At 39.3% G+C, this 288,358-nt stretch overlaps 4 protein-coding genes, 1 long non-coding RNA gene and 1 pseudogene across 16 annotated transcripts in view; 3 read left to right on the top strand and 3 right to left on the bottom strand.

The window, feature by feature from the left end:
- Positions 1–29,140, top strand: part of MYH11 (myosin heavy chain 11) — a 123,287-nt gene extending 94,147 nt beyond the window's left edge. For 2 of the 3 annotated variants that reach the window (XM_021001832.2, XM_021001830.2), the window contains 16 exons: positions 1,686–1,898; positions 2,431–2,575; positions 4,444–4,650; positions 7,471–7,575; positions 7,666–7,818; positions 8,179–8,427; positions 12,927–13,139; positions 14,292–14,504; positions 16,866–17,027; positions 18,017–18,145; positions 18,548–18,636; positions 20,073–20,196; positions 21,268–21,476; positions 22,456–22,564; positions 22,651–22,823; positions 28,382–29,140. In XM_021001832.2, coding sequence (XP_020857491.1) covers positions 1,686–1,898; positions 2,431–2,575; positions 4,444–4,650; positions 7,471–7,575; positions 7,666–7,818; positions 8,179–8,427; positions 12,927–13,139; positions 14,292–14,504; positions 16,866–17,027; positions 18,017–18,145; positions 18,548–18,636; positions 20,073–20,196; positions 21,268–21,476; positions 22,456–22,564; positions 22,651–22,823; positions 28,382–28,514 — 2,626 coding nt within the window. In that variant the 3' untranslated portion in view covers positions 28,515–29,140. Of the gene's footprint in view, positions 1–1,685; positions 1,899–2,430; positions 2,576–4,443; positions 4,651–7,470; positions 7,576–7,665; positions 7,819–8,178; positions 8,428–12,926; positions 13,140–14,291; positions 14,505–16,865; positions 17,028–18,016; positions 18,146–18,547; positions 18,637–20,072; positions 20,197–21,267; positions 21,477–22,455; positions 22,565–22,650; positions 22,824–24,943; positions 24,977–28,381 lie in introns of all 3 variants that reach the window. The other variant, XM_021001833.2, reaches the window with a different exon arrangement.
- NDE1 (nudE neurodevelopment protein 1) lies at positions 17,005–51,917 on the bottom strand. 4 transcript variants are annotated; one of them, XM_021001835.2, is made up of 10 exons: positions 51,813–51,874; positions 49,485–49,560; positions 42,831–42,960; positions 41,652–41,805; positions 36,258–36,406; positions 35,898–36,034; positions 34,707–34,886; positions 33,861–33,952; positions 32,137–32,288; positions 29,495–31,402 (listed from the first exon to the last, which is right to left on the bottom strand). In XM_021001835.2, the coding sequence occupies exons 3-10, from the start codon at positions 42,914–42,916 to the stop codon at positions 31,309–31,311; spliced, it is 1,044 nt and encodes a 347-aa protein (XP_020857494.1). In that variant the 5' UTR covers positions 42,917–42,960; positions 49,485–49,560; positions 51,813–51,874; the 3' UTR covers positions 29,495–31,308. The 4 variants fall into 4 exon arrangements, with proteins under 4 accessions (XP_078008931.1, XP_020857494.1, XP_020857493.1 ...); XM_021001834.2 differs by lacking the exon at positions 49,485–49,560 and having other exon boundaries at positions 51,813–51,916; XM_078152805.1 differs by lacking the exons at positions 29,495–31,402; positions 32,137–32,288; positions 49,485–49,560 and adding an exon at positions 17,005–17,094 and having other exon boundaries at positions 51,813–51,917.
- A 21,838-nt stretch (positions 51,918–73,755) lies between these two features.
- On the top strand, positions 73,756–129,975 carry MARF1 (meiosis regulator and mRNA stability factor 1). Of its 7 annotated transcripts, none has more exons than XM_078152804.1 (27): positions 73,756–73,843; positions 77,467–77,669; positions 82,252–82,398; positions 84,302–84,473; positions 85,248–85,495; positions 87,095–87,212; positions 89,487–89,659; positions 92,005–92,427; positions 92,595–92,767; positions 92,857–93,015; positions 94,834–95,023; positions 95,860–96,038; positions 98,361–98,441; positions 98,664–98,900; positions 99,042–99,161; positions 99,550–99,725; positions 113,472–113,692; positions 117,679–117,821; positions 117,974–118,107; positions 119,903–120,105; positions 121,301–121,528; positions 122,213–122,443; positions 122,610–122,822; positions 124,049–124,109; positions 124,193–124,333; positions 125,529–125,699; positions 127,417–129,975. In XM_078152804.1, the coding sequence occupies exons 2-27, from the start codon at positions 77,526–77,528 to the stop codon at positions 127,653–127,655; spliced, it is 4,725 nt and encodes a 1,574-aa protein (XP_078008930.1). In that variant the 5' UTR covers positions 73,756–73,843; positions 77,467–77,525; the 3' UTR covers positions 127,656–129,975. The 7 variants fall into 7 exon arrangements, with proteins under 7 accessions (XP_078008930.1, XP_020857472.1, XP_020857471.1 ...); XM_021001813.2 differs by having other exon boundaries at positions 82,252–82,944; positions 85,269–85,495; positions 94,837–95,023; XM_021001812.2 differs by having other exon boundaries at positions 82,252–82,944; positions 85,269–85,495.
- Positions 129,976–135,825: 5,850 nt separating this feature from the next.
- LOC110218875 (uncharacterized) lies at positions 135,826–143,117 on the top strand. Its single transcript, XR_013485984.1, has 5 exons — positions 135,826–136,045; positions 137,175–137,239; positions 138,686–138,789; positions 139,506–140,056; positions 143,045–143,117. It is a non-coding gene; the product is annotated as an uncharacterized LOC110218875 (long non-coding RNA).
- Positions 142,992–274,702, bottom strand: BMERB1 (bMERB domain containing 1). The gene is made up of 6 exons (XM_021001857.2): positions 274,445–274,702; positions 187,708–187,831; positions 153,409–153,482; positions 149,013–149,127; positions 147,486–147,568; positions 142,992–144,410 (listed from the first exon to the last, which is right to left on the bottom strand). The coding sequence occupies exons 1-6, from the start codon at positions 274,548–274,550 to the stop codon at positions 144,298–144,300; spliced, it is 615 nt and encodes a 204-aa protein (XP_020857516.1). The 5' UTR covers positions 274,551–274,702; the 3' UTR covers positions 142,992–144,297.
- LOC110218824 (NADH dehydrogenase [ubiquinone] 1 alpha subcomplex subunit 3 pseudogene) lies at positions 265,092–265,389 on the bottom strand (annotated as a pseudogene).
- Positions 274,703–288,358: the final 13,656 nt, after the last annotated feature.

Here is a 288,358-nt window from a genome sequence, read left to right as displayed (position 1 = left end):
ACCAAGTCGGATACTATTTTCAATGTTCCACACACCTGTGGTTCCTACCTCTGCAAAGAAGGAAGAGCAGTATTTTCTGATCTCTTCTGTAGGGCCAAACTTGGTCCTTATAATTATGCCATGCTGGACATGTTTAGATGTTGTGTGCCATTAATATCTCAAACTGAACATACCCCAGACTGGATTTATTTTTCTCCTCCTCTCACCACTTCTTCCTCTTTTTTCCCCTTATTTTTGCCAATGATACCAATATTCTTCTCAGTTTTGAAGCTTCAGCTAGCTTTGTTTCCTCTTCTTGTACATTGTCACTAGCTGCCTCCCCTCCCCCACCCCCCACACCTGTCACTGAACTCTGTTCATTCCTTCTGCAAAATATCTTACAGGGAAGGAACCATTCCCACTAGCATGATCAGCCTTACTGACACCCTTTCAACTTCATACCTGGACTATGGCTTTTACTCTCTTAACTACTATCTCCTTCCCTTCCAGTCTATCCTAAAAACCACTTCCAGATTGATCTATCTAAATACCATAGTGATTCCCTAGCTTTAAAACCTTTGATATCTCCTTACTGGCTACCAAATGAAGTTCAAACTCCTTGAAAATCTTCCAGAGCCTGGCTCTAACAAATTACCAGCTTTATCCCCTATTATTTTCCTACATAAATTCTATCTTAACTCCAGTGAAACTGGACTACTTATCTTTTTCAGAATGTGCCTTGCCCTTTCCTGCTTCCAAACCTAGCCTCACTCCTCCAATACCTTCTCTTCACTCCCAGATCACCTCCTTCCATTGAAATCTTATCCATCCTTTAAGACCTAGTCTAAATATCCTTTCCTCCTTGAAGCTATTTCTGTTCAACTCAACTGGAAGTGATCCTTACCTCCTCTGAGTTTATATAACTCTTTGTACCATTCATGTGGTACTTATTACATACTGCTTTGTGTTAATAGTTATTTATGTACATAGTTTATTTTCCTACTTGACTGTAAGCTCCTTCTAGGCTTCTGAGGGCAGGAACCAGACCTTAGGCAATTTTTTTGTATTGCCCATAGGTGATCTGTAATTGTTGAATAAATTAATTTGGTGCCAGTAAAGGACTAGAAGAAGGGCGATATAGTGGAGAGATGGTTGGTTTTGGAATTAGGAAAACTGAGGTTCAAGTCTTGCTTCTGAGACATACTAGCAGGGGCAAATTGCTTAACTTCTCACTGCCTCAGACAACTCCTTTAAGACTATGAAGTTACATGTGAGATACTAATATGGATCACTAAGGAAATTTCCCCATTAAGACTCAGTGAAATCACAGGTCAGGATCAAACCCCTCTACCGCCCTCCACTCCTCATCTCCCTGCCACACACTTCTTTTTAATTCTGTTACAAACAGTGATTCACTGGGTAGAAGAAGGGCAGGGATCTAGCTGAAAATGAAAGTTACATTAAAAACCAAACCCAAATTAGTAGGACTGGAATGGTACAATGGGTTGTCTCACTTTTCTTCAACCCGCTTTCTCTCAGGCTCTGGGACTTGTGTCTATGACAATAGGAGGGTGCAGGAGGAACACTGCTGATATCAGGGGGAATGAGAGCATCTGCTCCTAGAAAAGAGTTTCTTGTAGCATCATCATAGAGATAGGGTATAAGCAAGCCCTTTGGTATAGGCCATGATGACTTCCTTCTCACAGGCTCGATGATGAAATTGCTCAGAAAAACAATGCCTTGAAGAAGATAAGAGAGTTGGAGGGCCATATCTCCGACCTCCAAGAAGATTTGGACTCAGAAAGGGCAGCAAGGAATAAGGCGGAGAAACAGAAAAGAGACCTGGGGGAAGAGCTGGAGGCATTGAAGACAGAGCTAGAGGACACCCTGGACACCACGGCCACACAGCAGGAACTCAGGTACAGAAATCTGTCATCTGTTCCATGTCCCAGGGAATCAACAGCCCCTCAAATTCCCACCCACACCCTCTCCCATAATAGCCACTTGGGCCTTTTTAAAAAAAAAATAAAGGTTTTTTTTACTTAGATAGTGGTATTTAAAATTCAATTCCCAGCTATCTACATGAATGGAGAGGGAGACCAGTAATGTAGCTAAAATAACAAAGGACAATGGTTACCCCAACCACCTCAATAGTGAGTTGGGTTGGGTTTGGTGGCCTTGCATCCCATAGTTTATGGTGAATGCCTGCCTTCTGGATTATGTTTTGGTTAGGTTGATGTTAAAATTATTTCATCTTTCCAGTACACACACACACACACACACACACACACACACGTGCACGCAAACACAAGACCACAAAGGGAAGCTGGTTTGAGATTACAGACTGGTCATCATGGATAATCCATCAGGTAGGAACCAGCACATCCCTCTCCATGCTCTTCATTCCCCTCTCCCGGTTCAAACAGCTCTCATGTTTTTGTTCCTATTCAGAGCCAAGCGGGAACAAGAAGTGACAGTCTTGAAGAAGGCTCTTGATGAGGAGACCCGGACTCATGAAGCCCAGGTCCAAGAGATGAGACAGAAACACACGCAGGCCGTGGAAGAGCTCACAGAGCAACTGGAGCAGTTCAAGAGGGTAAACCCAGCATGCCATGGGAGTTTCAGGAAGGAAGGCAGCGTAGTAGGGTGGGAATGAACCCTTTCCAAGTCCCTTACTCTTATTTCATTTGGTCTGCAAACAACAGCTCTGTGTGGTGGGGAGATAGCTAAGCGGAGATGAATTATTTGCCCTCCTTTTATTTGACAGAAATCATAATAATAGCTAATATTTATACAAAGTTTGCAGAGCCCTTTATAATGTATTATCTCATTTGATCCTCATGTATCCCATTTACCTATTTATCCCCTTTTAACAGATGATGAAACTGAGGGGGTGAGAAAGGCTAAATGACTTGCCCAGAGTCACATAGCTATTAAGTTCATGAGGTAGGATAAATTTTTTTTTTTTGGTGAGGCAGTTGGGATTAAATGACTTGCCCAGGGCCACACAGCTAGTAAATGTCAAGTGTCTGAGGTCAGTTTTGAACTCAGGTCCTCCTGACTCCAAGGGCTCTATCCACTATGCCACCTAGCTGCCCCTACCATTTTTTTTTTTGCTTTTTTTTTGGTGAGGCAATTGGGGTTAATATGAGGTAGGATTTGAATTTGGATCTTTCTCACTCTGAAAATAGGGTTCTATCTTTGACATTGTCCATCATCATCATAATCATAACGAGAGCTATCATTTATATAGAGCCTACTATGTGCCAGGCACTGTGTTTTACAAATATTATCTCATTTGATCCTCACAATGACTCTGCAAGGTGGGTGATGTTATTATCCCCCACCTTACTGATGAGGAAACTGAGGCAGAACAGAAGTGACTTGCCCAGGATCACACGGGCCACATATGAATTCAGGTCTTCCTGACGCCAGGCCCATTACTCTATCCACTGTGCGGCCTAGATGCCTGAGAGAAGGTCCGAGGCACACAGAGGCTAAAGATAATAATACCTCAGAGTCCTAGGGCTCTTTAAAGTTCTCTCAGTATTTTCCCATACATTCTTTTACATGATCCTCAGAACAGCCCTGTGAAGTAAACAGAGCAGGTATCGCTACCTCTGAGATTAGTAATTACCCTTGGAGAGGTTAGTTGATTTGTCCAAGTCACACTGCAGAGCTGAGATTTGAATCCAGGCCTTTGAATGTCAAGTTCAGATATCTCTCTTATAACATGGCTGTGTCTCTTTAGTGGCTGTGCCATCATACCCCTAGTTAGTGACAGAACAAGGATTAGAACCCAGATTCCATCCTGAGAGGTGGGTGTGATTTAGTGGAGTGACCTTGGAATTAGGAAGATCTGAGTTGGAGATCCACCTCAGACTCTAGATGTGTGATCCTGGTTAAGTTAGCCTCAGTTTCCTCATCTGTAACAATCACACCTATGTTACAGGGTTGTGATGCTCAGATAAAATAATATATTTAAAGGATTTTGCAAACCTTGCAAACTATGTAAACACAAATTACTATTATTCCTAGACTCCTAGCTCAGGGCTCTTTTCATCATCTCTTCCTTCCCCATCCCCAGCAATTTAATTTTTACCTTTCTTATGGTTCTTTCCATAATCTAGTCTGTACTAGACAGAATGGTAGAGAAGAATTATTCTTCCCCTTTTATTTTATTAAAAAAAAAAAGAAATTGAGGCCTACAAGGCTGTGCTTGTAGCTGTCCTTTATCTGTGTACTTGTCTTAGTCTCCTATTAGGTTATAAACACTTAGAAGGCAGGGTCCATGTTTTTACTCATCTCTTTACTCACCCACCACAAACACATGCAGTATGTGCTCCATAAATATTGAATTCAATTAGACTCTGTTGCTTCCTTAGGCAGCATTTACATCCTTTGGTCTCAGCCACTATTACTGGGTTAGCTATCATCGTTTTTCCTCTTCTTCTCTTGGGACAGGCTAAGGCCAACTTGGACAAGAATAAGCAGACTCTGGAGAAGGACAATGCAGACCTGGCCAAAGAGCTGAGGTCTTTGAACCAGGCAAAACAAGAGGTGGAACACAAGAAGAAGAAATTGGAGGCGCAGGTGCAGGACCTCCAGTCCAAGTGCAGCGATGGGGAGCGGGTTCGGGCAGAGCTCAATGACAAAGTCCACAAGCTGCAGGTGAGTTCGGGAGCCCAACTCAGTGGAGGGGCAGAGATATCTAGGGACTAGAGAGACAGGTAGGGTCCCAGCAGTGGCTTCTTTAACTTCCTCAGCTTTCTGAAATGGCTGAAATCTTGGGGTTGGCAAAGACCTTCTGAGTTTTAACTAGTCATAAAAATTACATCATCATCATCATCATCATCATCATAGCAATAAGAGCTAACATTTATATAGTGCCTACTATATGCCAGGCACTGTGCTAAATGCCTTATGAATATTATTTCATGGGATCCTTACCCTGGGAGGGAGGTGCTATTATTATCCCCATTTTACAGATGAGGAAACTGAGGTAATAATAATAGTAGCTAATATGTGCTAGACACTGTGCTAAATACTTCATGATTATTATTTCTTCTGATCCTCACAAGGTAGGTGCTATTATAATCCTCATTTTAGAATTGAGGAAACGGAGGTCATAATAATAATATATAGTGACTATTGTGTGCCTGGAACTATGCTAAGCACCTTAAGAATATTATCTAATTGGTTCTTCATTATAACCTTAGGAGATAGGTGCTATTGTAATCCCTGCTGGGGGATTATAAAACTCCCATTTTACAGTTGAGGAAATTGAGGTAATAATAAATAGCTGATATTTATATAGTGCTTACTATGTGTCACACCTTATTATATAATATATAATAATAAAATAATATAAAATATATTATCATATCTCAATGAATCCTCACAACAATCCTGGGAGGTAGATGCTATTATTATCCTTATCTGAGGAAACTGAGGCAGAGGTAAAGTGACTTGCCCAGGGTTACACCACTAGTAAGGGTCTGAGGCTGGATTTAAATTCAGGTCTTCCTGACTCTAGGCTCAGTGCCCTATCTACCACACTAGCTAGCATCACATCATCTTAGAGCTGGCAAGGAACTTCTGAAGTCATCTAGGACAGCTCCTTCCTCATCAGGAATTCCTTGTACACTATTCTAACTGGTCAGCTAGCATCTGCTTCAAGACTTTCAGTGCTAGAGAACTCACTGTCTCCTCTGGGAGCTTTTTGCACTTTTGGACAGCTCTAATTGTTAGGATATTTTTCCTAACAATAAGCCTATATCGACTTCTCTGAAACTTCTGTGTTGCTTCCAGTTCTGCTTTATGACTCTTCAAATATTTGAAGATAGCTATTGTACCTCATCCCCAACCCTTCAAACCTTCACTCCTCAAGATAAAGTATCCCCAGTTCCTTCAACCAATCCTATGCAATAACTGGAAATCCCTTCGTTCTACTATTTGCTTTCCTTTGAACATGTTCCAACTTATCAATTATCTGTCCTGAAATATGGCAGCCAGAACTGTACAGGCTCCTCCAAGTATGATCTGACCAGGGCAGAATGCAGTGGGTCTATAATTTCCCTTATTCTGTAATCTGTCTTATTATCAGTGCATCCTAACATCACATTAGATTTGACTGCTCTATCATTCTGTTGACTTATATTGAGCATGCAGTCCCGTGAAACCCCCATGCCCCTTTCATTTGAATTGTTGTCTAATGTCCTCCCAGTTCTATACTTGTGCATTCTCTGCTTCTGTCTTATCCAACTCTGCACTTAGCTCATAATGGGACAATGGATTTTTTTTTTCTTTCAATTCTTAGATCTTTCCCTCAGCCTCCTAAAATAGCCCATCCTGAAATTTCACAGCTGTCCCAGAAAGTTCTTTACAGCGAACCTCAGTCTCCGCTATGGCAAAATCAGCCAATTTCCTTTAGTTTGGTATCTTGGTGGAAATGAACAATGTGTTACCACCCATTTCATAGACCATTACTGCATTTCCCCTTCATCCTTCTCTTCTTAGGAATTTGACTCATTTGCACTGATTTAACTGTTCTATGAATAGTGAAGTATAGAAAAACTTCTTATTACTATTTTATTTGTTCGAGATAGGGGAGGGATGTTTTTCCCTCTGTGCTTTGCAGACTAAGTGTTCTGTAGAGGATTGATTTTATCATCATAATAAAAGCAAATCCTTATCTGGGTACACACTCTATTAACTTAAACTCTCTGTGCAAATATGAATGAGATGGATTCCAGGGAGGGGATTAAAATGTTTTATCTTGGAACTACAAAAATCTAGAACAGCAGAGATCTTGAATACAGTTTTCTCTACGGTGAGAAAAAGGAAATTTATGATGGGTTAGGGTCCGAAGGATGGGTATAAAGCACTACCTTCCCTATCTTGAGGTACCGCCAAATAGATGGAGAAATAAGTATGGGAATAGGGAACTGCAAACTCCTTCTAGTAAGCATACTTCCAAAGGGAAGGGCATGTCTTTCTTCCTATGGTAAATGTCCAATCTGTGACCATCTTATGGAAATGGAAAGGATCAGACACAGAGTCTTCTTCGTAAGGTGCTTAAGGCCAACTTATCACAGTAATTCAGAATTGAGAGAAACCTCAAAGGCATATACATCTGTGCCTGAAAAAAAGAATCCTCTTTATAACATACCGAGTAAGAGGTCATCTAGCTTTTGTAAAGGTGAACCCACCATCACTCAAATCAGCCCTTTTTATTTTTGTATATCTTTAATTTTGCTGGACTCCTCTGGTTAGAGGAGGTTCTGTAAGTCCCAATCAATATAGGCTTGCTCTGCAATTGAGTCTTAGATGAGACTAGAGATCCCAGATAATAATTCAGTATTTGATCCCAAGATGTAACAGATTTTAGCTTTTCCATCCAATAGAGTGTTATTTTGTGTATGGGCAGGGAGGGTTGTCAACTGAATCAATCAATGAACCCTTCTCCTTTTACATGTAATTGAACCTTAGAATGAAGTGGAGAGTGTCACTGGGATGCTGAATGAGGCAGAGGGGAAAGCCATCAAATTGGCCAAAGACGTTGCATCCCTAGGATCCCAGCTTCAGGACACTCAAGTAAGTATCATGCCTTCCCATCTAGGAAATGGGACCAAGGCTGAGACACAAATGCTCATGGTAAGGAAACCTGGTGTGTTCTTTTCACAGGAGCTGCTCCAAGAAGAAACACGGCAGAAGTTGAATGTGTCTACAAAACTTCGCCAGCTGGAGGATGAGAGGAATAGCCTTCAAGACCAACTGGATGAGGAAATGGAAGCCAAGCAAAACCTGGAGCGGCACATCTCAACTCTTAACATACAGGTATTGTCTTGATCCCAGTCCAGGGACAGGCAGGATTTGGAAAGAGGCAGAAGAGTTTGTTCTAAGAATCTATGCTATATCCATGACCCAGCTCAGTTCATGAGCCTGAATTCTTATTAGATCTTTAGGTCTAGAGGACCCTAAAGTGTGGACCATGGAGAACTTATACCACGTTGTTTAGTTCATTGGGTTAATTATTAGCCACTCCATTCTCCCTACCGGCTGGATGTCTTCAAGAAGAAGAGAAATCTTGGTTTACTTCATTTTACAAGGATGGGACACAAGGTGGGCTCATTTCAGGGAACTGAGCAGCACACGATAACACGCTCTTCTTCTTACCTGAATTTTTTCTTATTTCAGCTCTCTGATTCAAAGAAGAAACTGCAAGATTTTGCTAGCACCGTGGAGGGCCTTGAAGAGGGCAAGAAGAAGCTCCAGAAAGAAATTGAAGGCCTCACCCAGCAGTACGAGGAGAAGGCAGCATCTTATGACAAACTGGAAAAGACTAAAAATAGGCTTCAGCAGGAGCTGGATGACCTGGTGGTGGACTTGGACAACCAGCGCCAACTGGTGTCCAATTTGGAAAAGAAGCAAAAGAAGTTTGACCAGGTAGAATCTACTCTTATGGTCTCTTTCCTGTGGTGGTTCACATAAGAAATGGTCAAGTGAGTCAAGTTGGCATTTGAAGTTCCTCTGGGTATTTTTGTTCCCTATTTCTCCTCAATGAATTGCCACCTAACCTCTGGTCACAGAACAATCTTGATCTGCCGGCTACTAAACCCGATGAAGTATAAACCAGATGTTGAAAGTGAAGAGGGATCTACCCTCATATTGAACCTCCCTTGGCAAGGAAGCCAATGTGGGAGACTATTGTTAATGGGATCAGTTTGACTGTTGGGCTGCTAAATTTATCCAGCATTGATAAGGAATATAACTGTGTGTGTGTGTGTGCGCGCGCGCGCGCGCGCGCACACACATGCTCATAAACATATATGTGTAGATATGTATATGTGTATGTACACGCATACATGATACATACACATACATACATACATACATACACACATACACTATTCCAAATAACTTAAAATGATTTAAGAACAAAAATTATTTTTTAAATCATTTTGGATATAAAATCTTCCTAAAATTTGTTAGGCACAGATTCCTTGCTTTCTTAATCATTATATACTTTTTTTAGTTTTTAGTTTTTGGTGAGGCAGTCAAGGTTAAGCGACTTGCCCAGGGTCACACAGGTAGTGTCAAGTATCTGAGGCTAGATTTGAACTCAGGTCCTCCTGACTCTAAGGCTGGAGCTCTATACACTGCACCACTTAGCTGCCTCTCCTTGCTTTCTTAAACAGAATGTACTAAATATAGTTTAACTTTTTCTTAATAACTTCAGGGTCATTGTTATGATGATTAGTTCTTTCTACAGTTATCAAAAGGGGCCTTAGAAATATTTAATTTAATTCACTCTACAACCTGATGGGTGTCATTCACCTTCAGTGGATAGGTATTTACTGCCTCCCAGAGGACATTCCACTTTTTTAAATGTTTAATTAAAAGATCAACATTGAACATCAACCAACTAAACTTGATTAGTGTCTACATTTAAATTAATTTCGATATATAAAACATTATAACGGTTTTTTAGTTGCTCCCTCTAAGGTCTTCATTAGGAATCTGTGTTTTTTGCCCATTCATTCTCAGTGACTTTTCCTCATTTATGGTTGTAGTTAATGTGTACTTCATTCTGGCTCTGCTTTTTTCACTTGGCATTATTTCATATAGATATTTTCCAAATATTTCTATATACTTCACACCTATCAATTTAAACTATATTACAGCATCTTACTGCATGAATGTATCACCATGTAATTAATTCTTCCCCTGTTGGATATTTAGGTTGCTTCCAGTTTTTGTGATTACATATAATATGCTGCTATGAAAATCTATACAGACATCTCTTTTTCAACTGAAAAAAACCCCAAACCTTTCAAGATATATTCCTAACAATGGAATAACTGGGTCAAAGAATATGATTATTTTTGCAATGTTTACTGTGTCCTACCAGATTACAATCCAAAAATATTCTACAAATTTGCCATTCCACCAGCAATGAATGAGGGTACCTGTGTCTTCACAAATTCACCAATGTTGTCCTTATTTTTTATTGTCCTGTTTAATGGGTGTGAGGTGATAACCTTACATTTGTTTTAATTTGCGTTTCTCATCACTGAGGATGAGCATTTTTCAAATGATTATCAATAATTTCTCTTTCCTATTTTGAAAATTATCTGGTTTTATCCTTTGCTCATTTACCTGTTGTGAACTTGTCACTGGTGCCTTGGGTTCCTAGATAGTTTCATGAGAAAATTCTCTCTGGTAAGCCAAAATCTATTTCCCTGTAACTTCTATTTGCAAAATAAGTCTAATCCCTTAATTTTTCATGCTTTTATTGATGCCTTTTAATATAAAAACATCATTTCTGGATATATCTTCCAACAAACACATTGACCCCTTCTTTGTAACACAGAAAAGTAATTAAGTAAATTAATTTTTAAAAATTTAATTTAATCAAAAAATTTTTTTTCAATTAAGTAAAACTAACAAAGGAAAAACTTCTGACAACAATTGCAAAATTCCAAATCCTTTGTCCTTCACCTTTCTATAGAAAGGAACAAAAACTGTCTTTTGTTCTCTGGGACCCAGAATGTTAGAGTTCACCAGCTGTTATTGCTGTTTTTGTTTATATCACTATATAGTAATTTTGTATATGGTTCTCCTGATTCTGCTTTCTTTACTCTGTAGCTATGTATACATGTCTTCTCATGTTACTCTGAATTCCTAATACTCGTCAATTTTTATGGCTCATAATACACCAAAATTTGTTCAGTCATTCCTTAATCAATTGGCACTCATTTTCTTCCCAGTTAGTTTTTTTGCTACCACAAAAAGTGCTGTTAATGAATATTTTATGATATACAGGACTTTTCTTTCTGTCTTTGACCTCTTTGGGGTATATTTCTAGGACTGCTGGATCTAAGACTACAAAATTGTGATTTTCCTTGCTTAATTTCAAATTGTTTTCTAGAACAGTTGAATAGAACTCAAAGCTCTGTTAACCGTGCATTAGTGTACATCTTCCCACAGCTGATCCAACATTGACTATTTCTGGATTTTATCTTCTTTGCCAATTTGACAAGTATCTTTAGATATTTGAAGACATCTTTTCCTCCTTAATTTTCTCCAGTTTTGTTAACTATGTATCATAGGATTGCATTTGAATTATCATTTTGGTTGTTATCTCTCCCTGTGTATTCTCTAATTTTTTTTTCAACTGTGTTACACTGTTACCTCATATGGAACTTGTAGCCAACTAAAATCCCTCAGTCTTTTTTTTTAAAAATATGAATTGCTGGGGCAGCTAGGTGATGCAGTGGATACAGCATCAGCCATAGAGTCAGGAGGACCTGAGTTCAAATCCGGCCTCAGACACATAACACTCACTAGCTGTGTGACCCTGGGTAAATCACTGAACCCCACTGCCTAGCAAAAAACAACAACAACAAATAAGAATTGCCATTAAGCCATGATTTTTCCAACTTTAAACTCGGGAAATTGATTTTTTTTAATCTAAAGATAGAATTTCATATTTATCCCCATAATTTCTTAGTTTGGACCTATTATTTTGAGTTTCACAAACTCATTTTTTAACTCAAAATTGGTCACACTGTAGTCACAGAGCAAGTGGGAAGGGAAGGAGAAGGGAAGAGGAAAAGAAGGTTATAGATATTTATGTGGCAACTATTGTATGTCAAGCACTGTGCTAAGCACTTTGCAAATATCTTATTTGATCCTCACAACCGCAAGAGATAAATGCTGTTATTATCACCATTTTACAGTTGAAGAAACTGAGGCAAAGAGAGGTTCAATGATTTGCCCAGGGTCATACAACTTGTAAGTGTCTGAGGTCAAATTTGAACTCAGGGCTTCCTGACTCCTGGTCCAGCACTCTATCTACTGCCCTAAGTAGGCAAAAATATGAGTATTTCTGACTATTCCACTCCTCTTAAACTGCAAAGCACTATAGAAGGCCAGGTGGGGTTCAAACCTGACAGGCTAAGACTCTTCAGATCTTTAACCCAATGTTTTCACTGCTTAGCTGTGCAGATATATACACATATACAAAGCACATATCTCCTATTGTTCTACAATACAGGCATGCCTTCTGGGACAGCTGAAGAATATTAGTGTACTTCCCTTTATATTTAGTGGTCCCAGACTTCTGTGGTTTTTACAATTCTGTTTATTTTCAGTCTTTTTTCACCACTGTTAGCTATCTCTTCTCCCTGTTGTCTGTCAGTCTGCCCTCACTGCCTCTAACCTACTTTAGTGTCTAGGTGAGGATCTAACACTCTCTCTGACTCTATACCTCTCCCATTTAGTAAAGTTGCATGGATTCTGCATGTTGGAAGCTTGCTTTTTTGTTGTTTTGTTTTTCTTACTTCTGGTTATCTTCTGGAAGCTTAAATTTCCCAGTAGCCAGATCTTTGTAGAAATGAGGAGTTACTATGTAATATTGTACTTTTTTCTCTGCAGATAAAGATTATGCTAATAGCAATAGTTTGTTATGCTTTGAGGTTTTCCAGTGGCAGAGATGGATTTGTACTGGTCATCTACACTCTCCCCAGACCACCCTTGTGACCAAGAGAATATATTTGTGACAGATACTTGTGGATGGGGAACTAGAGCAAAGTTAACAGGCCCATAATGGGAATAAGTTCTTATTTGGATTTGACTTCAATTGAGCCACGTTCTGATCAGCATTAACTATCACTGGACCACAACAGAATTACATATAGAAACTCGTTCAGCTACTTTTTATTTTTAATGTGGTCAACTGAGAAAAACTAAAGCAGAATTATTATGTTGAATTGTTTACATAAATAGCTAAATTATTTCTACAGGTAATACAGGTTTATTTTATTTTTTTGCTTTGGAGATTAAGAAATGAAGATGAAAATATATGCAGATATAACCTCCAACGTCCTTAACACTTATCTCTAGCCAGTGCTTACCTCTGTGTTTTTTTGGCTGTTTTGCAGTTGTTAGCAGAGGAGAAAAACATCTCTTCCAAATATGCCGATGAAAGAGACAGAGCAGAGGCGGAAGCTCGAGAGAAGGAAACAAAAGCCCTATCCTTAGCCCGGGCTCTGGAGGAGGCTCTGGAATCCAAAGAAGAACTTGAAAGAACCAACAAAATGCTCAAAGCCGAAATGGAAGATCTGGTTAGCTCCAAGGATGACGTGGGCAAAAATGTGAGTCTTCCCCAATCCCTCTTCTCATCTGTATCATTCTAGTCTGCCAGCACTGGTTCCTCCACTTATTCACTACAGAAGCCTACAATTGCCAGACCCCACCAGCTACAAATTCAGGGTAGAATCCGAAAAGTGAAGACTGAGCTCAGAGCACAGACCTGTGGCCAAAACGATTTTACATCACCAAAATATTGAGAAGTTGAAGGGATGCCTGAAACTGGAGCAGAGATAGAAAGAATTGCAATCAATGTGGAAGATAAAGATTGGAGACCTAGGGAGGAAAAGAAAACTCTGCTTTTGGGACAACATTGTTATTTCTGGTCAAGAATGTCCTATAAAAGCAATGTTACTCATTAGTAATCTTCATTATGTTACTAATATATAGTTACTATATATATAGCATACTATATGTACATATAGTATGCTATATATACTATATATAATAACTATATATTAGTAACAATGTTTATATATAGTAACTATATATAGTACATAGTAACTATATATTAGTAACATGTTATTATATATAGTAACTATATATAGTATATAGTAACTATATGTTATATATAGTATATAGTAATTATATATATAACTATATATAATATATAGTATGTAGTAACTATATATCATATATAGTATATAGTAACTATATGTAATATATGTAGTATATAGTAACTATATTATATATAGTATATAGTAACTATATATAGTAACTGTATATAATATATATAGTATATAGTAACTATATATTATAGTATATAGTAACTATATATTATATATAGTATATAGTAACTATATATAGTAACATTATAGTTACTAATATATTAATAACTAAAACAGTGATAACAATAACAGCTATAGCATTTATATAGCACTTTAGTCTTTGCAGATTTCATTACATGTGTTATCTCATTTGACCTCACAACTGTGTGAGGTAGGCGCTACTATCATCCTCATTTTATAGATGAGGAATCTGAGGATGAGGGAGGTTAGGTGACTTGTCCAGGATCACACAGCTAATAAAGTATCTAAGACAAGATTCAGACTCAGATCTCCCTGATGTCAAGTGCGACACTTAACACTCAATACATCAGCTAGCAGCCCGATGATACAAATGATGGTAAAAATAATAATGTTTATTCTGTCTGCAAGGTCCATGAACTGGAGAAGTCCAAACGAGCTCTGGAAACCCAGATGGAGGAGATGAAGACACAACTCGAGGAGCTGGAGGATGAGCTACAGGCTACTGAAGATGCCAAGCTGAGGCTGGAAGTCAACATGCAAGCCCTGAAGGGCCAGTTTGAGAGAGATATCCAAGCAAGGGATGAGCAAAATGAAGAGAAGAGAAGGCAGCTGCAGAAGCAGGTACTGTTCCTGGTGGGGAGGGAGAGGAGGAGAGGCTATCCCTTACATAGGATAATAATAGTAATAGCTAACATGTACATAGATACACACATATTTCATTTCACCTGACATGGATGCTGTGGGTACAATTAAGTTACATATACCTATCTTTTGGGGTGAGGTTAACTTGCAAATAGTAGTTAATAGACATGCACAATAATTTATAGTTATCTTCTCCTTAGTTTCATCTTATTTGGTCAGTCTCTTATACACAAATGCAAGGCAGGCAGCAAGCATACAAGATTCCTACACTGAAACTCCCTTACAACAGTCTATGCCTAATCCATCCACTATGTCCTAGAGTAAAATAGGGTTTGTTTAGGATTGTAGTCAGTGTCAGGTAGACTGGACTGCAGGTATTCTGGACTTCAAACCCCAAACATCTCCTATGTCATGTTGCCTCTATCGCTTTCTTATGCTCTTGTTCATATACTAGAATACCTATACTTGACAATAATATAGAAATTAAATAAAACTTCTATTAAAAATAAATAGTAAGAGTGAAATAAAGAAAAAGCATCTAAATTTAAGATATTAAGAATATATTTTTAAAATGAGACATTTAATTAAAAAATTACAAAAATCAAAAATACAAAATTCAACATAAAACAGAATATTCCAAAATGAATTTTTTTTTCTTTTTGGTGAGGCAATGGGGGTTAAGTGACTTGCCCATATTCACATAGCTAGTAAGTGTCAAGGGTCTGAAGCCAAATTTGAACTCAGGTCCTTCTGATTCCAAGGCCGGAGATCTATCTATTTACTGCACCACCTAGCTGTCCCCCAAAATGAATTCTTAATTTTAAAAAAAAAGGGGTGGGAAAAATTCCTGGGTGTCTTCAACAAATAGTACTCACATAATAACAAAAACCTGTGTGGCTAGCCACTGTGTCCCCAGGTGTGTTGTCTCTCCCCATTCCAATCCATCCTCCATTCAGCCACGAAAGTGATTTTCCTAAAGCACGGGTCTGACTATGTCACTTTCCTACTCAAATTCCAGTGGCTCACTATTGCCTCCAAGATCAAATACAAAACGCTCTGTTTGGCACTCAAAGCCCTTCCTAACCAGTCCCTTTCTACCTTTCCATTCTTCTTATATCTTCCTCCCCAAACATGTACTTACTCTTTAGTACAGTGACACTGGTCTCCTGGCTGTTTCACAAACAAGCCCATCTCTTGGGCTCTGAGCATTTTCCCGAGCTATCTTCCATGCCTGAAATGCTTTTTCCCCCTCACCCCCACCTACTATTTTCCCTGGCTTTCTTTAAGTCCCAACTAATATTCCATCTTCTACAAGAAGCCATTCCCAAACCCTCTTAATTCCAGTGTCTTTCCCGCTGTTAATTATTTCCTATTTATCCCATCCATAGCTTGTTTGTATATATTTGTTTGCTTATTGTCTCCCCAGGCAGATTGTGAGCTTTTTGAGGGTAGGGACTGTCTTTTGCTCTTTATATATCCCCAGTGCTTAGCACGATGCCAGGCACATCAGAGGTGCTTTATAAATGTTTACTGACTGACCGAAGAGTCAAAGATTAGTAATGATCCTGTCCACAAATTGATGTTCTAATGGAGAAAACAACACATATATAGTCACATACAAGATACATAGGATATACACAGAGTGCATAGAGTAAGGCTACAAGGTGGCTTTAGAGAAAAGGGCACTAGAGTCACAAGGGGAAAGGCCTAGAAGATGGTGCCTGAACTGAGTTTTGATTCTAAATCCCTGTGGGGAAAGGAAAGGGAGGATTAGAGAAGAAGGATTAGGAAAGCAGAAAAAGATTCAAAAAAGGAAATAGAAAGAAATGCATGTATTAGGGATTGTATTAGGCCTGGAGTCAACTCATACCAGCTCCAGAAAGCTGATTTTTAAAATTTCAGTGTAAGCATACAAATCAAGGCTTGATTTATTGATTGTCTAGAATTAAGAAAATGAAGGAGAAAATGTTAATAATGCAAATTAAACATAAAAGTATGTTTGTACTTTGGGGGAGAAGTGGCTGTGCTGGAGGAGCTGATTGTTAAACATTTACCTGCACACTTCCTATGGCAGAGTAGTACTGAGTGAGGGACCCCACTGCCTACTCTAGGGGTATTTGGGCTTCATTTGGACCCCTACAGCCCCCTTGGCACTAAACACAGACACTCCATCTAAGCAGTTGGGAAATTCTGTTGGTTGAGCTCTCCTATCCCAGAGGCACCTCTTCTTGACTGCTATCTGTGATACCCCACCCCCCCTGCTTCAGGGATGATAGCTAAATCCAGGTGCCTCCTAGAACGTAAACCTGCACCACACCAACCTTTCCTTTCCTTGGTTAGCTCCATGAGTATGAGACAGAACTAGAAGATGAACGAAAACAGCGGACCCTGGCAGCTGCGGCCAAGAAGAAATTAGAAGTGGACATCAAAGATCTGGAACTACAGGCTGACTCAGCCATCAAAGGGCGGGAGGAAGCCATCAAGCAACTCCGTAAACTCCAGGTGGGTAGAATTCCTCCTTGGATTCACTGGGCATGACACAGGTCCCCACTTCAGGTATATCCAGTCTCTGAGTCAGAGAAAAAGACAGGACATGGTCTTTCTAACATTACAGCCTTGTAAGTGAGACAAATGATTATTAATAACCAATGATTTGGGGAGATTCAGAGTTTCCTTTTTCCAAAGTCCTGATTTCAAAAGTTCAGTCTCTTGAAGGACATTACTGATAATGAGATTGGACTAACTTTCTTAACAATCTTGTTCAGACACTACTCAGGTGGGGAAACCATTATGCTCTCTACTTAGTTTTGGGTGGGATAAATTCTTAGAATAGATTGCTCAAGACTGGGGCTAACTTAGAAGTAAATGATATAATCAAAGTTCATTTGAATAGGTTCAACCTTCCATTGTGATATTCATTCTCTCATTAATTGTTAACCAATCAGAGTTGATTGCCATCCTCAAGAATGCCCCTCTTCCAATGGGCATATAAGCCTTGACCCTGCTGCCATGATTGTCTTTGGTCTAAGAAAGAAATGACCATCCTTTTATTAGTAAACATATTGGCATTGTTAATAAAATGATTACCCAGAAATTATGTCTTTCAAACTTTTTTTTATATGAGGACTTCCCCTTTCAACAGCTAACATGTACTAGGTAACTGCTGTTTGCATGACCCCATGTTAAGCAGCAGATGTGAACAGTAGACCAGGTAAATTCCACCCACTCCTTAGGGCTCCTCTTCTAAGATAGGTAAATCTGGACACATAGAATAAAGCCAAAGAAGAGACTCGTGTAGGTGCTGGGGTCTGAGGCTAAAAGCCAAAACATCACGAGGAGCTCTGTAGTTTCATGGGTATCTGTGGTAAGCAGGACAAATCTATGTTTGAACTAAAAGAGAAGCTGAAGAATAGAGCTTTGTTTAAAAAAGGAACAGAGCCGCTCGTGGGGATACAGTTTTCCTTTTGTCCACTCTTGCTGAACCAATCCAGGCTCAGATGAAGGACTTTCAAAGAGAGCTGGAAGATGCCCGGGCCTCTAGAGAAGAGATCTTTGCCACTGCCAAAGAGAATGAGAAGAAAGCCAAGAGCTTAGAAGCAGATCTCATGCAACTTCAAGAGGTAAGACCTCACCTAGAATAAAGTAGATCCTCAAGCTGTGTTGTAGTAACTCCAGGCTTAAAAATCAGAATTCTCAATTCACCCCCCCCCCGCATATTGATCTTTTCCCTGTCAATCTTTCTCCAAGGAAAGTAATAAAATTAAGGAAACCAAAGTTCTTTTCTATTTTCCTGATGTAAATTGCCTTTCTCTTCTGGTAAGAAGTTGAGTGGCTATTTCCAAGTCTGATTTGGTTGGCCTACTTTATCTAAAGACATAGATAGACATGGACGATCCTCAAGTAGGATTCAGCATCCCAGCCGGATGAAGAGCAAGGGAGATCGTGAATGATTTTCCGGGAAAATGACACAAAAGTCTCTTCTTTTGAAAACAGCAGATTTCTCTTTCCCCCTAATTCTCCAGGATCTGGCTGCTGCTGAGAGGGCTCGAAAACAAGCTGACCTAGAGAAAGATGAATTGACTGAGGAGCTGGCCAGCAGTGTGTCTGGGAGGTAAGAGACCAACCTCTACACTCAGTCCCTGGGGAAGTAATACTGCAAAAAATCAAAAAGCACATGGGGCAAAGTAGTTTCACTCCTTCAGTTCTTCCTGGTGTTTAAATAACACAGTTCAATTAGCTAGAATCATTTGGACTGGCAGTAATGAACTCATCTTTACCACGCAAAGTGCATGGAGATTCTCAACAGAGCTTTGTCCTTTGAGATGAGAATCTAAGAGTGGAAGAAACCCTCTAGGGGGAGCTTATTACACATTGTTACTTAACAGGAATTAAATCTAGTATTTCCTATCCAGGACTTTTTGATAGAGGGTGCTCCATGTTTAGGTTTGTTTTTTTTTTAATAATTTATTTTTAGTTTTCAACATTCACTTCCATTTTTCTTTTTTGGTGAGGCAATTGCGGTTCAGTGATTTGCCCAGAGTCACACAGCTAGTGAACATTATGTGTTTGAGGCCAGATTTGAACTCAGGTCCTCCTGACTCCATGGCCAGTACTCTATCCACTGCGCCACCTAGCTGCCCCCTCAACATTCATGTTGAGTTTTACATTTTCTCCCCCTCCCTTCTCCCCAAGACGGCATGCAATCTGATATAGGCTCTACATATACATTCACATTAAACATATTTTCACATTAGTTATGATGTAAAGAAGAATTAGAACTAATGGGAGGAACCACAAGAAAGAAGAAACAAAACAAAACAACAAAAGAAAAGGAGAGCAAATCTAGATGCATTTAGACTCCTAAGTTCTTTCTCTGGATGTGGGGAGCATTTTCCATCATGAGTCTTTTGGAGTTGTCTTAGATCCTTGCATTGGTGAAAAGAACAAAGTCTGTCAAAGTCAGTCATCTCACAATGTGGCTATTACTGTATACAATGTTCTCCTGGTTCTGCTCATTTCACTCTGCATCAGTTCATGTAAGTCTTTTCCAGCCCTGCTCATCATTTCTTATAGCACAATAGTATTCCATTACATTCATATACCACAACTTATTCAATCTTTCCCCAATTGATGGACATCCCCTTAATTTCCAATTCTTTGCCACCACAAAAAGAGCTGCTATAAATATTTTTGTACATGTGAGTCCTTTTCCTGTTTTTATGATCTCTTTGGAATACGACCTAGGAGTGGTATTGCTAGGTCAAAGGGTATGCACAGTTTTATAGCTCTTTGGGCATACTTCCAAATTGCTCTCCAGAATGGCTGGATCAGTTCACAACTCTACCAACAATGCATTTCCATGTTGTTATTGTTTTGGAGAGTAAATGCTGTGGTAGGCATGAGAAGGAGAAATGGGCAAATGAATGACAAGGGAAAGGAAAGAAACAAAAAAACTGCTGGTCCTCATTCAGGTTCAGATGCAAGAAGGGGGGACATTATCCAAATTTCTGGTTGACGTCAGAAACCCATGACCATTCTGTTACTCAGGAATGCCCTGCAAGATGATAAGCGCCGCCTAGAGGCTCGAATTGCCCAACTGGAGGAAGAACTGGAAGAAGAACAGGGCAACATGGAGGCTATGAGTGACCGGTTCAGGAAAGCCACACAACAGGTAAGGGTTTGACAGAGTGCCTGAAGTGAACGAACTGAGGCATGCCTGACATTCTAGTTGCAACGATACACAGTGTAACTCTGAAGCCACATTTGCAATCACCATTAACCATTAATAGGGGCCGCTAGGTGATACAATGGATAGAGCGCTGGGCCTGAAGTTGGTAAGACCCAGGTTCAACCCCTGCCATAGATGCTTACTAGCCTTGTAGCTCTGGACAAGTCACTTAACCTCTGTCTGCCTCAGTTTCTTCACCTGCAAAATGAGGATAGTAACAGCACCTAAGGTGTTGTAAGGCAAAAATATTTGTAAAGCACTTTGTGAAGTAAATGCTATTATTATTGTTTAAATATTAAACAATAATTTAATAATAAATATTAAAGCACTAAAGTAAATGCTATTATCATAACTATCTATTAAACAATAATTTAGTAATAAATATTAAAGCACTGAAGTAAATGCTATTATCATTATTATTTAACTATTAAACAATAATTTAATAATAAATATTAAAGCACTAAAGTAAATGCTATTATCATTATTTAACTATTAAACAATAATTTAGTAATAAATATTAAAGCACTGAAGTAAATGCTATTATCATTATTATTTATCTATTAAACAATAATTTAGTAATATTAAAGCACTGAAGTAAATGCTATTATCATTATTATTTAACTATTAAACAATAACTTAATAATAAATATTAAAGCACTAAAGTAAATGCTATTATCATTATTTAACTATTAAACAATAACTAAATATTAAAGGACTAGGTAAATGCTATTATCATGATCATCATCATCATTATTACTATTATTGCCATTAACCAAAAGAGCAATGGGGATATTATATATATATATGTAATGTTTAATATATAATCTGGTCATACAGAAATAAGAGGTTTTAGAGTTATAATACCTTGCATGTATGTCGATGAAAGTCTTTGTATCACTGTCCTAGATGGTTTTTGTCTTTCACTAGGATTTCACTAAGTCATGATTCCTTTCCTCACGAGACTGAGTGGGTCTTTCCCCTGAGCCCTGAACTCCCTTTTCCACATCTACCCAGGCGGAGCAGCTCAACAATGAACTGGCGACAGAGCGCAGCACAGCCCAAAAGAACGAGAGCGCCCGGCAGCAACTTGAGCGGCAGAACAAGGAGCTGAAGAGCAAACTCCAGGAGATGGAGGGTGCTGTCAGATCCAAATTCAAGGCGACCATTGCTGCCTTAGAGTCCAAGATCGCCCAGCTGGAGGAACAGGTGGAACAGGAAGCCAGGTACCAGAGGGCCCTGCTCCACTTGTAGTTATCTGCTCACAAGGTTTCAGGATATCAAACCCCTTAGCTTCAGCCCCCAAACCCAGTGAAAATGGCCTCACTTAATGGCAAGGAAAGGCAGGAATTATGTCCTCAATTCTAGCCATTAGGGAACTAAGGACCACAGATTGGGATTAATCACAATGTGGACTTGTATAAATCATCCATTAATGATAAAATCAGCTAAGTTTCGCCAGAAGAAGGTATTTTCCTGTTCCAAACTGTTTTTCCAGAGTCTCCATGGAAAGGTTAATGTTGAAGTAAAAGCATTCCCTTGAAGATAAGATAATTGAGATCAAGGTTCCCAGGATATTCCTGTAGCAGTCAGTTCTGATATTTACTGAAGTCATTTAAATACAAACCAGGAACAACAAATGCCCACCTCCCCCCCCCAAAAAAAAGCCTTCTACATCTCACTTGTTTAGTTGTGTCCAACTCTTCATGACCCCACAGACCATAGTACATCAGTGCTGTTGATGGGATTTTCTTGGCAAAAATACTAGAGTGCTTTGCCATTTCCTTCTCCAGTGGATTAAGGCAAATAGGGTTAAATTACTTGCCCAGGGTTACATAGCTAGTAAGTGTCTGAGGCCATTTTTGAACTTAGGGCTTCCCAGCTCCAGGCCCAATGCTGTATTCACCAAGCCATCTAGTTGCCTCCTAGGCAAACAGAGGTTAAGCAACTTGCCTTGGGGTCACACAGCAAGTAAATGTCTGAGGCCGGATTTTAACTTAGATCTTCCTGACTCCAGGCCCACCATTTATCCACTGTGCCATCTGGCTGCCCCCAAAAGGAAAGCATCTCCTTTGAGGCAGAGATGAATGTGTTTCTCACTACAAGACTACAAACTCTTACATTTGACCTATCTTCCTATCTTTCCTCAGTATGCTTTATGCATAGCAGGCATTCAGTAAACTTTTGTTTCTCTGATGTTTGCAGGGAAAAACAGGCAGCTACCAAGACATTACGCCAGAAGGACAAGAAGTTGAAAGAAGTTATGTTGCAAGTGGAAGACGAAAGGAAGCTAGCAGAGCAATACAAAGAACAGGTAACGGAACTAGGCAGATGGTCTTCCCAGAGGAATTTAGCACCTTACTCTTTGCCCTTTCCTGACTTCTGGCTCACTCCTCCCAGGCTGAGAAAGGAAACACCAGGGTGAAGCAGCTGAAGAGACAACTGGAGGAGGCAGAAGAGGAATCCCAGCGCATCAATGCCAACCGCAGGAAGCTCCAAAGAGAATTGGATGAAGCCACAGAAAGCAATGAGGCCATGGGTCGGGAGGTGAACGCACTCAAGAGCAAACTCAGGTAAGGTCTGGGGCAGAATCTTTTATTTTTTTTTAATTTTTAGGCAATTGGGGTTAAGTGACTTGCCCATGGTCACACAGCTAATAAGTGTCAAGTGTTTGGTCTGAGGCTGGATTTGAACTCAGGTCCTCCTGACTTCAAGGCCTGTGCTATAACCACTGTGCCACCTAGCTGCCCCTTCTGTCAGTCATTTTCAATCGTGTCCAATTCTACATATACTTATTTGGGGTTTTCGTGGCAAAGATACTGGAATAGTTTACCATTTCCTTCTCTAGCTCATCTTACTGATGAGGAAATTGAGATAAACAGGGTTAAGGGACTTGCCCAGGGTCTCACACTGTTAATAAGTGTCTGACTTGATTTGAAATCATGAAGATGAGTCTTCCTTACTCTAGGCCCGGTACTCTATCCACTGTGCCACCTAGTTGCGGCATTGTACAGGTGGGAAAGTTTAAAGAAAGGATGGTATATGGATGGTAGAAAGGACTATGACTTTTGTTGCTCAGATCCCTTTCTGAAATTTCCACAGTTAGCTGAAAATCAATGAAAACTTTCTACTTCTTACCTCTTAATTCATTCCAGTGCTTCGGAAAAAAAAATCCATCTCTCTATCTATTTACCTACTTCTCCTTCTCTCCTATCTTCTCTAGAAAGAAGAGCAAATACAATACAGAAAAATTATGTTCACAGTAACAGCTCTCAATAGTCAAGGGGCTTGAGCCCACTGGCCCATTTGAAGAGAGCTCTAAGATCCCACTTTAACAAGGGACCAGTGTAACCTAATACAGTTTGTGACTCCTCCAGGACAGCCTGTGAATTACAACTCTCTACCATGCCTTCAGGAATGACCCATTACTAGCGAAAAGGGAGAATATTGAACTATATGTCACAGAACACAGGCCTCACCTGCTATTAGTGAAGCAGTGTCCTGGGACCAGTTGGTTGGTTGCTAAAAGTTTTTGGACAAGGACAGGATAACAGAGGCTAGTTTCAGCAGTTCATTCAGGCTGTAAAGGTTTTGGGATGTATTAAATTATGCTGTTCTTTTTAAGGTTGTAGATGAATTATGGGTTAAAATGTTGGAAGGAGCTTCCCCGGTTTTAGTTATGTCTAGCCAAACAACATGCCATCTTAGCTACTTTTGCGCATAAAATATCAACTGATCAACTTATTAACATTTATTGAACACTTGTGGGATGCCTAGCTTTATAGCAAATACTTGGGGAGAAAAGGGAGGTATTGGAAAAGATAAGATATCCCTGTCCTCAGGTAGTTTACAACCTATACCAAAAAAAAAAAAAGAGAGAGAGAGATAATCAACAGTCAAAATTGATAATACAAAAATATACACCAAATAATTGGAAAAGTTCAGTACCTATTTTGCTTTGCCTGGGTGTCACCCTCTGTCTCCACATCTAGAAAGGTAGTTCAGCCTCATTTTTGAGATGGAGAGGCTTCTATTCAGGTCCCAGATAGTAATTCAATTCAACAAGGATTTCCAGGCCTCTCTAGGAAATGTAGCAATAGAAATTTACTTCCTCAGCAGGACAGACCTTACAGGACCATAGGAACTCTCCTCTTTTCTATGGTCTAAGACGTATCACTTAGCATGTTGCCGGTTACATGGTGGGTATCCATTTCTACCCCTTTACTGGTGTAAAGGGAATGAGCATGATATGATGATCTATACCAAGAGGAGATAAAACTGATATGTTACCAAAGGCCTTTTATCTACAACTTCTCAGCTTCTGTTTCAAAGTCAGGCTTCTGGAGCAAGTCATTTGAATGCTCTTTTGTCTGAGCAGAGAGGCAGTAGTGCAAGACATTCACAAAGTATGAAGTAACATAGCTTTTTAAGAGGAGCTTTGGTGTGCAGAAATTTACCAGTCCAACCTTTTATTTTTTAAATTTTTATTTTTAAAAATTTTTGTTCCCTTTCTCTAAAAAGCTTTGTAAAAGCCAGTATCTTTGCCACAGACATCAGGTACCTGGGTATCTGCAAAGCTGGTTTGAAGGTGCTGTACCAAATGCTTAAATTTTGTTGAAAAGTTACGTAAGTAAATAGAATTCTTCCCGTTTTCCAATGGTAACCACCAGGGACTCTTCTCTCTTTGTTTCAGAGGCCCACAGGAACCTTCGCAATGACTCACCAGGTACCATGCCTTCAACTTTGCAGCTCATTTCTGTTGTACCAAGTTTCCATTTTCGTTTTTCTTGCCCTGGCAAATTTCCATGAGATTCCTGCAAAATCTGAAGGCTTAAACATCTTTTGGTACCAATTTGTCTTTTATCCCAAGAGACAAATATTACAATAAGACCATCCCTTGACCCATTTGCTTTCCCTACTTCTAGGAAACACTCTAGCATGTGATTTTACACCAAATAGTACTTAATTCTTCAGGATGAGAGGCTGTACACTGAATGAGTTGCTGGAGTTTTCTTATCTGCATGAAGTCTTCTGCACCCTTAAGAACACATTGATAATTGAGCAACAATATTTTGCCATTGACACAATTTTTTTTTTTGCAAGGAAAACTGCTCCTATTTGGCTATGGTGGTTCACAAATTATATTAAATCACAAAGCACCACATTTACAGAGAGCACAACCAATGTTCTCTCACAAATATGCTTTCACAAACAGCATCGACGTCAGGGAAAGAAAAGAAACCTGTCACCAAAATATTTCATTAGTGCCTGAACTGCATGAAGCTTAAGAATGTCCTAATTCCCAGTGGCCACTTTACTCAGTGTAGGTTACAGAAAGGTCTAGCCCTCACCACTGCAAAACCAGCTACCATCCTTATTGGCACAGTTGTTTTTCAAAACCACAGGAACAATTCATTCAAGGAATGGAGGGCAGAACCCTACACGTGAAAATGCTTGTGAAGGTCTTTTGCAGGAGATGAAATTTTTAATTTCTGAAAAGAGTTAATTGTCTTTTCCTATCTAAAGTTATCATTTTGCCCCTGGTTTCCTTTCAGAGGCCAAATGACCCTGTGTTGTAATATTTGGTGAATCTTCTCTTTGGGGCAGTCTCTGCTTTGCTACTATCACCAAAATATTTAAAGATGAATCATGTCTTAGCAAAGGCTTTATTATCAGCTTGACATCTCACTTTTTAATTCTACAGAACCATCTTGACTCCTTTAGTACATGCAGCTGCAGGGCTCACTATTTTTTTTTTTGGAGGGGGCAGAGGGTGAAGCACTTTTTTTTTTTTAAACAAAGGCAGGTAGGTACTTGTTTCAGCAAGCCTAGGGCTTGATTTGCTACAAAAAGGAGACTGCCTTCTATTAGCAAAGTTCTCAAATACTGGAATGAAGCTGGTTTAGGATACTAAGCAAGGTCCTCAAAAGTAGTATTATCCTCAGAGTAAGTTTATTTTTTTCTAGGGAAGTTTACTCAGCTTGACTTCTCCTAGGACCAGGGCTTTAAATAAAACATTATCTCATAGTATAATATAGACCCAACCTTAACCCTTGGCACTAGGGTTTGAAAGACAGGGATATCTGAATCACAACAAGTCTCCTTTGGGTACTGGAATCAGAACAGAAGGCAGGAAGCCATATAGGGCAGGGATTTTAAAATTCATTTTTAAACTGTAGGACAATAGGATTTAGAGTTGGAAGGGACCTTAGAGACCACAGAGGTTAAAAGGTTAAGTTACCTGCTCAGGATTACACAGGTACAGTGAATCACACGGTAGTAGAGATGAATTGAAACCCAGGTGTGACTCCAAACCCTTTTCACAACTTTCAATTGCCTCATCTGTGTTTTCACTAAAATATCATTTCTCAACTACTTAGCTGGGACACTTTTAACACATGGAGTTGTGTGTGTTTTGCTGGACAACCTTAGTCCTCTCCCTTCTCTTTCAACTTTTGGCATGAAGCAGTAACTATTGCAGAAAGGTGTGTGTGTGTGTGTGTGTGTGTGTGTATGCACACTCAGAAAGGTATACTAGTTCTCAGAAGAATATCCTACCTTGCTATTCCTAGGAAAGTGTATGTAGGTATGTAGCTTCCCCCTCCCCACTCCAGTTCACTGGTATGTCACTGACTTTAAAGTGTTGGGAAATACTGCCCTAAATGATTAAGCTTTTAGAATGAGTCTAAGCTGAACTTACTGAAGCTTTTAAAATAAAAATAATAGCTAGCCTACAAGAGTTACTGTTGACCCTTTGAAGTTCTACGGTGGCTTTTAAGGCCTAAACATCCATCCTTTGAAATGAGTGAAGCTGACCTAGAGTCTTTTGCAGTGACATGATACAACTTTAACTATTTATCCATGATTGCTGCCCACTTGGAAACAACACATTCCCAAAGCTGGTAGCATTTACAGGCCAGTGTTTTCATGTTTCCAATATAATCGGAGTGACTTTTGCTACTTTTCTCAGCAATCATGAAATATAGGCCCTTGCTTATTATGTCTATAATCTTACCTCTAAATATAGTTGCTGCCTTGGAATTAAAAAACAAAAACAAAACTATGGTCTTCTCTTGCCCTAAGCATGTCTACCAAGAGCTATCAGATAACTTTCTCATACAGGACACACTTTGCTTGCTCTCAGACGCTGACAAGGGAGCAGGGCCTATCTACAAGGTCAGAGACATAAAAAAATTAAGCTGGGGATAACTTTCCTCCCACCCACCTAAAAGCATTTCAACTATTGTAGTTACTCTGCTGGGGAAAAAAATTGTCTCTTATTCCTTCTTCATCTTTTCCAATATTTGCAGGCTCATTTCATTTAAATCATTTCTTCCAAACTAACAAAATTAAATTGAATATGGATCTGCTTTCCTCTTCCAAATCAGGTATATTCAGTTTTCCCTTTGGTCCCTTTGGTATTTTTAGATTTATCTTAATAGCAGTCTTTCAGCTGCTGTTCCAGTGTGAATTTTTACTTATAAAGCACTTACCTCAATGTGAATCAGAACCAGCTGCTATCTGAGCAGCACAAGGGTGGAGAAGGTAGCTTCCACAAGTTAGTACTAAAAAACAATTAAAAAAAAACCAACCCTGAAATTTAAATGCACAGTCAGCCCATAAATCCCTTACACTCCCTAAGACTGCCCCTTCCCCTTCCATACACCTCTGGGTGCTCTTTGTGACTCTTTTTCCTCTTGAAGGATTTACTTTAATCTGATTTCAAGAAGATAAAACTGTATTTTGAGGGGAGCAAAGGAACAAACACACCTACTATGGGATTGAAGTTAGCCCTGGACTTCCTAGGGATGGAGAGCTACCTTCATAAAGGGGTCTAAATGAAAATTAACCCTTCTTTTTTCATAGAGAAAAAGACGAGGCAGGAATATTTTTTTCTCTGAGACCTTCACAATTTTCCAAATGTGGATTATTTCTGCTTAAGATATAGCCTAGAATTTGCACAAGACATATTTGGGCTAACTTAAATTATCTAATCTACACCTGAAAAGCCTTCTGGATTTCTTGAATTCAAATTTTACTCTCATATTGATGCATTTTTCTCCTTTTAATCCAATCTAGACTTGAGAAGGACCTGTTTTCTAAAAGATGTTTATTTTCTCAAAATACATAGGAGAGGAAATGAGACATCTTTTGCCCCCCCTAGAAGATCTGGAGGCCGAAGAGTGATTGAAAATGCAGAAGGCTCAGATGAAGAAATGGATGCCAGAGATACAGACTTCAATGGAACCAAAGCCAGCGAATAAATAAATACTCTGCTTGCATATCGCACTGCAGTCAGATACCCCAAAGGACAATATTTAGCACTGTCTAAATCAATTTTCAGTTCCAGTACCACAAGACACTCAACAAACACTCTTACAGCAATGATTAAAAAGCACAGCCTTGGCTACAGGGTATATGCTGAAATTTTCAATTGTTACCAAATTAGGGGGAAAAAAATCTTACCAGGAAATATGTGCCGTGCATGCATGCCTTCTCTCTGTCCCTCCTGAACTGTGCAAATGTTTTGAGAATTTTAGAAAGAAAATACAACCACAGTATTGAATCACTGGCAGTTTTTAATCCCAGATGGGCCTTAGTTTACATGAAATGGGGACACAGTCACCACATCAGGTGGTCCTGCCCCCAAACTACTTTTCTTAACTGCATACCCTTTGTCTGTTTTGCATATGCCCTTGTTTGAGGTTTTTTTCTTTCCTGGTTACTACACTTCTGATGCACAGCTCACCAAAACAATGAAGTGCCTTCATTCGTTACACATTAAAAATGAAATAATTTGCTCAAACTAATAAAGCAGAAATGTTGCACTGTTTTATATGCACCCTGATTGTGCTTAAGGACACTTTCACTAATAAAAGGTTATAAATCACTAGAACGCAATGGGTTTTTCTTGTTGGAGAATTTTCTCCATGGACTCAAGAGGAGTCCTGGGGCAGAAATAAACTTGAGAGGCTCCCTGGGAACACTGAGTCGAGTGGGAAGTTGACATCAGCAGCCATTGAAGATCACTGTGGAACCTGAAGCCAAACTATGAAGGAGGGGTGGAGGAAAAGGGGTTCAAAGGGCAATCATGCTTAATTTCTTCTTTCAAGAATTTTTCCAAACTCAGGTGATGAGGAATCGTTTCAAATGTCACGGCAGTATATGTGCTGAGTGCAAGAATATGGGGTAGCAATAGATGTCTTTAGAATTTCAGATGGCAAAACACCAGCTTGCACACATATATCATTAAGAACAAACTTTATTCTGTCACTGACTCAGCCAGATAAGGGAGATTCAAGGAAATTAAAGACTGCTAATTTCCATTATAAGAAGTAACAAGTACAGTAAAACGACAATATTAGCACATGTTTATCAGTGCCCTCACCTGAAATAGCATTTTCTAAAAAGGCTGCCAGTGTGGAAATAACTTATTTTCAGAGATAATTTTCAATTCATTTCCATTTACTTGGTTAAAAAAACAAGGCTTTAAACCACATGACAAAATACAAATAAAAGCATACCCTATATAATGCTGCCCTAATCAATATCACTTCACCATATTAAATCCTTAATAAATTATAACCAAACCCCGACAATAATGTCACAAAACCCTACTGTAACATCATTTGGCTGACTGCCCATTTATAACATTTTTCTATGGAACTTAACTGCCCCCCTGTAAAGTCACTGTACCCAATACTACACTTCTGTAGAACCAATCTGGAGACATTAGACAGGGTATGCACCCATTTATAATGACATTAAATAACTACCTCGGAATTATTGCTTAGTTTAAAACAAAGTGAAGCATTATTCTCTCTTGACAAAAAAAAAATTTTTTAGAAAAATAAAGCATTTTTTCTGATACACGTTAAGAACATTTCTTAGATTAATAAACGTCAACAGTAGCAATATTTCCACTTAATAATTTCAGTAGCAATTAAAGCTATATTCCCAACTCAAAGATTTTTGCTTCCACTCAGTGGAAGGTTGTCAGCAAAGGCTTTTGATTCAAGATGAGAATATGCCCCTGAAGTTGGTGCAGTTCCCCTCTCCAGGCTGAAGATACACAACAGGTATTACCAACAAGCAGTGATGAAGGCTGCAGACTGATGAACTCCTCTATGTCTTAAGCAATCTGGAGGCCACAGTCTTTCCATGAAGGAAAGGAAACCTTCCAAAATAAGTAAGCTCCATTGTGGGCACTTTAAAGGATATCTCACATAATTCGAATTTGCCTTTGAATGAAGCCTATTTTATAGATGACCTTACAGGGGGCAGCCTGCCTCAATTTGCCTCGTGAAATCTGAAAATGAAACCAACACCTAGGAGTAGATTCAGACAGTCAACTGTTACAATTTACTTATAAAGTAACCAACTTTTACTGACCTTGGTCAAAATCAAAATTACCCTTGGAACTGAACTAAAAGTCTTAGGATGAAACACCTAAATAACTCAGTAAGAGGTTAAAAGGTTCTGGCAAGGCAATGAGGGTACCCCTGTACCATTGATGCCTTTTTAAAAGAAGTATTCTACAGGAATACTACCTGGTACTCCTAGAAATAACTTAAATGAAACCATTCCTTAATAAGTCTATATAGCACTGGAAATTCCATACCAGACAAAACGGGTCACTATGAAAAGTGTATTTTAATTGAATAAGGGCCCTTTGAAGGATGGAGGCAGGCCAGTAAGATGGTCAGGCACATATATGGGGAGCCAATGACTAGTAAAACATCCCCCTGGCTATAAAGCCAGTTATGCCGTCGGAGTTGGCCGGGTATTTGGTCACAATTGAGTTACAGCCATTTCCACAATAAAACATGTGATAAAATGTTCAGTCTTCCCACTGTTAGACAGTGGCAACACTAAACTAAATTTGGTAAGAAAACTGCTGCCTGCAGGCTAGTTCTCCAAATTACACACTTGGTCCACAACACATGGAGTTAACTACTATGCCTCTTTGTTATTTTATTCAAACTAATTTTAAAAGATTAGTTTCAAAAGAAAATGGAAACAAAACTAGAACACCACAGTCTTCAATGCCCATGATTCTCAAAGCAGCATCTTGACGACACCCTGTGGTGATGGCAGCGATGGTGATGGAATACTTGAAGGAAGCTTTCCAAATTCCAGTCGTTTTCCTAACCTTAAGACAGAATGAAAACTAAGCTATTAATACAGTAGATAGTCAGGATACACAGAATAATTAGAAGCGGAATCTGAAGGCCAATAATTGTGCATCAATTTCCTCCTCTATAGATGAGATTATACCTGCCTCTGATTAGTGTTTAGTGGAATAGGATTAATGAGATGTTCAGTTCCTGAAAACTGTCTAAAAACAGTGATTTCTAACAGTTCAAAAGAAATCTGCAATCACTCTCACATCATAGTGACGTGATCTGAAAAATTCCTGGTTAACTTTTGCCTTACAGAGAGCCACCTAGAAACTTGGTTCTTAAGTTTAAAAAGGTAGTGGGCATATTTCTAAATAAACTCCATGAATCTGGAAGATGCTTCTGGATAACCTTTTTAAAAAGCAAAACAAAAACAACATAAATACAAATAAAGTAGATTAGGACAACTAAGTATTTCCAGATCTAGTGACTAGCTCTGGTAATTGTATCTGACTAGAATTTAATGCCAATTTCCTGAAGGTTCTGGAAAAAATAAAATACTCTTCCAAGAAAGAGAGTGTTGTTTGAAGTTATAAAGACAAATAATGGCTTTGTTGACATGGGTTCAACTGCAGAATTCTCATAATGTTGTTACAAACCAATGTTATGGGATATTAAAATGAAATGAGCATCTCCTTACCTATTTGCCCAGACCAGATATTCAACTACTTGGTTCTCAAGAGAGTATGTAGCAACCGATACTAACCCCTTCTCTCCCAAAGGCACACTGGTGCTGTGTGGCCGTTTGTCACTGCCATCTCTGGTCTTCATACCTCTCCCTGAGGATGCAACACTTGCTCTGTTTGGGGACTGATCATATACAAAGTTTCGACAGGATGCAAGTTTGGACTCCAGTGCCTAAAGAGAAATGTTTTCATTTCTGAGTCAGAAGCAGGGACTCTATTGTCGAGTGAATGCCAGAGAACTGCTTAAAAAAATTAAGTGGTCTCTACAAAATGATGAACCCTAACTGCTCTTTTACTTAGTTCTAAAGAAACATGCCCCACAGCTAGATTAGTAAAGGAACACCTGAGGTTCTTGTTCAGGACTTGAAACATGGTCACAAGTGCAAAGGCAGAGTAGAAATCAACCAGGCACTGGATTTGCCCCACGAAAACAGATGGTGTGAAAAGCAAAGCAACGTATCAAGACAGCCTCACAGCCTGGCACAAACATCAGGAGGTGCTGAAACTTTAGACTTTGTTCAATATGATGGAAAATACGATCATTTTAACGAAATTAGGCTCTTTAAAGAAGAAAACGGGAAGCAACAACAAAAAGAATTCGTTCCAAGTTTCCATGAAGTCATACATGTTGGTACCTACTCATATAGAAAATAGGACAAGCTTTGTTTGCATTCTACAGCCTTCAAAGTATCACTTTTTTTTATAAAGTATGAAGAATATTTATGTTAGTCCCAAAATAGAAAAGCTTCCCTTGCAGTGAATACCAAACCTATAAGTTTTATGCCCTAGCCTGTTAAAATTTTCTCTTTAAGAAATTAACTGCATGAGAAACAAAGAGAAACAAATATGGCCTCAAAATATCCCTCAAGAGTTCCAGAATTAAGTAAACCTCTACATATTTTTAAAAAGTCAATTTGAGAAGAATAATCCAGATACATCCCCTAGTAAAACATACAGCCACCTTGGGGAAAGGATTGAATGTCTTGGTTTGAAAGCACAGAGTTCTAAGTGAATTCTATTCTGGAATACACAGACTTACATACTGAGAGCTAGAAGAAACCAAAGACATCAATAGATTTAATATTCTCACTTCAGAGATAAGCAAATTAAAGCTAGACAGGTTAAATGACTTGCCACTGGTAGGAATGTCAGGTGGGAACCAAGTACTGAAGATGAAATTAAACCAGTCTCCTCATGTTATTAACCTTTCCTCAAGAAGTTCAAGCAGCTAGGTGGCGCAGTGGATAGAGCACTGGCCCTGGAGTCAGGAGGACCTGAGTTTAAACGCGGCCTCAGACACATAATACTTCCTACCTGTGTGACTCTGGGCAAGTCACTTATAACCCCAATTGCCTCACTAAAAAAAAAAAATTAAATTAAAATGTTATTTATTAAGCACTCATTATGTGCCAGGCACTGTGCTAAGTGTTAGCAATACTACTAAAAGCAAATGAGACAGTTCCTGACTTCAAAGACCTTACACTGAAATGAAGACGTCAACACACAAAGACCACTTTTCTCAATACTGAATTATTCAACCTTTCAAAAGAAACCAACTTCAATCAAATGTAGATAATACATCAAAGTATCATGTTATGTTGTACAAAGAGCCAAAGTCAAGTGTAAAATTCATACAATTCTTCTATTAATAAACAAACAGATCTCAACTAAAGTCCTATGGTTCAATCTGAATTCAACATCTGTAAGAGGCCATACAAAACAATGGGAAACCACCTCTTCTTACCCCGACTTTCCGAAGCAAGTCTCCTACGATGTTCAATGCGGATATCCTGGCAGCCGGTGTGAGAGGAGTGCCCCCATAACTGTCCTCCAAGCCTTAGAAAGTGCAAAGAGGGAAGACTCTTAGAAACACTATGCAACTCTAAGACCCCAGACCAAGGTATGGCAGAGAAGCATTCTGCCAGGTTCTTTTCTGCACTTTCATTATGAATGGCTTCCAGTTCTACAATACACTACAATAATATAACAAACATGTTCACACCCTACCACTTTAGGGGTTTGTTCTATGAGTAACTTTTATAGTACTTATATAGCATGTGACAAATATTTCAGTTTCCCCAAGGAAGTCCAAAATACATACTGCCTAATTCTAGAATAATATAATATTTGTATCATTATTAAAAGTACCTGCTAACATTAAATACTAAATACAAAGTGTCTCATAACTATCTTTGTTAGTTATCTCAGCAGAATTCTGGAATGTAGGTAATGTATATCCACTGTACAGATGTAAAAAATGATGTATGAGTCAAACTAAGTGGCTTGACCGAGACCATGTAATTTATCAATGGAATCATTGGAGTTAGAATTCACTTCATTGAATTCTCACCCTATTACCTACTCAAGGTTAAACAAGCTTCTTGGGTATTGTTCAGAACACTACCGGTTTTTTTATTCAGGTTCTACCTGAGGTTGGTAACTCAGACACTGGAATGATGCCATACATATATACATGCATAAATATACACACACATTTATAAAAACAAACTAGGGTATCTATCCATCTTGCTCCTCCCTCCCTTTGATCTCTTTTCAAAAATGCTAGAAATTTCTCTCACCATCCCTTTACCTCTCTTGAATGATGCAGGTGTGTTTACACTGGCACTGGGTCCTCGGTGTGCTACAGGTGTGGATGGCACAGACATAGTGGCCTGCACAGCAGTATCCGTCCTCTCTGCTTCCAATGAACTGTGCATAGGAGTCCTGGGTTTCTCTTGCTTCTGCTGCACTGCTAATTCCTGTCGCAAATCTTACAAAGATAAGATACAAAAAAATTATTCTCCTTTCAATCTAAATTGCCACCATGTGTCTACAGTAAATGTTGACTGTAAAAACAAACTGATGGGGGCAACCAGGTGAAGCCATGGACAGATCTCCAGCCTTGGAGTTAGGAGGACCTGAGTTCAAATCCGACCTCAGACACTTGACACTGTGTGACCCTGGCCAAGTCACTTAACCTCACTGCCTCACCAAAAAGCAAAAACAAACCAAAAAAAAAAAGATGGGATGAATTCTAAAAAGAACCTGGAGAGTATAAAGTACACAACTGGAGAACCATCCCTCCATCCCTCCCAGGACTTCAAAGCAAGCTAGAATGTGAACCTCATGTTCTATTTCTTCTATGTCCTACTCAGGCACTGGACACACACACACACACACACACACACACACACACACACCCTACACACTCTCCCTTAGTAAATATTCGTAAATCTGATGATTTTACATCAACTAATGAATTGAAGGGGCTAGACAGGATTTTAAACTATTCCAATTTCCATTAGGCCACATGAGTGTAGCTGGCAGCTAGAAGCTCCACAAACAGGACAATTCCCCCCATCATTGCTCCTAATTAATATCCAAACACCTCACAAGTAAAGACAACACTGAGGAAGCATCTCTGCTGAAATGGATACTACTGTTACCACAGTGGCTAAGGCCATGGAGACAGAACCTAACATGAGAAAGGAATTTCAGCAAAGACTCCATATAGGTCATAGTCAGATTCCATGAAAGAATACATCTTGTTCTCACGCAGACAACAGAGTGAGGTGCCTAACCCAAAGCAGTAATATGTAGTCTAACGAGTCTGCGTTTGCTCCATAAGCATTCATTAACAGAATAAACTTCAACTTCCCAGCAAAAGGGTGTGTCTGCTTAATGCTGTGGAATGGGGCAGGGAAGGTGGTGGATGAGGCCTTAGGACTGCTGCATGAGGACACTAGGAAAAACTGCAAAATTGCACAAATGTTCACCTAACCTCTAGCTTCATCTTTCAATCGCTGAACAGATTCTAGGAGATTCTCTTTCTCATCAAGTTCACTCTCTAGAAAGGCATTTCTTTCAATGGCTTGATTCAACCGCTGCTCAAAGTCTTCCAACGACATGATAGTAGCTCTGTAATGAGAAAAAAACTACACATAAGCTCCCACTATACAACTCATCAGATCAAAAGACTTTAGCAAGGCTGGCTAAAGAAACTGAGTAAATTTTTCTTCAAAGAGATAATACTTCTATATCTTATTCCCACGTTAAAAATAAATAATTTCACTTTTTCCTAAAAAACAGAAACAAAAATGATTAAAATGTGAAACTCAAACTATCTGTTCATTCACCTTACCGTTTTGCTCTCTCGAGGTCATCATTTGCTTGTTCTAGCTCCCTGATATATTTCTGTAAATGATCTTTAATTGCTTTGGTCTGTGCAAGGTCATCTTCTAATGCAGAGATCTGTCGGTAGTCTTCAGAATGCTGCATTTCAAACTTTTCCTGAGAAATGAAACAATGCTACATGAATGATTTAACATTTCTGAAAAAGAACATTTGTTGTTTCATTAAAAGTAAAAGGAAAGTCAATCCTGCAACTATGTTATGCTACTTATCCAAACAAAGTTATTCTATCCTCTCTGTCTAGCCAATAAATGAAGACAATATTGACCTATTTCATTACATACTATGATTTGTCTAGATCATACATCATAGCAATGAACACATTCTCTTTAACATCTTTTCTCATTTCTTTGTTACAGCATATTTCCCCTAAAGCAAGAAGAATTTAAAAACTTTTTTTTAACCTCGAGGATACTAAAACGTGGAAGGTCTTTACCTTTTTGGTATGCTTTATGTAATCCTTTGCAAAAGCCAGACATAGATCTAAAACCTTTCCTTCTAATGGTCTATTTGTCTCATATGATTTAATGATAAGCTCAATTAAAATTAGAGACCACTTTTCTCTTTTTAAAAATTCACAAGATATGTACCCAAACAAAACACAAAATTTGCCTCTTAATTTTTCTCCATAAAATCATTTCCATACAATCATGGCAAGTAATTTGCAATCATCCTGAAATCATTGCTAGAATGAAAAAAGCACCCTACTTCTCATGTTCAAGGACAAAAATTCAATTTAATTTTTGAAACAAATATCTTTTTTCTTTACAATGTTCTGTAAACAAACTTTGTTGCTGTTTCCAAAAACAAATATGAGTCAGTCTCTAGGAGTGTTTTAAGTGATGTAATGATGAGTAGGCCAGAGACTTGTGGAGAGAGCCATTGTGAAAGAACATCAGAAGAACATGCATATTGTTCACAGTGTGAGGAGAGACATTCGACATCCTCAATGCTTTTGTTCCCCTTGGTGCTCAGTTTCCTGGCCACAAGCAAAGACAGCGCTTAAGCAATCTCCGTCTCAGTAAGTTACCAGACCAAGAAGCACGAGCTGATGTCACTCCCTAATGACAAAGCTATCCACGCTAGCGTTCCCAAAGAGTTGATGATATCTCACTTCATTTTACTGGGAGATTCTCTAAAGTCCTCATTCATATATTTGGGAAACAGGGTAATGAATAACTATGTAGTATGTTCTGACAAAATCCCAGATGGCAAACCTCCTTTCAAAATATGTCCTGAAAGAACACAGGTTTGTAAGACACTTCCCAAATACTTACACACTTAAATCTTTTCTCTTTTGAAAGGATGAACAAGAAAGAATGTTGCTGAAAGGTTGAGCTTTCATTTTGTGCTAATTATAATAAACTGTCAGCTGATGCAGCTATCAATGGATTCTCTGTTTCTTCCCTTTACAGGGTTTTATATTCAACTCGTGGTGAATAAGGCAATTGTCAGGAAGTCAGTCTCAGTTGAATGTTTCTATAAGGTGATTTACAAATGAGTATTTGTTGATGTATTTTAGTATAGAGGTTTTTAAAAAACAAAGTGCAAGTTATTTCTACTTCTTCTCCCTCTATTTTCTACTATTCCCACTTTTTAATGCTGATACAGTCTCCAATGTTGGCTTTTTAGGATCAGTCTAAGTAATTCGACCTTTCATGCTTGAAAGAGTTAATATTTATTTTATTCAGCACCAGCAATTTGCTTCACATCTGGATTACTGCAACAGCCATCTGGTCCTCCTACTTCCTTCAGGTGCTTTCTACTTCTAAACACTTAGCACACCACTAGAAGACTCCTCTTCCTAAAATGCAGTTTTCAGTCGTATTACTCCCCTGCTTAATAACCTTCAATAATAGTTCCCTGTTGCCTACCTTATCAGGTCTAAACTTCTCTCTGCTCTGATTTCACAATTCCTCATAACCTGACTTGACCATTTGGAATTAGAGATTTGCAAAGTAGGCAGCTGCCTAGAAAGCAGCAAATCCAATCCAATGCAACAAGCATTGATTAAAAATACCTATTAGGTGCAAAGCACTGTGTTGGCTGCTATGGATATAAAGATGCCACCCCCACCCCACTAGCTTCCATCCTACTGGTGGAGACAGTATGTAAACAGTTTAGTACATATATGGAAGTATGAGGACAGAGAGGGCACAAATAAGTAGAGGCATCAATAAAGGCTTCTCATTGGAGTTGGCACAGGAGTTGAAACTTAAATAAGGTAGAATTCTTAAGAGATGGAGGTATGCTCCAGCTCGGAAAAAGTTTGATTATGTACATATAGTACACGAAGGGGAATAACATGAAATAAAGCTGGGGCTGGAAGGAGAAAAGGTATGAAAATACCAGCTACAGTGAAAAGAGCACAGGAAATGAAGTCAGAGAGCCTGGGTTCAAAGGCCAGGCCTGCCTTTTTTTTATTCCCTGTGGGACCTTGGAACAGTCATTTCCCCTCTCTAGTTTTTCTCATCCATAAAATGTGGGGGCTGGTTTCAGCTTCACTTGTGTCTAGGAGAGCTTGATGACTTAGTCACAGAATCTGGGGAGACCATGCCCAAAGTGGGTATAGGTCTGAGAGCCACACAGCCCAAGAAATAGGCCTAGCTCCTTGGCCTTTTCTGTTCTCAGTGAGGGAAGTAGGGCCTCCCTGACACTGGGAATTTGAGGGTTCTAGAGGAAACCTTGATGTCCCAGTGTTCCAAGCAGGCTTTCAGCATTAATACTCTGAAGAGTGTCTTCTGGGATTCCAGCCCAGCGGGTAAGACAAAGAGTGGACATGAAACTGGTGAGACCAAAGACATGTAGGAACTGAGCTAAGTTTTGAGCCTACTTCCTCCACCAGAGAATAAGGTGCAGGGAAGAGTATGCTCCAGAGACGTTGGGGAAAATGTCTGGACTTTGTTCTTGCTATTTCTTCAAAGTAAACATATCTTTGTAAAAGTTAAAAATTAAAAATAAAATGAGGGGTTTGAACTATATGACATCAGGTCCCTTTCGGCTTTAAATCTATAAACTAAGAGTTTGTATTTTTTTCCTAGCAGTAAAAGGAGCCACCAAACTTTCTTGAGCAGGAGTGTGGCCTGGTCAAATTTGTGCTTTATGAAGACTATTTCAGCAGCTGTGTGAAGGGTGGCTCAAAGCTGGGAAAACTGGAAGCAGGAAGCCAAATTACAAAGCTGTAGTGCAAGTGATAGATAATGAGAACTGTGTGAGTGGAGAGGACAGAATGGAAGCAATGAATATAAAACTGACAAGACTTGTCACCTAACTGGTATGGAGGGGCAAGGGAGAAAGCAGACTTAGGCTACAAACTCGAATTACTAGACAGACAGTGATCCCCTCAACAAAAATGGTTAAGTCTGGAAGAGAAGTAGATTCAGCATGGAAGCCAAAGAATTCCCTTTTCGACAACCTGAGCTTCAGGAGCCTTCAGTTGGAGATGTCCAAGAGGCAGCTAGTGAGCAGGAAAGAAGTCACGAGGGAGAAATTAGAGATAGATGTGCGGATTTGGGCATTATCTATCTGCACAGAGTTCATTTAGACCGTGGGAACTGATGAGATCATCCAAAGAAGGTGTAGAAAAAGAGAACAGGGACCAGAACAGAAGACCTAAGGGCATGGTTAGGAGTCAGGACATGGATAATGCCCCCAGAAGCAGCAGGCACAAATGTAGGAGAAAAATCCAAACAACAAGATCATGAAAGCAGAAGACAGAATACCCAGGAAAGGGAGGAGGTAATCAACAAGGTCAAATGCTGCAGAGAGGCCAAGGATGAAGACCAGATTTAGCTGTTAAAAGATGTGATGCCTTTGGAGAAAGCAGTTTCAGCCAAATGGTCAGGAGTTCAAAGCCAGACTGCAATGGGTTGACAATTACAAGAAAGAAGTAGAAGTAAAAAAGTGTAAATGGCTTTTTTGAGGTGTTTTCTTATAAAAGGGAAGAAAACTATGTTTATAGTTTGAGAGGATAGCAAGATCAAATAAAGATTTTTCAAATAACAGTTAACAACAGCTACCATTTATATAGCACTTTCATGCTTGTAAAGAACTTTATATAAATTATATCATTTGATCCTTACAATAATCCTGTGAGGTATGTGCTATTATTATTTATATTTTATAGATAAGGATATGGCTGAGAGATGAAATTACTTGCCAAGAGTCACACAGCTGATAGATGTATCTGAGACAGGATTCAAACTCAAGTCTTCCTAAGTCCAGCACTTTCTACATTTCACCACTTAGCTGAGCCAGGTGATAAACTCCTTGAGAAAGGAGGGAGAATGATATGGGAGCTGGTTTTTAATTGAAACCAGGGGCTAGAAAGGGTGATATAGATGATGTAGTGAACCTCAAAGGAATGGCAGCAGCACAGGGAGGGTATGAAAGTGTTAGTAAGGAACAAAGGTTACACCTATTCTACCTCCTGACTCAGAGGACACCCACAACTGGAGAGGGTATCTGGGCTGCAATATCTTTTGGGGGGAGTCAGATTTCTATTGAGTTCGTGAAGATGGAAGGAGTATAAGTGAAAAGGCTCCAAATCAAAGAAAAGTGTGTTAACAGTAAAATATAAGTTATTCCACAGGACATGAGAGAAGGGGGATAACACAACAGCATAAGACTCTAAAGAAAGGAAAATGGCTGAGGTGGAAGAAAATGAAGAATCAGAGAGAATAAGCAGAAGAAAGATATTTTTGGTAAGCAGCCTAGAACTCTGAATTAGGAGGGAATTTGTTAGCCATTAAGTTGAGGATGCCTGTGGAACATTATTCAATATTACTTTTTATAAATGTATGTGATTATTCAAGCTAGAAATTCTGCTCTCCATACATGTATTTATTTCATGACAAATTAAATTGCATGTGCCGTGAAAGTTCAAAACCTCAGGTGGAAAGTAACACATAGCGGCATAATTTTTAGCTATGGAGGGATGTAGCTGCCCAGGGCCCAAAGCTTCCAAGCCCTACCTCACCTTATCTCATCATTCACCCAAACTGTACCCTCTGTTTCAGGAAGATCAGGATTTTTATGTCCACAGCTCTCACCAAGCTTATTCCTATCCGTGTGCCTTTGCCCACTTAAAATGTTCCTGTTCCTTCAACACCTGCAAAAGATTTCCATTCCATCTTTCTTTTCTTTTTTTTAATTGATGCTTCTTTTTGTTTCCTTTGCCCAACAGAACCCTTCCTTATAACAAAGGAGAGGTAAGAAAAGCAAACCAACCCACTGGCCATAACTGACCACACGGGACTCCAGCCTACCCCCACCTCTGCTTTGGATAAGAAGGCCTACTTCACCAACTGGTCCCTAAATGGATCTGCGCTCGTGTCCTTCTTACCTTAATTGTTTCAAGCTCCATGCGGAGGCGGTTATTTTCTGACAAAAGATCCCGATTCCTGGTTTCAATTTGTTGCAACTGGGTCTCCAGCTCAGCTTCATATTCTCGGCTTCCCTCTTGGAATTCATGCAGCTCCTCTTGTGTATTTTCCGCCCTAAAAAAGAATTTCCAACCACTAACTTATAGGTCAGATGTCCAGAACTTTGTGGAATAATCTAGTACCATCCATCTTTTAATCTTCCTTTTCTCTAACCTCTTGTCCCCAATACCTGAAATCAGAGGAATGACATAATACCAAATCAAAAATGTCTTTGAGTAGAAGGAAGTAATAATCCATAGAATTAAAACCTCTCCTAGGAGGTTTCCAGGATTATAATCACATCAGAAGTGAAATCTGAACCCTGATCCTGTGACTTGAGAACCAGTGTCTCTCCTTTATCAGGCAACTTTGGGTTATATGAGATAATGAGAAACCATTAAAAAACCAAACAAACAAACAAACACAAAACCAGCGGTGAGGACTACCACAGAAAATACAAAGTCCTAAATATCCTTTTCTTTTTTTTTTCCACAAAGATTTGACTTTCAGAAGACATAAGAACTGACATTTGTATACCGCCTTTTATCATTTATAAAGTGCTTTGCATTATTTGATCATCAAGACAGCCATGTGAGGTAGACAGTACAGCTATTATCCCTATTTTGTTGATCAGGAAACTAAAGTACAGAGACACTACGCAACTTAGTTACAGCAAGGTTATAGAACTACTAAAAGACAAAGACAGGATACGAACCCGGGTCTTCTCCAAATTCAGGGCTCTTTTCACCACACTACATATGCTTACAACATGATACTGAGGAAAGCTCATTTTCTCTCTTTTTAGAATCGATGGGGTATTGAATGTAGCAAATAGTCAAAGAATCACAGGATTGACATATTTAGAGCTGAAAGGAACCTTATAGATCCAAGTCCAATCTCATTCATTTTACAGATGAGGAAACTGAGGGCCAGAGAAGGTAGATGATTTGCCCAGGATCAGATAACTACTACTTCTTCTGAGGCAAGATTTGAATACAAGTCTTCTGACTCCTAGTCTAGCACTCTAACCACTATGCCAGTCTACAAGGAGTTAAGATGGTGGAGTGAGATAGGAACAATGGGGAAGTTTAATGACTTACCGTTGCTTATACTGTATAGCTAAGTCTTTCCAGTAGCTAATTTCTTCCTCCTCTGAGCTGAAAGTCTTCCTGCCCGAGTCCTCCATGGTAAGAATATGAGGAGAGACCTATCACTTTTGAGGCATACTACCTATAAAGAAAGATTCAGACAACATTACACATACTTGACACATAATCTGTAGTCCAAAAGTCCTAATAAAATGCTGCCAGGGAAATAATACTTAAAGTAAGACAAAATAAAATCCAACAATCACCAGGATATTCAGGGCATACAAAATATTAATGTATTCAATATAGGGGCTAATGTTGCTAACTTCTATTAATGATCAGCAAATTAGATTTTGCTAAGGTAATACTTTCTGTTAGTATTTCTTTCTCAATGCAATCAGTTGTTTCTTATCTTCATTTTAGGCTTTATCTGCTTTTTCTCACCTATTTCCCTCTCCTCTCCAAATTCTGAGGAGGGAATTCCTCCACAAAGTTTCCCATTCTTACTAGCTGCTTCTCTGGATCTTGGTGCTACTAAAAAATATAAAAAGTGACTGACCCTATTTGGTGAAAGTTAAGAAAGAATGCTTTTAAAAATATTAATAGTGGTTCATATCTAAATTGTAGGGGGGCAGGGCGAGGCAGATTAGATTCTTTGCGTCAGCCATTAATAACTGTCTCTAGTTCACCCTTAGGGTGGCAAAAGTAAACGGTAAGGCAATCAATCAATGGACAAGCATTTATTAAACCCCTGCTTTGTAAGCACTGTTATGAGCTGGGTAAACAAGTACAAAGAATGAAAAAAATCTCTTACTCTCCAAGAGCTTACACTCTAATGGAGGAGGCAATAAGTCCTTATACAAATATATACAGCAGAAACATAAAGTAAATCAACACAAAACGAGTTAAACACAAGATATTTGGTGAGGATACTAACAGTTGGAATCAGGAAAAGTTTCACGCAAAAGATAGAGAAACGCTCAAGCAGAGCGGTTTCGTAAAGGGAGGCAGGCTTTCTCTAAGGTGGAGGTACAGATGGAATATATTTCAAGCATGTGGGATGGTTAGTACAGAGGCAATGAGACAGGAGTTAGAGGGCTGTACGTGAGAAATAAAGAGGACATTTTGGCTAACCTGCAGAGTTTAGGAGGGGAAAGATAGGTTGGGGCCGGGAAATTTTATGCCAGATTATGAACTTGTTTTTTAAATATTCTGAGAACTGCATTTCACTATAATTGGTTTCTTTGCAATCATCTGTGTTTCATTTTATGCATTTAAAAACATCATTCTGACAAGGAATCCACAAGCTTCACCAGACTGCCAAAGGGGTCCATGACACAAGAAAGATTTGTGAGGAGAGACACACAGTCAGATCTGTGGTTATAGAAAATTCCTTTGGCAGCAGGGTACAAAATAGACTGAAGTGGTGAGAAATGAAGTAGAAAAGCCAATTAGTAGGATGTCAGAATAATCAAGGTAAAAAAGGGCCTCAACTAAAGTAGCAGATATGTGAATGGAGAGAAGGGTTTGTAGAAACAGCAAGATCTAACAAATGCCCAGATAGCTGGGGTGAAGGATAGTGAGGAGTCCAGGCTAATGCTAAGTTTAGAAACCTGAAACATTGGAAGGATGGTAGCACCTTCCACAGAAAGTAGAAGATTTAAAGAAAGGGAGGGTTTAAGAGGAAAGACAGTGAGTTCAACTTCGGACATGTAGAGTTTAGAATGTTTCCTGGGCATTTGATCTGAAATGTCAAATAGTCAAATGGTGATGGCTGGCCTGAAGCCCAAGGGAAAGAGTAGGGCTGGATATATACAGAAAGCTATGATTCATTCATGTAGATATGATCTCAAGAGTTACGAGGCATAATACTGATAATGAGTCAGCAAAGGAGACTGAGGAGTGGTCATATGAGTAGGGGAAGAAGCAGGAGAAAGAAACGTCATGAAGTCACAGAAAGGAAGAGAGCATGGTCACCAAGGGCAAACACAGCAAACAGGCTGAAAAGGTTAAGGACTTTGCTTGCTGGAGGAGGAGGAAGGAAGGGAGGGAGAAATATCTGGAACTCTTATAAAAATGAATGTTGAAAACTATCGTTGCATGTAACTGAAAAAAATACTATTAAGTGGGAGGAAAAAAAAAAAGAAAAGAATGAAGACTAAAAAAAAAATCTCATTATTTAGAAACTATTGGTAATCCTAAAGAGAGAAGTTTCAGTTGAGTGAAAATATTCTTTTTGGTGAGTAAAATATTCTCAATGCTTAAACAAGCTAGTTTGTTTTTATTTGGGGGGAAGGACAGGGAGATAGGGAGATATTTTATGAATTATAGGAATAAACCCTCAAATATGCTTATCAGTCCCATCTCCTCTTCCCTGTTCACACTACTGGCTCTATTCTTGGGTCATCAGTTACACTAGATCTAGTTGATCAGATCTATGAGGAACCAGATCACGTTTACTAAGCACCAAGCAAACTCTATGTTGCCCAAAACAGTGCTCAATAATTTCATTATGGAGGACAGGGATTGGACCTGCAGAGGAAACTCCCTATACCACTGTAAATGGTATGACAACATTTCTATAACTTAATTTAAGAAAGCTGCCTGGAGGCCTGGCAGTATTGCTGATCAAAAATACTGTATAAATTAAAATAATGACAGAAATAAAGGAAGCACTGAACAACTGGAGAAATAATCTTTGTTAAGAGTTGAAAGGGACCCCAGAAGCCAAATTGTATGTATAACCCATATCCAATCAAATATAACCCCACCCCCCAAAAAAAATCCCTTCTACAGCATATTTGACAAGAGAGTTCAATTCTTAGGAAGCTTTTTCTTCTGTCAAGCCTAAATCTGCCACTATCATTTCTACCCTCTGTGCCTAGTTTTGTCCTCTAGGGCCAAGCAGAACAAATTTAATTCCTCTTCCCATCTTAGCCCATTAAATACTTAAAGGCAGTTATCACATCTCCAAGTCTTTACTTCTCCAGGCTAACTGTCCCCAATTCCTTCAATGAAGCATGAACTTGAGGCCTTTTTCACTCTCCTCACTACCCTCTTCTAGATGCTTGACAGCTTACCAATGGTCTTCCCAAAATGTGGCCTGATCCTGAACACCTGACTTTTTTTAACTGCCAATCATATTGTTGACTCATACAGAGCTTGTAGTCTCCTAAAACTCCCAGATCTAATTTTTGGATACCTACTAAATTTAAAACTAAACTTAATAGGTCAGGCCCAACATTCTAGCCTGTTCAGGATCTTTTTAGATCTTGATTGTTATTCAGCAAGTTAGTATTCCCTCTCAGCTCTGTAGTATTCGCACATTTGATAAGCATGCTTTCCATGCTTTCATTCAAGTCACCAATAAAAATGTTAAAAACACAGGACCCTGGAGCATTCTACTAGAGATTTCCTTCCAAGTTCACATGGAATCCAAAGACCATAAATCTGGAGCAGTAAGGGCCTTAAGTGGTCATCAACCCCCTCACCAGGGTCCAGCATGGTTAAAGTGACTGGTCCCAGGTGTTACAGGTAATGATACATAGCAGAGTTGAGAATCACACATAGGTCCTCAGATTCCAAAGCCATTGCTTTTAAAAGTGAACCATTAATGAATGTGTTTTGGGTCCAGTCATTGAACCAATTCCAAATCCATCTAAACTATACTATCATCTAGCCCACACCTCTCTCTTTTCCACAAGAGAGACTATTAAACACTTTGCTAAAATACAGGTAAATGATATTTCTACAGCATTCAAATGATCTACTCATCTAAAAACCTTGAAGAAAGGGAAATGGAAGCTCCTCTGGTATGACCTATTCTTGATGAACCTATGAAATCTCTGTGATCACAACTTTCTCTTCTGCATGTTCTATCATCATACTTTGAATACATTCTGGAATTTTGTCAGGCATCAAAGACAAGCTTGTTAGCCTACAGAATAAAAAAGATTTAATAGTAAAATGAACATGTAAGAAAGAATTAAATAAAATAAAACAAATGGCTATGGGTGAAAAAAAATCCCCATTCTGGGACTAATTCATATCTGTAAATAAACATGAACTTTAGTAGAGAGGTGATAAGAAAAGGCTGGGAGATAAAGGACATGAGACACATAAAAGTGTACCATTATGACAAAGTGAGTTTCAGAAAAGGGTTTCCTTTTCAGGGGATGCCACCTGTCTCAACAAAGGAAAACATAAAAGTAGATCCTAATGTTAAGGTAAAACCCTCCTCTCTAGTATTTCATAACCTTATGGATTAAAGAAAGGATGAAACCAAGGCATGTTTCTGGAGCAAAAATCCTACTATGGGGTGAGGTCTTAATTACAGCCATATGTACATAAAGTAGTGTCATAGATTTTGGGACTTTGGTAAGCAGAATCAAGGGTCTTCATTAGAAAACACAGTGCCTTGTATGTGGCAGGCTTAAATGTTTATCAGTCAGCACAATTATTTAAACCTGAAGCTGAAAATGAAAATAGTTAAGAGTAAATACAAATCAAGCATTTTCATCTTAAAAACAAACCTTTGGGAAAAGCACACAGTGCTACTGAGAAAGGCAAGAAGCAAGCAACAATTCAACTTTCTTAGTAAACATCCTAATAATTCAAGATTTTGTTATTTGAAAACAGCACAGAATATAGTGACAGCTAACATTTTCTGTTCTCCGAAGCAAACAAGCTCAATAAAGTTCAAAGACGTGTTCCTCCAGCCTGTCTTATTTATCTTATATAGCATTATCTGGGTGACATAAAGCAATTTTTTTTACACTCACACAAATAAAAGTGAGGCTATTATTCAGAGAGTTCTGTTCCACAAATAAAAATAAAAAGATAAAAACTGCTTCAGACTCCAAGAGGGCTCTTAAGTTCAACTTCCTTTGTAAATCTCAGTACCAGACTGGCTAAAAACATCTCTGTCCCAAGCAGCCAGAAATGTACTTAATCCAATCTTATTATCTTGAGTCATTTTCCTTGGATCACAGGATCAGACTTAGAGCTGAAAGGGACTTGCCTGTGATCCTACAGTTCTTGTTGAGAACTATGGCATACTACAGAAGGAGATTTTTATTTCTATTTTAAATGTGAATAAATTACTAATCCCAGAAGGTAGACATGTACATACCTCACACACCTCTGCTTTGACAAAGAGAAAGATCATGGCTTTTTTAACATACAAAAGTTAACCCGCCAGAAAACCAAGCTTAAGAGCAAACAGGATGTACCTTTGATTTCAGAACCATGGAAAAAGCAGATGTTCTGACTGAGGCAGGACTTTTCTCCACCTGTCCTGAGTATTACCTTGTCTGAATCAAAACTTCCAGTTTTCACATCGTTATTCTTAGGTTATAAGGTCCCTGAACCACTTAAGGCTAGAAGGGACCTGGGAAACCATACAGTTGAATCCACTCACTGAATAGCTGAGGCCCAGAAAAGTTAAGTGTTTTGTACAAGGTTACACAGAGTTAGTGTGGCAGAACAGAAACTAAAGTCCATGTCTTCAGACTTCTAGCTTAGTCTTCCTTCCAACTAAATGATCTTCTTTCCATCTAAATGATGCTATTAAATTATGTCATTTCTCAGAATACATGCCCAAGTAATTCTAGGTAGTTACAATGAGAAAAAATATCTGCCTACAAAATTCCCAACATATTTGCCACAACATGTAAGTAAAGGAATAAAATTGGGACTAACTCCACCAGAGTATTTATGCCAAAAAAGCAGTCATGTATCTTTCATACAAAAATCTGTTTTTGCATACAGAAAGATTTTTGTTTATTATGTACAAGTATTAATTAAACCTCCCAGAAAATTGAGCTTAAAAACAAATTCAAGGAGCACATGTGATTTCAAAACACCGTTAAAAGCAGAACAAGTTTTAAACAAATTTTCAAGTTTCCTGTCATCACAGCTGGTTCCCAACAATACAAAACCGCATAAAGCCACAGGAATTGATGTTACCTGCCCTTTCTTTCCTCCATATTCTCTCTCCCTGACCTATCACGCACAGCTTCTGATTAAAAAAAATGAAGAAGGGAGCAGAGAAGAATGTAATAGTAACGACGTTACTAAGCGTCACACTCCAATAGTTTTAAATGTATGATGTAAGCTCCATGATTCACAGAAGTGACATCATGGGGTCAAAGCAAGCAGGCCCTGCTTCAGTTTTGATTTTAATGTCTATGTTCTTTAAAGTTGTACACAAGATCTAGCATAAGCAGATATAAAAAGGATATATACTTTCTTCAACATTGGGAACTCTCAGCTTGGGAATTCCCTCCCATGACTTAGTTACTAAGTTCTAAGGAGTAGGCTGAGATACACAGAGGTTAAATAACTTACCCAGGGTCACACAGCTCATGTCAGAAGTAGGCTCTGAACTGATAGAGGATGCCTCTATTACACTATGAATAATCTTCCAATGAGTAAGACTGCAACACAGACCTAGACTCAATGAAGTAAAAGAAAACACTCACGGCATAAAAATAACTTCCCAGGAAAATGAACTGGGTTAAAGGAATCTTTCTCTAAAATAAGCATGGCCTTCTGCCAAATCAGGAGCTTCAAAATTTCCTAAGCACAATTTATTTCTACCCAATGTTAAATGCAAGGGGTAAAACCTGATGAGGAAAACAGGTATAAATGTACTTAGGAACTGACCTTCAAATAAGAGTCTTTCCATGAGAGGCAGCTAGGTGGAGCAGTGCATACATACTGGCCCTGGAGTCAAGAAGACCTGTTGATCAAATACGACCTTAGAAATTTAGAAGCTGGGTGACCCTGGGCAAGTCACTTAACCTGTTTGCCTCAGTTTTCTCAACTGTAAAACGGAGATCACAACAGCACTCATAAATGAGACAATATTTGTAGAAAGTGCTTAGCACAGTAGATTGCTCAATGGATAGAGCCTGGAGTCAGGAAGACCTGAGTTTAAACACAGACTCAGACACTTACTAGCTGTGTGACCCACAGGTAAGTCACTCAACCTCTGTTTGCCTTAATGCAGTGGAGAAGGAAATAGCAAACCACTCCAGTATCTCTGCCCGAAAAAGCCCACAGACAGTATGCTCTGCAGGTTTGTGAAGAGCTGGACACGACTTAACAACAACAAGCGCGATATCTGGCACACAGTAGGCTTCAATCAATGCTTGTTCCCTTCCAATTACTCTTTTGGTTATTTTTAATTCTGATTCTTCTGTGATTATAGTGCTCCATGACTCAGACACATATCAGAGAAAATCCACACTAAAGGAATGGGCTTCTGCTACAATGCAGTTTTCAGTCGTCCACCTGCAGTCCAAGGTCCAAGATACATATGCATGTACGCTCATTATCTGCTTGAGAGAACATTAAGTTCTCAACAAGGTTATCCACCCAGCCGCATAGCACTGTCTACGCTACATATCATTGATAAATTTCATCCACTTTATAAATGGGGTGAATGGGGCTAAATGCAATTAATGAACTTAAGAACAAGGCTCATGGTGCACATAAACAAGCAGGCTGTAAACACATTACCAATGATGACATGCTCTTAAGAAGGGGAAATATGTATGACCAGAAAAGGAGGTGGGCTAATCATGTATTAAGAATGAGAAACAACAGGTGAACAGCCTGAGTGCTAGAATGGTAACTCTAGCACATTGACTGGATGCTCTATAAAAGATTTATAAAAAGCCATAGGCAAGAAAATGAAAAGGAATAAAGAAGGTTTTCATCTGCACAGATATGGATAGATGGGATAGAGGAGCCACACCAAGGAAATCTCACCCATCAAGGAACCAAAAATCAAGTGATTTAGGGGTCAGACTGGAATCCAGGAATCCTCGGAAGCATCCTCCCCATGCATTAAAATTTGCCATATGATCTTGTACAAGTACAGTGACATAAGCTCCAACCCAGTCACCCTCCACCAAAGAACACCTTTTTAAAAAGCCAAAAGAAATATCAGGCTAAAAAAGATAAAGACAGCCCCAACTCTGCTTAAAACATGGCAAAGGAACCAAGGAAGTTCAAAATCTTCAGGTGGCATCTATTGCTTGATCGAATTCAAGATCAGGGGCTCTTAATCTCGGAAGGTTTCGAATTGGTCCACAAACTTGGATCTGGGGGTGGGGGTGGGGGTGGGAAGGGAGAGAAATCCTACATCTTTATTTCAATAAAAATTGGCTTTGTCATCCTATTTTATTTTTGCATTTAAAAACATTTTTCTGGGAAAGGATTCACAGCCCTCACGAGGATGTCAAAGGGGCCAAGACACACACAAAAGAGGTTAAGAGGTCTGGTTGTTCCCCAGACTATTAATCAGTCTCCCAAAAAGGAGGATGTGAAGATGTTGAAGGGGTTTCCCACGACCCCCAGAAAAGTCACTGAAACTCAAGCTGTGGAGAATTTTTTTTCCCCATCTATCCAGCACCACCCAAAACTGCTGTCTGGGGAAATCTGAAACTGCCTGCAGCAGAAACCAGAGGAAGGGAAGGGAATAGGGGGTGGGGGGAGGAAGCTAGAGGGGAGGTGATAGGGAGGGCTGACTTGTGCTCCCCAAAGGGGATGGAGTTGCGGGGCAAGGGAAGGATGGGGGGGTCCCTCCCCCAAAGGACACAAGAGGGAGGAGGTTTGGGGAACAGCCGGAGGCGGAACAGGGCGGGGGGCGGGAGGAGAGCGCGCTGCCCAGGGGCAGGAGGGCCAAGCGGGCTGGGGGCGCACAAGGACTTTGGAAAGCGAGGCGGGGAGCAGTGAGAAGTCCGGAGTCCGGGACCCCCAGCCTGGGAGAAAAGGACGGGAAGTGGGAGGGGGGAAAGGGCGGGGACACCAACTTCGGTCGGCGGGCAGAGCAAAGGCCGACGGGGGGGGGCCGGAGGTCCGCGGCCATCCCCGGGGCCGCTCGGCCGCCTCCTTCCTCAGCCCCCACCGACCTCCCACACACTCCCCCCGCTCCGCAGGGGAGCCGGGCTCGGTCTCACTCCCGCGGCCAACCGCTGCACTTACCCGGGCTCCGAGCGGCCGAGGACTAGGCTGGAGGGGCGGGAGCGGCGCTGCCCAGCCCGGCCGGGCCCCCACCCCCGCCTCCCGGCCCCCGGGGCCGTGCCTGCCATTGGCGGCGTGGCCGCGGAATCGCGACCTCCTCCACCAATCAGCGCAGCTCAGCGCCATTTGGAAACTTTTTATCTCACTCCTCCCCCCTACCCTCTCCTGCCCGCCCTCCCCCTGCAGCCGCGGGCCGAGAGCTCCGGGGGGCGGGGGAGGGGTCGGAGGGAAGGAATGTGGTTGGCTCTGCCCCACACCGGCGGTTGTAGTTGAACTCTGCACGCTTGTCCCCCTTGACAGGACGGGACAGCGTGTTTTACTACCCCTCGTGCCTAGGAGGGACAAGGTCCAGTACATGGACCTTTCCCACGCGCTGTGCCTCCTGCTCTCTTGCAGGAGCTGTGAACTTCAGACGCCCACCCTCCGGGACTTCGGCTTCTTGCACCAACCTCTAGCCCCAAATCAGGGGCAGAGGTCCCGAGCCCGCTGATGTGAACCGGGGCATTGTTCATTAGATCCTCCGTTAGAGAGCTAGATGGCGCAGTAGATGGAGCGCCGGGCCTGGAGTCAGGAAGACCAGAGTTCAAATTCTACTTCAGCTAGTAGCTGTGTGACCCTGGGCAAGTCACTTCACCCTGTTTGTCTCAGTTTCCTCATCTGTAAAATGAGCTGGAGAAGGAAATGGCAAACCACTCCAGTATCTTTGCCAAGAAAATCCCAAATGGGGTCCAGAAGAGTGGGACATGACTGAAATGAAAGCATTATTCTCTCTGCCCCGGATTTTGCACCTAAGGCAAAACAAGTCTTCTGCTTCCTCACCTCCACCTATTCCTCTTCTTTGGGCCAATCATCAACACCCCTTCCTTTCATACCAGGGTGGTTTCTTTTCTCGTATTGTACTAGTCACTCGAAACTTTCGGAGATACTCAGGATGGTGAAAGGGACCACTTACGACTGCGAAACAAGAGACCTGGGATTCTAGATCAAGCTTTCCTACTAATTAGATTCGGGACATTAAATGAGGCTTACTTTTCTGGATCGCATGTTCCTTAAGGAGAAAATAGAACGACTTCATTTTTTGGCTCGAAGCTGTGACTTCATCTGGGTTGGGGACTCCCAGTGTGGAATCTCCCTGCAGTTAGACTACTTGCTAGTTGCTTAATGATAGTCCCAGAGAGCTGGAGAGTTGAGAGGTTACGGACTTAGCCTAGGTGGTGGAAAATCTGTCAAAGGCAGCATTTGAATCTGGTGTTACAGACTACAAGACCAGCCCTCTGACAGCTGCATCATGTTTTCCTCTCTTAAAGATGATCTTTCAGGTATAAAATTGTCTAAATTTCAGACTACTCTCTCTCCTGTTCTGTTCACTCTAGCCAGATTGGATTACTTTCTCATGCCCCAAGTAAGTTCTGTGCATTTTTACCTCCCATGCCTTTGTCATATGCCATTCCCTGCCATCTTCTCCACATTGTGACTTCCAAACCATCATTTTTCAAAGGCCATCTCCTACATAAACTTTTCCTGGATAGCTACAGTTGTATTGATTTCTCCCTTCTCTGATCTCATAGCACTTTATAACAAATTCTATCATATATTATTTGTATAGCTACCTTATCTCACCTATCATCCTTTAACCTCCTTGAAGGTGGGATTTTATTTATCTTGGGTAATTCCTCCCATCCTCTTCTACAAACCTTATTGAAGATCTGTTAAATGAATGAATAAATATAACAGAAGAGAGAAAAACCTTAACACTAGTAATTTTATAAACCCTTAAGCAGTTAAAATAATGCTTGAAGAACTTCAAAATAGCCTTTTCTTATCTAATCCATTTTTTCAGTATTTTCCTTATACCTTTAGGCCTCTATCAGTTGAGGGCTCTTTGTTTCTTTTCCATGGGCCTCAGATCATGACTTATTAATTCAAAATACTAACACCAACATAGAAAGAAGAGAAGGTTGCTATAGAAAAAGCTCCTTTGGTGCTAGCTAAGTAAATTCAGCAATCATAGCATTGGAACAGAAGGTACCTTATCACTCTGCAATGATCTAATTAGTGTATTATAAAATCTAATTAATTAAGACTTCATCAATTTGTAATTTCTTATAAATTTTAACAAGAGGCTGGCTGAAATTTAACTTTATTTTTTGATAAAGGAGTTTACTACTGAAATGAATAGGGTAAACAAATTTTAGTGGCATGTTTAATCTATTCATTCACTGAGACTTCTGTGTATAATCAATCAACAAGCATTTTTTTAAGCTTTAGTTATTTGCTAGGAGCTGTGCAGGACACTGAAAGAGATTATGAGATATATAGGTCTCTCCCTGAAAGGAATTTATCATTATGAGGTAGATGAGACTATATTCCAACACTCATAAATAAATTTTTTCCCCATTCATGAAACAGGTCTCTAAGAAGCTCTTAGCTCTCCCAGGTGTTACTGTTTATTAACTTTCAACTTAACAAACATTTAATAAGTTCCTATTATATGCAAGGGACCTTGCTAGATGCTTTAAGTATACTAAGATGAATAAAACAAGGAGCTTACAATATAGTAGGGAGAAATTAAAAAAAAAAACCATAAACACCAGTAATTATAGCATAATACAAATATAACACTTGGATGGGATGGTAGAAACAAAACATAAATCAGAGTTTAAAAGAGAGAAAGATCACTTATGATGTGAGAGATTAAAGAAAACTTCCTGAAGAAAATGGCCTTTGAACCCTCTTCCCTCCATAATGAATAAAATGATCATCCTATAGAGGAGGTGGGCTGTTCTGTGGAAAAAGGTGCTCTTGGAGTCTGAATATAGATCGAAGCATACTATTGTCACTTTATTTTTTTTCATAGTTTTTTTCTTTTGTTCTGTTTCTTTTTTCACAACATGACTAATGTGGAAATATACTTTACATGATTGCACATATATAACCTATATCAAATTGCTTACCATCTTAGGAAGGAGGGAGATGAGGGAGGGAGAAAATTTGGAACTCAAAACTTTATTTAAAAAATGAATGTTGGGGGCAGGTAGGTGGCGCAGTGGATAGCACCGGCCCTGAAGTCAGGAGGACCTGAGTTCAGATTCAGCCTTAGACCAAACACTTGACACTTACTAGCTGTGTGACCCTGGGCAAGTCACTTAACCCCAATTTCCTATAAAAAAATAAAAAATTAAAATCAAAAATGAATGTTACAAATTGTCTTTATATGTAATTGAAAAGATAAAATTATATATGCATATATAGCTATACATATATATGTAAAGTCATACCTCAAGCTGCTCACATTCTAATGAGGGAGATAACATGTAACTATGTGCATACAAGAGAAAGAGAGATATAGGTATAATATAAATAATATAGGATATAATAATATAAATAACATATATTACACATTAGCATTAGATTGTTATATAATATATCATGTTCATTTATAATATTATATTATCATAAAATGTATAGTATATGTGGTATAAATAATAATATTGTATATTTATATGTGATATATAATATTAGTACATATTATTAGTATATAATATATAGTATGAATAAAAGGTAATCTCAAGAAAGACACTAGCAGCCACAGACTGGAAAATGCCTCTTGTGGGAGGACTTGAGCTGGAAGTTTAAAGGAAGTCAGGGAACCAAGAGTCAGAGAAAAGCAAGGAGAACATTCCAGCCATGGAGGACAGCCTGAGACAGGAGAGTAGTATATTGTGTCCAAGAAACAGTGAGTAGGTTAGTATGGCTGGATTGTAGAGTTGGCAGAGAATGGAAAGGTAGGAATGGGACAGATTATGAAGAACTTTAAATGCCAAACAGAGAATTTTATATTTGATCCTGAAGAGAGGAGGAACTGGAATTTATTGAGTGGGAGGGCAGGATTAGGTGATAGTGGTGACATGGTCAGCAGGCTTTTAAAAAATCACTTTGGCTGGGGCAGCTAGGTGGTGCAGTGGAGTCAGGAGGACCTGAGTTCAAATTTGAGCTCAGATACTATCTGTGTGACCTTGGGCAAGTCCCTTAACCTCGACTACCTCCCCCACAAAAAATGATTTTGACAGCTGAGTGGAGGGTAGATTAGAATAAGGAGAAATTTGAGACAGAGAGACCAGTTAGAAGACTATTAGAATAGTCTAGTCAAGAGGTAATGAAGGCCTAAACTAAGGTTGTGGTTATATGAGTGGGAGAAAAGGAAGATGCTTGTGAGAGATGTTATAAAGGTAGAAACAAGACTTGGCAACAGATTGGAAATGTGGGGTGAGTGACAATGGTGAATCAAGGATGAATGTGAGCCTGGGTTACTGGGAAGATGGTATTGCATTTGACAGTAATCATAAGGTTTGGAAGAAGAGAAAGATAATGAGTTCTGTTTTGGATATGCTGAATTTGAGATGCCCACAAGATATCCAATTTAGTCACAAAATCAATTGTTGATGTGAGTTCAGCTGGATATCTAGGTCTGGGAATCATCTATGTAGAGAAGACAATTAAATCCATGGGAGCTAATGACATCACTAAATGAGACAGTATAGAAAGATAAGAGAAGGCTCAGGACAGAGCCTTGGGGGACAGCCAAGGTTATTGGACATGTACTGACAAAGAAGACTGAAGAATGGTCATACAAGATAAGAGAACCAGAAGACAGCAGTATCATGAAAAGAATTTCTGGGAGGAGAAGATAATCAGCTGTAGAGTGGTCAAGAAGGACAAGCACTGAGCTTTGATCATCAAGACAACACTGGTGATTTTGTCTTTTTTTTAAAATTTATTTTTAGGCAATTGGGGTTAAGTGACTTGCCCAGGGTCACACAGCTAGTAAGTGTTAAGTGTTTGGTCTGAGGCTGGATTTGAACTCATGTCCTCCTGACTTCAGGGCTGGTACTCTATCCACCATGCCACCTTGCTGCCCCAACACTGGTGATTTTGGAGAGAGCAGTTTTAGTTGAATGATAAGATTGGAAACTGGATTGGAGAGGTTTAGAAGAGAGTAAGAGAAGAGAAAAATTATAATCAGGTAAAGGAATTTGGGAGCCCATCAACATAGAAATGGAATGCTTCTAAGTGATGGCAAGATCAAGGGTATGACCATCTTTGTGTGTAGCTGAGGTAGAGTAGAGGAGTAAATCATGTGAGTTGAATAGATTGAGGAGATGGTAAGCTAGGGAGAATCTGCTAGTATGAGGGCAGGAGTCGGGCTGGAGAAACTATAAATCATACACTAAACTGAATGAGGAAGGGAGAGTATCCTGGAGGTTGATGAGGGACGATCGCAACAAGGGCGCCAAGACAGAAATGACTAGGAGAGGTTTAATAAAAGGCAGGTTGTATAGTTTGAATGGAGTAAAAAGAAGTAATGTAGTAAAGTTGTAAGAATATCAGATTTGGAGTTAGAGAACCTGGGTTTGAATCCCAGCTTTGCTGCTTGCCACTGGTGGGACGTTGGGCTTACTTAATGTCTTACTTGACAGATTTTTCATCTGTAAAATGAGGAAACTGGAGCAGTTATCTTCTAATTTTCCTCCCTGCCCTGAATCTATGACCCTATAAAAAGAATGGGAATGAGCATTTATTAAGATTTACATGAAAATTTTATTATATGTTTTAAAGGAATAGCAAGTTTAATATAATAGATTTGCAGTTTCATGTGCAATCTTTTTTTTTTAAATTATACTGTTATGGGAATACTTGTTTTATTCTATAAATAAAAATAAAATACATTTTAAAATCCTGCTATATGCCAGGCAGTATCCTAAGCACTTTACAAATATTATCTCATTTGATACAGCAAATCTGTAAGTTAGATGCTATTATTATCCCCATTTAACAGTTAAGGAAACAGACAAAGGTTAAGTGAATTGCCCAGGGTTGCAAAGCTAGTAAATGAAGCTGAATTTGAATTTAGGTCTTCCTGACTCTAGGCCCAACACTCTATTCACTATGCCATCTAGCTACTTCTGACGAGATAGTAGTGAAATAACCATGGAAAGATACATTGGAGTCAGATTGTGGAAGCCCTTAAATACCAGGCTGATTATGGCCTTCATTCGTGTCAGTACATTAAATTATGGTGATGCTACTAAATGTAAAAGACCAGAGAAGATAGCAATTAGGACAAATGAACAGCAGGCATGATATTCTGACTTTCCAATATTGACTAGCCAGCACTCTTATATAGTGGATAGGGAGCTGGACTGGACGCCAGGAAGATCTTAACAGGCAGGTAATGACTGGTGACTCATGGGAAGTCATTTGCAAATGAGGCATCTGTTCCTGGTTAAAACTGTCAACTCATCAGAATGAAAGTCAAAAATCAACAGCAAATTAGAAGAAAGAATGAAGATAAAAAAGATGTTGTATACACTGGAATGGCCCTTTTGCAGCACTGGGGCTTCGAGGACAAAAAGAAGTATGAATCAAACCAATATGGGAGTGAGTTTTTGATATACAGGAGTTACTGGAGATGGCAATCCTGCTATCCTGTTTGCCCATGCACCTAAAACTAAAAGAATCATGTAAAGCTCTAAACACTGTGTGGCAACCTCTTGTGAGTTATACTGCCTATATACTGCTTCTCTTTTAATGGAGAAGGGCTTTATGATAAGATATGAAACTTCCAGGTTGGCTCTCACAGCTATAGCTTGGGAGAATGACAATGGACTCCAACCAGAAAGGCTATGTGTAGCTAGGCAATGTTTAGAATGTTTCATACCTGAATCTTATTCTTCCTGATTTTACCATGATTTTACTAGTCTAATTAAGCTACTTACTTAACTACTAATTTGAGTTCTGAAACAATGTTAACACCTTTGGTCAGCTAGAGAGTGCTGAGACATGAGCCAGTGACTGAAGAGTAGGTTGGAAACAAGTTGTAAATGCTTTAAATGTCTAAAAGGAGAGTTTGCTTTTGGTTCTAGGGGCAATCTGAGACTTATTGAGTAGGTGAGTTACATGATCTCTTAGATATAGTCAGAGATATAATGATCTCACCCACAAAATGCTTTGAGCTAGGGACAGTGTTCTGACCCCTCCCATTCCAGAGTACCAGTTATTTATAGGTATCCATAATTTCAATGTATTTGGTTTACACTGAATTATTTTATATGTAACATTTGTGCTCAACAGTAAGCATTTAAAATAATGAGATGCAAAAGTAATAGTATATAAAATCTGTGAGATGCAAAAGTAATATATATGATTTTCTTAATCACTGAAATAAATATGACTTTTTAGCTATTTAGTTTCAATAATAATAGAACATGTTACTCTTCTCGGATCTGTGTACACTTTCATAGTCGTATAATATATTGAAAGGTATGTAAGATACAAAATCTCACTGTTTTTATCTTCTGTTGACTAAAAAAAAAAAGGAGTTCACAGAATCTCAGAGTTAGAAGGTTCCTCAAAGATCATCTAGTCCTTCCTATTGGTCCTAATTCTTCTTTACAACATCACTAATGTGAAAATATATTTAATAGGAATGTATATGTAGAGCCTATATCAGATTGCACGCCATCTTGGGGAGGGAGGTGGGAAGGGAGAAGGAGAAAATTTGAAACTCAAAAGCTTATGGAAGTGATTGTTGAAAACTAAAAATAAATAAATCAATTTTTTAAGAAAGATCATCTAGTCCAACATGTAATCAAGCAAGAATCTCCTGTTCAATCTACTCAGCATTCCCCCCGACTCCATAAACTCCAGTGCTCCCTGTTACTTTGAGGAATCTTGAGTCAAGTACAAATTTCTCTGCTTGGCATTTAAACTTTTCACCACCTGATGCCAACCTACCTTTACAGGCTTATTACACATCATATTGCTTCATGTACATACGTAATCACAGACCAACTCTTCCGGCTTTTATGCTTTTCCTCCCACATGACATTTCTTCTATGTCTTTGCATCCCATTCCTGGAATGAATATCTTCACTTCCTTCAAAGGAAGGCAGAAAAAAGAAAGGAAGAAAGGAAAGAAGGAAAGAAGGAAGGAAGCTCTCCTGATCCTCCTAGGTGCTGTCTCCTCCCATCTCCAAATCCCTTTGTATTTACTTTGTATGTATTTAGTATGTGCTCAAATATGTACCTGTTTCCACTGATAAGAGTGGAAGGTCCTTGAAGCTAACGACTTTTGTTTTTAATATTTGCATCCCCAGCGCTTAGCACATTACCTGGTTCATGTTAGGAACTTCATAAGTACTTTTTGATCATACCCAACAAGTAGTCAGCCTTTGCTTAAAGGCCTTAAGTGAACCCATTACATTTTTTTGTTGTTGTTCAGTCCTTCCGTCATGTCTGATTCTACATGACCTCATAGACTTATGTCCGTGGAGTTTTCTAAGCAAAGATACTGGAGTGGTTTGTCATTTCCTTCTACAATGTATCCCCATTTTGCAGATGAAGAATTGAGGCAAATACAGGTTAAGTCACTTGCCCAGTATCATACATAGTAAGTGTTGGAGGCTGGATTTGAACTCAGATCTCCCTGACTTCCTGACTGCAAGCCTAGTGCTCTATCCACTGTATCACCTAGCTGCCCCAATTACATTTTTAAATCACTTTAAATTGTTGGGAAATTTTTCCTTACATCAAGCCTAAGTTTTTCTCTTCACAAAGTTCTTCCTGTTGCTCCTAGTTCCACAATGGCCAAGTGGAACAGATCTAAAACCTTTTCCACATGGCCATCCTTTAAATACTTGAAGACAGCTAGTATGGCTCTCCACTAGCTCTTTTCTTCTCCTATTTCTTCAACATATCCACATATGATTTAATCTTCACCATCCTCATTGCCTCTTATTGTTTACTCTCCCACTTATCAGTGGACTTCCTAAAATGCGGTGCTGGGAACTGAACATAGTGTTCCAAAGGTAGTCTGGCCAGGACATGGTACAATGCAATTATCATCTCTCCTCCCAAAGCTTTGGACTTAGAGTTTGCTTTTGGTTTTTACTTTATTTGGTAGTTGAATGGTTTTCAAGTTAAATAACTTAAAATAAAAGACATGTAGCTCATATAAGCTCAGAAGATCCCTATTCCAACTTCTACTCCTATTGATATGTTGGGTCCCAAGAGCTTAGATATATCCCTGGTTCAGGTCTCTGAGGCTATCCCTGAAGAGTTAGGGCAGAGAGTGTGAGGGGTAATACTTTAATGTCATTAGCTCAGGTTCCTACTCACTGAGATTACAGGCTGATGATAAATGTAGTCAGCCAGCCGTAAGTAGCTTTTAGAAAGGGATATTTACTGAGGTAGTATAATAAGGCGTCAGTACAAAACATCTCCATCCTACCCCCCCCCCAAATCGGTGACACATTCTTCTGCAGGTATATATACATACATACATATATATATATACATACATATATATATATATATATATATATATATATATATATATATATATATAGAGAGAGAGAGAGAGAGAGAGAGAGAGAGAGAGAGAGAGAGAGAGAGAGTTCAGCGGAAAGTGGGCTCAAGTTTAGAAAGCACATGTGGCAAAGGAGTAGCTCACAGGTTCTGGCAGCTGGAGGTCCTTTTCTCCCATTTGTAGAGATGCTCATGAATTTAGCATGGTATTTCTGTGTCTATTTGTCCTTGGCTACCAATGCAGACCCTACCACCACCCACTGCTAACTTGGGGAGATAATGCTAGGATTCAGGTAGGAAGATGTAAAGTCCCAAATCCTCTAGACCAGGGGAGGGTAATCTGCAGCTTTGAGGCCACATGTGGCCTTCTAGGTCCTTGAGTATGGCCTTTTTGACTGAGTCCAAATTTTACAGAACAAATGCTTTTATTAAGGGGATTTGTTCTGTGAAGTTTGGATTCAGTCAAAAGGCTGAACCTGGGGACCTAGAGGGCCACATGTGGACTTGAGGCCACAGGTTCCCCACCTCTACTCTAGACCCTTCAAAGTTTCCAAGTTTCCTCCTCTGACCAAAGGGAAATGGAAAAGAGATCTAGAACTGAAGCAGTGTTTCTCCTTTACACCTGGGTGGTTCTATTTCAGGGGTTTTAGCTAGAATGCCACACTTATTCCAATTTTTGGTATCTTCGGATTCTAGCTAACCTGATGTTTTTATATAGGAATCAGAGGGTGTAATGAAGTCTCCCAGACAATTGGAACAGACTTTCTGTCTGACATCATTAACTTTATCAAATAGCTTTCAAAGACTTTTCACACTTAGGTCTATGATTGAAGTTGATTTATTGGGCATCTTATAATTTATTCCTTTGGGTCAGGTGACTCGACTGACATAATTATAATTGGCATTACAAACATAATTATAATTCAATTTGACAAACGTTTAATAAGTTCTTGATAGGCAGAAGATACCATGCTAGGTACTGGGTGTACAAAGATGAAAGGCAGTCTCTGCTCTCAAGGAAATTAGAATCTAACAGAAGGGATACAAAATGTACATAAGTAAGGATGAAGCAAAATAGACCGTGATAAAGGCAAAGGAAAGATCTAGACAAAGTATTGTAAGAGAATTTGAGGAGGAAGAGATCACTTTCAGCTAGGGAGGTGCCCATGTTTTTCAGCTGAGGGGCCAGGGTTAAGGAAGGCTTCATAGAGAAGGTACCATTTACCTGGGCCTTGAAAGAAAAGAAGAAAGGCAGCTAGGTGGCACAGTGGATAGAGCACCGGCCCTGGAGTCAGGAGGACCTGAATTCAAATCCAGCCTCAGATACTTGACACTTACTAGCTGTGTGACCCTGGGCAAGTCACTTAACCCCATTGCCTAACAAAAACAAACCAAAAAAAAGAAAAAGAAGAAGAAGAAGAGAAGGAATTCAAAAGGCAGAACTAATGAGGGTGCATACCCCTAGGAATAGGGTACAGCTTGACCAGAATGAGAATGTAAGAATGAGATTGAGAATCAAACAATAAGCATTTATTAAGCATTTACTACATACCAGGCACTGTGCTAAATGCTAGGAATACAAAGAAAAAAAAAACAGTCCCTATCCTCATAGAGCTTTCGTTCTAAAGGGCAGACAACATATACATAAATAGCACATACAAAATAAACCTTGTAACCCCCAATAGCACAAAGATCCAGGGTTGTGGGTAAACACAATGTACTGGACAGCCCAGCCAGTGCCCACAGAAGCCTTTATGTCAGAGGTAGCTTTATTACGCAAATAACATAGAAAAGGGAACAAAGAAAAGCCAACAAAGAATTCTTAGAGAATCCCCAAGTTCATATGATCTTAACATTAGTGATGTTGGTAGTTCCATTTGAGGATCCCCCTCTGGTTTCTGTTCTTCTGAGTTCCTAGGGCTTGGCAAAGTTTCACTTATGGGGCTCCCATGGCTGGCCTTGGCCCCAGAGTTCTCCTCAGCAACCTCCTCAGCATCTCTGCTCTCTGGATTCTTGTCCTGTTTTCTACTCTCAGTCTTCTTTTTCTCTGGGGTAGATCTCTACTTTCTAGTCTTCTCCCTCAATAGGACTCTTTTGGAGCTCTGACCTACCCTATCCCCATCCCCTTTGTGATCTAGTGTTAACTTGGTCATTATTGAAACCACATCAGCAGCATGGTGTAATGGCCTCAGAGAGCTGGCCTCAGAGCCAGCAAGATCTAGCTTTAAGCCCTATCTCTGACACATACTGGCTGTGTGACCAGGGACAGTTCACTTAGCCTCTCAGTCTTCTGAGCAACTCTCTAAGACTATAAAGTCCTTCATTGAACAGGAAATTTCCTAATCCAGAAATTCCCTATATTAAATTTAGCATCCTTTCTGGGGCTGCTTCCCCAATCCACATCTACACTGGTAGTAACCACAGAGCAATGGTTACTGCTCCCCTCAGAGCTCTAGGGGTAATCCCTATCCCTAACAGCACTCAATTAATACTCCATATCCTGATAATTCTTCCAAATCCAGCAGTTGTCCCAGGGTGAGACTTTGATACTGATCCCTGGGCCAAGCTTAAAGTACATGGCACCATACCTTGTATTTCTACTTCCCAAGGCAACCTGATGTCTTAAGCTTGGGTAGAACTTGGGTCCTTTGGCTTGTATTAAGGCCCTACTTAGGCTGTAGGTAGTGGTGTGCTTGAGCATGGAAGACTCCTAATTGTTAAATTTTCAGTATGAGCATTTACCTTAGAAATAGGTAAAGGCCACAAATCAGCACTTGATTTATTGTTTTATAGATTGTGTAGAAAGTGATGGAGAAAATGCTAATAATGCAAATGAAACTTCAAAGTGTGTTGTGGACCCCCCATCCACCCTCCTCCCAGCTGTTAAACATTTGTTAGCACACGCCTGGCTATATGCATGCCTATGCAGCCTATATAGCATTCTACTGCAATTGATTAAAACTACTACACCCAAGGCAGTTACTTTGAATAGTTTTAAATGTTAGAGTATTTTTCCTCACTTTAGGCTTAAATTTACTTCTTTTTTCAACATTTTTTGGGGGAGGGTGGAGACAGGGAGTGGGTCCAAGTCCTATGCCCTATACATTTATTGTTATAGGGAAATTCTCAGTGAGAATCTCTCTCCTAAGTCATATCAACAAATATTTTGCACCTTCTGTTCTTAGAGAATTTTTTGGTGGGGCACTGAGAGGTGTGGAAACATATTAAAAAACTTCCTTCTTTTCAACTTAGAATATTAAGAAATCATATTTTCTCCAGGCTAAAACTTTTCAGACCTTTCCCTTTAGAAAAATGGGTAAAGGGTTGAGACAAACACTTAGGCACCAGGAATAGGGACTGGAGGTGATAAACTTAAAACAAAAAGTACCTACTTTCTAGTTAATACCATTGCTTCCACACCTGCCTAAAGTGATTAGTGCCGTGACTCACCTAAGGGAAGTGTCCTTTCCTTTTAAGGATTAAAAAAGAAAGCCCTTTTAGTCCTTGAGGGCAGAGGCCAAGGGAGGAATCCAGTAGTTTTAGTAGATAAAGTGGTGTGTTCAGGAATGTTAACCCCACATTTTAACATATTTTAATCTTTTCTTTAGTCAAGATTCCTATAAATGTTACTTCAAATCATCTTGGGGTAGGGAGTGATGTCAGAGGGCATGAAGGAGAGGAGAATTATGTCAATTTGAGCTTTTCTTTTTCTAAACTTGAAATGCTTGAATTTAGATGAATGTTAAATTAATAAAAATTTCTGGCAAACTTGTACCTAAAACAAAAAGAAGAGTATTATTTCTCTTCCAACTGAAATCCTTCCATATACTTTAAATAACTATCCCATTCATTCTAAATCTCTTTGCTAGGCTAAACATCCCCATCTCCTTCAATCCCTCCTCATATGACATGAAGTCAAGGCCCTTCACCATTTGGGTTGCCCTCTTTTAGGTTTTCTTCATCCTTTTGTTGTCCTAAAATGCAATGCCTATAATTGAATCCAGAAGTGGTCTAACCAGGCCAGAATCCAACAGGACAATCACCTCCTCGTGTCTCAAGGCTATGCCCTTACAGCAGCCAGAGATCCCATTACCTTTTTTGGCTCCCATGTCATATTGATTCGTACTGCATTCACAATCCGACAAAGTCTTGAGTACTTTTTTAGACAAACTTACATTGTTATGCTTCTTCCATCTTGTACTTATAAAATTGATTTTTTTAAAACCCCAAAGTAAGAATAAGACTATACATTTATCCCCATTAAATTTTATTTTACTTGACTTGGCCCAATATCCTAATCTGTCAAGATCTTTTTGAATCATAACCTTGTCACTTGATGAGGAAATTTCTCCAATAAAGTATCCAAGAAATAGAAATAATGAACAGATATGCATAATATATATATATATATATATTTACATTTACATATATATATATATACAGACTCATATGGAGATAGTTCTCTATATAGATGTATAAATGTATGTATATATACCTTATATATGTGTGTGTATGTATAGCCAAAAGCTATTTCCCACTAGATAAGCTGATCAAAAGATAAGAACAAACAATTCTCAAAAGAATAATAGCAAACTATTAGCAAACATGGGAAAGAATGCTCCAAATCACTAATAAGAGAAATACAATTCAAGACAATTCTGAGATTCCATCTTACACCCTGCAAATTGGCAAAGCTGACAAAAGATAGTAATGATAAAAGTTGAAAGGATTGTGGTGCATTGTTGGTGGACTATGAATCAGTACAACCGTTATGGGAGCAATTTGAAATTATGCAAATAAGGTGACTAAAATGTCCAACACCTTTTGACCCAGAGAGTCCATTACTGGGCTTACATTGTAAAGGGGTCATTGATAAGAAGAAAATCCCTATGTACACAAACATATTTATAGCAGTAAGTTTTGTGATAGCAAAGAATTAGAAATAAAGTAGGTGCTCATCAAGTAGAGAATGGTTAAACAAAACTGCTTTATATGTGTGACCCTGGGCAAGTCACTTAACCCCAATTGCCTAAAAAAGCAAAAAAAAAACCCAAACAACTGTTTTATATGAATGTAATAGAATGTTACTGTGTTTTAGGAAATGACAAACATGATGAATACAGAGAAGCATGCACTGGTTTACATGAACTGATACAGTGAAGTTAGAAGAGCCAAGAAAACCATACACAGTGCCTACACCAATAGAAACAGAAAGAATGATGTCAAAAAAGGGTCAAAAGTGAGCATTGTGAAATTATAAAGAACGTATTACAGATAGGTAATATTAAGGCAAATCAAGCAATTATTAGTTAAGTTTTTGGTAAGTTAATACCATTGCTTCCACACCTGCCTAAAGTGATTAGTGCCATGACTCACCTAAGGGAAGTGTCTTTTCCTTTTAAGGATTAAAAGAGAAAGCCCTTTTGGTTCTTGAGGGCAGAGGCCAAGGGAGGAATCCAGTAGTTGTAGTAGATAAAGTGGTGGGTTCAGGAATGTTAACTCCACATTTTAACATATTTTAATCTTTTCTTTAGTCAAGATTCCTACAAATGTTACAGCAGATGTTTGAATAATTCGATTCCTCCATCACGTTATGACTTGTCTCTATGCCAGGCTTGTGATATGCTTACTGAACTCACTCACTTCCTTTTTTCATTCAGTTGGTTATAGTATACTCTGGTGACCATATTGCTTCACGTTTCTGCCTCCACTGATTGTTACCCAACAGTTTTCCATGATACTTCCCCCCTCTGGTTTCTGAATTTCCTTATATTAATATACCTTTTTAATATATCATGTTACCCTGCCCCTCCTTTTACGTATATATTTCTTTTGAATAAGAAATAGCCTTCCAGAGCCATATTTCATGGCTCAGCCTACCAAGTCTCCGTAATACCTATTAAATAAAATTTGCCTCCTTGAATTGAGACAGTTCGTAATGCTTGTTAGTCAGTTAGAATAAAAAAGGGAGACAAAAACTCTATTCCCCTATATTAATAATCTCTGCCCAGAACTGAAGCAATGGGTTTACATAAGTAACTTTGGGGTGTTATAATAAAATCTGTCATTTTGCTTCATGTAACCAACCAATAGTTTTCACAGAATTTGACTCATTTTGCCCTCACTCAGGATATCCCTTGGGAACATTAGAATTTGGCTCATGTCTTGGTCGCTAGAGAATAAATAAATGACAAGAACAATAATAAAAGCTACCATTTATATAGTGTTTTAAGGTTTACAAAGTATTTTACAAATATTGTGTCGTTTTATCTTCACAACCCTGAGAAGAAAGTGCTATTAGTAGTCCCATTTTACATATGAGAAAAACTCAGGCAGACAGAAGTTAAGTAACTTGCCTAGGGTCACAAAGCTAATAAGTATCTGAGGCTTCAGCTCCCAACACTCAGGCTACAAGACAGGATGGGCTTTATTACACCCACAAGAAAGTACAAATGACTAGCATCCAAGCCTATAAAAAGTCAAAATATCTCTTCCTCTCCAGTGATCCCTACCTCTCTTTAAGAACTATGCAGTCCTCCAGACTAGGTTATTCTTGGTAGGTTCAGCAAGGGGAGAGAATTGGAATTGTTAGTGAGATCACCCCTATTGTGAACCCTACTTCTGATTTATAATGCCACTCTGGGTTGTGTCTCCCCTCCCCCAAACACACACACACTTACCAAGGGGGTAAACACACAGGATCACTAGGGAATAAGTTCCTTTCTTCCAAACTTGCACATTCCATATGACTCATATTTATCTGTGAAGGATAATATATCCATTACCTCTTCCATATCATGGCTTTGGTTTTGGCTCCTCCTTGGTCCAGGAAGCCTTCCTATGGGTCTATTCCCTTTGATAGGGAATTTTATATTATTCAGAAACTCCTCCTCTGATCTTGGAATTCAGCAAAATCCAGAATCTCCCCAACTGTTTTTAAGAGGCTGATTCTGGGAATTTAACTCCATTACTGTTTTCCATTTCTGAGTCTACATGGTTCCCTTCCCTTCTGGGCCATAGGGCTTCCTGGAAGAACTTATATAACCTTTCCTGAAAGGAAATGGAATTAACGTGTGTCCAAATAACATCTTTCTCTCCTTTCTACCTCTGGTTTGTTCTATGTGTGTGTGCACATGGGCGCCTGATAAGCAGTTCTATTTTTAAAAGCCAAAGTTCAGGGGCAGGACTGGCCGTGACTCAACCAATCATTCTTACTATGGTGCTTAAAAAGCCAATAAATGCCCATAGCAAGGAAAGTTCATGCCCCATCAAAAGGAAAGTATCACTGCCAGGACAATGCTTTCTTTATCAGTGTTAAGCAAGGAAACTTCATATACCATCTTCTGCAATTATCCTACATATTTGACAATATTCCTGGCTGTGTTTTATGGATTAGATTGTAAGCTCCAAGAGGACAGAGACTGTATCTTATCTGGAGGCAATTTCGGCACAGCCAACTGAGCACTTGGAGTCAACATTTGGGTTTGAATTCTACCTCAGATATTTACTAGCTGTGGAACTCCAGATAGGTCTCTTTATTTTATTTTATGACCCTCAGTTACTTTATCTGTAAAATGTCAATAAAAATAATAGCATTCACCTCACAGGATTGTTGTAAGGAGCAAAAGAGAGAATACATTTAAAAGGAGGGTAGGTTCCCAGAGCTGACAGAGAATTGGCAACTGGCTAGGGAGTCCTGCACAGTGCTCAGCTGATGAGTGGATTTTTTTAGAATGTATAGACATTCCATAATTGGTTGCAGTCTGCTAACCATGTGGTGAATAGGACCATCTTTGAATAGCTGTAAGCTGTTTAGCTGGAATTGGAGTCCATTCAAAAGCCACTAGGTCCCCTCATCTTTTCTGTCTTTAGTTGTCTTCTTCCTGTGGAGTATCTCTCCAGAGAGAGAAGAGAAATGGTGCTACAAGGGGAGAGGCCTCTGGTCCTTCCTGCTGGAGTCTAGGTGAAGGAGATTAGAAGTAGGTTTTGGAGACTGTGAACTTCTTGAGATCAAGAAAACAAGCCATTTGAAGTTGAAGAGTGGGATCGTATCAGGTTTTGCAGCCAGCATGGTCCAAGATTGATACTCCAAGGATCAAGGAGTGACCTCTGGACCCAGCTCAGTGGTAGGTAGGTAGGACTAGGGCTCATCCTGTCACAACAGCCACATTTGGACTTAAATTAGATGAGATTAATGCTGGGTAGAAACTGAGTTAACTCTGAGCCATCTCTTTCAGGGACTGAAGTGGAGGGACAGGGAAGGGTATATTTCTGAAGAATAAGGGTAGGGGAAGAAATGTTGCTATATCTTTGAAGTTAATATCCCTTTGTAAAAGTAACCAATGTTAATCAGTTAAATGGAACTGAGCCTTTACTCACTAAAAGCTGTGGGGGGGATAGAATATTGGCTCATGTCAATAGCAGTAGTGAAAGGGGTACCCTTAGAACCTTGTGTTGAGAGAACACCAGTCTAGCTCTTGGAGAGTGAGGTTAAGGAGTACACTTTACACATATAAAGAGTTTGCAAACTTTAGAATAGAGGTTCTTAACTTTTTTGTGTGTCGTGGTTTTCTTTGGCCATCTAGGACACCTGTGGACCCCTTCTCAGAATAATGTTTTTAAAACCATAAAATAAAATCCATAGAATTACAAAGGAAACCAATTATAATGAAATAGTTATCAAAATACTTTGAAAAAAAATTGGCAGACCCCAGGTTAAGAACCTTTGCCTTAGACCCTCATTATTATTATTTAAACTTTTTATTGCCTTCTTTGTACACACAGGTGCTTAATTAGTTTTTTTAATGAATGGAAAAGCACTGGATAGAAGGTTGTTTTTAAATTTATTTTATGATTCTCACCTGTAAAATATCTCACACATATACATAAGAAAGATTTGCTCACCAGTTCGTAAACACCTATATAGATAGTTGTCATCTGCCTTCTGGCAAGTTAAATACAAGCATAAAAGTTGTTTCATGTGCAGGTTTGATCTTGCCCTCAACCATACAGTGTAAGTCTACATCACTGTTTTAACTTTTCCTAAATTCTCATCCTAAATTCTCAGCTACTGATTTAAGTTGTGTGGTATAGGTTCATCAAAACTGTCCCCCCCCAAAAAAATTAGTTTCTTGGGAAATTTAAGAAATTAAGATAAAAGTAGAAATAACCTAAGGCAACTAACAGTTATTTGCAGCAAATAACCATGAATCTTACTTATCAAAAGAAGTGAGAATTTATTAGTTATATAGATCTGTTTACTGTCCCAAATGACCATTATTTCAAATCTGCAGATGTTCTAACTACAAAATATTGGTACTTTTTAAAGAAAAAAAGTGAAATAACTAATGAGTAAGGGTACAAATAAAACAGAAATACCATTGGCAATGCGTGGATATTGTAGGAGCTTCTTCCCTAAAATTACAAATTCCTTGTCTGTCCTTAGAAAAACGTCTCAATGAAATTTTAATTTTTAAGCAACACAGTAATGGACATTACTAATAGCATAATATACAGGTTGGCATTTTAAAACTACATTACAGAAGCTAAATTTATTTAAAAAATTCATAGGTAACAGTTCAACATATCCAATTATAAGTGTTTATTTTGTCTTCAGAATTACGACTTTGGAATAGAACTTGTCTGAGTGAGGCTCCCTCAGTTAGGTTTTAAACAGTAAGATATTGTTTTATTCTTTGTATTTGTATCTCCGTTATGCTAGGGCCCAGTGTCAGGCACCTAGTAGATGCTACATAAATGCTCACTGATTGATATCAGAAGAAACCTGAAGTTTACTGGCTTAATATAATGAAAATAATTTTCTCAAGTGTGGCCATTAGGTGGCACTATAAGGATGCAGAACAGAAGTAGCAACTGAATTATAAAGTTTTACTGTTGCCTAAGAAAAGAGAAAGAAGGCAACAAAATTTCCAGGATTTGTCTAATCAAAATGCCAACCGTAGGCATGACTTCTATCTTCTAGTATCTAAAGGGCTGCCACTTGCTATAGGTGAGTACAGAGGACAAAGCAAAGACCAATGGGAGAATTTCCAGAGATACGGATCTTTGTATGGAGAAAATGAAACAATTAGAGCTGCTAAGAAGTAGAATGGACGATCTCAGGAGGTAGAAGAGCAAAGTCCAGATGGCCATTTGTCTAGTTATTCGTAGAGGGGGTTCTTGTTTGTATATAGATTAGATGGCCTCTGAAATCCCTGTCAGCTCAGAGAGTGGGTAATTTAGCTCTCTGAAAGAGGAAATAGTGAGAGCTTCTTCAATTCATTAATTCTACAATAATGTATTTAGTAGCTGCTATGTGCTACTGTTTGGTAGGCACTATGATAAGGGCTGGGGATAAAAAACCAAAAACAGCTCGACCCCCAAGGAGGACTTCATCCTGCTACTTCTGTTGTACTCTTCCAAATGGACCTCTGGAGACCATGACCTGGAGTTGCTAATCCATCTAGTTTTGGAACTCCTGCCTATAAACTGTGCTATCCTGATCTGTGAGAACTTCCTAGCCTCCCCAGACTTGATTATGCTACACTCTCACCATCTTTTTGCCATCTACCACTGTACATATAACCCCTCTTCTCTGGCCACCATTCCCCTATATATTGTCTCTCTCCATTTGCATTTGTATCCCCAGCACCTGAGTACTCAGATACCTTAGCTAGGTGAGAACAATGACTCAATCAATCAAAAGGCCTTAGACTGTGTGAAAAAGTCTTTGAAAGCTATTGGATGAAGTAAAAGGTAAGAAGTCTATTCCAATTGGTTGGAGGATTTTGTTCTGCCCTCTGGGCCCTACCATGTAAGTATCAGGTTAACCACAAAGAGGAGTAACTTAGAATGTGACTTTCTGTGGTGTGTTTGAGGCCCAAAGGTGTCACTGAACCCTGACAGACAAGGGAGATATCTAGGGGGAAGTCTCGAGAAGTCAACTCTTTGCCCAGTTTCCCATCTTTATACAGACACTATAATATAATCAGCTATTTCATTACCCAAATGTTTCCAGTAAACTAAATTTTGCTTCAACCACAAAGAGCTAATTAGGGACAGTTACAAATTCAAAGAGCCCAAATGTTAGAAATTCTTCTAACTGGGGCCTTAGGAGCCACTGTGACTGAACTCATAACTCTTTAAAGTAAAATCCCTAAAGTTGGAGGAGAGAACCACTACAGATATATTTTATCACCCACCTAGGCTTAAAATGAGCTAATGATTTTAACAGGTGTTAAACTCATACTAAATATTTTTTCACTCAAGCTACTAAATACATTATTGTTGAATTAATGAATTGAAGAAGCTCTATTTCCTCTTTCAGGGAACTCAACTACACACTCTCTGAGCTGACAGATTTCAGAGGCCATCTAACCTAATAAAATGTAATATTATTCCTTACATTTTTTTGTAAGACCTTGATAGGTTTTTTGAGCACTCTTCAAGTCCAGAGACAGGGTCTTCTTTTCCTGTTTCCTAGTTTCCAGTAACACTAAACTAACTCACTTATAGATTTAGAACTTGAAAGAACTTAAAGGTCTCCTAGTTCAACCTCTCATTTTACAGCTGAGCAAACTGATGCCCTTAATTCTAGTGACTACTTTCCATAGATTATTTCCAATTTGCATGTTGTCTCCTCCAGTGAGCTCCTTGAGCCAGGCACTGTCTTATTTTTGTGTCCCCAGCGCTTACTACAGTTCCTGGCCCCACAGAAGCAGCTTTTTAAAAAGGCTTATTGCCAGACTGAGAGGTTCAATTCAATTCAATTCAAACTCAATGAGCATTTGTTAAGCCCTACTATGAGTCAGGAACTGTGCTGTGCTTTTGGGATACAACAAGAGGCAAAAGGCAGTCCCTGCCCTCGAAGAGCTTACAGTCTATTGGGGGAGACAGCGTGCAAACAAATATACACAAAGCAAGCAAATGACATACAGGACTAACATGAAATAAGTCACAGACGGAAGCAACAGAATTAAGAGGGCTTGGTGACTTGTTTAAGGTCACCCAGGCAAAAAGTGCACCTTGACTAAGGTCACACGGACATTAAGTGGAAAAGCACTATTTGACCTCAGAAAGGATCCTAAATTTGGCTTCTGTGATCCATGTACATCTGACTCCAAACCCCATGCACTTTCTCGCCTCGCCCCTTCCCCAGCACGACGGGGTCTCTTCGGGAGACCAAACACAGCCCCTAACTGCGGGAGTTCTAGGAGGGCGCTCGGCCCGGGTTGGGAGGAGCCGGGTGGGGGAGGAGCCTCGGGGGAAAGGCGGGGCGAAGCGGGGAGGAGACGGGAGGGGCAGTCAGTTTCAGGAGAAGCGCTTCCCCAGGAGGAGGCTGAGGAGGCGTGGAAAGTCCCCAGGCCCCGCCTCCTGGACTTCCCAGCGCGCCCCGCGGAGGAGGAGTCCAGCGGGAGGTGGGAGGGGGTTCGGGGAAAGAGGTGAGAAGGGTGTGCGTGAGGGCGTCGGTTTTGCGACAGGGCGGTGCGTTACGGAAGCGGAAGTGGTGGGTGCGCTTGGCGGCGGCGGCGGGAGCTGCGGAGTCGGGAATCAAAACAAAGGGCTGGGGGGGTGGGGGGGTAGGCGGTATGGCCGGCATGTGAGAGCAGGTGGAGCAGGTGGCTGAGGTGAGTGTGCAGGGGGGTGGGGAGGAGCGGAGGGGTCGCGTCACCGCCCTGCGGTCCCTTCCTCCTGGCCCTGGGGGCTGAAAGAAGAACGCTTTCCTTCCGCCTTCCCCCTCCCCCCCTCCACACAACTCTTGGGAGGCTGCTCCTCGCTCCGCGCCCCTCCGGGCTGCGCAGTCTCGGAGCTTCCCCGCTTCCCCGGCCTGGCCCCCTGGTCTTGCTCCCGGGCAGCCTTGAGGACACTGGTCCCCCTTCCTCCTCCTCCCCCTATACCACCGCTTCGGGTTAGGAGTCCAGCAGCTCTCCCTCGGGTCCTCTGCCTCCCCTCCTGCAAGCAGTTTGGGCTTGGGGGTTGGCAGCTTTGCTGGAGTGTGTGCGTGCCCTCCCCCTCTTGTTTTTACTTTGGAGGGTGGGGGTGGGGGGCGGACAGCAGACGGCTCACTAGCAGAAGAGGGAGAGAGAAGTAAAAGAAGTGGTGTCTGACAGTCTTTCTTGCATGCCCCCATCCCGGTCGTCGTAGGTTTTAATGTGGTGGCACACTTAAGTTGTGTTTGTGTGATTGGGAAGGTGACCACAGATAAGAGAACGTTAGGATTGTATAGGAAACAAAAGTCACTTATCTTCACTTCAGTGTATATAGAGAACCACTGTAAAGCTGCGGATACCGTTTGATAGTGTTATGCTAATGAAATGCAGCACGTTTGAATATATCCGCTATAGAAATTCTTTGTATTACAAGACATCACAAAGGGCTCAGCAAAGCGCCAAATCTCGTAGGCAGTATAACCCGTTAAAAAAAAAGCCCTCATCCTTACGTCCCAGGAGACTACAGCAGTACCAATATAGTCTTAAGGACAGAATTTAAGATGGGGACTTGGAATTTATCTTGACTCTACTCCCTAAACCTCTTAAGAGACTAGTTGAGTTTCTAGTTCTATTCCAGAAAAAGCTCCGCTTTTATGTTAACTAGTACACATTCAGCCTAGCCTATCTACAATTTATCCTGTATATATCTTGTTTGTACATAGTTGCTTTCCTATTATCGCTCTTATTTACATTGTGAGCTCCTCAGAGCAGGAACTGTCTTTTTGCCATCCCTTGTAACTCCAGTACTTAGGACTGTGCCTGGCACATAATGAGACTTAATAAATGTTTATTGACTGACTGAGTTGCCTCATGCATCCAACTAATTAAACATCTTGTTTGATTATGTATTTTACTTTATATGGTTTCCAGGGACGATTTAGTAGAATTTGAGACACGGGTACTGTTTGTAGTAATTTATCTCGGGCATTTTCTTCTTATCCTTCTCAGTACCATTCACTTTACTTTCAATTTGTTCTTGAAAAGGAAAATGAAAGTGGGTTAGGCAGATTATACCAAAGTTAGCTCTGGCTCCTTACCAAAGTTTAACAATTGAATTGTAAATGAGGTGTTAATGAATGATTTTGAGGCTGAAGCTACACTATTAGTTCTCTTGTAAAGAAATGAGCATGTATGGTGAACATATTTAACCTCATTGGATGGGATGTCAGTGAACTTCAAGTAGGGTAGGTCAGTATCAGGCACACTAGAATTTCTTCTGACTGAAAAAAAGTAGGGACACAAAATATAGGTTTGGTGGTAAGAAGAAAATTGATGAAATGAATTGGAACATTTACTTGTACATTCTATTGCAGGCTTTTTTTTTTTTGATCACACAGATGTTAGCTCTCTTCCCCACTTCCAAATTACTTTGTATCTGTTTTTCTTTTACTTATCCACGTACATGTTATTTCCCTCCTGTATAATGTAAGCTTCTTAAGGGTAAGGTTTGTTTGGATTTGTCTTTGTAGCCACAAAGCCTTACCTACACCTAGTAGACATTTAATAAATGCATATTGAATTATACTTTGAAAATGGTCAGTATTTAAGATAATAGAATCTGTAACTATCTATCTGTGACCACAGGTTGTAAGGGGAAAGGAAAATGACCATAATGGGAATCTAATATTTCATCAGAAATATGTATTGCACTTTCTAATTTTATCTCAATGTTCCCAGAAGATTCAGCCAATGAGTTTGTTGCTCATTCAAGATTCTGTGACTCATAAGTTGTAGCAAAATCAGAAGATGATGAACATTAGTGCGTCTGAAAAAAGTACTTTATTATTACTTTATACGGCCATGCAGAATTTGGATCATTTTACATATGTGAATATCTCTGCGAGTTAGAACTCATATGCAAAGTCTCACATCCCTAAATTAATTTTGAGGGTGTTTTTTTTCCCTGAGGGAAGAAGGGAAAGCTTAAGTCAATATCAGTATTCAGATGCAGATATAATCAGTGCTGTTATTTTCTGTTAAACTAGGTTTCTAGAAGTCCCTGCAGAAAGATTAAAGCTTTCGGGGAATTCTCCAGTTAAATTAATCTCATATCTGTAGCTGGATGACTTGGTATTTGATGAGGACAATGAAAGTCTGTTGGAAAGAAAGTTAGATATGAAATAAATTAAAATAATGACCCCAGTTTATGATGAATTAAAAAAGATAAAATTAAGGTTCACATGTAATTTTAAGACCTACTGAAATCATAGTGTCTAAATTAGTCCGAGACAGGTTAGTTAGGAGGAAGATTTTGAGTACCGCCTGCAAAAGTAATTCTTTGGAAAGAATATGTTTTGAGGAAGATAGCTTGGAAGAGATATTTAGGGGTGAATTTAAAAAGAAAATCTAAAAAAAGTGTCTTCTTTTGGGAAATTACTGAGGAGGAATGTTTGTAACTATTTCATAAACTTTAAAAATAGAAGACCAAGGATGGTGGTTGGATATATTTGTGTAGAAAATGAAAAGAACTTGGGCATGAAACATTGTTTTTGCCATTGTCAGGCTTTCCCCAGGTAAATTGGCAACAGTGACTTGATCTGTTGTTTTGTTAAATTACAAGAATGTCTTTGTAATTTGTGGTTCTAAATCTTGAGTGAACTGCTCAGAATAAAATCATCAGTTCTGTAGATGAATAGTTTGTTTATTTTTCATTAGTGATATCAGTTTATAATAATGAAATAAGTAGAGGAATAAAGTGCAAAGTTCCCAGACAATTTTTTTTTTGGCTAGGCAATGGGGGTTGAGTGACTTGCCCAAGGTCACACAGCTAGTAAGTGTCAAGTGTCTGAGGCCACATTTGAACTCAGGTCCTCCTGACTCCAAGGCCAGAACTGTATCCACTGCGCCAGCTAGCTGCCCCCCAGACAATTCTTGATTGGTTTTCTGGGCATTCATGGAAAATGCCCGTGACTAAGTAGTCATGAAAGATTGGATTTTACATACTATCAAAAATAATATGCAGTAAAATATCTTTTAACGTGTTTTAAAATTATCTATTTTTGGTAATGAAGATGGATAGTTTATTCCTATAAAAATACTGATGTTAATAGAAATGAATAGTAGCTCTCAGGTGAGTAAGTAGTGTTCAGAATACTTTGGTAAACTATATCTTCCTGTGTATGATATCGATTTGATATTTTTTAAAAAATTTGATCATTAAACTGACTTTATTATACTATACACATATTGAAATCTTAAATATGAAGAAAATAGGGTTTTTTGTGCTTTAAAAAAATAATGTTCAAATTCATTCTTCACAGGGGGGGAAGAATGAAAGAAAGGAAAGACAAAAGAATGTTGAACTGCACTGTGTGGTTGTATGATGGAAGGAAACGGAACCGAGAACCCCTGCAATAGGTCACGTGGATGGCTTCAACAAGATAGTGATGCTAAGCCATGGCTTTGGAAATTTTCTAATTGCTTTTCTCGTCCTGAGCAGACATTGCCACTTAGTCCCAAAACGGTAACTATATGGTATACTAACAACATAGGGAATTTGTTATTGAAATTTTCATTGGTTTATATTGTCTGGTATATTATGTCAATATGGTCAATGACAAGCTTTCTTATTGTATACTTTTTGTAATGTTCTTTTGTTGTTCATTTTGTTTTCTGACTAAAGAGCAGTACATTTTCGCAACTCCTGTGCTCAGTGGAAGAGTAGATACTTTAAATATTTAATGTTAGACTCTTAGGAAGGCTTTTTCCCTTTATACCTGGCAGCAGTTGACTCTAACGATAACTTCTACATTGTATTGTGTAACAAAAGAAGAGATCAAAATGAAGGTTATAGTTACTATAGCCCAAGTGTTGAGATTTTTTTCTTATAATACAGAAAAGGAAATTGAGAGCTTTATTGGCTTTCAATACTTTGTTGTACCATAACTCCTTATTGCTTTTTTTCCTTTAAAGAAAATTTATTTTTCTTAATGCCTGTATTACATTTATTTCCAAATTCCTTCTTTCCCCTTCTCTTACATAGTGAGTCATCACTGGCAAGCCATTTTTTTTCAAATTTTTCTTAACGATTTCACATTTTTTCCTATACAAAATTTTCTTACCCTCTAGAGCTTATTGTTTTAGTTTTCTGTGGGTTTTTCTAATTTGTTTTCCTTCTTAGATTTCAGATGAATTGCAGAGACTCATTGAATAAAATATGAATGCTACTTGTTTATTACTTTATACACTTGTGTTATCAATTTCCATCCTATATGTATCTTTATTGAGCCTCTTTAATAACCAAATTGGTTCATGATTCTGAGTGGGAAGTGTAAGAAACTTTTTATTTGGCATACTTTACTTGAAAATTGTCAGTAAGTAATTTAGTTTGCTACTATATTGCTTACTGTCTATTTCATTCTTGGAAATTTTGGTCAGTTGAGAGTAGTTGTAAAGTAACTGCTGTGGGTTAAATTCATTTTCTGGAGTACATCAGCACTAGAAATAGAAACTTCTTGAAAAAGTAGTCTACATCTGATACCTCCATGTGAACATTATCTGCTCTCTCCTTGACCCTTCACAGTCTGATTTCTTTCCTCAACACTGCAGAAATTGTCTTCTCTGGTCACCAGTGATCTTCTAATTGCCAGTACACTGTCCTTTTCCCAGTTCTTGTTCTCCATAAGCCCTCCAAAGTATTTGGTTCTGTTACTACCTCTTTTAGATGTTTTGTCCTTGAAGACTGTGGTAGCAAACTCAAGGTAGAAACAGATCCTTGTGGGCTCTACATTGACTTTGAAAACCACAAATTAACATTCTCTATATTGTATTGTGTTTTTGTTTATTTTGTTAAACATTTCTCAATTATATTTTAATCTGGTTCAAGTTTGATACTCTCCTGGTTGTCTTCTTCATATTGATCTTAGTTTGTCTCCACTTTTTGCTTGTCTTCTTTCTGATCCTTAAGTTGAGTATTTCCCATGTGTCTGTCCTTAGCATCTTTTTTTCTTTTGTCAACTCTCTTGGCAGTCTTTTACTCCCACAGAATCAACTATGACTTTTATTTGAATGACTCTAAAATCTTTATCACTGCCCTTTCTTTTCAGTTGTTAACCACAATTCCTAATTCATACATCCCATATATTCAGTCTGTTGTCAAATCTTGTCATTTCTGCCTTCACAATATGTCTTTCTCTCTGCTCCCACAGTCACCACTGGGTCAGTCCTTTATCACCTCTTTCTTGGGACCATTACAGTAACTTTTTAATCAGTCTCCTTGCCTCAGATCTTCTCCAGCTACAATCTGTCACCCACTCAGCTGTCAGCTACTTACTCAAATTCCAATGGCTTCCTCTGATCCCCAGTTTAAACAAGTCAACAAGCATTTATTAAGTGCCTACTGTATGCCAAGCACTGTGCTAAATATTTAGCTGGTGATACAAAGAAAGGGAAAAGAAGGAAATAAGCATTTATGTAGTGTCTGTGTTCCAGGCACTATACCAAGTGCTATTTACAAATATATCATTTGATCTTCACAACAACCTGGGAGGTGGGTGCTAATATTATGGCCTTTATAGTCGAGGAAATTGAGGCAAATAGAAGTTAAGTGATTTGCCCAGGGTCATACACACATAATATAAATTAGAGATAACCTTAGAGGGAAGGCACTAAGATTCAGGAGGACTGGGCAAAGCTTCTTATAGAAGGTGAGCCTTTAGGTGATATTTGAAGGGAGCCAAGGAAGCCAGGAGGCAGAGAGGAGAAGGAGAGAGTTCCAGGCATGGGAGATAGTCAGTGAAAATGCCTGGAGCCAGGAGGAGTATCAAGTGTGAAGAACAGCAATCAGGCCTTTGTAATTGGATTGAAGAGTATATAGAAAGGAGTAAAGTGTAAGAAGTGGAGAAATGGAGGAAGGGGCCAGAGCTTGAAGAGCTTTAAAAGCCAAACAAAGGATTTCATATTTGACCCTAGAGATGACAGCCACTGAAGTTTATTGAATGGGGAGGGGTGGTGGTAAAATAATCAGACCTGAGCTTTAGGAAGGTCATTTTGACAACTTGACATTCCATTGGAATGAGGAGAAACTTGAAACAGAGCCTCTTAGAAGGCTATTCTTATAATCTAGGGTTGGGGAGCTCTTCTACCAGGGTAGAATCAGTGTCAAGAAAAAAAGGGATGTATAGAATTGATGTTGCTAAGATATGAACAGCGAGACTTAGCAACTGATTAGATGCGGGGAGGATGAGAGTGAAGAGTTGAGGACAACACCTAGGTTTCGAGTCTGGGTGACGGGGAAGATGGTGGTACCCTTCATAGTATTTGGGAAGTTAGGAAGAAGGGAGAGTTTGGGAGGAAAAGTAATGAGTTGCTTTTTGGACATATTGAATTCAAGCTATTTGTGAGTCTAGTTTAAGATGTCTTCGTAGGCAATTGGAAATGGTAGACGGAGGACAGGAGACAGGTCAGACAATCGATCCAGTCATCAGCATAGGGATGATAATTATATCTTCATGGGAGCTGTTGAAATCACCAAATAGAAAATCTTTTGGCATTGAAAGTGTTTTTACTACCTGGCACCTTTCTACCTTCAGGTCTTCTTACACTTTACCGCCCTCCATGCATATGTGATCTAGCTACCCTCTTGCTTTGGGATCCACGCAGCTCCTCATCTCCCAGCTTTTTGAATTTGAACTGACAGTACTCTATGCCTAGAATGTTCTCCCTACCCACCTCTGCCTCCTAGGTTATCTGGCTTCCTTCAAGACTTAGCTCTGTACCAGGTCTGTGCCAGGCCTGTCATCATACCCATCCCAGTCCCTTCACTCTGAGATTACCTTCCATTTACAGGTTATACTGTCATGTGTGTACATATCTATTTTCATGTTGTCTCCCTCATTAGAATGTGAGCTCCTTAAGAGTGGAGACTATTTTTGCCTTTCTTTGTATTCTCAGGGCTTTTCACCATGCCTGGCGTGTAATAAATGCTTAATAAATACTTGCAAACTGTCTGATTTCTACACCCAGTTCTCTAATTGCCTACCTAGAGAATATTTCTGCCTTAAACTCAACACATTTAGAACTGACCTTGATACATTTTGCCTTAAACTTCCTCCGTGTTCTGATTTCACATTTTCTGTCAGTGGTAACACCACTTACCTAGTCTTCCATTTTTGAAACCTTGGTGTGTATTTAGCTCTCCTTCTGTCCTTCATTTCTAATATCCAGGCAGTCACCAAGCCCTTTTGATTCTACCTCTTTAGCATCTCAAATACTTTTTTCTTCTTCCCAGTCTGTTATAGGTACTTATTACCACTTGCTTAGGCTGTTCAGTCACCCTCACTCTCTCAGATCTGTCATACTATGGTTAGCCACCTTTATTCACCTATCTGGTTGTGTCTCTCCTCTGTCCAAGCTGACTTAGAAAAAGTAAAGCTTGGTATTTGAAACACTCAATAATGTGGTACCATTTTCCCTTATTATTCCCATATACTCCAGCCAAATTAAATTATAAGCTGATCTGTATAGATGCCGTATACTTCTTACTTTCTTGCCATTGCTTATGTTGTTTATTTGTCTGGAATGCTCTTCATTCCTTTTTGAATTCCTGCCATTTCAAATACTGTTACCTCCTTCAGCCTTCATTCTACCCAGTCTCCCTCTTTGAATAGTACTTTAACCCTTTCTTATGTACTTGTCATATATCATTTTGTATTATATTTGTGTGTCATTTTCCCCATTTGGCTATTAGCTTCATGAGAGCAAGGATAGTGTCTTACCTAAATTTTTTATCACAAACCCTAGTACAGTGTCCTTTACATAGTAGGCTCTCAGTAAATGTTTGATTTGAACTCAAATCTCTGAACTCAAAGTTTGGTAGCCTTTTTATCTGAACCCACTTATGTTGATTTGTAGTTCATCTACTTCAATATTCAGTCCCTTAAAACTGAGTAATAATGATGACTTTGTCTATTACTCCATTTTAGTTTTTATTTGTTGGATAAAGTAGTACTTAAATAGACTTAGGGTTTGTGCTTTTGAATGGAAGGTGAGGGAAATTTTAAGCTTCATATCCTAATTAAGATACGTTCCAATCTTTCATTTTTCAGAAAGATTACATGGAGAACAAAGTTGTTGTAGATTTAAAGGATGTACCATCTCCTCTTCATGCTGGCGCTAAACTTTTCCCAGCAGCCCCAATTCCAGATATTCATCCTCTTCAGCAACCTCAAATACAACTTCCGCCTGCTCCTAAAGTAAGCTGCTGTGCTCATTGCTCTAATGACCCCTCAACTCCTCCAATGCACTTTGGTGGTGGCAGCGGCGGCAGCACTGGTGGCAGAGGTACTGGGGGCTTGATTCACGCTGGCTCACTATTAGACTCACCAGGCACTGGGACAATCACTTGTCAAGTAGGGTCAGGGTTTGCTTTTCAGTCTGCATCTTCACTCAAGAATGCTCCAGCTAGAAATAATCTGGCAGGCATTGCAAGTGACTTTTCCAGCATGTGTATAGAAAGTAACTTCTCTTCCTGTAAACACCTGCCCTGTTGTGGAAAACTCCATTTCCAATCATGTCATGGTAATGTGCGCAAACTGCATCAGTTCCCAGCTCTTCCGAGCTGCACCTCTTCTGGCTATTTTCCCTGTTCTGATTTCACAAGTGGGTCTCCCGGGCATTTGGAAGAGCACATTTCACAGTCGGAGCTCACATCCCATGTGTGCACCAACCCTTTGCATCTAAATGTGGCACCATCGGTTTGTCTAAAGGGCTCTCATTACTGCGAAGACTGTTTAAGCAAGGTTTGTATATTTTTGTGTTTTTTTTTACACAATGTGTAAACATAGGTGGGGTTTTAGGAATGAGAATTTGTAAAGATTCTTTTTTTAATTTAGACGATAATTTTATTAATTAATATAACTTTTGCTGGTCTTGGAGGAAGATGTGAAATCAATCAACAATAAGAATTAGGTCTGACATTGAAGGTAAAGTGAAAGAACTACTAAAAGAGAAATATAGTTATGTAGAAATGAGCTTGTACTGAGCTAGGTAGTTCATGCTTTGTAGAACTTATTGTTTTGTTTTATCTGGACCTGTAATTTTATTAGTGTGGGAGAGCTCATTTGTAGACTCTCCACTGATAAGATCAATAACTTGTCTTTAATTATGGTCTTAAAGAATTACTTGGGGCACTAAGAGTTGGCAGCTTTGACCATGGTACCACAACTAGTATATATCACAGGTAGAACTTGAACCTAGGTCTTTCTGATAATGCCAGCCTTTTATCCATTACACCATTTTGCCTCTCAGAGCTTCTTATATTACAACAGATTTACCATTGTTTATTTAAGCTATGTGAACCTACAAAACCAGGTCAATTTTCCAGAGTTTTTTCTTTTGTCTTTGAATAAAGATAAGAAGATTATAGCACATTTGTGACATAAATTAATTACTCTTTTAGCTTAAAACATTTGAGAGATTTGTTTTTACAGATTCACTTGTAATGTAGTTCAGGATTTAGATGAGCTTTGCACATTTATAGTAAAATTGGGAACCTGATCCTTAACTATAATGCATGACTGCATTTACATGAAAAAGCTTTAATGCCTCTTATGTAAAGCACATGATTTGTTGTCAGTCATTTCAGTCATGTCCAACTCTTCAAGGCCCCATTTGGGGTTTTCTTGGCAAAGATATTGGAGTGGTTTGCCATTTTCTTTTCCAGCTTATTTTACAGATAAGGTGATAGGTACACAGAGCTAAGTGACTTGCCTAGGGTCACACAGCTTATGAGTATCTTGAAGCTGGATTTGAACTCAGACTTTCTGACTCTAGGTCCTGTGCTTTCTATCTACTTTGCCGCCTAGCTGCCCTCAAAGCACATATATATAAAGAAATAGTTTGTAGGTGATGTGAGCCTTAAAACATGGAGTTTTTCTAGCTATTCTTTGCATGGTCATATTTTGTGATAGAGGATAAGGGACAGCTGCTTGGAATTAGTTTCTGATTTTAATGTCAGTGGGTTCCAGGAAATAGAACTGAAAATTAATTTTGATAAAGAGATGGAAAAGTATTAAAGTATATTCAGCACATGCTTTTTGGGTATGAGTATGATTATAAAGTCTAAAATAATGTGATTGAAAAACTTGTTTTTAACAGCCGGCAAGAAATAGTGTAATTGATGCTGCTAAAGTCTGGCCAAATATTCCACCTCCTAATACTCAAACATCGATTTCTATCCCTTTGTGTAATGGCTGTGGAACCAAAGGAACTGGGAATGAGACAGCTTTGCTACTTGCAAATAGTCTTAGCAAAACAGCATCAAAATATGGTAAATTATATTTAAATACACATTTTATATTAATTTTATTTTTAATGTAAAATGTTAATATCATAAATATATATTTCATTATCTTTAATTTTGAGAGTAGTGCTAAAGCCTTCTGTTTCCTTTTCGCTAGCAAAAAAAATTCTAAAACTCATTAAGAGAAGAGACTTCCTTGTTACTGTCAAGGTGGGATTTGTTACTGAGTCTCTCATCTTTGTCTATTTGAAATAGGAATTTTAGTCGTGGAAGATTTATGAATGCCTAGTGTAAAGATAACAGCTATTTCACAGAAGTACTGTTCAATATTCTGTCTTAATTTTTAAAAATTATAAATATTAAATCAAGTATTAATGCAGTGCTAAATATTCAAGTATTTTGTAACAACTCAACCTTTTTTACTTTCTCTAGTACTTTACTTTTACTTTCATAGCTATAGTGATCTTTCAGATATGTGTTGGTTTCAGAGAAATCTGACTGGTCAAAAAATAAGTCAGATTTATAAATTGACTTGCTTTACAAGTACTTTTCCAGATCATGTGATCTTTAAGGTTTGGGTTTTTTTTTCTTGTAAATATGGCATTTTAAATTTGTAAAGATGGCATTTTAAATGTCAAATTTGTTATTTTTCCCCTCATAGTAGTGGTGTCTTGTTGAGGGACCATGATGTATAATCAAGTGTTTCTTTTCTACCAAGTATACTTAACTTGAAAAAATTAATAGTAGGAATCTTACTTGATTTTATTTTCACCGATTTTTCTTTTTCTGTGATTACAATAGAACATGTTAAATTTTTTAAAGGGTCATCAGAAGTTGCAATAGCAGGACAGGTGCTAGAAAACTTACCCCCCATCGGAGTTTTTTGGGACATTGAAAACTGCTCTGTTCCTTCTGGCCGGTCAGCTGTGGCTGTTGTACAACGAATTCGTGAGAAGTTTTTTAAAGGCCACAGAGAAGCAGAATTCATCTGTGTCTGTGACATCAGTAAAGAAAGCAAAGAAGTTATTCAGGAGCTGAATAATTGCCAGGTAAAAGAAAACACTCAGTAAGTGTAAATGATTTGAAATTTTTTTCAAATTATAATAATGTCCAGTAATACTCATTTCATATCTTTATTGGGTATTTTTTCTTCTCTTGACTGATTGGGACCATAGGAAGTTATCTGTCTTTCTGTACTTTACCTATCTAGATAATATCATAATGATAATTATTAATTCCCAATTGTATCTAATTAGCCAGTCCTACGGAATTGTATTTTTTGGTTTGTATTGTTATTTGGATATTATGAATTTTTCATGTGTTTGCCTTATATCTTCAATTAGTTATTTTCCTGATGAAGGGGGAAGTCTTCTTTGTCTACTCCCTAAAGTCTCTTTCACATAGTAGATAATAAATATTTTGTTGACTGATAAAGAATATTTTTAGAGAGGCAGTGTTGAATGGTACTGGACTTGGAGCTAGGAAGATCTGGATTCACATCACACCTTTGTTACTTACTAGCCTGTTGACTATGAGTAGTCACTTAAACTCTCTAAATGGAGATAATAATAGTTGTCAACCATACAGAGTTTTTGTGAGGCTCAAATGAAATGAGGTAACTCACATGGCTTATAAACTTTAAAGTATTCAATAAATATACTATTGTTAATATTATTGTTACTTTGAGAGCTTTAGGTGAATGAATATTCACAGAATCAAAACTAAAAAGGCATTACATGACATTTTAAAATATCTTAGCAGTCATTTCAGCAAGTCAGCTACCCTGATAGTTACTTCTTCAAGCTATTTATTGTATGTTTTATTTTTTCAAAGTGATGAGTTTTTAGTTTTGTGCTAGGTAATAACCACATTACCTAATTGGGAAAAAAAAATGATGCACAGTTGTTGAAATGCTAGGTTCTTTTTTAATAATGGACACTTTGTGAATTATTACATTATCTAAAATTACATTTCTACTAAGCATCTACTGAAATTTCTACTTGTATATCTTATATGATTCTGGACAACCTCAGAAAATAGAACTTTTCCTGATAGAGGGTACATTTATGTGCTTGACTATTGCTATTTTTTGTGTGTTGGCGTTAAGGTTCAGGAAATCAAATAAAAGAGAATGCTTTATTATGAGTCTTATAACTTTGACATAAAAATCACAAAGGCATTTCAGGAGTTTGTCTATTCCCATCCTTCCTCTTCCTCCTTCTCCTATCTTTCCATTGTCATAATTTCTTAGGTGGTTAATAACTACAAGAATATAATCCACAGATTTCATTTTAATCATAGTTTCAGATCCCTGCCATTATCTACATATTTTAACCAAAGCTGCTTAATTAATTTGTCTCAGATTTTGTTTCTTTCCTTCTGTCTATCCTCTGATATAAGAATTAAAGAATAAAGTGAAAAATAACAAAAGATGGTCAAAGGAAGGAAAATTAGTAAAATATCTAGATAATCCACAAATTATATAAAACAAGTCTAATTAATTGAAAGCTGCCTGTAATTTGTTTTTCCATGTTAAAATGGCAATTAAAGAATAGTATGAATTTTCTCCCTTAAGGGTGATATGTACAAGGTAATAGCAACTATAACAGAACTTAATCTTGACTTTGTTTTTCTTATGAATAATGTAGGTGACAGTTGCACATATCAATGCTACTGCAAAAAATGCTGCTGATGATAAACTCAGACAGAGTCTCAGAAGATTTGCAGATACTCACACTGCACCAGCCACTGTGGTTCTTGTATCTAGTAAGTTTGTGCTAACATATTTGCAAGGTTAAGTTAAACTTACTCTGCAGTAATGGTTATGGAATACTTTGGAATCTAAAATCTTATAAAATATGCCCAGAAAGGAGTATGTAACAAATCTTGATGCTTATTAAGTTGGAGCCTGGTTATAGCAGAAAATATTGTCTACTCCAGAGTTCTTAACCTGGGGTTTGTGAACTTACATTTTTAATATCTTGATAACTGTATTTCAATATAATTTGGTTTCCTAAGCCTGTCTTTTACGAATTTAAAACCACATTATTCTGAGAAGGGGTCCACAGACTTCACTAGACTGCCTAAAGGATTCCATGACCCCCCAAAAGTTAAGAAGCTTTAGTCTAGATATTTTTTATTCTTTTCTCCTTTTCAGTATGTAAGAGTGAGGTTTATCATTATTACATTTTGAGTTTTGATTTATGAATCTAGTATTACTTAATGTCAAGTTTTCTAATTCTGTATTCCCCTAAAGAACTGCTTATAGTAGTGAAGGGAATTATCTACCTCTGTAAATGAGCTGATGTTCTGCTATTTTATATTATACCATAATATCAGAAATGAAATCTAAGGATTAAGAGTATACATGTTGAAATTTGCTACTTTTGTAGTATCGAAACTTAACCAAAAATCATGACTTCATAAGACATGTGTAGAAACTGGATTTATTACAAAAGAAATGAACTTTCATATGGAACTCCTTACACCAAGTACAAAGGAGTCCAGTGATGCAGGGAAAGCCTTAGTATTTAAGTTACAGCAAAAAGGGGAAGTAAAAGGGGAGGGGAAAAGGCTAATCTCCCCCAGGGGAGTGAGAAAGGGAGAGTCTCCTCCCCAAGGGGAGGGCAGGAGCGAGAGTGAATCTGTTCTTCTGTGGGAAATGCTAACCTATGAAGAGGGGGATAGTCTGCTTATCCATTAAGGTCCCAGCTATACCAACAGTTTACCAGTCTAGGCACTGGCTGGAGCTTGGATTAGCTTCAAGGGTAGTGAGAGTTTAATACAGTTCAGTTGCAAAAGATCACTGTTAAGTTAGTTCAGGGGGGCTTCATCTCTGGAAAATAGGACAACTGAAGAAAATGAGTTCAGGGAGCCCCTTCATATCCTTCCCTCCCCCCTGGTTTGGTCAAGGTGACCCCTTATATGCTAGTGACCACAGAGAGAGCACCTGGTAAAACATTATCTTGGACACTACCTGGGAAGAATATCTGAAGGCTAAGGTAAAAAAGCACTTCACAAGGATAAAGGGTAACAGACAGAAAGCTAATAAGATCTGACCCCTGAAGGATGGCCTAAACCAATGGGTTTAGGCCTCCAGGGAGCCCGAATTTCTGAACCAAGTCCAGAGACAAAGAAACGTGGCTCAGGCAATTTACAGTATTGGGGGTGATATAGAATAGTTTCCAAGTAAAAAGTGGGATCAGAATCATTGACCAATCACGGTACAAGCCAGAGTAAGCGTGTCTAAAATCTGGGACTAATTCAGAGGAGAAATTCACATAGCACCAAGATAATGGAGAGAGCTTGATACTGAGATACAGTGAAACAAAAAGCCAGAATAGTACAATCATGAACATCAACATTAACAAACATTAACTCTCCCCAATGTCCATTCCATCAACACATTTCATCTTGGATCTTAAATGTCCCACACAGTTGTCTGGTCTCTGGAACATCTTTTCTTGGGGCAGTCTAGAAAATATCATGTCCTCAAGGGCACCACTTCAGTAGATTTCCTTTCTGGTTCCAAGTTATTTGTAAAGATTCCTTAAATATTTCTTTTAACATCTTTTACAAAATAGATCTCAAGACAAGATTTCAATACAAGTCATGTGGTTCTGACTTTATCAATAATAGAGCTATAAGGGGGAGTGGCACCAAATTAGGAACCCATAGTTTCCTTGAAACTTCAGAGAACAGAGTTCAGTTGTAAAAGATTACTGTTATGTTAGTTCAGGGGGGCTTTATTCTGGAAAATAGGGTAGTTCAAGAAAACAAGTTCAGGGGGCCCCTTCCCAAAACTAATATATTTTGACATGCCAAATATAGTATAGGTTTGTGTTTAAAGGAAAGATTGTCTTTTGTTGCAAGATTTTAAATTATAGCAAGTTTCTGTTTGTGCTTATGTGCTTTAAAGAAAGTGGATTTTGGAAGAAAGTTCACATTCATTTGTATAGCTGGTACTTTTTCCTCAATGAGTATTAGTAGAATTGTGTGGCATACTTTTTAATATTGAGAGGGAATACCTTTTTCTTTCAGCCGATGTCAATTTTGCATTGGAGCTTAGTGACTTGAGGCACCGGCATGGTTTCCATATTATTTTGGTACATAAAAACCAGGCCTCTGAAGCCCTGCTGCATCATGCTCATGAGCTTATCAGATTTGAAGAGTTCATTTCAGACTTGCCCCCAAGATTACCACTAAAAATGCCAGTAAGTAGATGTGTATGTGAGAGAGACTTTTAAGAATGTTTTAATTATGTCACAATATTAAATTACAGAGGCTATCAAACTTGGGATTGGAAATTATTTTATTTTCATGTAGGACCCCAGATCTTTAAATAACACTCTGACATTCATTTGCTCAATTGCCTGTCAAATCATTCCTCGCCAAGGTTCAGAGTGATTCAGATTTTGTGCCCTTTATCATAATTTTTTGAGTATCTTTGAAATTATCTTTTTTGGGAGTTATCCTCTCTTTCTCTCTCTCTCTCTCTCTCTCTCTCTCTCTCTCTCTCTCTCTCTCTCTCTCTCTCTCTCTCTCTCTCTTCTCTCTCTCTGTCTCTCTCTCTGTCTCTCTCTCTCTCCCTCCCTCCCTCCCTCCCTCCCTCCTTCTGCCTTTTGCTTCCTCCATATACTGTTCCTTCTAATACTTTCATGACTGTTCTCTTTCTTCCCAAATGAGTGTCTTTAGCTTTTAAAAGCATATTTATTTTAGATGTCTTATTTATTTCTGGATTAGAAGTAAATTATTCAGCATCTACATGCCCTTTTATGGCATTTTTAGTCTCTCTTTTGCCTTTTTACTTACATGTAAAGAAAAGGCTGAATACTGATTAATAATGGAAGATTATATCTTACCATATTTTCTTCTAGCTCAGAATATTAACATTAGTTTCACATTTTTCTTTTTAGCCACTTTTAAGACTTTAAGGAGCTCTAATCATGTTAAAACATGTTACTATAGCTCAGGGGTCCTTAACTTGGGGGTCTGTGAATTTGCTTTTTGAAAAATATTTTAATAACTATTTCAATAAAATTAGTTTTCCTTGGTAAGCATATGTATTTTGTCTTACGCATTTAAAAGTATGCTGAAGAAGTGTCCATGGCACACACAAAAAAGTTTAAAACCCCCAAGTTTTTCTAGCCGGACTCCTGGGTAAGAATGTAACTTCTGTATATTTTTGTTCGGGACTCCTCAAAGAAGTCTGTTATATTAGTTTACTAAGGAAAATGTTAAGGAAAGGGTTTGTTACTTTGATTGTTTGCAGTCTCTCAGTTGTTTATAGCCCATCTAGCCCAATCCATACCAAAACAGAAATCCCCTCCAACTTTTCCATCAATTGATCACTTAATCACTGCTTAAATATTTCTAATGAAGGAGAACCAACTTCCTCCTGGGGCAAACCATTCTTTTTTTTAATAACCATAATCATTAGAGTGTTCTTCCTTACACTGAGGCTAAATCGATTTCTCTTTAAATTTTGCTCTTTGCTCCAAACAGGGGCAGTTCTTCCCCATGACAGCCGTACAAATAATTCAAAATAGTTATCATGTCCTCTTGAAGTCCTCTCTAGGCTAAGAATCCTTTGCATTTTTAACTGATCCTTGTAAGGCATGGTCTTCAGTTCCTTCACCATCCTTATTGATGTCCTTTAGCAGTTTGTGAATGTCCTTAAATGTTTTTACCAGAACTGAACAGATACTCCATATTTGGTTTGACTAGGCAGTAACTCTCACCTCCTTCATTCTGCACATTATGCTTTTCTTTTTTGCATCCTTAGATGATATTAGCTTTTTTCAGCTGCTTTGTCTTACTTGATTTTGGTCAGCTAAAACTCCTAGATATTTTTCACATAAATTGTTTTCTAGCCATACCGCTTTCATTTTGTTCTTGCAAAATTGATTTTTTTGAACCCAAGTGTAGGACCTTATATTTACCTCAAAAAATTTGGATTAATGATGTAGCATTTCAGGATCTTTTGGGATCCTGACTTTATTTGTTAGGATGACTAATGTGTTAGCTATCTCTCCCCGTTTTGTGTCATCTGAAAAATTTGCAGTAAGTAAGTAAGAATGCAACAAATGCCTTTATCTAAGTCTTTAATAAAATGCTAAGTAGCACAGAGCCCAAGACTTAAACCACCCTCTAATTTAACATCATTAATGATGTTAATGATTATTCTTTGCTTTCTTTTGTTTCTAGTCATTCAGCTAGACAGTTCCTAATTCACCTAATTGTCTAGGCTATATCTCTCCATCTTACCTGCAGTGATAGCCTGGGAGACTTTGTCAAATACCAGTTTAGTTGTCATACATTTTGGTATTCTTCCCATCTTGAGTGATGGAATTCAGAAATCTCTTGCTAAGTCTAAGGAGATAACCTCTTTTTAGATGCATATCACAGTAAAAACTCTGACACTGGGTGATGTGCCCCCTCTTCTTGTCATCCCCTTTCATTATCACTTATGGCTTGAAGACTATCTATTTTGTTTCTTTGGTTTCTAAATGATTGATTGTAATTGGGTCGATGAAACTTAATCTTTTGTCTTTTGCAGCAGTGCCACACTTTGCTCTATGTTTATAATCTACCAACAAACAGAGATAGCAAAAGTGTTAGCAACCGCCTTAGACGCCTGTCAGACAACTGTGGTGGCAAAGTGCTCAGCCTTTCTGGAAGCAGTGCCATTCTGCGCTTCTTGAACCAAGAAAGTGCAGAACGTGCCCAGAAGCGAATGGAAAATGAAGATGTTTTTGGCAACAGAATTATCGTGTCATTTACTCCCAAAAATAAAGAACTTAATGAGATAAAGAGTTCAAACACTGTTCCTGATAAAGCAAAATCTCCCAAAAAGGTCAACAAGAATCCAAAGCTGTGCCTAGTTAAAGATGGAATTGAACAGTCTCCCAATGCCAAAGTCATGCCTGGAAAAGCAAACCTTGGATCTGCTGCAAAAAATACTAACATTAAAAGTTTACAGGTAATTTTGGCAGCCTGATTTTTCAAGTTTCTCTTTTTGTGTCCTCTTTGACTTCAGTTCTGTATAACACTGACAGACTCCAGAGGTGTCAGTTATGTGTTTTATTCTGTACCTTGGACCTGGTGGCAGCCATATTTTAAGCAGTATTGTCTTTGTATTTTTTAAAGGAACTATGCCGAATTGAATCTAATACAAATAATAAAAACAGTGAACAGCACCAGCAGGATCAGCTAAGGATGGATACACCTTCTCCACAAAATAATTCTCGTGCTGTCAGTGCTGAAACTCTGACAGCTAAAACTGCAGGAACAGCAGAATCTGTTTATAAAAGCTGTCAGAAGTATGTGAAGTTACTTTATTTAAAAACTGAATTAATTTATTATGGCACAAAATAACTTTTCTCCTCACCTTTTTTATTTTTTAAATTAGGAAAGAGAACTCTAGTAACCGAAGTATTACCAGTTCACCTGTAGAGAAAAAAGATAAAGAGGAGATAATGTTCCAAGTCAGTTATCCATCTGCTTTTAGCAAGTTGACTACATCAAGGCAACTCAGTCCTTTGCTTGTGTCTCAGAATTGGTCTTCTAGGTAAAAACCAGCTTTGCATATGAGTGTCTGGATTTTTCATGGGGATTTTTTTTTAATTTGAAAATTTATGGCCAGGGAAATTATAGGAAATGTTCATCTATTTTTGGTTGAAAGTATACTATTATCATGTATACATAGATCCCTAGAGGAAAATAGTGATTTTTTTTGATAATTTTCTGTAATTACTTTTCTTTAGTGAGTAGATCTAGATCCATGGTTAGTGGTCCTCAGCTTGTGGAGAACCTTTAAGAAGGAAGTTGACAGTGGTCTTGTGGAATGAGAACAGCACAACTATGTTCTATTCTCCACTGATGATTTTGGCTAGTGATTAAGAGAGGGATTTAACTAAGACTGCTGGCCAGAGATAAAGGAGAATGTGACTGTCGCTGAGAAATCTGCCATGAGTTTGCAGTTAGTCCTTGTGGCCCTGCTGAAGAAACCTGACCTAAAACCAGATCACTGCTGGTTGTGTTAATTCAATAAAGATCAGTCATAATAACTAATTATTTAGGACTTCAAAGACTCAAAACAGCTATGTTTATTTTCTAATTTTTATTATAAATTCAGTAAATTAGAGAGACCTTGTGGTGTGGTGGATACAGAGCTGGCCTTGGAGCCAGGAAGACCTGGATTCAAGTTCTGCCTTTGATATATACTAGCTCTGTGATTCTGGGTAAGTTACTTACCCTCTCAGTGCTATAAACAGTTCTCTAAGACTAAGCTGCAAAGAAGGTGACAACTTGCATTGGTAGAGAGGGATTCCTTATCTGGGGAGTCCCATGAAAACAATGAAATCACAGATCCAGTCCCTATTATAAATTATCAACCAAAATCATCAAATGAACGTGCAAAATAAGGAATAAAACCGTAAATTAAATTCATAAAATGTTACAATGAAGTTTGTTGAAGTAGAGCCAAACGAAAAATTGTATTTGTTTTCTATCCCTCTCTGAATTTGAAATTCCATTAATTTTGCCTTTTTTTCTTTTCCAGTTGTCATACTTAGTTTTGTTAAGTTTTCTTAATTTAAATCAAATAGTGTGTGACTATCTTATGGTCTGAAGAGGCCACTTAAGTAAACGTATCACAAGAATCCAAGTTAATGTATTATTTGATTTTTTTTTCAAATTTAGAAAAGATAATTGCAGAAAGATTCTAGAGACCTCTGAGAATCCATAAAATAGGTTTAAGATTTTTCTCTACAGGGAGAAGACTAGTGATAAAAAAGATATCCAGATAGACTGGAAAGAGAATAGGAAGAGAATAAATTAAATCCTAATGTTTAGATGGGATTTTTATATGCCAAGTTTTAAACTTTAATTTGATGAGAGTAAGTATCTAAAAGGGACTAGCCCTCATTAGCATGTTTGCTTTTCTTTAATAATAATAACTCATTTATATAATGCTTTAAGGTTTAAAAAAATGTTTTTCTCACCCAACTTTTAGAGTAGCTAGTGCAGATATCCTTATTTTGCAGGTTGAGGAAACAGACTCTGAGAGGTTAAGTGACATTATAACACAGCTAGTAAATATCTAAAATGAGATTTCAAGGTTTCCTGACTCTTAAGACCAATATCTTATCTACTATGCCACAAAAAATTCTTAAAGCTAAGAATATTTAATGCACTTAACAATTTAAATTAGAAGTCAACAAATAGTACAGTTGTTATTTTGAAGATAAGTATAATTATTTATGCATTCAGGATATGCATGGGATTTTTAAACAGAAAAGGAATTTTTTAAGGGCCATTTGTACAGCGAAACTTTTTTTAAGCATATAACAATTGGTGTAATATTTTAATGTACTTTTATTTTAAGCAGGAGTGTGTCTCCAAACCTTTTGAACAGAGCATCCCCACTTACTTTCAGCATTACAAATCCTAGCAGCACAGACTGCCCTGACCCATTTGCAAATGGTGCCGATATTCAGATTAGTAATATTGACTACAGATTGTCTCGGAAGGAATTACAGCAGGTTATGCAAGAAGCTTTCTCTAGGCATGGCAAGGTAATCTCTCAAAATTTTTCTTAGTGTTATTTTTATATTTTTGCCTTGTTTAGTTCTTTGTCCCCTTTGCTAAAGGGGTTTTAAGTGCTTTAGTGTAGCAAACATTAGTGATTTGTGTTTAGTATAGTACAGTTTTAGTGGTTTCGTGAAGCCTAATTCAACGCATAAAGTCATTCTCGGTACATAAAGTATTAAGGTGTTATTGTTAATTAAAAAATGGAAATTAAGCTCAATGCTTTTTGCTTCTGGTTTTCTTCAAACCACAGAAAATGGAGCTACAGAAATAATCTTCTTCACCTTCCCCGAGGGAGTAAGTCAGGAGCACTTACCATGATCATAGGGCTGGTTTAAAAAACACTTTAAAATATAAATGGATGATATTTCTTAATAATGGCTGCTAAAATATGAAGCCGAGATTGCCTTAGAATTGTTATAATTTCTTTATATTTGTGTGTTCGTCCATCTAGCATCCTCTTTTGAGGTACATCTTGCTAACAACACACCAATTATTGTTTTTGATGTACATCTTCCTGGTATTTTCGAATTCAGGAGAAGATGCCATGAATATTTCTATTCTGAGTTTGGTACCCTGTGACCTTTAGATCTAGTGACCTTGACTTGGGTCCCTGAAATTCACCTTATTTTAGCTATCTAGAGTTCTGTGGACCTGAGAAGTGAAACAAAGTGAGCTGCAGATAATTATAGGACAAGAAAGGCCCTGCTGTAATACCAGGCTTTTAAACCTTGTCTCAATGAAATCAGGCTTATTTTTAATGGTTTGCTGTGTTAGAATTCTGTGACAATAAGCTTATAAGTTTTATTTTTTGCTGTTTTAGGTGAAGAGCATAGAGCTTAGCCCTCATACAGATTATCAGCTGAAAGCGATTGTTCAGATGGAAAACTTGCAGGAAGCAATCATTGCAGTGAATAGTCTTCACAGATATAAAATTGGCAGCAAAAGGATCCAGGTCTCTTTAGCCACCGGAACTGCTAATAAATCATTGTCTTTGCTAAGGTGAAAAAAAAAATAGTCCTATTACAGCAGAACAAATTTTGACCTATAAAATGATTACATCAGCAGCATCATAGTTAGTATTTACATAGTGCTTTATGATTTTCAGAGCACTTTGTGTAGATTATTTCATTTGATTTTGACAACAACCCTGTGAGATAGGTGCTACTGTTATCTCCATTTTTACTGAAGGGAAAATTAAGGCTGAGAGCAGTTAAGTGACTTGCCCAAATTCATTCAGCTAGTTAGTGACTGAGGCTGGATTTTTTCTCAAATCTTCTAGTACTGTGTCTGTCACCTGTTACTTATAAATTAATTCATTAGAAATACTATGTCTCCATTCTTGTTCAAGTTTGTAAGTCTAAGGTCATTCATTTTAAGAAGTACAACTTAACTGTGGTGAGCACTAAGAAATAAAGTAACAAATAAATCACCTAATATGTACACATTAGATGCTTTTAAAAAAATGGAAAAATGAAATCAAACTTTAAAAGCAAAGACTTGAAATTCTTTACTTCCAAACTAGTGAAGAGACAGTGAAACTATCCATATCTTATATATTAAGTGTAGCTTCTCTATAACACCCATCTAGCTTTAGGATTCTGGTTTTTTGTTGTTTTTTTTGTTTGTTTGTTTTTAGGCAGTTGGGGTTAAGTGACTTGCCCAGAATCACACAACTAGTAAGTGTCAAGTGTCTCGTCTGAGGCTGGATTTGAACTCAGGTCCTCCTGACTTCAGGGCCAGTGTTCTATCCACTGCGTCACCTAGCTGCCCCAAAGATTCTGTCTTTTAATTCATATTATTATAGAGAAAATTAGTTGTTAACAGTTTTGATTCTAGCAGAATCACCAATATCAGTTTTTTGATATTAGGAGCATTTTCCTTGATTTGCATCTGTATCATACCCTCTGTGGATGTATCCCAAAGCTCTGCCTTGGGCTGTCTTTTCTTCTCTTGTTAGATTTCTCTTTTGGTGACCTCATCAACACTCCTGGATTTAATCATCATCTCTATGCAGATGACTCCTAGATTATATAGCTAGACTCATTTTCTGTCCTGATATCCATCACGGACTGCCTCTTGGACATTTCAGACTGGATGTCCTATGTACACCTTAAATTCAACATATCTAAAACAGAACCCATTATCTTCCCCCCAAAACCTTCCTTGCCTCAAGTCTAGTACTCTTATCTGTTACACTACCCTTAGGGAGGGCAGCAGCAGTCAGAGAAATCTTTGTGTATAAGATGCTTAAGCTGTATCTTGAAGAAATTGAAGGATGTGTGAGGTAGAATGATGTGTGAGGGAAAAGGAAATGCATTTTAGGCAGCAAAGAGAGAAAGAAATGGAATACCAAGTGTGAGGAATAGAGAGAAAGATAGTTTGGCTAGAGACTATAGAGTGAAAAGGAGAGTAATTTATAGTGAGATTGGAAAGCAGGGCAGGGCCATATTGTAAAGGGTCTTTAAAAACCATACAGAGGGATTTCTGTCCTAGAAGCAATAGGGAGCCATTAGAGTTTATCAAGTAGGAGGATACATTGGAGAGGAAAGAGGCTTAAGGCATGGGGACTGTTTAGGAACTTAGTAATTATGTGACACTGGACAAGTCACATTGCCTTAGCCTCAGTTTCCTAATCTGTAAAGAAAGACGATAATAGTGCCTACTTCAGGTTTATGTGAGGATCAAATGAGATGACATTTGTAAAGTGCTTTTTGAAACTGAAAGCTCTATGTAAATGCTAGCTAATGCTATTTTTGTTGTTTTGATGATGATTTATCACCTTGATGAGTATATGCTTGGCGCACAGCAGGCGCGTAATACATGCTTGTTGATTGCTTGATTGACATAGGATAGGAGATTTGGTTATTGTTAGGATCTGTGATTCTGTGACCTCTTTGGGTAACTAGTTGAACTAAGAGCTAAGTTGCTTAAAACATCAGTAATCCTTTTTTTGTCTTAAATTGTTTTTTGTCATTAATAAATCATTTTAAAATGTGATCTGAACTATAGCAGCTCTAATTCACATGAGATCCAGTGCATCTATTGAAGTGTGTCTGTCATTATTAGACAGTGCTAATGCTGATTGTTCTCAATTTTACTTTCTAGTAAAAGAAAGCATCTTCTGGTTGCATTTTATAAGATTTACAATATGTAATTTCACCTTGTTCTTTGGTTCCCAAATCTTTGTTTTAAAAATTCTGGAGAACTTCAGGAGCTTAGATTCATTGTGTGAATAATTTTATTGATAATTTTTGCTCTATTTACAAAAATGATTTGGAACAAGTTGGTAGTAAATGATTTTCTGCTTTTTTATGCTTATAGCTCAGAAACAGTATCCATTCTTCAAGATGCTCCTGCTTGTTGCTTGCCTTTGTATAAGTTCACAGATGTCTATGAGAAAAAGTAAGTTGACTGAAATTCACCGCTTATTGAAATTGCTTTTTAAAAGGATTCTTTGTTTAACAAGCTTAATTTTCTATAATGAATATGGCATTAATGTAGATAGTTTTTTTTCCTGTCTGTGTTAAGTTACTCAAACTGGTAAATTTTTCTATATAGTATTGAGAACAGTTTTTTGAACTGTATACTTAAATTCTATACTTATTTCTATCCTTTCCCATTTAGATTTGGGCACAAATTGAGTGTATCAGACCTATATAAATTAACAGACACAGTAGCAATCCGTGATCAAGGAAATGGGCGGTTGGTTTGTCTGCTACCTAGTAGCCAGGCCCGACAGAGCCCATTAGGGTCTTCCCAGTCACATGATGGTTCATCGGCTAATTGTAGTCCGATTATATTTGAAGAACTAGAATATCATGAACCTGTCTGCAAGCAGCACTGCTCCAATAAAGATTTCAGGTAGACCATCAAGGATCTTTTTTAAAAAAAAATTCATTCTGTCATAACTGTTTTCTTTAATTCTTTAGAAGTAGTTGATAAGTTACAATCTGTTTGCTAAAACATTAGTAGGCAACTAAATACTTTCTCTCATTACTTTAGTGAACATGAATTTGATCCAGACTCATACAAGATTCCTTATGTTATACTCTCTCTGAAGACATTTGCACCCCAGGTTCATAGTCTTCTACAAACACATGAGGGCACTGTGCCGTTACTGAGGTGAATAATTTTAAATGTCACTTTTAATGTCAAAACCAGAGTAAAATGATTTTCCTGTTTCCCCTTTTTACTGAAGCTGAAGTGAAGGATCCCTCCTTGTCAAGTGCAATGAAATTCTGTGCCCTGGTACTTTGTCCTTCTTTTTCACTTAGCCTAAACTTAGCTTGGTTAAATGAAGGAGCTCTAAAGTAGAATAAGATTTCCTTGTAGGTTGGGGAAAACATGTCCTGAGCAATAAGAGCATGTCTCGTTATAATAGCTGTCATTTCTATATTCCTTTAGGGTTTGCAAAGTGTTTTATGTACATGAAAATGATAGATCACTGGGAGAGCTTTAATTTATTTTACTTCTCAATGATTCTGTTTAACTTTTGTGTGTTTCATTGTAGTTTCCCAGATTGCTACACTGCAGAGTTCAGTGATCTAGAAGTGGTACAGGAAGATCAAGGTGGAGTTCCCTTGGAACATCTCATCACTTGTGTTCCTGGAGTAAACATTGTTACTGCACAGAATGGCATAAAAGTAGTTAAGTGGATACACAATAAGCCTCCACCTCCAAACACTGGTATGCTTTATATTTGTTAGTCAATTTGAATTCTGACTAGTCAGTTAACAGCATACGTGAAGAGTACTGTGAAATGTGGATATGTCAGATTTGGAGTTATCTGATTTTTTTATTAACAAATTGAGCAAGTATCATGCAAGTTTCTCTTTTGCTACTTAAAACTCCACTTTAAAACACCAGGTACTTTTTTTAAAGTTTAGTCATAAATTATCTTTGACTTATGATCTGATCCAGATATATAAAATTCAGAGGCAGAAATTCAATTATCAAATATCTATAGACACAAAATTGCCTTCTGATATATTTTATTGCATATTTTAGGCCCATAACTTGGCTTAATTGAAAAATTAGAATGTTCCAGGCTTGTAGGTAATATGGAAGAGCAAGTTATTTCTTTGATACTTATTCAGTTCAAATCAATTCAGTAAACATTTATTAAGTGCCTGCTGTGTGCCAGGCACTCTGCTAAGCACCAGAGATATAAAAAGAGGCCAAAGATAGTCCCTGCCTTGAAGGAACTTATAATCTAATGGTAGAGATAATATGCAAACAGATATATACAAAGCAAACTATATGTGGGATAAATATGAAATAATTAAAAGAAGGAAAGCATTAGAATTAAGAGGGGTTAGAGAAGGGAGGGCTTCCTATGGAAGGTGGGAATTTAGTTTGGACTTAAAGGAAGCCAGGGAAGTCAGTAGTTGGAGCAGAGGAGAGAAAACATTCCAGGCATGTAGAACAGTCAGAGAAAATGCCCAAAGCTTAGAGACGGAGTGTCTTGTTGGTGGAATAGCCAGGAGGCTGGTGTTAGTGGATCGAAGAGTACTTGTTGAGAGGAGTAAGGTATAAGAAGACTGAAAAAATAGGAGGGGGTTAGGTTGTAAAAGACTTTGAGTGCCAAGCAGAGCGTTTTATATTTGATCCCAGAGGTGATAAGATGCCGCTGGAGTTTATTGAATGAGGGGGTGACATGATCAGAACTGTTTTTTAGGAAAATCACTTTAGTGGCTGAATGGAGGATGGAGGGGAGAAACTTGAGGCAGGCAGACACACTAGCAGGTTATTACAATAAACCAGGTATGAAGTGATGAGTGGTGGCAATGTCAGAGGAGAAAAGGGGACGTATTTGAGAGATATTGCAAAGGTGAAATCAATAGAACTTGGCAACAACTCAGATATGAGGAGTGAGAGATAGTGATGGAGCCCGGATGACTCCTAGGTTGTGAGCCTGAGGAACTAGGAGGATGGTGTTGCCTTCTGCAATAATGGGGAAGGAAGGGAGAGTTTAGGGAGAAAGATAATGAGTTCTGTTTTGGATATGCTAAGTTTGAGGTGTCTACTGGGCATTGAATTCGAGATGTCTGAAGGGCAGATGGAGATGTGGTATTCTATGTCAGGAGAGATTTGTTTATGAAATCAAATTAGCTTTAGGTAGAAAACACAATTTTAAACTTAGATTTAGATGGCTTTCTGAGTATCGCCCCTCGTTGAATACATATGAATACATATGCACTGATGCTCAGCCTCTTCCACTCCTCTTCTTCCTCTCTCCTCCTACCCCATTCTATAGCCATTCTCCCTTCCTACCTCTCTACAAGGACTAGTGAGAGCAGGGGAATTATTGAACGTCGTCTCTTCTACTTCCAGGGAATATCATATATTCCCTGTGCATCTTTTTTAGTCTTTCATCAACCATAATTCAGTTAATTCTATTTCAGGCAATCTTTTTCTCATAATTTACAGTCCCTAATTTTCTTATTGCTTTTCCTTTATTGCAAATTTTTGCTCAACTGTAAAGAAAAATCTTAGGAAAAGTTTTTGTCCCTTTCTCTTTTTACTGGTTGAGAATAACAAAAAAGAAATGATCCTAATCATGACTGATAAGCATAAAAGTAGTGCTACTGATACTTAGATAGCTAGGAAAAGAAAACCTTCTACTTTAAAGTAAAATTAGATATAACTATTACCATCAATTTTTTTTCAAAAAGTCCAGAGAAATCACTTTTGGGATCTCCACAAAAGCCTCCATTATAAATCTCTTGCTCTTCCCTAATCAGACTCTCTTTTTTCTCAAGTATAGTAAGCATCTACTTAAGAAAGTTGAATTCAAAAAACTTTTTAAAGTTTTAAAAAATTAGCATCATAAAAACATTTAAAATATTTATTGTGGTTGTTCTGTATTTCATCTACATTGGCGGCTAATCAGTTTGTGTAGGTGAATCAGGGAACCTAGAATTGACATTATTTCTATAGAAAAGCACATTCTGAATTCAAAAATAACCAACGTTCAAATGAACTTTTGAAACATAAACCCTTCAATTTTTTTTCAAGTTTCTTTTTTTAAATTTTATTAATTTATTTTGATTTATCAACAATCACTTCCATATTCTTTTGAGTTGAAAATTTTTCTCCCCCTTCCCCCACCCAAGACGATGCACAATCTGATATAGTCTTTACATTTACATTCCTATTAAACATATTTTCACATTAGTGAAGTTAAGTTGTAAGTAAAAATTAAAACCAATAGGAGGAACCATCAGAAAGATGAAACAAAACTCAACAGAAGGTAAAAATAAGTGATAGCGATTCAGCTTCCATAGTTCTTTCTTTGGATGTGGACAGCATTTTCTATCCTGAGGCCTCTGGAGATGTCTTAGATGCTTGTAAAACTGAGAAGGGTTCAGTTTAACAATATTAATCATCACATAACATGGCTGTTATTGTGTATAAAGTCCTCTTGGTTCTGCTCACTTCACTGAGCATCAGACCATATGAGTCTTTCCAGGTTTTTCTCAAGTCAGCCTGTTCATCATTTCTTATAGCATAATAGTATTCCATTACATTCGTGTACCACAACTTGCTCAGCCATTCCCCAATTAATGGTCATCCTCTCAATTCCAATACTTTGCCACCACAAAAAGAGCTGCTATGAATATTTTTGTACATGTGGGTCCTTTTTCCATTTGTATGATCTCTTTGGGTTATAGCCCTAGAAGTGCTATTGCTGGATCAAAGGGTATGCACATTTTTGTAGCCCTTTGGGCATAGTTCCAAATTGTTCTCCAAAATGGTTGGATCATTTCACAACTCCACCAACAATGTATTAGTGTTCCAATTTTCCCACGTCTTCTCCAACATTTATCATTTTCCTGTTTTGTCATGTTGGCCAGTCTGATAGGTGTGATGTGGTACCTCAGAGTTGCTTTGATTTGCATTTCTCTAATCAATAACGATTTAGAGCATTTTTTTCATATGACTATAGATGGCTTTAATTTCTTCATCTGAGAACTGTCTGTTCATGTTCTTTGACCATTTATCAATTGGGGAATGGCTTGTGTTCTTATAAATTTGTCTTAATTCTCTGTATATTTTAGAAATGAGGCCTTTATCAGAGAGACTGGTTGTAAAAATTCTTACCCAATTTTCTACCTTCCTTCTAATCTTAGTTGCTTTGGCTTTGTTTATGCAAAAACTTTTCCATTTAACGTAATGAAAGTTATCCATTTTGCTTTTCATGATGTTCTCTGTTTACTGTTTGGTTATGAATTTTTCTGTTCTCCATAGATCTGATAGGTAAATTATTCCTTGTTCTCCCGGTTTACTTATGGTTATCAGCCTTTATATCTAAGTCCTCCTGAACCCATTTTGACTTTATTTTGGTATATGGTGTGAGATTTGGGTCTATGCCTAGTTTTTGCCATACTCTTTTCCAGTTTTCCCAGCAGCTTTTTTCAAAGAGTGGATTCTTATCCCGGAAGCTGGGGTCTTTGTGTTTATCAGATAATAGATTACTATACTCATTGACTACTGTGTCTTGCATATTTAACTTATTCCACTGATCCACCTCCCTATTTCTTAGCCAGTACCAAGCAGTTTTGATGATTGCTGCTATATAATACAATTTAAGATCTGGAACTGCTAGGCCACCTTCCCCTGCATTTCTTTTCATTAGTTCCTTTGATATTCTGGATGTTTTGTTTTTCCAAATGAATCTCGTTATTATTTTTTCTAACTCTATAAAATAATTTTTTCGTGGTTTGATTGGTATGGCACTGAATAAGTAAATTAGCTTAGGTAGGATTGTCATTTTTATTATATTAGCTCGGCCTACCCACGAGCAACCGATGTTTTTCCAGTTATTTAGATCTGATTTTATTTGTGTGAAAAGTGTTTTGTAATTGTGTTCGTAGAGTTCGTGGGTTTGTTTCGGGAGGTAGACTCCTAAATATTTTATAATGTCTACGGGTAAGTTTAAATGGGATTTTTCTTTCTATCTCTTGCTGTTGGGCTTTGTTGGTAATATGTAGAAATGCTGATGATTTATGTGGGTTAATTTTATAGCCTGCAACTTTGCTAAAGTTGTTTATTATTTCAAGTAGTTTTTTACTTGATTCTCTAGGATTCTCTAAGTGTATCATCATGTCATCTGCAGAGAGTGATAGCTTTGATAAACCCTTCTATTCTACCATTGCTACCTTTGTAAATGAATGCTCGACTTGGAGTCAGGGGAGATCTGGGTGTGAATCTTGTCTCCAACACTTGCAGCTTCTCAGAGCATCAATTACCTCATCTATAAAATGAAAGTAATACTGAGTAATGTAAATTATGTGGGTTTTTAAAAAGTTTTAATTTTTTTTTCCAATTACATGTACAAATAATTTTTAACCTTCGTTTTTTATAATTTTGAGTTCCAAATTCTCTCCCATCTTCCTTCCTTTATGATAAGGCAAGCAATTTGATAAATACTATACATGTGCAGTTAAGCTAAATATTTCCATATTAGTCATGTTGTGAAAGAACATACAGACAGAAGACCCCAAGAATAATAAAGAAAATTAGAAAAACAGTGTGCTTTGATCTGCATTCAGATTCCATCAGTTCTTTCTCTGGAAATAGAGATGGCATTTTTCATCAGAGGTCTTTCAGAATTATCTTACATCTTTGTATTACTGAGAATAGCTAAGTCATTTACAATTCGTCATGGTACGATATTGCTGTTACTGTGTACAGTGTTCTCCTGATTCTGTTCACTTCAGTTTTCGTCATTTCATTTTAGGCTTTCCAGGTTTTTCTCAAAGCATCTTGCTCATCATTTCTTGTAGCACAGTAGTACTGCATCATAATCATATACCACAACTTGTTCAGCCATTTCCCAATTGATAGGTTTCCCCTCAATTTTCAATTCTTGGCCACTATAAAAAGATTTGCTATAAATATTTTTCTACATAGAGGTCATTTTCCTTTTTTTTTTTTTAAGTCTAATGTAATCAAAGTTATCCATTTTACATCATGTAGTGTTCTCTGTCTCTTGTTTGGTACTAAATTCTTCCCTTGTCTGTAGAGCTGACAGATGAACTATTCCATGCTCCTCTAATATTCTTATGGTATCACCCTTGATGTCTAAATCGTGTAACTGTTTTGACTTTATCTTGGTGTATGGTGTGAGGTGTTGGTCTAAACCTGGTTTCTACCAAACTGCTTTCTAGTTTTTCCAGCAGTTTTTTGTCAAATAGTAAGTTCTTGTCCCTAAAGTTTGCCTCTTTGTATTTATCAAATACAAATTTATTATGGTCGTTTCCTGTTGTATATTGTGTACCTAATTTATTCTACTAATCTATCACTCTGTTTCATAGCTAGTACTAGATTGTTTTGATGATTAACACTTTGTAATGTAGTTTGAGATCTGATACGATTAGGCTACCTTTCTTCAAATTAAAAAAAAATGTAATTCCCTTGAAATGTATTCTAGACCTGTTGTTCTTTCAGATGAATTTTGTTATGATTTTTTGTAGCTCTGTTAAGTGATTTTTTGGTAGTTTGATTGGTATGGCACTGAATAAATAAGTTAATTTAGGTAGAATTGTCATTTTTATTATATTGGCTCAGCCTACCTTTGAACAATAAATATGTTTTCAGTTGTTTAGATATGACTTTATTTGAAAATGTTTTGTAATTGTGTTCACATAGTTCCTGGGTTTATCTTGGCAAGTAGACTCCGAAGTATTTTATGTTGTCTGCAGTTATTTTAACTGGAATTTCTCTTTCTATCTCTTGCTGGACTTTGTTGGTAACATATAGAATAGATTTACATGGGTTTGTTTTATATCCTGTGACTGCTGAAATTGTTAATTATTTTAAGTAGTTTTTTCGTTGATTCTCTGTGATTCTCCAAGTATGCCATCATATCATCTGCAAAGAGTGATAGTTGTGTTTCCTCATTGCCTGTTCTAATTCCTTCAATTTCCTTTTCTTCTCTTATTGCTATAGCTAGCATTTCTAGTACAATATTGGATAATAGTGGTGATAATGAACATTCTTGCTTCATGCTCATCTTATTGGTAGGGTTTTTAGTTTGTCTCTGTAACAGATAATTGCTGTTGTTTTTAGATAAATACTACTAATTTTAAGAAAATCTCCCTTTATTCCTATGCTTTCTAGAATTTTTAATAGCAATGAATGTTGTATTTTGTCAAATGCTTTTTCTGCACGTATTGAGAAAATCATATAATTTTTGTTGGTTTTGTTATTGGTATGGTCAGTTATGCTGATAGTTTTCCTAATATTGAACCACCTCTGAATATCAATATTCATTAGGGAAATTGGTTTATAGTTTTCTCTCTCTGTTTTTGCTATTCCTGGTTTAGTATTAGCACCACCTTTGTATCATAAAAGAAATTTGGTAGGACTCCTTTGCCTGTTTTCTCAAATAGTTTATATGACGTTGGAGTTAAGTGTTCTTTACATGTTTGATGTAATTCGCTTGTGAATCCATCTAGTCCCTGGGTTTTTTTTAGGGAGCTAATTGATGGCTTGTTCAATTTATTTTTCTAAAATAGGGGTTATTTAAGTATTTTGCTTCCTCCTCTCTTAATCTGTGCAATTTATATTTTTGTACATATTCATTTACTTAGATTGTCAGATTTATTGGTGTAGAATTGGGCAAAATACCTCCTAATAATTGCTTTAATTTTCTCTTCATTGATGGTGAATTCATCCTTTTTAATTTGGATACTGATAATTAATTTTTCTTTTTTTTTAAATCAAATTAACCAATGACTTATCTTTTTTTCCCCCCATAAAACCAGTTCCTAGTTTTAATTATTAGTTTAATGGTTTTCTTACTTTCAGTTTTATTAATCTTGCCTTTGAGTTTAAGGATTTCCAATTTGGTGATTAATTGGGGACTTCTAATTTTTTCTTTTTCTAGTTTTTTATAACTGAATGTCTAATTCAATGATATCTTCTTTCTTTATTTTTTTGATGTAAGTGTTCAGATAGAAAATTTCCCCCAAGTACTGTTTTGGCTACATCCCATAAGTTTTGTGTCTCATTTTGTCATTCTCTTTAATGAAATTATTTATTGTTTCTATAATTTGTATTTTGACCCACTCGTTGTTTAGGATTATTTAGCTTCCAGTTAATTTTTGCTCTGTTTCTATGGCCCTTTACTTAATGTTATTTTTATTGCTTTATGATCTGAAAAAGGTGTTTAATATTTCTGCTTTTTTGCATTTGGTTGTGAGGTTTTTATGCCCTAATACATGGTCAGTTTTTGTGTGGGTTCCATGTACTTTTGAGAAAAAGGAATTTTCTTTTCTATTATTCAGTTTTCTCCGGAGGTCTATCATATCTAACTTTTCTAAAATTCTATTCATCTCCTTAACTTTTTTCTTCTTTAGTTTTTGGTTAGATTTATCTAGTTCTAAGAGGGGAAAGTTGAGGACTTCCACTATTATAGTTTTACCATGTGTTTCTTCCTATAACTCATTTAGCTTTTCCTTTAAGTATTTAGGTACTATACAGTTTGGTACATATTTATTTAGTATTGATATTACTTCATTGTCTGTGGTATCTTTTAACAAAATGTAGATTCCCTTCTTATTTCCTTTAAATTGGTCTCTTTTTGTTTTTGTTTTATCGGAGATCATTGTTGCTATCCCTGCTTTTTTTTTTTTAACCTCAGCTGAAGCATAATAGATTCTGTTCTAGCCCCTTATTTCTACTCTGTGTGTGAGACTCTGTTTCAGGTGTGTTTCCTGTAAACAACATATTGTTAGGTTCTGGTTTCTAATTCTTTCTGCTCTCTATTTCCATTTTATGGATGATTCACTCCATTCACATTTCACAGTTATGATTATTAACTGTATTCCCCTCCATCCTATTTTTTCCCTGTTTATCCTTTTGTCTCTCTGTTTTTACTCTGTCCCTCTTCAGAAGTGTTTTGCTTCTGACTGCCACTTCTCCCAATCTGTTCTTCTTTCTATCAGTCCTTCTCCTTCTCTTATCTGCCTCCTCTCCTACTTCGTTGTAGAATAAGATAGATTTCTATACCCAACTTTGTACGGATGTTATTCCCTCTTTGAGCTCATTTCAATGAGAGTAAGGTTCAAGCATTAACTTCCACCACCTCTCCCGCCCCACCTCTGCCCCTACTCCGTCTTTCACTCAGCTGTAAAAGCTCTTTTGTGCCTCTTATGTGAGATCATTTATCCTATTCTACCTCTCCCTTCTCTCAGTGTATCCCTTTCTCACTCTCTGATTTTTTTTCAATATCATTCCATCACAGTCGACTCATACCTATGCCCTCCATCTATGTATATTCCTAAATGTCCTAATAATGATAAAGTTTTTAGGAGTTACGTGTATCATCTTCTCATGTAGGAATGTAAATAGCTTATCCTTATTAAATCCCTTATGATTTCTCTTTCATGTTTACCTTTTAATACTTCTCCTGAGTCTTGTATTTGAAAATTGTATTTTCTGTTTAGCTATAGTCTTTTATCAGGATTGCTTGAAAGTCCTTTATTTCATTAAATTTAAATTTTTTCCCTTGTAGGATTATGCTTAGTTTTTCTGGGTAGGTGATTCTTGGTTGTAATCATAGCTTCTTTGCCCTCTGGAATATTATATCCCAAGCCCTCCAATCGTTTAATGTAAAAGCTCTAAATCTTGTGTTATCCTGATGGCTGGCTCCACAGTATTTGAATTGTTTCTTTCTAACTGCTTATAGTATTTTCTCCTTGACCTGGGAGTTCTGGAATTTGGATATAATATTTCTGGGAGTTTTCATTTGTGATCTCTTTCAGGAGGTGGATTCTTTACATTTTTATTTTACCCACTGGTTCTAGGATAGCAGGGCAGTTTTCCTTAGTAATTTCTTATAATATGATGTCTAGGCTCTTTTTTTGATCATGGCTCTCAGGTAGTGTAATAATTTTTAAATTATCCCTTTCTGATCTGTTTTCCAGGTTAGTTGTTTTTCTAGTAAGCTATTTCACATTTTCTTCTATTTGTTCATTCTTTCAATTTTATTTTATTGTTTCTTGATGGCTCATGGAATCCTTAACTTCCATTTGCTCAATTCTAATTTGTAAGCAGTTATTTTCTTCAGTGAGCTTTTGTGCCTCCTTTTCCATTTGGCCAATTCTAATTTTTAGGGAGTTCTTTTCTTTTTCCACTTAATAATTTTTTTTTTTGGTGAGGCAATTGGGGTTAAGTGACTTGCCCAGAGTCACACAGCTAGTGAATGTTATGTGTCTGAGGCCGCATTTGAACTCAGGTCCTTCACACTCCAGGGCTGGTGCTCTATCCACTGTGCCACCTAGCTGCCTCATAATATTTTATTTTTTCCAATGATGTGTCAACATTCACTTTTGTAAGATTTTGAGTTCCAAATTTTTTTCTCTCCCCCACCCCCAAGACAGCAGACAATCTGAAATAGGCTTTATATGTACAGTCATATTAAACATATTTTCACATTACTTATGTTGTGAAAGAAGAATCAGAATAAAAGGGAAAAACCACAGAAAGAAAAAACGAAAAAGAGAAAATAATATGCCTTGATCTGCATTCAGACTCCATAGTTCCTTCTCTGAATGTGGATAACATTTTCTATCATGGATCTTTTGGAATTGTCTTAGATCATTGCATTGCTGGTCTATCAAAGTTGGTCATCATACAGTGTTGCTGTTACTATGTACAATGTTCTCCTGGTTCTGTTCACTTCACTCAGCATCAGTTCATGTAAGTCTTTCCAGATCTTCCTGAAGTCTACCTGCTTATCATTTCTTATAGTATTCCATTACATTCATATACCATGACTTGTTTAGTCATTCCCTAATTGATGGGCATCCTCTCAGTTTCCAATTCTTTGCCACCACAAAAAGAGCTGCTATAAATATTTTTGTACCTGTGGGTCCTTTTCCCTTTTTTATGATCTCTTTGTGATACAGACATAGTAGCAGTATTGCTGGATCAAAGGGTATGCACAGTTTGGTTGCCAAATGGCAACCATTGCTCTCCAAAATGGTTGGATCAGTTCACAACTCCACCAACAATGCATCGGTGTTCCAATTTTCTCACATCTTCTCCAACATTTATAATTTTCCTTTATTGTCGTATTAACCAGTCTGATGGGTATGCTGTGGTACCTCAGAGTTGTTTCAATTTGCATTTCTCTAATCACTGGTGATTTAGGGTATTTTTTATGACTATAGATAGCTTTTATTTCTTCATCTGAAAACTGTCTATTCATATCAGTTAGGGAATGGCATGTATTCTTACAAATTTGACTTAGTTCTCCATATGTTTTAGAAATGAGGCCTTTATCAGAGACACTGGCTATAAAAATTGTTTCCCAGTTTTCTGATTTCCTGCTAATATTTGGTTTCATTAGCTTTGTGCAAAAATTTTTTAATTTGATGTAACCAAAATTATCCGTTTTGCATTTCATGATCTCTGTCTCTTGTTTGGTCATAATTTATCCCTTTCTGCATAGATCTTACGGGTGAACTATTTCTGGCTCTCCTGATTTGCTTATGGTATTAACGTTTTATGTCTAAATCATGTACCAGTTTTGACCTTATCTTGGTATATGGTGTAAGATGTTGGTCTCACTCTGTGCCTAATTTCTGCCATACTATTTTCCGGTTTTCCCAGCAGTTTTTTGTGATATAGTGAGTTCTTATCCCAGAAGCAGGAATCTTTGTGTTTATCAAACAGTTGATTACTATAGTCATCGACTGCTGTGTCTTATATACTCAACCTATTCTACTGATCCACCACTCCATTTCTTAGCCAGTACCAAATAGTTTTGATGATTGCTGCTTTATAATAGTTTTAGACCTGGTATGGCTAGGCCACCTTTAGGGAGTTATTTTTATCAGCAAATTTTTATACATCCTTTTCCATTTGGCCAATTCTACTTTTTTAAGGAGTTGTTTTATTCGGTGAATATTTGTCTTTTTCCATTTTTTGTGCTTCCTTCATCAAGCTGTTGACTCTTTTTCATGAATTCTCTTGCATTACTCTCATTTCTTTTCCCAATCTTTCCTCTACTTCTCTTATTTGATTTTTTTAATTTTTTTGGTGAGGCAGTTGGGGTTACCCCCAGAGTCACACAGCTAGTGAGTGTTATGTGTCTGAGGCCACATTTGAACTCAGGTCCTCCTGACTCCAGGGATGGTGCTTTATCCACTGCGCCACCTAGGTGTCCCCTCTTATTTGATTTTTAAAAACTTTTTTGAGCTCTTAGTAGTAAATCTTTTTTTTTTTTTTGGACTGAGACCAATTCACTTTTTTCTTTGAGGCTTTGCATGTAGCCATTGTAACATTGTTGTCCTCTTCTGAGTTCGTCTTTTGACTTCCCTGTCACCATAATAACTTTCTATGGTCAGGTTCTCTTTTTCTGTTGCTTGCTCATTTTTCTAGCCTATTTCTTGATCTCTACTTTTATGTTAAAGTTGGACTCTGCTTTTAGGGTGGAGAGAGTACAATCCAAAGCTTCAGGTTTTTTGTTCTGTTGTTTTCAGAGCCAATTCTGGGGATCTCTAAATTTTTAGTTCTTCCAGAGTGATCTGATTGAAGAAGAGGTGTGGTCACTGCTTTCCTGGCCTGTACTCCGGTCTGTGAGTGACCACAAGCACTGTTTTCTGTCCTGGAACTGTGACCAAGGTCTACATTTCATTGCAACCAGGAGCTCTAGTGTACTAGTGCTTCTTCTTGCCTTGCAACTGTGACTAGGATCCCTGGACAGACAAGGCAACAGGGTCCTGCACCCAGTGCCAGCTAAGGGTTGCCTGTGATCTCCTTTTGACCAGTTATTTGACCCTCTTACTATTTGTAGGCTGAGAACTCTGAAAGTCACCATAGATTCAGTTGCTTCCAAGGCATGCTGCTAGCTTGCAATGGGCATGTGCCACTGCCAGCTGCCTTGAGCAGGGGCCTTGGTCTTGCTGCTGGCTTGAGCTGAGGCTCAGGGCCTCACTGCTGGCTTGCCTGGCACGGCATGCATTGGACTGCCCTTCTCTCTTACCCCAGTGAGACAGACTTTTCTTGCCTACCTTCTAAGTTATCTTGGGCTAGGGTATTGTTTCACCTAGTCCCTTTTGTTGATTTTGCCACTCCAGAATTCATTTGGAGGCCTTATTTAATGTTGTTTGTAGGGGAATTTGGGAGGGACTGGTTGAGTCCCTGTCTTTACTCCACTATCTTGGTTGTGCCTCGTAAGTTAAGTGTTTTACAAATCTTAAAAACACAATACAAATGTAGGATTTCTGATTTTTTTTTTTTGTTTTGCTGAAGGAAGCATCACTTTTATGAAAAAAAAAGTTTTATTTATTTACTTATTCATATATTTATTTATTTTGGCTAGGCAATGGAGTTAAGTGGCTTGCCCAGGATCACACAGCTAGTGAGTGTTATGTGTCTGAGGCTGGATTTGAACTCAGGTCCTCCTGACTCCAGGGCTGGTGTTCTATCCACTGTGCCACCTAGCTGCTCCTTATTTTTGGTTTTATTGTTTAGTCTTGAAAATAAGTACAAAAACATTTGCTAACTGTGTGCATACCCTTTGATCCAGCAATACCGCTGCTAGGTCTGTAGTCCAAAGAGATCATAAAAAAGAGAAAAGGACCTACATGTACAAAAATATTTATGGCAGCTCTTATTGTGGTGGCAAAAAATTGGAAATTGAAGGGATGCCCATCAGTTAGGGAATGGCTGAACAAGTTGTAGTATATGAATGTAATGTGATATGAATGTAACTTACTATTGTGCTATAAGAAATGCTGAGCAGGCAGATTTCAGAAAAACCTGGACAGACTTACGTGAACTGATGCAGAGTGAAGTGAGCAGAACCTGGAGAACACTGTACACAGTAAGAGCAGTGCTAGTACGATGATCAACTATGAATGACTTAGTTCTTCTCAGCAATACAATAATCCAACATAGTTACAAAGAACTCAAGATGAAAAATGCTGTCTATGTCCAAAGAAAGAACTGATAGAATCTGAATGCAAAGTGAAGCATACTATTTTCTCTTTATTTTTTGCATGTTGTTTCCTTTAAGTCAGTTTCTTCTTTCACTACATGACTAACATGGAAATATGGTTTACATATATTGCACATATATAACCTATATGCTTACTGTTTTAAAAGAGGAGGGAGGAGAGGAGGGACAAAATTTGGAACTCAGATTTTTAAAAAAATGAAAAATTGCCTTCCATGTAATTGGAAAAAATAAAAAATACTATTAAAAAAAGAAAACATTTGCTAGCCCATGAATATTTTTAACTAATATATTGACTCTTTGCCATACCTAGGTTTGAATATAAAATACAGCAGTGTTCTTTTCTACTTGATTGATTTAAATTATTAGTAACTTCAAGCAGTGACTCTTGTGTTTTGTTACCCATTGAAAATTCTGTTTACTTGTTTTTAAATATTCACTTTTGTTTTCCATCCTAGACCCATGGCTGCTACGTTCCAAAAGTCCTGTGGGGAACCCACAACTTATCCAGTTCAGTAGAGAAGTAATTGACTTACTGAAGAGCCAGCCATCTTGCATCATACCTGTGGGCAAATTCATCCCATCCTATCATCATCACTTTGCAAAGCAATGTCGTGTATCAGACTATGGATATTCCAGGTTAATGGAATTATTAGAAGCAGTGCCTCATGTATTGCAGGTGAGTGACCCTCAGGAAATTTTGCTGGAAGAAATGATTGTGTGAGAAATTCTGAAATGAGAGAAATTTTGCTTTGTAAAATAGTTTATGACATTAAGTTTTGTTACTGATAGGTAGTCTTGTGAGTTAGAAGATCAGAAAGCTCAAAATTCATTTGAATGAGTCTATTAAAAAAAAATCTATTTTTTATAAAAAAGGCCTTACTACTTCAAGCAAGAGAGTATGTTAAGGATAGAAGCTAGCTTAAAGACAGAAGATGAGGCTGAAGATAAGAGGACACTGCATGTAAAAAGTATTAGCAATGGCTCTCTCCTTGTTGCTGATAACAAGCCCCACTGGACATTTGATAAATTGTCTTGCTTTCAGACTGGCTTGGATGTAGTGTTTCTGAGAACCAGTATGGGGTGCTGGAAAGAGCCCTGAATTTGGAGACAAAAAAACAAAGATCAAAGCTAGCCCTGTTACTTTACCTTTTTGGACCTCAATTTCCCCCTCTATATAATGAAGAAATTGGACTTGATGACATCTGCAGCCTCGTTTAGTTGTAAATCCTGTAGTTCTGTAAATTTGAGTCATATAGATATAATCAAATTATTTCAAGTTCTCCAGAAATAATTAACTTTTTCCAAGAGACAAGGTGCATTTCTTGGGCATACTATAAGAATCCATTTTCTGAATTGATAGAATATTTTGCATTGCTGACGTTATAACTCTTTGGTTTTTTTATTTTTTTAAATTTATTTATTTTTAGTTTTCAACATTTACTTCCACAAGATTTTGAGTTTTGAATTTTTATCTCACCCCTCCCCCCACCCCAAGATGGCATGCATTATGAATATCCCTTCCCCTAGTCTGCCCTCCCTTCTATCTCTCTCCTCCTCCTCTTATTCCCTTCCCCTTCTACTTTCCTGTAGGGCAGGATAAATTTCTGTACCCCATTTCCTGTATTTCTTATTTCCCAGTTGCATGTGAAAATTTTTTTTAAACATGTGTTTTAAAACTTTGAGTTCCAAATTTTCTCCCTTCCTCCCTCCCCACCCACCCTCATTGAAAAGGCAAGCAACTCAGTATAGGTTATACATGTGCAGTTATGCAAAGCACTTCCATAGTAGTCATGTTGTGAAAAACTAACTCTATTTCCCTTAATCCTATCCTGCTCCCCCCATTTATCCTGTTCTTTCTTTTGACCCTGTCCCTACTCAGAAGTGTTTGCTTCTGATTACCCCCTTTCTCAATCTGCCCTCTTCTCTATCATTCCCTTGCTCTCTTGTCCCCTTCTCCCCCTATTTTCCTGTAGGATAAGACAGATTTCCACATCCAATTGAGTGTATTTGTTATTCTCTCCTTAAGCCAAATCCTATGAGAATAAGATTCACTCATTCCCTCTCACCTTCCCCTGTTTCCCCTCCATTGTAAGAGCCTTTTCTTTTCTATTTTTTTGTGAGATAATTTACCCCCTTCTACCTCTCCCTTTCTCCTTCTCCCAGTATAATCCTCTCTCATCCCTTAATTTTATTCTCTAGATATGACCCCTTCATCTTCAACTCACCCTGTGCCCTCAATCTATCTATCTATATCTATATCTATATCTATATCTATATCTATTTCTATACATACATATAATTTTTTCCCTCCAACTACCCTAATACTGACAAAAGTCTCATGAGTTATAAATATCATCTTTCCATGCAGGAATGTAAACAGTTCAACCTTAATAAGTCTCTTATGATTTCTTTTTCCTGTTTACCTCTTCATGTTCCACTTGAGTCTTGTATTTGAAAATCAAATTTTCTATTCAGCTCTGGTCTTTTAATCAAGAATGCTTGAAAGTCCTCTATTTCACTGAATGACCAGTTTTTTACCCTGAAGGATTATACTCACTTTTGCTGGGTAGGTGATTCTTGGTTGTAATCTAAGCTGCTTTGACCTCCAGAATATTATATTCCATGCCCGCTGGTCCCTTAATGTAGAAGCTGCTAAATCTTGTGTTATCCTGATTGTGTTTCCACAATACTTGAGTTATTTCTTTCTGGCTGCTTGCAATATTTTTCCTTGACCTGGAAACTCTGGAATTTGGCTACAGTATTCCTAGGAGTTTTCCTTTGGGGATCTCTTTCAGGAGGAGATGGTGGATTTTTTCAGTTTCTATTTTGACCTCTGGTTCTAAAATATCAGGGCAGTTTTTCTTGATAATTTCTTGAAAGATGATGTCTAGGCTCTTTTTTTGATCATGGCTTTCAGATAGTCCAATAATTTTAAAATTCTGTCTCCTAGATGTATTTTCCATGTCAGTTGTTTTTCCAAAGAGATATTTCACATTGTTTTCTAATTTTTCATTCTTTTGATTTGTTTTACAGTGTCTTGATTTCTCATAAAGTCACTAGCTTCCAATTGCTCTATTCTAATTTTTTTTAAGAAGTATTTTTTCTTCAGTAATCTTTTGGACTTCCTTTTCTATTTGGCCAATTTTGCTTTTTAGGGCATTCTCCTCATTGACTTTTTGGACCTCTTTTGCCATTTGGGTTAGGCTATTTTTATAAGCTGTTATTTTCTTCAGTATTTTTTTGGGTCTCCTTTAGCAAGCTGTTGACTTGTTTTTCATGATTTTCTTGCATCACTTTCATTTCTCTTCCCAGTTTTTCCTCTGCTTCTCTTACTTGCTTCTCAAAATCCTTTTTGAGCTCTTCCAAGGCCTGGGATTGATTCATATTTTTCTTGGAGGCTTTTGATGTAGGGCCTTTGACTTTGTTGTCTTCTTCTGGTTGTATGTTTTGGTCTTCTTTGTTACCAAAAAAAGATTCTGTGGTCTGACACTTCTTGAGAGGTTTGCTCATGATCCCAGCCAATTACTTGAGTTATAAACTCTTTATTAAGGTAGGAGTCTGCTTCCAGTGTGGAGAATGTACTGTCCCAAGCTTCGGGGGTTTGTACAGCTGTTTACAGAGATACTTCTAGGGACCTGTAAATTTTCAGTTCTTCCAAGGTGGTGTGATAAGGGGCAAGGTGTTTACTCCTTTCCTGCCTTGTGCTCTGGTCTATGAGTGACCACAAGCAGCCTTTTCTGTCTTGGAACAGAAAAGCCCACTACAAGCTCCACCATGCCAGCGCTCCTCCTCGCCCCAGGACTGCCCCTCAGAGTTGTGACCCAGATCCAAGCACAGGCAAAGCAAGAGATTCCTGCCACAACACTGGAAAAAAGATCCCTGCAATCCCCCTCTAATCAGCCACTCAATTCCCCCTGTCAGTGGGCCAGAAGCTCAGGAGGCAGCCACTACCCCGGGCTTGCACTTGCTTGGGAGCTGAGGCTGAGATCTAGCTTCTCTCTCTCACTGCAGAAACAGACTTTTCCCACTGACCTTCTAAGTTGTCTTTGGCGTTCATGGGTTGAGAAGTCTAGAAATTGCCACAGCTGCCTGAGATTCAGTTCTCTGAGGCCTGCTCCAGGTTTGCTGCAGCCTGTGCACCCACGCCAAACTGCACTCCTCTCCCAGCCTTGCACGATACACCTTTCTGATCAACCATCCAGCTTGTCTTGGGCTGAAAATTTGTTTTCCTCTGCTTTTTGTGGATTCTGCTGCTTTTGAATTTGTTTAGAGCCATTTTTTAATAGGTATTTGGAGGGGTTTGGAGGAGAGCTCAAGCAAGTCACTACTTTCACTCCACCATCTTGGCCCTGCCCCCCAATATAACTCTTTGAAGGTGTATGTAGAACTGTTGGAAGCTGGAGAAGGAACACTGATTTCTTAAATAATTTTCCTTGTTTTTATAGATCCATTTTATAGCAAGTATTTCTATTTAAACTCGAAGTAAAGGGAGCTCTTCTCTATCTGATGCAGTAGGAAGTGGATAATAGGTTTTAACAGGAAATAACATTAATAAAAGAATATGATTGTTGAGTTAATGCCTTGTAGTGGTAAGCACTGAGGTGTTGAGTATTTGTTTTAATGAATGTTATGAGTCTAATTCAGAGAATATTTGATTTTCAGATCCTTGGAATGGGTTCCAAACGATTACTGACTCTAACCCACAGAGCCCAAGTAAAGCGCTTTACCCAAGATTTATTAAAACTTCTCAAATCCCAGGCCAGTAAACAGGTTATTGTGAGAGAATTTTTGCAGGCTTATCATTGGTAAGTTTGTAAGAAAAAAATTTAAATACTTTCCCTCCCCAAAATTTAAAGATTATGTAATATTTTATTTTCTCTTCCCTTAAAAAGCTAATGAAGTAATTTGAACCAATTATTTTATTTATTTTCTCCTCCATTTCCATTTCTATTCATAGGTGTTTCTCAAAAGACTGGGATGTTACTGAATATGGTGTTTGTGAGTTGATTGATATCATATCAGAAATTCCAGATACGACAGTCTGTTTGACCCAACAAGATGATGAAATGGTGATCTGCATCCCCAAAAAAGGTGTGTGGGCCTAAGTTTGCTAAAAGTCTGTCTGTAGTCTACATTTCACCACCCCACATTCAGTCCTCATCACCTCATTCCCTAGACTGTTGCAGTAGTCTTTAGGTTGGTTTCCCTTTCCCCACTTTAAGCCATCCTCCATTCAGCTCCCAGAATGATTTTACTAAAGTGTGGTTCTAACCTTATCAGCCCTCTACTCACTAAACTGTAGGGGCCTCCCTGTTATCTTTGGCATCAGATTAAAAACCCTCCCATTTGCTTGTAAAACCTTTTATGACCAAACCCCTTCCTACCTGTCCAGTCTTCTTATATTTCACCCCCCTCCACATTCTCTATGATCCGGTGACATTTGTCTCTTTTTTATCCCTTGTGTGAGGCACTCCATCTCTTGACTTCTTGCCTTTTCACTGGCTGTCTCCAATTCCTGGAATACTCTTCTTCCTCACTTCTGCCTTCTGACTTCCCTGGATTCCTTCAAGTCTTGGCTAAAATTCTGCCTTCTACAAGAAGCCTTTCCTGGTCCCCCTTAAAAAGCTCATGCCTTCCCTCTTAGATTACCTTCCATCTACTCTGTACATAGTTGTTTGTTTGTACGTAGTTTGTAAATGGTTGTATGTTGTTAGTATGTTAGTATGTGAGCTCCTGGAGAGCAGGGACTGTTTTTGCCTTTCTTTGTATCTTCAGTGCTTAGCCCAGCATATAGAATACAGTAAGTATTTAATAAATGTTTGTTCACTGACTGACATTTTCTGACAGATTTTGTGACAAATACATTTTTGTTTTGATGGAACCCATAATTGCCACACAAATGGATTCATGGGTAAATAAAGGAAGCAAAGAAGAAATTAAGCCCATTTTCAAACCAGAAAATTGCTTGTATAATAAGGAATTTTTATATGTAAAAATTAGAAGAGGACGTTATCACTAACATAAAGTTTTATCATCAGAACTTTTATTTGCATTGCAAAAAACACCAGTTAGAAGGTCATCTATGCTGTGGACCTCAGTAATAATTTTGATTTTGATTGTATGACTAGGATATTCTTACTTCAGATTAGATTGTATATTTGTCAGGACAAAAACCACGTAAATTTTAGATGTTTTCACGTATCTGTAGTCAGTGATGATTATAAAAAAAGGGAAATGACAATAAGAAGAATTACCAAAATGTCTTTTTCAGGTACAATAAGATTGTAGCTATTTAGGGGTTACCTATCCAACTAAAAATGATATTTGTCCTTACTTCCCCCTTCCATTCTTCAGTAGGTCAGAGGATTACAGATTTAGAGCTGAGAAGGGTATCTTAGAGGTCATCTATTCCAACTGCCTTATTTTATAGGTGCTCAATTGAGGACTGAAGAAGTTAAATTACTTTCCCAGGGTCATACATGGCATTTCAAGAATTCAAACTGAGCTCCTCTGACTCGTGGTGTGTGTTTATTTTGGTGCACTAAAGAGAACCTTCATCAAGAAAGTGAAGAAATTAAGCTCAAATCAATCAGTTCTAATTTTTAGAAAAACACCTCTGATAAAATATTTGGTTGGAAAGAAAGATAAACTTATTAACAAAAAGGAATTTTCAGAGTGGCCTTATGAATTTATTTTATCTATCCTAGCATTTTCCTTCGTTACCATCTGTCATCAAGTCCTAACTGGGTCCCCCTGTCTCCCAAAGTGAGTTCCTAGAAGATAAAGATTATGTCTTTTTAAGCACCGTATGAGACATAGTAGACCATAGATACTAAGTATATGTAAGCACATGAAAAAGTTGTGATGTTTGTTTTGTCTTTTAAAGAACGTACTCAAGATGAAATAGAAAGGACAAAACAATTCTGCAAAGAGGTTGTCGATTTGCTTCGGCATCAACCCCATTTCCGGATGCCCTTTAATAAATTTATTCCTTCTTACCATCACCACTTTGGCCGTCAATGCAAACTTGCACACTATGGATTTACTAAACTACTTGAGCTTTTTGAAGCCATTCCTGATGTTTTACAAGTAAGTTCAAAAAAGTATCTAATTTTAAAAATTTAGGTTACTTTTGTGTGCAGTTTGTGGAGGAGAGTTTTCACTTTGAGGACCTGTATTGCCATGCCATAATAATTGCAGGCACGCATGACTGAAGTACTTTGGTTAAGAAAGTTACGGGCTGGTATGTCATTTTGGAGTGTACATATGATTTTTAAATTTAAAAAAAAAGATTTAATTGATTTTAGTTCATATTGTTTTTTAGATAACTCTGGTTAGATTTCAGAATCATTTCTTTCATGATCTGTATATTTTTAAACCTATTTAAAAACTTATGTGTGGGTTGTAGAGTATGTTAGAACTCTAGTAATTAACCTTTTAAAGGATAGGATGTTGCTTCAGGTGAACCCAGCAGAGGAAGGAAGCCTTGATATTAGAATTGTGCCATAGTGGGGACAAGTAACTTTCTCTTGCTTTTGGGGGAAGAGAGATGAAAACAAGAAAGGGGTGTACTCTGCAAAGGTTTGAGTACCACTTCAATCCAGTGGCATTTACATTCAGAGGCTAGGAACCAGAAAATGTTGTTTATTAGGCTGTAGGAGAGAAAGTGGCCTTTATTGTTGTTACTTCTTCCCGTTTGTTTCCATATGTCTGGGCTTTCACAGCATATTGAATCAGTGACTTTTAAACCAGCTGAATACAAACTGCCCACAGGAAATACTGCCAAGTTGAAAATAAACTTGAGCAGTTGTCTGAGTGATAGGCTGCTACACAAACCCATAGCCAGCAGTGTAATGGTTTAGAGCATCTTCACCTTCAGAAAAGGACTTTACCTGTATTTATTTTTTTATAATTAATGATCTTAGTAATGCAGAGATATGACAAGTGCTGTGGTAACTATGAACAGTTGATGAAACTGAGAAAAACATCTTTAGGAAATAAACCCTTGGGGCAGCTATGTGGCAGTGAATAGAGCACCAGCCCTGGACTCAGGAGGACCTGAGTTCAAATGCAGCCTCTGACACTTGACACTAGCTGTGTGACCCTGGGCAAGTCACTTAACCCCATGACCTAGCCAAAACAAAAACAAAAAATCCTTGTAAGCCATTATGCTATTGCTAAGATAAACAAAAGTGCTTTCTAGTTAATAGTTTTATATACATGAATGCTTATTATTTGCTCATTGAGTTGTAGCATTTCATTTCCTTTTGTTTCCCTTTTTTAGGTATTGGAATGTGGACAAGAAAAGATCCTTATGTTGACAGAGGTAGAACGTGTCAAGGCTTTAGCTGCCCAGTTTGTTAAACTTCTTCGGTCTCAGAAGGACAACTGTCTTATGATGACTGATTTACTTACAGAATATGGTAAAACTTTTGGTTATACCCTGCGTCTCCAAGACTATGATGTCAGTTCAGTTCCAGCATTAATGCAAAAACTCTGCCATGTTGTAAAGGTAAACTGATTTTTCTTTCTGGAATAAATTTTGTAGTGGCCTGATTGCATGTTTTACATTTTTTCAGTGCTGTAATGTTTAAATTAGCTTCATCTGCCAATTAATCAGTCTTATATTGTTTAACTATATGATAAGCACTCTGTTATGGAATTGCTCCCAGGAGCTGCTCCAGGTTATTACAGCCATATTTCTTGTGCTGTAACGCTTTTACATATTTTGCATAAGCCATGAGAAATCCATGAAGAAAGGTTGGCCAGGAACTGTTTATTATGAAGTAATGTAGTTTACCATTAACTTGAGTTTTTCAAAAAATTGCTTCTTATCGAACTTCCTTTGCAAGTTATTATCAACATTTTATTAGGTAAGATAAGATAGCCAAAGCTTTAGGTTTGTTCCCTCCTTCACTGCCACATTTTCAAACCAGTACGTTAACCTTTTGGACTGATGGATTCATTCTGTCTCCTATCTGAGTATTTTACTCCCAGACTTCTCTTGGAATTTTAAAAAACAGATTACTGTCTCATCTACCTAACTTTTGGTCTAATAGATAACACTTTACCTTAGGAGAAATAATTCAGGAAAATTATCTTTATCAGCAAGTCTTACTGACTACAAAAAGTATAACTGCATTAATGTGGCCTAGATTCTCAGTTTTGAAAGTTCAAATTTTTTGTCTTCTCTCAGGTTGCTGACACAGAATCTGGCAAGCAGATTCAGCTGATAAATAGGAAGTCTCTTCGGTCTCTCACTGCCCAGCTACTGGTGGTGTTAATGTCTTGGGAAGAAACCACCTTTCTTTCTGTTGACCAGCTCAAGAGACATTATGAAACTACCTATAGTGCTTTTCTCAACCCTTGTGAATATGGATTCATGACCTTGTCTGAACTGTTGAAGAGTCTGCCGTACTTGGTTGAGGTATAAAACTGTTTGATTTTAGTCTTTAAAATAGTCTTAACACGTTGGTTGGGATTTGCATTTAGGATTTTAAGAAATTTTGTTCTTGTTGTAGCTTCCCAGACAGGGTAGTTTGTATTATAATACTACTGGTTTTTTAAATTGTTATTGTTGTTGATATTAATAGGTTTTTACCACTGACACGACCGAAGAGTATGTGAAGCTCACCAGTTTGTATTTGTTTGCAAAAAATGTTCGGTCTCTACTTCACACCTACCACTACCAGCAAATATTCCTTCATGAATTTCCTGTGGCCTATTCCAAATACATAGGAGAAGTATTGCAGCCCAAGACCTATGGTTATAGTAGCCTGGAGGAGCTCTTGGGGTCGATTCCTCAGGTAGCCATTTTACACTTTGATTTGTGTTGAGAGCCCTCCTTATAGAGGCATGTGTTCACTCTGTTGCCAGACTAATACAATGGCAGGCAGTTTAAATTTAGCTTAAATTTATATTTAGTTTAAATTTAAATTTGAAAATATATACCAGATACATTTATACTATTTTACTAAAATGGAGAATTCAAGCAATTTTTCAATTTTTTTTAGTGTTGTATATGTAAAAACATTAAGAGATTTATACATAGAAGTATCTAAGTTATGTGTACATCAAAGAAGTTGTATTTTTTTACATATCTTTTTAAAAAATATTTTATTATTAATTTATTTTTAGTTTTCAACATTCACTTCCACAAGATGTTGAGTTCTAAATTTTCTCCCCAGCTCACCCCTCCCCGCACCCCAAGATAGCGTGCATTCTGAATACTCCTTCCCCCATCTGCCCTCCCTTCTATCACACCCCCTTCTCTTATCCCCTTCCCTTTCAATTTTCCTGTAGGGCAGGATAGATTTCTATACCTCATTGCTTGTATATCTTACTTCCCAGTTGCATGTGAAAACAGTTTTTTAACACTTGTTTTTAAAACTTTTGAGTTTCAAATTTTCTCCCTTCCTCCCTCCCCACCCCCCTTATTGAGAAGGCAAGCAACTTGATACAGGTTATACATGTGTAGTCATGCAACACACTTCTGTAGTAGTCATGTTGTGAAAGACTAACTATATTTCCCTTCATCCTGCTTCCCCTTCCCCCCCCCCTGTTTACTCTATTCTGTCTTTTGACCCTGTCCCTCCTCAGAAGTGTTTGCTTCTGATCACCCCCTCCCCTAGTCTACCCTCCCTTCTATCATCCCCCTGCAAAGAAGTTGTGTTTTAAATCAGGAAGTTGGTTCGTAGTAGTTCTAGAAATGATGACTCTAAAGGAGATGAATATCCTCTGTTTTATAAGTATAAGCTTTGTAAAAATAAATTATTTTTAGTTAGTCCATACTGCTTCAAAAGCTAAGGAAAAGACTGTAGAAGATTATTTTCAGCTTTCCAGGTATATTTCTTTATATACAGCTACTAAATTCTCAACTTTGACCTAAATATGATGATTTTTGAAGGACTTGGAAATTCTTGACAGGCAAGACTGTGCTTGATAAGATTTAAGGATAGAGGGGGTGTGTGTGTGTGGGGGGGATGTTTCCCACCACCTTCCCTCCATTGACTAGGAATATGTTTTATTGTAGGTGGTCTGGATAAAAGGACATGGTCACAAGAGAATTGTTGTTTTAAAAAATGACATGAAAAGTGAGTAAACTTAAAAATGGAAAAAAAAAAGGTTTTCGTCCAGTAATTTATATTTTCTGACCTGTGTATGTTTTGTCTTCTAGCTCGGTTGAATTCTCCCAGTTTTTCTCCTGCCAATCATGTGAGTGATCATGAAAACCAGACAGAAGACAACAGTGAGCTTACTCTGGAGACACCTGAATCTTGTGCCTCCTTAGGCCTCGCCCTGGGAATGTATGCTAATGGTAAGAGAAAGCTTAGGAGAAGTAAATGCAAACAAGGGTGCAGATAAACTTAAAGGTTTCTACCTATTTGCTCTTGAATACAAAGTAAAGAGAACTTTTGGTAAGGTTAAAGAGTGTTGGAGAGGTTGCAGGCACCATATCATACAAATATCAATTAAATTTCAGGCATCAATAGGAAAAACTTGACTTTAGATTGGGAGTCAGGAGAAAACGGCTCAAGTGCAGGTTTTGTCATTAACTAGTAGTATGACTGAGAAAGTCACTTAACCTCTTAATCCTCATTCTCCCCAATGTTATGTGAAGCAGGGGAGATAGGATCTCCAAGTTCCTTTTCAGTTCTAAAATTTTATGATTACATGATTTATCTATGTCAGGCCTGTGCAACATATGGTGGCCCAGTGACTGTGGTATGTTGTGCAGGCCTGTTTTACATCCCCTACATTTTTCACTGGCTGCCCAGAATCCTTTGGCAGGTTGCAAGTAGCCTCAGGCCGTATGTTGTGCAGGCCTGATGTAGAAAGTATGGTATACGTCTATTATTATTAATATTATTATACGTCTGCAGTTGATAAGCCACTATGTCTGGTAAACGTTTAGAGCCTAGGTTGGGAAACCTGTGGGTACATTTGGCCCTCTAGGTCCTCAAATACAGCCCTTTGAATCCAAATTTCACAGAACAAATCCCCTTAATAAAAGGATTTGTTCTGTAAAATTTGGACAAACTCCACACACCCAAGAACCTTGAGGCCAAAGGTTCCCCACCCCTGGTTTAGAGCCTTGGCCTTTATATTTAATTTTTACCTTTAAAGAACATTTTCACATGCACTACTAAATGTTGTTTTCATGTAGTCCTCTGAGGTAGGCAGGGCTGGTGGCATTTCTCCCATCTAAAAAGTGAAAAGGCTGAGGTAAAGATAAACCAGTAATTTGGGGAAATTAATTTGTTCTTTTGAATCACTGTAATTCATTTAATTTATTCTTCTAGGACTCAAGTTTTTTGAGTGCCAGAAATAGTCAGGACCTTTTCTCTTCAGATATCTATTTTTTGATGGAGGATAGCATTCTCCTTTATAGAAGGAGTCCTCCAGGTTGGGACAGGACTCACTGTGCAGTTGCCAGTTTGTTTGTTTTAAACACTTCCCTTGCATTTTAAGGCTTAGAAATCTGAACAATTCCTGTTCTCTTCTTCCCACAGGTCCTAATCAAACTGAGCAGGAGCTCCTCTGCTTAACTAATACTTCACCTGTAGACCTTTTGTGTGAGCCAGTCCCTTCTTGCTTGCCATCCCCACAACTGAGACCTGATCCAGTCATTCTTGAGTCTACTGATCTTATTCAGTTTGAGGAACATCCCCGAGATCCTTGTGGTAGGATTCACTGAATTTTCATCATGTACCTGGAAACAAGCAGCTGTTATTAGTAGTATTTTTTTTTATTATTGTATAAATTTAAGTGGACAGTATTAAATGTTTGGAAGTCAGTATTTTACATGGTAAAATTCCCAGTGTTTGACCTTTATAGCTAACCTTCAGTTATTGTTACAAACAGGACAAAGAGAGAATATCATGGGTAAATGAAATCTACAGATAAAATAAGTTTTATGCCACATACCTTTAAAGAATAGCCTATTATGTAAAATGACAAAAATCAGCTCCTTTATTTATTAACTTCAATTTCTTGCCCAAAGAGCTTTTATAAAAGCTGTGCAAAAGCAGTTGCATAGACTGATTTGAGTTTATCTCCTGCCTTTTCTTGTATACCTTTAGAATAACCTAGTAGTTAATAAGCATTTTTTAAAGTACCCATTATGTCCCAGTCACTGTGATTAGTGCTAAGAATATAAAGAAAGACAAAAAACAGTTATTGCTGCTAGGAGCTCGAAGTTTATCTACACAAAAGTTAAATGCAGCCTAAATAGTAAATAATCCATAGAGGAAAGGTACTTGAATTAAGTGAGGAAAGGCTTTCATGCTGGAGAAGGTGGGATTTTAGTTGGATCTTGAAGGGAGGGAGCTAAGAGGTGACAGTGAAGAGGGAGAACATTCTGAGTATGGGGACAGCCACTGAGAGTGCTTGAAGTGGAGAGAGAGAGTCTTGTTTGAGGAGCAGTGAGGAGACCAAGATCACTAGATGAAGGAACATGTGTGTGTTTGAAGGGAGGAGGGCAATGAAAGATGTAAGAAGACCAGAAGGGGGAGAATGAGGGATGTCTGAGTTTTGAAGGGGCTTTGAATGACAGATTATCTGCATGATCTATGACTTGGGTAAATTTTTTCTGTGAAATTGAAGGTTAATAATTTGTAATATTATTTGTACACCTCCATATTGATTACATAAGTTATGAAGTATCAGCATCTGTTCTTCATTGAATGTTTGACTATTCTGGATACTTTGTACAATGCCAAGTATCAGTATATCCTCATTTAAGGAAAGCCAGTATATAAAAAATCAAGTTTACGCAACTATTAAAATAGAGGAAGTTTGTTATATTACAAAGAAGTTCATTCACCTAGGGTTCCTAACAGTAGCTTTTCTGTTGTGAGTTCATATATGGATCATTATCTAGTTGACAGATTCTTGAGACAAAAAAGTGTTGGGAGTCATTGCCCATTAAGAAATCAGCTAGAAATGAAGAGAACATCTGAAATGATTCTTTATTTCAGTAGAAAGATGTGACTCTATTGATTTAAATGTGATTGATACAACTTTTCAGAAGCACGGCTACTTTGTAAGGTAGGGTATGCTTGTGTGCGACATGGAAAATGAATCCAGAGTATTTTAGAGACAGCCCAGTATAATGGATAGGGTGCTACTCAGGCAGACATAGGTTCAAATCTCAGTTCTGACATTCGTTAACTGTGACTCTGGACAAGTCACTTAATCTCTAAGTGTCTCAAGCAGCAATTTAGGACTTCTCTACCAAGTCATAAAGAACTCTACTGGTCTGCTGTTGCTGATCTCAAACTGAAATTCATTAAACTAATGGTCTATTGATGTATGTTTTGGGAAAAGAGAAGCCAAGGAAACAAGTTGTTCTCCTGTTTGATGGAGCTAAATGAATGTTTTGTCTTTCTGTCTTCACAGAAATTATGTTTTTAACAGAAGAACAACAAACTAAAATTACAGTAATCAAAGAAAGACTGACTTCTAGCCCTGGGATGCCTGATGCATTGGAAAATGCCTCAGTGCCTCCTTGTTCATCGTTGGATATCTCAGAGTCTCGGCCAAGCAAGGACCCAGTGGAGAGCCCAGCCAAAAAGCAACACAAAAACAAAGTGAAATTGGCAGCCAACTTTTCTTTTGCACCCATAACCAAGCTTTAACTTTGATTTGTGACATGGAATTAGGAGGGAAAAGCACTGTCTGACTCTGCACACAAAAAATAGGTTCAAAGCTATTTGCACGCCCTTTCATGTTTTAATGAAAACCCTATGAGCCATTTAATTTCTATTAAGATGGATTTGAAAATGTTTTTGTTCCTTTTACCTTGAACACAGCTTTTGGCTGAAGAGTTTTTTTAATTATTTGAAAAAGCTTCCCAGCACTTATTCAAGAATCCTTTAGGTATTTTACCAAATTTTCTTAATTATAATGAAATAAAATGGTGTTCGGTAAAAAGAAAGAGGTAAGAATTCAAGTAGAAAGATTTGGGTTTTATTTCCATTAAACGTCATCAGTGATGTAATCTTACATGTAGCATACGATATTCGTTAGACACTGCTTACTGATGTTGTTTTCAGACAGTTAATAAAATGCATGATCTGTCTTTCAAAAGCCTGTTAAATAAACAAGTGTTTATGCACTAGAATGGAACGGGTAAGCAAGGAGTTTTGAATGTATTTGTAGGTAGGGGTATGAATGGTAATTGTTTCTGTGTGACTTGTAAGTCCACCTCATTTTTCATTTTACTATGTCTGGAGATGGCTTTGTAACAAAATTTATTTTAAATGTTTTTTGTCACTTTCAGTTCCATTTAGGAGCTTTCTAGGAAGTTGAGGATATTTTAAGCTTCCCTTTTATGTTATGTTCCAGTTTGACATGGATTAGGTTAAGGAAAGGAGATGGTCTTGGTGTCTTGAGTTTAAAGTCAGTGTTTGGGTTACAGCACACACATTTTGTGTGTCTAGAGGTGGTATTGGTGGGAAAGAGTCTGATTTTTCTAAACTATGCATTAAATGCATAAATTATGAATCAGAGCAGGTTATGAGAAGCACTTTAACCTGGGAGGTATCAATACTATTTCCACTGGAAAGAGACACAGTGATTCTATCTATGCAGGGGAAGGCCAAGGTTGATCTGCTTAACCTTGTTTCTGTACTTTTAAAGCAAGTTTTGGTAACTGGGAAGCTTTGTGTGTGTTGGCAATATTGTCTTTTAACGGTTTTTATTCTGATGGTTACTTCTAGTGTTGATAGCGTGTTCAGTTGTTTGTGGTGTTTGATCTTGGCATTTGGAAAAGCCAGCCTTTGAAGTAGCACTGCACTAGTGGAATGGCCTTACTTTAGAGTTGGCTGAAATGTCCATTGGCAGATGGCCTCTTACCCCTTCTGGGTAAACCCAACATTTACAATGGATTGTATTTGTTGGGCAGAGAGACAGATGGAAGTGCTCATAAAACAGAAAGAACCTGTCACACGATGTCTTCCACTAGTTAAGTGATTTCTTTTTTGAGGTTAATATTTTTGTAATGTACTAGAAAGCCAGAAAATGGGCTCAGATTTCATCGCCAGCATTTGGGAAAATGCCACAGAATAGCTACTAGAAATAATTTTACAAATTAGGTTTTGTTTGGAAAAAAAAAAAAGAAACAAGCCAGAGATTCTTAGTATTTGGTATGTGGCCATGATTCAGATGGAGATTCACTGGAAATTTTTCTGAGTATAATGGTACAGTGTGACTCCTTCTGTAGGCATATTTCCTCTACAGACATAGTACAATGAGAAAAAATGCAAACATAACTTTTTTTTAAAGATGCTTTTAAACATTTCATCAATTTATTGATCAAAAACATCAGTTAATTACACAAAGATTTCATAAAGTAGAGTTTGCACATTGGGACTTTTGTTTTAAAAATATGCAAAATATTGTGGACTTAAAGAACATAAAGGTGTAATTACAAGTCACTTGAAACAGTCCAAAAGAAAAGGTTCTTGAGGCAATCATAAGGGAAGAAGAATCTGCAATCCTGCAATATCTTATTAAATGTGGCAGTTGTACCATTATGGAGGTCAGCCAGGTGGGCCTAGGTCCATGTGTAATTCTAATAAATCGCTGTTTGAAAGTAAGAAAATTCATTAGGTGGGAAGTTGTGTTCATGATGTATTATAATAAAATGGCCAATCCAACTGCAATATATTTTTTTAATCCAAAGGCTTAATTAAATGATGTGACTAAATGATCTATGAGAATTAGGACAATTAAATTATTTCTGGTTGGAAAGATTTACCAATTTATATTTGTCTGTTTAAAAAAAAAAGTCACCAAAACTCCCTCTCCCATCCTGCACTGTTTGTTTTGGATTGGGTAGAGGGGAAGAAATGTTTTCTTAACTGTCTACTTTGTTTGAACACTTTTTGTGGTTCAAAGTGCTGTTTTGTGTGTTGGGACCAAACAGTTGTCAATAAAATTTACAAGCAAGCATAACATTTTGGTGGTGTTTCATATGAGTGTTTTGTTGGAATTTTAAACTGTCTTCTCTATCTTCTGTTGTCTCTTTGCATTTTGAACACCCTGTACCCTACCTATTCTTTGGGAAAATTGTATTTACCATTTACCTAGTAGTTATTGTGTACAAAATGTACAAACTGGACCATTTCTTGACTGACATTTAGTAGGGAGAACACATAATTTAGCAACCTAGCCAGTCATGAGTGTAACTCTACGCTCAGTCAAGAGTCCTAAAGTTTCTGACTTTGCTTTCATTGTTTAACTTAGAAAAGTTAGTAACCACACACCCTTTCTCACACCCACCCAACCTTTAATTGACAAAACTGAAACCATTCCTAGAATTACCTTTCCACTTTTGTTGCTGCTGAACATACTTTAAATTATTTATTTTGGAAGATGTTATATTCTTTCATATTTAGACCTTTGTGGTCAAGACTGGCCATCTTAACCCCCATGATAATATGGAAAGACACAGAAAAAGATGAATGTTGTTTCAAAATAATAAGCAATTCTTTATGTAAAGAAGCTCTTTAAAACATTTGGTAGTTCTTTTGAGGCACAAGATAATGTGGTATAATGGATAGAACAACCTGGATTAAAATTCTTCTTCTGACATTGGCTCTGTTGTGCTCTCTGTACTTGGGCAACTCTCTAAGGCTCTCAGTTTATAGAGTGGTACTCCCTCAACAAAACCATAGGTTCTTTAATGTTACTTGAAGCATCTTTCATCCAAGTATTTTTTTTTAGAATTATTCTATCACTGTGTTCTTTGGAGAGTAACAAGTATATTTCTAGCCAGAATTAAGAGTTTGAAATATGTAGTGCAGACGTTATGCCTTAACAATTTTTTAAAGTGCATCTTAACCTCATTTGATAAACCAGTGGAAGCAAATCTGGGAAAAAAAAAAGCTAAAAAGAGAACACATTACTTGACTTGCCCTAACGTCAATCTGATTTGCTACAAGCAGAATCTAGGAGATCTTACTATGACCTTTCCCCATTAACTGTGTCCTGTCTCTCTCCTCTCTCTTTCTCTCTCAGTCTAAATAATTGGAGTTTAGCCTCAGGCTTATGCAAATTATTCTCTGCAGTTGCTTGAATCTTACTAGGGTGAAAAATGAGTCATCTCATTTCCCTAAGCATCACAATTCCCTCTTTTGGTCTGTAAACAAATGTTTATTAAGCATCTGCTATATGTAATATATTATGCTGGTGCCTTGAAGAAATTGTAAAGATGAAAAGACTTGACCCTTTCCCCTCAAGGTGATTACAATCTGATATAGATGAGATGATAAATGCAATACAAATTAGGATATAATAACTGCACAAGAGGTATACGAAGTGGTGTGAAATTATTGGAGAGGTAGCTTTCACCAGATCAGAAAAGGCTGTGTTTTGGAATGATTGAATATTGGCCGTGGGGAAGTGACAGCATTATACTTACTCTGGGCGTACAGGGAAAAGAGAACTATTAGATTGACTTTAGGTCTGACCATGTTAAATAGCCACATTTTGGGTTCGTGTAATTTTGAGTTATTAAATGTGATTACAAGATTCAGGAGTTCTTTTGTTATTCTTGTTATAGGTGTCATATTCAAGAATCTGAGAGCTCTGGGACCGCAAAGTTCATCTAGTCCAATTCATACATGACCAGGAAATCGTTCCACAATATTTCCAACCAGTGGTCATCCAGTTTGAAGACTTCGGTAAAGCTGGGATCCACCACCTTCTGAGAATGCATTCCACTTTTGGATAGCACTAATTATTAGTGAGTTTTTCCTTTCATCAAGCTTAAATTGGCCCCTTTGCTGTTTCCACCCATTCCCCCTCGCTTTGCCTTCTGGGGCCAAATAGATAGGTGAAGCTGTTGTATCCCCTCTAAATCTTTCCTTCTCCATCATGGGTTCCTCCAGTCTTTTCACAGTCCTCTTTGGATTTCTTTAAGGTGTGTGTAGTGTGGGGGCAGGAGAAGGCAGGGTGCTGGTGAATTTAATACAAATATTTATTAAGTACATGCTAGATAACTGGGGATACTTAAAAAAAATGGCTCCTCATCTCAAGGAGCTTGCATTACTTGTAGTTTGTGGTTTTCCTGGTTCTCTTATAGGTTCTTATGTGCCCCAGAGAGCTTGAATACTGAACCCTCATTAGGAAAAGAAGGTCTATATTTGGGGGTAGGTGACTTAATTGAGAAGCAAATCTGAGGGGTTTTGGTATATGTTAGAGCAGTTTGTGAAAAAGGAATGTCAGCTTCCTCTCTTCTCTTTCTTTGCAGAGGTGGAAGACTATAAGGAATACTATGTATATGTATATACATATACACATTTGTGTATGTACACACATATATACATAGAAAGATGGATCTGTTCTTTATTATAGGGGATGGCTTTACAGGAGAGGGAGTTTGGAGGAAATCGTTGGGAAAGATAAATGATGTATTTTTTTACAAGATGGAAAAAAATGGATGCTAAACATAGGGCATAATTGGAGCTGCTCTAAAAGTTAGTATTTCTTTATTTGCTAATACATCTGAATTCAACTTTAATCTCTCGTGAGCTGCAGACTTGCATTACCAAAAGCCTGCTAACCATCTCCACCCCAATGTCCCATAACTATCTCAAACTCAAATGTGTCCAAAATAGAACTCATCTTTTCTGGCTAAAACTTCCTTATCTATTATAGACACCATCATTCTTCCAGTCACCCAGATTTCTTTCTCTCCCATGTCCCATATCTAATCTTGTCAAGTCTTAGTTTCACCTCCACAACAGTTTTAGTACCTGTTACCTTCTCTCTGTTTACTTGTCTACTGCTGTAGTTCAGTCCCTCTCACCTGGACTATTTCCATAACCTAATTAATTAACCTGCCTCAAATCTTTCCCTTCTTGAACTTTGCCCCTGGCTCTTACGGGTGAGTTTTAGCCTGATCTTTCCTGGAACCAGTCCTCCATGCTGCTTCCTGGCCATGTCCACACCCTGCTGACCGGTGTGAACTTCCTTCCAACTCCCCTTTATGGGTTGATGTCTCCCATTAGAATGTAAATTCTTTGAAGGCAGGGACTACCTTGTTTGCTTATATTTGTATCCCCAGAGCTCAGCACAGTGCCTGGCCCATAATGCTTAATAAATGCTCTGTCTGTTTCTGTAACTCTTCTAATCCATCCTCCACACAGCTGCCAAAGTAATTTTTTGCTCAGGAATCTCTTGTGGTTCCCTATTGTCTCTACAGGAAATGTATGGCTGTTCAGGGAAGACTGTCACCCTGTGGTGTGAGGGCTTGCCGAGTCCTTTTGCTCATCTACTTGTGGTGTCCATCTCTCACTCAACTCTCACCTGTGGCTCTGAGAAGTTGTAGTATGTGCAGCAGCCACATTCCGGTAAACTGTTTCAGCAGATGGGCTAACCCAGCTTGAGGATAACCGACAGGCCTCAAAGCCAACATGAGTTAGGGGCATATCTACCCCAAGTATGTGAAGACTTCTGGTGGAATGGGTGGATGAGAATATTTTGTTCCATTGGGCCATGAAGGTGGCAGAAGCAGGCGATGTAGGGCACTTAAGCTTGGTCGGACACTGGTCTCCGAGGTCATCCACTCTGTTCTGGGCCATCACCAGTCTACCTGACTTTGGTCCTGCCACTGGACTCTACAAGAGAGTGAGGCTGATGACTGTCCAGTTCTGCCTCACTTAAATCCGACTCCTGCACGAGTCAAGACATCACCCATCATCCACATGAAGTTGCAGATTCCTTAGTTCCCTGTGTAAAGACCTTCACGAGTCAATGCCAGCTGACCTTTCCAAGGCTTCACGTTTCTTCTCTTCACACATTTTCTGCTCCAGCCAAATCGGTCTACTTGCCATTCTCTCTCCTGCCTCTGTGCTTTGCAGGGGCTGTGACTGATGCCTGGAATGTGTACCTCACCTCTGCCTCATAACTTCTTGCAAGGACCAGCTTAAGTGGCAGGTCCTCCAAGAAACCTTTTCTGATTTCCCTGGCTGTCAGTGCTCTCTCTTTCTCCTCAAATTCTATTGCATTTACTTCTCTATGTGAATATTGTAACCCCACCACCACCACCCATGTAGGCTCTTTCAGGGCTTTTTTGTCTTTTCATCCCCACTGCCTAGTACAGTGCCTTGTATAATGTAGGTACTTAATAAATGCTTGTTGAATAAATGAATTCAATTCGAGTTCTAAAATAACTTTGTGTGTTCCTAACATTATCTGAAATAGTCTGACGCTAACAGTTAATTTTTTGATCATTGTGGGATTTAGAGTAGAAGGGACCTTAGAGTATTTAATCCAACTCCTTCATTTTACAAATGAAAACAGGCCCAGAAAGGGGAAATGATTTTTCTAAGGTCATTGTGATCATCTTTAAAAATAAAACAAAAAAACTCTAGTTTTTATTGGGGTCTACCCTTTCTTGTGATAGGATAGTTTCACTCTATACTGGCTCTTCTTCCCTTTTCTGGAAAGTTCTCAGCTCCATGCTTGGGCATTTGGGGCCTTGGCAGTCAACCCCTAGTAATCTCCCTGTCTGTGATATTAGAGACTGGAAACTAATGAGGTATTCCTAAGTGTGAGAACCTGCATCATCCTCTGCATAAAACTCATGGCCCCTTACCTGCATCAATAAGTTACTGGTATGGAGTTGCTTTAAAAAAAGAAAAAAACAACCTAGGAGTCCCATCAGCCAGGAGATGTGACATAATAAAAGCCTGACAGAACCTGGCTGTATGTAGGCAGCCTCACATAGGATCATTGACCCCATTCCTCTGCCAGTAGTTTCCTGAAGAGCATTAAAGTTCTAGTGACTCAAGTTACATCCACAATTGTCCCTCCCTTTCCTCCTTTAATTTATGTTAGGCCTCTAGTCTTTCCTTATGTGAGTTAAAATGTTTAGAAATAAAGGCCTTTTGCTTTCAGCATTACTGGCTTGTTTGACTCTTGTGATATTTCCCTAAATCCCCAAAATTCTGTTATGGACAGGGACAGAAAAAGGTATTTATATAGATGCTAAGTATCAGGGCCAAGATTCGAAACCTTTGACTCCACATCCTGTCCTCTCTTCTATGCAAACCTGCTTCTAGTGTGGGTCATTTCTTGTGTCATGAAACCTTTTGGCAGTCTGATGAAGCCTATAGATCTCTCCTCATATTCATGTTTCAAACGTATAAAACAAAGTACATAGGATTACAAAAGAAACCAATCATATTGAAAAACAATTAACAAAATATTTTAAAAAAGCATGTTCATGTACTTCGGGCTAAGGATCTTTGCTGTAGACAGTAGCATTACTACCCACAAGTTGTAGAGTCCAAAATTCCCAGAACAAGTGGCAGGGGGAGGTAGAAGTCCTCTTGGAGCCCTGTGGATTCCAGTATTAGGTCCACCCCTCTAAAACTAGCAACAGTTACTGTAGAGGAAAAAGTGTGGCTTGAGCATTTGCTCTTCTACTCTTCCTTCGTTTGGGAAGAGGGCAGGAGCAGAATCCTTCTGAAACCATACCTTTTTTCTTCCCTTGGCCCCTTTGTTTTGTTTTTTAAAGATATTTTGTTAAAAGATGTTTAAAAGATATATTTTTAAAAGATATGTTAACTATATTTCAGTATAATTGATGTTCTTTGTAATGCTATGTAATTTATTTTATTCATTTAAAAACATGCTTCTGAGAAGGGGTACGTAGACTGCCATGGCACAAAAAAAGGTTAAGAACTACAGAGTTAATTAAGCAAGCTACAACTTTAATGGCTAAGATGTTATTCCTTAGTATGGAAAAGTTTGGCCTAGAATCAGAATTTTGTGATGTCTTGAACTATTCAGAATTGGAATCCTAGTGGAAGGCACGGTACAGTGAGGCATCAAGCTTAAGGAGCTGAGAGCGAGAAAGCTAATATCTGGGCATTTGCTTTCTGTAGCACACTGTAGCTCCTAAGCGCTTCTCAGGATAAGCTTCAGGAATTGTTTCTTCTGGAAAGTGCAGTCCTTCACACGTTGTGGCCGTGGTGAAAATGTTTACAACAGCCTCCTCTAGCACCACTTTCAGGTATCTCCAGAACACAGTACTCGTGATGCTCAAGAGCATGGATGTCGAACTGAAGGTTTCTGGTGTTTGAGTCAGTGTAATAAATAGCTCACATTTCTATAGCTATAACCTTTAAAAAGAACTTTTCTCAGAACAAGTCTGTGGCATAGATAGGCCATGTGAGTATTATTATGCCCATCTTATTGATGAGGAAGCTAAGGCCCAGAGTGATAGGAAGTGCCCAGGGCCACATGGCTGGTATCAGAGCTAGGGTCTGGAACCCAGGTAACCTGACTGCAGAAGTAGTATCATTGTATTCTGTTATATAGCCTCTGACTCTCTTATGGCTGGGTATTTGATGATTATCATCATAGCTGTCTTCTAGGTTTTCAAAGGACTTTCCATATATTATCTCATTTGGGCTTCATAACAATCTTGTGAAGTAGGTACAGTAGTTATCCCTGTTTTCCAGATGAGAAAACAGACTTAGAGAGATTGAGCCTAGGGTCCACACAGCTAGAAAGTGTCTGAGGCACTATTCAATTTCAAGTCTTCTTGACTCTCCAATGCCATGTTACAAGCAGAGAGGGGAAACTAGAGCCTGGAAAGACAAAATCCTCCAGTAAGAATGGAGGGAAAAAAAATCAGGCAAAAAATTCCTTTAAAGTAGATAGTTTTTGTACAGCTCAACCTTCACAAGGACAACTCTCTTGGTAAGATGGATTCATTTATATTTTCCTTCCAATGCCTTTTGGTATCGTCAGGTAGAATTAATCGTAAAATAGTAGTGGAATGGTGGGGAAGTAGGCTTCTGGTAACCAGATCTCTGGCTTTTGTTGTTCAGTCGTGTCTGACTCGTTATGACCCCATTTGTGATTTTCTTGGATGAGATACTAGAGTAGTTTGCCATTTCCTTCTCCAGCTCATTTTACAGATGAGAAAACTAAGGCAAACAGGGTGAAGTGACTTGCCCAGGGTCACACAGTGTCTGAGGCTGGATTTGAGCTTGGGTTTTCCTGACTCCTGGCTTGGCACTCTGTCCACTGTGCCACCTAGCCTGCCAGATCTGTAGCTTAGTATACTCAATAATAATGGTGATCATTCTAAATAGAACTTCCATTTCAACAAGTCATCTATTTTTCTGCACAAGTAGTAACAGCTGAAAGCCTTGACAGAGTTCTGAAGATCATATTCCCAAAGACGAGGAAGTGAAAGGTAATTATTCTCCTTGAGAAATATTGTATGGTTTTCTTGTATTGGTGGTGGTTGACTTTGTATTCCAGTGCCAAGCACAAAGTAGGTGCTTAATAAATGTTTATCAAAATAAATCAATAGATCATTTACTTTAAACAATTTTTTATCAAGCACATACTATGGTCTAGGCATTATGCTGGTTCCTAAGGAATATGGAAACAATACTACAGAAGGCAATCCCTGCCTTCAAAATACTGTCCACTTTAAGAGAAAGAACTATGGGGTCTGAATGCAGATCAAAGCATACTATTTTCACATTTTTTTTATTTTCTGGGTTTTTTTGTGGCCCTTTTTATTTTGTTCTTTCACAATATGACTAATGTGGAAATAAGTTTAACGTGATTGCACGTGTATAACCTATATCAGATTGCTTGCCATCTTGGGGAGGGGAAATGGGAGGGAGGGAGAAATATTTGGAACTCAATCTTATAAACAAAGAACAAGATAGAAGTATAAATAATATAGAATATATAGAGAGAGAATAATATAGAAATATAAATAAGAATTAAAATTTATAAAAAGGAATGTTGAAACCTATCTTTACATGTAATTAGGAAAAAAATACTATTTACTAAAAAAAAAAGTTCCTGCCTTCAAGTTTATCTTCTATAGAAGGGGTGGAACATGTGCGTTTGTATGTGTGTGTGTGTGTGTGTGTGTGTGTGTGTGTGTGTGTGTGTGTGTGTGTGTGTGTGTGCGCATATGTGTGTGTATTTATATACACATATATATACACACATACAAAATAAATACAAGGCAGTTTGGGGGAGAGTGGACATTTTCCAGGTAGTACAGTGCTTGGAAGGATCAGGAAGTTTCATTTGAAGGAAACTAGGAAATCTAAGAGGTGGAGGTGAAAAGGGGACTATATTCTAGGTGTTCTAGATAGCTGGTACAAAGGTGATGAGAGATAGAATGATGTGTGTGAAGAGTAGTAAGGATTGTTGACTGAATCATAGAGTACATGAAGGGGAATAACATATGCTAAGCCTGTAAAGGTAGGTTGGGACCAGGTTGTGAAGGGCTTTAAATGCTAAACAGAGGGTTTTGTATTTGATTTTTTTGTATTTTGTATTTGACTTTTGCGTATTATATCTAGGAAATAGCCACTATGGTTTATTGAGCAAGAGAATGGCATGGTCAGACCTTTGTATAAGCAAAATCATTTTGCTAACAGTTTGAATGATGGATTACAGGGAGACCGATTAGGAGACTATTACAGTAGTTCAAGTAGAAGGTGATGAAAGCCTGAACTTGAATGTTGGCTGTATGAGTAGGGAGAAGGGAGGTCGATATAAGGAGAAGTTGAAAAAATTGGACTTCTAGGATTCAAAGAACAGCAACTGTAACCTGGTACCAGGGGGATGCCTTATTCTATCTCCATTCTCCCCTCTATTCCTTGTGTAGGACAGACCACTTCCTTCTTATGGAGACTGGCAGACTCGATCCTAGGAACTGAGCTTCACTTTTAATGAGCATAACTCCTATACAGATGTGCCTCCCTCATGAAGGTCTGTATTTCTAGCCCCTTAGACTTTCAGACTTTTTTTTTTAGAACAAAAATATAGTTCTGTTAGCATCAGGGTTTGGAGAATATTCTGGGCAGAGGATTTCTGTAGAAAATCTTCCAGGCAGTATTTAATGTTATAGTGTTGATAATTTACCCCCATTGCCTGAGTTGTTGCCTAACTGGCAGTTGGAAAGGTGTGGAAAGAGCTGGGCCAGACGAACTCCAGGGAGAAATAGAGCCAAGTGATAGAACTGAGACCCTCTGCCTGAACAGAACATATGAGGATGGGAGGAAAGGGCTAACTGAGCAGAAACGCTGGCCCAAGACAAAGCCAGGGCCCTTGATGCTTTATAACCAAACCAAAGAGTTCAGAGTATTCTGGTCATCAGTGCTGGAAAATTATCATTTCTTACCCTTTGGTGGTTTAAGATGACAAGAGTATAGATTTCAAGCTAAGAGAGACTTCAGAGGCCATCTAGTCTAATTCTCTCATTTTACAAATGAGGAAACTGAGGCTCGGGAAGCAAAATGAGTTACCCAAGGCTATATGAGTAGTGTTAGAACCCAGGTTCTCTGGTTCCAGAACTGATTCTCTTTAATTTACACCACATTGCCTAGCATCCTCCATTTCTCAATAGGTTTGGGCTGGACAATAATTCGGGCATTTCCGTAGCCTCAATCTTATATTCCCTACTCTTTCTGTTCTTTTCATTATAGGCTAAGGCAAGCCCACACAATCATCTGCCTTCAACAATCTCCCGAGTTCTACAAACAACTTTTCAATAAGCCATATTAAGAGAGGCCTGAGGTGGTAGGGAAAGAGGGGTTGAATTACATAGGTCTTTTAGGTTCATGGCCTAGCTTTCTCCCATTAGAATGTGAAGTGCTTGACAGCAGGAAGTGTTTTGGTTTTGCCTTTATTTCATCCCACACCTGGCGTAGTACCTTGAACCAAGCAGGACTTAATAAGTATAATCCCCCTTCTGCCCAAGCTTCAGGCAGTATTTCTGAGGCACAGTCCTGTGATGCTATACTATATCCCCCGAAGGAGATGTGACTGAGGGACCCCTCTGAGCCAGGGTGCTAGGTATGGGGCTGATAACTTCAGAGGACTTTGAAAGAAGTATTTGAGAGAAACAAGGAGATCTCCCTGGAGCTGCAGACATGGGGAATACAACACCCAGTGTACCCTCGATTACCATAGGAGAGACTGTCTTGTCTTGGAAGTCCTGGATCCTACTTATCCCATCCCAGTAAACTCCTGGAAGGTAGGTATAGCCCTCTTCTTCCTCAGAAAAGCATTGTGTTCTCCCTTAGAAACTTGGTGGGCTAGATTCCAGATGGTATCCATCCATGCCACATTTGAGCCAGCCATAATCTATTTTAGGTGGCTACCAACCACATACTTTACATGAGTATTTGTTCAGTTGAGCAATATAGAACAGCTCTGGATTTCAGAGTGCTGTGATTTCAGCTTCTTCCTTTCTCTTTCATGCTTCTGGGATAAGTGCATGCAGATATCAGCTTACTTTCTGAAATGTCTTTATGCCTTGGACCTTCACAAAAGTTTGGGATTATAAGTTAAACCTATGGAAAATTAAAACCCAAGAATGCCCTCAGCCCAGGGGGTACTGGCTTGAATTTACCCCTAGCCAGGAATAGCACGTAGTTGTACTACCTGCAGCTGGGACCATTGACATGGATTCTGCTCCATTACCAATTTCTCCCTTACTAAACCAAACCAAGTGATGTCTAACCTTGAAGTTGGCATCATAAATTGGCTCCCTCAGAGATGAGCTCTACCACTTTGGCTGCTATATTTATTCTGTTGTAAGAAAGCAGATACTGCCATCCTCTACTTAGGGCAAATTAGACTTGGAGAAGATTCCTAAGGATCTGCAATGAATATGATGTAGAAGACTCCCCACATCCAGGTAGAGGGGCAGCTGATTAATAAAAGCAAATTCATCTAAGGCTCTGCAGCACCCTGGACTTGCCATGAGTCACCTCCAATCAATTATAGCCTTCTCGGGTGTCTGGGAAGAGTGCTTTAGTAGGAAACATTAAAACAAACAAAAAGGAATCTTTAGTTTACCTCTGGGATGGGAAGAATCTCTCAACCAAACTGTCATCTTGAGTAGCCCACTAGCCAAAAACAGATGAGCTGGGGAGGAGGAGGGGAAAGGGTGCAGTCAGAATAATAGTTTGGCTGAGAGGGGGCCCCTGACTCCCTCAGCACCGATGTGAAGGAGTTGTGGGCAGCACTAGAAATCAGGTATTAGCAAATTCCTCAGCGGAATGGGTGGGTGCTTTGTCTCCCTTCTGTCTGAACTGTTGAAGGTTGGGATTAGGGTAGATCTTTTAGGATCCCTGTTTTCTAGAACAAGTTTAAAAATGTTACCATACATAGGTAGGCTGGGCAGTTAAGCTATAGGTTACAGAAAGGTGACATATGAAGAACCCTCCATGTGTGTCTTTGGGTGCCCCTATGTTATGTATGCATAAGCCTCAAGAGAGTCTTACATACTATTATGCACTGCAAATGGCTTGAAATCTATAGCACAGAATATGCAAAGGATTGGGCGGTGATAACTATCATAGATAGGGTCAGCAAGGGCTATGCCCTTGACATCCATCATCTTCTGTACTTTTCCCTGTTCTCTTGGGGAGGCCTGTGTCGGGTCACAGCAGAAGAGTATTGAGTATCTAGAACTTTATTTCCCCGGTTCTGGTGTTCAGTTCTCTCCTCACTCCCCCCTCCCCCTTTATTTCCTTGAAATTTCATATTTATATATTGGTCTGCCTTGGATAAGGGCCACAATGAGACACATTTCAGTGGAACAGGAATCAAGCCTGGCCAAACAGACTTGCCTTGGGAGCTCATGTTGGACAGAAATAAGAATTTAAGGAGATAACAAGATTCAGATTTGATGAGCTATGACTCTTAACATTTTGAATTAGGCAGGACCCTGACATTGGCAGACCCAGTCAAAAGAAGTGAGAAAACCATCTAATCCTATTGCCAGACAACTCATCTCAGCAGTGATTCACTCTCAGAAAGCTTCGTTCTTATTTTGGCTGAGGCTCCCTTCAGTTTCCCCTCCCTTGTGTTTTCATTTGGGTTGTTACCCTTCTTGGTCTCTGCTTGCTACCCTTATAGTTGTCTGAATGTGGGCTCTGGTGTTTGTAGGATCATTATCTACTTGGATTTAACACTTCAGCTTCCCAGTCTTTTCTATGTTCTGCCAGGTGCCCCCATACTCCTGAAGTTCAGCGTTTCTCATCATTTCAACATTAACAGCTCAACGTGGCACTGTTGCCCACTTGACTCCCACTCAGCCAGAAATTCAGGTTTGTGGGCAGCTAAAGGCTAGACCCCTTAGGTCTGGCTGGGCTATGACAGATGAATGTACCACGTCACACAGATCACCAAACCTCAGCATGTTATCTGAAGAGAAGTTAAGTTCGTTGTAGATATACCCTTAACCTTTGAAGAATAATGACCATTCTTTCTCACAAAGTGTTCCTTGGTGCCATCTAAAATGGAATCTTGGGCTGAAAGGACCAGAGATTTGTTCTGATTTTACAATCCTATTCAAGACCATTTTTTTTTAAAGGATAACCTCTTTGCTGGAGCTGTTTTCTGTATTTGTGGGGTTGAATGTAGGTGTATGACATTCTGAGCAAGGCTTTTTAAATCCGTGTAGAATTACCAGTCTTCCCAGACCTGCTTGGATAATTACTTTTCTCCCTCCTTTGTGTGAAATGCTAGAATAAATAAGAAAAAAATCAATAAGTGTGGCGAGAGTATGAGTTTGGTTTAGCTCAGGGCCAGGCAGACATATGTGAGATGACATTTTTATGAAGACTTCAATCTACATTTGCTGGTTGGAGCAGTGAGTGATTGCTTTAATGGGCTTGGCATTGGGATTTTGACTCCCACATTCTCTGTGGGGAAGGAGAACAGCTAGGCCCTCTGGAGCCTGGGTGGAGGTGTGGGGAATAGCAACCATCTGCTCTATTTTATCCAGGTTGGGTTTCCCAAACTTAGGCCACCTGACTGAAAGGCATTTTTATTGGCCTTAGTTTATACCCATAACCAACTTGGATGAATTCTAAAGCTTACACCATAAGCGATGGCAGAGGGAGTGAGCTTCCTGACCTTAGGGCCCTGGGTGCTGGCCACAGCAGGCAGGAGAGGCCTTTTAAAAGTGATAGATGCTCATTTGTGTGCATTTTTATTATTTTTTTTCCAGATGGATGACTGCACATCAGCAAGTCTTGAGTCACATAACTATTTAGGCCACACACACATAGAGATGTTGCACAAACCTCACCCTGCTGGCTATAGCAAATGTACAAAGAGATTTACACGGGTTGAATTAGCAGACTGATTAAAATAAGCCACTGCACAGTGGAACACAGACGTTGGGTCTCGCTGACTCTCCCATCTGTTGGCATTCTCTTGTTCCTTAAGAAGTCCAATCTGGCTGTTGAGGCAGCCACACTCATGGCAGCTTCTCTGGTGACCCACTGGCAAATGTAGAGGGTCCCTCTCAGTCCATTATTCTGTGTCTCACCACCTCTGACCTTGCTCAGCTCTCTAGAATTAATGTAGGCCCAGGGGAACCATGTATAGCCATTTCCCTTGGCTTGACTATTCCACCCCTGTTCTAGCTGAGGCCAAACAGAGACAAGTGGTACCCACAAAGAATGACCTTCATGGGGAATATAAGAAGGACCTGAGCTCTAGTGAGACTTAGGCTGGGAAGGGCTGACCCAGGCTCACACACATAATAGGAGAGCAGGGATTGGCCACAACAGCGCTCAGACGACACCGGGAGAAGATGCCGAGTGGCCAGCAGTGGCAGGGGCTGTGCCCTCTTGTCCCTTTCTTCACTGACCCAAGAAGTCCACGCTCTAGGGGCTGACTTTGGGGTTCCCATTACTGTAGGATCGGAGAAATGATGCTGGCTTCTTGTAACCCCTATTATCTGGTGCAGTCTGGTGCACTGGTAGAGCCCCCCCAGGTAAGGGCAAAGTGGGAAACAGGAGATGGGGCAGTTTCAACAAGATAAGGGGCATGGGACTAGTCCTATAAAGTGCTAAATTGTTAAAAATCACAATTGTACACACTTGGGCAACATGCCCCTCTCCCAGCTTGATTGCACAATGGGATTTTATATATATATATGTATATATGTATATATACTTTCCTTTTTAAAAAGACAGCTCTTTCCCAATGGTTGGATAAACTGCTATACATAACTCCTGTATTCAGCATGCGCGTGGGGAGGGCCATGCAACAGTGAGGGACTCCCTATTGCTACACTCTGTACATGACGGCTGGGCCCCACCACGCCCATGGCCCTAGTGGCAGAATTAGGGTTGCCTTTGATCCCTTCTGCCTCGTAAAGTTTTTTTGTTTTGTTTTGACCCCGTTGAAATGGGGGCTCTGAAGACAAGAGGGTGGGGGTGGCCCCAAGGCCGCAGGAGAGCCCTCCAGGGGCTACATAACATTGCATTGGGTGGCCCCACAACAATCTTTAATGAGTGCGATCCCAGTCTTGGCAACTGTAGGCTTAGTAGGTGGGGGTTCTGCCTTCTTCTCTGCCGGAGAACCTGTGGTAGGAGATGAATGAACATAGGATGTGGTGGTGGATCATAATAAAAGTCCCCTTCATCTTGCATCCATATCTCCCACCTGCCCAACTCCCTGCTGGAGCAGAAAGAATTTAATCAATTTCACTTTTTTTTAAGCTCCTCTATTTTATCTACCCCCTCAGCCCAAACAGGTACTGACTTGGACTGTATTGAGGGAGTAAAGCATAGAGGAAGTTCTGCAACAAGAGCTAAATGTTAGTAAAGAAAAAAAATATCACTGGTGTGCCTAGTTGTTTGCATGTTTGTCTCCATTAGACTGTAAGTTCCTTGATGCCGGGGCAAAAGCTGTGCTTTTGCCTTTCTTTGTGTCCCCAGAGCTTAGCACAATGCCTGGAACACAGCAGGTGCTTCATAAATCCTTTTTGACTGACTGGTGTACATTTTATTTTAAAATGCAATTTATGTACACTGATATTTTTGCAGAGGGCATACATGATCTCCACTCTTATAACAATCATGTGAGGTAAGTACTATTGCGATGATTTTACAGATGAAGAAACTTATGGTCAAAGAGGTTTACTAAAGACTTTGCTCTTGGACATCCAACTAGCAAGTGTCTGAAGCAGGCTTTGCACTCAGGTCTTCCCAACTCTGGGTCCAACTATCTTGTTACACCTAGCTCTGAGGATAGAGGAGAAACTACACTTGGCTTCTATGGGGAGAACAAGAGCCTTCCTATGTGACCATGGGCTTTAATTAACTGACCACTCAATCTCTTAGAGATTTGATTTTCTTCCCATGTGAAAAATGAGGATCATAATATGTACTTAATCTATCTACCACATAGGGCTGTAGTGAGGAAAATACTTTGTAAACTTGGAAAGTGCTATAGAAATGTCAGCTGTTACCATCATTAATAACATCCCTCTCTCTCTCTCTCTCTCTCTCTCTCTCTCTCCCCCCTCCCCCTCTCCCACCCTCTCCATCTCCTCCCTTCCTCTCTTTTTCTCTCTCTCCTACCCACCCACCAGCTCATCTGCATGAGCTTGCAGAGGGCAGATTAGCCTCTCACTTCTACCAATTTAACAGCATTTTCTTCAGCTCATTAGTTATTTCTTTCCTTTCTTCAGAGCTTCAAACAATATCATGAAGAATGTTTAATAGTTCCCAGTCAGAGGGATGCTCCCTGGGAGGAAGTAGCCACTTTCTCCAAGGATCCAAGGGTCTTTCCTGGCTTGGGGTTTCAGCCATGAGACTGAGACATCAGGGTTCCTGCCCCTCATCTTTCTCTTTTTGATCTGATAGCAGTAAGCTTCTCCCTTTTATTTAGAGGTAGTATGGTCTTGTGGGTACTATAGGGGATACCGTACATCTCTAGGAGGTGGCTAGAGAGCTGGGCCTGGAGGCAGGAAGACCTGAGTTCAAATTCTGCCTCAGACATTTACTAGCTGCAGTCACTTAACCTCTGCTTGCCTTAGTTTTGTCAACTGTAAAATGGGGATGATTAATACTACCTAATTCCTAGTGGTACTGTGAGGATCAGATGAGATGATGTTTGTAAAGTGCTTAGCACGCTGCCTGGCACACAGTAGGTGCTACCTAAATGCTTCTTTTCTTTCATCCTGGATAGAGTGCTGGCCATGTCTCCAGGATAATCTGAGTTTGAATCCTCCCTAGGGTACTTACTATAACTGTATGACCCTGGGTAAAGCATTTCATCTTTCTAAGCTTCAGTTTTCTCATCTGTTAAATAGGCATAACAACAGCATCTGCCTCACAGGACTCTTTTGGGGCTAAGTATATGTAAAATATTTCACAAAACCTAGGACTCTATATCAGTGTGAGCCCTTATTCCTATTCTGCTGACCCTTGCCTAGTGCCACATTGGGGAAGGTTGTTCAGGCCAAGACTAGTTCCTTCATGGATATTGGGTGATGGTGGAATTTGTGCCACGTATTCCTATAAGGGTCTGCTTAGGGAGGAGGGACCAGTGTCTTTGTACCCTACCCCTACTCCATCAGGGGAGACTTGCTCCTGCAGCCCTCAGCCTCAATCCCCACATTTCTGCCTACGTGAACACACATCTCCATGTATGAAAACCACTGGGTCATGGATCTAAATGTGGAAAGGACCTTGAAGGTTCACTAGTCCCATCCCCAGGCCCAGGGAAATAAAATCACTTCTGCTCTTTAGTCTCACTGCTTTCCCCACTCTAGTCCATCCTTGGTTAATGTGATCCTCCTAAACTGCAGGTCTGACCATGTCGCCAGCCCTACTTAATAAACTCCCAGCGGCTCCCTATCACCTCCAGGATTGAATACAAAATCCTGTGATGTTCAAAACCCTTCATAACCTCCCCTGACCCCCAAAGCCACCTTTCTAGTCTTCTTACACATTATACTTCCTCTCCCACATACTTCGTAATCTGATGGAACTGGCCTCCATGTTGTTCCTCAGACAAGATAATTATCTCACACCTCCATGCATTTTCACGGGCTGTCTTCTCTCCCTCCTCAGTTCTGCCTCCTGGCTTCCCTGGCTTCCTTTAGGTCCCAGCTAAAATCCTATCTTCTACAAGAAGCTTGTCCCAATCCCCCTTAATCCTAGAGCCTTCCCTCTCTTGACCATCTCCAATTTATCCTGTGTGTGTGTGTGTGTGTGTGTGTGTGTGTGTGTGTGTATGTATGTGTATGTATATCTATCTATCTATTGTTTGTACATACTTGTTTGCATGCTGTCTCCCCTCATCAGACTGAGTTCTTCAAGAAGTTGGGGGACTGTCTTTTGCTTTTCTTTATCTCCTCAGTGGTTAGGCCAGTGACAGTGGCATAGTAGGTGCTTAATTAGTGTTTATTGCCTGGCTAATTGCCCAAGGTGGCAGGTCTGGGATTCAAAACTCAGCTCCTGTGACTCCAGCCTCAGGGCTCTTTCCCCTGAACAAAGAATAGACAAGGATAGATATTGCCCTCTCATGGATTTTCTGGAAAGCGTTTCATTTTTTTCACTGAAAGTACTCTGACATAAATGTTGAACATCTAACCCATTCCCAGCCCCACCTCTTCTCGGGGGAAAAATAGAGACCAAGACACTCACTGGCTGGAGATTTGGTTACTTTTTCTAAAGGTTTTAACTTGATTCTCAGAAATTCTGCCATTTCCTTGTCTTCTTCTTGTTCCCTGTTAGGGCAGACATGTGAAGAAAGGAGAGAAAAGGCCTATGAACTATAAAAGCACTAAAGAGTCATAAAATCTGTAATAAAAATAGGAAAAGGATAAAGTACCATGGGGGAGGGATGTTAAGGTGTGGCCTGAGGTATGTCAAGTTTTATGAGCCACATTGAGAGCCAAAGCTCTTCCTGTGCCTGGGTAGAAATCTGACTAGGGCTTCCCCTCTCTTCCCAGATCTTGATGAAATGGGCCATACTCAACTGCAGAGTTGGGGTGTGTGTGGTTCCCTGGTCACTAACTTCTGACTTCTGAAGACAGCCATCCTTTTTTGATGAAGTCCTTACTGCTATGCTCACTGGCACATCAGACTAGAACTGGGTACCCCTGACCATCCAGCTGCCTGAAGTACCACTGTTCCTCCAGTCACTCTGAGCCTAAGGCTATCCTCGGTCCCATTCACACCATCATCTCTATTTATCCCAGACATAGGCCCCTGAGACCAACCGTCTGGCCCATTCTTCCCACCTGGAAAAGGATCCTCTAGTTGAGCCTTCTAAAGATCGTGCTGCTCCACAAAAGGAGAGTTAAGCTACTCAGTTTTGGAACTTTACCTTGGGGCCAAGATGTCATGATTGTGAATGAGTACAAACTAACCTCGCTTTATGGAGCCTGCCCAAGACTATGTTTCATGCTTCCATCCAGTTAAGACATTCTGTCATCTGTTCTGCCACCATGTATGCATTTTCCTCCCTACCTCTACTTTCCTCCTTTTACTCTAAGAACACTAATAAAATAAAAACGACCATTATTTCTGTAATGGGCATGATAATGGACGTCCTAGGGCTCCACTCATGACTGCAGAATAAAACCATTTTCCCTGACCACTACTCTCTTCAATATGCTGCCTCCCATTAATAAGATGGAAGTTCCTTGGGGGCAGAGACTCTCACTTTTGCATATTTGTCTCCAGCACAGTGCTTGGTATATAGCAGAAGCTCAACAAATGCTTTCCCGTTTATTAGCCTTGTTACTTTTCCCCCCTAAGGTGCTATCAAGACCAAATCTCACAGGAAAGAAAGACTAATGGCCAGATTACCTAGATATGGTCAGCCTATTTGAGGGCTGTTTCCATTCTAGCCACTAATTGGTAGATCTAGGGAGAGACACCTGCCCTGTGTCTTAAACTCACCTTCGTGGTACAAAAAGGGAATGATTATTACAGGTTGGCCCCAGCATACCAATTTTACAAGAATGACTCTTTGGAGGCCCCTTTAATGATTTTTTAGCAAGGGCTCCATTGGATGGGCAGGTTATGTGATGCCCTTGAGGATCCTGAGGGCGGGAATGATCAGGACAGGAGTATCAACAGTGTTCCTAGATCCAAGGATGTCTCAACTTGCCCCAAGTTCTCTCTCCTCTAGAGCCCTGACATGGGGCCATTTGTCACTCTCACCGTAATCGCTCTACTTCAGCATCGTCCACCAGGAAATCTCTCTTTTGCACCAATTTATGGATCTTCTGAATCAATTCATCTTCTCTCTGCTTTTGCAGTTTAGTTTTTTCTTTTTCTGAAAACAAAGAAAAAGATTCAGATAATGAACGAAAGGGTCACTTTGAACTTTGGGGGCATGTGAGGAACAAGGTCAGTCCTGTACTGTAGGAATTTCACTTTGGCAGCTGTGGGGAAGATGGATTGGAATTGGGGGGAAGACATGAAGCAGGGAGATCACAGAAGGCAATTGCAGTAGAGAGGTGATGGCCTGAACTAGGGGAATGTGAGTGGAGAAGAGAGGACAGGTATTTCATGGAGAGAGAATCAACAGGACTTGGAAACTGTTTGGACAAGGGGTAGAGGTGGGGGGAGGGAAAAGTCAAAAGTTATAATAGTTGTAATGGTGGCTCCAAGGTTGTGAACCTGGATGACTTGTAAGGATAGTGGTAACCTGGAGGGAAATAAGGAAGTTAGGAAGAAATGTTGCTTTGGGGAGAAAGATAATGAGTTTCCTTTTGGGCATGCTGGATTTGTGATGTGTATGGGACATCTAGTTGGAGGTGCCCCATGGGGATGTTGGAGTAGATCCCAGGAGAGAGAGAGAGAGAGAGAGAGAGAGAGAGAGAGAGAGGAGAGAGCACACTTTATAGTGACGAAGCTCTTTATAAATATAATTTCATCAGTGTCACAGCAACCCAGTGAGTCAGGTACTACAGGCATTATTATTTCCATTTGACAGATGAAGGAACTAAGCCTCAGTGAGGCTATATGACTCACCCATGGTCACCTGCCTAGCAAATGTCAGAGTTCTTCTGGAATCCAAGCCCAGCACTGCCTAGCGGTCAGCCTGTCAGTCAGTAAGCATTTACTAAGCACCTAGTGTGTCCCAGACACTATGCTAAGCACTGGGAATACAAAGAAAAGCAAAAAATAGTCCCTGCCCTCAAGAAGCTGCCAGTCTAACGGGGGAGATAACATGTGAACAACTGTGTACAGACAAGCTATATACAAGATTAATGGAGGGCAGCTAAGTGGCACAGTAGATAGAGCACCGGCCTTGGATTCAGGAGGACCTGAGTTCAAATGCGGCCTCAGACACATAACACTAGCTGTGTGACCCTGGGCAAGTCACTTAGCCCCATTGCCTAGCCAAAAAAAATAAAAGGAAAGAAAAGATAAATGGGAAATAAACAGAGAGAATGTACCAGAATTAAGAGGGATTGGGAAGGCTTCCTGTACAAGGTGGAGTTTTAGCTGGGACCTGAAGGAATCTAGGGACAGATAGAGGTAGGAGATAGAGGAGGAGAGAGAAAGGAGGGATGGCATTCCAGGCATAGAGAGCAGCCAGAATAACATTTAGCAGATTTTCTCTTCTCCCTGTCCATTGTCCTAGGTGAAGTAATGTGTAAATATACTTCGTTATTTGCGAAACACTATGTAGGGTCTTATCATAAACTATGAACAAAATTGCTAGCTCTCACTGCCTCCATTTTTCTCGGTTGGTTTCTTCCTTTCAGTTGTTTTATTTTGTGTCTTTCACCATTCCTAATGTTCCTTTCCTTCCTTTGCTTCTAGAGACAAGTTGGCGTGCTCTCTCTCTTTCTCTCTTAATCTCTCTCTCTCTCTCTCTCTCTCTCTCTCTCTCTCTCTCTCTCTCTCTGTCTCTCATCATTCAATAAGGCAGAACAGAAATGGTTTGTGATATGATGCTGGTGAGTTAGGAAGACATTCCGGAAGTGTTCCCCAGGACTAATTTGGTTATGTAGAGCTGGGTTGTGGTTTCCTGCTCTAGAACTTAACAAGGAAGGAGTAATTGTGGAACAGGAATTGTGTGCAATTGAAATGTACTTCACAAGCATTGTTTCATCAGAGGAATGGTCCCCATAGAAAGAAGAGTCAGAAAATAAAAGGAGTGAGGGTGGAAACAAGCATTTATTAATTGCCTTTCATTTGCCAGGCATTGTGTTGTTCAGTCATTTCAGTTGTATTCGACTCTTTGTGATGCTATTTGGCATTTTCTTGGAAAAGATACAGGAGTGATTTGCCATCTTCTCCAGTTCATTTTACAAATGAGGTGAACTGAGCAAACAGGGTGAAGTGACTTGGCCAAGGTCACATAGCTAGTGTCTGAGGCCACATTTTAACTCAGGTCTTCCTGAGTCTAGGCCCAGCACTCTATCCACTGCGTCACCCAGCACTCTACAAATTTTACCACATTTGATCCTAATAAAAATCTTGAGATATGCTATTATTATCCCCATTGTGCCACTGAGGAAACTAAGGCCTCAGAAGTTAAGTGACACAGCTAGTAAATACATGAGGCTGGATTTGAACTCAGGTATTCCTGACTCCAGGCCCAGCACTCTATCCACATCACCACATAGCTGCTTAGAATGGGAGAGATACATTTTGGATGAGGAAGGATGTAAATTTACATACTATGGACCTGTTTAGAGTCGCAGACTTGCCCAAGTCTAGTACAGACAGGTGAACTAGATCCCATCCCTGTCCAGTGGGCAGACAGTCTAAACCCTAGTACCAAAAACAAAAGGCTATACTGGAAAAAAGAGACCAAAGAATGACCAAGATAATGCAAAGAGACCTAAGAAAAGATTCAGAAAAGGAAGAGATGGGAACACCATGAACCTCTGGAGGTGATGATGATGGCTGAAAAATGCCACATTCCTCAGTGAAGGGATCAGGCATAGGCTTAGAAGAAAAACTAAGGTTGGAATTGGTTTTCATGTACCCTCCCAAGATTAACCCAGCAGGATGGTCTTAAGTGGCTCTAGCCAAGGGCATCTTCACATCAGCAGCTGAAGAGCAGGTGGGCTCTGCTTTGTCCCTGCCTTGAGAAACATAATTTTCGGGTTGGTTTGGTGTATTTTTGACTTAATACTTTTATTGACACATTGCCAAGAGCTCTGATTTTTCTCTAACCTCAGCTAAATTCATCTAGGACCTGGTACAGCTCTGAAAATAGAAAGAGAGAACTCTTGGTGAGAAAGTGAGGAGGCGGAGTAAAGATAAGGAGGAGGGAGTCTCTCGTGCCTATTTCATGCTGTGGTTTATTCAGGGAAGACTTTGGGCTGAGAAAAAAAAATTGGCATTGATAGGACTCTACACCAACGAGCCATGGCTGTGAGAATACTGGCCCTCAAACAAGCAGTGAGATCACGGCAAATCACTTGGCTTCTCCTTTTGGGTTCCCATCTTTAATTGAGGATGCTGTTTTATAGTGGAAAGAATGTTGGACTGGGAGGCAAGAGGCTTGGCTATAATTCTGCATCCACCATTACAAACTGTGTGATCTTGTGAAAGGCATTTCAGCTTCTTCATTGGTAAATTCAAGGAAGGCTCACACAAGGATCATAGGATAAAGAGGCCAAAGGGACCTCAGAAATCAACTAACCCAGCCGTGTCATTTTATAGATGAGGAAATTGAGGCTTAGAAAGGTCAAGTGATTTGTTTAAAGAGTAGGAGTAAGTTAGCAGAGCTAACATGTAAAGTCAGGTCTTTTTACTTTAAGTCCAGTGGTTGAGAGGGAGATTGGTGAAACAGTACAGCCCTGGACTTCAAGACAGGAAGAAACCTAAGAGTAAGGGTTCGAAAACCACCCCGACAGTAGATGTGTGACCACAGACAAGCCACTTAACCTCACTGAGCCTGGGTTGTTTTTTTAAAATACTTTTTAAAAAAAATTTTAAAATTTATTTTAAACTTAAATGCAAAATAAGGGAAAAAATCACCATGTTCACAGCAGAACATAAGAAGATTCAATATAAAGCAACAAATTTCCCCATTTCAAGAAAACCTATATAATGAATACGACACTTTATTTTCAGAGCTGTCCATCTTTTCTTTGCTTCCTTACATGTTTTCTTTTGTCCTCTGCTGTGCACTTTTTACTTTTTCCCCCTCCCCACCAAGAAGGCTACAATTAAGTGGGCTTGGATCAGGAAGATTCATCTTCCTGACTTCAAATCTGGCCCCATATTTTTTACTAACTGTGTGACCCTGGGCAAGTCACTTAACCCTGTTTGCCTCAGTTTCCTCATCTGTAAAATGAGCTGGAGAAGGAAATGGCAAACCACTCTAGCATCTTTGCCAAGAAAACCCCAAATGGGGTCACAAAGAGTGACTAAACAACAAATTGCAGAAGTCAGTCAGTCAGTCAATAAGTATTTACTAAGTGCTTACTGTGAGCCAGACACTTTGCTAATCACTGGGGACATAAAGAAAGGTAAAGGTGTAGACAGCAAGAAGGGAAGAATGAGCCAGCCTTCCAGGCACAGTGAATCTGGGAGGGAACAGGCTCTTGGCCCCCAGGCATTTCTGAAACATCTGAACCATTACCTGGAATGGCGACTAAATTCTGCAGCTCCTGCTTAAGGTCCATGATGTCCTTGCACAGCTGGATGTCATCCATCCTGTACAAACAGGAGGGAGAGAGAGAAAACAAAATCACACCTCAAAAGCAGAATTGGGTTTTTCCTCTCTGAAGCTTGGTCAAATCTCCCTCCACCCCCAAACCACCATGACAATGTACTTTTTGCTACTTGAGAATTTCTCCCTCCAAACCCAGGGGCCCGAGTCAATCACTTCATCCCCAACTGAGGAGGTGTTTGTGACCAAAGCCACATGAGACATTATTTTAGAAAAAGAAAGGGGGGTGTGGGAGGGAGTGGGGAATCCTAGCAGGTGCCTGCTACCCCTTGGGCTTATTTGTGCCAAGCCAGATGGATGCAGATGTCTCCCGCAGATTCCTCATTAGCTGCTTTTTCATTAGTGCCTCTCTTAGGTTGCTCTGAAAACAGACCCCTGCCCTTTTCATCAGAGCGAAGTGAGGTCAGCCTAAAGTGCTGGGATTGACCAAGAATGCAGCTTTATTATTTTTCGTAGGAGAAAGAAAGGACTAGGCAGACAAGAAAAGGGAGAGGGAAGGAAATTAGGGGCAGAGGGGCAAGGAGAGACAATGACAAGTGACTAATCTTCAGTTGAAGCAGCTTTAAATTGCAGCTTGAGAGGCAGAGTGGTGTGGAATAAAGCCAGCATTAAACCTTGGAAGAACGGGGTTCAAGTCCTGACTCTGACACACATTAGCTGTGTTAGTACAGCTAAGTCCCTGCACCTCTCTCTGCTCTAGGAAATGCTCTATGATTCTAAGTTACAGAGAGGGTGCCACCTTGCATTGGTAAAAGGAGTTCCATGTCAATATAATCACAAAGTCCCGTCCCTCTCCTTTTTGAAAGCCACAAAATCCTAACAATAGTTTTTAATCCATCCCCCATAACAATAAAATCCTTTCCATTTAATTATATCATTCATTCAATAATTAGGTGCATGATAATATTGGGCAGCTACGTGGCGCAGTGAATAGACTGGCTGGCCTGGAGTCAGGAAGATTCATCTTCCTGCGTTCAATTGTGACCTCAGACATTTACTAACTGAGTGACCCTGGACAAGTCATTTGACCCTGTTTGCTTCAGTTTTCTTATCTGTAAAATGAGCTGGAAAAGGAAATGACAAACCACTCTAGTATCTTTGCCAAGAAAACCCCAAATGGGGTCACCAAGAGTTTTGACATGACTGAATAAGAAAAAGACAGTATCAGGCTCTGGGGACACAGAAGCAAAACCTTAATAGGCCCTGCCCTTTAAGGAGCTTATAGTTTCCTGGACATAAACAGTACATACCAAGATGATGACAAGTAGGTACAGAGTATCTCTTTACAAATAGATATAAAGTATATCTATGATGGAAATACAAAGTACTAGCTCCAGGGAGGGTGCTAGTTTTACACTTAATAGAGTACTTTTATATGATCTCATTTGGTTCTCACAGAAATCTTATGAAATGTGTAAAGCAGAGGTTCCCCTCATTTTTAAGAGGAAAAAGGGGCTTAAAGTCACAGTGAAATACCCAAGACAGAGCTATAGTAAGTGTCATTTGGACTTGGTACCCAGGTTTTCTAAATGTTTCCCTCACAACAAACCTTGGATGTAGGTAGTAAAAAATTTCCATTTTGTACATTGGGGAACAGTCCATGTTGTCACATTCTGAAAGTGCTTTGGTGAGAGCCTCATTGATTGAGGGAAGTCTCTAAACCATATTTCCTGGAAGACTGTGTGCATGAGTTGAGTTTGCTCTGTTTATTTTTAATATAAATTTTCTTTAGTATAAACATCAATAAATATGAACATTTCAACATACAAAGGAGGAGGAAAATGGGATTATAAATGAAAATGAATTTCATTTATCTAGTTTGTTTTTAAAGTGTATATTAAATTTAATATGGTAGTAACAAAACTACTCTACTCATGTATCCCCTTCCATTCTCTTTGGTATGTTTAAAAAAAATGTTTTGTTTATATCCATTTCCTCTTCATTCTCCTCTTCCTCCCTTATCCTTCCCCCTCCTCCTTTCCCCTTCCCTTTTTCTTCTTTCTCCCTCCCTCCCTCCTCCCTCCTCCTCCTCCTCCTCCATCATTAGCTACATCTAGAAGCTCTCCCTTATAACTAAGCATGCCTAATTTAGAAAGAGGATGGAAGTCTCAATGGTGTGAATGAAAAGCAGGCTTGCAATTGACAGAGAGAGAAGCAAGAATGGGGGAGTAGATATGTCCAGAGATTTGGGGAGGCAGCCATCCAAGGATAAGTGCTGGGAATGCGGAATACTCCATAGCATTCCTTGTTATCTGCCTTACATTCTGTTTCATTAAATGTTTTCTGTTTTGAACTTATTTCTGCTGGATTGGTCTGGGGGAGATTCAGTGGAAACAGGGGCTTGAAGCTATTAGTTGGAAGAGATGATAGACCCCTAAAAGAGCCATGAGTGTGGGGATATTACATTTGTGGGGGCTGATCTGGGATTCTCTTTTTATTTTTTACACTTTTTTGGTTTGTTTTTCAGTGAGGCTGTTTTGACTCTGGCTATGGTTCCTCCCAGAATCTTCATTTTAAGGAAGATGCCCAGGCTAACCATATCTTCATTCCTCTTTGGCTGCATTCCTGATTCTCCCACAGGACTTTTTTTTGGAGGGGTTTGGGGGAGAGCTCAAGCAAGTCACTGCTTTTACTCTGCCATCTTGGCTCCACTCCAGGACTTTTAAAAAAAAAAAGTATGCCACAGAAACCTCTTCCCCCTGGAAGCTCCCTCCACCCTGGACTACTTCTCATATTGGAAATCACCTTCACTCACCCCTGCAGCTGTTCCCTCTGACTGGCTGGTTCCTCCCACAACCACCATTTTAAGGGGGATGCCCAGGCCAACCATGTCTTCACCCAGGCTGCAGTCTTGATTCTGCAGACTTTCTCTACAATATGGCCCTGCACCAGGCACCCTGAATCACCTCCATCCTGCCCACTCCATTTTCAGCTTTCTTTTCTGTGTTGTCTTCCCCTTCCAGAATGTTAGCCCCTTAAGGGGAGGGCCTGTCCTTTTTGGGTGTATTTGTATTCCCAGTCTGGGCCATCTCCAGTCCTCCTAATCTACATCTTGCCACTGGATCCAGATGGCTGTGGAGGAGAAAGTGAGGCTGATGACTTTGCACAATCCTACCTCACTTAAATCCAATTCACTTGCAAGTCATGGCATCACCTTCCTGATGTCATGGTCCTCTTCAAGAATGAAGGACAGGGGGGCAGCTAGGTGGTGCACTGGATAGAGCCCTAGCCTTGGAGTCAGGAGAACCTGAGTTCAAATCCAGCCACAGACACATAACACTTACTAGCTGTGTGACTCTGGGCAAGTCACTTAACCCCAAGTGCACACACAAAAAAAAGAATGAAGGACAAACAACAAACAAGTATTCCCAGTGCTTAGCACATGGTGAGTGCTTAATAAATACTTGTTGACTTGACTATTTCAGGGACCCAGAGAAGTTTCTACTTTTTCTTTTTCTCCCCTCACTGAAACACTTATAGGCCAGACCAGTGGGTCAATCCAAGGACAGGAGAGCAATACTGAGCTGTAATTCATGTATAGAGACCACATGGAGAAGATTCAAGCTGCTCCATTATGATTCCCAACCCAAGGCAGAAGCCCAGGGAAAGACACCTTAGGAGACCAAGAATATCACTGTGCCTCTCTCTCTTCCCCTTTCACTCTAATAACTCACAGTTAAGAGCTGAGCCAAATATTCCTGAGAGACGACTAGTGGAGATGGCTATCTGTGGCTAGGGAGTCAGCCAATAAACATCAAGCACCTACTGTATGCCAGGCTCTGGGCTAAGTTCTGGGGATACAAAGAAAGTCAAAAGACTGTCTCTGCTATCAAGGAGTTACTAGAGACCTTTAATACTCCTTCCTCTTTATCTACCTTGACGGTAAGTGTCAGATGGATTGGTCAGAGGCAGATTTTACGTAAACGGAGGCTCGAAGATACAAGTTTGAATGGGCCCTTAAAGAGCACGAACCTGAAAGTAGACAAAAATGGTGCTACATTCAGGATTGGAAGCTGAGGCTCAGAAAGGTTAAAATGACTTGCTCCAGTTTATCCAGTCAGAATCAGCTGGTTTCCTGACTGCAGGTGTTCACTTGCCTATACTGTCCTTCTTTGTCAGGCCTCCAACCAACACAGCATTTTTAAGTTAGTGATTGTCCCAGTGTGACTGACATTGGGTACTTGTGTCACAATCCTAAAGCTTCCAGGGCTCTAGTCTAGAGAGATTTACCATTTCTAAGACCCTGGTTGATGGAGGAAGAAGAAAAAGAAAACCCAGCTTGTGTTATTACAGGCCTTAGTCCTTCATGCTGGGCCAGGTGGGACAAATACATCTTTTTATCTATGTTCAGTGGGGAGAGGTGAGGAGGGACTGTCAGACTAATATGTGGTTCTTTACAAAATTTAATCCAAAACAACACAGTCTTTATGCACCAGGAACTTAAGCTACAACCTAATGTAAGGCCTGCGGAGACAAAGGCAGACTTGAAGAAAAGGGCAGGTTTTCTCAAAATGCCAGGGGGAACTGATTTATTTTTTTATACTTAATGTGTGCTTTGGAATTCTTAGGGGATAGGGGAAATTTTCAAAAGAAATTTTTATTTTCAGAAGAAAATAAAAAGAAGTGGTATGGAGTAAGAAACCTATTCAATGGAGCTCTCCTATAGCTATTAGCTCAGGATCAAATAGAAAATCCTCCCTAGGTGGTCTTCTACTCTTGAATCACAGGGATTCTGAGAAGAGAAGGGGAGTTTGCTGGCCACTGAGTAGTAGAGACAGTAGATCTGGGATTCTTAAACTGGGGTCCACAGACCCCCAAAAGGTCTTTGTATAAGTTTCAGTGGGTCCATGTACTTGGATGGCAAAAAAATGACATCTGTATTTTCACTAACCTGTGACTAAAATTTAGCACTTCCTTCATTATTTAAAAATATTATTCTGAGGGGCAGCTAAGGTGGTACAGTGGATAGAGCACTGGCTCTGAAGTCAGGAGGATCTGAGTTCAAATGTGGCCTCAGACCAAACACTTGACATTTACTGGCTGTGTGACCCTGGGCAAGTCACTTAACCCCAACTGCCTAAAAAAAAATTATTCTGAGAAAACGTCCACTGGCTTGATGCCAAAGAAATGTGATGCAAAAATGGTTAAGAACTGAAAAAGAGTATTATATCCTTTTTTGGAACCAACTATAGGGTCAGGCTCTGTTGGTGATTTGATTTTCTCATCTTGGGATGGAGGAAGGGAACTAAGGGTCTTAGACTCTAGCCCTGAAGTGAGTTAGGATGTCCTAGGGCCAGGTGACAACAGGCTTGGCACTGGATTTCTTTGTCCTTTGCCAACTTGTTCAGTTCAGTCATTTTTTCAGTTGTGTCTGGCTCTTTGCGACTGTTTTCTTGGCAGAGACACCAGAGAGGTTTGCTATTTCCTTTTCTAGTTCGTTTTACAGATGAGGAAACTGAGGCAAATAGGATTAAGTGATTTGCCCAGGGTCGCATAGCTAGTTAGTATCTGAGGCTATTTTTGAACTCAGGAAGATGAGTCTTCCTGACTGCAGGCCTGGCACTCTTATCTACCGAGCCACCTAACTTCCCCTTTGCCATCTTAACTAATTTTAAATGTTCCCTTTAGCAGAAAATAGCACTGAGGACCCACTAAAGCATGTATGGAGGGTACAAATGTGTGTTATGTGATGCATGTATAACTATCTCACAGTGACATGCTTGGGACTAATGTGTTAGTACAGTTACAGCTAATAAATTGTCGTGACACATCCATAAACAATGAAACCTTTTCTTCTAAGGAAAACCCAAGGTATTGAAGCATCATTTATGACCATCGAGCTTTTCTTCTTTCCATGTCACAGGAGACCCAAGTCCAGTACTATTTCTGCTACTACCTAGCTTATTGACAGTTCCTGGCAAGTTGTTTCCTTGGTCTCAGTTTCCCCCTCTGTAAAATGAAGAGGTAGGTAGGACTAGATAACCCTTTCAACTCTACAATGCTAAGTTATCTCTATGCATGGGCCAGATTTTCATTTCTTCTTCTATACTTAGGCTTGTTGTAGGATATCAGAGTTGAAATATAATATATGATATTATATTACTATGCAACATATTATTATATAACAAGTGGTCTCTGTGTCCCCTGTGATGGGAACTCACTATCTTTTAAGACAGTCCCTTACACTTTGAAGCATTTCTAATGTTTAGGAAGTTTCCCTTACATTGAGCTGAAATCTGCCTCTCTGTAACTTCCAACCATTGCTTCTAATTCTGCCCTCTGGGACCAAACAAAACAAATCTAATTCTTTTTCCACATGAAGAAAGATGTCATTCCTGTCTAAGGCTTTTTCCCTCCTCCAGGCAAAACAACCTTATTTCCTTGAACAGATCTTAAAGCCTATTTTCAAATCCCTTTGCCAACCTGATTGTCCTCCTCCAGATGTACTCCAGTATTGTCAACATCCTCCTAAAATCTCACTCCTAGAAATAAATGTAATGCTTCAGAGATAGTCTGCCCACAGCAAAATACAGAGACACTATCATCCTCTCACTCTTGGGCCCCCAGAAAAGTGAACCCAGGTTCAAATCACTCAATGGGTCAGCAGCCTCTTAAAACTATAGTTCATGAGCCCCCATGGATGTGTTCACTTTTACCTGTCAACCAGAGCACACAGTAGTTAAAAGAAAAGTTATTTAAACAGACAAAATAGCAAATGAAATAATGATTCCCCATATATGCCCATGCTGGCACTGTAGAAGACACAAAAGAATTTCCTGTCATGCAATCTAGTTGGGGAAATCTAGTTCAGAGAAGGGTGAGTATCTTTTGGACTGGAATAGTTAAAGAAAGCTTCATGGAGGAATTGAAGCTTGAAACTGGCCTAGAAGGATGAGTATACTTTGGAGTGACAGAGAGGATGAGGAAGCAGAATTCTAAGTGGAGGAAAGGTCAAGAGCAAAGGAAAAGAGGTAGAAATGGAGTATGGGTGGTGGGGTAAGGGATCAGTAATGAGCCTGACTGGCTTAATTGGAAGACAGGGTATGTATTAGAGAACAGAGTGATCTATTCGGATAGGTAAAGTAGGCCCAGATTACGCAAGGACTTGGAATGTTGGGCAATGGAAGTTGAACTTGATGCAGGAGTCACTAGGGAGCATTGGAAGGGGTATAAGAGGTCAACTAGTCCAACCCCATAATTTTACAGAAGAGGAAATTAGGGCCCAGAAAAGTTGTGATTTGACTAAAACATAGCTAATTAGAAGGAGAGGTAGGGCTGGAACCAGTGTTTCCAGATGCCCAACACAGTGCTCTTCCCCACATTAGAACATAAGCTCCTTGAGGGCAGACTGTTTTTCCCTTTCTTTGAATCCCTAGTGTTTAGCATTGTACTTGGCAAATGTTGTTGTTTAGTCATTTTTCAGTCATGTCTGACTTGTCACCCCTTTTGGGGTTTTCTTGGCAAAGATACTGGAGTAGTTTGTCATTTCCTTGTCCAGCTCATTTTATAGACGAGGAAATTGAGGCAAACAGGATTAAGTGATCTGCCCAGGGTCTCACAGCTAGTAAGTGTCTGAGGCTGGATTTGAACTTAGGTCTTGCTTGACTCCAGGCCTGGCATTCTGTTCCACTGTGTCACCTACCTGCCCTACTTGGCAAATAGTAAGCACGTAAAAAATGATTCTTGGCTGATTGATTAATTTCTTCTAAAAATATAGTATTCCCAATTCAGAGATGGGGGAGAAGCCAAGAGATTTGTCCAAAGAGTAAATTTAATGTGCGAGGGGTAGAACCCAACTGTCCTGATTCCTAGCCCAGAGTCATGTCGGTGGTAAAGTTCTTCTCTGGAACTGCAGCTGGGAATGTGGCACTACAAGATGAAAGCTGAGGCTGGCCTTCTGGTGCTCTCCAGGTATTGGAGCAATGAGATCTGGCAGTTTCTGTAACATCTATAATTTCCTCTCTTCTCATTCTCTTCCCTGGGTAGGAATGTTGAGGTTTCTCTCTCTCTCTCTCTCTCTCTCTCTCTCTCTCTCTCTCTCCCTTCCCCCCCCACTCACTCCCTGTTTCTCCCTCCTTCCCTCTCTCTCTCCTTGTCTTCTCTCTCTCTCTCTCTCTCTCTCTCTCTCTCTCTCTCTCTCTCTCTCTCTCTCTCTCTCTCCTCCCTCCCTCCCTCCCTCCCTCCCTTCCTATCTCTCTCTCTCTCTCTGTCTCTCTCTCTCTCTCTCTCTCTCCCTCCCTCCCTCTCTCTCTCTCTCTCCCTCCCTCCCTCCCTCCCTCCCTTCCTATCTCTCTCTCTCTGTCTCTCTGTCTCTCTCTCTCTGTCTCTCTCTGTCTCTCTCTCTGTCTCTCTCTCTCTCTCTGTCTCTCTCTGTCTCTCTCTCTCTCTCTCTCTCTCTCTCTCTCTGTCTCTCTCTCTCTCTCTCTCTCTCTCTCTCTCTCTCTCTCTCTCTCTCTCTCTCTCTCTTTCTCCTCAGGCTGAAACCCCAAAGTTCATCTTGGTCAAAAGTGACAGCTAGTCCTAGGAGGACGACCTAAAGCCCCTCTTGGCTCAGTGGCTCATGAGGTATCAAGCTGACAAAACCAGCTCTGACCAGCCAACACTGATGTTGCTCAGGAAAATTACCAGACCTCAAATTGGCCAAATCAGGTGACAGTTTTTGTCCTGCTGCCCTCGGGCACCTTTCCAGGTAACTTAATGTACTGTCATCAAGTTTGTAAAGAGGTAAACAGTGAAATAGCTGGGGAAGGGAGGTTTCCCAGCTCTGTAGATTCTGGTTTATTTATATGGATGCCTGAGTCAGTCCAGTTATTGACCTGTGAACAGTCTGGAATCTCAGCTGAATGAAGTTGCTCTGGCCTAGGCAAGAATATGGCTAATGTGTCATGTCCTCAAGTGGAGGGATATTGGAAAAGCAAAGAAAAAGGAGGAGAAGGAAGAAGGGCAGGAGGAAAAGGAAAAGTGGGAAGGGAAGGAGAAGAAGAAAAAGAAGAAGAAAAAAAGAAGTAGTAGTAGTAGTAGTAGTAGTAGTAGTTGTGTCATTTCCTTAGCACTTGTGACCTACAAAATATTTCCCACAGGTCAAGACAACCTGTATGGAAAATGGTTAATCAGTCAATAAGCATTTATTAAGTGTATAGCTATGTGCCAGACACCGAAAAGCACTGAAGATGCAAAAAGAGGCAAAAAAACAGTCCCTGCCCTCAAGGAGCTCACAATCTAACAGGAGAGACAAGTACACAAATATGTACAAACAAGCTATATACACGATCAATAGGAAATAAGTAAGAGAGGAAAGGCAGGAGGCTTAAGGTAGTGCAAGCATTTTCCCTATGAGGATACTGAGGCTTGGTGAAAATTAACTTAAGATCACAGCCACATGGCTAGTAAATGGAGGGAGCCAGAACTCAAACCCAGGGCTTCCAACTCTTGAATCCAGTGCTTTTTCCATGACTGCCTCCAGTGTTCATGCTCCCCTTATGTACACTGAAGTAAGTACCTCCTTTGTGGTAAGGGAGGAGGAAATTAGTTCTTCAGAAGGTTGGAACCCTTCCCTAGCAGCAATATGTTGTTGTCAAATTTCCCAAAGTCTCCTCCTCCTCCTTCTCTTCCTCCTCCTCCACTCCAGTACTAGTTAATGATATGTGTTTCCAATATGTCAGTCAAATCTAATGAGCAACATGGAAAGAGTCCCAGATCTAGAATCTCAGGACCTGGGTTTGAATCTTGCCACTTGGCACTACCTGTGTGATGCTGGGCGAGTTACTTCCCAGTCAGAGCCTCAGTTTTCTCACTAAAATGAGAAAGTTGAACTAGATGACCTCCAAGTTCTAAAGCTGTAATCCTTTATCCCCAGGGAAGATAGTTAAAAAGGTGCGCATTCCATTCTATTTAATTCAACATTGATTTAGGTCCTCAAACCTTGGTTAAGGGCCTACTGGGCTAAAGGCCTTGTGATAAGCAGTGGGGATATGAAGGAAAAAAAATGAAACCATGCCTTCCTTCAAGAAGTTTATCACTGCCCTCAAGGGTATAACTGCCTACAGGGGGCAACTAGGTGGCACAGTGAATAGAGCTCCAGCTTTGGAGTCAGGAGGACCTGAGTTCAAATCCAACCTCAGACACTTGACACTTACTAGCTGTGTGACCGTGGGCAAGTCACTTAACCCCAGCTGCCTCACCAAAGAACAAAAAACCAAAAACAAAAACAAAAAAAAGAATGTAAGGGAATAACTCCCTACAATTCCTGGGGCACACACTTTTGGGAGAGAGGGACTCCTCCACTTCACTAATTATCAGCCACACACTAATAGAATTAAGAAGCTCTGGATTTCAGCAACACAAAACCATTCCCTGAAGAATGTATAAGTGATGATGGAATATTTAAAATTCTATCATAGAGATTCACCATTGGGAACACCATCCATCAGTGAAGAGCTAGCAAGTTCCAATTAAACATCTGATCAAGAAGCAGTATGATTTTACATTTGCCCATTAATACTGTTTCTATTCCAAGCCACCTCAGCACTCTGGCCTTCATTTGTCTCCAGTTCCCCTAACGTGTCACTATTTCTCTATAATTGCTCCCAACTCCCTGCTCCTACTTTCAAACCCAACCCACTCCCCTGTCAGCTGGGGAATTCCTGAGCGCACTTTCATGCTCCCCTGATTCTAAACTCCTTCTACTCCAGAGGAACTTTGATCTCCTCCTTTGATCTCCTCCATGTGACTATTCCCTCCAACAAAGTAGATCTCTACCCATCCATGCTTGCTCATCCTGTGAGACTCTTGTCCATGTCTACCCACAAGTCCCTACTTCAAGGCTTCATAGTGGCATGAAGATTACCCTAGGTTCTTGAAAGCTATGCCAGCAGAACATACTCTGGCAGGTTATATCATGCTGGAAAGGTTTCAGGTTTAGTCTTGGCAATAGTCTGTGTTGGTTTTCTCAGGACCAGTCTAACCAAGCAGAAGGAAACTCATCACCAGTTGGCTGGCCACAATGATCCATGAAACAATGATTAAAAAACGAAACAGTCTTCAGTTCCTCTTCGGCTTCTCCAGTGACGGTGGTAGAAAAGGAGGCAGGGATGGCTAAGAATCATGTGGTTTTTAGATTGTCTCTAAATAACCCTCAATCCTTCACCCCTGATTTTTCACCACCATCCCTAGGGGTAGGGCATCTGAAAATGCTTTTAACTGAAGACTAGGAAGAGGTCCTTGTCCCAGGAGAGACTTTTTCTCTACCTTTCTTCCCTTCTGTCTGAAGATACGGGTTTGGTCATATTAACCACACCCTCAGCCTAGTACTACTGATGTGCCAAACAGAAAACCTAATTTTTCTTTCAAGGCAGCATGCTACAGTTATTATTATTATTAACAATAATAGTAAATATACTATGGTATATTTACTATAGTATATACTATAGTAAATAACTATAATAGTAAATAAATTTTATTATTGATTACATTTAATTTATTCATTATTTGTTACATACTATTTATTATTTATTCATTTAAGTCTTACTATTTATTTTCATTATTTATTTAGCCCTTTAAGGTTTGCAAAGTCCTTTACAAATATTTATCTCATTTTATCCTCATAAACCTGGGAAGTAGATATTATTATGATTCCCCACTTTGCAGATGAGGAGATTGAGGCAGACATACGTTAATTTACTTGCCCAAGGTCACTCAGATAATAAATGCATGAAAACAATTCTTCCTGATTACAAGTACAGGACTATCCACTGAGTACTATCCACTATCCACTCACAAGTCCCATTAGACACCAGATTGCTGAACCATAAGGAGATATGAAGAGCCTTTTCAATTCAATTTACAATGAATTAAATTAATCAGGTATTTATTAAATACTTAATATACAGAGTGTCCCAAAAGTCGCTTTGCTTTACTAAAACTTTTGGGACTCTCTGTAAATGTAAAACATTATGAAAATATTTTGAAAACATTCTATGGAGATAGAGCTGAAAATGAGATAGGTCTTACTCTTAAAGTGCTTACATGAGCAGAGGTGGTGGTGGTAGTGGTGGTAAGGGGTAGGAAATATAAAATATACACAGATGAGCAAATACAAGGTAATTAAAGGAGAGAAAGACACACACACACACACACACACAGGGCACATTAACAATTGCTAGGGATCAAGGAAGGCTTCATGGAAGAGGTGAGCTGGGACTCAGTTGAGCCTTAAATTCTGAGCCTGTATTCTGAGATCCTGAAATGAGGAGGGAGTGGATTCTGGGCTTAGGCAAATAAATCCAAACACTTAAATGGAGCTGTGTGATCATGAAAGTGGGTACTCTCTCCAGGGATGCAAATTGCAACCTATCTATACCTGTCCTTACTGTGTAGTCTTGTCCAAATCATCCCATAAGTCACAGGGGTTAATATCCTGGAGGCTCTGCTTCCTCTTTATTGACATTGGGAGGTTTCCAGTGGAACACACAAGCTAGCCATCCCTCAATTATCCCTCATTCTTAACAGGTGATCAGCCTGTCTTTTTTCACCCCTAAGTTTCTTTGATGACAATCTTTACTTCTTTTTCATAATTCCTTGTTTGTAATGTGTTTACACCTTGCTCATGCCTACTATGCCCTATGGCATTCTCCATTGTCCCATGAGTGATACTCACTTTCAGTTCTGCAGTCAATCAGTCAACCAATAAACATTTATTAAGTGCCTGCTATGTGCCAGGCATTGTGCTAAGTGCTGGGATATAAAGAAAGGCAAAAAGATAACCCAGGCCTTCATGAAGCTTATGTTCTAATGGGGGAAGACAAAACACAGAAGGGAGCTAATTGAAAAGGAAGTTAGGTACCCCAAATGGGGGTGTGGGGCATTATAGAAGAAACTATAATGATGTATTTCTCAAAGCCATATAATAATACCAGAAGAATCAGTTCAGTCATTTGCCGTCAAGTCCTGCTCTTCGTGGTTTTCTTGGCAAAGATACTGGAGTGGTTTGCCATTTCCTTCTCCAGCTCATTTTGGAAACTGAGGCAAACAGGATTTAGTGACTTGCCCAGGGTCACACAGCTAGTATGTATCGGAGGCCAAATTTGAAGATGAGTCTTCCTGGCTCCATGCCCAGCGCTCTAACCACTCTGCCACCTAGTTGCTGAAGGATAGGGCTAAGATAGGGATTGGACCTGTGATTTCAGTGGCATAAGGAACTTCCGTATAAATAAACATTCACCACTAATGCAACTCAGGACCTCCTCTGTCTTAGGGAGTTATTGAAAGCATGGAAAGGTTAAGTGATTTTCCCAGTCACACAACTAGTCTGTTAGAGGAAGAACTTGGACTGTTCTCCTGATTTTGAAACCAGCTCTTTATTCACTATACTACCTCTTGTGGGTATGAGAATAGTGGCATTAAAAAGATGAACCTTTGTTTCAGAGACAAATTTAATCTTTAAAATAACTTCAGAATTTCTCTAAAGCAATCCAATCAACTTTAGTCCCCATGTTCAATTCTGGGTCCAACTTAATGACTATTTGTAGCATCAGACCTTTAGGCTGTCCATCCAATTGGAGAAGGAAATTTATATAGCACCTACTATGTGCCAGGCATGTGCTAAGTGCTTTTACAAATATTATTTTAACTGCATATCATAATCTGAACAACAGAAGTTCTCCATTCATTTGCTTTTTCATGTATAAACATCTTGATTGGACACTTGAATCCTGGCAAGAAAGAGTCTTCATCCACTTTGCTTTTTCTTTGTGGATGGTTAAGCCAAACTCTTTTGAGAGTATATGGATCTCATCCAAGAAGCTTTACGATATTCGTTTGATTGTTTGATGCAGTCAGCACAGTGTCATCTTCAAAAGAGGAGTATCCCAAAGATGTCACTATCTATAGGAAATTTTCCTTCAACTTGGCCTGTACACTGGATCTTCTCCATGACAGTCATCAAGAAGTCAGTCAACAAGCATTTATTCAGTACTTACAAAATACCTGGTACTGTGCTAAGCATTGAGGACATGAATACAAGCAAAAACAGTCAAGAAGCTTATGTTCTAATAGGGGAAGATGACATATAAAAGGGAGCTGAAAAGCAGTAGGGGACAAGTAGGGAAGGAAGACACAATATAGGGGTATGGTGGTGAAATCCAAAAAAATGAAGGATGGCTGGTCTGGGCCCTTCCTCAAAATGGAGGTTCTGGGAGGAACTCACCAATGAGAGAAGGGAGCAAAGAGAGGGGAGAAGGTAGCTAATACAGGATGGCAAAATCCAGAGAATGCCATGATCATCTTTGGCAAGAATATGTCTCCCTATCTGATGCTTTGCCTTTGATAAAAGGGTGGTAGAACAGCACTATCTCTGTTGTTACATGTTTCTCCTTTTTTACATTTATTTTTCATTTGCAGAATAAAACAAGCATTTCCATAACATGGTATAATAAAAAAGATGATTGCACATGAAACTGCAAATCTATTATGTACAACTTGCTATTCATTTAAAATATATAATAATCATGTAAATTTCTTTTTTCTTTTTTTCCTCTCCCCTCCCCCCACCCTAGAGACGGCTACCATTAGGCACAAATAGGTATATATATATAAAATTGTTCTATGCATACTTCTGTTTATCAGTTCTTTCTCTGAATGTAGAGAGCACCCTTCTTAATGTGTCCTTTAGGGTTAATTTGAATATTTATAATAGTCAGAATAACTTATTCACTTCAAGTCACTCTTAAAATAACATTGTTGTTATTGTATACAATGTTCTCTTGGTTCTGCTCATTTTGCTTTTCATTCTTTTGTGCAAGTCTTTCTATTTTTTAAAAAAGTTATATATCTTACATTATTTTTATATATGCATGGGAATTATTTTGATATTATGCATGATATAATGATATATTATGCATGATATAATGCATGAGAGACACCTTGGTGGAGGGGAGCCATTAATGGGGTTTTTTTTTAAAGTGACCACAAATGACCATGTAATAAGTACAGTGCAATCTTGTATTTGTTTAATCCTTAGGTCAATTGTGTAAAGATGCTAAAGATGGTCTACTGTGAAATAGCACTTTTGAAAGCCTGCCTGTTCCCTTCTAAAACCCTCATCAAGCGTGTTCCCAGGCACAGGTAAATTATTCTCATTAACATTTTATAAATGTAGGAAAGAAGGTCAAGGGTTATTGATGTTTGTTAAGTTGCCTTTTCTGGGTAGTAATAAGGCCTGAAATTTTTTCCATGCCTTTTGTATCTTCCACGCTGGAAATCTCCCTTGTTCAGTTCCACCCTGCCATTCTCCCTGGTAAGAGCAAAGAAATGCCCACAAAATGACTGGGATTCATAGCCCAGAATCAGTGGACTGGGCATTCAACTTCAGGAAGGAGCCACTCTGCCTATTGCCAGTCCTAGCCTCCATTTTGTCTATCCCTGGGTAGGGTAAATGCCACAGCTGTATCTCCCCTCACTTCTTGTTACTAGCTCCCAGCCAAAACCCCAGGGGGAGGAGCAGCCTGGGTGAGAGGGCCATTATATCTAAATACCCTCTCAACAAGTTTATTAAATGGGTATCTTGCTGAGCTTTATTTTTTGTAAACTGCTTTTACCTACTATTGTAAATATACAAAGGTGAAAAATGGAAGGTCAAATCTAGAGAGCAGCTAATAGTACAGTTTGGCTGGACAGAGGAGGGGAATGATATGAAATAAGTCTGAAAAGGTAAATTGGAGCCAGATTGTAGAGGGCTTTAAATGCTAGAGGTTTGCACTTCATCCCAGAGGCTGTAGGAAGCCACTGAATGCCAGCCTCTTCATCAGGGGGATGGCCCTAGACAACCCTGTGTCTTAAAAAGATAATTTTGGTGGCTGTGTAGAAGTTGAATGCATATAGAGAAGGAATGGACCACAAGCTGGGAGGACGAAAGGAAGCTATTTCAATAATCCAGGCATTTGATAAATCAGGTAAAATGAAAAAAAAACACACCAAAACTTTGTGTTTACTCATCACTGGCTGGTTTATGCCATGGTTCCAGAAGGGGAAAAAGGAACAGCAGGCTGGTTTCTTTGTTAAAGGGGAGCTCAGCTCCATGAACAGTGAGAAACTGGCTAACGTCTCAGGAAGCTGCTTGCCAGGGCCTTGGCCGACGGATCACCCCAGCTTGCCATCAGAGGAGCAGACAGCTTTCGATATGGGAAGGCCAGAGGGGCTTCAGGCTGGAGAAAGAATTAAGCTATCACCCTGCCTGCAGATGCTGCCCTGCTGCTCCTCTGCATTTCACATGCTGAGTTAATCTTATCAAAACTCACTGAAGATGGGGAGCTTAGCTCATCTTCATGACTCAATCCAAGCAGAAAGATGCCATTTCACGTATGGTGAGAAAAAAAGCATTATTTATACCAGTGGCCTCAGCCTTAAATGAGGCTCTTCTTGGCTCACAGGTTGTATTTAGAGGCTCACTGGATGACAGATTTAGGGCTAGAAGGCAGCTTTTGAAGGCCATTGAATCCAAACCCCTCATTCTGCAAATGAGAAAACTGAGGCATAGAGAGGTTACATAATTTGCCCAGAAGTCACACTAGAGTGTCTGAGGCAAGATTTCAGGTGCAGCTAGGTGGTGCAGTGGATAGATCTCCAGCCTTGGAGTCAGGAGGGCCTGAGCTCAAATCTGGTCTCAGACACTTGATACTTACTAGCTGTGTGACCCTGGGCAAGTCATTTAACCCCAGCTGCCTCACCAAAAAGCTAAAAAGATTTCAACTCATCTTCCTGCCTCCATCCATGTCCAGAACTCTAACTACTACCACCATTCATATCACTTCCTCTCTGTGCCTCAGTTTTGTAATTAGGATAAGGAAGCAACTTGTTCTTTTTTTATTTCTTGGCTTCTACTCACCTTCATGAGCATTACAAGAGGAGATGACCAATTACCCCATGAAACAACTTTCTCTTGTCGCCTTTGGGTGGATGATGAAACCAATTCTGTTAACTGTATTGTTATCTCTCTAAGGAGAATTTAGGAGCCATCCTTCCAATTAGCCACAAGTTTCTTTTGTCATCTCATTTTATTTTTTTGATCTGACCCTGTGACTGCAGTTGGTGTAAGGATCTCTTAGTGAGGAAGCTCCCTCTACTAACTTAGAGTCTTAGTGAGTCACCTCAAGCATGGAGAGGTTAAGCAATTTGCTCAGGGGAACCCAGCTAATAGGAATCAGAGGAGCACTTGAACCCCCATCTTCTTAACTCTGAGGCCAGCACTCCATCCACTATGCCATGGTACTAATGATTTTGTTCATTGTGGAAATATTAGCAGAATGATATAGTTGACAGAATGCTTGGTCTTGAAATTAGTAAGATTTCGATTTAGGAACTGACTCAGACACACACTAGTTCTGCGACAACCCCCAGGAAGAATTTAATTTCTCAGGGACCCAGGCAATTTTAAATTGCCATTGAGTCCCCAGCCTACCTTGGGCAGCTAGGGGTGGCACAGTGCATAGAGCACTGGGCTTGGATTCAGGAAAACTCACCTTCATGGGTTCAAATCTGGCCTCAGACACTTACTAGCTGTGTGACCCCGGGCAAGTCATTTAACCCTGTTTGCCTCAATTCCTCACCTGTAAAATGAACTGTGGAAGGAAATGACAAACCACCCCAGTATCATTGCCAAGAAAACCCCAAAATGGGGCCATGAGGAATCGGACACAACTGAAATGATTCAACAGCACCAGCCTACAAGGATGGTATTCCATACCTAGAGTTATGTACATCGAGATGATTACAGGTCTAGACCCCTCAAACTCCTCCTCCTCAAAAAAATGGTGTTGATATGATTCAGTTATTAGAACAGTAGTTTCAGTTTGTTGGTCACCATTACAGCATCCATCCTTGAGGCAACTCAATGGAGCAATATATAGAGTGCAGGACTTGAAGAGTTCAAGACCTGTCTTAATCGCTCAGTAGCTATGTGACCCTGGGTAAATCAATCAATCAACAAACATTTAGTAAGTTCTTACTATGTGCCAGGCCCTCTGCTAAGTCACTTAATCTCTTCTAGTCTCAGTTTCCTCACCTGTAAAGTGAGGATAAAAATAATATCTGCCTCACTCACAAGGTTGTTAGGAAGATCGATGAAGTAATATGTGTAAAGTGCTTTGCACACCTTAAAACACAATATAAATGCTATTATTGTCATCACTGCTTATTGGCTCTCAGCCCCAGGCAACTCACTGCTACTTCCCAATGCTGGCAGTGCTGAACCCCTTTGCTGAAAAGATGGCATAGGTTAAAAAAATCACGTAAGTGATTGGACTACATGATCTTCGAGGCTCCTTCCAGCTCTAATTCTGGAGTCTATGAATGAGCTGGTTGATTAACACTGCTAGGATTCTCAGATCTCTCTCATTTACTGCAGTTCTGGCTAAATATATCAGTGCTGTGAGCCACACAGAACTTTGACCTTTCCCTCCCCAAGACAGTTAAAAAAGATGTATGAACAAAAAGAATGGAAGCACATAGGAGAAGCCAAGAGCACTTGTTTAATGAACTCAAGGCTGTTTATTACCAGCATGCAGTTACAGCTCCTTCCCAACCCAGCCAAACCAACTGTAATTGTTCCCAAGATTGGAAGGTAGAAGAGCTCCTAGTTAGTTCTAACTGGCCTAAGAAGCCAAATGAGTCTATGGAGAGTTGACCTGACAGTTTGTAATTACCAGTCCTTTAAGGATGAAGGACTGTGCTGACTGAATAAATGTTTTAATGACCTGAGAGGTTTCACTGCCTGTTGTTAGGCAAAAGCATCTATTTATAATCATTATGGCCAGGAATTTTCTAATGTCACTTAAAAAAATAACAATGGCATATAATAAGGATATGTGGAATGAGTCTGAGGAGTAGAGCATGACAGTGATGTTATAAGCCTAGGTGACTGGAAGGATGCTGGTACCCTTAATGGTAATGAGGAAGTCTGGAGGATGAGAGAGTTTTTTTGGGAAAGAATAAGCTCATGTCGAATTTAAGATGCCTATGGGGTATTTAGGTCAAATTCAATTATCTCCCCTTCCCTGCTTCCCCACCCTACTCCAGCAATTTTCATTAAGGAATCTCAGAAAACTTTATCTTTCCAGGGGCATCCTTATTATCCACATTTTGGAAATACCAGGGTGCAAAGAAAATTATGGCTTATCTATGATCACAAAGCTATAAGGGAAGAGTGGGAAAAATAAGCCAGATTGTCTGACTTTTGGACTAATTGCCCTTTGGACATCTTGAACTGGGCGTCCTAGAGACATCTTCAACACAACTTATCCAAAGCCAAACTCATTGTTTTCCCCACAAAATTCTCCTATTACCAAACTTCTTTATCACGTCAAGGGTACCACACTTCTCCTAGTCAGCCAGGCTCTTAGCCTCAGCTCATCCTCCCCTCCTCATGCTCACTCAGCCCCACATGTACAATCTGTTGCCAAATCTTGTGGTTTCTACCTTCCCCACATTTCTCCTCTGCGTTCCCTTCTCTCTTATCGACCACCCACAAATTTGGTTCAGTTCCTCCTCACATCTCACCTGGACAATTGCAATAGCTTTCCAACAGGTATTTTTCTACCTGGTCTTTCTCTTCTCCTCCATCTTCATCCTCCATTCAGTTGCCAATGGGATTTTTCTAAAGCACGGGTCTGATAATTTCACTCCCTTGCTTAATGAATTCCAGATGTTCCCTTGTTGCCACTAGGATAAACTATGCATTCCTCTGTCTGGCATTAAAAAACCCTTTATGTCTTCCCCCCACCTTTCCAGTCTTCTTACATCTTACTCTCCTCTTTGTATTTTACAATCCAGGGAAACTGGGCTGTTTGCTGTTCTTTCCGCAAGACGTGCCATCCCTATCTCTATGCTTTTCAATGGCTATCCTGCATTCCTGGAATGCTGTGCCCCTTGCATTGACGTTTTAGTTTGCAGGCTTCCTTCAAGACTTATCTCAAAGCCTGTGGTCTTCAGGAGAACTTTCCCTGTGTCCTCCAGCTGCCAATGCTTTCCCCTTTCAAATTAATTTCCAGCTAGCTACTCTATACAGATCTTGTAGGCACTCAGTTATTTATATATTGTCTCCCTCCATTAGAATGCAGGCTTCTTAAAGTCAGAGGCTGTTTTTCACCTTTCTTTTTATCCTTAGCACTTAGCACAGTGCTTGACACATATTAAACACTCAGTAAAGGCTTGCTGACTGATTCACTGACCTCTGATCCAGAATTCCACTTGCGCAGGAACATTTTGGACGGGATCTGTGATTTCACTGGGATAAGGAACTCTACATGAAGAAATTCCTTCTGCCAGTACAATGAGTCCCTACTCTGCCATGCAAGCCCTTAGTAAATTGCTTGAGACACAAAGATTAAGATGAAGAAATTAAGAGGTTAGGTTTGCTGTCTCACTCTATAAATATCAATGTGGGAGACCAATTATATGTGCCTGCTAGAGCCTCTTGCCCTTGCTAAAAAATCCATGGTCCTCACCTGCCTGGCCAAGTAGAACTGGTATGAAGGATGAGAGCTAGACGTTCTCGTCTGGAAGAAGGAGGATCAGTGAGATTTTAGTGGATCCTTAGTATGCTGAGTTCCGAAGAGAAGCTCTGGCAGGCCACTCAGTCTCCTTCTTTCTGCTGTGGCCTAAAGATCAAAATGGCAACTAGTGCTGGGCCTAGAGTCAGGAAGACCTGGGTTCAAATCCAGCCTCAGACTTACTAGCTGTGGGACCCTGGGCAAGTCACTTAACCCTGTTTGCCTCAGTTTCCTCATCTGTAAGATGAGCTGGAAAAGGAAATGGCAATCTACTCCAGTATCATTGCCAAGAAAACCCCAAATGGAGTCAGGAAGAGTTGGACTGGATTGAAAAACACCTGAAAAGATAACAGTACCCAACATCCAGCAACCTCCTTCTGGCAACTAGGATCTGGCTGTATCCTGTTCTCTGACCCTCTCTGCTTATGCTCTTGCTCTTCCTTGGTTCTTGTCAGGTGAGTTAGATACCAGTGCAAAACATGGATTCAAGAAGACCTGAATTCACATCCTGCCTCAGGCACTGACCCTGAGTAAGTCACTTAAATTCTCTGTGCCTCGGTTTCCTCATCTGTAAAATGGGGGATAATAATAACACCTACCTCACTGGGGTGTTACAAGGATTAAATGAGCACATATGTAAAGTGCTTTGCAAAAATAAAAGTGCTATATAAGTGCTAGCTGTTATTATTATTAATTATTTCCTGTAATAAGTAAACTCTGTAACAAGTCACTTGTAAAACTCTGGACAAGTCACTTGATAGATCTCTCTGGGACTCAGTTTATCTTCTGTAAAATGAGGGAGTTGGACTATTGGCCTTATATGGACCTTAGGGTCCATTCTGGCTCTAAACCTATGATCCTATAAGATTTCTCCCCCAGACAAATTAAATCTTTTTTTTGGGGGGGGGGGTGAGGGCAATTGTGGTTAAATAACTTGCCCAGAATCACACAGTCAGTGAGTGTTATGTGTCTGAGGTTGGATTTGAACTCAGGTCTTCCTGACTCCAGGACCGGTGCTGTATTCACTATGCCACCTAGCTGCCCCTACCTGCCCCACCCGACAAATTAAATCTTTAGAAAAATTAAAATCAGTATTTGAGTCAATGTCTAAAAGACTATCCTGAAAGGCCCAGAACTTGCAAAGAAAAATCCTAGGAATGTTTGGCAAATTGATTCTACTTTCCTTTCTCCTCCCACATTTCTCTCTGGACTTTCTGTCATAGAAACATCATGAGAAGCTAGCCTCGGGTTTCTTAAGGTTCTCATTTGAAGAATAAATGCAAAAACAGCATTAGCCGGTTATGGACTAAAATGTCAGCGAGGGAGATCCTGCCACAAAATATAAACCATTAACTAGATGGAGATGAGCCTTTAACTGTCCCTGCCGACCAAAGCAGCCAAGTCTAGTGCCAGGCAGAGAGTAGGGAAGAAGGCTCTTTATGAGCCACGGTCCTGCCCCCACCCCCTCCAGACACAGGCTTCTCTGGAAGATTCCAAGGTTTGATAAGTCTACAAAATAAGGAAGCAACAGGAAATTCCCCATAGCCAGTGTTATCATTTTGTCTTAGCTTTGATTTTCTTGGTATTCCTCACTTCCACAGTCCCAGAGATGACAAGCCTTAGGTTTATCACTTAAATAGGTTCTCTCCTCAAAACTTAACCTTAAATAGGTTACTCTCCTCACTCCCTACCTCTTGGAATCCTTGGAGCAGAAATTCTTTTTTTCTGTCTTTTTGAAAAATGTGAATGGTATTATTTTCCAATTACATATAAAAACAATTTTTAACATTCTTTTTTTTTTTAATTTTGAGTTCCAAATTCTCTCCCTCCTTGTCTTCCCTCCCCCCTCCCTGAGATGGTAAGCAATGGTAAGCAATTTGATAGGGGTTTTACATGTGCAATTACTCAAAATATATTTCCATGTTAGTCATGTTGTGAAAGAAAAGACACACACACACACACACACACACACACACACACACACACGAAAGTGAAAAATAGTATGCTTCGATTTGCATTCAGACTCCCATCGGTTCTTTCTCTTGAGGCGGATAACATTTTTCATCACGTGCCCTTTGGAATTGTCTTAGATCCTTGTATTGCTGAGAATAACAAAGTCATTCACAGTTGTTCATTGCTGTTGCAGTGTATTATGTCCTTCTGGTTCTGCTCACTTCACTCTGCACCAGTTCATGTAATTCTTTTCATGTTTTTCTGAAAACATCTTAGGAGCAGAAATTCTTCACCTTTTTTTTTTTTTGGCAGCCTAGTAAAGCCTATGAATCCCTTCTCAGAATGATGTTTGAAATGTATAAAATAGATCATAAAGAAAACCAATTATATTGGAATACAGTTACCAAGATATTACAAAAATAAGTTCACGGACCCTAGGTTAAGAATGCTTGCCCTAGAGCACCCTTCATGGCTCAGCTTAAATGCCAACTTGACCTGAGACCTTTCAGGGACTCCCCTACTCAAAGACACTCTTGCTCTCTCACCTGCACTATATGTGTTCTTTGCGTATGCTTTGTTTATTTAACAGGGACCAGCTAAATGTGTAGATGTTCTGTCTCAGGGCCAAAAGCTTGATGTCCTAGGATGATGGGGCCATCCTAGGGACCATGGGTGGTGATGGGCCCATTCTCTGGTCCCTTGCTAAGTATATGGGTGGCCACATACTCTTAGTTCCTCATGGCCCCTTATCACTGAAGGCAGTGTCAAAGATGGTTAGTAAGATGGTTAATAGCAGGTCCAATAAAACTTTAACTTAGGATCACAGATGTAGAGCTGTAAGATGACTTAGAGGACATTGAGTCCAATCCCCTCATTTTACAGATGAGGACACTGGGGCACAGAGAGGTTAAGTGACCTGCCTAAGGTCACACAGCAGGATTGGGAAGCAGGAGTCAGGATCTGACCCAAGCCACATCTTAATGATTCTAAATCCAGTGCCCAGTGTACTGCATTCAGCAATGCTTTTTGTAATGTCTGGTCTCTGTAATTTCTAGCACCTTTTTTTATTGCGTGTATGAAGGCATGTGTTTTCTTCTTAGAATTTTTGTAACTGTAAGTTTCTCACAGGCATGCAAATGAATTTTGATTCCTTGCTATAGACTCTTTCTCTCTCTTTCTTATATTACACACACACACACACACACACACACACCACCCAAATAGCTGTAGTAACAAAGTATCTACTTTTTAGGATCTTTATCCTAAATATAGGCATATAGATAGATAGATAGATAGATAGATAGATAGATAGATAGACAGATAGATAGATAGATATACACACATTTATAAATAACTATAATAATAAGTCTTTATCCCCTTTTTAGGATTATTTGTGAGTTGTTAATTTGAATCTGAGTTAGCATTTCACATTCGGCTAGGCCCTGATTAAAGCAAATAATGAATCCCCTGAAGTGGTCCCATGTTTTTTTAATTCAAACTATTTGAAGTTATAATTATGTAAAATATGGTCATTGGTTCTAGCCTAATGAAATTATGCAGTTCAAATTCAAATAATGCAACTGCTTCAAGGGGATTCATTATTTGCACTAATAGGGACCTGGCTATGCTGGATTGCCAGGGGGGTAAAAAAACATGAACATCTCTATGAAGCCTTGATCCTTCACTTGAGAGAACAGCTCAAGATCATTGTCCTGGCACTTACCAGATAATCTGCACATATTCGATAAGTGTCAATTATTCTTTTCTTCTTTTTTTACTCTCCCTAAAATAAGCCAGGAAAATTTCCCCTTCTCAAATACATGATAATTTCATAGATAAAGTGTCCATCTGGGCCCGGGTAGCCCTAGAGCATCTGGTGTCATGGAGAAGACCCTCCACAACCCCCTCATTAGTTAATCTTAAGTAGATCAAGGAACATTTTATTATCACACTCATTCCCCTTTGCTAATTAGTGCACTCAAAGATCTCAACGTGTAATTTAAAACTCAAAAGCTTATGGAAGTGATTGTTGATAATTCAAAATAAATTAATTTAAAAAAAAGATCTCAAAGTGTAGATCTGTAAGCAAAAGAAGTAGATGATACCTTGCTCCACTGGACACCATTTTGGAATGCTGCAAAAGGAGAAAGCATCTCTAAGGCATATCAGAGATAGTAGTTTTCCTACATTAAAAAAGGAAAGCTAGGAAGATATATAGAGAGCTATCATGTCACCCCAATTTGGCTAAGGATCAGAGGCCCACAATATCCCACTGCCATCTCTAACCAGCTACAAAGAATATCTTTTAATAAGTCTCCTTTGGACACAAAAGTCTTATGCATGAATTTCCTTTTCCCCTCCCTAGTGAGGATGCTTGGGTTACCAAACATTCACTCATTTGAAGAGATATTTGTTGTCAATTGAAGGAATTAAAACGGGTAGGAAAAACTGATCGTCTACTTTTCAAATTCCTCAAACTCAGGGTACCCTTGTTTCAACTGCATCTGTGAATGGCCCTAACTTAGTGATTGAGCAGGAACAGTCAATCTCTTGGAAGACTTAAGAGGAAACAATTTCTGCTCTCAGTTTTTTTTTCCTTTTTCTTTGTTTTTTTTTTTTTTTGCTCTTTGGTGAGGCAATCAGGGTTAAGTGACTTGCCCAGGTTCACACAGCTAGTAAGTGTAGTGTCTGAGGCCGGATTTGAACTCAGGTCCTCCTGACTTCAGGGCTGGTGCTTTATCCATGTACCATGTAGCTGCCCCTCTGCTCTCAGTTTTTTAAGCCCCTCTTTTGAAGCTGTCTGGACTCTTGGAACTCTCCACTGAACTTCTAGCAAGAGATAATGGAGGGAGTGGGGGGGAGGGGACAATAACTCTCTCCATCTCTAGCATATGGCACATGACAGTTATTGTCTAGGTGAACCTGAGACCGATTCTCAAATCCCCAGCTGCCTTTACTGTTTTATCTTTCTTTTCTTGAGCACAGGACACCTAAAAACAATCTTGAGATGGGTATTTCCAGCCTCGGTGGTCAATGAGAGGTCTGGGTGCTGGTTGCCCAGAAGAAGGCACCTCCTGCAGCTCCACCCTTCTCAAAGGAGATGACCTTCACTCAGAGATAGAGCCATGCACACCTGGAAAACCAGAAAATATGGGCCTTGTGTAGACTGCCACTCAGAACAGTCTGAAGATAGATTGAAATCTGTTTATCAGTCCTACAAGTCCGCCAGGAGTTTAGAATGGTAATGATATGTTATCATTTCATATTTTAAGTATTTGTCAATGCTCATTTATGAGTCTTTTATGTTTCAGCATTTCTTTTGTGGTGGAGGAAAGAAATAACTATCCTATACCTGTTACCTACTACTTCAAACATTAACTTTCTAGACTTGATCTTATCTTCAGCTGTTAATGTCTTTCCTCTAGAGTTACTTTCCATCTGCTCTTTATACATTTTGCATGTAGTGCTGTATAAATGTTAGCTATTATTATTATTATGATAATTCCCTAGTTATTTACTGCTGTCTCTCCCATTGGAATGTGAGCTTCTTTAGGGCAGGGGCTATTTTTTTTTTGCCTTTTTGTGTATTCTGGGGCTTAGCACAGTACCTGGCACACAGAAGGGGCTTAATAAATCCTTGTTGACTGAGTGACAATTCCCATACTGGTTCTGAGGGTGACAGCACATTCTGAGCACCCAGAAACTTGCTAGGCATTGTCTCTATAAAATCGCTTTCTCCTCAGCCCCACTTCCAACCTAAACCATCCTATACACACACACTCCCTGCAGAGAGCCTTCACAAATTCATCATCCTGCTCATTCCTTTCAGAAATCTAACTTGGGTCCTTTCGGAGCTCATCATCTCTCCTTTCACCTTTATTCTCTGCCTCCCTCCTCAGATCCTTGTAAATCAGATGCTATGACAAATTGCTCTTAAAGCCTCTTCAATTAAGCACTGGCTCTTCTAACTTGTGTACAGGAACTGGAAGACAGTGACCTGTGCTTATGGAATCTGCACTTGGGGGCTCTATTTAAAGCCTAGAGTGAGATCAGGGTGACAATGAAACTTGCAGAACGTGGCCAAGATATGTCAAGTTACATAAATGTACACGTTTCAATTTGCCCTTGACTTGAAGCTTTTTCCCCAGACTTCAACTTGTTAGAGGGAAAAAGAAAAATGCAAATTAAGAACATGTAAAAATGTAAAGGTTCCCTGGAGGCGGAGGGGGCTGAGTTTTTTAGTCAGGGATCACCCTGGTGTATCAACCCATCCCAGCATGCTCCCATGAGCATGGCTCCAGCTGGCCGAGGTACAGGGAGAGGAGGGAGATTTCTAGGCATCCTCCTAGAGAGATGGCTGGGGAGGCAGGACTCCGCCTTCCCTTAGGTTTTAATGTTTTTGTTTTTTATGTGTAGTCCTTTGTCTGGCATTTTAAAATGCCTTTAAATAATGCCTCTTTAAAACCCTTTCCCTTTCTAGTTTTCTTATTTTTCCTTCTCTTCATTTATTCATGGATCCAGCCTTACCTACCTAATTGCTGTTCTTTGCACGTTACTCTCCATTTCCCCTCTTTGCCTTTGAATTAGCTGTCTCCCATGCCTAGAATGCTTTCCCTCCTCACCTCTGCCACCTCTTTAAAACCCCTGGCTTCCTTCAAGGGTCAGCTCAAAGGCCACAGTTCTACAGGAGGTCTTTCCCAGTAATCCTAGTTCCTAGAGGTTTCCCCTCTAAGGTTCCATTTCATCTACCTGATAAACATTTTTATATACCTATTTATAAGCATGTTGTCTCTCCCATTAGAATGTAAGCTCCTTGAAGGCAAAGACTGTGTCTGCCACATTAGACTTAATTTTTGCCTTTGTATTCCCAGTGTTTAGCACAGTGCCTTGGACATAGTAGGCACTTAATAAATGCTTACTGACTTGACTTTCTTTGTATCTCCAATCCTTAGCACAATGCCTAGCATGTAATAAGCACTTAATAAATGCTTGCTGATTAATTGTTTTTATTTCTGATCTTCAGCTTCCCATACTAGCTGAGGAATCCGTTTAAGACTTTTGAAAAAAAATGTTTTAATTCAATGCATATTGTCTGCTCTGAGATTCTGGTTGACTTGAGCCCTAATCCCACACACAATCAGGACATGATTCATGTAAGGATAGAGGATTGGCTTAACAATAGGTCATGTTTCATAGCATTTAAGATTTATAAAATGCTTTCCTCACAACAACCTTAAAGAAGGTAGTATAATTATTATTATTTCCATTTTATAGATGAGGAAACTGATGCTCTCTGGGGTTAAGTGAGTTGTCCAAGGTCATACAACTAACAAACATCTGGTTCAAGTCTCCTATTTTCAAATTGAGAACCCTTTCCATTACCCTTATTTGTCTGTCCTTTAAGGTCCAATTCTATGTCAAAGATTCCATGATTCCAAGTTGACATGTGCAGACTTTGGGCTCTTGAGCTACTATCCTTGCAAAACGCCAATCACCTCTCACTTCTGATTTCTTTGTAATCTGTTTTCTATCCCCACTACCTTGCAGAAATTACTCTCTTCAAGCTTACCAACAATATCTTCAATACTAAAGTCAATGACCTTTTCTCAGTCCTCATCCTACTTGACTTTGGTTTTTTTTTTTTAGGCAATTGGGGTTAAGTGACTTGCCCAGTGTCACATGGCTAGTAAGTGTCAAATGTTTGGTCTGAGGCCGGATTTGAACTCAGGTCCTCCCACTTCAGGGCCAGTGCTTTTTCCACTGTGCCACTAGCTGCCCCTTGACTTTGGCTTTTGACATTAGTGACTGTCCTTTTCTTCTAGAAACTCTCTGGATTTTCATGATGCTTCTGTCAGTAAGCATTTAAGTGCCAACTGTGTGCTAAGCTCTGGAGATACAGGTACAAAGAAAGAAATAATCCCTGCACAAGGAGCTTATATCTCAAAGGTGAAGACAACAAGTGTATGCTAATATGTATATATTATATTTTATATATGCTTTATATTTATGCTGAACATATATGTGTATGTATATGCATATAGAAGGGTGCTTAGGTGGTGCAGTGGAAAGAGAGCTGGGCCTGGAGTCAGGAAGATGCCTCCTCCTGAGTTCAAATCTGGCCTCAGATACTTACTAGCTATGTGACCCTGGGCAAGTCATTTAACCCTGTTTGCCTTAGTTTCCTCATCTGTAAAATGAGCTGGAGAGGGAAATGGCAAACCACTCCAGTATCTTTGCCAAGAAAACCCTAAATGGGGTCACGAAGTCTGACACGACTAAAATAACTGAACAGCAACAAAATATGCACATGTACGTTCAGCATAAATATAAAGTACATGTATATATATTCAGAATAAGGATAAGGTATATATAAAATATATTTAGGATAAATATAAAGTATATCTAAAAATATGGAGTATACACATGTGTATGTTCAGCATAAATACAAACTAAATAAGTCTGAACAAATACATACAAAGCAGTTAAATGCAAAGTGCTTTGGGAGGGAGAGCTCTCCTCCTATCTGTCTGATTATTCCTTCTCATCCCCCTTAGTATATCATCATTTATTCTTGCCCATTAGCATGAGTATATTCTCTAAGGCTCTGTCCCAAGCCACTCCAATGATCATCTCTATGCAGATGGCCCCCAAATCTATATATCCAGTCCTTCTCTTCTGAGTCTTTCACTCTCACATTACCAACTCCCTGCTGGATATCTCCAACTGGATCTTCATAAAATCATAGATAATAAGGGAGGTCATGTAGTCTAACCCCTATATCTTACAGATGGGGAAACTGAGGCTCTGGGAGGTGATATGACTTGTCCAAGGTCATACAGGTCATCAGCATCAGAGACAGGATTTGATCCCTGGTCCTCTATATCTGGTGACAATGCTCTTTCCATGGTACCCCAGAGGCATTTCAAACTTAACATATCCAAAATGGAAATTAATGTATTTTCCCAGTCAGGGAAAATATCATTCCTCCAAACATCTTCATTTCATCTGAGGGCACCAGCATTCTCGCAATTAGCCAGGTTCACAGCTTTGGAGTCACCTTTACTTCTCTCATGTGTGCCCATGGTCACACAGCTTTTAAGAGTAAGAGGAAGGATCTGAATCCAGGTATTCCCTATGTGGAGGGGCAGGGAATAATAATAATAATAATTAATAACATTTATATAGCACTTTAAAGTTTGCAAAACACTTAATGTGTTATCTCATTTGATTCTCCCAACAGACCTGTGAGGTAGATACTATTATTTTGTCCATTTTATAGATGAGGAAATTGATGCTTAGACAAGTGACTTGCTGAAGCCTCTGGACCTATAAAGCTATTTATGTCCTGCCTCTCACACACACTGGCTTTGTGATCCTGGGCAATTTAATCTGTCAGTGTTCTAGCGCAACCAAGATTAGAAGTTGCAGAGAAGGTGCCAACCTACATTTGTAGAGGGAGTTTCTTCATCTGGGTTCTCCCTATAGCAATAAAATCACAGGATTAGTCCCTGTCTGGAAGCCAGGTGGCACAGTGGATAAAGTACCAGGTCTGGATTCAGGAAGACCTGAGTTCAAATGTAGCCTCAGCTGCTTATTAGCTGTGTGACCCTGGGCAAGTCACTTAACCCTGTTTGCCTTAGTCTCCTCATCTATAAAATGACCTGGAGAAGGAAATGGCAAATCATTCTAGTATCTCTGCCCCAAGGAAACCCCACATGGGGCCACAAAGAATCAGATACAACTGAACAATGACAGTCCCTCTCCTGTTCCTGATGCCAAAGTTAGTGCGCAATCAACAGGGCCATATTTGTTCTATGACTCATCTTAATCCTCCAGCCCCACATCTCTAGCCACAACCCACAGCTCTGGATCCTGACAGAAAAATCACAAGCCTTTTTTCTCACCTTTTGGCCAAACTGGTGGGATATGTGAACGTTAGCTAACGATCCGGAGGTGTTTTTGCTGCTATCCAGGGAAAAATAATATATCTGAACTCACTTCCTCCACAACGATCTCAGCAGTTTCTAATGATCCTCTTTTCATCCCAATGCTTTCCTTGCAAGAGTTCTGGCTGTTGCTGATTAAAACTTGCTACTGCCCAAAGCAAGCTATGAGACATTGTCCTATATCCTCTTTTATTAAAATTTGGCAAACGGGTGTAAAATGAAGATAAAACAAATTCTCCCCTCATCCTTTCATGGATGCAGATATTTAATTATCTGAAACCAAGATAAACAGCAGGATGTGTAGTGCCCATGTGACTCGAAGAAGCAAAGGCAGGCTTCCAGGATCTGGCAAATGGAGTTATTAAAAGCTAATGATGTGATTCAGCATTGGAATTAAGGGCAAGAAAATGAGTCTGAAGTTATTGACTTTATCAATAAAGTTCTCCCCTGCAGTTAGGTAGCACTGGAGAGAGAGAGAGGACTAGGCAACAGAAACAGCACATAGAGGCAAGAAGAAAAAAAGCTCCCAATTCTGGGGCTCTCCGAGTCATTATTACCTGCAACAGGGGAATATTCAGATTGCTAAGAGGTTTATTAGCTTGCCAGGTGAAGGTTATAAAATGGCCAAGCCGTAAGAGGGGATTATTTGGGAAGCTCTCAATTGACCTGACATATAACAGTTATTTAATCAATGGTTGTTGGGTTGAATTGTCAAGTGGAAATCTAGAGCGCTTATTCATAAGGAAGGCATTCTTGGGGATGAACGACTGCAGTCAGGAAGAGCTAAGTTCAAATCCAGCCTCAGACACTGGGCAAATCACTTAACTTCTGTCTGCCTTAGTTTCTTAATCTCTAAAATAGGGATAATAATAGCACTTACCAAACAGGTCTGCTTCGAGGACTGAATGAGATAATATTTGTAAAGAGCTTTGCAAATTTTAACATACTTATATAAATACTAGCTATTATTATTAAGTATGTGAGACTCAGACCTGGAATCCTTCATGCACATGATTCAACTCAGCAAACATTAAGTGCCCAATATGTGCTAGGCAATGGGGATACAAAAACAACCGTGAAATAATCCCTGTCCTCAAAGAGCATACAACCCAACTGGAAGAATACATATATACAGAGAAGTAAATGCAAAGGAATTTCAAGAGGGAAAATGCACTCCAACTGGGGATCAGGAAAGGCTTGATACAGAAGAGCAAAAGGAGTCTAGGGTCATTCCTTTCCTCCCACCCAGGATAAAGATTTCACGTTGTTCCATCGCATTGCATTGATGAGCATACTCTTGAAGGAAGCTAGAGGATCCTATGAGGTGGGGGGCAGGGAGGTATGAATGCATTCCAAACATGAGAGGTGGGGGAGGGAATAAGAGAAAAAGAACGTCCTGTGCTGGGGCAAGTTTGCCTGGATCAGTTTAGTTTGTGAGGGAGATGAGTATGAATTAGAACTGGAGAGACAGGTGGGAACCAGGTTAGGGGAGGGCTTTCAATACCAGGCTGAGAATTTTATATTTTACCCTAGAGGCAATAGGGAATCATTAAGGATTTTTTAGTAGGGAGTTCATGTTGTCATATTTGTGTTTTAAGAAAACATATACCAAAAATAAAAGAAAGAAAGAAAGGAAGAAAAAAAGAAAACATATGTAACTAGGTGGGCACCCACACATGCTTGCTGCAGGAATATGTATTTATAAACACATACCTGCCATTTGCTGAGGTAAAAACGTGGTCTCTGGAGACTACCTTGGGTTTGGTAGCACCTGGTTAGGACCCTCATCATTGTCACCTAAGGGAACTTGCCCAACAGGGATGTGATACTGAAAGGCCCCAAACCCAAGGCTTGGCTGAGCAGGACCCTTTCAATGTCCATTTCACATTTAGGCGCTGGGCAAAATGATACACATAACAACACTAGAACAACAATCCCTGTCAGTGATACTTTGGCTTCTGGTGACCCAACTTATCCAGTCTGCCCTAAAATGCAGGTGAGAAAGCCAAAGCAACAGCTATATTTCCCCAGCTTCTGGCTGGCCTCAACACTGGAATACTAGGTGTTTCCATAATAAACAGGTGAATGGTAAAAATAAAATAAAATAGGAGAAGGTACCTGAGCTGTGCTCTCGAAGTAAGCTAGGTGATCCTGTGAGGAATGGCTAGGGATGGTTTTGATGTCCTTCCCAAGCTTTTTCATCATCTTTGTTAAGAGATGATGGAGAAGCAACAGGAGAAGGAAGACCCAAGCTGGCAAAGAGGAAGAAAGAGCAGGCTGGAGGAAGGAGATCTCTGGGAGAATAATTCCAAGGACAGATAGGGAGCAGGAGGCATGTGAGACCCTCTCATGTCACTGAGTTAATTCTTAGAGGACCTGCTTGGAGCCAGAGAACATCCTCAACTATGAAGCATTCGTCTGACTCACTAAGGTCTCCATGGGCTGAAAGGTATTAATCTGATTATTTAGCAGTAGGTATGATAAAAAACCAATCTCATTTTGGTTATTAACTACAGAGCTGATTGGGCAGGAGCCGTCAACATTTCCATTACTGCCATCCTCTGCTGCTGCTGCCTCCAAAGGCTTAGTACAAACAGTCTAAATTCTCTGGTTGAAATCCCTATATTTCAAGGCATTGCAGTTCTGTCTATGTGGGTATTCCTTCCACTGATCAGGTAATAATCCCTTCAAGTCTTTCTAGATCATCTTCATGAGGTGTTGTCCTCCTCTTCAAGCCCCTGCCAAAATCACACCCTGGTGGCTAGCCTTCTGGTGATGATGGCTCCCTCCACATTTAGCACCGTGCCCGGCACATCAGAGGCTCTTTATACATGTTTCTGGTATTTAATTGAATGAGATAGATGGGTTTTCATGCTTCAGGTGTGTGATCCATCCCTTGGCCTGGACTTGAAGCCTCTTGGACTTTGGTAGAACCTGGCAGAACTTTTGTTTCACTGGTACAGGCTTCATGAATCCAGAGTCACTGAGTACCATGACATGGCATCAGAGGAGGATTTTTGAGGAGGCTGAATAGACAGAGAAAGACAGATAAACAGACAGATGGATAGAAACAGGTAGATAGAAAGACAGAGAGAAAATCAGATAAATAGACGGAAATGCAGATAGAGAGACAGAAAGATAGACAGGTAGGCAGGCAGACACCAAAAAAAAAAAAACAGAGACAGAAAGACAGGTAGGCAGAAAAATATAAGGACAGACAGATAGTAGATATATACTTAATCCAGAGGGACTCATCCATAGTTACTTTTTCCCTTTTCTAAACTGTCAGAGAAAGAAAAAAATATATAGTGCAAATCTCTCTTGCTTATAGTCATGAAGGTTTTCCTTTTAGTCCTTTGCAGCACAGTTAAAGACATATGTCTTCTCTTCCTACGAAAATAAAATGGAGTGATTGTTTTTGGTTTTTTTTTTAACCTACAAGGCTGTTCAACTTATTCTAGGATAAAGTGATCCTAAGGAGAGAGCAGTATTGTGCACTACCCAGATTGGCTTTGCCAGCTTGCATTTCGCCCTGCCAGATTCCGAATGAAAAATGGTAATTTCCCTGGAAAGCCCATCTATCATTCCTAGGTACTGCTGAGCATACAATCTGCCCAATCAGGCCCTCTTCATTTTCAAAGAAATTCAAACCACTAAGTATCCCATAAATATGTGCCCCCTACCTCAACACTAGTGTCTTAATCTCTCTTTGCAGCATTCCTACCATTTCTAATTGGCTGGTCTCCTGCACTGCTTTCTCTGGTACTTACATAAACCTGAGTTCTGATTCCCTTCTGACTAAGACTTCCCGAAGACGCTGAATTTTTGCCATCTCCAACTCAATCTCCTCCGGCATCATGGTTGTCTCAGCCATGGAAATGATGTCAAGTTGATCTGTGCAGACAGAAGAAACACAAGACATGTAAGCCAGGTTATGCCAGGTTATATATAGCATTTTGCAAACCCCCAAAGCACTACAGAAATATACAGAAGACCTCTGGAGAAGGCTAGCTGAATCCCTGACAGCTGTAGAATACTCAGTATTTAGTGCCTGGTACATAGTAGATGCTTAATAAATGTTTATTGATTGATTAATTTATGGATCCTGGAAAAGTGACAGCCACTTGCCAGGATTCATGTAAATTGGAACTGGTCAATTAGTCAATCAGTCAACAAACATGTATTAAGCACTTAGTATGTTCCAGACACTGTGCTAAGCTCTGGAAATACAAATACAAACCAAAAAACAAAAAAAGATGATTCCTGTCTTCAAGGAACTTATAATTCTAAAGGGGAGAACAGTACATAAAAGGAGGCTGAAAAGGGGGAAGGAAATGGGGGAACGTGATGGAGAAGTTGGGAGGAGTGCAAATCAGTGGGAAATGAAGACATGACTAGCCTAGGAGCCCTTCTTAAATGGAGGTTCTGGGAGGAGCAACCAGTCAGAGGGAAGGGCTTCTGGGGCAAAGGTGAGGTGTGAGTTCTAAGGCTGAAGAGATCTTCCAGGATGAAGAATTTCTGTTGCCATGATGGAGGAGACCAGCTTGATGGGAAATTAAGGGGTGGTATATTTCTTTGAAAGACTGGAAACTATTACAAAATAAGACTACAGCCACTCCTGAAGCTGATGAAAGCATGATACTAATCAATCAACAAGGTGCTAGGGATACAAAGACAAACATGAAAAAGTCACTGCCTTCAAGGAGCTTACATTCTTTTGAGGGAAGGAAACATTTAAATATGTAATTATATACAAGATAGATACAAAACAGATACAAGATGATTCTTTGAGGAAGGAGGCACTAGCATCTGGGGAGGTGAGGGAAGACTTTATGTAGAAGGTGGCATTCAAGTTGAACTTTGGAGAGAACCAGGAATACTAAGAGATGGAGGTAAGGAAGCACATTCCAGGCAGGAGGAAGGCCTATGTGAAGGCATGGAGACAGGAGGAGATTGGGGGAAAAGGCAAAAAGGCCAGTGTAGCTAGAAGAAGGAGTATGTTAAGGAGAGGTAGGCAGGAGAGGTTGGTCGAGGCCAAAATGTGAGGGGCTTTAAATGCTAAGTGGAAGGGTTTACATTCAACTCTAGAGGTAATAGGGAATCCCCATGGAGTTTACTGAGCAAGAGAATGACACGTCAGACCTGTGCTTGCACTTTAGCAGCTGTGCAGAGGATGAGTTAAACAGGGAAAAGAGAGGGAGAAAGAGAGACAAAGAGAGAAAGAGAGGAGAGGGAGAAAAAGAGAAGAGAGGAGAGGAAGAGAGAGATGACAGGGAGAAAGAGAGAGAGAGAGAGATTTAAGGCAGGGAGACCAATTAAGAGGCCACTGTAATAATCCAGAGACAAGGTGAAGGCTTAACCCAGAGTGCTGTCTGTGTTACTCAAGAAGTAGATGGATGGGGGCAGAGTTAAGATAGCAGAATAAAAAGTAGGGACTTGCTTGAGCTCTCCCCCAAACCCCTCCAAATACCTGTAAAAATGACTCTAAACAAATTCTAGAGCAGCAGAACCCACAAAATGACAGAGTGAAACAAATTTCCAGCCCAAGACAACCTGGAAGATCGACAGGAAAGGTCTGTTGCACCAGGCTGAGAGAGGAGTGCAGTTCGGTGCAGGCTGCAGCAGCACAGACTGGTCCCTAACAAACCTGGAGCAGGCCTCAGGGGACTGAATCACTGGCAGCTGTGGCTGTTTCCAGACTTCTCAACCCACAAATGCCAAAGACAACTTAGGTCAATAGGAAAGGTCTGTTAGATTTGGATGAGAGAGGAGCACGGTTCAGCCCCAGCCGCGGGCAGTGGAGGGAGGTCTCAGCCCATGGATGGGGGAGGGATTGATTGGCTGATTCTTGCTTTGCCCATGCTTGGATCTGGGTTGCAGTCCTAGGTGGTGGTCCTGGGGCAAGGGGGAGTACCAGAGTAGTGGAGCTTGTGGCAGCAATGCAGAGCGAATCCTCCTCACAGTTCCAAGGCAGAAAAAAGTGCTTGTGGTCACTCACAGACCAGAGTACAAGCCCAGAGAGGAGTAAACACCTCTCCTTAGATCATACCACCTTGGAAGAACTGAAAATTTACAGGTCACTAGAAGTATCTCTGAAAACAGCAGCACAAAACCCCTAAAGTTTGAGACAGTACACCCTCCACACTGGAAGCAGAGCCCTACCTTAACAAAGAGTTTAAAACTCAAGTAATTGGCTGGGAAAATGAGCAAACAACAGAAAAAAAACCCTCAGACTATAGAAACTTACTTTGGTGACAAGGAAGATCAAAACATATACCCAGAAGAAGACAACAAATTCAAAGCTCCTACATCCAAAGACTCCAAGAAGAATATGAATTGGTCTCAGGCCATGGAAGAGCTCAAACAGGATTTTGAAAATCAAGTAAGAGAAGTACAGGAAAACTGCAGAAAAGAGAAATGAGAGTGATGGAAGAAAATCATGAAAAATGAGTCAACAGTTTGGTAAAGGAAACCCCCCAAAAATACTGAAGAAAAATAACACCTTAAAAAATAGACTTAGACCAAATGGCAGAAGAGGTCAAAAAAGCCAATGAGGAGAAGAATGCCTTAAAAAGCAGAACTGACCAAGTGGAAAAGGAGGTCCAAAAGCTCACTGAAGAAAATAATTCCTTATAAAACAAAACCAAAAGAATGAAAAATATAGAAGACAATATGAAATATCTCATTGGAAAAACAACTGACCTGGCAAATAGATCCAGGAGAGAGAATTTAAAAATTATTGGACTATCTGAAAGCTATGATCAAAAAAAGAGCCTAGACATCATCTTTCAAGAAATCATCAAGGAAAACTGCTCTGATATACTAGAACCAAAGGGCAAAATAGAAATTGAAAGAATCCACTGATCTCCTCCTGAAAGAGATCCCCAAAGGAAAACTCCTAGGAATATTATAGCCAAATTCCAGAATTCCCAGGTCAAGAAGAAAATATTACAAGCTACCAGAAGGAAACAATTCAAATAGTGTGGAAACACAGTCAGGATAACACAAGATTTATCAGCTTCTACATTAAAGGACCAGAGGGCATGGAATATAATATTCCGGAGGGCAAAGGAGATAGGATTACAACCAAGAATCAACTACCCAGCAAAACTGAGTATAATCCTTCAGGGGAAAAAATGGTCATTCAGTGAAATAGAGGACTTTCAAGCATTCTTGATGAAAAGACCAGAGCTAAATAGAAAATCTGACTTTCAAATACAGGACTCAAGTGGAACATGAAGAGGTAAACAGGAAAGAGAAATCATAAGAGACTTATTAAGATTGAACTGTTTACATTCCTGCATGGAAAGATGACATTTATAACTCATGAGACCTTTGTCAGTATTAGGGTAGTTGAAGGAAAAAAATTATATGTATGTATAGATAGATAGATAGATAGATAGATAGATAGATAGATAGAGGCACAGGGTGAGTTGAAGATTAAGGGGTCATATCTGGAGAATAAAATTAAGGGATGAGAGAGGATTATACTCGGAGAAGAAGAAAGGGAGAGGTAGAATGGGGTAAATTATCTCACAAAAAAAAACAGAAAAGAAAAGTCTCTTACAGTGGAGGGGAAGCAGGGGAAGGTGAGAGGGAATGAGTGAATCTTATTCTCATAGGATTTGGCTTAAGGAGGGAATAACATATACATTCAATTGGGTATGGAAATCTGTCTTACCCTACAGGAAAATAGGGGGAGAAGGAGATAGGATTAAGGGAAATAGAGTTAGTTTTTCACATGTCTACTATGGAAGTGTTTTGCATAACTGCACATGTATAACCTATTATTGTTTGCCTTTTCAATGAGGGTGGATGGGGAGGGAGGAAGAGAGAAAAGTTGAAACCCAAAGTTTTAAAAACATATATATTTTTTAAATATGAATTTACTTATTTGTAGTTCTCAACATTCACCTCCGTAAATTCTTGAGCTCCAAACTCCCAACCCGTTTCACCCTCCCCGCACCCCAAGACGGCATGCACTCCAAATATCCCTTCCCCCAGTCTGTCCTCCCTTCCCTCCCTCCCCCCTTCTCCCATCCCCTTCCCCCTCCACTTTCCTGTAGGGCAGGATAGACCCTGTACCCCATCTCCTGCATCCCTTATCTCCCGATAGCATGTGAAAATTTCTTTTTTAAACATATGTTTTTTAAACTTTAGGCCTCAAATCCTCTCTCTTCCTCCCTCCCCACCCACCCTCATTGAAAAGGCAAGCAACTCAATATAGGTTGTACATGTGCAGTTATGCAAAACACTTCCATAGCAGACATGTTGTGAAAAACTAACTCTATTTCCCTTAATCCTACTCTGCCCTCCCATTTATTCCACTCTTTCTTTTGACCCTGTTCCTCCTCAGAAGCATTTACTTCTGATTACACCCTTTTCCAATCTGCCCTCCTCTCCATCATCCCCCCTGCTCTCCTGTCCCCCTCTCCCCCCATTTTCCTGCAGGGCAAGACAAACTTCCATACCCAATTGAATGTGTATGTTATTCCCTCCTTAAGCCAAATCCTATGAGAATAAGATTTATTCATTCCCTGTCACCTTCCCCTGCTTCCCCTCCACTGTAAGAGACCTCTCTTTTCTGTTTAAAAACATATGTTTAAAAAAAATGTTTTCACATGCTACTGGGAAATAAGAAATACAGGAGATGGAGTACAGAAGTCTATCCTGCCCTACAGGAAAATAGAAGGGGAAGGGGATAAGAGAAGGGGGGGGAGAGATAGAAGAGAGGACAGACTAGGGGAAGAGATATTCAGAATGCAAGCCATCTTGGGGTGGAGGGAGGGGTGAGATGGGGTGAAAATTTGGAACTCAAAAACTTGTGGAGTGAATGTTGAAAACTAAAAAGAAATAAATTTATATTTAAAAAAAAAATAGACTAGACCAAATGGCAAAAGAGGTCAAAAAAAACAATGAGGAGAAGAATGCCTTAAAAAGCAGAACTGACCAAATGGAAAAGGAGGTCCAAAAGCTCACTGAAGAAAATAATTCCTTATAAAACAAAACCAAAAGAATGAAAAAAATAGAAGACAATGTCAAATATCTCATTGGAAAAACAACTGGCCTGGAAAATAGATCCAGGAGAGATAATTTAAAAATTATTGGTCTACCTGAAAGCTATGATCAAAAAAATAGCCTAGACATCATCTTTCAAGAAATTATCAAGGAAAACTGCCCCCATAGTCTAGAACCAGAGGGTAAACTAGAAATTGAAAGAATCTACCAATCACCTCCTGAAAGAGATCCCAAAAGGAAAGCTCCCGAGAATATTATAGCTGAATTCCAGAGTTCCCAGGTCAAGGAGAAAATATTGCAAGCAGCCAGAAAGAAATAATTCAAGTATTGTGGAACCACAATCAGGATAGCACAAGATTTAACAGCTTCTACATTAAAGAATCAGAGGGCTTGGAATATGATATTCTGGAGGTCAAAGGAGCTAGGCTTAAAACTAAAAATCACCTACCTAGCAAAACTGAGTATAATCCATAAGGGGAAAAAAATGATATTCAATGAGATAGAGGAATTTCATGCATTCTTGAGAATAGACCAGAGCTCAATAGAAAATTTGACTTTCAAACACAAGACTCAAGAGAAGCATGAAAAAGTAAATGGGAAAGAGAAATCATAAGGGACTTATTAAAGTTGAACTGTTTACATTCCTATGTGGAAAGATTATATTTGTAACTCATGAGACCTTTCTCATTATTAGGGTAGTTAGGGGGAATACATATATATATATATATGTATATATACACACAGAGGGCACAGGATGAGTTGAATATGAAGAGATGATATCTAAAAAATAAAATTAAGGGGTGAGAGAAGAATGTACTGGGAGAAGGAGAAAGGGAGAGGTAGAATGGGGTAAATTATCTCACATAAAAGAGGCAAGAAAAAGCTTTTACAGTGGAGGGAAAGAGAGGGGAAGTGAGAGGGAATGAGTGAACCTTACTCTCATCGGATTTGGCTTAAGGAGGGAATAACATACACACTCAGTTGGGTATGGGAATCTATCTTAGCCCACAGGAAAGTAGAGGTCAGGGGGATAAAAGAGTGGGGTATGATAAAAGGGACGGCAGATTGGGGGGGGGGTGTAATCACATGCAAACACTTTTTGAGGATGGACAGAATGAAAGAGAATAAAATTAACAACATGAAAAAAAGAGGTAGATGGACATGAGTAACGTCTTGAAGGTAAGGTTGGAAATATGTTATTTGAAAATCTTGAAAACATTTCCTTATAAAGACACACTGCAAATAATGGTTAGATTCCTAAGCTAGGCCACATGAGCCTGTTTCACACATAATGAAACTAGATGACAGCAGCTGGAGCTGGAGCTCAGGATCCCAGGAAAAGAAGGCCATACATTGCAGCAGTGGGGAAGAAGAGAATGGGAAAGAAAGAGACCCAGCCACTGGTCAACAGATTTTTTTTCTTTTAACTTAAAATGCAAGGGATATGCAGCACAGAAAGATATATCTGAGTACAAATTCAATTAGATTTTACTATGGGGATTCTTTTATACAGAAAAGCAACAAAATCAAAAGGAACAATTTCATTATTCTGCTTGGCTATACCAACAAGAATACATGGGCATGCAAGAATATATAGGAGTACAGAAAAACTCAATTAAGAAACATCTGCTTTAAAAAGATATAAGTGATATATAGTGAAGACAATTAAAGTAGTATTGGTGACATATAGTACAAGCAATTAACTACAGTTAACAAACATCTGTTCAAATAGGATATAGGATGCACGGAATTTTTCACAGACATGGATTTTTATACATTTTGCTTACTTAGCAAACTACCGCAATCCTGTAGTTTTTTAAAACCAAGATGGATTTACTTAGATCCAAAGTTAAACTCCATTTCGCACCCTATCATCTACCATGTGGTATTCTTTGTCCCACATCCTTCATGCCTTTGCCACAAGCTCCCACTGCTGCACACTCCTCAAGTTGTTCCTTCCCTCTCCCTCAAAGTGCTCCAATCACTCCATCCCTAACCCACTTCTGGGGCTTCCCCTTTCCATTCGATGCATTAAATATCAGCTAGTTGTTGGGAGCAAAGCAATCTCAAAGAACTAATTCAAACTAAGAAGTGAATGCTTGATAACCTTTTAACCCTCTCAGAGGTATTCCTACTTTTAGAAGGGCATGCTCATTAACCAGAAGAACCTTTAGATGGAAGAGTTGTGAGCAATCCAAAGTGAAGAAAAAAAATTTCAAGCGAGGTTGAGGAAGATATTCTTGGGCAATCCAGTCAGTTCAGCCTGAGAAACTAGGGTCAGCTCCCCAAAGCCAGTTTGCTTTTCACAGTCCCTTTTCATTTCCCAAGTATAATATTCTCTAAAAAGCTCTGGGGTTTTTCCCACTGTAGTTCCCAAGGCACTGTCAGATGGGAAGTAAGGAAGATGTGTAGAAAAAGGAATGGGGTTTGGGAAGAATTTGGGGGGGGTGCACAGAGGCATTAGTAGCCCTTTGTATGAATGGCTTATTTTTAATTCAGAGTTTTTTAGCTGATCGATAAACATTTATTAAATGCCTACAGTGTGCTAGGCATTGTGCTAAACACTGAATTTTAAAGTCAGGGACTGCCTGTACTTGTTCATATCATTGATTAAAGGTGTTTTGTCCTGATGATTCATCGCTGAAATTATAATTTCATTCTTTCTTCTAGCATTCATTGTTTAGTAGGATTATCTTTGATCCAAAGCACAAAGTCTCATGGCACCTGGTTTCCCATCACAGTTTGGATGGGAAACATTTTGTTTCTCATTCTCTTTGTCCACAGCCTTAAACCTCGCCCAAATCATCAGTCCCCTAAGACACCAGCCAGTGCGTAGAGCCAGCAGTGCACTAACATGATCTTTTACTTTTTTTTCTTCATCTTGTTTCAGTACTTTCAGAGGTACAGATGCTGTAAATGGCACCATACCCTGGAAGTTGGGTGTAGAATAACGAGAATTAATCATACCTCGTGGATTGGCACTTTTCCTCAACCCCCGGGAAAGGTGAAGTGGCATTGCCTGACTTCATTTATTGAAATGAACACTTGGCTGGTATTTGGGCTGACCCTGATGAGGAATCTTGAGAAGAGGTACTTCTTTCCCTCTAGGGAAGAGGTATGATAATCTAGAGCTCAAGATGTATATGAAAGAGAGAGGCAGGTTGGCAAAGTGGTGAGCTGAACTTGGTGCTAGAAGACCTAGGGTTCAAGTCCCGATTCTAATACATAGTGACTGTGCAGCACTGGTCAACTCACTTAACCAACTTCTTGGTGCCCTACACCACTCTCTGACACTGTACATAGAAGGTGACAGCCTAAACTGGAAGAGGAAGCTTCCTCATCTGGAAGTTCTCTATTCCAATGGAATCCCAGGTACAATCACTATCTCTATCCTCTTAGCCATGACTATGCTACCCCCACAATCCAGAACTCTGAAACTCCTTTCTGATCATCACCTCCTATCAATTCATCTTTCCTTCTACTTTATTCTTCCAAAACCTGGTTTCTGTTCTCACCGTGACTTCTACTCATTCCAATTCACCCTCTTCTCTGAGTTCACCTTGCCTTATTTTCCTCTTCTCTCTTCACAGTCTTGATCGTAACAAGCAAGTTCACCTGAAGTCTACGATCCTTGACTCCTCTGCCTTTGTCCTATTACTGGTGTAGTGCAAAAGAGCTTAGTGAATGCCTGTTGATTAGCTGACTAATTATCATGTATCAGGCATTGCACTTGGTGCTGGGAATAAAAAGACAAAAAAAAAGTCCCTGATCTCAAAGAGCTTACATTTTTTGGGGAAGGAAACAATATCAACACAAAAGATACAAACAATATACGCAGTATTCAATTCTCCAATGGATCTGTGATCCCACTGAGTGGGATGCTATCCACAGTCTACAGGATGCATTGCAGAGAAACAGTGACTCACAGAATCACAACATTTCAGAGTTGGAAGGAAGCTTATGGATCATCTAGTCTAGCCCATACCTGAAAAATACGACTTCCACAACATACTTGAAAAGTGGTCATCCAGGCTTTGTTTGCATCCTTCCAATGAAGGAGACATTAAACCTACCACTTGTTCAATTGTGTCTGATTCTTTGTGACTCAATCTGGGGTTTTCTTAGCAGAGATACTGGAGTGGTTTGCTATTTTATTTCCTTCTCCAGCTCATTTTACAGATGAGGAAACTGAGGCAAACAGGGTTAAGTGACTTGCCTAGGGTCACACAGCTAGTAAGTGCCTGAGGCCAGATTTGAATTCAGGAAGATGAGTCTTCCTGACTGCAGGCCCAGCACTATATCCACTGTACCTAGCTGCCCCACAACCTACCACTTCCACCTCCTGGATGTTACAGGATCATGGTCTCGACCTGAAAGGCATCTCAGATGCTATCTGGTATGACCCTTTCAATTCACAGATGTGGAAACTGAAGTTAAGTGACTTGCCCAAGGCTTTACAGGTAAATAGGTACCAGACATAGGATTTGAATCTAGGTCCTCTGACTCCAGACAGAGTGTTCTTCATACTATATCATGCTGTCTCCCCAGTTACAGGATAGGCTCAGAATTAAGTAGAAAAGAGCAGACATGATTGTGTTTGAAAAATTCTACAAAACTTCCAACAATCCATAGCTGCTCCCTGACACAAAATCTCATCTTTTCAGCACTAATATCAGTCAAGAAGCATTTATTAAGTGCCCACTATGTGCCAGGCGCTATACTAGGGATACAAAAAGAGGTAAAAGGCAGTCCCTGCCCTCAAGGAGCTCATCATCTAATGAAAAGCTCACAATCTATAGTGATTCTTTAGGTATGGAGGACATGTGTAAATACTACTCTGGAACCAGCTGTGAAATTCTGCAGAAGATACAAAAGTATCTTCTATCACTAATGAAGACTTGTTCTAACATTGATGAAGTCTCCTTAACAAGTTGTGAAATTCCTTTGACAGGGTTGGCTCTTTATAAGGCTGCACTGAGGATCCTGAGTTAGCCCTACCTTCTTAATGAAGTTGAAGGTTGCTTAATACCTAGCTGAACCTCCATTAATGATGAAGTTGACACCTGAGTTATACCCTTAGAATAACCTTTAAAAGGAGGGTTAGGGGACACAGAGAAAGGATTGCTGCTAGAGAGAAATGCAGCGGTGATGGGACTACGCACACAGGGTGGAGTCAGGTTTTGGGGTGGGGGAAGGGAGGCAGATAGTGTTCTAAAGCAACCTTCCCCCTTCCCCCTCACTTCAGAATCTCTTGATCCCAAATGTGGCAGTAGTGGAAAGGCAGAGGTAGAAGGGTAAAACAAATTCCAAGTCCAAACAGAGAAGCTTGTGTACCATGCCAAGTCTCTTGACCAAACCAAAGCTGGAGCCAAGGAATAGGAAGCTTCACTCACTCTTTGCTCCTTAGCCTGACTTTTCCTAAACTTTGGTTATAGCACCCTTTTGCCCTTTAATTAAGGACTCCCCCCTCCAGAGAGTTTTTGTTTATGTGGGTTATTATATCTATCAATATCTACCACTTAGGAAAAATGCTATCCACCAACAGAGAGAGAATTGATGATCTCTGATTACAAACTGAAGTATAATCTTTTCATTTTCTTTATTTTTCTTTTTTATTTTGCAATAGGGCTAATATGCAAATACGTTTTGCATGATTTCACATGTATAATTGATATCATATTGCTTGCCTTCTCAGTGGATGGGGGAGGGGTTGAAGGGATGGAAGGACTTTGGAACTCAAATTTTAAAAGAATGTTAAAAATAAATACATAATAAACTAAAAATTTTTTTACCACATTAGAAATGTAGACATCTTAGCAATATTGTGAGAACAGTTCTGACTTTTTTAAATGTTAAGAGCATTTATTTTTTCCAGTTACGTGTAAAGATAATTTTTAACATTCATCTTCAAAAAAAATTTTGAGTTTCAAACTTTCTCTATCCTTCCCTTCCCTCCCCCCTTCTAAGACAGGAAGCAGTTGATATAGGTTATATGTATGTAACCATCATCTTGACTTTGAAGACCTTCTGAAAGGGTCTCAGAGAGACCCAGGAGTCCCCAGGCCAGATTTCCAGAACCACCAAAGCAGAGGAACCAAACTGGTCCTTGAACTTCATTTGTACTGTGAGTTGTAAAGACTATAAAGATCTGGGGGATATCAACCCCAAGTTCTTTCCCCTCTCATGGGAACCACAACCAGGATAGTGCTATATTTGTGAAGAATCACTTTCTGGGAAAGTGTCAGACATAGTAGCCTGGTATTCTGTAAACCCAAGGACACCAACAACAGGACAAAGATTCCCTATTTGATAAAAACTGTTGACAAAATCCTAGTCTCCTAGAAATTAAGTTTAAGCCATCATTTTACATTACATATCATAATAAGTTCCAAGTGGATACTTGACCTAAATTAAAATGGTCATAGCATAAAAATGAAAATAGAGGAGAACATAAGGAGGACCCTTGTGTAATACATCTGGAGAATAATTGTTAATTAAAGAATAGAGGAAATCATGGTAAAATGGATATTTTTGTTTATATAAAATCGAAAAGGTTTCACATGAACAAAATCAACGTACATAGAATAATTAGAGAAAGAGTTAAGTGGGGAAAATATTTTTCCCCTGGTGAATAGCATTTTTTCAATTACATGTAAAGATAGTTTTCAACATTTTTTATAAGATTTTGAGTATTAAATTTTTTCTCCCTCCCAAATCCCCTCCCCAAGATGGCAGGCAATCTGATGTAGGTTATACATGTGCAATCACGTAAACATATTTCTACATTAGTCATGCTGTGAAAGAAGAAACAGAACAAAAAGGAAAAGCCACAAAATACAAAAAACAAAAAAAGTTAAAATAGTATGCTTTGATCTGCATTCAGACTCTATGGTTCTTTCTGTGGATGTGGACAGCATTTTCCATCGTGAGTCTTTTGTAATTGTCTTGGATCATTATATTGCTGAGAAGAGCTAAGTCATTCATAGTTGGTCATTGCAAAATGTTGCTGTTACTGTGTACAACGTTCTCTTGGTTCTGCTCACTTCACTCAGCATCAGTTCATGTCTTTCCAGGTTTTTCTGAAACCTGCTTGCTGATCATTTCTTAAAGAACAATAATATTCCATTACATTCACATACCACAACTTGTTCAGCCATTCTAGGGGGAAAATATTGCAGCAAATATCTTTAATAAAGTCCTAATATCTTGGATATGTAAGGAATGGATACAAATGTATAAGAATTAGATCCATTCACCAATAAATAAGTTGTCAAAAGGAATAAACAGGAAGTTTTTAACAGAAGAAATATAAACTATCAATAACCACATAAAAGAACGCTTCAATTTACTAATTATTAGAGAAATGCAAATCACCAATATCCAGGAAGTTCTTCCTGTTGTCTAACATCCCCACACTCCCAAAGGAGTTCTTAACCATTGGGTGAATATTTGAATTACATTCTTGGGTTGTGGATACCCTGATTCATTTCTTTTTTCTTTCTTCTTTTCCTTATGGTCCTGAATGTGGTACATCCCCAACTCTCGATCATTACTTAAACATCTTAGAATGTGAAAAGTGTCTGAGGTTGGGCAGAATCAATCTTATTTTCTACCTGTAAGCACAAGGTAATCCAATCAGACAATTTTAGGACAAAGTGGTAGGTTTAGCTCTTTCTCTTCCAGACTGATTCATTTTTTAAAGACTGCTGATAACACATCAGGTTGTCTCTGTTTTGTTTGTTTAACTTAAGCTAATTGCCCGGTAAAGCTTATTTATTCCCAAACATTATATTATAGAGCATTGTATGTTTCCAAAAGAATTACTTTCTTATCATAATGAATAGAATGATAAATAGCCCTTTGCTTTTATTGAATTACTATTTTCAAGGAAAATAAAGTAACAGACTGTAAGTCAGCTGCTCATGACCTCTGTCCTTTCCTCTACTTATCTCATTAAGTATGGCTCCTGGGAATCTAGATCAACTTTTCGAATTCTACCAGGAATTCAACTGAGGAGGAGGGCAAGAGGTAAGGAAGGTGGATGTACATAGTAGGCAAAAGGAGGAGGAACCATAAGAATTCGGAGTCGGGGTCCCCTTCTTAGAAATTGCACTAAGGATTGACTACCCTGGCCAATGAAAGAGCCTTCAGTTGCTTCCCCTGGAAATGATTTCTTTCCTTCTGCTTGTCATTTCCAGGTGCCATACTTGATAGAGTGCCAGGTCCAGAATCAGGAAGACCTGAATTCAAATACGTTCTCAGATATTAGCTGTGTGACCCTGGGCAAGTCACTTAACCCCTTTTTGCCTCAGTTTTCTCTCTTGTAAAATGAAGATAATAATAGCACCTCCCTCCCAGGGTTGTTGTGAGGATTAAGTGAGATAATAATTGTAGAGCACTAAGCACAGTGCCAGGCACATATTAAGAGCTATATAAATACTACCGATTATTATTGTTATTCAAATGCATCTGGCTGTTTTTCTGGGCCCCAACACTCTTTCCCCTCTCTCTTGAGAAAAAGCCCATTTTGCTAATAAGCATTATTAATCTTAAGCATTGTTCTCCACTTGTGATCCAGAGGCCACATACGGGTCACTTTGTTTGCACATGATGTTTCCCCAGCACAGAGACCAGGAAAAGCCAGAGCCAAGAGATCCAGTCATCCCTTTGATAAACCAATCAAATAGTTTTTGAGAACCATCTCTCTACCCAGCACTATACTAAGGCATCACAAGTGGGAAACATTTTCAGCTCTCAAGTAACTTACAAACTATTTAACAAGGAGGTTGAAGACATAAGATCCAAGAAACAATGAGGAAAGAAGACAGAACTATTTATATTAGCATTAAATACTGATAGAAAAAAGTACTAAATTTTGAGGTGTGAGACAATTAGAGAATAATACTGCATGTAAGAAGGTGCTAATTGGATTTTACAGACATTAAGTGAAAAAAGAATTCAGTGAGATAAGAGATGAATGTGGGCTAAAGTCATTAGAGAAGTATTTATGAAAGTGAGTTGTGCTTTGAAATGTGAACAAAATAGGGAAGATGGTATGAACTACAGACAGGAGAAACAGCAAGGCAAAGAGATGGAAGCAAGCATGGTATATGGGGGGTGGGGGTAGGGTATGACAAGGGGATCTAAAGAGGGCTAAATACAGAATTCATGTTGGTAGGATGGGGGGAAATTTTTGCTTAAGTAAATGTGGGGCAAGAATATAAAGGGTTTTGAAAGTCACATAAAAAAATTAAAGGCTTAATATTGTAACCAAAAGGTAGCCAAGGTAGAAAGTTAAGTTCAAGAGCAGAGGAATCATTTGAAGTTCCCTGTTACTTTCAAGAGCTGCACCATCCTCTCACTCCCTCAAAATTGCAACTTTGTTTTAATTCTGAATACCTCAAAACCACCTGCCCCATATATCCATTCTTGTTTCTACCTTCCCAACATCTCCTGTATACATCCCGTTTTTTTCCACTAACTCTTTTGCTGTATCCCCAACACTTAGAACCATGCCTGGCATATTTGTTGTTGATGAGTCATTTCAGTATGTCTGACTCTTCGTGTCCCCATTTGGGGTTTTCTTGGCAAAGCTACTGGAATGGCTTGCTATTTCCTTCTCTAGCCCATTTTACAGATGAGGAAACTGAGGCAAACAGGATTAAATGACTTGCTCGGGTCACACAGCTAGTAAGTGTCTGAGGCCCAATCTGAACCCATGAAAGGTCTTCATGATTCCAAGCCCAGTGTTCTATCCATTGCACCACCTAGCTGCCCTGTCTGGTATGTAGTAAGTGCTTAATAAATGCTTATTCACTGACTAATGATAAATACTCATTAAAAGAATGAATGAATGAGTAAAGCAGAAGAGAACAAATTGAAAAGAGATTGGAAAGTCTAGAGAGAAAGGGAATAAATGTAGGAATGAAGGCTATCAAGAAACAGGAAGGGATAGAGGAAAGAACAAAGTGGAGGGGCTGGCTTTGGAGAAGAGTGGGCATATTTCTTCATCTGAAACTGAATATGTTAAAGCGAAGAAGAGTGTAGATAAAAGAGCTCATACCTCATGGACTCAACCTTTTCAGTAAAATGGAAGGCAAGGTGTTTAGGATACCAATTTGTAAAATGAGAGTTTGGGGCTTCATGCTAAAGTTCCATCCAACAATATTCATCACACTCTGTTCCATGGACCCCTGGAGTTCCACATGATGTGAATAGGGTTCTGTGGTAAAATAGGCTGCTGTCCTTTACCTCTAAAATATTAAATATGAAATTATAACTATAGCAAAAAATTACTTGCAAAATTTAGGGATATAAAATATTCATTTTATTTTCATGTCTCATGGCCTATTTTATTATTATTACACATAAATCTGTTCATTATAGTTTCTTTCAATTTATAATTGATAGTTTTGTATTTTCTAAATCCAGTTTCATTTTTACTACTTTATGAATGGTTTTTATACTCTTAAAAAACAACAGGAACAAAATTAATAACACTTACATTTTAATATTAAGTTATATCATCAAAGACAAAGCAGTGGGTTGACTATGTGGGAATTTAAAGGAGTAAAAGACAGACCATCCTGGGACTGCACTGGGAAATGTGAAAAAAATCCAGATCGTCATCACATTGGGTGAATCCTTGGTGGAAGAATGTATCTGTCAATCAGTAAGAATTTATTATGTTCCATAGATAGATAGATAGATAGATAGATAGATAGATAGATAGATAGATAGATAGACAGACAGACAGACAGACAGACAGACAGACAGACAGACAGACAGACAGATAGATAGATAGATAGATAGATAGATAGATAGATAGATAGATAGAGGGCTCAGGGTGAGTTGAAGATGAAGGGGTGATATCTGGAAAATAAAATTAAAGGGTGAGAGAGGATTATATTGGGAGAAGGAGAAAGGGAGAGGCAGAATGGGGTAAATTATCTCACATGAAACAGACCAGAAAAGGCTTTTACAGTGGAGGGGAAATGGGGGGAAGGTGAGAGGGAATGAGTGAATCTTATTCTCATAGGATTTGACTTAAGGAGGGAATAACACACACCCTCAATTGGGTATCGAAATCTATCTTACCCTACAGGAAGATAAGGGGGGAAGAGAACAAGAGAGCAGGGGGATGATAAAGGGGAGGGCAGATTGGGGGAGGGGATAATCAGAAGCAAACACTTCTGAGGAGGGACAGGTTCAAAAGAAAGAATAGAATAAATGGGGGGGGAGATAGGATGAAGGGAAATATACTTAGTTTTTCACATGACTACTGTGAAAGTGTTTTGCATGACTATACATATATAACCTGTATCGAGTTGCTTTCCTTTTCAATGAGGGTAGGTGGGAAGGGAGGAAGGGAGAAAATTTGTAACCTAAAGTTTTAAAAACATGTTAAAAAAATTGTTTTCACATGCTACTGAGAAATAAGAAATACAGGAAATGAGGTATTGACATATATCCTGCCCTACAGGAAAAGAGAAGGGGTAGGGGATAAGAGAAGAGGGGGAGAGATAGAAGGGAGGGCAGATTAGGGGAAGGGGTACACAGAATGCATGCCATCTTGGGCTGCGGGGAAGGATAAGATGGAGAGAAAATTTGGAACTCAAAATCTTGGGAAAGTGAATGTTGAAAACAATAAATAAATAAACAAATAAACAAACAAACAAACAAACAAATAAATAAATAAATAAGTAAATGAATGAATGAATGAATAAATAAATAAATGCAAAGAATTTATTATGTTCTTGCTTGCTACTGCCAGTCACTGTACTAGGCACTGAATGAATGAAAGTATTTATCCAATGTGGATATTGTTGTTGTTGTTCAGTCATTTTCAATTGTGTCTGACTCTTCGGGACCCCATTTGGAGTTTTCTGGACAAAGATACTGGAGAGATTTGAAATTTTTTTCTCCAGGTCATTTTACAGATGAGGAAACAGAGGCAAACAGGGTTAAGTGACTTGCCCAGGGTCACACAGCTAGTAAGTGTCTGAGGTCGCATTTGAGTTCAGGAAGATGAATCTTCCAGACTCCAGGCCCTCTATCCATTATGCTACCTACTTGACCCCATTCAATGCAGGCACAAGAATGAAGCAGTCTATAGAACACAGACCAGAATCACACAGGGTGAGGAGATAGGTTGTGAGCACCTACTTTAATGATATTAAAGTCCTTTGAAGCATAATTTTAATTATAGATCAAAAGGTTAAAATATTTTTGTAAATAATAAATCTATTTTTTATTTTTAAAGTGCTATGTTTTTTTTAAAAAAACTCTTTTTATATATTATAGTTTGGGTTAGGTTTTTTTCCCCCAGAAATATTGCAAGCTATGAAGCAAAGTCCTTAAAGCCTTGTTACTCAAGGGGACCAGAAGATCCTACTTTACCGCTGTGGGCATGTATCCAAAGCCTTATTACAAGGTCTGAGGAATTACAGAGGTGGAAGCAGAATGGTACAACAGAAAGAACATTGCTTCTAGAGTCAGGGGAGTGAGGTTCAAATACAGCCGAACTCACCTACTGTCTGTATGATCTTAAGCAAGTCAAGGACCTCAACAGTCCTGAGTTTCCTCATCTGTAATATAAAGGAGACTGGGCTACATGACCTCTGAGGTCACTCTCTTCTCTAACTCTCTAACTCTCTATGATGCCAAAACATAGGCAGAGATCCCTGCTTAGCAGCTGAGTCATTTCAGCTTCAGCTTCCCCCACCACCTTGGTTATCGAGCCCAACTGAATACGAACAGCTTGACTGGATTACAGAGCATCATAGTCCTTCCTGGGGATGGTAAGAAAAAATTACAGCAGAGTGATGGGCTCACACAGGAAGAGCCAAGTAAGAATGACACAACAGTAATTGCTCTGCAAAAAAAAAAAATGCAAACATCAAACTGTTGCTAATAATGAGGAGGTACAAAGGGAGCAATCTTTACATACTCATGCTTTCCCTTGGTGAGATGATCTCACTTAATGTCGATTTCATGATTGAACCTGCTCATCAGCTAAAGTAAACAGAAGTGACTGTCCATAAAAGACAAGAGAGGTGAAAATACAAATGGTAAAAAAAAATTCACCATGAAGGTGAAAGCATGAAAGAAAATCATGACTAAGCTTATAAGGTAGGGAGCAGACAGGGCTGTTGCTGTTCAGTAGTGTCTGACTTTTCATGACCGTATTTGGGGTTTTCTTGACAGAGATACTGGAGTGGTTTGCTATTTCCTTCTCCAGCTCATTTACAGATGAGGAAACTGAGGCAAACAGGGTTAAGTGACTTGACAGTCAAACAGATAGTAAGTGTCTGAGGCCAGATTTGAACTCAGGAACATAAATCTTCCTGATTCTAAGTCCAGTGCTCTATTTACTGCACCGGCACCACCAACAGAGAATCTGGTTTGGAAGTGATAGCCTATATTTTAGGTATATGCATGGTGATAATATGATAATTATATTTTTGTTGATTTTAACAAACATACTGCACTAAAATTTATGTAACTAAATATTATCTTTCAAAGTAATGATAATTGTGTCTTTAAAACAGCAAAGTGGCTTTACATATATTACCTCTTTTGATCTTAACAAGAACTTAATGAGGTAGTTGCTATTATTCCCATTCTACCAAAAGGAAACTGAGGCTCAGAGAAATTAGATAACTCATCCACAGTGACACAGCTAATAAATATCTATGCTGCTGATGTTCAGAACATTTTTGGAGCTCATCTTTGGGCAACACCTTTCAGAGTCACTTTTTTAAAGCCCCACAAGAAATTCAATTTTGTTATAAGCAGCAGCATAGTTCCCTAATAAGTAAATGGTCAAATGATATGAATAAGCAATTCCCCAAAGAGAAAATGCAGGATATTAATAACTCTATGGGAAAATGCTCCAAATAATTATAAGTGATTAAATTAATTAAGAAACCAAAACTACTCTGAGAGTCTACCTCACACCCATCAGATTGGCAAGGCTGACAAAAATATAAAATCGCAACTATTGGCAAGGCTGTGGGTTGACAGGCACATCAGTGTACTATTGGTGGAAGTGTGAACAGATCCCGCCATTCTGGAAAGCAATTTTAAACTATACCCCAAAAGTCACTAAACTCTACATTCCCTTTGACTCAGTGATATTACTACTAGGAATATAGCTCAAAGAGAGCAAAAATAATTAAAGGTCTCATATATTACAAAAAAAATATTAACAGTACTTTCTGTTGTAGCAAAGAAATAGATACTAGAAGATTAGCTCATAAATTGCAGAATGGCTGACCAAGTTATGGGATATGAAAATTATAGACTATTACTGAGCCGTAGGAAATAATGAAAGGGATGGATTAAGAGAAATCTGGGATGATTTATAGGAACTGATACAAAATGAAGTGAGCAGAACCAGAATAATATACAGTGACTATTAATACTATAAAGAAAAACTCTAATTAATGCAATGAGCAGCCACAACTCCAGGAGATGGATGATGAAGCTGCTTCCCATTATGATCTTATGATCTCCCAGCAGAGAGGAGATAAACTATACAGGTGAACGATGGGACGTAAGTGTTTCAGAACCACCAATGTGTGAATTTGCTTTGCTTAAAGTAAATTGTTTAAAAGAGAGAGAGAGAATGTTTTTGTTGGGGAGAGGTAATAATAGGGGAGGCAACTAGCAGCTTGTAAGAGTAAAGCAAAAAATAAGAAAGAAAAGAACATCAATTGAATCTTTTTTTTTTAAACACATGAAAGAGGGGCAGCTAGGTGGCTCAGTGGGTAGAGCACCTGCCCTGGAGTCAGGAGGACCTGAGTTCAAATTGGCCTCAGACATGTAACACTTACTAGCTGTGTGACCCTGGGCAAGTCACTTAACCCCAATTCCCTGTTCTAAAAAAAAAAACATGGAAGAGAGTAGAAGGAAATTCAGAAGAGGACACAGAAAAATAAGACAATGTTAGTGCTACCATGTTAAATGTGGCATATACTTAAAAAACCCAAGGATGTAGTAGAGATTCCCAGTTTCATATACAACTTTTTTTGTTCTTCTTCATATATGGGAATGTTCATTGATGTTTGTCCAATTCACTTTTTTTTTTTGCTTTTTGGCTAGGCAATGGGTTTAAGTGACTTGCCCAGGGTCACAGAGCTAGTAAGTGTCAAGTGTCTGAGGCCAGATTTGAACTCAGGTCCTCCTGACTCCAAGGCCAGAGCTCTATCCACTGTGCCATCTAGCTGCCCCCAATTCATATTTTTTTAAAAAAAAAAAGAAACAGCAGCATGGTACAGTTTGAAAGAGGAGTAGTCTTGGAGTCAGGAGAAAACTCCTGGGTTCGAATTCCACATCCAACCTATACTAGAAGTGGTCATGGTCAAATCCCTTAATCTCTCTGTGCCTCAGTTTACTCATCTTTGTAATGGACTACCAGTGGTACCTACCTCACAGAGGTGCTGTCAGAATTAAAGGAGATGATGTTTTTAAACCTCAAAATGCTACATACTTACTGACTACCATTATTATTTTATCTTTATACCTCTTTCTAAAACCAAAAATTGTAATGCAAATCTTCAAAGGATAAAGATTTGCCACTATTTAATGTCCTGAGAAGGGTTAAAAAAAATTTCTACCCCTGTCTTTGCTCACACCATACCCTAGGTTTGTGTGGTTTTATAAACTTTGGTATATGCAGAATCAGGATGGAGTGACTGGGGTTTTGCCTCAGAGTGCTAAATTTTAAATAAAACTAAGAACATTTACAATCCTTCAGCAGTTTAGTTAACAAGAAAAACTACTTAAAACAGGAAGTTACAAAATGACAATCTGGAGTTTTCCCCCTACCCCAGAAGTTGCTTATATCTGGGGGTCTCTGTCTGCTGCCCCCCACCTTAATCAACTGAGGATATGGTTTATGGCACTTGTCCCAGGCACAAAAATAACTGGTTATGGCTCTGAGCTTTAGTAATGTTTGCTAAACAATCAATCACATGAGTCATAACCACACTTCACACTTTCCCTAATTGTTATGTGACCCTCAATGAGTCACTAAACCTCTCAGTGATGAATATATTTCACCATCTCTAAGGTGAGGGTATCACATTTGTTTATAGGTCCTTGGAGAGCTTGATATGAAAGAACAAATTATTCTTTGTTCAGAAAGAACTGTCAGAACTGTCAAACGAGTGTGGAAATTGAAGACCATGTAATTGCAGTAAGATAATGGTGCCAATTAAATTTCATAAACGGCTAATGTTTTTCATCTCTTTTGCAAGTTCTTCATATTATTCAAAGTTCATTCTTGGATTATCTTCTACCGATGCAATTTCAGGATGATTTCGTACACACACACAATTACAAGTGTATCCTGAGCAGCCATTCACACATCTTCCCTCAGCCTTCCCCGCACAATATTTACAAGCTAACGCAGAAGTAAGCAAAAGGGAACAGGTGGCAGAAACAGGATGGAAGGAGAGGCAAATGGAGCACCTTAAAAGCCTGCTTGGTGAAGGCTAAAATAATTACAACATAGAAGGAAATTAACTTCATTTTAAAAAATTGCTTAGGCTGAAAATCATGTGGCTCATTTAATTACTCACTAGCTTGTCAAATGGAAGCTAGACTGCTTCAAGACTGTGCTGATGACATCATTTAGATTTACAAAATCCAAGTCCATGGACTAAAGATAGATAAGATCTCATCTATCTGGGGTAACTTTGGGATGGACTAACCTGAAGGCAAAGTGATTAATTATGTGACCTCTTAAGACTTTCAGACTTAAAGGATTACATGAATATTCAAAGAATCAAATGACTGGGACAGTCTAGAGGCAAATCCAGCCTCAGCTATTTATAGCTGTATGACACTAGGCAAGTCATTTAACTTCTGTCTGCCTTGATTTCCTCATTTGTAAAATGGGGGTAATAATAGCACCTACCTCACAAGGTGTTTGTGGGGATCAAATAAGAAGATATTTGTAAAGCAGGACAGAGTCACGATGACGGGTGATGGCTCAAGATGCTGCAGAGAGCGCAACTACAACGGGCTGGCCACATTCAAATGCCAAATGTATGCTTGCCTAAAAGATTATTTTATGGAGAACTCACATGGGGCAAGCTCTCACATGGTGATCAGAAGAAGCGATACAAGGACCCTCTCAAGGTCTCTCTTAATAACTTTGGAACTGATTGTGTGACATGGGAGACATTGGCACAGGACCACCCAAGAAACACGAGATGCATAAATTTAGAGAATCTACCCCAAATGTTCACATGGACTATTTGTGCCCAACCTGTGGTAGCGCATCTGGAGTTCAAATGGGTCTGATCAGCCACAGTCTGACGTATTGCAACCTGATTCTAACAGAGTGGTTCATTTTGGTTCTCTTCAAGAACAATGGACAATTCCCTGGAGTCAGGAGGACCTGAGTTCAAATCCAGACTCAGACATATAACACTTACTAGCTGTGTGACCCTAGGCAAGTCACTTAACCCCACTGCCTAGCCCCCCTCCAAAAAAAAATTAGGAGGGGCAGCTAAGTGGCACAGTGGATAGAGCACTGGCCCTGAAGCCAGGAGGACCTGAGTTCAAATCTGGCCTGAAACCAAACACTTGACACTTACTAGCTATGTGACCCTGGGCAAGTCACTTAACCCTAATTGCCTAAAAACAAGCAAACAAACAAAAAAAGGGCAGTGGACAACCACCAACAACCATTTGTAAAGAACTTAGCATAGTACCAGACACATAGTAGGCACTTAATAAATACTTATTTCCTTCCTTCCTTCCTTAAGAGCTGGAAGGTCCTTTAGAAATTATTCAGGAGTGAGGAACTTGTGGCCCTCTAAGTCCTCAAGTGCAGTCCTCTGACTGAATCCAAACTTCACAGAACAAATCCCCTTAATAGAAGGATTTGTTCTATAAAACTTGGACTCAGGCAAAAGGCTGCACCCAAGGACCTAGAAGGCCACATGTGGCCTCAAGGCCACAGGTTCCATTCCCCTGAAGCCCATCCCCTCATTTTACAAATGAGGAAACTGAGGTCCAATTCTAGGAATATGCTAAAAAAACGGTGCTGTGCCATAGGATTTCTTTAGGCTCCATAGTAAATTTACTAAAAGTCTTTATTCATAAGTGGTGTCTGCCACATTTGTCAGACAGCCTGATTCTTGCTTCCTAACTCCCTTAGAGCAGACATCAGACAAAGGAAAGTAGCCCAGTGCATGGCTGAAGATGGAAATGCAGACCTGCTCCCAAATTCTTTGCAAAGAGAGCAGATTCTCATATATCAGGCAAGATTTCATTATGTTCTTGCTTGAAGGTAGAGAAATGGGCAAGGCTAGCATTCATATCCTCTTTGGTACCTAGGAGTCTGTAACCCCGTTGAAGGTCCCCTACCTCTCATTCATTGTGACCTATTTTGGTTATGGCTCTTACTTACGGATGTCATTTTGTGTCCAGATGGCTCGAACAAATAGCAAGGGAGCACTGCCAGGGACTGGACACTGCTATTGACACCTATTTTTCTCTGAAGGGTTTTTAGCTTTCACTTTGGCATCATTCCCTTCTGTATAATATGACCTCCCTCTGAACAGACCTTTCTGAGCTTGGCAAGCCTAAATGTAAATGAAGATCCATTTTAAAATTTCCTCAGCTAATAAGGTAATATAGCCCTGGAATAGCCAGATCTTGGGACTTCTTTCTTGGGGAAGCATTAACTTTAATACCATCATCCTGAGAAAGCCAGATATAATCAAACTGTATAGCTGCAAGAATGATATTCCCTAACACGGATTTGGTCTCTGTATTTCACATTGCTAAGGGATGAGTAAAAATTTATCCCTCAGTTTACTCCGCCCTTTAATAAAAGTCCATATTTACATGGCACTTTAAGATTTGCAAAATGCTTTCCTGACAATAACCCTAACATGTACATGATATAAATATTATCTACATTTTGCAGATGGGGAAACTGAGCCTCAGAGTTATTCCATTACTTGCCAGGATCATACAGCCTGTCAGTGTCAAAGCCAGGATCTGAATCCAGATCTTTCCTGGATCCAAATCCAGCACACTTTCCAGAATTCTGCACTTACTTCAAGTCCCTGACCTTTTCTTCTTTCCCATGTACGTATCTTGAAACGTTTCTTTTAGTATATTTCTTCTCGCCCTGTTCTTTTTCTCAATCCATTTTTTCTAATTTTTATCTATATTTGTTGTTTTGACATCATTTCTGAATATATTCCCTCCCCCCTCTTCTATCCACAAGCTATCCTTAGCAACAAAGAAAATAAGAACAGAAAAAAAAATAACCAAGACATCAGTCATCTCTGGCAGTAAAAGTGGTTTTCCATGCCTGTGTTGTTTGTTGTTTAGTCTTGTCTGACTCTACATGACCCCATGGACTTTGTCCATGACATCTTCTTGGCAAACATAGCAGAATAGTTTGCTATTTCCCTCTCCAGTGTGTCCCCATTTTATGGATGAGGAACTGAGGCAAACAGGGATTAAGTGACTTGCCCAGGATCACGCAGCTCATAACTGTCTGAAGCTGGATCTGAACTCAGGTCTTCCTGACTCCAGGACCAGTGCTCTATCCACTGCACCAACTAGCTGCCCATAGTTCACTACGTTTGCAAAATGGTTAGGGAAGCACATTTTTCTTTGTTCTTCTCTGGGCACAAGCTTGATCATTTTAATTACATAGTGTTAAGTTTTAATTTTTTGTTTTTTCTTCACCTAGTTACCTACTAGTTACCTAGTAGTTAGTTTACCTAGTTACCTAGTTCACCTAGTCACCTAGTTACCTAGTTATTTACTTAGTTTTGTTGACCTGTTTACCTAGTTTACCTAGTTACCAGTGTACGTTTTTCCTGATTTGCTTCACTCTGCATCAGTTTTTTTAGTCTTCCCATGCTTCTCTGAATTCTTCATATTTGTCATTTTTTTAATGTCTGCCCCTAGTTTTATCTCATTCTTACCCCATTTCTTTCTATATCAGCCTTTTTCCCTACAAAGAGATTATACTTTTATACTTTTTTTTTTTATAAATCCAGATTACACTTTTAAAAATAATAAACAGGGAACCAAAACACAGAGTTCTAGGCCTCGTCTCAGTACTAATGGAGTCACTACTAGTATTCTAGGAATTCTTCATGGTTTGCCTGGAAGTCAAATGGTAAGCACTTACATGTTCAGGCAAGTGCTGGGCTACTACTCTCTTTTGTCTACTGTCTGCTATGAAACGGCTAGGAGATAAGGGTCAAGCTATCTTACAAAAAACAGCAGACATTCTTTTTTAAATAGATAAAATCTCTTCTTCCTGGGCTAACTTTGGCAAAGGCCAACTTAGAGGCAAATGGATTGACCTAACCCTAGAAAGTCAATTAAAAATTAATTAAAATAATTAATGGCTTCAAAGCTATAAAATATAAGATAAATCCACATAAATCATTAGCATTCCTATATAGGCATACTTCATTTTACTATACTTTATTGTGTTTCGCAGATATTGTATTTTTTTTTTTTAACAAATTGAAGGTTTGTGGTAACCCTGCATTGAGCAAGTCTATTAGTGTAATTTTTCCAACAGCATGTGCTCCCATCGTGTCTCTGTGTCACATTTTGGTAATTCAATATTTCAAACTTTTTCATTATTATTATATCTGTTATGGTGATCTGTGAGCAGTGATCTCTGATATTACTATTGTAATTGTTTTGGGGCTCCAGGAACTGTGCCCATATAAGATGGAGAACTTAACAGGTAAATTTTGTGTGTTCTGACTGCTCCACCAACCAGTGGTTCCCTGTCTCTCTCACTTTTCTCAGGACTCTCTATTCCCTGAGGCACAACAATATTGAAATTAGGCGAATTCACTAAGCCTACAATGACCTCTAAGTGTTCAAATGAAAGGAAGAGTCAATCGATGGGGAAAACATTGTTGTCTTATTTTAAGAAATTGCAGGACACCCCAACTTTCAGCAACCACCATCCTGATTAATCAGCAGCCATCAACATCAAGCCTCCATCATCAGAAAGATTACAACTTGCAGAAGGCTCAGATGACGGTTAGCATTTTCAGCAATAAAGTATTTTTAATTATGCACATTTTTAGACAATACCATTGCATACTAAATAGACTACAGTATAGTGTAAACATAACTTTTATATGCACTAGGAAAACACAAAATTTGTGTGGCTCACTTCATTACAATACCACTTTACTGTGGTGGTCTGGAACTGAACCCACAATATATCTGAGGTTTGCTAGTATATTACTAACAAAACCTAGTAAGAAAATCTAGAAACAGAAATTCCATTCAAAATAACTATGGTATAACTACCAATATTCACCAAGGAACTATATGAATCCAACTACAAAATACTCTTTACAGAAATAAATAACAGGTGAATGACATGGGGGCATACATATCCTTTGACCCTGCATTACAAGGTCTATATATCCAAGAGCTCAGAGGATTATGAAAAAGACCCATATGCACAAAAATATTTTGAGTAGTTCTCTTCATGATAGCCAAAAGGTAGAAAAATAAAGGGGTGTCCTCTTATTGGGGAATAACTAAACAAATTGTAGTACATAAATGAAATATTATCATCTTAGAAAAAATAAAGAAAAGAAGAAATAGACAGTTTCAGAGGAAACTGAGAGAGAAATGAGCAGAAGGAGAACAATCTATATGAAAATAACATTATAGAGAAAAACAATTTTGAAAGACTTTAGAATTCTGATTGACACAATGAAAAACCATGAATCCAAAAGAATGCAGATGGAACGCGTCATTCACCGCCCGCCAGAGAGGTGATGAACTTAAAAAATTCAGAAAGATATAGATTTTCTGACATGGCTAGTGTTGAAATTTATTTTGCTGGATGTATGTATTGAGGGCTTTTTAAAAAATTGTTGTTGCTTTTAAAATTTATTCATAGGGGTGGGGATGGGAGGGAGTGCTGTGGGAGGAACAGATTAGTAATAAAAAGAAAAGTAGCTGAAAAATAATTATGAGTAGCAGTGCCAAAGACACCATATTTTGAGAAACTTTGTACCCAAAACAAGACCACTCAACATATTAATATTACTACAGTTATTTTATGTTATAAAAATCCATGTATGTTCCATTATTTTGATTTTATTGTTAAGGTTGATTTGCATGTTGATAAAATTATAACATATTCTAAAAAATTAACCTCTGTCCCCTAGACCTGCACAATCCCTACAACTTACATTATAAATGAAGGGGTAGGGTCTGAATTTGCTTCTCTACATTATAGCTCTGTTCTCTGGTGTTCCTTGACTTTGATCTTTGTTTGGTTAGAGAATCTGAGCTCCACTGGGAGGTGAAGGAAGGCTGGAGTGTAGGGAGGATCAGTGGCCTCTTTTAGGCAAGATAAGATGAATATTTACCTATCCAAGCCCAGGATTCAGGGGGCCGCAGTCTGAGTTCTGGTGGGAGGAGAACGAAGAGGGGAGCTTGTTTTGAAAATGTGATCCAGGAATCCCTCTCTCCTTTGTTTTTCTCTCCAGAACCTCTTCTTTATCTGAGTCTTCTGCTCTCCTTTTTTCAAAGGCCAGGGCTGAGATATATAACTCAGATGTTAACCTCACTAGAAGGGACCTAACAACTGGGTAATAAACACCCCTCAACTTCTTCATCAAGGTGGTATTAACTCAGTGATACCTAGGACAAATTTGGTTCTTGCTTTATCAAAGTTAACCTTGTTGAAATGTAAATCAAAACAACTCTGAGGTACCATATCACATCTATCAGATTGGCCAACATGACAAAGCAGGAAAATGATAAATGTTGGAGAAGATGGGGGAAATTGGAACACTAATGCATTGTTGGTGGAGTTGTGAAATGATCCAACCATTTTGGAGAGAAATTTGGAACTATGCCCCAAGGACTATAAAAATGTGCATACCCTTTGACCCAGTAACATCACTTCTAGGGTTAAATCCCAGAGAGATCACACAAATGGGAAAAGGACCCACATGTACAAAAATATTTATAGCAGCTCTTTTTGTGGTGACAAAGAATTGGAAATTGAGGGGATGCCCATTAATTGGGGAATGGCTGAACAAGTTGTGGTATATGAATGTAATGGAATACTATCGCGCTATAAAAAATGATGAACAGACTGACTTCAGAAAAACCTGGAAAGACTTGTATGGTCTGATGCTAACTGAAGTGAGCAGAACCCAGAGAACGTTGTACATAGTAACGGCCACATTGTGCAAAGACTAATATTTGATAGACTTAATCCTTCTCAGCAATATAAGGATCTAAGACATCTCCAAAGGCCTCGTGATGGAAAATGCTATCCACATCCAAAGAAAGAACTATGGAGTTTGAATGCAGATAGAAGCATACTATTTGCTATTTTTTTTTCTTCTGTTGAGTTTTGTTTCCTCATTCTGGTAGTTCCTCCTATTGGTTCTAATTCTTACAACATCACCAATGTGAAAATATGATTAATAGGAATGTATATGTATAGCCTATATCAGAATGCATGCCGTCTTGCGGAGGGAGGTGGAGACGGAGGGGGAGAAAAATTTAAAACTCAAAAGCTCATGGAAGTGATGGTTGATAAATCAAAATAAATTAATTTTTAAAAAAGTTAACCTTGTCAAGGGAATTTCACATTTTATTAAGGAGACCAAACCAAAGCCAGAACAAAATCTTCATCAGTTGACAAATGCTTTTGCACTTTAGGGAATTTCACATCTGGCTTCAGGGTAATGCCTGGTCATGCTCTCTACCCACAAAGCCTCACCGGAAAAAATATTAATATTAAAAAGGTAAGGTTTTGTAGGAAGCGTGGTGGGTGAAAGATGAAATGACTGAGGAAACAAAGGTTGAAGTATCGGAGCATATTGATTTATTGAGCAATGAATGCCAATTGCATAACAAATTGGGACCAGGCTTCCTCAGCTTTGGCATTGGACCCCAAATTTTTATACATTTTTATACACATTTTTATACATTAAAAACAATTACTCAAATAAGACCAATTAATTAAAAGAAAACAACCAGGATATAAAATTAGGTCATCTGTTTTCTACCTGAAGGAAAGATTAGGGATTTTCCAAATGGAGAGGAAGAAAACAAATGAGTACAATTCCCTGAAATCAGAAAAAGAGGTGTCCCACTCTCCTCAAGTGTCTGTATTCAAGCAAGGGAACATGGAAATAATAGTTGATTGACCAGTATAGGGCCAGTTTCCAGGTAACACAGAGGGGTTGCGTGAGATGTATAACTGTGCAAAAACTCGCATCAATCTTTGGATCTGAACTGGATTTCTGGTCAGCATCACCTAGAGCCTTAGTTAAAGATCTCTAAGCAGCATGTAGAGGTGGTCCAGCCTCCCAGCCATGCAATGCTAGGTTCAAACAATGTAATAAAGTTTTCTCGCAAGACAGAAATTAGACAAGAGCCATATTCGAATGGGAAGAGAACTGAGGAAGATCCAGAATTGAGTCATAAGATGGAGTCAGTGTGGTTCATTTAATACCCACACAGGGAGAATCCTGGGATTGTTGGAAACGCTATGGATTTTCTGCAAGGCAATCCAATCTGCTTTCCCCTCCTGTTTAATTCTGGGTCCATCTCATCTACTATTTGAGGATAGCACAGTGTAGAATGGACACACAAAAGGACACCCCACCAGCAGAGCCTAGTTGCATAGCAGTAACTACCAGTAGAGACCAAAGAAGACTGAGGTAAAACTGGCAGAGTTTAATGAAGCAATAGGTCCAAGAGAGATGTTGTGCCCAGAGAGGAGCAAGTCAAGTAGCAATTAGCAAGATGAAGACTTTGAGGTTCTGCAGAATCAAAAGTATAAGTCATTTCTGTCTACGTATTTCCCACGTATTGGCCCCTCATTCACGATCCCTGTGCATGCTCACTCTCCCCACTAATGCAATATCAATGGGGAGAATGAGCTGAGTAGAGAATATGCAATAGGGAACAAGGGAAAGGAACAAGAATTTATTAAGCACCTACTATTTTGGCAGGCATTGTGCTAAGCACTTTACAAATATTATTTCATTTTATTTCAATAGGTTTATGAGGGAATGATCTGTTGCAAATCTTCTAGCAAGAAGGCATTCATTAAATGCCTTTGCTTTCAATCACTTGTGTCCTTTGGCTAACTGGGGGGAGGAGTAAATACAGTGGATAGGGGCTCATAAACCATTGTTTTGCATGGATATGGACCTACTGAGTACCTCTAGCCTGGGATAACTAGAGGGCCCCTCATTTTAGAGGGTGTCCAGGTACTAAAGAGTTAAAAAAGCAGGCAAATATTTTGATAGACATTGACAGTATCTTGATTGCTTTTCTTTTCTTTTTTTTTTTTTTGGTAACAAAACCATCTGTATTTTTTTCTAATCATTGGCTATCTTCTCATTGGAATATCTTTAAAACCAACCCCTCAAAGCTTTTCAAATTTTTAGTTTCAACATAAATATCTTCTCTGTTTGCTTAGCCTGGTCTAGATGCATTTAGCCTTTTCAGCGCTATTTCTACTTTTTTTTTTTTAAGGCAACTGGGGATAAGTGATTTGCCCAGGGTCACACAGCTAGGTTATTTCTACTTCTTCATAGTGCTCATCTGTGACTAAGGTGTGGTTCCACTATCATTGATGGTGAAAATAGTTTGCTATAAAACTGTTGGCAGACCTATTCCATTTTTAATTTGTCTGTAGCTTTACTTTGAGTTTAATCTGTAAATTCTCTTGAGATAATCTGGTTTATTTGGGTCTTTTGCCAATCTGTCTGCAGGGCTGTTCTGTCCACATTTCTTCCTATTTTGTCACACATGTCCTATAGCATCATCCTCCAAAGTATCTTCCAAATGAGTTTATACTCTAAACTGATGTTGCCTGTGGCTACCATGTTTCTCTGCTGGAGAAATCAAATATTTGTCGATTGAGAACATTTCTGGGCCTTTTTGTCCTTGTTATTGCAGTGACTGATTTTAATTGGTAAAACCTTTTGTAGGAATTGATGATAATCTGTGTAATGTCTTTTGGTTTATTTATTCTTCTCTCACTTTTCTGAATCTAGAGTTTGTTGGAATAATTGGGTTATAGCTATTATAATGCATAAATGCCTTTCCCCAACTGCCCTTTTAGTGAAATTAGTTTTAAGGGTTATAACCTCCCAGTCGTAGTACTGCCATTAATTTGCTTAGCAAGTTACTAAACCTTCTAATTTCCCAACAAAGTGGATAATGCTAATTTTTTCATTTAAAGTAATTCTGAAAGAGGTTTTTCTTAAGATAATCATTTGAAAGCTATATTCCAAACAATCACTGTTCCTCATTCAGTGGCAAATAGAAATGGTATCTGTTCAATATTGACAATATTTTTACATTTTTTTTATCATGAAAGTGCTTTGATAGTACTTTTTTTTATTAATTTATTTTAACTTATCCACAATCACTTCCATAAGCTTTTGAGTTTTAAATTTTTCTCCCCCTCCTTCCCCACGAGGGCACGCAATCTGATATAGGCTACACATATACATTCCTGATAGCATTTTCAATAGCAGTTAGATGGTACAATTATTGTTATGCAGTCATTTAGTCATGAGTGACTCTTCATGACACTGTATCAGGTTTTCTTGGCAAAGATTCTGGAGTGTTTTGTCATTTCCTTTTCCAGCAGATTAAAGCAAACAGAGGTTAAATGACTTGCCCAAGGTCACACAGCTAGTGAGTGTCTGAGGCTGGATTTGAACTCAGGTCTTCCTGACTCCAGACCCAGCACTCTAACCATTGAGCCTCCTGGCAGAAACACCAGAAGGCAACTAGTTGGCTCAGTAGATAGAATGCTAGGCCCAGAGTTCAGAAGACCTCAATTCAAATCCAGCCTCATACACTAACTAGTTGTGATCCTGGGCAAATCATTTAATCCCTATCTGCCTCGTCTATAAAATGGGGATACACTGAAGAAGGAAATGGCAAACCGCTCTAGTATCTTTGCTAAGAATGATATCGAATAGTGTTGGCATGCTGTGGAGGGTGGTGGAAGAGTCAGACATGACCGGACAACTGAACAACAACAAGGAAGGTGGTACAATGGATAGAGTGTCAGACCTGGAGTCAGAAAAACCTGCACTCAAATCCAGTCTCAGATCTGTACTAACTGTGTGACCCTGGGCAAGTCACTTAACCAGGGTATGCCTTAGTTTCCTCATTTGTACAATAGGCTAATAACAGCACCTCCCTCCCAGCTTTGCTGTGAGGATCAAATGAGATGTTTGTAAGGTGCTTTGCAAACCTTAAAATACTATATAAATGCTAGCTATTATTATGATCATTACTGTCATCCTTATAGCTTGTATTTTCTAAGTGAATAATCTGGGACTGAAATAGAACATGCATTGAGTTGGGTTCACAAATATTTTTGCCCTTCCCCCCTAAATACAGACATTTATTTCTAGTTATTTCACTTTAAAAAATGTGGTAGGAGGGCTCTACTTTTTCATCCCAACCTTCCATTTCCAAGTTTCTATAATCCTACAGTGCTATGACCTAAAAGGAGAGATAAGGGATCTGGGGCATTCAGATAGGGCCCAAAATAATGCCCAATTTTCTACCTTTCTTTGAGTCAAAAATCTAGATCCCTTTAAGTAACAGGGCTGAAGTGCTTTCAGCTATTTCCTTAGTTCTTAACTACGTGACAATTTCCAAGAATTGTTGGTAAGTGGGTGGCAGAGCCAACCTGTAGAGGAGTTCAGGTGCAGCACAGGTTAAAAAGCTGCTTAATCTTCAGTTTGGTTTTATGGAGAGAAAAATAACTCTCTTTTCCCATTTCCCTCAAGTAAAACAGCTAGAAATAACAGTCTATATTTAGGAAGAGAAAATAAACTCCATTTCAGAACCAATTACTCAGATTATCAAAGCGAATATAAAACACTCCTGCAGCAAAGAAAGTAAGGCGGCAATTTTCTCATAAGCCACATTAATCAAGCCTGCAATAGTTCAGTGACCAACCACCTAATCACCTGTTGGAAGGAATTAAGCAGAGAAAGACAGGAAAAGAAAGCCTGCATTCCTCAGGCCTGATACTCTCTGTGTGAGTAGGATGTAAGATGGAGTCCCATTTTGCAGATAAGGAGTCTGAGGAACTGAGATGCCAGGTGAATTACACTGGATGATAAACCTATACTCACGAAGAGCCTATAATTTCATCATTGTGGGGCGCTCGTATCACCTATGAAGATTACAGCCCGTCTGTGATTTAGGACACCAAAAGTGTCCTAAAGGACTACCTCTGGGAAACTGGCATTTCATATGTTTGTGCATGTGTATATGTATATCAGACATATATCAGACACTATGTATGATTTTATATAAAGTAATATTTCCTACATTATCAACTTATGCATATATGTATATATATGTAGATGCATATGTTTACGTATACATACACATAAGTATATATAATATACTCACAAATTTATTAGTGTATACATTTATGTATATATGCATATATTTACACATATAAAAATTCTTATCAATATTTTTATTTACATTATTTTAATTTGCCAAATTATACCTTCCTTTGCCCCCTCACAGAGAACTATCTCTTATAAGAAAATGCAGCTGTTTTTTTAACTCTATTTTTCTTGCTTTTTTTTTTTTGGCAACATGCCCATTATGGAAATATATTTTACATGACTTCACATGCATAATGAGTATAATATTGCTTGCTTCTCCATGGGTGGAGGAGGGGCTGGCAGGAGGAAGAGAATTTGGAACTTGAAATTTTGCAAAATGAATATTTAAAAATTTAAAAAATATATATGTAGTATTCTACACCTATACAGTCTTCCACTTCCGCAAAAAGTAAGAGGTACAGATGCTGACATCTTGAAGTCAAGAGCCCTAGGCCCTTTCTATTGAAGACAAACCCGAAGCACCTCCTTGAGGCACACAAAGATTAAGCAGCTTGCCCAGGGACATGCAGTACTGGGTGATGTGACTACTAAATCTAAGAATCAGGACTCGGACCCAGGCCTCCTGACTTCCAATCTTTAAAATCTCTAGGTTCAGGGACCATGTCTTTGTATGTCCTGATGTGCGGGTAAGCACCTCGCTGGCACAACATGGCTAAACGGTAAGTATACTAGCCGCCTGACTGCTACAATGGTCTCGGGGCTCAGACATGTCCTCAGACCTCATTTCGTCTGAGATCTCCAGATTAGAACCCTGAAGCTCCCAGCTTGGAATCGGCCCCCTTAGGGACTTCACTATGATGCACTCCTTGCAACCAGATGCTCTCACAGCAAGAGTTTTCAAAGGTGTTGGCAAAGTAATCCAAGCAACGTTATATGTCAATTTGCAGTGAGTTAGTAACCTGCTTCCTTCCTATGTGTCCCCTGAATTTTCCCCCTGCAACATATGCAGGGGATTTTGTTTGGTTCTCAATGCCACCTTGTAGGAAGATCACTGATAAACTAAACCCTTTCCAGAGGAAGGTGACCTGGTCCATGAGGGGTCTCAATCAAGATCATACCATATCTATGCCATGAAGCAACTAGGCATAAGGTATCATAGTGGACTTGGAGTCAATTCCTGCCTCAAATACCCATTAGCCATATGACCCTGGACAGGTCACTGAACCTCTTTCAGCCTCAGTTTCCTCATCTGTAAAATGGGGATAACAGTTGCATTTATCTCCAGGTTGTTGGGAAGATCAAATGTGATAACATGGATAAATGCTTTGGAAACATTAATGCTAGCATTTATTTATAGTGATATCAATGTTTGCAAAGCAGTTTACAAATGTTATGTCATTTTATCCTCATAACAATTCTAGGATATAGGTGCTATTATTATCTTCATTTTGCAGAGGGGGAAACTGAGGCAGACCGTAGTTACTTGGCATGCCCAGAATCATAGTTACTAAGTATCTGAGGCTGGATTTGAACTCAGGTCTCGATGATTCTGGTCCCACTGCTCCATCCACTGTACCAGCTAACTGCCTCTAAAACATTAAGTAAATGCCGCAGAAAAGAGGAGGGGGAGGAGGCAGCAGCGATATGAGAATTGGTTGGAAGAATTGAGGATGTTTAGCTTGGAGAAAAGAAAACTTGGGGAAGGAAGAAAACAAATGATCACTGTCTCCAGGTATTTGAAGGGTTCTTCATACGGAAGAGAGATTAGACTTTTTCTGCTTGGCTCCAGTGGATAGAACTAGAAATAATAGGTTTATGCTGTAAGAGGCAGGTCTAGCCTTATTGTAAAGAAACACTTCTATATGTAATCAGAGCTATCCAAAAGTGTAATGAGTTGCTGTGGGAAGTAACAAATACCTCTTCTCCCCCATCTACCCAACCATGGATCTAGTCTTCAAGCAAAGGCTAGATGACCATTTGTCAGGAATATTGTCCAGGGAATTCTTGTTCAGGTGCAAATCGGACTGGGTTGGCACCTGAAATTTCTTTTACAGTGCCTTCTGTGACTCACAAAAGCTGACTCTGCCAGGGCTGCCTCTAACCAAGGCTCATTTGAATTCTTTGTTTCTGTTGTCTTTCCTGGCAACTTCTATTGGATGGAAGAAGAAATATAAAAATCAACAATGCTCCTCCCAGGCTCCCAAGCATCTTTATTTTTAGTTTATTTAATAATGATAATAATAATAATATTAATAATAGCTAGCACTTGTATATAGCCTTAAGGTTTGCAAAGTACTTTACAAATATTAACTCATTTGATCCTCACAACACTAGGAGATATCATCCTATTTTACAGAAAAGGAAGCAGGCTTAGGGAGATAAGTGACTTGTCCAGGGACACAAGTGTATGAGGCTGAATTTGACTCCAAGACCACTACTCTACCCATTATACTTTTGATATATCTCAGATATTCCACATCTCCTATTGTCTTTCTTAGTCCCTTCCAAGATGTCGGGTGCTCCCACTCGGCATCTCCTTGACACTGTTTCTCTCAATAAACCCAACTCATGCCATTGCACATCCGTGGCTCTCCATCAAATTATGTGAAATGTAAGGTTGAGAGTGAGTCATATTCTGTTTCCACAGATGTCCTTCTCCATGAGCTTTCAAAACCTGGGTTTTGCTCATGGTCACATTGCCCTCAGTTGGGAGGAAAGGTGAATGCTCCTTCTGTAACCTACCTGGACTCAGCCCTCCTCACCTGCCTTTGTCTCTTTGGGGAGCAATCAGTATATCAACAGAGGATGAGCAGACAGAAAAACGACCCCATGAATGGTTCCTGTGGCCAAGAGGAACCCTTCTCATTTCTTTAATTTCATTCACAGTCGGTGGCAGTGATGAGGGCAGCTCTGCTTGCATCTCAGGTTTCTGTTTTGGCACTGACGTCAACCCAGACTGTTGAGTCAATAACCCATGCAGACTCATTTTCTCCTCAGAGACAGAGATGATGTTCACAACCCAGCAGCGGTGAATGCCTCAGCATCACATATGCCCTCCCCGCAGCTAGTTCTTGCCACCACAGCTCATGTGTTTCCCCTTCTCTCCTTTCCCCCCCTTTAGGTTCATCCTGGGGAAAGCCATGGGCAAGCCATGAGCATCAGTGGTGTCTGACTTTCTCTGTTGCAAAAGAGAGGCCCTCTGATGAAGGGCAAAAACCTCTCAGATCTATCTAGTTCTGCCTTTAAGCAAGCTTCTGGTTCTCAGAAACTGACAAATAGTTGGAGTGACTAACTGGGGAAAGGAGAAGGGCTGGTAAAGCAGAACAGCATTTCTGATTTGTATGGCTTGATCATTTCTTTCCCTCTGAGATACTTGTACTCCATAATGGAGCCTGATGGGTAAAAAAAAAACAAACCCAGAAAAGATAATGACATAAATAGCCCATAAATGTGATGAGAGAGCTCCAACAAAACAGGCTGGTCAAACTCTCATAATGCTAAGCAATTAGGCAGCCCTTAAAGTATAAAGAGGTACAGGAACAGAGCTCCAAGGCTGGATGGAGAAATGTTAGAGAAAAAAGGGTTGAAATAATGGCTCTCAGCAAAGATTAAAAACTTCAGCCCAGAATCAGAAACTATTTTCTCTAGTTCCTGATATCGGAAGTTCCTTGCCACTGCTTTCTACAATCCAAGCATTTTTTGGGAGGGGCTAGGCAATGGGGTTAAGTGACTTGCCCAGGGTCACACAGCTAGTAAGTGTCAAGTGTCTGAGGCCAGATTTGAACTCAGGTCCTCCTGACTCCAAGGCCAGAGCTCTATCTACTGCATCACCTAGCTGCCCCCCACCCCAAGCATTTCTTACAACTCAGTATTACTAATTATAGGGGGATAGAGCCTGTACTTGTGATTTTCCTGGTGGAAGTTAACTCCCTCTACCAACACAGGTAAGTGCCTTCAGTATAGGAACCAGATTAAAATAGAATTGGGAAATATTTAACAAAATGAATAAAAATACAAAAAAACATAGATGATATTAATCTGCAGTTTTCTAAGTCAATACGTGTGGTTTAGTGACCTCAGTTTCTATTTGAGTTTGACACCATTGGATTAGAGTAGTTAGAGTTTAAGTGGCTTATACAGGGTCACCAGTCAGTATGTGACTAAGGCATGCCCTCACTTAAATCCAATTCACTTGCAAGTGATGTCATAGTCCTCTTCAGGAATGAAGGACAAACCACACCCTGGTCTCCCTGGCTTAGAGGCTGGCTCCTCATTCACAACACCATGCTGAGTCTTAGATAGATAGGTATGTAGACATAGCTATGAATACGGATATAGACATAGACATAGATAGATGGGCTGCTAGGTGGTGCCATAATGTATAGAGAGCTGGGTCTGAAGTCTGGAAGACTCATCTTCCGGAGTTCAAATCTGGCCTCAGAAACTTACTACCTGTGTGACCCTGGGCAAGTCACTTAACTCTGTTTCCCTCAGTTCCACCTCTGTAAAATGAGCTGGAAATGGAAATGGCAAATTACTCCAATATCTTTGCCAAGAATACCCCAAATGGGGTCATGAAGAGTCAGACACAACTAAAAAAAGACTGAATAACAACAGATAGACAGATATATACACATATCCAGGAGCGTGTGTATATATACATGTACATACACATAATTTGTTTGCATGTTGTTTCCCTCCTTAGACTGTGAGTTCCTTGAGAGCAGGGACTGTCTTTTGCTTCCTCAGTGCTTATCACAGGGCCTGGCACGTAGTAGGTGCTTCAGAAATTATTTGGTTTATTGATTTATTTGTATGGACTTACTGATTTGGTTTACTGTTTGATTAATTATAATGATACCTATTATTATATCATTGGAAATAAAAAGGTTTCTGTCCTTTTCCTTGCACCTCTTTGCAAGCCGTTTAGATATTTATCCATTGGTGCTCTCACTGTCTGTCAATCTGGCTTTTGGAGGTAGCTTATTCTAAAGAAATGCCCCTTCATGCCAGACATGCATATTTTCCCATCAGGGATACACACAAAGCCTGCTCTAGTTTCTAAGAAGCTTCCTCTAAGTGTTCTGTAAGAGATCAATTATGCAGCACCTTCCATTTAAATCATAAGAAACCGGTCTAGAAGATACCCACTTGTACTTTCTAAAACGCTGGGCTTTTAGAGTATTTACAGCCAGCTTCACATTTATTTGCAGGAGATTTTGAATAATAAAAATCATTTGGCTGGTTCCATATAAATACTGCGTGACCTCTGGCAAATAGAGGAATTTAGCACATTCACGAGCCTCACTCTTGAATTAAAACACCTGCGAGAATAGCCATGGCTGGCATCTATTTATGTAGCATCCCACATCTCTCCCTACTGAAATTCCTCCCGTCTCTCAAGGCCCAGACCAGATGCCTTAGAAGCTTCTTTCTTTGACTGCCCAGATCTCTCCCCCCACTTCAAAACTGTCCTGTTACTCCTCACCACCCTGACCCCACACTTAAATATATTCTAATTTACAAGTTCCTGGAGGCCAGAAACTTTGGAATTTGTTGAGGGGGGCAGTTTTGTCTTTGTATTTCTAGCCCCAGCAATGGTTATCAATCTACACTGGTAAAGGGAGTTTCATAAATGGATGAAAATCACAAGTCTAAATCAAAAACAAGAAAAAGCCAGCACCTGGTACACAGTAGGTGCTTAATAAATTCCCTAGGGGACAGGGGTCATAGTAGCCTGTATTTAGAACTGAAAGGGACCCCAGAAGCCACCTAATTCAATCCCCTCATGTTACTGATGACGAATCTGAGGCTTAGAGAGAGTAAAAACTTGCCCATAGTTATAGGGCTGGTATTAGCAGCAAGATTTGAACCCAGGCCTTCCTGACTCCAAGTTCAGCAAACTATTCATTATAGTACTGTGTGGGACAGAGACCACTTACTCAAAAATAAAAACAAAGATTTAGATACCTTGAAAGTAGAAAGGAGTTTATTGCTTTCTCATGAGAAAGGGTACCCCCTTAGTCGCCATCATGGGCCAGGAGAGTACGAGTTCGGTAGGGAAATCAAGGTTTATTTATACCCTAATGCAAGTTCCTCCTCCCTCACTCCCTTCCCCTTATTCCATTGGCTGGGCTTTTCAGGGGGTGCAATCTATACACAAATTTGCCCAGAGACAAGAAAAGGCGGGAAGTTTTCAAGGGCAAAAAGTTCAGGTTGGGGGCAGGGCTTATTCTTTCTGTTATGTGCTTAAAAACGGAGTCTGAGCAGGGAGGATTTTGAAAGCAACAATCAGGAATTATTAACAAGAACTATTGACCTTTGAGGAGGCTTTACTTCTGAGAGATCATCTCTCACAATATGCTTTTTTCTTATTAATTTATTTTAAACTTAAATGCACAATAAGAAAAGAAAAAGAAACATAAATATTAAAACTTAAATACAAAATAAGAAAAGAAAAAAAGCATTGCCATGTACAGAGCAGAGAGGATTCAAAATATACAGCAATACATATCCATTTTAAGAAAACCTATATAATAAATACTGCACATTGTGTTCAGAGCTGTCCAGCTTTTCTTTGCTTCCATGTGAGTTTTCTTTTGTTCTGGGCTGTGTACTTTTTACTTTGTTCTTTTTCTCCCCCTTCCTACTCCCCTCCCTCAAGAAGGCTACAATCAAGCGTACGCACGTGCGCGCATGCACACACACATATACACACAAACATACATATACACCTACATAATATACATATACTTAGATATCTATAATCATACTCATATATAGACATATACATTCATATGAATCTATGTAAGACCATACTATACTTGTATACTGAGAGTGGATAACTTCTTCCTTCATAAGTCCAAGTCTTTCCATATTTTTCTAGGTTTGCCAACCTATCATTTCCTACGCCACAGCAATATTCCAACCTTACACTGTTTAGTTATTTTAAATAGTCTAACAGGGGTGGGGAACCTATGCTTCGAGGCCACACATGGCTGCAGGTTTCCCGCCTCTGGTCTAAAACAACATTGATTAATATGGCTGACATACAGTGTAGTTTCCATTGCTCGCCTTTTTCACCTGGCTGTGTTTCTGATTCTTCAGACTTCACCATCACCTGTCCTTCTCCCTTGTGAGGGATCTTTACCTCACCTTCTCCTCATCCCTTTTCATTACTCTTTTATGAGTAAGGTCCTTGAGGGCTGAGATTATTTTTGCTTATATTTATAAGCCCAGCACTTACTTAGCACAGTGCCTGGAACACAGCAAATGCTTAATAAATAGTAAATGCTTGTTGACCGACTGACTGACCAACTCCCCTACTGCTACTTTTTCATCTCGGTATTCCTAACACATTGCACGTTGGCTGGAACATTATTGTTCGGTGGTTTCAGTCATGTCTGACTCTTTCTGATCTCATTTTGCAGGTTTTCTTGGCAAAGATACTGGAGTAGTTTGACATTTCCTGCTCCAGTTCATTTTACAAATGAGGAAACTGAAGCAAAGAGGTAAGTGTCTTGCCCAGGGTCACACAAAAGGGGGCAGGGGGGAAGTAGTGCTGACCTGCATTGACAGAAGGAGTTTCCTCACCCAAGAGTTCTCTATACCTGCCAAACTTTTTGACCTTAGGACCCCTCTATACTCTTTGAGGACTCCAAAGAGCTTTGGATATTTCTCATACTAGGAATTAAAGCTGATATTTTAAAAAATATTTATTAATTCATTAAAATACTAATAACACTATTATATGTTAATCTAAATAATATTTTCATGAAAAATAACTATTTTCAAAAAATTGGTGATAACAGTGACATTGATATATTTTTGCAAATCTTATTAGTGTCTGGCTTCATAAAAGACAGCTAAATTCTCATATCTTCTTCTACATTCAATCTGTTGTGATATGCTATTTTGGTTTAAATACATGAAGAAAATCTGGTCGACAGATATGTATCTGGAAAAGAGAAGACTACTTTAATAGGCAAATGATGTTAGTATTATTATATAAATATTTTTTACTGCAAGGACCCCCTAAAAGGGTCTCAAGGACCCCAGGATGAAGAAATAGTGCTCTATGTCAATTAAATCAAAGGTTCAGTTCCTATTCCTTTCCTAAATCCAATCCCAGTACTCTTATCAACTATACTAACCTCCCTCTTGAACTATGTGGTATCCCACATCTCTCCCTATTAAGATTCTTGATGTCGCTCAAGGCCCAGCCCAGATGCCTTTGAAGCTTCTTTCTTTAATTGCCCAGATCTCTACCCTCTTCAAAACTTTTGAACTAGATCAACCTCTCTGTAAGGTAGGTATGACAAGTATTACTACTTTACAAATAAGGAAACTGAGGTCCAGAAGGAGGCTGACCGATGACCACTGGAGTCAAATTTAGAGCTAAAACTAGAACTCAAGTGCCCTGGTCCTCAGGCCAGACTCATTCATCCACTTAATAATACCACTTTTTACCCTAATCCTTTGCTGAAATCAACACTATTATCAATGAGGAAACACAAGTATGTTAACACCTAGAGTAAAGCCAAGGGCCTGTTTGGGCCAATACCTCAAAGTAGCTGGTTGGGGAGAAGAAGGAGGTGGTTCTGATGAGAAATTTTAAAAGACAAGCATCTTCACCTGCAATCAGCCGATTAAAATTCTCCCAGATTAAAGTTCTACCTCTGTCTCTGTTTGAGAGGCACACTGGGTGTATTTTTGTGACTTTTTTTCCCCTTCAACACCACTTTCGTTCACGCTAATTTCATTTCACCTAGATAAAAATGTTAAGAGGGGAGTCCACTGCATGATTTGCCTAGGGCCCTTCAAATCCTGTTGGTCTGGCTCTCTGGCATTTATGACCTCAGTTTGGTCTTGCCTTCGATTTCAATTTTTATAGAATTATAGAATGTTAAAGTCTGGAGATGGTCTCGTCCAACCCCACATGTAATAAAAGAGGAAACTGAGGCCCAGAGAGGTTAAAGCGACTTGCCCAAAATGACAGAGTTAGTCCGGGGCAGCGGCCAGACCAGATTTCAGATCTGCTCACTCAGACAAGTGTTCCTTTTACTCACACGGCACCAATGCTGCCTTGAGTAGAGGAGCAAAGTACTCTGTTACTGCCATTTAATTTAGTCCTGCTCTGGGAATATCTGTAAGAGGCACTGAGAACAATACAAGTGATTTCCATAAATGCCTGCTGCCAGCATCTAGGATCTGCATTGACAATGGATGCTTACAGGAAGCTACCATTATGCCAAAGTTATTTTCATTAGTACATGTCATCAAATTGTACGTAAGCCACCTAGGATCACAGAATCATAGGATTTTAAAGTTGAAAACGACCTTCAAGATCATGTGGGCCAACCCCTTCATTTTAAAAATAAGGAAAATGAAGTTAAAGTACATAACCTCAATCCCAAAATGGTTAAGGAGTCTTGTCCAAGGAGATACAGCTAGCTAGCAAGTGTCTGAGGCAGGATTCAGACCAGCATATTTCTATATCAAGTTCATTACACTATCCACTAGACCATGCTGCCTTCAAAGAGGTCAAGTAATGATAACAGTAATAACTAGCACCTATATAGCACTTTAAAGTTTGCAAAGCCCTTTACAAATATTATCTCATTTTATCTTCACAACAACCCTGAGACATAGCTGCTATTATCCTCATTTTATAGATGAGGAAACTGAGTCAGACAAAGGTTGAGTGATTTGCCCAGGTAAGATGGCTAGTTAATGTCTAAGGCTGAATTTGAATTCAAGTCTTTCTGACCTCAGGTCCAGAGATTTATTCACTGCCACCTAACTGCCCTCTGACTTTCCCATGTAAGTAGAAAATTCAGGATTCAAACCCAGATCCTCTGACTACAAATTCAGACAGCTTTCCATTAATTCATTTTACCCATCTCCAATCTTCTCCCCTTCAATCTCCCCTATCTCTATTGAGGGCATCATCATCCTAGTCCCCCCAGGTTTACAACATTGAAGTCATCGACTTGTCCAATTCTATTTCCCTCTCTCCCCATCAATGTCTGCTAAGCTGCCAATTCTGATCAATTCTACATCTAAAACTTTTCTTCCATTCATTCTCTTCTCTCTACTCATCACTCTATTCAAGCCCTCATCACCTCTTCCCTTAACCATTATAACCTCCTAATTGGCCTCTCCATTCCCAGTCTCTCCTCTCTTCAATTCATCTTCCCCACAGCTGTCAAAATAATCTTCCAAAGGCACAGATCTGACCATGTTACTCCTCTGTTAAAAACAAAACAAAACAAAATTCAATAGTCTGGAATTTAAGATCTTTCACAATATGGCACCCACCTACCTTTCTAGTCTTATTTTGTTCTACTCACCTTCAAAAATTCTACATTCCAGCCAAGCTAAATTACTAGTTGTTTGCCACTTCCATGAATTCAAACAACTTCCACTCCACCCTCCATGTCTATAATTCATTCTCTCCTCATCTCCACAGAATTCTTGTCTTCCTTCAAGACTGTTCACGTGACACTTCTTCCATGAATTTTCTCTTGATCTCATCATTTGTACTTTCCTTAATTTTCTTTTTGCTATGCTAATTTGCATACAAATGCAATGATGAGGTCAAAATCATACTCTTCACTTAGCCCTGACACATGTAGCAGGTGAGGCTAGATGTGAACATCTGTTCCGGATTTTCAGGATTCAAACACAGACGGAATGCCAATCCAAGGCTCTCTACAAACAGAGCAGCAGCAGAAGAAACTACACCGTACACCTCACTAGATGTGATAGGAAATCTGTTAAGTTTGGCTAAAAGATTTGTTCATTCACTCTGGGCCTTGTATCAAACCACTGAGCTGGTCAAAATGAGATTTAATTAAGTGGAGAGCTAGGTAAGAATCCTTGAACCCAACCATTGAGAAGTAAACACTTGTGGGGTGGTGGGGGTGGGGGGAGGAAGAAGGTCTCAGCCTCAGCCTCTTTCCCCCACCTTGGTCAGAGGATGACACTGTAAACTTTGAAGGGTAAAGAGGACTTTGGATTCCCCAATTGGACTCTTCCAGTTGTCATCCTAATAATATTCCCAGAACAACTGATTAGTGTTTGCAATGGGATTTTAATACAGACTGGATGCCAATCCAAAAAAGAACCACACCCAAAAAGTACTGCTGAAAAAAAGAAATACCACCAAACCTAAGTGGAACATCTTAAGAACTCCAGCAAAAGGACTTCCAGGAGCTGTAAGTTATACTTTTGCCACATGGGATCTCTCACCTTGAGCCCACTTTGCCCATAGGTAGTGGTGGGAGACTGTGTTATAGACTTTGGGGGTACATTTTGTACCAATTGTTTTTAGTATACCACCTTGGTACATAGCCTTTTCTAAAAGCTAAAGAAGCCTGGATTACTAATTGATATTAACCTTTAATCATGGAGGGAAACAGACTTGTAGGGGCTTGTAAGCTATATAGCATTAAAAAGATACCTCAAACCTTCAAAGCTAACCTCAGAGCCTTTTAGGGACCTGGTATTCACACCTTGGGAATCCAATTGGTCAATAAGTTACTATAACTGCCCTATAGTATATGCTATGCACATTTATATCGCCCAATTGAATGCAATTTTCTTAAGGACAAGGATTGTTTCATGTCTTTCTTTGCTTTCCCAGTGCCTGGCACTGTCTTGCATATAGTGGGTATTTAATAAATGTTTGTTGAATTGAACTGAATTATGCCCCTGTCATTAACTAGGGATTCCCACAAGTGGTAGCTGGGCACTGATTTTGGTCTTCTGATAGCATACAGCTGGGAAGTCAGGCTAAAACCTTCCTTATTTCATCATAGAGGTAAAATACAATTATGGTGAATGACATGCAAAAGGAAGATTCTCTATAATAACAAGGCCATCCTGGGCCAAGGTACATGGCCATCAGTGGCAGTGCTTTGAAGATTTGATTATCAGAAACTCTTTTACATAAATATGCTAAGGAATGGTGTGATGTGATATTATTTGAGTTCTTTTCTGTTCTGAACCTTCTGTGTTAACATTTTGAAGTTTGCTATGTAATTCTATAGCTTCTAAAGTAATAAATTTTGGCTAGAGTGTATAGCATTCTTATTTTTAACTTGTCATTTATACCAATATGCCAAAGGGATAATATGATGTAAAAGTTTTCTTTCTTTGGTTCATGTCCACACCTTGACAAAATTAAGTGTCTATTAGCCCTGCAAATGTCTAACTAAGCAGGAGAAGAAAGATGACATAACAGTTCTGGTAGCCAATTCTGTAGTTTTTAAATAAAAAATACCCTCTAAACCAGGGGTTCTTAACTTTTTTGTGTCATTGACTCCTTAACAGTCTAGTGACCTCAGAATAATATTTTTAAATGCATAAAACACAGAGAGTTACAGAGGAAACCAATTTTATAGAAATACAGTTATGAAAATATTTTAAAAAACAAATTCTTGACCGCTTGAAGACAGGAACTATATTTTTTAAATTTTATTTTGGTATCCCCCAAAGCCTAGCACAATGTTCAGCACTCCCTGTTAAACGCCTATCGGGTTGGCTCATAGGTTCACAGATTCAGGTACTGAAAAGACATCATAGGTAGTTGAATTCATCCTTATTTACAGATAAAGAAATAGAATCTCAGAGAAGTCAATGATTTGCCCAGGACCACACAAGGGAACAAGCATTTATTAAGTATCTACTACATGCCCAGCACTGTTGTAAGCACTTTATCAATATTATCTCATTTGGTCCCCACACAGGTAACAAAGACCAGTGCTGGGATTCAAAGCCAAGTCTTCTCCAAACTGTCAAAAATACTCAAAGAATGGGGCAGCTAGGTGGTGCAGTGAATAGAGCTCTGGCCTTGGAGTCAGGAGGACCTGGGTTCAAATCCAGCCTTAGACACTTAACACTTACTAGCTGTGTGACCCTGGGCAAGTCACTTAACACCAATTGCCAAAGTAAAAAAAAAAAACTCAAAATCTGAGAAAGGAGAGAACATTTTTATCTGGGGGTGAAGGTGGAAAGAGGGTGAAAAAGGATTATAAAGGCTTCAAAGCAGGGGTATTCTGGTAAATGTTTAACAACTAGATCTCCAGGAAAAAAACACAAGAAGACAAACTTTTCCCTTTAACCTTTATTAATAACATTTTCCCATCATTTTCTCAAGTCTAGAGTCCCTCTAGAAAATCAACAAAACAATAAATCAAGGCTGATTTATAGTTTGCAAATTTCTTAAATGTTCACACTGAAAATTTAACAGTTTGAACAGGCTCCAGGATATCCCTGCCTCGAGGAGGAAGTGGCATGTGAACTGAACCTTGAAGAAAGACAAAAATTCTGAAAGATGGAGACAAGGAGGAGGAAGCATGCCTTAGGAATGGGACAGGACTTAAGCATATGAAAGGAGGCAGGCCTCAGCAGGCTAGGTTTGGGCAAAATCTACATCCTTCCAGTATTGCCCCACTTCCTCTGTTTATTCTGCCCGTTCCCTCATCATGTTTGATGTGAAAGAAGGAGTCAATTTTGATCTTACAGTTTGACGCAAGGTCTTGCACATAGCTAAACAAAGAGCAAGGTCCATTTTACTCAACTCAGCTTTTTTAACCCCCTACGACAGCAGGTTTCAGTTATGCTTGCTGGCTCGTTCCGCATGTGAAAATACTGCAGTTACACTGCTTAGGCTTGAATCACAGACTATAACTTGGAGTACAATCATGACAAATCAGCAAAGGGGGCAAGTTCAGCAATGTCTGTTAAGTATTAGCCCAGTACATCAAGATAAGAAAAGAGGAGATAAAACTATCCCTATTTGCTGATGACATGATGGTTCACTTCAAAAATACTGGAGAAACAGCAAGGAACTAATAGAGACAAGTAATAGTTTCAGCAAAGTTAAAGGCTATGAAATAAATGCACATAATCAATAGCATTTCTACATAGTTACACCAAAATCCAAGAGGAAATAACAGGAAGGAAGTCTCATTCGAAATAACTACAAAACGGATAATACATTTGGGAGTCAGTCCACCAAAGCACACTTGATACTTGTACAGACGCGATTACAAAAATCTTTCTTTAAGAAAAAAAGAATGACTTAAATCACTGGAGGAACATTCAGTGCTCATGTCTGGGCCCTGCCAATATAATAAAAATGACAATATTGCCAAAGTTAATTTGCAAAATTAATACTATACCACTCATAATACCAAAGGGATATTTTATAGAGCCATATAAAATACTAATAAAATTCATTTGGGGGAACAAAAGAGCTATAATTTCAAAGGAAATAATGAAAAAAGGTAGGAGTGAAAAGAAAATAGCACTCCCAGATGTCGAATTATATTACAAAGCAGCAATCATCAAAACCATTTGGTACTGGTTTAAAAATAGAAAAAGCAGACCCATGTAACAGACTTGATGAGAAAGAATCAGAAATAACTGAACTCAATAACTTAGTATTAGGTAAACTTGAAAAAATTAACTATTTAGGAAAAAACTCCCTATTTTATAAAAATGGTTGGAAAAAAAAAGCAAGTTGGCAGAAATTAGGCTTATACCAATATATTATACTATATTCCATAATAAATTCAAAACAGTTATGTCAACTGAATAATAAATGAAACACCATAAAAAATTAGAAGAGAGGTACATCATATATCTTTCAAAGATATTGTTAGGGGAAACAAAGGATAGAGGCAATAACAAACGATTAGGTAATTTTGATTCTATGAAATTGAAAAGTTTTGAACAAACAAAATTAATTCATCCAGAATGAGGAGGGAAACAATGAGTAGGAAAAGATCTTTGCATCAAATCCTTACCTCTGATATGGATGTGATATTCAAGCTATGTAGACAACAAACAGAAATATATAAGACCAAAAACCATTGTCTAACAGAAAAATGGTCAAAGGATATGAACAAATAATTCTCAAAAGAAGAGTTATAAACTACTAATAACCATATGAAAGCATGTTCCAAGCCACTAATAATAACAGAAAAGCAAATCAGAAAAGCCCCTCGGTTTTCACCTGGACCCAGTAAACGGGTAAACATGACAAAAGATGGAAAAAGTCAATGTCAGAGGGTTTGTGGGAAGATAGGCACACTGACTTATTGTTGATGGAGCTGAGAATTGGTACAACCATTGTGAAAAGCAATTCAGGAAATGCAAAAGGAATCATGTTAATAAAATTACCAAAAATGTCCAGATCCTTTGACCCACAGATTCCATTGTGTAATGAAAAGGATTACATACTGAGCAGATTCAGTTTAGGTTCAGCTCTCAAGATATAATGACAGGTATTCAGGATAAACTTAACAAATAATCACATTTATTTACAATGACTAATAATGATTAAAAACCACACAAGCAATAAAAGTACGAATAGCATTCAATGCAATAAACAATAATTAACATAAAGGAAAGTAGGAATAAGAAAAGAAAGGATACACACTCACTGACCAGGTGAGCTCAAATACCTAATAGACCAGGGAGACTGGAGAACGGTCAAGAGGTATGGTCAGGGAGGCCAACGGAGCGGGGTCCCTTTCCGACCCAATAGAAGCCGTGCATGCGGAGCTTCTGAACACAACAGAGATTTGGCGTCCCTATCTCTGAAATCAAAGTCTCCAAAGATCCCTTTCCAGGGGCAGTTAGGTGGCACAGTGGATAGAGCACCGGCCCTGAAGGCAGGAGGACCTGCGTTCAAATCTGGCCTCAGACCAAACACTTGACACTTAATAGCTGTGTGACTCTGGGCAAGTCACTTAACCCCATCTGCCTAACCAAAAAACCAAACAAACAACCCCCCCCCCAAAGATCCCTTTCTAGATGATGCCTTTTATATCTATGTAAACCAGGGAAAGACAATCTTGATATTTTGTTTTGTGTATGTATCCTTGGTGAGCTCATGTCCAGGCACGCACACATCTTTAACAAAAGTTGGGGCTTGATCAGAGCCCCAAATACCTGTTTGTTGTGTAAGTCTCCAAGAAGTGATCAATTCCTTGGACAGTTACACACCTTTCTCAAGAAAAATATTCCTTGAGATATATTGCTTTCCCAGGTAACATAGCTTGTTGGTTATTTAATATTTTATCTTCATGGTCACCTTTGACCACTCATGGTAACTCCCATCTATCTTTATGTCGGGTCACAAGGCAGTTACACCGTTAGGTCATGAGATGGTTACACAGGGGGTTGGGGAGGATCTATCCTCCTCAGTTTCCCTTACATATTACTAGGCATATATGTCCCAGGGAGGTCATTAACAAACAGAAAAACTCTGTGCACAGCAAAATCTTTATAGCAACATTTTTTTCGTAATAGTAAAGAACTGGAAACAAAGTGGGTGCCCATCAGTTGGGAAATAGCTAGACGAACTGTGGTACATGAATGTAATGGAATATTATAATGTCATAGGAAACTATGAACATGATGAATGCAGAGAGGAGCAGAGAAAGACATATGAACTGATAAGAAATGAAGTCAGCAGAGCCAGGAACACAATATATACAATGATTACAAAAATGTAAATGCAAAGTTCAACCACCACAAAACACTGGGAACTGAATGTCATGAAAGTACAAAGTACAAGAAGAGATTGTGAGAAAATTCCTTGCCCCCACCTGCCCCTTTGAAAGAAACATGGTCCACAGGTATGAAATTCTGCATCTGACATCAGATTTTTTTTTTAGTATATTGATTGGTTTTGCTGGATTTTTTCCTTCCTTTTTAAAATAATTCTTTGTTATAATGAACAGATGTCTGGGAGGAGGAAGAGGAAGGGTCCAAAGACAAAGGTACATGATGCAAAAACAGATGATAGTGATAAAAATAAATTTTTTTTTTAAAAAAAGCCTTATCCCAATAATTGTCAACCTGAGTGTCAATACTGTCAGCTGTTTGATTCTGCAACATAGCTCTCTGGTTCCTAAAAGCACAGTGTTCTATATTGGATATGTCTATATTTAATTAAGGGGAATTCAAATTCATTTTCCAAGATAATGTTTTGAGAATTTCATATCACCCTCTTGAGATCACAGGACAAAACCCCAAGAAACCAGCACCGGGAATCATTATTTTAGCATAAAGTCAATACGGCAAGAGAGGGAATTTGTGATTCCAAAACTGAATTTTCAAATCATGATAAAGCCAGACAGACCAGATATTAACTTGGAACACTCCTTGTCCTAACTGTAAGCCAAGTGCTTTTAAAGTGATTTTAAATGAGGGGTAATCATGACAAAATAGCAAAGGACAAGTTAATGTATGTCAGTTAAGTATTAGCGCAGTGCTTTCCAATATGCTTGTTCATTCCTGTTGCTATTTGATTTAGAATAATCTTTTTCTGTCCCCTCGAAGTGCTGCATTGCATATTTTTTAATTAAAGGGAATTAAAAATAATTTTGTGTCAGCAAATGTGAGAGAATTTCATATCACCAAAGCTAATAAAAAGTATGAAATATTCTCAGCTAACTCAATACAAATTTTTTTCTATCAGAAATTCCTTTTTGAGATCACTGAGCGTTTAGCATTTAATGCTAGAACACTGGAGTTGCTTGGATGCTGTCAATAGTCAGGGCCTCGGGGCAGGTGGCTGTCCATCACCCATCAAGCAGTGTCTCACATCTAGGTCCCAGATGGTTTTCTAGGCGTGTCTGTGTCAATCATGATATGTCATTCATATGATTTCTCCTCCACCTACTGACCACACCCCTTCCTTTCCAAATCCAATGTTGCTTTAGTCACCAACCCCACTTAAAGTCAAATTGAACAACAGTTTAATGAGGTAAGGTAATAACATGGTCAACTTAAACACAAAGCACATCCGTTTCTATGTCCTGGTTCAACCCTTCCAGGTAAACAACACACCCCCTTGGGCTAAAGTCTGATTTGATTCTTTTCAGCCTCTCAACCAAGAAACTTGAGGGGAGGGGAAAGGTAACCCGAAAGTCAATGTTCTCTAAGACTTCTTGTTTATTGGTGAAGTAGAAATGGGACACGGATAGTTAACCAACAAAAGGTTGTCTACACCTATACTGAAGAGCCTGTCAGTCAAAAAGTATTTATTAAGCCCCTGGCAGCTGGTTGCACAGGAGATAGAACAGTAGGGGCATGAGTTGGAAGACATAAGTTCCAATTCAGCTGCAGAGATACTTACTAGCTGTGTGACCCTGGGTAAGTCACTTAACTTCTGTTTGCCTCAGTTTCCTCAACTGTAAAATAGGGATAATAATAGCATCTACCTCTCAGAGTTGTGGTATCAAACAAGATAATATTTATAAAGTACTTAATGCAATTCGTGGCACCTAGTAGGTGCTATATAAATGTTTATTCCTTCCCTCCCTACTATGTGCCAGGTATTATGCTAAGTATGGGGGATTTTCTTGATCAGACACAATAGCAGGATGTAGAATTCAGCATCCCAGGAACTCTGCTCCAAGGTTTGGTACTCTAATTGTGTTTCAGTTTGGCTCCAACACTTGTCTTTCCCCTAAGCCAACCTTCACTGGAAAAATATGGTCCTAGGGCCAGTGCCACCTAGTGCCAAGAAGAATGTTGTGACTGAGATGTGCCCTCTAGGTCACCAAAGTTCCCACATGTCACATCTTACTTATAATGTCGGTCCCCTTTGTCCACTGGGGAATGCCAAAAGTGTAGATGAAGCTATATCACAGTTAGAATACTGTCAGTTAGGATTAGGGCTCTGGTAGGTGAAAAAAGATAGCAATTTTTCTATCTTGTCTTTCAATTTGATTGAAATAGATTTCATTTCTTTTTTTGTTTCCCATCTATAAGGCATGAGTGACAGCCACTCCAGGAATATTTTCAGAATTGTTTCTGACTAGAGAATAGTATGATTGACCAAAGAGTCACCTGGCTTCTACTTTATATTAAAATATCAAGTAACAAAGAAAACTCGAAATGACTGCTAACTAGACTGAGAGTAATCCCAGATACCTACCACCGAAGTAACTATAGGAACTTTGCCAGGGAGAGGTACAACATTGAGAATGAAATGAAGCCTGCAGAGCATACTGGACTCCTTTGATTTCTTTCACAAACAAAGGAGAAGTTGTATTTTAAGGGGATGGATTTTTCAGCCAACCTTGGAAGAGAATGAAAAATTTTGAAACCTGTGACTTCTGGGAACTGCAGTCCTGAGCATGCAGCATCGTTTTCTCCTTCCTGCCCTGGGAGCTCTGAGGGTGGCTGAGTGAGGATAATGATCTGGAAGACTAAGCATGAGTTTTGATTTTGCAATTTATCAGTGACCATGACTTAGGGGTTCCTCACCTCTCCAGCAAAGATAACTTCAGTAGAGTAGAGGGAAGGGGAGGGGAAGGAGGGAGGGAAAAAAGGATAGAGGGGGAGTGGGGGAGTGAGAGAGACAGAGACAGAGAGACAAAGAGAGGGACAGAGAGAGACACACACAGAAAGAGACAGACAGAAACAGAGAAAAAGACAGAGAGAGAGAGACAGAGAGACAGAGAGAATAACAGTCTTACCTCTAGGTTTGGCTCCAGTGACTGTACTTCCACACAGGACAACGCAAGTCTATAGGGCAGGTAGGGGTGGCTGGTGAAGAGGTCTAGGACTTTTGGGGTGCTGCTGGGGGACACCCCAAGGTTGTGATACCAGGCCCTGCTGAATGAATTCAACTCAAATCTTCTTCAGCCAGAGGAAAAGTTTATTAGTGATAAATCACACAGGCCAGGTAACGCTGGTGAGGATGGGCAGGGCGGTCATGAGAAAGTCTCAGCCTTTTGAGCTTGAGATTTTCAGCGTCTGAATGGGGCCAGGGGAATTTTTATACACTGAAGTTACTTTGGGTGGCCAGAGGAAGGGGGCTGGGAAAAGGGTATAAGTGAGAGTTCTGATTGGAAGGTCTGAGAGATTGAATAGACAGTGGGAATAGCTAATGGAGGGAACTGGAAGGCAGAAGTTTGAAAGGCATCTGCACGAGATCAAAGGGTGGGGCTAGGACTTTCAAAGGGAGATAAGGGGAGTCAATAAGGAACCATTTGAGACCAGAGTAAGGCCTTTCTGGGGCCTATAGACAAAAGAGAGCCAGATTCTTTTAGGGTGAAGGGGTGTATCTGAATAAGATTAAAAGGTAAGGCTAAGGCTTTCAAAGGGAGATGAGGGTCTGGTACCTGTAGACAAATGGGAGTCATATTCCTTTTGTTACAAGGAAGAAGATCTTGGCTTGGGCCCCGCCCCCATCATCTGGGACAAACTACTCTGGTAATCAATTCAAGAACACCAAAGGTTTAACTCCTCTCCCCTGCGCCTGATGCTGACAAACATTCAATATGATTTTCCTTATTTCTTTGTGCTGTTTCTGTTTCCTGATTTTTTTCTGTAAAAACTATGATTAATAATAACTTCTCTCTGATACATATCTTAAAATTAATTGGGGATGAGGTCAGATAGAAAGGGCAATGGAGGACACTAATAACTAGCTCGGTATATACTGAAAAAAGAAATAAAAATGGGTTAGAGGATCAGAGGTAGCTAACTGGGGGCTGAGCTGATTCTGAGAGAATCTTTTGGTTCTGATTATTATTAATTCTTGACAAATTCCCTAAAAGGAAGAACTAAACTAGATCTAGGGATTTTTTTTCTTTTGCCTTAAGCTAAAATCCAGTCTGAGTGCCATTTTATTTTGCTGTCTGGGACAAGGCTGGGGGCTGTGAAGTCCTGTGTTCTTACTCCTTCTCTGTTCTCTTCTAGGTGGAGCCTAGAGTGGTGACTAGGGAGTAGGAACTGTGGCTCTTTACACACTGCCTGCCACATTTTGTTATTGCTGTTCCATCGCTTTCAGTAGTGTCTGACTCTTCATGACCCCATTTGGGGTTTTCTTGGCTAAGATATTGGAGTGATTTGCCATTTCCTTGTCTAGCTCATTTTACAGATGAGGAAACAGGCAAATAGGGTTAAGTGACTTGCCCAGGGTCACACAGCTAATATAAGTATCTGAGGCCAGATCTGAACCCACAAATGAGTCTTCCTAACTTTAGGACCAGCACTATCCCCTGCACCTCACCTGGCACATAGTAGGCTCTTAACAAATGCTAGTTGACTGGATGGTGGAAGGGGAAATAGGTGTGACCATACCTGGCCAGTACCTCTCCATTCTTATAGTAGAAGAGAGCCAGAAGTATGAATACCTTTATTTTTGAGTTTCCCTTACACCACCAAACCTTCCCTACAGATTTGCCTAATGGCTGCTATACACAAGGAGCATGAAACAAATATAAACCAATGGGGGGGGGTGAATTGTGATCTTTATCAGGGTAAGGAGCTTCCTGGTGAGCAAACTCCTACCAAGAGAGATTTGTATCTGTTCTGCAACTTATTTGCCTGGGACATAGAGATGTTAAGTGATTTGCTCAGATTCTCACAGATAATATATGTTAGATGTCCTGACTCTGAAGACAGTTTCCTATCAACTACACTATGCAAACTCTGACCTAACAGAAAAATCTATTGCCTTAGGTATTATGAAGTTAAACAAAAAAAGCCACGTCAGCAGGAAGTGATGGAATAACAATAATATGTACATAGAGCTTTACGCTTTTGCAAAATGCTCTACAAACATTATCTCACTTTATCCTCATAACACTGCCAGTTAGGTACTATTACTCTGTTCTGGACTGTTAATCAGTGGCCCCTCTCTTTGCTCACTAGAGATTCATTTTTTTTCTCCACTTAACAAATGTCCTCATTTGTGCAAAAGAAAAGAAATTTGTCATAGAGCAAATTTGCATTGAATTAAGTGGGAGCATTTCATGCTTTTCATTAGCTTTAGCTCTTGCTGCTATTGTTCTAAATTTAAAATTTATATGAGATCTGTTAAGAATTGCTCTACCTGGAGGGTCCATTTTTCTCATTGCTTTCCAGTGTTGCAGACCCCCAGTGCCACAGAACCGGCATTTTCCTGACATAGCTTCCTATTCTAGAGACATAAAAAGCCCCCCAGCCATGCAGAGTGTGGGCCTCTCAGACTTAGTGGGTGCCTAAGACCACATGAGTCATCATATCCTGAAGACATACTGATCAGACTGTGTGAGGAGGCGAGGAAGACTGCATCTAACAAGCTGAAGATAAATGCCATTGTATGTATCTCTGCTGTGTTTGGGCAATGCAAGCCTCTGTTATTAAATGCTCAATGACTTAAGAGTGCCTTATTTCATCTAAAAATCCAGCCCAGTCTAAGAGTGTGCTGGAGTTAGTGCCGTACCTACAAGGGGAAATCCTTCTCAATAGAAACTGATGGGGGTTGGGATCTGGACCCCAGAAAGGAAAAAACCCTGGACTTTCCCACATGGCCAAATCTCTGGGTGTTGCCTGAGGCTATAATCCCATCAACTGGCTTTTCATTGTGGCTACACCCAATCTCCCAATTCTCTGTTACCCTTAACCTAGCCTAGTCCTCCACTGTTTTACCTCCCTATGGCCCCCAGCCCCTTGGTCCAGGTCCCAGGAGCTCTGTTCACCCCAGTTTACTGGCCACTCCCATTCAGATCTTCCTTAGACCCCTCCTCCAGGCACCCCAAACTACTTGGCCACCCTTAGATCCCTTCCACAGTCTTTCTGTATATAAAGTCCATCTTGTCTCCATTAAGGTGCTCAGATTCTTACAATCTAGCCACTGCTCCGATTCTTAAAATCTAGCCACTGCTCAGATTCTTAAAATCTAGCCAACAGCTCACTAACATTCAGACTTCCTTAAGAGTCTGCCCAATAAGATAGATGTTCTAATAAACCTTGTCTTTGGCTGAAAGAAGGCTTGGGCCGAATTCTTTCGGACAGAATCCAAGTGTTGTGATATTGGGGTCCCAGCACCCCTAAATCCCTACACCTCAACAAAACCATAAAAATGTTGTTCAGCAGTATCTGACTCTTTGTGATCCCATTTGTGGTTTTCTTGACAAAAATATTGGAGTGATTTGCCATTTCCTGAGGCAAACAGGGTCAAGTAACTTGCCCAGGGTCACACAACTAGTAAGTGTCTGAGACTGCATTTGAACCTGGGTCTTCTTGACTCCAGGCCCAGTACTTTATCCACTGTACCTCCTAGAAAGTAGAAGGGAGCTAAACATACCTCAGGGTGAGTGAGGGAATTATAGAGGTAGAAATAAGCTGTGAAATGAAAGAAAAGGGACTGGATTCTAAAATGCCATCTTCCAGAAGTTTTAGTTCACAAAAAAGAAAGGAAAGGGGAAAACAAATCCTTTTCTCCTTCTAGGAAACACATGAAATCACCAACAGGTATTTTTCTGCTCATGCTGAGAGGCAAGAGCTGTAAGCAATATTTGACTGAATATTGGCAGTCAATATAAAAAGAACACGAGGAGAATTTTTTTTTCAGAAGGTAAAGATTCCAGAATATATCTCTTCATGGACTTGCATTACAGCTAATAGGACAGCTAATGAGGATGCAGGATTAAGCAAGGCCTGGGTCCACATCCCATTCCTGCTAGTGAACTTCAGTCAACACAGAAGACTATCTTCTGGTTTTATAAAGTCTTAGGCAAACTTTGGAGCAGGGCTAAGGGATTTGTAACCTTTCCACTCTGTTTGCTCACCTCAGAGTGTGACCTTCATTGCACCTCCTTTTCCCCGAATGAGACCTAAGCTTTCAACAATCCAAGAAATGCTTTGAGATTCTTAAGGCAGCTCTATAAGCCGAAATGAAATGGAAGATAACACTGTAACCCAAATGCATCATGCTCCATCACTTCACTTGGGGCCATAGTTACTCCCATCATTCTGCTGCTTCATACCATCATAACTTTAAGCCTGGATCATTGCCATGATTGTGGGATATGTGGATGTTGCCTCTGCACATCATTTAATCAGAGTCAGAGACATAGTTTTTTTAATTATTATTATTTCCACTAAAAAGCCAAGTGGAAACCTTAAGGAATGCAGTTGGCAAGCTAGGTGAAAGTTGAACAAAAGGAAGTTAAATTAGAGTAAGAAAATACTGTTGGTGATGAATAGCCTAACAGGCAGAACACCAGTTCTGAGGTTAACATAAAAAGGAGTGTTCCCAAGCAAGGGCCAGAATTGCAGAATTGTGGGGCGTGGGAGGTGTAATTAGGGACAGAGACTCACATGGAGAAATTAGGCACTTCGGATAAGCTGTAACCTCTACAGTACCCAACGGATGGGGAAACAGGGGAAGGAAATTCGAATGGGTAATAGGGAATAAAAAGGTATGCATTGTCCATACATGTGCTCCCACTTGTGTGCTCTTACACATGTGGGACACCCAGCCTTCCCAGGTCGTTCATAAAGCTTCTTCTTGATCCAACGATGGCTTCATGGAATTTGTGATATTGATATAGATAACAATAACCACCTAACTGGTTTCTGGGTTTCCAGTTTCTCCCTGTTTCAATTCTTCCTGCACACTGCTTCCAGACTGATCATTCTAAAGCTCTGATCATATCATTTCCTTGTTGAGAAATCATCATTAGCTCGCAATTGGCTTGCACAATAAAGTCCCAACTCCTTAATCCGGCATTTGCATTCTGGCCTGACCTGACCTTTCCAGGCTTACCTCATGTTACTCCCCCATCTCCACCCCTCTATGTTCTCTATGTTCTAGCTGACCTGGTTCACATGTTATCTCTGAAACACATCATGCATTTTCCCTACTTTGTGCTCTTTTCTCAGTCTGTCCCAATCAGGAATATCCTCCTTTCATTTCTGCCTGTCAAAATCCAACCCTTCTCACAAGGTCCTGTTCAAATGCTACCTACTCCATGAAGCCCCATCTAATCTCACCCAGCCAAAAGTAACCTATCTATCCTCCCATGGCAATTTGTTTTTACCTCTGCTATAGGACTTTTCACATCTGCCTGGGGATATTTAATTTTTGTATATGTCTTGTCTCTTCTGGAACTAAGTTCTTTGGTATCAGGACCATGTAACCCACCATCTCCAGCACTGTACCTTCTACACAGCAGGTGTTCAATGAACGTTGGTTGAACTTAATGGCCAATAGCCAAGTCACTAAAGGAAAATGTTAGTCTCCTCTGCCCGTTCCAATAGTCTATAACAACAGTTCTCAAAGTGTGGGGGTCCTACCTTTTAAGGCAATCCATGAGGTCAAAGCTATTTTCATAATAATACTAAGAGGTAATTTGCCCAATAAAATTCTCCTCCCTTTTCTAACTACATAACTGTATAAGGTCAGATCTTCTTCCTATACTTCAACCAAAATAACATTGCAACAGACTGAATGTAAAAGCAGATACGAGAATTCAGCTGTCTTGTAGATTTTATATGAGAATCTAGCTGCCTTCTAACGCAGGCGGCTAGCTGGCACATTTGGATCAATTTAGAGTTAGGAAATCCAAATTTGAATCCTATTACAGACACTTACTAGCCATGTAACCCTGGGCAAAACACCCTACCTTTATGTGCCTCAGTTTCCTCATCTGTAAATTGGGGATAATAATAGGATTTACCTCATAGGGCTATTGTAAGGATGAGTTAACACCCATACAGCATTTTGAAAATCTTGAAGTGCTACATAAGTGCTATTATCATATTTAATCAGACATTAAAAAAGATTTGAAAAAAAATGCAAATCAATGCCACTCTTCTCACTGAAATTTTTTTTTGTTTTGGAAAATAAAGTTAATTTTCATAAAAAATATTTATGTTTAGATGTAATGTATTTGCATTTCATATGAATTAATAAATAATTATTTTAAATGTTCTATTTTAATTTCTAGTGCTGTAAATATTGATAGACGTAATCTACACAAACAAAAGCCCTTTGAGGTCCTCCATAATTTCTAAGGGTGGAAAGGGATCCTGAGACCAAATGTTTGACAATCGCTGATCTAAGATTGTTTATGCACCTTGGCTCTGGAGACCTTCCCTTGGAGATCAGGCCCAAAGTTATCACAGAGATCACTTCCCTGGGCAACAAAAACCCACAGATGGCTGATGTTCTAAGTGCTGCAGAAACCCCCTCACAGATTACTTCAGAGGTTTGCAACTTGAAGTTCTCTGTCCAGTGTGCTCCTTTGGGGAGTTACCAGATCCCTATATATTAAACAAAGTAGGTCAACAGAGCAAGTAACCGAATGAATGCAAAGGGTTTGTGATCTCTTGTCAACTTTAATCTGCCTGAATTTGATTTTAGACAGTAGAAAAACCGGTTGAATAAATGTGGTAAGGCTGGATACAGGTTTCCAATTCTAGAGACACCAAGGTAGCTTCACCTTTCCCCTTTCTGGTTTATTCCTTAACAGACAACCATCTATCGCCATCCCCTTAGGAGAGCCTTTTTTTTTTCTCTCAGCCATTTGGGAGGGAAGCCCCTCCTTTCTATCTGGCAGATATTTATGGCCTGCCTACCATGCCCCAAACATGGAACTAATGGATTCTTCCTTGAAGGGAGAAAATCTTAATTTATCTGGTTGGCAACCTGGATTTTCAGTAGAACTTTTTGTAGACAAAGTCTTAGCTCATCCAGTCTGACTCCACTTGAGACCAACCTTCGTTCTAATAAAGAATTTACTTTAAAGTGATCCTGGTAAACTGACTGTCCTCTCCGAGTTTGGAAAATATGGTTAGTGGTACTAAGGGATTATAACTTCACTGCGTATTCCTCCTCAGGTATCTTCTACAGGGATCCTGTGAGGTCACCGTGATTTTTCCCATTTCTTTCTCTACACATCCATTTTTGCACACTGGATCTGTGAATGGATTTATGCTACAGCTGATATATCACACTGCAGAATGTTTCCTTGGCAGATGGGTTATTTAATGGATGGATGGAAGGAATAAGCATTTATTGGGCACCTACTATGTGCCAGGCACTGTGCTGAGTACTTTACAGATATCTCATTTGGTCCTCACAACAAGTTTGTTGTCAACTCACAAAGTTGTTAAGGAAAGTACTATTATTATCCCCATTTTACAGTTGAGGGAACTGAGGCAGACAAAGGTTAAGTGACTTGCCCAAGGTCACACAGCTAGTATGTGCCTGAAGGCAGATTTTAATTCAGGTCTTCCTGACTCCAGGCCTAGCATTCTATCTCCTGTGGCATCTAATCTGCCTAATGCAGCCTATATGTAATGCCCCCTCAAATCTCAGAAGAATGAGATGTAAATGATATTGTATGGTACTGTTGTTGTTGACTTGTTTCAGTTGTGTCCAACTCTCGGTGACCCCATTTGGAATTTTCTTGGCAAAAATAGTGGAGTGGTTTGCCATTTCCTTCTCCAGCTCATTTTACAGATGGGGAAACGGAAACAAACTGGATTGAGTGACTTGCTTGCCCAGGGTCACATAGCTAGTTAAGTGTCTGAAGCCAGATTTAAACTCATGAAAATGAGTCTTGCTGACTCCAGGACTGGCACTCTATCCATTGTACCATAGCTTCCCTGACCCACTAAAACAGACAAAAAACCCCACATTTTTCTACATTTTCTACATTTTCTACATTTCTACATTTTTCACTGGCTTCCAAAAATCCTTTGGCGATAGCTTGTGCACGCCTGCACTAAAGTAAAGCCAAACGATCGGTATTTTCCAGGAGTGGCAATGGTTTTACACATTGGGGCCTTACCTTTTCCCCCTAACCCATCTCCCACAGAGTATATTCAGAGACTCTATTCCCGAACGTGGGCGACCACATGGAAGGCTCCATGGCCTACCCTCCACGGCTGGAAGAGGTGATGATTCAGTGTGTACAAAAAAGGAAATGGTCCACCCCTCCCACTCCCTTTCTTACTGCAAATCATTCTGGATTGTTTTCCAGCTGCATCCCAAGAGATGACTCCCACTACATAAGAATTTATTTAACTAGGAGCTTCGGTTCTTAGTATGAGATAGACACAAATGAACATCATAAATACACCCTAGTTGAGGCACTTGAATTATCAGAAAGACATACAAGAATTTGGCCGTGGGGGTGGGGGATAGCTAGATGGTGCAGTGGATAGAATGCCAGGCCTGGAGTCAGGAAGACTCATCTTCCTGAGTTCCAATCTGGTCTCGGACACTCACTAGCTGTGTGACCCTGGACAAGTCACTTAACCCTACTTGCCTCAGTTTCCTCATTTGTAAAATAAACTGGAGAAGGACATGACAAACCACTCCAGTATCTTTGCTAAGAAAACCCTAAATGGGTCACAAAGAGTCAGACACAACTGAAAAATGACTGTACAACAACAAAAATAGAAGAATACTGAAAAATCTATCTGGGAATACTCAATGAAGTATTAGTATACCTGCCTGCCCCAGGCCCTGAATAGCTCATTTCAGTTTGCTGGGGTTTGAGATAATATCTGTCATACTAAGAATCCTACTTTCTTGGTTTCTTTCATTATTTCCCACAAACTCTTTGTAGAAATAAGGAAAGAAGAATGATTCAGGCCAGATCTGGAAGACAATTTTTCTTTCCCAAGAAACTTAATGGACCCTTAATGAACCCAGGACAGATACATTCATCCAACTTTAGAATCATAGGATCTAAAGCTGATAGGGAAACTGAGTCACAGAGAAATTTAAATTACTTGCTCAAGGTCACAAAATCTAGTAAAGTGGCAAAGCTAGAACTCACCGCAGGAAAAGAAAACTCCAAATGCAGTGATGTCACCACTAAACCACACTGAGATATTTTTCAAATGTGCTCCTGTGCAGCTTACCTGAAACATTGTTTTTTCTCTTTCTAACTGAAAGGGACAATGTATTCTTTGTCACTTCAACTTGTGATAACTAGGAATCTTCACAGACAGGAATGCCTTTAGCAAAAATCAAATCCCATTCTGCATGGAGAGATTTCATTCTGCATCAGAAAATGTCATGACTGAATAGCACTGGATTAAGGCTAAACCCATCCAACCTTATTAATATTTCTAAGGCCCTTTAGGTAAATAGGACATTGAGATTTCTGATGGGAAAAGGTTAAAAAACTTGGAAACTAGTGAAGAAATAGAACATTAAAATTATCAAGTCCAACTCTCTTCCTGAACATGAATTCTTCTATTACTTCACTGTCAAGTGGTCATCCGGGTTTAGTAATGAAGATGAAGAGGAGGTGGAATGTATCCCAGCAGGAGTTTATTGTTAGATTTCTCTAATTGTTTAAAGCTTTTTTAAAAATAATATGTGATGAAATCTGCCTCCCTATAACTTCCACCCACTGATTTTGCCCTCTGGCACTTACACCAATCAATTCATTAATTAACAATCAATAATCAATCAATTAGGCAGTTAGGTGGTAGTAGTGGATAGAGTGTTGGACCTTAAGTCAAGAAGATAACTTGAGTTCAGATCTAGTCACAGACACATACTAGTTGTGTGACCCTAAGCAAGTCACTTAAACTCCGTCTACCACTTGTAAAATGGGAATAATAAGTTGGCACCAATCTCTCAGGACTGTTGTGAGGATAAAACAAGACAATATTTGTGAAGTGTTTTGCAAGCCTTACAATGCTATCTAAATGCTAGCTATTACTATTGCTAACAAGCATTTATTGGGTAACTACTCTTTGTCAGGCACTGGGAAAACAAAATCTCATTCTGCTTGCAAGGGACAGCTGTAAGAATATTGTGAAGACAGCTATTCATGTCTTTCTTCTTAACACGTTAAACGCCCCCAGTTCATTCACTCATTCTTCATGTGACATAATTTCCAGCCCCTCACTCTCATGATCATCATCCTACTGACTGGCTCCATCTTGTCAGTGTCCTCCCTAATATATGACATCCAGAACTTGTGGCCTAACCAGTATGGGGGATGGTAGGACTATTTGTTATTTCCTTTGTTCTGGGATAACAAAGAAGATGCTACACTTCTATGAATGGAACCTAAAATCAAATCAGCTTTTTATCAGCCATATCACGCTATTGGATTGACATTGAGCTTCTAGCTGACTAAAATCCCATCTCCCACCCTCCATAGGCCTTACTATCTAACCAAGGAAATCTCTTTCATTTCTTTCCATTTGTTCAGTTAATTTTTTTAACCTAAATGCAGAACTTTACATTACCCCTGTTAAATTTCATCTTATTAAATCTTACCCTTTTTTTAGCCTATTGATTATTTCCAGTTTATCTTGTATATAGCTTGTTTGCATGTGGTCTCCCTCATTATACTTTGAATTCTTTGAGAGCTGGAGCTGTCTTTTACCTTTCTTTGTATCCCAAGAGTCTAACACATTGCCAGGCACACAGTAGACACTTTAATAAAAGTTTACTGACTAAAGGGCAAGACTTTTGTATCCCAATTCTGCAACACATATGATTTAACTATCACCACCCCATCTCCACCCCCCCCACCCCCACCCCCCCCCATTCTCCCTTCCTCCAGCTCTGGGCCATCTTTTTTTTTGTTTAATTTTATAAACATGCCATCTTTACTTAAGTCAAAAACATTAATCAGGACAGGGCTATGGACAGCGCCCTACAGCACACCACTAGGTACTTCCCTACTCTTGTTGCCATAATTAGGAAAACACAGATCTTGAACCATGAGAGGAAGAAGACAGCAACTGTTGCCAAAGTCCCTAGTGAAGTCTATCTCCTATTCTGAGGTTGCCTGCAGACAGCTTATAAAAGCTCTAAACTAGTTTTTTATATTATGGTTGTAGAGCTGGCTATAGTGGCAAGAAGGAGATTGAGTGCCAGGGGAGACCACTTTATGCTAGAGGAGTGAAGAGCTTAGGAGTTGGATAACTTGGGTGGCTTCCCTTATTCCCCCAGTTTTGTATGTGCCCCTCAGCAAAGTTGTACTGGTGGGTCTTTTTAAATCCTTAGGGACAGAAAACATGTCAACAAGATAGAAAGTGATGAATCTGCATTACAAAGTAAGCAACGATGTTGTTGCTCAGTCCTTTCAATCCTATGAACTTTTCATGACCCCATTTGGGGTTTTCTTGGCAAAGATATTGAAACGGTTTGCCATTTCCTTCTCCAGATCGTTTTGCAGATGAGGAAAGTGAGGCAAACAGGGTGACGTGACTTGTCCAGGATCACACAGCTACTGTCTGAGATCACCTCTGAACTCAAGTCTTCTTGACTCCAGGCCTGGCACTCTACCCACTGTACCACCTAGCTGCCCCAATTATATCTCTGACAATGCTTTCTGAAACTTTCGCAAGTCTTTTGAGTGTTCCTTTGTCAGAGATTGTGGGATATTATAATTTGGTGACCCTGCCAAATAACTCCAGCATAACATGGAAGACTTCTCTCTTACTCTCATAATGCAAATGGTCTGATGGATATAACACATGTTTAGTATGGTATGGTATAGCATAGTAGTTATAGTATAATATGGTATATATACATATGTATGAACATACAGTATATTTATAACATATAGTATAATATGACATATACATATGTATGAACATATGTGGGCATGTATGTGGGCTGTCTAAATATACAGAAATGCCTTGCAAGTGGTTTGAACAAATATTATCTTCAATCTGGTTTACCTCTTTGGAGAGTATGAGAAGGGTCGTGATGTCACTCCCAACAGCCTAGTTGAGAGGTGCTGGCTGAATCCAAGACTGCCAAGGATAGGAGATCACTCTCCAGTCTCCAAGATAGATATTGAACTAGACTTATATCTGTGGCCTACCTTTCCAATATCTCTTGTCTAGGAGTATGATAGGTTCAGAACAACTTAAAGGGGGGAGGCAGGTACAGCTTACGTTGCTAGCTTTGCCCCACCTCACCAAACCCCAAACACGAAAGAGCAATGACAAGTAACCCATTTATCCAAACAAAACAAGCAAATGGAGATTGAAGAAATTCTACAGATTAGACTATGCCCTCCCACGCTTCAGTTTCCTCATCCGTAAAATGAGGGGATTAGACTTGGTAGCCTCTTAGGCCCCTTTCAGCTCTAAATCTACGAACTCATAATTAGTCAAATAGGTTCATCACAATTACACTACCTAACTAATGGGCATGGTGTGAAGGAAATGTTCTATAAACCTTTAAGGACTAGGTCAATATGAATTATTATTCCTAGCATAGTATGAATTTAACAAATATTCATCGAATTAGCCTGTCAGTTTATATGGTCATAGCATCAGGGAATGGGAAAAGAAATCTTGACAGTTCGGAAAGTCAGGAAAGAAATAGAACTAAGTTATTAAAAATGAACCAGCGACCTCAGTCCCCAACCACATGACCATGCCGGACCCACTCACTTCAACCCTTGTTTTCAGTATAATGGCCCCCCAGCCCTCTAGCCCAATGGTACAGGCAGCACTATCTTACCTCAACTAGAAATCCAGACAATATAATCCTCTCCACCCCACCCAGGGAGCTTAGTATTACATCGAGGACCCTCAAAACAAATTCCCAAGTCTTAGGGGATAGAATATCAGAGTAATTACATCAGAGATGCAGGCCTAGGCTGTCTCAGGAAAGGACCTTCATAATCATCTGGTCTAGTTCGAATCCGGCCTCAGACACATAACATACTAGCTGTGTGACCCTGGGCAAGTCACTTAGCCCCACTGCCTAGACAAAAAACAAAATAAAAACATAATCATCTGGTCTGAGCTCCTAGTTTTATGGATCATAGATTTAGAACTGGAATAGGTCTTAGAAGCCATGAAGTCCAATTCTCTCTCATTTACAGAGAGGGTAAGTGACCCCTTAAACACCTAAACTGTCATAGGATATCTCGGGATGACCATCATTCCAGATTTACTTAGTAGTAAAAGACTGTTTCCCCCGCCCATGAGAAGGTACCAGACATAGCTATGGCATTCAAGGTGCCCAGGGAAATGGTGAACAGACACACATAAAGTTCTCCTGGACACCTTCCCTGGGGTCAGTAAACCTGTAGAGATATGGCCACATTAGGCAAAGCTCTGAAGGATTTTAACAATGCAGTCATGTCTCTCCCAAACCCAAGACGCTCACCCAGGTCTGAGTCTCTCTTCAAAGCACAATGATAGGGTCTAGGCTTTTTTTCTCCTTATGTCCCTCACCAATGGCTGGCTCTATAGACATCTAATGGAAGCACAATGACTAGACCAGGGTCACACAGGTAGTCAGTGACAGAGCCCGGGTTCGATCCCAGGTCTTCAACTCAAAAGCCAGTGTCATTTCTGGAAGAGAGTCTGAGAAATCTCCATGACACTGCCAGAGCAGCTAGAATGCTACCACCTTGAATGAGGGGTTATAAGGTCTCAAGATTCAGCTGTAGTGCCAAGGTAGACAGAGCTGATCAGCATTCTCCTGTCCATGAGCAATTAAGGTCCACTTTACAGAGGAGGAAACTGAGTCACAAAGAGTTCAAATGACTTGCCCTAGGTCATATAGCTAGTAAGTATCTGATGCTGGGTTTGAGGTCAAGTCTTCCTGACTCCAGGAACAGTCCTCTATCTAACTGCCTATATATTGTTTATATGATTTATATACATATATTTGTAGGGAATTAACAGTTAGTTATAGTTAGCATATAGTTTAGTTTGTGAGCATGGAGAATTAGAAGTGGTTATCATTTGGTATCAATGCATTCATTAAGATCAACTCATACCAAATCAGGGGCAGCTCCGTGGCTCAGTGGATAGAGCACTGGGCATGGCGTGAATTCATCTTCCTGAGTTCAAATCTGGCCTCAGATACTTACTAGCTGTGTGACCCTGCACAAGTCACTCAACCCTGTTTGCCTCAGTTTCCTCATCTGTAAAATGAGCTGGAAAAGGAAATAGCAAACCACCGCAGTATCTTTGCCAAGAAAACCCCAAATAGGGTCATGAAGAATTGGACATGACTGAAACAACTTAACAACAACACAACTAACCAACCTTATTTCCTTTTTTGATGGGATTACTATACTGATAGAACAGATAAATGTTATAGACATGGTATGTTTGGATTTCAGGAATTCATTTGCTCATGATATCCTCTGGACCATATGAAGAAATGTCTAGATAATAGTGAACCGTGGTACCCAATCAATGTCAACTTGTGTCAGGGTCCTATGACCCTTGACTGCCAGGGTCCCATGACTTCTGATGCAAGAGTGTTGAGAGAGACTGAAGGAGATCAGAAGGTGTCCCTAAGGACAGAGCCGTCATTAACCCTGTGAGGTAGGGCTTGAACTCTTAGTCCAGTACTGTCTGCACTGGGTTACCTTGCCACCTCTAAGTTAACTATCCCTGACAGAAACAATAATCATTGAACTTCTCTAGACTGGAGTTTCTTCATCTAAAAATGAAGGGGTTGGACTAAAGCATCTCTAAGGTCCTTTACAATTCTCAAATTTGGTAACACACATACATCTCACGTCCACCTCCACCCCAATCCAAAATTAGGATGAGGAGTTCAATTTTGAATGCTTATTTAGAAAGAAACATGAGTGAGGCAGGGCCAAGATAGCAGAATAGCAGGAAGCAGTATAGTGGCCTCTACCTCACCACCCCACCCTCACAAAAAACTTCCCTCAAATAGATCTAGAAAATGCACCAGATTGAATCCTGACGGGTAGATCCAAGAAAAAGTTACTATGAGTCATTTTTGCAGACAGGGAGTCAACAGAAAGGTGTGCAAACCCTGGGCACAGTGTGATGGTGTCTGGCCGGGAACTTACCCACCTGTGTTCCCAGGGAGAGGCTGTGCATCAGGGCCAGAGGAGGTCCCAGATCCATACCAGGTTACCACAGTGGGGGCCAACTGATCGCACTGTTGCACACTACCCAGATATAGGGCAAACTGAAGGGACTTTAGCCCAAGGGTAGTGATCCTGGGTATGGAGATGGGGAAGACCCTGGCCCATGTAGAGGGAGTGGAGCAGGAAAACAAGCAAGCAGCAGCAGTGTGGCTCGGACCCCAGGAGGAGAAGAGGTCTCAGTTCCAGCTTCTAGTCCACTCTGAAGCCTTCAGAGGAATAACCAGGGTAGAGATCCAGACCAAAGGGAAGCCTGTAGATCTGACATTCTGAACCAAAAGTGACCGAGGCCAGCTGCAGTCTATTATTGTTCAGACTGGGGTCCAGGTCAGGAACTTGCAGAGCCCAGACCAGGGGGGTCAGAGATCTGACTTTGCCCTGGGTCAGACAAGGCATATCTCTTGAGAACTAGAGGGCAAAATAGAAATAGGAAGAATTCACAGGTTACCCCCTGAAAGAAGCCCCAAAATGAAAATGTCCAAAATCCAGAGCATCTAGCACAATGAAAAAATACTGCAAGCAGCCAGAAAGAAATTCAAGTGGTTCTGTTTTGTGGAATGGTGTATAATCATAATTTTTCACTCTTCTCCTTGTATGCCCTCCTTCTCATTTCTCCTACCAAGCCCTATCATGGCCTCTTGTGCTCCTCAACTTGACTGGGAACCCCTTGTCGATGCCTATGGCCACTTTCCCAAAGTGCTTTGGGGAATAGAACATCCTGATTACCTTCTGTATGTCCCAGTGAAGTCAGGGAAGCCTCACTAAACTTATTAATTGTTTTGTTTTGCTTTTTAAATTCTGAATCATTACTCTTTCCCTTAACCTTACCCAAGGAGTTCCTTTATCAGAGGAGATAAAGTAGGGAAGATCCCCATAAGATTTCATCCCCTCATGGGCAGCTAAGTGGCACAGTGGATAGAGTACCAGCCCTGGATTCAGGAAGACTTGAGTTCAAATCTGGCCTCAGACACTTGACACGTACTAGCTGCGTGACCTTGGGCAAGTCATTTCACCCCATTGCTTAGCCAAAAAAAAAAAAAAGGATTTCATCTCCTCCTCACCTATATCACAGTTTTGATCTCCCTCCCAAATTTCCACCTTTTTGTTGGACATTTCTATTTGAATATCTTACTATGAAGCAGGGATATTCGCCTTTTCAGTATCATGTCCTCCTCTGGCAGTCTAGTGAAGCCCCTTCTCAGAGAAATGTTTTTAAATGCACGAGACAAAATACATAGGAATACAAATGAAACCAATTATTTTGAAATACAATTATATTGTAAAAAATAAAAAATGGTTTTTTTTAAGTTCACAGACTCCAGGTTAAAAATTTCTGCTATCAAGGCAAGCAGATATAATGGATAGATAATGGCTGACTTCAAACACTGAGCTATCTTCTGATTGGTACAAATAATTAATCTCCATAAAGTTGTCACATATATTCAGATTAACAGGAAGTTATAAATATGTAAAATGTGGTCACTGGCCCAGTATCAATATGTGATGCGGTTTCAAAATAACTTTGTTCAATGATGCTGAGCAAGTCACTTAATATCTACATGTCTCATGCAACTCCCTAGTACTTATGTGCAAAGTTGTGGTTGTTAGAGGGTGTTTCTTAGATTAACAAAATCGTTGATCTTTCATATGTTGGTATGTTTTATAACCTTAAATTTTACATATCTAAAACCAGAGTCCTCATATTTTCCCCTTGAATGAGTTTCTCCTGTCTTCTCTATTTTCTTTTAACACTATCATTATTCTCATTCTCACCATTTTCCTTACCCGGAATCCTTTCTCCTTCTCCATCTATGTACTTCCTACGATTCCTCAAGATACAGGTATTAGACCTCCAAAAGGAAGCTTCTCAGATCCATCAGACCCCTCAGTGAGGTCTCTCCCACCTCTGAACTCCTCTAGGGCTCACCATCTGTGTATATTCATGACATTTCATCATACTCTGCCTTGTGACAACTCATACACTGTTATATTAAACTGCCATTTATCTCTCGTCTTATCATTTGTCTTCCCTTGTCTTATGTCTTGTTTCTCCATCTAGACCCAGGGTTCTTAACCTTTTTTGTGTCATGGATTTTTTCATGATCTCTTCTCAGAATAATGTTTTTAAATGCAGAAAAAAAATACACAGGATTACAAAGGATACAAATTATACTGAAAAAGTTATTAAATTATTTTTTAAAAACAAATTCATGGAACCCAGATTAAGAACTCCTTATATAGTCTGTAAATTCCTGAAAGGCAAGAGCCACGCCTTGAATTTGACTTCCTTCATAGAACCTTGGATTGTCATGTCTTGCATATAATGGGCACTCAGCAAAAGCTAGCTAGGTGCATGGATGGAGAGATACACAATAAAAGACCAATGCCATAGTGATAAACGTCAAGAAAGGAGTAAAAAAATCCCCAAAAGAACAAAAACAGGCTGCTTGAGCTTTGTGCCAGGTGGCAAAGAGAAGTATTTGACTGCTCCTTGGAAAATAACCTCTGTGCCTTCAGGATCTGGAACAGATCTGGCTTTCTGGAACAGAACTCAGACAACCCTAGCATCTGCTGAGCTGCTCTTTAGGATTTGCATCCATTTGCATAAGATTTTAAAGTCAGAATGGGAGGAAATTTGCTCTGTGTTATATATGTTTGAGCAAAGAGAAGCAGAGATTCTAGGGTGGGTGCCAGGACAAAGTCTGCAAAAATGTATTGCAAATATGGAGTGGGTGACATTCGTACTCTGAAGTGCTGGTTGTGAAAGGAAAAGAAAATTAAGCAGTTTTACCCAACCTCCCCGCCCCCCCCCAACAAACCAATGACCACTTTTCAGTTCCCCTTATAAAAAAACATATCATTTGGAGTAGGACTTGGATGAATCTCTGATTAGTGTCCTTCCTCTGATTATTATTCTCACTGTCCCAGGTTTATCTCAAGAATCAGAATCAAGGAGAGCAAAGAGTTTCCAATTACCAACCCAAGGACTACCAGGAGGAATCTGTAATTACAAAGATTTTGTGAAAATGTTCAATGGTGGCAGGGCTCAGAAAATTCATCACCAGCTAAGGTGAAATTAACAACATTAGCTGTCTTTGCCTGTTCTATGTCTAACTCAAGTGAGATTTTGATTAACTTTGGGAGATGATATGCATTAAGCACAGATAGGTATTTATACAGCACATTATAAACACATCTGAACTGAAAAGTTGTAAGTTCACTTGAGAGAGCAGGAGAACGAGGATGCTAATCTGACCCCAGAAATCAGGCACAAGTTTGTCTATATTATGACAACAGAAACTCTGCTCTGACTGCCTTGACTGATGTTTTAGTATCATATAAAATATTCACAAATGATTATAAAGCACAATTAAGTTACAATGAACACTGTCTGGGGCCCTAACCTTTATGGATTAACTGTTGACCCATCAGTTTAACCCGCCAAATTTGACTTGACCTTTTCAAGGTTCATCCTATTTGTTGTCTGCAAATACTATTTTCTGTCTGAACTTTTTTGTTGGCTTTTAGCCAAGATGGTAGGAAGATTTTTTTTTTGAAGAGAGATGGGGAGGTAGCCATCCTGATTTGAGTTTCTGGTGGGCTTAAGAGAACCTATTTAATTCCCTGGAATATTTTTTGTTATCATTTCAAATCTGTACTGATTCCTTGGCTATTTTAGAAGGAACTAAAGATAAAATGAGCTATAAATAACAAAAATCATTGCAATTTTCCAATTTGGAATTTTAGGAATCCAAATGAACCTAAAAAGCAAATTCCCACCCCTGTGTAACACGGCTGTATATTTATATAATTCTGCTTAATTTTTTCTGTGCTCCTTGGTCTTTATTACACCTCTGGTGATTCCAACATTTATTTAAAGCCTGTGCAGGATGACGAGATGCCAATTTCTTTACTAAAAAACCCTGTGTTATCTTGAGAAAATCACTTAGCTTCTCTAGATCTAAGTGGCATAGTGTATAGAATGCTGGAATTGGAGTCAGAAGACCCGAGTCTGAATCCTATCTCAGATGCCTACTAACTGTGTGACTTTAGGCAAATCTTTTAACCTTTCTGTGTCTTAATTTACTCATTTGTAAAATGAAGGAGTTGGATTTAAGGGCTTCTAAGGTCTGAATCTATGATGCTATGATCCTATGATCTGTAAAATTAGGTGTTAATCTAGATGAGCAATGAAGTCCTTGCTAACTGTATGATCTATAGCCTCGCATAAAGGACAGGGATCATCTGCTTGAAGAGCTATCCTAGTTTAACCTGTATAATTTCTATATTTAACCTTTATAAAAGTCTGATGGTTATTCTTTCTTTAAAATCTCAATCCCACTGCTACTATCCTAGTCTACACTTTATTTTATGCCTAAGTTATTAAGAAGTGCTTCTTTGAATAGAATGTTAAGCAGTAAAGAAGAAAGAGTAAGAGGAAACTGTACAGTCCACCACTCTCCCACTACTCCAGCAGAGATCTATGAAGAGTGCCAGACTGATGAGACTGAATAGTAATCAGGAAATCCAAGGAGAAACCACACTGCGTCAGTTTTTCCTAGTCCAGGATCATGATCACAATCAGCCCACAAGCAAGTGACCAGGGTAGGACGTTCAGAATAGGGATGGGCTGGCAATTCTATTGCTCTGATCCCAGAACAGGAGTGAGATTCAACTTGCAGGTACAACAAGGTAGAGGTGGGATAGCAACTCCATTACTCTGTACCTGTAGGACCTTTCAGCTAGGGAACAAGAGCCGGGCCAGTACATATCTACTGGAGCCCAAACCAGAAGGTGAGCCTAAGGTTGTATTTCTCAGACAAAAACCACGGTCCAGAGCCTACAAAGCTCAAACAAGAAAGGCAACAATCATTCCATGCCCTAGATGAGAGCTAGAAGAAACTGGAAATTTTCAGTTTCCTACACTGAGCTGTCCCCAATATCCATGAAGAACACAGCTCTTGATTACCTGGATAATACAGTAGCCAGATCCCAGATAATGCAGACCAGGACCATACAGAATGCCAGTGTTCCCTCCAGAAGTGCCAGAGCATGACTCTAATACAAAGTTTCAATTCAAAAGGCTAGAAGGCTAGAAGAATAAGTAAATTTTTAAAAAGTGATAACAAAGAGCTATTTTGGAGACAGGTCCAAATCCAGAAGAAAAGAATAACTCTCAAATTCCTACAAGCAAAGCCTAAAAAAACGAAAAATGAAAAACAAAAAAAAAACCACTTGGCTTCAAAGTCAACTAGAATTTCTGGAAGAAAGCAAGCAAGAGATTTTCCAAAGAGTTAAAAATTATATTAAAAACTAAATGAGAGCTCTAGAGGAAAGAATTAGAAAAGAAATGAGAGTGCTACAGCAGAGGTGTTAAATATGCTGCCTGTGGGCTGTATGCTTATGACCCACAACACTCCTAAGTGATACCCAAACTAATTGGGAGATATTTAACAAAATAAAAATAAAAATACAACAAAACAGATAATATTAGTATGTAGTTTTCTAGATCAATACATGGCTGAGACAGATGATTCTGTAGGGTTTAGTGGCCCAAATTTCTATTTGAGTCTGATACCAGTGTTCTAGAAGACAGACTTGAGAAGAGAATTAACAGCTCAGTACAAGGGGTACAAAACTTTACCTAAGTAATAGACTCCTTGAAAAGTAGCATGGACAAAAAAGAAATTAATGACTCTATGAAACAACAAGAAATATTAAAACAAAGTTAAAAGAATGAAAAATCAGATGGAATGTTAGGGCTTCAAGGGACCTTAGGGATAATCTAGTCCAACCACTTTATTTTATAAATAAGGAAACTGAGATCCATACTTGGCCAAAGTCATATAGTTAGCAAAAATAGGACCAAAAAACCTCCAAGTCTTCTGACTCCCTGTCTAGTGCTTTTTTCACCATGCCATGGCATTTAGCATTTATCCATAGCATTTTTCTTATTGCTAATAACTGCTCCCAAAAAACCACCCTGCATTCTTTTGTCAGAACATTCTTTTGTTTTGGGGTTTTTTCCCCCCACTCAATAGTGTTTTTTTTTTCCAATTACATGTAAAGATAGCTTTCAACATTCATTTTTATAAGATTTTGAATTCCAAATTTTTCTCCCTCCCTCCTTTCCCTCTCCCTTCCTGAAGATGGCAAGCAATCTGATATAGGTTATACATATACGATCATATTAAATGTATTTCCACATTAGTCATGTTGTGAAAGAATCAATACAAAAGGGAAAAAAACACGAGAATGAAAAAACAACCAAAAAGTGAAAACAGTATGCTTTGGTCTTCATTCAGACTCCATAGTTCTTTCTCTGGATGTGGATAGCATTTTCCATCACAGAGTATTATTAAAACACCATTTCCTTCATGTCACCCTTCCACTCAAAAACTTACAATACCTCCCTATTGACTACTACATCAGACTCAAACTCCTTTGCCATGTTTTTAAAACCCTTCAAAATTTAACTGAACCCTATTTATTGGACCTGATTTCCCACCACTGCTTAGCATTTAGCCTCTGTCCCAGTCTAGGTGATCTCTTCACTATCTCAAGCACATGCTACACTCTTTCTCACTCCATTTTTCTGCTGATGCTATTTAACCCACCTGAATGCCCATTTTCCTTTTTACCTTTTCACCAAACAAATCCTATCCATCCTTCAAGGCTCAATTCAAGTTCTGATCCACAGTCTTTCTTTAACTACCCCAGCTCATATAATTTTGTACTTAATAGTTTCCTATTGCATATGTAACAGTTTCATCCCCTAAATGGATCACAAGCTTTTTGAGGCTGAAGATAATTATATTTCTTTTGGTTCCCCCATAGTTCATAAAAAATAGTAAGGGGATAGTGGGCACTCAATAAATAATTGTTGAATGACTGACAAATCTTGAATAAAAGGGATGATTTCACAAATTTGTATCTTCATTTTTGTCTCATAAGTACCACCGATCTGAGGGTCTTACTTCCCTGGACTATTAAAATAACCCATTTTCTCCTCTTTTTTAATCATTCAATTCATTCAGACAAACATTTATTTAAGCACAAATCATATGCAGCACACTGTACCACATAATGAGGAAGATAGTTTATTTAACACGTGTCTCCTGCCCTCATAAAGTTTATAATCTAGTAAGGAACTATGACACATATTTAAAAAAAATACATGCAAAACAAAATGTGAGGCTTAACAAGGAAAGCTTCACGGAGGAGATAATGTTCATCCTATATATCATTTCTAAATTAATCGTCCCCAGATACACCTCTGATCATGCCATTCCTTCACTCAAAAACCTTCAGTGCCTGCTTTTTACTTACCTAATAAACTCTAAATTCATTATGTTGTCATTCAAAGCCTTTTGGACAACATGGACCAGAGCTACATTTTCTGTCTTATCTCAAATTATTCCCCATCAGGTACTCCATGTTCTAGTCAGCTGATTTTATATTCTGAGCATGTCCTCTACTTGTCTGTTTTCCAGCCTTTGCTGGAAATATGTCCTTTACATGGCATATGTCATGCTTGGAATGCCTTCTCTGCCCTCCCCAACTATCCAAAACCTCCTACGATAATCTCAAGGTTTAGCTCAAATGTCACCTCCTCAATACAGTCTCTCTATATTGAGGCATGTTAGTTATCTGTTTCTCTTCTGAACTCTCATATATCACTTTTTCCTTCTTTTCCATACTTTAATGAATCACTAATTTCATCAATGTGGGGCATTCCCTCCTACAGTACAAATTGCAGCTCTCCCATATCTTCTGTTCCTGTGGGATTCTTGTCTATACCTTCCTAAAAATCCTCCACATGGGGTCCAGCTATCATGTAGGGTTCTTCATTTAGATCTCATGAAATTGTATGCCAAGGGACATTCCATCTATCAGTTATTCTTTACTCTTGCTACTTGACTGGTTCACCTGCCTTCTCAGTCAATCGATTAATGTTTATTAAGCACCTACTATGTGACAGCCACCGTATTAAGTGCTGAATCACATATCACTATTCTTTCTATGGCTTTTCCAACACAATTGTTTGTCAGTAATATGTTGCATCCTATGCACTCCTATCATGTACCTCTCCAGTGACTGTTAGGTGATTCTCAACTTTAATTCTTCAGAGACTTAGGTAGTCCTTGCAGCCATACAATGTCACTAGAAGAATACTGATATTAAAAAGGTGAATCTTTGTCTCAGTAAAAAACTTAGGATCATGAAAAACACTGGGCAGTTTCCCTAAGTCAATCCTTCCCTTTCTCCTCCTGTTCAGTCTTAGACCCAATTCATTGTCCATCTGCAGTACCCATACAAGATTACATGTATTGATGGATCTACTCCTATGGGTTTTCTATGGGTTTGCCTGAGTAGATAGCCCAAATGCTTTTGGAGGATTATGGATTTCATTTAGAAAGACCTGCAATGTTCCTGGGTTTGATGTATTCAGGACAATGTCATTTGCAAACTGGAATATTCGAAACACTTCGTCATCCTTAAGAAATTCCTTTTACATTTGAACTCTGCTTTGGGCATTCTCTATGGTAGTGGCAAACACTTTTAGTGAGCAAAGCTCTCCCTCTTTAGTGCCTAATTTGATATTAAACATAAGAAGGTCATGAAGTTAAGTTATCACTGTTATATTTTTCAGGGACTCTTGTATGGTCAACATTTTGTTGGAGAAAATTCTTTGGGTCCATGTTTTGCTCTAGGATGATAACGTCCAAATGTTATGACTTCATTTTTCTAAGGTTCACTGTGAAAATCTTTCCAGATCTTTTCCATTTTGGTCTGTTTGTTGACCTCCTTTCAATTTCATCCTTAAATACCCGTGGGATGATCTGGCTTTCTCTCACCAAGTTTTCTGAAACTTGTTTTAGCCTTAAATGTTTTATGAAGCAATATTGTTCAAAACCTTCCACTACCTCGCCCCTTAAGATATTAAAAATGAATTTATATTCTAAACCAGAGGTTGTCAAACTATGACCTAAGGGCCCTGTTTTTGTATAGCCTGCAAACTAAAAATGGCTTTGTGGGGTTTTTTTACATTTTTTTTAAGACAAGGACATTTATTTGGGGGGAAAGGGGAAGATTCTTCAACCACTGGAGGAAAGGACCCTGGGGATCCTGAGGATGGCTGGGGATGTCAGGCATGTTGCTATCATCTTGAACAGAACAGGGTAGTTGTAAGGGATAGCTCTGTTGATCATACCCGTGTACTTGTATAAGGGCTTATGGGAGGTATGAGCAGAGCCATGGTGCCAACGGTGAATCAGGACATAGTCGGCATAGGCTTCTTGCCCCAGGCTTCTTTCAAGAACCAGCTTAGTCTGCCAGCCATATTGGTCACTTTACCTCTTTTTACATTTTTTAATACTGTATTTAAAAGTACTTGTATAACTTGCAGGCTAAGAATGGTTTTTATGTTTTATCATAAGATATTTCAAAATACAAAAACATTCTCAGCTCAGGGATGTACAGAAACAGGCAGCTGGCAGATTTGGCCCATGGACTGTAGTTTGCCAGCTCCTGTTCTAAACCATTGTTGTTTATCGTTTCTTTTTCTTTCCATTTGGCAAAGAGATCAAATGTTTGATGACTGAGGTCTTTCAGTCACCTCACTGGGACAACTAATTTACAGCAGTTAAACTTGCTTAGGAAAAAGGTAGTAGTCCATGTCAATGTCTATTCTTTCATCTATTCCTCATTTTCCATATCAACTGCTTATTTAAATTGGCCAGACTGAAGATGTCTCAAATGTCTCTCACCTCATTTCATTTTTCATTCTTTTTCCTAATTTAGTACTGATTGTAATCTCTGTTCTGTTAAGTTAGCAGACCTACTGTAAGTGGAAATAACTCTCACAGCAATAAGTAGTTGTTTTCTGTCTCTTAAATACAAAACTCTCCTCTCTAATAACTTCTTCATTATGTATAGTTTTGAAGTTTCTGGGTATACAATTTTTTAGCCTTTCTTGTTTATAACTTTATTCTCTGTTTACCTCTGTGCTTACCTTTGCATTAAAGTAATCAGACTACATGTAAATTTAATTTGGAGGGTCTTATCAAGGAGACAGAATTTCTGTGTTTCCTCTTCCTCTGCAACAGATGTTAGCACATAAGCTGCAATTAACTTCATGACAGTCTTTTTGCAAATACTTATCATGGGCACTCATTTCCAGGTGACCAGGTGTCCTGTTACACCTGTGATGTTTCTTGTTCTCTTCAGATATACAATAAAACCAATTTGCCAGCTCCTTTATTTGCCTCTCCAAAGGTACCTGAGAGCCAGCAGACTTCCATCAAACTGCACCTTTCTTTTGTCCTCTGGTTTCATTTAGACCCAGAATGTCATGATTCTATGATTTAGTCCCTCTGGTTATAGTATATCCAAGTGATCCCCGGTCCCTGGTCAAGGATCTCCTAGTAAGAATGACAACAGCTAAGTCAATGTTTATAAATGGTCTAAAAATTATGTTTCTTAACACTTTCCCCTTCTTTTCTATCTTTGTGCCACTAGGCTCGTTGTTTGGGTACTGATGGCTCAGAGTCAATATAAATAGCAATTTTTCTGTTTTGGCCAGAAACCCTGAGGATCTTCATCTCCCAGACTAATTTTTTTTTAAACTAGGTAAAAGAGGTCATTCTTTGCCTCACCTTTACGTAGTCTTAATTACTAAATGGGTGTTGCCTCAGACAAACTGAGACATTAAAAAGGCCAAGGTCTCCCACTGCATCCAAGGTCATCTCTAGTCAGCCTGATCTATATCTTGCTACTGGACCCAGATGGCTCCTGAAGAGAAAGTGAGGCTGGTGACTTTGTACAGCCCTTCCTCACTTAAATCCGATTCACTTGCAAGTCTTGACATCACCTTCCTGATCTCATGGTCCTCTTCTACAATGAAGGACAAACAACGACAACAATCCCTACGAAACTAGAAAGAGGCTGCACAGGACTGGAAGCCATTTTGTATTCTCTTTTGTTTCCCGGGTTGCCAAGGCCAAAGAATTCATCACTAAGAGGCCAGCATCTCAGCGATGAGCCACACTGTACTTAGTCAGGCTGGTCCTTGAAAAGTTGACATATCCTGTTGCTAGGACACTACTTGAAACCTTTCCAGCTTCAAGAACCTGACAAAGGTAGAACCTGACAAAGCTTATGCTCTGCTGGTATAGCCTTCAAGAACCTAGGATCACCTCCAAACTACAATAAGGCATTGGAGTAGGACCTCATGATGTTGTACAGTGGGAAAAGCACAGGCCCTGGAGTTAGAGCACTTGGGTTCAAATCCTACTGTTTACTATTTTTGTATGATAATGAGCAATTCACTTAAACTTGGTTTCCTTATCTATAAAATGAGGGTATTGGCCTGACTGGCCTTTGGGGTCCCTTCCAACTCTAGATTTGTGACCCTATGACTTACAGTTTTAATTCATATGTATCATATTGTAACTACTTACATAAATTATCTCCATTGCTTGACTGAAAACTCTTACAGGGCAAGGTCTATCTCTTATTTTTCTTTGTAGTTTCCTTAGCAACGAGAACAGTTTTGTACATATTAGGCATGTTATATGTTTTGTTGAATAAATGAATTTTCATTTGAGAAATAAGACTGAAATGACCCATAAGACAATAAGATACTTGGTTAGTTAAGAATCCCATTGACCGTGGTCTCTCATTATAACTTTTTTCGTTTTTCCATGAGAGGTTCAAATTCTTCCCTTTAAGAGAGATGCTTCTAACTCTTCTGCTGAGGGGTAGATGCGTGGTTCAGTGGATAGTAGGAATCAAGAAGAATTAAGTTCAAATCTAGCCTCAGACCCTTACTAGCTGTGTGACTCTGGACAAATCACTCAACCGGTGCCTGGCTCAGTTTCCTCATCTGTAAAATGGAAATGATAATAGCATGTACCCACCTATGTTGTTATAAGGATTAAATGAGATAACTTTGTAAAGTGCTTAGCACAGTGACTAGAACACTGTAGACATGTAATAAATGCCTATTTCTTTCCTTACTTCTACAGCTAGATTTATTCTGATGCTTTTCTTCTCCCACTCCAATCTATGGTAATTTAACTCTGAGTTAGACAAGTGAAGATCTCAGGTTTATCAGGAACCAGGTAGGACAGGCAAGAAGATTAATAAATCAGACAATGATATTCATTCATAAGAATCAAGGCAGGGGGAACCAACTTTGCAAATCCATATCCATATTTTATGAATGAATGAATGAATGAATGAAAAAGCATTTATAAAGCATTTACTATTTGCAAAACACTATGCTAAGCCCTAAGAATGCAAATAAAAATAATAATAGCTAACATAGAGTAACATTTTAAGCTTTGCAAAGATAATTCCTGCTTGCAAGGAGATCATGTTACAATGGGAGCCATAACATATATAGGACCAGTTGCAAATCAGATGGAAAAATTCAGTGGTCCTCAGAGTATAGTGACAAAGCAGATGGAAATGCATATATCTTTAGCGCCATTTACATCCCCACTGATGTTGACTATTTGACAATGCCAAAGACTCTGGTGTTAAGAACTTTCTTTTCTGGATCTTCAATAGCTATGCCTTCTGAAGAGGTCGAGGCTACAACACCTGCAGAGGAATTTGCTAGGTGCATTTCCCTAAGAGTTGCTCTCCTAACCAAGGAGGGCTAGGCAGGGTCAATGATCTGGGCAGCTGTGCTATTCCTGGGCTCTTTGGCTTACCTGCCCATTGTTGGCAGCTGGTCTGCAGTTTGTGGTTATAAGGATGTCAGTCCCCTCTCCATAAGGATTGTACCCCTCTATGATGGTTATAGGGTTAGTGGTTTAAGGGTACTGCAATTAACAGGGCTCTTGGCTGCAGGGTCCTGAGCTATCTCTGAGTCTTAATGGCAGTAGTCAAGATGGCATCAATAGTCTGATCCACCAGGTGCATGCCACTTCCTATCTCTCCCTTATGATTCCCTGCTGTTCCAGCTAGCTTGGCCCACCTGCTTGCTTCCCTTATTTATATGTTTATATGGTAATTACAATAATTTTGGGGGGGTTCATATTATATTACAGTGGCCTTTTTTTTTTCACTTGCCCATCCCATGGCCCCTAAATACAGGGGAAGCATGTCTAAAAATAATTTATCACCTGGAATAACCAAGCTACCTGGAATACAAACACATAATCTTGGATTTTGGTCCCTTTGTGCCTCAGTTGAACTCTGCAAAAAGGTATAATCTGAGTGGAGATACTTGAGATGGAAGAATAGAAGTTGGACATTCTTGCACATAGTCGGTACTTAATATGTCTGTTGAATTGAATTGATTTTCCTCTTTTCCTATGAACCTCTAACGCACTGAGACTAGTATTATCTCCTTCTTTGTGTGACTGTTAATAGATAGCCAAAAACCTTTTGGGGCCTTTTGGAGCAGTGTTTTGGAGAGAATAAAATACAAGAGATTTCCTGTCTGTGCTAAGCTTCAATCTGTCAGACCTGTCCTACCAGCTGGCAGTATACCTGAGCGAAAAAGACAGACATTGTTTTCTGTGACATCAGAACCAACAGATATGGATTTCATCCAGTGAAGAGGAAAAGTCAGAGCAGACAACCTGCATACTCTAGGGCAATAAAAATTCTTCCTTGTCCTGGAACCAAGGTGACGTAGGAGGTAGAACACTGGACTTGGAGTCAGGAAGACCAGAGTCCAAATCCAGCCTGAGACACTTATTAGACTGTATGACCTTGGGCAAGTCACTTACTCTTTCTTAGTCTCAGTGTCCTCACCTATAAAACAAGGAAAATAATAGTCCTTATCTTACAGGGTTATTGTGAAGATTAAATGTGATAACCTACATATAGCATTTTGGAAATATTAAAATATGTAAACCTTTAAGTCCCACCTTCAGCTGGAAGCCTTTCCTAGTTCTCCTTAATCTTGGAGCCTTCCTCTTCCAGCCCCCCAAATTATCCTGTCAAGAACTTGTTTGTACATTTTTTGCAGGTTGTCTCTCCCATTAGACAGTGAGTTCCTTAAAGGAAGAGACTGTCTTTTGCCTCAATGCTTATTAGCACAGTATCTGGAACACAGTAGGTACTTAATAATTGTTTACTGACTGCCTCACTAAAGAGCTCTACTTTGTAGTTCAGCAGTGTCTGACTCTTTGTGACCCCCATTTGGGGTTTTCTTGGAAAAGATACTAGCCTAGTGTGTCATTTCCTTCTCCAGCCATTTCACTGGTGAGGAACTAAGGCAAACAGGGTTAAGTGACTTGCCCAAGGTCACAGAGTTAGTAAGTATCTGAGGTCAGATTTGAACTCATGAAGATGAGTCTTCCTGTTTCCAAGCCCAGTACTCTATTTACTGCACTACCTAGCTGCCCTTGAAGAGCTCTAGAAATGCTCACTGTTATACTCATCTGAAAATTATGTTTGGCAGGAATGAGAACAAGGGGTTGTTTTTCTCCACCAGTTAATGAATGAGAATAAAACCCTAAGATCACTAAATAATCTGATTAAAGATTAAAATGTCTCCCTATTTATTAGATTTGCTGTTTAAAGTTATGAACAGTCACACAAAGAAGTAAATAATGGCAAACAGCAAATTCTAGGTGCTTCCTAATTCAACAAACATTTTACTACATGCAAGACACTGTGCTAGGTTAAAAAAATAAAAATAAAACAAAAATAAAACATTCAGTGCACATTCATCTTCTTTGTAACTCTACAATTATGTCCCCACAATAATTTGCATAATGTAGGTTGCTATTCCACTGATGGTGTAGAGATGAGAATCAAGTTTCTTATATCTGAGTTCCTCCCTTTATCTACTAGTGAATATTCCACACTGTTTCTATAGCCTTGCCTCATTCTTTACATCCTGGGATCAGAGAATTTAAAGTTTGAAAGGGGCCTAAGATGCCATCAGATTCAACCCTCTTATTTAACGGATGAAGAACTGAGGCCTAGGGAGAGGAAATGATATACCTAAGGTCACACTGTTGGTAAGAATCAAACATGTACTAGTCAGTTCAAACCACCCCTGGAGAGCTGATTATTAAATTTTCAGTGTGGGCATTTATACCTAAGAAATCAGCAAATGCTACAAATCAGGGCTTGTTGATTGTCTGGACTTAAGAAAATGATGGTGAAAGTGTTTATAACGCACATTAAGCTTAAAAGTGTGTCATGTGTACAATTCCCCCTCCCCTCAGAGGGTCCATTGTTAAACATTTATTAGAACACTGATGTTAAGAACCCAGGTCCTCTGACACCAAATCTGGGGCTCTTTCCACTATACCATGAAGCTGAGGACGTCTTTACTGAATGGTTCAAAGATTTAACTAAACCCTCCTACTAAATTTGTGAAACATTTGCCTCGCACACCCAAGAGTTACCAAACCATACCAAACCTTCATAGAAAATCTATTTTTAAAAGCCCTAGCTAGGTATATATTAGGTTCTTTCCAGCTTTACTATTTTGATTTACCTGAAATATTGTTCATTTGAATCTAGAAGTATTTTCTTGACTGGTGTCAGCAACTTACCAGTCATTCCACAAACTTGGGCCTTTAAACAAAAATCATCTTCTCCTTTGCTTGCGGGAAAATTTGTTGCATGAGCCTTTTACATTATTCTTGTCCTTTGCACACAGCATGCTCTTTCCCACCTCCAAGCTTTCTCTGATGCTTTTCCACCCACCTGGAATGCCCTTCCCCCTCTTCTCCTTCTATCTAAATCCTACCCACTCTTGAAAGCCCAGTTCAAATCTAAAAGAAGATAGGTGTCAATAACAGAGGAAAGTGATTAGAAGAAAGGTCAGGATTTTTTTTTTAAAAAAACGAAAGCATTTTCCCCATGAAACTCTTTCCATGGATTCAAAGCAATTTCCTATGAGGAAAGTAGGGTTATTCTTCCGGTTATACAGAAGAAGAGACTGGAATATGTAGAAGCTATGACTTGAAAATCTGGTTTAAAATCCTCAAATACTATTCTGCTCTATTCAATTAGATATTCAGCTTCTCATTATATATATATATATATTTGCTAAAGGCATTTAATAAAAGAATTTTATACAATCCTACCTCACCAAAAAAAAAATCAGCCCTCTGGTCTTTTTCTCTTTTATGTTATCTTTTAATTAAGTACATGCTTAGTGTTTAACAAAATAAATTTAAATATGTAGAGAATCCCATCATCAGAGAGCTCTTTCTCCTGTTAAAAGGCAAATGAATCACTACCTTAGGTCTACATTTCCATCACATTATGCAAATAAAAAAAGTACCTCAAAATCAAACATCAGATCCTTATATCAGCTTGATGTTTTTATTTTTGGAAACTGATCATAACAATAGTAATAATCATGATACTATATTAATCTATATTAATACATTTCATTGATCTTATATATGATGGCATAGATATAGAAAGGTGGGAAGGAGTCCCCAAAGATCTTCTAATTGTTATTCTTCTCTCAAACAGCTCTTATAATAGACTATATAGCCAACAGTGTGAAACCCCAAAAGATAATACTAACAGCTAGCAAGCTAAGATTCCAAAGCTTGTCTTAAATCAATTTCCTAAGAAGATTCCAAATTTGAGTAAATACAAAAATCCCAACCTTGGATTTTAAGATAGCTGTAAAAACGACCAGAGTCTGTGGGCAGAGTTCTAAAAAGCGTGAGAATAGGTTTTGATTCCTGCAAGGAAGACACATAAAGGAATTTATCTAAAAAGCTCTGAACAGCTTACAGCCTGTGACCTAAATGATTAAGAAGTTCACAGGGCAAGAAAAGACTACAATAAGGTGATGGGAGTGATAACCAATAGTTCAGTATTACTCCAGGGTATTATTGTGCAAAAAGAAAAAAATCAAGTCATTTCCTTGGATGCTATTAAAAGTTTCATCTAAATTAACATCGGCTTATCAGGTCCAAAACAATGTCTATTGGGTTATAACATGGTAGGCTCCAGAAGCAGCCACAGCTGCCTCATGCTTGTGAAATTAATGAACATATATCCTAGGAGTCTTTTCAGTCTAGTTTGAAGAAATGTTGATACATTCAGTCCTGATCCCATAACAGATATCACAGCTGAAATATTCAGTGGGAGAGTTTGACATTTGAATATTGGAAAGATGGAGCCAGGAGGAAAAAAGAGAAAGAGTTAAAATAGTAGAGTACCCTGTACTATATGGTAAAACACTCCAGCAGTCCAAATGTGGATTGACCTGTAGTCCCTATTCAAGCTGAATACTCCTGAATCAGAACACATCTGTGCCATTCTAAGAAGACTTTCTAAATCTCAATGATTGGAGAAGGGAAGATCGTGAAAACACACAATTTGCTACTGGATAAAGATGATGCAAAGAGCACACACATTGGGATTGAAAGTTACCCAAGAAAACCCTAATAAAAATTAAACCAAATATGTCATCTGTCCTTGAAACCCCCATTTCCACCCCCAGTATCTTGGAAATATATATGCCTGCTTTAGGGCTCATTCTGAGAACGGGTTATCTAGAGCAAAGGCAGGAATTTACAGGCTGAATGAGAAGGGGAGATCGCCTTTCACAACATCTGGTGAACAGCTGCATTAAGGCAGGCAAGGTGAAGGGCACTTGGAGTCTCCTTAGGTTTTTGCCAGGATTAATGTCCCTGTTGCCCTCAGGAAGCACCCTCCTGCCTTTGGACTCTGGGGGCAGAAGTGTCAACTGTTGCATCCTTCGAAAAAAAATCCTTCATCTCTGGAAAGATGCTCTTTGTACTGAAGACCTTAGAGATTTAGGAAACAGAGCTCATCTGTTATACAATGACAGTGTATACAAACCAAAACCTTTAGTTGAGCCAAGTGCCACCTCAACCCACTAAATAGGTGAAGTAGGCATGTGTGCCTGGAGAGAAAGAAGGAATGCTGAGAATTTCACATGCACTCTCAACCAAGAAAACTGATCATGGACAACTGCCTCTTTTAGGAATGTAGGGTTCACTTGTTCTCATAGCATCAGGGTGGAAGAAATCATCCTTCACCCCTAGTCTCTCCTCCCGCCTGCCTGCAACTGAGGAAGAGTGCCCACTTGAAGGACCATCAGAAAGCAACTGGACCAGGATTTCGAAAGCCCAAACCAGAGCCCAGGAATTGGTGTTCCCTCTCCATTTCCCACTGGGCTCTGTTCGCAAAGTCCCCTGGCCAGAGGACACATAGGCTGAGAAGCCAGCGGGAATGACGTGCGGGTCCCCCTTTGTTAGAAGCCTAAGCCCGCGCGGCGCTGCGCATCGCCCCCCTCAGCTCAAAGCACCGCCGCGGGGGCGCCTTCTTCAGCCGGGCAGGGAACGGTCTCTAGCTTTTACCGCGCTCAAGCAGCCACCAGCGTGGTTGCAGGGCTGCTCCACTGTCCCCGCCCGGGTACTCACTTCTCCCCAGTCCCTCCGCTTTCCACTCCGTCTCCTCCACGGCCCCATAGCGCCGCAGCGGCTTTTCAGCCTCCAGGTGGGCGGACAAGGATTGCTTTAACTCCATCGCCGGTTCCACTGCCGGGGCGATGGGTCTCCTTTACTCCATCCCCCCAGCGGGCTGCAAGGAGGGAGGTGGCTCCAGCCAGCAGCGTTTTAAGGGGCTGGGCGTCCGTGACGCTACTGCATCTCTTCCGCCGGCAGAGTCGCGGAGCGGCAGACTGGTACCCAGGAAGGGGAGGGATGCGGTGCACATGCGCAGTAGTGACTCGGAAAGGTCTGGGGGCTGGGTTGCAAGCAGAGGGCCGGGAAATAACTCTGAGAACAGCAGCAACGAAAACAGAGCAGCCAAGGGAAAGTGAGCAAGACACAGGTCCCATGCTGAATCTCTCCTTCTGGTGGATGTCTTGAGGAAAGGTTAAAAGTGTCAGGGGTCTGTATGCGTTTTGTATGTGGTTGGGTCCGTGAGTGCTATATATCACCTGTAAGCAGGGTGACCAGCCTTGAGTGGGATTCGTGAGCCTATCTGTGGACGATGTATCCATCTTTGAGTGAATAATGCAAATGTGTCAGTGTTGGTGTATGGACAAGGGTTTGGGGGAGGGTTGTGTTTCTGTGACTATGCATTTGTATACCTCTGCATGGTTTGCATCTTTGTGTATAACAGTGTAGCAGCGATATCTGGATGTATATGAACTAAAGGGAGAGATAAGGATATCATAACCTCAGATACAATAAAACTAATTGGAAAGGCTTCTAGTTCCCTTTTGTCTGGAAATCTATGCTCCTAAGTGCTTACAAAAGTGTTAAGGAATGAATTACTTTCCAGAAATCCTGAATACCTCTGTCAGTGACAAAATACAGTGACTTTAAGAATATAAAGCACATACATTTAACAAAAACGAACATCTGGCTTGTATCTGGGGTTTTGCATCCAACGGCCCTATTCTTTAGGGCATAATTATTTTAAGATGCACTAGGCAAATGATCTAATTTTGGAATATTTGTAAAAAAAGAAGATTTCAACCCTGCAGCAAAAAGGAAAGCACCTGTCCATTTGCACTGTTTCAGGGTGACAATAAGGCAATTTAAATAACTCTGGAAAACTTCTGGAGTGATTTTCTACCCTTAGATTCACATCTTGGCTTAGTGCTTTGCTTCTCCTGAGAATGCCAATGACTCAGAAGGGATTCAAGATAACCATAAAAGGCTAGGTCAACAGAAGTATATATTCCCAGCAATGGAGGATTCTTAACCACATAATGATCTTCATTCTTATCTTCCACGAATTTACTGAATTGTTTTCTTAGCTAAGAGAGGAAACCTGTTAAAATGAAAATGTACATAAGGCTATACATCCATGATATATATAATGTATATAAAATATAATGGCTTGTTAGGACTGTATTTATACTGCTATACATGATGATGAAAATGAATTAACCTTTCCTTCCATGTATCTTTAATAGTTTCTTCATGTCTTCCTACAAATAGATCTACTGATCTTTAAAAAAAAAAATAGCCTTCACTTAATACTTGTGCCCAACACAATTCCCAACATTCCACCTCTCTCCTACCCATTAACTGCTAAAGTTCTTTTAAAAACTGCCTACATGAGTGCCTTTACCCATTTGTTATCTAGTTTCCATCTCACTTACACTACTGTAATTACTTTTTCAAGATATTAATCACCAAATGGCCAAACCCGATGGTCTTTTTTTATTCTTATCCTCCTTGACCTCTACATAATATTTGCATTGTTGCTACATCTCCCATGTGATATTACTCCTCTCCCCCTGGCTTTTGGAACACCACACTCACCTGATTCTCCCACCTCTCTAGCCATTCCTTTTTTTTTTCTCTCTGTCACTGGCTCCTTGTTTTCATCTTTTAAGGTAGGAATTCCCTTATGGACACTGACCCTTTTTAGGTAGGTGTTCCCCTAAGTTTCTGCCCTGGGCCCTCTGCTTTTCTCCTTCTATACTATTTCTCTTGGAAATCTCAATCGCTTTTATGACTGTGAATATCACCTCTATGCAAGTCACTCACAAATTTATATCTCCAGCTCTGGTCCAAGCGTATTTCCAGCTCTACTTAGATGTTCCACTGACACCTCAACTTCAATATGACTTTCCCCTAAAACCTCTTCCTCCAGCTGACATCACTATTTCTATCTGTGGCACCACCATTTGCTGTCTCTCACATTAGAAACTTTGGTCTTCTCTTTGACTCTCTAACCCCTCTCATCCCTCATTTTCAATTATCATTATTTTGATTTTATCTTCATAATATCTTTGATCATCCCTACCCATTCTGGTATGAACTCTCATTACCACCCACTGTACTATTACAATAGCCTTCTAGCAGGTACTCCTGCCTCTCCTCTCTCCCACCTCCAATCTATTCTCCACACTGCTTTAATACTTTCATATCTTTCTGAAGATAAAAATGAAATATAAATAGAGCACCGACCTGAAGTCAGGAGGACCTGAGTTTAAATCTGGCCTCAGACCAAACACTTACTAGCTGTGTGACCCTGGGCAAGTCACTTAATCCCAATTGCCTAAAAAAAAATATTCAGACTAAAACAAAATAATCATGAAGGACCTGAACAACTAAGTGAACTAAGGCTTCACCATTGCTTATCTACTTGTGCTTTGGAGAGCCTAGAGACTGTGACTAGAAGCCCAGCCTTTACACTTACCAAAGGAAGAAGAGCAAGAGACAGCTGTGAGAGGCAATGGTGTCAAGAAAGGTATAACTGAGCTGAAAATGAGAGTTGGGAGTAGCAAACTGCCACAGCCTCTGTGCCCAAGTGGCTTCAACCACATGGCAACTGTAGGCTAAAAGAATGATGTGGATAAAAATAAAATAAAAATAAAAATTGGGGCAGCTAAGTGTTGCAGTGCATAGAGCACCAGCCCTGGAGTCAGAAGGACCTGAGTTCAAATCTAAATGAAGAGCAAACACTTGACACTTACTAACTGTGTGACCCTGGGCAAGTCACTTAACCCCAATTGCCTAAAAAAAAATTTTTTTTAATTAACTTAAAAAAAAGAATGATGTGGAATTGAAGGTTCTGTTTTTAATCACTAACATCTCGGAGTTAGACACAAAACAAAGGTTTTTTTTTAAAGCTGGATAGCATATTGTTAAATTTCCCAAAAGCAGTGAACAAAAGGAATTCAGACTGTCTTGTATTGCCCTTGGCACAAAAGAAGATGGGAGAAGGCATAGTAAATAGAAGATTGAGGAAGTTTTCCTCTGGGGCCTGGGGGCAACTCTTAGGGATCCCCTCAAAGGAAGACTTGGGTGGCTCCATTCATGGGAGGGTGGGGAACAGAAAGGAAAATTAGATAGTTCTCAAAGTTTAAACTCCTTTGCTTGTGCATTCAAAGCACTTCAGAACCTGATACTCTAACTTTCCAGTCTTTTCTCTTGCTGCTCCCTTCATTTACTGTAGCCTTCAGCCAAATTCCTCATACATGTCCTGCAATTTTACATTTTTCAGGCCTAGGATCACACTGTTTCCTAATTACTGTCAAACTTTTAAAAGTTGACCTCTGGGGCAACTAGGTTGTGCAGTGGATAAAGCACCAGCCCTGGAGTCAGGAGGACCTGAATTCAAATCCAGCCTCAGACACATAACACTTCCTAGCTGTATGACTCTGGGCAAGTCACTTAATCCTAATTTCTTTGTAAAAAAAGTTGACCTCTTTGACTGCTAGGCAGCAATTGACACTGCTGATGGTGCCTTCCTTTTGCTTATCCTTTTTCCTCCTGGGCTTCAGGACCCCCACACTCTTCTGGTACTCCTACCTCCATAACTATACCTCTCTCTCCTTCACCACCCTTGTCTACCTGCTACATTCCTACCAAAAGCACAACTTGAATACTATGGCCTCCAGGAAGCCTTCCCTACAATGACCTTCCATCCACACCCACGCCAATGGCCAGTAGGAACTCACTTGTCAATCTGTTGATATCTCTCCTAGCATATATTGTTTTGTAATACAATTATTTCATGTATATATTATAAGGAGGCAGCTAGGTGACTCCTAATGGATAAAGCACTGGGCCTGGACTCAGGAAGACAGTTCCGCTGGCCTCAGACACTTATGATTATACTGTGTGAGCCCCCTTCTCCCCCTGCTGGGCACTTAACGTCAGCTTGCCTTAATCCAAATGGCAAACCACTCCAGTATCTTTGCCAAGAAAATCCCTTGGGCAGTATGGTCTACAGGGTCAGGAAGGGTTGGACATGACTGAACAACTGAACAACAACTTATTATAGTCCCCACAGAGTACATTGTATTGAAGGAATAAGATCTATATGTCTTATTTAAACTCTGTACCTTCTTCAGCATATAGCATAGTACACACTGAGCATTTCATTAATATTTGTTGAATTGAATTGAAATGTTCCAGTTGTTTATGATTTCTACAAAGAAATTTACTTCTTTTCAAAATGTATCATTTTCTATTCTAAGTCATGGGAAGGAGAGAAAATGTGGGGATTGATATGTATGCCAATTGTTCAAGTCATTAGTACTCTTGCAAATTTACCCCCAACAGTCTCCTGGAACCTAGAGCTATTTCTTTTTTTTTTTTTGGAAATCTCGTTATCTGTTTGACTGATCTCTTTCCATCTTCACAGGGGCTAGGAAAATCAGAAATAATGCAGGTGAAGACATTGATATCTATTAGAAATGAACCAACACAATGACCAATCTGTAGCTATCCCCACAGCTCCCTCTGAGAACACTCTAGACCTTCTCCAGTTCTAGCTGGCAATCTAGTCATTTCCCCAAGGAGGCACTTTACCATACGTTGTGATTATTATCACAGCAGGCCCAGAAAGAAAGGGGGGGAAACATCTAATTGTGGAATGATCTGATGGAGAAAGTAGAAATCTTTTAGTGGTCAGAAGTGATAAGAGGTGCTCCTTCCAGAGAATGAGACTTTGGATTCTTCCTTGAATGGAAGCAGCGGGGTATACTGGATAGAGAGCTGGTCTTGAAGCCAAGAGGACCAGGGTTCAAGTCCTGTCTGGGATACATTCTATCTGTGTGACCCTGGGCAAGTAAGTTACTAAACCTCTCAGTGATCTAGGCAACTCTCTGAAACTAGAAGTTACAAAAAAAAGACGCTGGGGGCAGCTAGGTGGCACAGTGGATAGAGCACTGGCCCTGAAGTCAGTAGTACTTGAGTTCAAATCCAGCCTCAGACCAAACACTTGATACTTACTAGCTGTGTGACCCTGGGCAACTCACTTAACCCCAATTGCCTAAAAGAAAAAAAAAAGATGCTGACCTGTATGGATAGAGGGAGTTTTCTCACCCGGGCATTCTCTATGGCAGGGAAATCACAGATCTAATAACTATTCTCAATCACTTCAATGAAAGAGGAAAATTCCTAAATTCTAAAAGGAAAAAGCATTACTGCCCTTAGATCCTAGTAAGCAGAGGCAGTAAACCCCACACGCCAGGAGGCCCTTGCTCATCATAGACCCAATAAATTATTGAGATAAAGATAAAATATTCAGATTAAAGTAAACTAAGTGAATATTACCTTATTTGTTACTAGCTGTGTGACCCTGGGCAAGTCACTTAACCTCGGTTGCCTCACCAAAAAGAAACAAAATGTTTTTGACCCAGCAATAGCACTTCTAGGACAGCATGCCAAAGAGATCACACAAATGGGAAAAGGACCCACCTGTACAAAAATATTTCTAGCAGCTGTTCTTGTGGTGGCCAAGAATTGGAACTTGAGGGGATGCCCATCAATTAGGGAACGGCTGAACAAGTTGTGGTATACGTAGGTAATGGAATACTATTGTGCTATAAGAAATGATGAACAGGTGGACTTCAGAAAAACCTGGAAAGACTTGTATGGTCTGATGCTGAGTGAAGTGAGCAGAACCAAGTGAACGTTGTACACAGTAACAGCCACAGTTGTGCTATGGCTAATATTGATAGACTTAACCCTTCTCAGCAATACAAGAATCTAAGACATCTCCAAAGGCCTCATGATGGAAAATGCTATCCACATGCAGAGAAAGAACTATGGAGTTTGAATACAGATTGAAGTATACTATTTGCTATTTTTTTTTCTATTGTTGATATTTGTTTCCTCATTCTGGTGGTTCCTCCTATGGGTTCTAATTCTTCTTTACAACATGACTAATGTGAAAATATGTTTAGTAGGAAGGTATATGTAGAGCCTATATCAGATTGCACACCATCTTCGGGAAGGAGAAGAGGAGGGAGGGTAAGAAAATTTAAAACTCTAAATCTTATGAAAGTGAATATTGAAAACTAAAAATAAATTAATTAATTAATAAAAAAAAATCTATTGCAACTCTGAGAAAAAAAATTATTACCTTGTTTGTATGGGACATGGGAACATCTGAATACAACTAAATTAAGCCAGCTAATTGTCCTGGACTTTGTGGTCCAAAAGGGGTCCAAAGGCAAAAAATGGAATGAGTTGAGTAATGGCGGAATACCTGTGCAGGAAAAGCTCCTAATGTGGAGCTGAGGTGGTTAGTTGCCACATCTGTGCATGTGACAAGCTCAGCTGTGCAGAGGTGGATTTCTATTCCCAATTCTGGGCTGTTGGGCCTTCTCCAGGTGAGTTTAATTCATCTCCCTCACTGACTCAAAGAATGAGGGGAGGTGGGAGAAGAAGAAACACTGGCGCTACCTCAGGACCTTCAGACTGAGCTGGACTACACTTAGGCTTTCCATGACTATCCCTCAGCCTGGCGCTAAGGACTGAACTTGGGGACAGGACCACAGGCTGTGGACAGGGCCTTGGGAAGCTGGCTAGGCATGATTTTTTTCTCAACCTACCCCAAAGCCCTTCCTTCATGCAATCCAAAGATGGCCTTGGCTTAGGAGCTATCTCCTATCCCAGGACACTAGTTAGGTGGCCTTCTGTAGGAACATGGCAGAGAAAAAATGAGTGCCCAAGGGCATCCCAGATCTCTTCTACAGCAGGATGAGATGAGTAAGTGTAAGACTGTCTGGTCAATGTCATCCTTGTGCTCCAAATGCCTCTTTTCCCAGCCATTCTCAAACACTGTCGGATGGAACCAAGTGTACAGTAAAAACGTACTATTAACAATAAGAAAAATAAAAATAGCAAGCATTTACATAGTGCATTAATATTTATAAAGCACTTTTTTTATGATATCCCATTTAATCCTCCCAACAACACTGGGAGGTAGGGGCTATTATTATCCCCATTTTACAGGTGAGAAAAGTGAACACGGGAAAATTTAAGCCACTTGCCCAGAGTCATACAGCCAGCATGATTTGAAGCATGAATTGAACCTGTCTTCCTGACTCTAAGGCCAGGGCTAGACTAGTCATCTTCATCATTATCTTTTTTTTTTTTTGTGGTTAGGCAATGGCATTAAGTGACTTGCCCAGGGTCACACAGCTGGTAAGTGTTATATATCTGAGACCAGATTTGAACTCAGGTCCTCCTGAATCAAGGGCGAGTACTCTATCCACTGAGCCACCTAGCTGCCCCCTTAATCACTATCTTTGAAAACTCAGAAGTAGAAAATCTGGATTTGGAAATGCACTTTTTCACTTTCTGTTGCTTCAGAGGAGAGAACTAGAAGTAGGCGGTATAATCTGCAGGGAGAAAGATTTTAGCTCAATCTCTTCCTTTGCCACCAGTGCTCTAGTTGGTTTCAACTCAGCTATCACCATTAAGGGAAGCTATGTAGTGCACTGGATAGAGTGCTAGGCCTAGAGTTAGGAGGATCTGAGTTCAAATCTGACCTCAGACATTTACTAGCTGTGTGACCCTGGGCAAGTCACTTAACTTTGTTTGCCTCAGTTTCCTCATTGTAAAAATGAGCTGGAGGAGGAAAAGGTAAATCACTGCAGTGTCTTTGCCAAGAAAACCCCAAATGGGGTCACCAAGAGGTGGACACAACTGAACAAATCCTCAGTGTCCCCAGCCCCCAACTCCCAGCCCAGATAAGCTCATTACAACAAAACTCATCCTCATGGAAGTGGTTTCCCTTTGGTACTCATGCCCCATCAGTGCCTTCAGTTGCTTCTGCCTCTCAAACTGGAGGGCTGGAGGGTGACACAAAAGCAAAAAGAAACAAACAAAAAACCCTCTTGCCAAAGCCTGCCTTTAGAGATGGCTCAGAATCCTTGCCATCCCTTGTATTGCCTCCAGTTGCTCTGCTTGTATTAAACTCCACCCTCATCATGTGTGCCCTGCCCCATCCCCCAGTCAGGTACCCTTTGGCTATACAGCTCCCTTTTTTATATTGTTCCCCTCCCCCCTTTAGATTGTAAACTCCTTGAGGACAGGGACTGTCTCTCACTTATACCCCCAGTGCTTAGCACAGTGCTTGGTACATAGTATGAGCTTAATAAATATTTATTCTTTGTGTTGTATTGTATTGTGGAATGCTCCGTCTTCTTTGCTAGCAATAGAAGCAAAAAAATGAGTGTTTTCTTTTTTTTTTTAAATCACTAAAGTCTTTCTACAGACTATATTAGATGTCTTAAATACCAAGCATTCCCCTGAAAATTCCCTTTTCTGCAGAGAAAATGTATTAACCAGAGCAGTGAAAGGATGATATATGCTACCCTATAGTTTTGTTCATCTAAAGAATCAGTACTGATTACAATGAAGATATACATGCAAACCTGTGAAAATGCTGAGAGCCAGCTCAGAACAATATTCCTTGATTAAAAAAGTGTTTTCTTCTATAAGTTTCAGGGACTTTACATGAGATAGCTACATAATTGTAATATGATTCTTCAACTCAAATTGGTGTTGCCAATTCATTATAACAAAATAATTGCATAAGAATGTAAATATTGTTGATTCTCCCCTCTGACTTTGTACTATGCTCATGCCACACAAACACCAATTTGTACTTATTGCGTGGCCTCTATATGTGATCTCTATCAAGAAATATTAATATTGTTCAATGCTTAAGGGGCTAAAAAGAGGGACATATGATCTAATTTTGGTCAGTAATACCATCTGGATAATGCTGATTCAGAAAGAGAACATTTGTTAGTTGCAATGAGGTACAAAATAGATCAGGTTATGAATCATACTGTATGAAATAAAATGTTACTATTACTAATGCATTATGTGCTAAACAGAGTACAAGACATAGAATTAGATATAATGCCTGACCAATAGACCAATGGTCCAAATTATACCTGCAGAAAGATGCAAGAAATGGTACTACAATACAACGGTATCACAGGGCATTGTGATTATGGTCAATTGAGAACCCAAGATTAAGGTGAAATACTTCAATCAATGTCATCAACCCACTGAGCCATGTCTGAACAATACAACTAGCAATTTCATTGTTTAGCCATGAAAATAAAAGTATGTGGGGGAAGAAATAGAAGCAGCCAGGCATGGCTTATAGACAGATCAATAGATGGAGTCCTTTCTTTGGAAAATGAGATATTGTCTTGCTACCATGCCAAAAGATGCCTAAACAATTGGGGTGGGGTGGGAGGGGGTGAATGGGAAGACCAACTCCTCACACATTGCCCATAACTTTTTACCACAGTAAAAACAGAAGAACTTTTTAAAGTGAGTCTATCAGGCTGTGTTGACACAAAACAAAATCAAGAATAGTTGTTGTCATATATCCAGATAATTTGCCAGTGGTATTAGGGTCTGCTTAGCTCTTGACTCCTACTTTTTTTTCCTTGCATCCTCTTGCCTCGGTGCAGATTAAGACCAGGGCTTTACGTCCACTGGTACAATGGTCAGAAGTGGGCATCTCTTCTAACCCAGAACAATTTTTTTTTACTTCCACTTAGCCTCATAAATTTCGCCAAAGTAAGCTTCATAAAGAAGCAGGGGGTCCAAAAGAGTCAAGGCCAAGAATATCTGCTTCTGCCTGCTCCTGAATCACACGCACAATCTTTTTCAAATAAAATGGAGAAGAACAATATAAATGCCAAGAACAAACATCTATTTCTTGGGACCACATTTGCCTGGATAATCTTTAGCATTTCATTTAACCTGGCTTTGAAATCCTCTCTGGGCTTCAAAGGACTACTAATTTGAGAGATAAGAAAGTGGAAGAAAATTACTTCCTTCTTATTAGTGTAAGGGGATGAGGGAGAGTTATCAGCCAAAATGCTGATCAATTTAATGAATTCCCTAATCAGTTTGGGGTGATTAGAGGGCATGGATGCATTGAGAGGACACATCTCAATGAGATAGGAATGCACACTGGCATCTCTTTTAGAGAACACAGGAAATTCCTCTTTTGGCTCCCAATGGCTAGGGGTGCCTCCAAGATGATTGAGAACTGAAAATAAGAGGAAGTAGACCCTTCTAAGAGGGGTAAGTCACCTAACCCTGTTGGCTTCACCTTCCTCATCTGTAAAATGATCCGAAGGAGGAAATGTCAATGGGCAGCTACGTGGTACAGTGGATAGAGCACCAGCCCTGGAATCAGGAGGACCTGAGTTCAAATCCGGCCTCAGACACATAATACTTACCAGCTGTTTGACTCTGGCCAAGTCACTTAAGACACATTGCCTCATTTAAAAAAAAAAAAAGGAAATGGCAAACCACTCCAGTAACCTTGCCAAGAAAACCCCAAATGCGGTCATGAAGAGTTGGACATGACTGAAAACACTGAACAACAAAAACCTTACTCTACAGGTACAAAACCATGCTCTTAACATCGTTCAGCCAATGGTCTCTTTATAGCATCATTTCTACGGGATTAAATGCCCTCCTGTAATGTTATTTCACCTAAATACATGTGTTCATAGAACTAATGAACATTGTCAGAAGGGAAGAGTAGAGGTGTCAGGTTTTCTTTTCAATATGTTGGTTGTGATGGATTTATTTTACTTCCCTTTTCATTCTTTATTGTAAGGGATAGCTCTATGCAGTGGGAAATATAAATGACATCTAAAATTAATTTTTTAAAAGAAAATTTCCCTTATGGAAAATAAGGCTGAAGAATTGGGATGGTTTTATTTTAGTTTCCTTGTTCTTTACACTTTCTGTATATCTGTGGAAAAAATAATCCTCAACTTTACATTCAAACTGATCTATACACAATGTGATTATTATTTATGTGTGTGTATATATATATATATGTGTATATATATATATATATATATATATGTTGAAAGCCAATTTTCTCTTGTGTGATATAATTGATGTTAAATTGTTGAGAGGAATGACTCAAAAGGTATATACTATATTGCTCTTTGTAATTTCTCCCAAGGGTTGAAAAAGCTTATTTGCCCTATTTCCTGCTATGAAACCCTTTATAAACATTCATATCACCCAGCTAGGTGTTCTCTAATGCCAATACCACCATTTAGTTGGCCAAAAGCCTGAGAATTTCAGTTCATCTTGCTACAATTTATCATTATGGACTATCATCAGTACAAAAAAAAAATTTGACAGATCATTATTTCTGCATAGTAGGTTTACAACCTAGTGTTCAGCTGCACTAAATTAAGAATTTATGTTCCTTTATCAAATTCTATGAATATCCTTAACCATCTGCTCCTTAACAAAATCCTGACACAAGCTAATTTTCCTCTGACTTACCTTTGACAGAAAAGAGAAATCAACTAAAATCAGCAAAAATTTTTATTGGCACACATTTTCCTTCCCCACTTCTACCTGCCTCCCCCACAACAATGGGGTCTTATCCTGAAATTAGCTTGGTTATTGAGGAAATGAGATGAGCGAGGACCATTTTCACTCTAGCTCATACTTTCCTTTCATTTTCTAAAATGCAACCCTTGATATGTTTCTGCACATGGCATGATAAAAATAAAATTTAACAAACCTGAAATCCAAACATCTCATGTTATTTTCTTCCCCTTAGTTCATACCCTCTTAAATTATAGATTATGGAAAATGGTAATTCAGGGGCAAATGTAGCAAACAACAATAATTCTAATGACAAACTGGTTTTAGTAAATTAAAAATAATGTCACTATTACTCTTGTAGGCAAGACACAGAATCATACATTTAGAGTTAGAAGGGAGACAATTTCGTCCAAACTCCTCATTTTACACTTGAGAAAAGTGAAGCCCAGGAAAGTAAAATAACTTCTTTCAAGATCACCCTTCCTTCCACAGCCTCCACTTACAAAGGATTCCCAGGTCAAATATCTTGTTTCCATTTTTCACCAACCTGAATTCTCGACTTCTCCATCACGTTCCCTTGCTGGGGACCTTCCTCCTTCCCACCTCTCATTTTCAGCTTCCTTCTATGTGTTATCTTCCCCTATTAGAATGTAAGCTTCTTGAGGATGGGAACTGTCTCACTTTATTTCTATCTGTATTCCTAGCACTTAGCACAGTGTCTGGCACATAACAAATACTTAATAAATGCTTCTTCACTGACTGACTGAGCCATCAGAGACTGAACTGAGCATCAGAGAGTCAGAGTGCTGCCAAGGCTGAAAAAGCATTGCTCAGTACCATAACCCATGCAATGTATTTGCATTTGCAATGTATTTTTCCATTTTTCTATTACACAAGGAATAATATCTTGAGAAGTTATTTAGAATCATTGCCTAGGATTTAATCTGACAACATTTGGAAGAATTAAGTGATAAAGATAAGTGATCAGACAAGGAAAACTTCTTAACGATGACTACATCAGAACACAGATACAATCCAATTTAAAAGAATAAACTATGTAATGTTAAAATAAAGGGGATTAATAAAGATTTCCATTGGTCATAAAGTCTAACCAATTCTTTTGCCCTATTTCCTAAAACATTTAAAATGGCAATAAAAACAATAACTTCACAAATCAGTTGCTGTACTTACGATTAAAATTTCTTTTTCATGAAGATATAAAATGTGATTTTAATTTACAGATTTATACATGTACAATTTACTCTTTGCAATCAACTTAGTATTTCCAATACACAATGACATTTTCTATTCCAGATGTTTTGAAAATTGTATTCTTCTCTTTCATTGTTCTGGTAAATGATGAAATATGGCATTTCATCTCTAGTACTGAGAAGTGGGTACTTAAGCCTCATATCAGCTACTTAGCCCTACAGGAGACAACTGAAATCAATCCAGAGGTAGAGAACTAGTTGTTTAATATTTGCCAAGCACAGTACTAGGTGCTGAGTAGTGGCTCAAAGGAATTAGATATTATCTCTGCCCTAGAAGAGCTTAAAATCTAACAGGGAATCAATTTTGAATTTGTATCCAGAAAAGTATGGAAAACTATTTAATCCACCTAAAAACTAAAACAAAAACTCAACTATCATGGTATTTGGAAATGTCTGGATAATAACTACCTGAATTTCAATTTTTATATGGCGTTTGGCGGCCAAAGAGACAGCGCCATGGCTGGCCTCATAGAGAAGTGGAAGAAATGATTCTCCATGTATGATTTGAGGAAGGGGGAAACATGTTCCTTTTATTATGTTAAGTTGTGAACAGATGATTACATTCCACAAACCCTGGTCCACATGGCAAAATACACAAATTATTCTGAGTGGGTATATATGAAGTTGGTGGATGTTAGAAGTTTGAGAGGGGGGTCAGCTAGCTACGCTTTTGGCCACTTCCTCTGATCCCCATCTCCTAAGAAAGAAAATCTTTGGACCTCCGGATATTCCGGAGATTGCAAGTGGTTTTACTGGGGGCTGGGTCCCTGCTAAACAGTAACTTAGGGAAGCTAAGATAACTTAATGAGTTTCAGCCTAATCTCCAGGAAAATGAGATAAACAGGTGAGTAGGCTTTGAGAGAGCAGCAGCTGAGATGGGAAAAGGACAGAGGGGCATCAATTCATAGCAGATAAAAGGAGCACGGTCCTACTGAATCACATCTGAACATTCCAGGTC

The sequence above is a fragment of the Phascolarctos cinereus genome, unplaced genomic scaffold, assembly GCF_003287225.1.
Source record: "Phascolarctos cinereus isolate Bilbo 61053 unplaced genomic scaffold, phaCin_HiC Scaffold_4;HRSCAF=312, whole genome shotgun sequence".
In the NCBI taxonomy this organism is placed as follows: domain Eukaryota; kingdom Metazoa; phylum Chordata; class Mammalia; order Diprotodontia; family Phascolarctidae; genus Phascolarctos; species Phascolarctos cinereus.
Note: the sequence above shows the minus strand (reverse complement) of the source record. Positions and strands in the feature narration are given on the sequence as shown.

Excerpts from the sequence above, each read along its gene's own strand:
- NDE1 (XM_021001834.2), bottom strand. The coding sequence starts at position 42,916 with ATGGAGGACTCGGGCAGGAAGACTTTCAGCTCAGAGGAGGAAGAAATT. Across the intron at positions 34,887-35,897 it reads ATTGAAAGATGAAGCTAGAG|ATTTGCGACAGGAATTAGCA; the intron begins GTTAGGTGAACA and ends TATCTTTGTAAG. Across the intron at positions 33,953-34,706 it reads ACCTGCATCATTCAAGAGAG|GCTTGGAGGACAGTTATGGG; the intron begins GTAAAGGGATGG and ends GCACTTTCTAAG.
- BMERB1 (XM_021001857.2), bottom strand. The coding sequence starts at position 274,550 with ATGGAGTTAAAGCAATCCTTGTCCGCCCACCTGGAGGCTGAAAAGCCG. Across the intron at positions 187,832-274,444 it reads AGCGGAGGGACTGGGGAGAA|ATCAACTTGACATCATTTCC; the intron begins GTGAGTACCCGG and ends CTGTCTGCACAG. Across the intron at positions 153,483-187,707 it reads GAATCAGAACTCAGGTTTAT|GATGGATGACATCCAGCTGT; the intron begins GTAAGTACCAGA and ends CTGTTTGTACAG.
- MARF1 (XM_078152800.1), top strand. The coding sequence starts at position 77,526 with ATGATGGAAGGAAACGGAACCGAGAACCCCTGCAATAGGTCACGTGGA. Across the intron at positions 89,660-92,004 it reads GATTACCACTAAAAATGCCA|CAGTGCCACACTTTGCTCTA; the intron begins GTAAGTAGATGT and ends TGTCTTTTGCAG. Across the intron at positions 118,108-119,902 it reads GATCTGCATCCCCAAAAAAG|AACGTACTCAAGATGAAATA; the intron begins GTGTGTGGGCCT and ends TGTCTTTTAAAG.